The sequence below is a fragment of the Patella vulgata genome, chromosome 1, assembly GCF_932274485.2.
Source record: "Patella vulgata chromosome 1, xgPatVulg1.2, whole genome shotgun sequence".
NCBI classification, from domain to species: Eukaryota; Metazoa; Mollusca; class Gastropoda; family Patellidae; genus Patella; species Patella vulgata.
Genome location: NC_065879.2, coordinates 35,670,384 through 35,932,198, shown reverse-complemented (window position 1 = coordinate 35,932,198; position 261,815 = coordinate 35,670,384). Strand labels below are relative to the sequence as shown.

At 37.8% G+C, this 261,815-nt stretch overlaps 4 long non-coding RNA genes across 6 annotated transcripts; 3 read left to right on the top strand and 1 right to left on the bottom strand.

The window, feature by feature from the left end:
- Positions 1–42,523: 42,523 nt before the first annotated feature.
- Positions 42,524–49,913, top strand: LOC126828556 (uncharacterized). The gene is made up of 3 exons (XR_007683147.2): positions 42,524–42,736; positions 49,147–49,548; positions 49,829–49,913. It is a non-coding gene; the product is annotated as an uncharacterized LOC126828556 (long non-coding RNA).
- Positions 49,914–52,709: 2,796 nt separating this feature from the next.
- Positions 52,710–83,271, top strand: LOC130012149 (uncharacterized). The gene is made up of 3 exons (XR_008787489.1): positions 52,710–52,800; positions 57,260–57,350; positions 83,127–83,271. It is a non-coding gene; the product is annotated as an uncharacterized LOC130012149 (long non-coding RNA).
- Positions 83,272–86,340: 3,069 nt separating this feature from the next.
- LOC126828518 (uncharacterized) lies at positions 86,341–199,188 on the top strand. Of its 2 annotated transcripts, none has more exons than XR_008787472.1 (5): positions 86,341–86,421; positions 131,528–131,706; positions 136,651–136,809; positions 140,709–140,832; positions 199,100–199,188. It is a non-coding gene; the product is annotated as an uncharacterized LOC126828518 (long non-coding RNA). The 2 variants fall into 2 exon arrangements; XR_008787466.1 differs by lacking the exon at positions 86,341–86,421 and adding an exon at positions 109,692–109,902.
- On the bottom strand, positions 106,011–257,168 carry LOC126828524 (uncharacterized). 2 transcript variants are annotated; one of them, XR_007683107.2, is made up of 4 exons: positions 256,967–257,168; positions 255,537–255,656; positions 246,026–246,151; positions 245,519–245,567 (listed from the first exon to the last, which is right to left on the bottom strand). It is a non-coding gene; the product is annotated as an uncharacterized LOC126828524 (long non-coding RNA). The 2 variants fall into 2 exon arrangements; XR_007683127.2 differs by lacking the exons at positions 245,519–245,567; positions 246,026–246,151 and adding an exon at positions 106,011–106,020.
- Positions 257,169–261,815: the final 4,647 nt, after the last annotated feature.

Genomic DNA, 261,815 nt, shown 5'->3' with positions numbered 1-261,815 from the left:
GGAATGTCGCGGAACGCTAAATATTGATAGGCTTAGTCCTGTTATGAAGATAAACGAAACGCTGAAAATAAATATGTTTCCTTCTCTCATAACCCGAATGCTTCAAACCAAATTGGGAAAACAATCCCTTAAAGTCAAGGAGTGACTTGAGAGATACTCGAATCCCCTGTAAACTATACTATTGTAAACGCTGAATCTCAGTCCAAAATTGGTTCAATTCCGTTCAGTATTTATAATTATATAGATATGAAGTGAAATTCCACAAATCAATGCTACTAATATGTAAATGTATATACTGGACTAAATAAAATCTGCCAACAAAACATTTGTACATTGAATTGTCCAACATTTTCCAATCTACGGTAGTCTAATCTCCTGTAATAGCTGCATGTAAGTCAAATTTTGGTGAAATCGAGTTTGAACTTACTAGGTTTTTGTCCGAATTACCCAAGGCATCAAATTATCGTCATCCAAACCCAGACAGCACAGCATATTTGGCCCAGATCTGGCAACATGTGGCAAAATGATTGGGCCGGATATGGCATGCCACATGTGGGCCAGATCTGGCAGACATGGGCCAGACGTGGCCCAATCAGAGCCAGATCTGGCCCAGATTCGCTAATGCACACGCTCGCCTTGCATGGCCCAGATCTGGCACACTGGCAGGCTTTGGCAAAGATATGGCATGCCACGTGTGGGCCAGAAATGGCACAATTGGCCCTTGTCTGGGCCATCACTGGCCCAAATGTGGCCCACAGATGAAATTCATACCATGCTAGATGTGGGCCAAATAGGGCAACCCGTTATTCCCTGTCCTATTCCTCCTTCGTAAACCGAGGGGCATGGCCATGGTCTAGTGGTTTAACACTTGCTTGTGAAATTAAAAGGTCGTTCCTCCAGTCAAGTGGCGTGGTTGCGAATCCCTGCTTGCATGTGACAAGGACTGAAGGAGTAGGGTAGCCTGTCCAACTTCGTCAGTTATCTCTGGGAACTATATTGAAATAGGGTTGAACCATATGTTAGTCCCAAAATGATAGTAGAAATTAAGGATATCTTGCATGCAGCACAAACAACATACATTAACAACAAAAGCAAAATCTTAAATAATAAATTTATTCATCCATATAACACAGCACAGTTCTGTGGATAACAGTCACTATATTATATACACACAACGTTTCGACAAGATTTCACTGTTCGTTATAAGGCATACAAATTATCCATGTCAATATCATTCTCCCCTTCTTCATTCTGCAGCTATCTCCTCCTCCTCTTCCCCGTGTTTTTGTTCTTCCCCCATTCAACCATTTTGTTTACAACATTTTTGAAATTATTTTCCATTGCATCTATAGTGGTGAAGTTATTTATCACACCTGCAATAAATGCAAAAAATGTACATAAAAAACATGTTTTTCCTTCTTTATATCAAGCATGACCAAGGGGTCTGTCAATGCAAGTACATGTAACAAAGTATTAAGTCAAATAATTCTTATTTGCCAAGGCAAAAGAATAGTTAATTAAATGAAGTTATTTATAATGAGGGGGGGGGGTTGGATGGCTGAATGGTTAGCGTGCGCGCTCTGTATCATAAAGTCTGTCATTGAGTCGACTGGCGTGGTTTCGAATCCCCGGCATACGTGGCAAGGAGTAGGGTCGCCTGTCCAACCTCGTGGGTTTTCTCCGGGTCCTCCGGTTTCCTCCCACTGCTAAAGACCCATACGCGCAAGCGAATTATTGAAATAAAATTAAAACCATATGTTAGTCCCGAAATGACCTAGTTTGTGTCGAGTGGACGTTAAACCCCATTTCTCTCTCTCTCTATTTATAATGAAATCACATAAATCTATCTAATTTAATATTATTGTAGAGAAAGTAATAAAATGTACTTATATTTTTATCTTTAACTAAATTCTGTGAAAATAATGCACAGTTTTGTACCACTGCAATGTCTTCAGTTTCTTGTTAGTACTAAATTCTATTAAGTTGTTTTACACTGAATTTTACAATTTTAAATTCAGCAAATGACCAAACAGATTTCAAGATAGTAAATGGGCTGTTCATTATGCTTTGTTGAAAGATTTACATGGTTGACCTGCTAGCTTCAACAAATTGTATAATCTGAGTACAGAATCTACTATAGTAATTAAAATCTAACTACTTTGTAGCATGATACCCAACACTCAGGCTGTGTTCAAATAAACTTTGTCTTTATTTCATTGACTTCTTTCAAGAATAATTTATTATTTTTGCTTTAAAGATTTACATTTACTGGCTTTTGGGGGAGGGTGGGGTGAGAGGATTCCATTTATATTATATACAGTACCCGGTACATTAAAAAAATATTATTTTAAGACTTTAATATTTATTTGTAATAAAACTAATATAGAACAAGGGAAAATTCTACTGGAAACTAGATGTCATATTCTGAGCCGAAATTTATTGTGTTGATATTTTGAGGCATTTGGCCAGTTGGATGTCGGCCATCTCTGGCCCAGATATGGCAAACTTTTCGCATAATATTATTTTTTCAAATGCTTTGAATATAAAACAAAAAATTTAAAACTGTTAAACAAACTGACAAGATATTCTTAGATACCAGTTACAAAAATAAGTTTAATTCAGTAGTGAGCCAATAGTTGCCAAGTGTTAGCCAGATATGGCCCACATCTGCCAACATCTGGCTGGATATGGGCCACATCCAGGCAGATGCTGCCAGATGTGGGCCACACTTGGGCCAAAGCTGAATGGCTGTCTGGGAAGCGCCAAAATAAAACTTTTTTTATATTTAATAGCTTAATCCTGAAACATAACAGTTTTCCTCTGCTTTTCTCAAATCTGCATTCAACAGATTTCCTAGGTTTTTATACGCCCACATGTAAATGTGGTCGTATTTTGTCGTCGCCCCCGTCCGTCCGTCCACAATTTCTTGTGAACACTCTACAGACTACATTTATCATCTGATTGTTTTGAAATTGATATAAATTATGTTGTTTGCATAAGTGAGATGAAGAAGCCTATTTAATTTCAATAACTTCCGTTAATTTCTTCTGGAGTTATGCCCTTGTTTCACCTTGTTGCACCTTGTGAACGCTCTAACGACAAAAGTTATCAACCGATCTGTATGAAATTTATATGCATCATTTCAATTAGTAAAACAAAGAATCCTATTGAATTTCAGCAATTTCTGTTAATTACATCTAGAGTTATGGCCCTTGTTTCACTTTGTTGAATCTTGTGAACGCTCTAATGACACCAGTTATCATCCGATCTGTATGAAATTTATATGCATCATTTAAATTAGTGAAACGAAAAAGTCTATTGAATTTCAGCAATGTCCGTTAATTACGTCTAGAGTTATGGCCTTTGTTTCACTTTGTTGTACCTAGTGAATGCTCTAACGACAAAAGTTTTCAACTGATCTGTATGAAATTTATATGCATCATTTAAATTAGTAAAACAAAGAATCATATTGAATTTCAGCAATTTCCGATAATTACATCTAGAGTTATGGCCCTTGTTTCACTTTGTTGAATCTTGTCAACGCTCTATTATGACAAATTAGTAAAACAAAGAATCATATTGAATTTCAGCAATTTCCGATAATTACATCTAGAGTTATGGCCCTTGTTTCACTTTGTTGAATCTTGTCAACGCTCTATTATGACAACAGTTATCATCCGATCTGTATGAAATTTATATGCATCATGTAGATTAGTGAAACGAAAAAGACTTGAATTTCAGCAAATTTATGGCCCTTGTTTCACTTTGTTGTACCTTGTGAATGCTCTAACGACCAAAGGTATCAACCGATCTGTATGAAATTTATATATATCTTTTTTAATTAGTAAAATGAACAAGCCTATTCAGTTTCAGCAAATTTCCGTTAATTACATGTAGAGTTATGACCCTTGTTTTACTTTGTTGAATCTTGTGAACGCTCGAACGACAAAAGTTATCACCCAATGTAGAGTTATGGCCCTTGTTTTACTTTGGTGAATCTTGTGAACGCTCGAACGACAAAAGTTATCACCCAATCTGTATGAAATTCATATGCATCATTTAAATTAGTGAAATGAAGTCTATTGAATTTCAACAAATTCCGTCAATTACTTCTAGAGTTATGGCCCTGTAGATTACTTTCTGAGTTACGACCCATGTTTTAGTTTTTAGAACCTTGTGGACCCTCAAACGACGAAAATTATTATGTTATCTGTATGAAATTGTCTATTAAATGCCCCTAATTACTTACAAAAGAATAAATATGCGACAACCCCTGTTGACCGCCGGACGATTTAGCTGCTGTGGACGTATGTTTTGTTGCCTGGCAACCTATCTTTCTAGATCAGATGCAAGGGTTTATATTGTCGGATGGTATTATAACACACCAACCACGAACTTTGTTTCCCAGAAATCTAATTGATTGGTCAGTTGTAATCCGATTAAATTCAAATTATATGACACTGATATTTTGATTTTGTTAAGTTAATTAACTGTTAAATAACCAACCTGAGAACATATTAGCGTGGAATAAGCCTTGAGGAATTTGATATTTTTCGAAAAATGCAGAACGCTCACCGTTATTTTAAAAACTATACCCGCTATTGCGTTAACAGGATTTTCGGAAGAAGTTCGAGTAAGTTCATGGAACGCTGAATATCGACCGGGCCCACCCTACTGTGATCTCGATGCTTTACACCAAATTTGAAAAATACAAATCTCTTAAAAATTGTATTCTCTATGGCATGAACGGGGAACGGAAGATTACGGACGGCTGGATATTGATAGGCTCCGTCATTTCAAGAAGCAAATGTTTCAGACAAAATTTGAAAAACATCGGTGAAAAACTGCAGACTTTATAGCGTTAGCAAGGCTTTCTGAAAGGGGTGTGCGTGGGTAGGGTGGGGGTGTAGTTACTCCGAGTCGACGAAAGAAATGGGGTTTAACGTACACTCGACATAAACTAGGTCATTTCGGGACTAACACATGGTTCAAGTATGTTACTCTAAATAGACGCATTGCATAAGTGCCAAATGTTTTTATTGTATATCTGTGACCACATCTCCAACTTTACCTGAGCAATAAGGCGCCTTCCCAAACACAGAATTGAGCTCAGGAAATGTTGTCAAAAACGCAACCTGATTTCTGAGATGGTGATGTGTTCTCATTCACACTACAACGTCAGCAGCATGCCACGACTCACGACAGCTCAGAGGAACCAGGCGCTTGGAAGACCCGACGCTGGCCACACTGCCCAAGCCGTTGCCAATCACTTCCAGGTCAATGTTCGGATCATCTACAGGCTTCAGCAACGCTTTTGGGCCACCAACACCACGGATGATCGCCCCCGAACTGGTAGACCAAGGATTTCCACAAGGCGACGAGACCGACATGTTGTGCGACAGCACGTGCAGAATCCCATCACACAGGCATCACGTCAAAAGTCAGACAGCACGTCAGACAGTGGTAACACAGGAAATACTCTCAAGGTACCGATACAGTGCGCCGACGTCTCACCAGAGAGAACAACGATTGCCGTAGACCTTACCGTGGACCGATCCTCACCCCTCGCCATCAACGTGAACGTCTACAGTTTGCCCAACAACACCAGAACTGGCGACACAGGCAATGGAGAACTCTTCTGTTCACAGATGAGATTCGGTATTGCGTATCAACTGCAGATGGCTGGACCAGAATATGGCGTCGACGTGGCCAGCGTTATTCTGACCAATGTGTCACGGAACGAGATTCATGGGGAGGTCCAAGCATAATGGTTTCGGGTGGGTCCCGTGGTGTCCAAAATCTTGGTCCAGGGAGAGGAGGTGGCATCACAGCAGTGCGCGACATCGATCAAGCTCTCAGACCCCACGTCATACCACATTTCACACGTTATCGAAACAACGTTTTCCAGCATGACAACGCCCGTGCCCACACCGCCAGAGTTACTCGAGATTACTGGCCAGCCCTTAGTAACGAGACCAAACACAGCCGATGTATTGCGCCAGGCTTTTATGAGAGTGTGGTTCCATGTGCCAATGGCGTTCAACAATCTTCTGGTTCACTCCAAGTACAGACGCTGCGCTGCTGTTATTGACACTCGCGGTGGACACACCAGATACTGATGTATAGACTGAACCTTCTCGTAATGTCTTGGAATTGTGATGAATTAATCACTAATGTGTCAACATACTGTTCACAAGAAATAGCTTTGATCCAATTAGTAAGTCGCTTTCTAGAATGATTTGATTAAAGTGCCTCTCTGATTTTGAAATCGTACTGACGGTTTTTTTTTTGCTCTTTAGTATATAAACTTCATGATGCTATACATCTCACCCACTGAGGAATTGAGGACTAGCCGACTAATACTTATATTTGGTTTGGACCGATTTCTTTGATATTAAATTTGATGGTCAACTTGAAGAAAATGACTATATTTCTGGCATTGTTTTTCCAATAAAATCATTCATTGCCTACTGATCATCAGACAGGCCGAAGGTTTGGACTCCAACCCGTCCTCAGCATCCAAGATGGGGGCTGCAATCAGCTGTTTGTTTTCCTGACTTTTTCCACAAATAAAATTAAGTTTGGTAGCCATCTATCTGAAAGAATCTACAATTGTGAACTTACGTGCATGCACTAAAGACATTACTACCCATTTACATTGTATAAATACACTCACTCATGTGATAATTGTTCTACCTATTCAAGCTATTGATCAACGAAGATAATTTTGGGTATATAGTTTTACATGGTTGTTTACAGTTAGATATGGCAAGTTAAACCATCCTTTATTTTTGACAGCCGATGCATTGCGTCAGGCTTTTAGTAGAGTTTGGTTCCAGATGCCAATGGCGCTCATCAATCGTCTGGACTACTCCAAGTACAGACGCTGCGCTGCTGTTATTGACACTGCTGTTATAGCCATCTATCTGAAAGAATCTACAATTGTGAACTTACGTGCATGCACTAAAGACATTACTACCCATTTACATTGTATAAATACACTCACTCATGTGATAATTGTTCTACCTATTCAAGCTATTGATCAACGAAGATAATTTTGGGTATATAGTTTTACATGGTTGTTTACAGTTAGATATGGCAAGTTAAACCATCCTTTATTTTTGACAGCCGATGCATTGCGTCAGGCTTTTAGTAGAGTTTGGTTCCAGATGCCAATGGCGCTCATCAATCGTCTGGACTACTCCAAGTACAGACGCTGCGCTGCTGTTATTGACACTCGCGGTGGACATACCAGATACTGATGTATAGACTGAGTACGTTTTTTTCCTGTTTAGTATATAAACGAATAGAGTAAATCAAAAACACCATGGTTGATTGAAATAAAATGAATATCATGAAAGCAACTCATTTAGTTGGCATCAACTATAGTCAGATGATCCTTGCAGCTGGCTTCCATTTAAAATTTAAGAACATTGCGCAATGCTGCTCAAGCCCTTAAGAGAGGGGGGTGCAGCCAGTGCGCCCTCCAGGGCCCATAAGAGTCTACGTGTCCCTTGTTTGGAATATCATCTGCACGGGCAATACTGAAGCGGAGGAAAAGTTACATTGAATTAAACTAAAAAAACTGTTGTTGATGTTCTTAATGTTTAACACCGGCTTCCACTGAAGGGGATATCGCAGACGAGGGATCTTTCCTGTGGGAGGACACCGGAGTACCCGGAGTAAACCCACGAGGTTGAGAAGGCGCCCTTATGTTCAAGCCCCACACGCTCGACACTCTAGACCACTAGGCCACCCCAACCGCCCACTAAAAACTGTACTTTCTAATACTATGTCACTAAGCCCCATGACAGTATGCCAAAATGGTCCACATACCTTTTAAAAAGATTTTTGATTCCTCAGAACATATATAGTGCAACTGAATCATCTAGATATGACTAGTGTTGGAAAGGAGGAGGAGGGGGTCGCAAAAAGGTCTCGCCCAGCACATTATTTTCCCCTCAAGGGCCCTGTGCTGGTCACCGACCAATATTGCAGATTATCAAGAGAAAGGTGTGTTTTTGGAGTACTAAAGTCAAAGAGAGATATTCCCCTAGTTATGGGAACCTGAATGTCAAAGGTTTTCAATACATTAGGGGAATAAAATTACGGGTAAGCATGATGCAAAATGAAAACGGGGAGATATTTGTTAATTTCAGTGGGATCCGGCCATGCATTAGTGGTAGCTAAGCTGAGGGTCAGAATTGCAAGCAACAGGGCGTAAATTTGCAAAGACATCAAAGATTTGATGCAACAAAATTAAGAATTGAAGATCCCAATCCCTTTAAGATGAAGTCTCTACCGCAGAGAAACTGTAGGCCAGGGTTAGAAAGAAACACACTTAGGGGACAGAAACAGAATACCCAGACAGCTTGAAATACATAGCTGTCAAGGATTAATATTCGTGACATGCATTTGGGTTTAAACACAGACACAAGCAGGCGATCTAGGCCGATTTAATGCGGTCGTTAGGATGAACTGCCTTCCACAGAACAGTATATGACCAAACAACCCGACAGACGTCTAGATCACTTCAGCGTCATTGAATAAAAAACAGACAGTCAGAAAATCCGCCTATGATAGACCTTTATATCAGTCTTGGAGCAATTATTATAGAAGAGTATAGAGGATAATTCTGGAAATTAAGATGGGGAAATTCGTGGTCCAGACAAAATAACATCCGATGCCAGATGGTTACGTAGGCCCATTACTTTATAAGTAGGAGGCATGGCTGACAGCTGGTTGACAAACCTGGAAATATAGCCCACTAATGTTTTTTGATGGATTATATATCTTCAATATGCGTAGATCAGAATACCTTTTGGTCGGAAATATATCTAAATAAAGTGATTCCGAAAACCCATATTTCAATATATTGCACTCCTGCATAAGGGACTTTATGATTTTACCAAACCACCTCCCACCCTCTCCCCCATGACTTTTGGGAAGAATACCCAAGCTCATTTCATTCAGCGGGCCCAATTCTTATACCATCAACCTTCAAACCGAAGTCGGAGGCATGGCCGGCAGCAGGTCGACAAACCTGGAAATATAGCCCACTAATGTTTTTTGATGGATTATATACACAAAGAAAAAGTTACGCACCCCCTAATATTTGTGATGATTTCTCCCTGGGATTATTTGAAATAGTTAAACAAGATACAATTATGGGAAGTGTGGTGTTTGAGCGATACGTTTTAACAAGTGACGCGTGACAGTCGCACCTGCATCGTTTGTGGCATGCACGTGCAACATGCTACCCTCGAGGATCACAAAAAGCAGTATGATCCAACTGTATTTGTGAGTATTTAACGTTGCCTGAAACCAGCATAATTATTGAACATGGCACGGAGACGATTGTCAATGGAGATCAGGAATCAGATTATTGGTATGCATTCTATAGGAATGTCCTTTAAGGCGATAGGACGAAATCTGGGCTGCCATTACACTGTTGTTAGCCGTTTAGTCTGGAAGCATGTGCAGACCGGAAGTGCAATGGACCGTCCAGCGTCTGGAAGACCTCCTGTCACTACACCCCGAGAAGACAGGCAACTGATACGACATACACGCCGAGATCCTTTCCTTACAAGTCCTCAGCTGAAAAGACTGTGGTTACCCAATCGGCCCATCAGCGCCAGAACAGTCAGAAATCGCCTCAAAGCGGCAGGACTGAAGGCAAGAAGAGTAATTAAACGTCCCTTGTTGAGAGACCATCATAAACGTGCACGTTTGTCATGGTGTTTGGCCAGACGACACTGGAATCTGAGGACCTGGAGGACGAAAGTCGCTTCTTGCTTCATGTTACTGATGGAACATTCTGCCAACTGCTGATTATGGCGGTGGCTCTGTTATGGTGTGGGGATGCCTGTCTCATGACTGCAAGCTGGTTTGGTCACCATCAGGGTCAACTCAAGGGAGCTCAATACATCAGGGACGTCCTACAGCCAGTCGTTGTCCCTCATTTCGATAACCATCCACTTGCTACAACGCCAGGCCTCACCGATCACGTGCCGTTGTGAATTACGTGAGGGCCAACGCAGTGACAACTCTGTTCTGGCCAGCATTAAGCCCAGTTCTGAATCCTCTGGAGCATGTGTGGGACATTATAGGGCGCCGAATCCAGGCACGGAACCTCCAGTACCGAACTTACATCAGTTGGAGGCAGCTCTACACGCTGAGTGGATGTTGTTGACCCGAGAACAGATCCGAAATCTGACTGGAGGCATGAGACATAGGGTGGAGTGTGTCATCCGCGTACGTGGCGGGTCCACCAGGTACTGATTGTTCTTACTGAACATGTACACTATATAGTGTCTACAAAGAACATTTTTATGTGACAATATCAATGACAATGCTCTTTCTTCTATATTTCCATGTCAAAATATAAACTGAGACCTGGCTGCAGGACTATGATGGGGGCAAACGGATGCCACTGGGCGCATCATACAGCTACGATGATAATATCTGTTGGAAAGGTGAATCTATCAAATACATACATTACGCCACTCCCATTAAAGAATTACAAGTCTGGACTTGTTTAGACACCGAGATTGTGATCCTAAGTGGCTTAGAAGCTGGGATATTGGTATATATACAGGTTTTTGCACACTATAAATCAAAAGATCCAAGATGGCACCAAGTGGTGCATATCAAAAACAGAAAGCTAAGGCAATATTTAGTATCTGGCATTTGTGACGAAATTATTGAAAGCGTGGAAATACGCCCACACAGCAGCTTATGCTTAAAAACAATTAATTCTAAAGAAAAACTTAGATCTAAATATAGTATCTAATTTGTTCACTAGCTCTTTTTCAGTAAAGTTAAGATAAATCCGGAACGAAAGGTCGAAGAGCACTGAATATCAACAGAGTTCGTCCTCTCATGACCCCAATGCTTCACATCTAATTTGACAAGACAAATATCCGTTGGAAACTGTAGCCTCTATCGCGATAACAGAAATTTCGGCAAAGGGAAATGGGGGTTTAACGTCATACTTTTGTGCACCGAGTGAGCTAATGAAGACGGGGATATGAGGGAAATTTTTCCCGGACAGCGGCACTACGGCCTACCCTTATTTCGCATTCGAACTGCCACGGGTATTTTACGTGCACACCAATGTGTACACGGGACGTCGTTTTTTGTCCAGTCCGACCGACTAGACACTCCTTTGTCATGCCCTCCATCTACACCAATGAAAAGAGGAAACCACGCCGGAAAATCCAGAGTAACATTTTTGACCAAAACCGGGAGCGTGTCCGAGACATCCTGGTTAGCGAACCAACATCTTACACACTGGGCCACTGCGGTTCCCAATCCGTTAAAAACCATAGCTTCTATCGCATTAACTAGGCTTTAACAAAGTAGAACATTTAATTTCATTTCAGGTTTTAACAAAGGTGAGGTAATTCTTAGCCATGAATATCAATAGAGGTAACCATTTGACCCAAGACACTGCCTTGTAAAACACCGCCCCCAAAAAACATACTTTTGCGGATAACACATTGTTTATAAGAGCTGATGGAATGTGTCGTATTGGGCACGTCGAAACGAAATTCATATTGTAATCCGGTAAAAATAATAAATGACCTAGAACAAATTGCAACAGAATTTTTCTCGACGGAATCTGGTAGAGGGGTCTGGTTGAGTTTGGAGGGTGTAAATGTATTACGGGTAGATAGGAAAGTGGTACAGATGACTCAGAAAAAAACATAGTTAAAAGACGTTCCTGTGACGTCATACCTTCATACGGCCAATAATTAGCATAAATCCAATATGGCCGCCATTGAAACTTAAAACTCCAATATCTCGGGAATGGTTGAGTTTGGAGGATGTAAATGTATTACGAGTAGATAGGAAAGTGCTACCAAAGAACTAGAAAAACAATGCCAGGTGACGTCCTTGTGACGTCATAAGTCATACGGCCAACAATTAGCATGATTCCAAAATAAAAAGATAGGTTTTCGAGTAATTATCATAAATCTAATATGGCCGCCATTGGCACCTTAAAACTCCAATATCTCGGGAGTGATTGATTTTATAGTGTGTAAATGTATTAGAGGTAGATATAAAAGTGGTACCAAAGAATAAAAAGTGATTGATTTTATAGGGTGTAAATGTATTAGAGGTAGATATAAAAGTGGTACCAAAGAATAAAAAAAAGCATAATCCATGACGTCACACGTCCAACAATTGGCATAAATCCAATATGGCTGCCGTTGGAACCTTAAAACTGCAATATATCGGGAATGGTTGAGTTCAGAGGGTGTAAATGTGTTGCGGGTAGATAGGAAAGTGCTACCAAAGAATCAGATAAAAAACCTTGCTAAATTACGTCCATGTGACGTCATAACGCCATAGTCCAATCATTAGTATAACTCAATATGGCCGCCTTTGGAAATCTTAAAACTCTTATATCTTATGTATTATGGGCAGACAATGTGAAAAGACGTAATGATTAAACGAAGAAGTGGAACAATTCTTCGACAGTGTTATGTTAATTCACGAAAAGGGGATTTGGAATTCGACCAGAAGAGATTTATCAAAACAGCAACCACACTAATCTGCTGCAAGATTATTAAACAAAATCCATCACACATCCAGAAAAGTATTACCTGGACCAGAAACAATAAAGTTTTTGAGTGGATTGACAAATTTTGCATCAATTTTGCTGAAGAATACACAACCCGTCACCTCAGAATTAAAGTGTTCTATCTCCACTTTTAGGAGAAATGGAGTTATTATAACCAGTAATTAAAATAACTTCAATATTTTACAGAAAACAAATTACCAGCACATATTTTAAAGAATTATAGGAGTAAATCACATAATTTTATTGTCCTATCTCATTAATGAAAGCAAAATTTAGAGTTATAATGTTCTATGTCCGATATCCAATGACACTGCCCAATAACAGTCACGTGATCATTTTCCAAAATGGCGTCTGCTAGGCTTAACCTGTCTAAGGTCATTTTAAAGGATGATGAAGGATGATGAAGAAGATGATGTTATGAACAAGAAAGAGTGAGTACATTTGAAAACTACAAACTATATCACTAAAATTGTAAAGGTAGAAACAATTAAAACATTAAAATATACCAAAAACACTCTGGTTAGTGTGGCCTTGGAGATAGAACAATCTAAATCTAATTTCATCTTATTTTCAATTTGGCGCGTAGACATAGGTTTTTAATTCTTCTCTCATTTGTCATTCATTGTTGTATGTCAAATTTTATACTTTGTTTCATTTTAGGTCTGATATTGTTAGATTTATTCCTAGTGGAATTCAGCTTACACCCAATTAGGGGTATTGTCTGATAGTTCATCTGATACAAATTCGGACATTGATGATGAGGTAGCTGACCCAACCTTTGAAGTTAATGCTGTTGCAGAAACAGACCTGTAAATGAAGACAAAATATGCCTTTCCTTCATTTTGTTATCTAAGTTCATATAGGCACGGATATATTTAGTTCCGAAACTAAAATCAATGTAAAGGAAATGAAATGAAATGAAATGGGAGTTTAAAGTCCTACTTTTCTGCACATGAATGGGTTAATATTACTGATAACTGTAACACTATCTTAGTATAACAGAGATCAGTTTCGTAAATATATGGTTTATTAACATAGGAACAGAATACAACATTAATACATCAATACTACAGAAACTAGACTATACTGGAACTAAACTATACCGTAGCACATATAACTATATTAAATCCACCATTCTGCCCCTCTGCCAAGGCAGCGACTGAACGCGGGTGAGTCCATGCACTCGTCCAAGCCTCTCTTCTCCGCCCGTCTGTGGTCCTCTTTAGTTGACTGCCTAATTGTCAGTAAACTCCTCAATATATACCCTCGGACGATAGATAAGACACATGGTCAAACATACAATTGTCTCTTTCATTTAGTCACGGCATGCTTACTGACCAGTGCATATTCCTTTGAAGTAAAGCGGAACGTGTGCACAGATCATATGTAGCTTGTAAAGGACATATTGAATTAATTACATGTTTAATTACAACACAGACAATCGTGACTTAAGAACAGTGCATACAGAGTTAAAAGGTCAATGTTATATATAATCTTCAAGAAAGGTAGGGGATATTGAAATGCAAATACCTATGCAGGTTGTGATATGATAAATAGTCATGGACATTTGACATTCTTTAAGAGTATGTTCAGAGATGAAGAACTTATCGCCCAAACAGAACCACTGAGTTGCATTGTCAAATGTGACACTTAAGGAAGGGTTGATGAAAACTGCCGCGTGCTGGTTTATCTATCCATGTTTACTTTCCTATCGGTTCTTGCATAAGATTTACTGTTTAGCGTATCTTTGCTTTAGTGTGTTACGTTTAATTTGATCGGGAGACTTGTTCGTCGACATAAACGTCAACCGACAACACTGCAACATCCTTACCATGTTTTATATAAAACAAGTCACACGGAAAACTTTCTTGAAGTAAGAATAGTTGATCGTAGATCCGAGAGAAATATTAATCCAAATCTATTGAGCCCTTTGCCAAAAATCAAAAGTATTCCGATATCAAGTGGATCTTTACTTAATCAGGATAAAATTAAAAACCTCTCTGCAATGTAAAAAATTATGCCTGCTGTAGATCGACAGTATGTTAAGGCTATTTGTAGATTATGAATAAGTAGGGTCGCCTGTGCAACATCGTGGGGTTTCTCCGGGTCCTCCGGTTTCCATGTGTTAGTCCCGAAATGACCTAGTTTGTGTCGAGTGGACATTAAACCCCATTTCTCTCTCTCTACATTATGAATATTCGAGATGTAAATATGTTATCAATAATAAAGACTTTGTTGTTGGTGTTACTTCATCTTGTATAACCTGTTCATGGTATTTCAATATTATTATCACAAATTAACTTTATTACCTTGGAAACAAAAAGACAGGGGCGAGTTGTTTTGACAACTTTAGTAATAAAGGGTAATTAAGTGCTTGTATTTATATGACACAGATAGTCATTGACATCAGGGTTTTGACAAATTCTCTTTCAAAATTGAGGGGGTGTGGCGGTCGAGTGGTCTAACACATGTGCTTTACATCATAAGGTCTGGCATTGAGTCAAGTGACTCAAGCTTTTATGAGACAAGGAGTAGTGTCCCCTGCCCAACCTCTTGGGTTTTCTCCGGGTCTTCATGTTCCGACACACTGATAAAGACCCCTACGTGCAAGTGAATTATTAAAATAAAAGTGTATCATATGTTAGTCCCAAAATGGCATAGTTTGTTTTGTGTGGACGCTAAGTTCTCTCTCTATAAATTGAAAAGGTTAGAACTATAAGTTGTGCTTATTTTTATTTCCTTGCATCTGTAGCCATTCCAAGAGCTATTTGGCTGATATTTTTGGCTGATATTTTCGTCTAAGTAAACGTTCGGAAATCATTGAAAAAGCCTTAAAATCGAGCAAAAAAGCCAGTTGAACATGCGGCTCGAAAATTGTCAAGGGCGAGCGAGGCATTATGATGGGAAAAAAGACGAATCTATTCCCTAGCCACTTCACTATTTAAGCCTTGTAACTTGTACTTTGTACTGTCCACACATGAAAAAATGCTACGTCAAGTTGCACTCATGCGCGTCGGTGATGGACATGAGTGTATACGCCGCCGATTCCACAAGATGTCTGTCTATAGTCACTCTATAGGATTAGGGCACCGTCAGCTAAACAACAAGAATTCGTTTGAAAGTGGAAGCATTAATTAGACCAGACTGGTGTTTGAATGGATGGTTTGAGTAATTTGGGATCCCTTCAACGGGTTGGGAACGGACATATTTGGGTCTGAGAAAAGGCACTTTCAGCAGTAAAAAATGGCACTGTCGAAAATTTGGGTGTGGGGGGGGGGGCCTTGAATCCGCCTCTGTTGTTTATTTGTATATACATGTTTGTTTTTTTATAATCATATCTACGCTGTAAAGCGTCACAGAAAACGATTATTATTATTATTATTATGTTTGGTAAAAGCGGCGAGACCCCAAGCAATTTTAGACCTATTTCATTCAGCGTTCCCGATACAGCTACATCATATTTATGGGCCAGGATTTCTGATCGGTACTTTGAATACATACGACTTCTGTACCTCTTATTTGAAATTAAAGCAGCAACGATGTAGTAATACCGGACTTCCTTGTTGTGTTTCCTTTGTGATCGTAAAATAAAACTACAGGTTAGTTCGTTTCTACAGCTTTACTATTAAACTGCTTGCAAAGCTTCTATGTTCCACGTTCTCAATAAAGCATCTGGTAGCTGCTAGGAATATCAGGGTGAGTTCTGTTCAATTTCTCTCAACACCCTCTTGTATAACCCCCTAATTTCTGCATGTCATAGACGGACCTAGGAGTTCATTTCCTTCCTAAATATGGAATAAGCATCCCCATTCTCCCCAAACCAGGGGGAGAACATTACCTTTTTTGGTCTATCAACCATATCATAAACAGATAGAGACACATGGACAGAAGCTCCAGAACTAGACCCGCCAAGTTTGTTAACTAATTCATCCGATGCCAACTTAAAGATTGAAATTTACAGTCAACGATTCGGATGAACCTGAACCAATTGCATACTTGACACTACAGTCCCTGAAATCGTCAATAAAGAAGAATTGTTAGCAGAAGAATTGTAAAGTTCATAATTGAAATCCAGGTCTATCAGAAACCAAGTAAAATATTCCTGTTAAAACCTTTACAAACTGATGAAATATATGAATTGTTTGACAAGATGATACAAGTAATACATTTTCACCCTCTAAACTTAACCATCCGCGAGAAACTGGATGTTTATGGTTCCAATGGCGGCCATATTGGATTTATACTAATTATTGGACGTATGACGTTACGACGTCACGGTGACGTAATTTGGCAATGTTTTTCTGATTCTTTGGTAGCACTTTCCTATCTACCAATAATACATTTATACCACCCAAACTCATCCATTCCCGAGATATTGGAGTTTTAAGGTGCCAATGGCGGCCATATTGGATTTATGCTAATTGTTGACCATATAACGTTATGACATCACAAGGAAGTCACCTGGCATCGTTTTTCTAGTTCTTTGGTAGCACTTTCCTATCGACTCGTAATACATTTACATCCTCCAAACTCAACCATTCCCGAGATATCGGAGTTTTAAGTTTCAATGGCGGCCATATTGGATTTATGCAAAGTGTTGGTCGTATGACGGTATGACGTAACAGGGACGTCATTTGGCTTTGTTTTTCTGAGCCATCTGTACCACTTTCCTATCTACCCGTAATACATTTACACCCTCCAAACTCAACCATTCCCAAGCTATTGGAGTTTTAAGGTGCCAATGGCGGCCATATTGGATTTATGCTAATTTCTCGAAAACCTATCTTTTTATTTTGGGCGATTTTTGTCTGGGAGATCTTCAGGGACCCCTTGACCAGATTCCATCGAGAAAAATTCTGTTGCAATTTGTTCTAGGTATCCACTCTATACGGCTTATCTTTACCTGACTATTGCGGGGGATTTACCTCATCACAGTCGTTATGCACATTCACCATAATAGAATTGCACGCTTATCGTAGCAATAAAAGTTACCATTTTTTCTCTCAAAATGATCGATGTTTTGAGCTCAAATTATTCATTCAAATCCAACCATAATATCCTTATGCCAACGTCATAAAGTTCTCACCATCACATGCAATAATTTCTAGATTCCATAGATGGCTTGAACATTGACCATATTCTTATGCAAGATTTATTCACTAAAATAAAATGAAGTAAAACTTTTCTCTATATCTTTTCACATACGATGTTTGGGTCCACTACTAACACATACAGTTAGATAGAAGAATAAAGGAAGAAAAAAGAAAATTATTAGCTGATGATAAGAACTTATTAGAATGGAGATGCCATTTCCCATCTATTTGGTTTTTTGATATTTTTGTTGATTTTTGTAATATTTTGTATTCTGCTCTAAGCATTTAAGTTACGGACATTTCGCAACGAAACACAGTGAAGAAAAATATGATGATGGTATTAGAAGGCCTTCTATTTCATATTGAAATACGTCTTGCTTTCACTTATTTATTTTATTTCATCTTTCTTGCTTTGTATTAAAACAATAAGCCAAATCGTCAATGATTATTTTTTTATGTGGCGTTTTGTTAAATTCAGACATAATTCACAGCAACGTTATTTTTTTTCATTTAACAATGAAACAATAAAACAATGAAATCCAATTTCCTTGCATTTTACTACTTAGATACCTTAATAACAAATCTCAATTTTCTCTGTTCGTTTCTTTTTCTTATTTATTTAATGGTTTAGGTCTATAAAAAACATTTATATTTGTATACTATTCTATTCAAGCTTATAAATTCATACATATGACTGAGATAGCCACGCAAAGCGTGGAAATACGCCGACACTGCAGCCATGTCTTGATAACAGCTTATCCAAAAGGAAAACGTGGATGTTGATCAAGTACTATAAGGAATCTGACCTCTATCGTATTCACAGAGTTTTCGGAAAAGGGGGTAACTCCCGGACGGAAGGTCGCGGAACGATGAACATTATAAATACGATTCGTACTCTCATTACACTAATAAACAGGCTTTAAGCCTAATTTTTCAACTTTGAAAATAAAGATATTATTATTATTATTATTATGCTTCACACCAGATTTTAAACAAGTTTTATGGAACAGGGTCGTAACGCTTGGACGGACGGTTGTGGAATGTGGAATGCTTAATTCATAACCTTAATTCATAACACCAAATTCCCCAAAAGTCAGTTTAAACTGTAGCCTATATCGTGTTCACATGGTTTCCGACAAAGGGGGGATAACTACAAAAGGCAAGGTCATGCAACGCTATATATGGATAGAGTTTCTCCTCTCATTCCCCTAATGCGTCACACCACATTTGAAAAACTATAGCCTCACAAGTTCGCGGAATGCTGATTATCGATAAGGTTCATTCTCATCAAGATCGGAACATGGGATTGCCAAAGTAGATTTTAATAAATCAACGCCGAGGAAGTAACAATAAATATAATATTTCTTATTGTATTAGTCCGGTTTATATTTGAGGCAGGTGCCACCTGGAGAGGTAGAAATTCTCATGTGGTTTTTCTAGACCTGTTTTATTCTAAACAAGAATATATGAGGTGAAAGGGAAATATTCTGAACTTTTTTCCGTGAGAACATTTCTTTTTCAAAATGGCCACCAAAATCTCCCATATAGTGACTATGTGGGTTAAATAAGTAACAATGATGCATGTTTGACCACTTTTTGAATTAGGTTTTATTAGAGTTATTCACAAACAAGCTACGATTGTATTCCAGACTCTGGAAAGTCATAAAAAGTGAGGGCGCTCTTCAAAATGGCCGCCAAAATCATAGATAAACTGTGTATATATTTTCAATAAGCATTTATTAGGCCACGCAATGGTTATATTTTGCATTAATTGTGATTAGAATTATTCACAAAGCATCTGCATATGTACCACACATTTTGAAAAGCGGTAAAATGATGAGGGCGCTCGTCAAAATGGCCGCTAACAACTTAGAGAAAAGGATACGAGTCTGTGTAGGTTTAGAAAAGATATGACCTCTTTTTACATTAGTTTTACATAAAGTTATTTGAAAAGAATCAATCTACATGTCTGACAAATAGTCTATGTGGAGGTGGAAAATGAGGGCGGTTGAAAGATCATGAGCGCCCCCCCCCCCCAGCGCTGTTGTCAGCATGATATTAAACAATATTTATTGATAATCCATATTAACTCATTACCTGATGGTACTAGTATGTGTATTATTTATTATTTAGTTAATTATGTTCGCGTCAATGGATATAATAGACTCTAGAAGCCCGAAAGATATTTTCAGAAATGTCGATACGACCCCGCATCTTCTTTTAAAGGGGTCCCGTATGTTTAAAAGGGATGTAGGTAGATATTTCAGGTAGACTCCAAGAGCCCAAGGAGTATTTTCAGAAATGTCCATAATGTCCCCCATCTTCATTTAAATGTATATTTCTAGATATTTCAGCTGTGTTTGATGAATGCAATTTATCATTAAACAAAAGTCGACGTTGTTAACTATCTATGCCACCATACCTGTCTTCGGCGTTCAGATAAACATGAACTAACCTCGCAGCACAGAAATGGCAATACATCACGAACGTCAAAACTGTACATTAATTCGTAAATTATTCATTGTTATAGCACTATATTCTTTGCACAGCAAACCTAGTTGATCCCATCTCATTACATTAACCACTAAAAAATATTCCTTCATGCTGTATTTTCTAAGATATATCCATTCAAAATAGACTTCTTTTGTTCATGATGCCCATCATATTTTCAGTGTGATTGGAGTTGCGTGCTCTTCGTTTGAAGTTAATAGCGTTAAACCAACCTGTGTTATCAAAACTATTGTACACGAAACATTACAGATTAACAGATTGCGTTATCAAGCCTGTTGTAATTACATAATTTTACCTGGTAGCGCCCGATGAACATTCTCTAAGAACTAAAATGTTTACACTGACTGACCTCATAGTGTATTATTCATCACCAAACCTAAGTAATATCACATATATATATACACACCATTCTAGTGAAATTAAACATGTAATACCATAACAATCTGAATTAAAATCGGTCTGAGTACAAAATAGTAATCTGACTGTGACGAGGGATGTTTGTTGAGGGGTCTTATATCATAGGACCAGCTAAGGAACTTGTTTTTCTAGGCCAAATACATACGAGGTCTGACTGAAGAGTTCTAAGCCTGAAAAGGATAACTCAATTGGATTGAAGAAACAAACTTTTACCAGCAACAATTGAAATCACCCGAAATGAATAAAACTGGCTATAGGGCATTCATCAAGTACCTGCAACTTAATGGACTAACCCCAGCACTGATACATGCCAGAAATGGATAAAACTGGCAATAGGGCATTTATCAAGTACCTGCAATTAACCTGAACACAGATACAGGCCGACGTGGTCTCCAGTTTATGGGATGACGCCCCTTCCCTTTCTACAGTAAAGAATAGGCTGCGGAATTTATACGTGGCAGCCTGGGAGGCCACCAACAGCAACCATTCAAGAAAACATTACCCGGATGCAGGACATGGCAGGAGCGGATCCAGGAATATTTGCTGGAGGCGGTTTGCCGGGTTCTTGTTGAGGAAATTTGACAGTTGACAATGCTTGATGCCAGCATCGTCTCCAAATTATGTAGGTATACATACACACTGAGCTTTTTAAAGAGAAAAATCCAACACCCCGTTTGGCGTCAATTTTTATTATTAAGTAAAAAAGGATCATCATTATCTCGCGATTTGAATGTCCATTCCATCCCACCATCTGATGATAAAGCATAAAGCACACGACCGTGACACTTTTGTTCCCCCACCCCTGGATCTGACCGTGCATGGGGGCGGCTGATCGACGATTGACCACTCTTACATATTGCTACGAGAGTGTTGAGCACATTATCGCCAACGAGTTAGAAATGACAAACGTTTCTGATAATTTATTGACCAGATTTGTAACCATGTATGGACCTGTTTCCAAAAATGAAAAAGGAACTAGCTGGTCGTCATTTTCCTAAGATTGATGACGTCATGTCAGCTGTAAACGACTTTATTCAAGGGTGTCTGAAGAAAATTATTCCTTCCTGATCGGCACCCAGGTCTTGCAACATCGTTGGCAAAAGTGTGTACACCTAAAAGCGGACTATATGGATAAATTAATGGAAACCATTGACTTTCTTGAGGTCTTTCGCTGACAGGCTTAGAAGTTTTCAGCCAGCCCTCGTAGGATTATAGTAATATACAGTAAAACAACCTAGTTCATTCAGGCATGATAATGGGAGACAGATTCAAAAGAAACAGCATTTAGCAAAAGTATCGATAATTCTATTAATTTCATTTTCAATCACGGCATTTATAGCATATAATCCTTCGTCCCTTCCCAGTTGTTGTCTGCAATCGGATCAGGCTAATATTGCAGACTATGTATAGCAAAAATCAGTCATTTCCGGATGAAATTATATCTGAAATTACGAAAATCCACTTGACAAGAGAACAAAGCACAAAATGCGAATTGCATGCAGTTCTTAATCGAATTCCGCTCCAGTCAAAACAAGAATCAGCTAGTGGTAAAAGCCCCAGTGCAGCGCCGGATTAACCACGGGACACGGTGGGCCCGGACCCCACATCAAGACTCCTTCTGCTAGTGGCAACGATAGGGCGCTCAGAGGCCCGAGACCATCATTGGCCCCTCCAATTCATGATTGGCCCGTGTTGCGGTTGACATCCGAGAATTCGGTATAATCCGGCGAAACTGCGTCGTACTTTCGACTGGTATCCTCATACGTGTTTTTTTTGGTTTATTTAGCGGGAAAAGTGTATCAGGAAAACGCATTAAAATCCTCTTTAGCGGCAATATTTTGGTTACAGCTTTTTGTGCTACTATGTGGTGGAATCAAGGTAAATTTTTTCCTGGTCCGATGACTTTGTCAGTCGTAAGCGTCAGTGGAATAATGTGGCAATACAGTCACTCGATTACGGACACGCCACGGAGGCTGAGCTCGAACCAAAACAGGCTTTTCCTGTCGATGGTTTTTTGGTGGTGCTGGATAATCTGTATTCGCAGTTACATAAACGAGTGGCTGCCTACACTGAAATTGCGGGATTATTTTGTTTCACCCGCAAAATCGACGACATGAAACCGAGCGAAATTCGCATCTCATGGGACAAATTTGAACAGATATATGTCGATAATATTACTTCCGACATTGGCGACAAGATGACCCAGTTTCGTCATATATTGATGTACCCTGATATTGATGAGCAGAAATCGGAGCATGCATTCTACAAACTGTTGAAAATGGGCATTCAATATACATTCACCAACGTTGAAGTCATCTTAAAATATATCTATCCACAATGATATCGATCTGTCCTAGGGAGAGATCGTTCTCCAAAATGAAACTAATAAAGAATTATCTTCTTTCTATACTATTCAAAAAAAGTAGGGGATATTTGATTTTGGGGGCATAATACTAAAATATGCAAATGACTACGAAAAAAGTCACTATAGAACCTAACAGAAGAAACATTTCCAGTTACATGTGACGCCCAAACGCACCAATAGCTACCGCATGGAATGCAGGTGATGCTTGGGATCATCATGGGGGACCAACCCAAGATTTGCACGACTCTGACTTTGAATGTTACAGTCATTGTGGCATTGAATTCCAGGGTGGAAACATCAGTTTAATTGTTTTAGTGACCAGGAAACAAATTTTGATATGCGTCGGCTTACCCAAAATGAAAGGTTACGTGCCCTTGGCATGCTACAGATCGGCACAACACAGGCGGTTGTGGCGCGGACGATGAATGTTTCTCAGTCTGTCATAAGCAGGCTATGGTCCAGATACCGTGATACACAATCTGTACAGGACAGACCACGCTCAGGTCGACCAAGGGCGACAACTCAAGCCCAGGATCGATTTATCCGTACCTTGGCCTTGAGAAATCGTGTCATCACAGCAAATCAGATCAGCGCTCGTCTTCAAACAGACACTGGTGTGAGAGTGAGTGGCCAGACGATTCGGAATCGACTGCATAGGGGTCACCTTCGCGCCCGACGTCCTCGCGTGATCCCTTGTTTGAGAGATCATCACATTCAGGCAAGACGTCGTTGGTGTAGGGATCGTCAACACTGGGATAATCGACGCTGGAGCAATGTGATGTTTTCAGATGAGTCAAGGTTCACTGTTGATTTTTTGGACAGACGTAGGAGGGTGTGGCGTTGTCGAAACGAGCGCTTCCAAGACGTTAACGTCATCAGACATGATCGATTTGGGGGTGGTTCTGTTATGGTGTGGGGAGGCATCACTGTTGCTGGAAGAACGGCTTTACATGTTGTTGCAGGGCGTGTTACAGGCCAGTACTACCGGGACAACATCTTGGCAGTCCATGTTGTGCCGTTCGCACGACGTCATGGCCGCCGTTTCATCTTCCAGGATGACAACGCAAGATGTCACAGGGCCAGGATCGTTACAGGTTACCTCCAACAACAGAACATCACCACATTACCTTGGCCAGCACTGAGTCCCGACCTCTCCCCCATCGAGCATGTCTCGGACATGCTTGGACAGAGGTTACGTCAACATCAACAACGTCCTGCCAATGTCCAAGAACTTGCTGCTGCGTTGCAACAGGAATGGGACAATCTGGACCAAAATGACCTTAGACGTCTCATTAGGAGTATGCCACGTCGGATCAATGCTTGTTTGGCAAACAGAGGAGGATTTAGCCGTTACTGACTTGGTTGTGATGCTGTGGTAACTTTGCTGTTTGACCCCGGGTATCATTTTACCCTTATAATGGTCAGTCTGTGCCTTACTTAGTCTAACGATCATTTGGAATAAATCGATGAATGTGAACTTCATTTCATTTTGTCATTTGTTTCTTCGTCAGTTTCATTAGGTGACTTTAATAACACTTAAAAATCAAATATCCCCTACTTTTTTTGAATAGTATACGATGGGCCAGGATACACTCATGTATTTGGCGCGACTGACTTCTGAGAGTGATATTCTGGGCACCATCAATGTCTAAGAAACCACTACAAAATTTACCATAGATAATAAAAGAAGAGTGTTCCACCATTGATCATTGAACTCTTATAGGGACAGGCCGATGCCATAATATTCATATGGGCGGTTGAAAGATGGGGTGCTATGGCGAATTTTGGCTTAGATTGACGTAATTGTAGTTACCGTGACCCACTCATAAGTGGACTATAGTATAGACGAAAAGTAATGAAGCCTTAAAAGTTTCTTAGTGTTAAAGTTCTAACAAGATTTGCAATTACACGTTTCCTGTAAATTGTACACAAATCCCGTATTTAAACATGTTTGAATAGTAGAATTACCCATAAAACTGTTACAGTACAACATACATGTACTTTTAACCAACATAGTTGTATCAATACAGATTACATGTAATAAAAATACAGTTCTAACTTGTAAAACTACACTTTTATTGTTAATTTATCATTTTTTTTTACGGTTATCCCATGTTACCTCACTATATAGTATAAAAAAATGCAGTGGTATTTTTGCAGCTCAAAACTTTTTGCGCGGATGAAATCAAAGTGAACGGATGCTCGATGGATAGAGCGTATGAAACACGTATGCAATGAGTACACAACTGATGCATGGCGTTTTCAAACGGAGGGCACGTTTTTTTCCCCGTTTTACATCCTCTTTGCATCCGTAAGTGCAGTGGGACCGGGCCTTTACGTATTCTGCATCACGTCCGTACGTGTAGCAATAAAAATATATTCTGACATTTTATATTGGTATATTTTTGTGATATTTCGATAATATCTAAATAAGTTTTATATTATCGCCAGTATTACTGCATGTAAAATGTAAATTTCAAAAGGTTTCGATTATTTTTTTCAACATTTAGTTTGATGTCTTGTGGTAAAAAAGCTTTCTGATGCAAATAATGTTTTGTATTACTAATGACATATTGCCAGTCGATGAAAAGATAAATTGTATGATATAAAGACAAAGCATTAAAAAAAAGCATTGTCATGATTAAATCCTTCCCAAAAGAAATAATGTATTCAAATTTGTGAAGCGGAAACGCGATGAGTTAGCTGGTTCTATACAATTTAAAATATGCGCTCGATACATTAACACGCACGAAATTTAAAGATTCAGGGCCCTGTTTCACGAAATTTTAACTAAAGATAAAATCTAAATTTTAGTAGATACTTCAATTTTGATTGGCTAAGCACTAAAATCAATCTAATATTATCCAATCAAATTACTAAAATTTGGATTTTATCTTAGTTAAAATTTCGTGAAACAGGACCCAGATCTCAAATTTCAAGGCAAATCCTGGAGTTACTTCGCATTCAGGTTTTAAATTTTAGAGCGCGTGGCCTTGATACAGTAGGTTGGGAAGCTTTCACCATGGACCTTATGCCTTCATATATGCGTTATTACAACCCCAATTGTAGTACTAAAATGTAATAAAACGTATCTGAACAACTTACTAATGTACCATTAACCCCTATAATAGATGCATTAAAACTTCTCTTTATTCACATCGTACTAATTATTGTAATTAATGGATTTTGTTGCCATACAATAGAATCGACTTCTAAAAATACAATGCGAACACCGAATGAGCGGAAACTTTAACGGTTGCAAACGCGATTTCCTGCTATTCCAGCCAGTTAATACATCAACTTCCATGTGGTCCACTATAGCCTAACGTAGGTAGGTGACCGGAATTCCAATCAAGCAATCAGTCGTTGACTATCGGGAGAAAATTTAACGGCCGCAACTTCAATATGGTCTAATATAGCCAAATCAATCGCTTAGTTCACAGAGCCTCCGTCGCCAGGTATGGGTGCCTCGCCCTCCACGAGAAAAGTTTGAAAATTTAACCACCTCAACTTCAAAATTATTGTCCAATGGTTTTGCAACCGATATCCCACTGTATGCCGACTTGGTTTCCAATCATCCAATCAGACTGTTGCAGCTACATTCACAATAATCGATGCCCGAAAATTGTCGCATAAAGCAGAGTGCCTCCAGACAAAATGCCCCCCCGCCCCTGCGCCCCTGACTTGCACGCCTATTTGGAAACGCATTTGAAAGCAGCTTCTACAATAGGTTGTATAAATCCTAACGTAAGTTAACACCTATGTAATAGCTGTGCTAACGGCAAATGTAGAAATACGTTCCATTTTCTTCTTCGCGTCTTATTTCTGGGAGATATAGATTCATAGGCGTACGAGCTAGGGGAGCAGCTGTCCCCCTCCTAACTTTCGGACAATCTGACTTTTCGGGCAGACGGGTAAAGTGAAATTAACATATCATCTAGTTGGCAAAATAAAGTACATGTACTCGAAATCTAATAAAACACCAATTTTAGTTTTCTTTTAATTGAAGACCGCGAATTTGTACTGAATTGACTATGGAACAAAACATTTTGTCTGGAGCCATTCTGCTTTATGCGAATCGGTCTGATTGGAAATCAGGTCGGCATACAGTGGGATTTTGGTTGCAAAACCATTGGGCTAGAATAGCAGAAAAACGCATTTGCGGCGGTTAATTTTCAGGAATATATGAACTCTTTTAACGAAACCTTGTTGGAGTTACGATTACAACCAATCTCTTTGACATTATACATGCGTTGACCTACAGGAGGAAGAATCATATTATCATCTAATTAATGCATGCAAGCGATACTATTTTAATATTAGACATATCTATTAAATCAGGAACAATTTTACTACTGATGCCACAGTACACAATAATTTATTTTGTTCTTCGCTTCTATCAGATCATCTCCTGATCACTTTTTATACGATACATTTCAGCGTGGGCATATTATGTCGTCACCCTGTCTGCCAGTTGGTCCAATACCAATTGGCTTGTAAACGCTATTTTTTAACGGATCGTTATTCAGATTTCCGAGACCGCCCGTTCCGGACTTATGTCCCATTTTCTGAAAACCTTGTCAAAGCGATAGACACCACAGTTGTTTATGAATTTGATAGGAAGCTTTGGGGTCATGGGAGGAGGAATACCGTCGATTGTCAGCGTTTCGCGACCTTCCGTTCAAGATTTATGCACCCATTTGATCCTTATGAACGGTACTGTACGTAGGCTACCGTTTTTGACGGAGAACGAAACCTAAAGATATCCAGCTTTCCGCGACCTTCCGTTCCAGAGTTACTTTGACTTAGTTCAATAATGAGCATTTTCTGTCCATGTTAAATAAATCCTAAGCAATTTGATTGGTCGAGACATTGAAGCACGATAACTTTTATCTGAGTTAGAGTGATGGAACTTGGTGTATAGCTTCATTACACCAATACCGTGACTTAGTCCAAGTAAAGATTTCGAGTTGAATGGTCATACTTGATGTAATTACCTCACCTTGACTGAGTTTGATGATTAGCAATTCTACTAAGGCTAAACAGAGATAAACAATTTGATTCGTTGAGACTTTTCAGCGCACCTTTTTCAAATTTTACTTGGGCGAGCATATTCTGCTTATAGTTTCACAACATTAACTAATTTGGATGATGGATATTTTCTGTTTAGGCTAAGTAGGAACGATCAATTTAATTGACCAAGCCTTTTAACCCAATAATAACTTTGCTTCTAATTGGGGTAAAATGTTCAGACTTAGTGTAGATGTTCATTCGATAAATATTGTGACCTAGTTCGATTCTACTAAGCCAAGGAGAGGTAACTGTGATTCTAATTGACTGAGAGTGGTGAAACTTGGTGTATAGCTCCACGACACCAAAACTTTGGCTATGGTCAATCATGAGTATTTTCTAGGTTTGATTGCTCGATACTTTACAGAAAGACAAATGTCCAATTAATTAATATTTGTCATTTATTTAATTTGGGATTTTGGCGGAAATGAATTGCCTAACGGAGAAAAAGACGAGTATAATAATTTGATTGTTCAATGCTTTACAAAAAGATTAATGCCCAATTAATTAATATTTGTCATTTATTTATTTTGGGGTTGGGGCGGAAATGACTTGCCCAACGGAGAAAAAGACGTACATAGTAATTTGAATTTCGTCGTCCTACCCCCACCCCAACCAAAAAACAGTACAGAATCTAAACAAATTGTTAAAACAACATGTATTAAAGGACGGTTGGCACTTTAAACAAGTTGATCAATTTAGCATGATATACATGTTAATGGTACTATTCGTTACAAGGGTGATAATACCTGTTTGAAAATAATTATAACAAAAGAAAAGCATTAAAATAAAATGAGAGAGAGAGAGAGAGAGATGGGGTTAACGTCGACTCGACACAAACTAGGTTATTTCGGGACTTACACATGGTTCAGTTATATTTCAATAGATACCATTTTCATAATAATTTCATATTACTCATTCTGGTTAGGTTCCATTTAGGTAAAGACTGTACCTGACATATTTGGCTGTACGTTTTAGCTGAAAATGGCCCATGTTGCTTTACTCTAATAACTTATTACTCGGTCTGTCAATGGTTGTAGAAAACAAGTGATTTTCGGCAAAGCAACCACTTCATTTCAGATTTTAAGCGAGGGAAATCATTTGAAATTCGCAAGGCTTGAAATTTGTTGGAATAAACATGACTCACTGTCCGAAGGCAAGATAAGTACTGGCGTCTGGTTTTCACGAGACAGGATATGCTTTTAAGCACAGGTGGATGGAAAAAAATGCTATTGGTATTACCCGAGGTTCTGTGTTAGGCCCTTGATTATATTTAATTTTTGTACTCATATACTGCACATTAATTAAAGAGGTTAATGTTGAAACTTTTGGAGTTTGTCATATCCTTTCAACTATTTCACCCCCACCCCCCATCCAGTAATTCTAAAAATCGTGATATGTAATTAGGACTGGACGATTGCAATCAATTAATGTTATGGAACACAATGTGATCATAAAACCGCCTATAAATTATTATTTCTTTCAAATTCATCCTAATAATCTTTCTTTCTTCCCACATCAAACACAGCGTACATATTATCATACCGTTTCAAATAATTAATAGCCAATTAACAATACATTATTTTTATAAAATGAATTGATCAAAAACAAGCTGTCATATTTTAATTGAGATAAATATTAGTTTTTGTTAATTTCCTATTAATCTAATATTAATGTACGTCAAGTCTCTACTTAAGCAACCAAGCCCACTCCCATAGTGTTGATTGAATTACGAAAAAATGTAAATGTATTGAAGGTGTTTCTGATGGTGTTTCTGATTTGTTAATTTGTTTACATAGCTCACAGGATGCAACGTTACTCAAGTCATTGAAAATACCTATCAGTGTAATTATTGATGGTAATAATAATGTACATGTCAAGTATTTTCATTTGTCAGTAAAAGGGAACTTACTTTAGATTATTGTGGGTAGAGACTTGTAAATGGCCAGAAACTCGAAATAAGTTCAAAATGCTTAACGGAAACAATGGTACAACAAAACGTACTTAATGTAAATCTTAAACCTTACAAAACAAATATATTTTTAGTGCCTACCTAGGAACAGAGGACTTCCAGTTTTGTACAAAAAGGATGTGAAATGGTTTTTTTTATTATGGACATTTAATTTATCCACTTGACCAAAAGAGGTAAAATTAGCAGTTTACTAATCCTGGGTACGTCAAGTAAAGTAAACTTTACAAGTAGAAAATAACCATGTACCCCGACTACATGATTTAGATTCTGTTCTGAACTTAAATCCATATAATTAACTCACAATTTTAATCGATGCCAGCGTTTCCATCAGTATCTTAGAGATTGCAGACTGCGTAAGTAAATCGTGCACGACAATGATAGGTTATGACTATTAATAGTGAACACCATGAACTACATGTTATACAAGACTTCCTATTTATTTAGGAGACAAAATTAAGAACAATAACCAAATAAACCCCTCCCTCTGTAAAAGTTATTAATGAATGACAGATCGTTCGATAAATCCCTACAAGATCACAGTGTGAAGCAATAACATTCAAATTTACCGCGATGTAAAGTATTGCTCATTAATTATTTATCTTCCAGTATACAGGTGCACATATCTATAGTCACTGCCACTGTAAGTAACTTTTGCGTGTGTAACTTATGCATATTATGTCGCATTACAGTCAGTGCAACTTCTGCATATTATATCGCATTGTAGTCAGAGTAAATTACGCACATTATTTTCCGTTACAATACAAATATAATACTTTCATAGAAAATGTCGAAATGTCGCGTAAAAATGTATTGTTGGATTAAAATGTGATGTCGGGTTGTTGCCTTATGAACTTCGCCATCGCGACATGATACGGAATCAGCGTGACGTAGGGTTGTCGCCTTTACAAAACAATGGTAGAAGCGATGATGCACATCTAATTATTAGGATGTACACAAATCCTGGTGTTGGTCAGAGAGTTCCCCGGGATTTCGCAGCGTGGTTTCTTCCTGTGGGTAATGTGGGACCCCCGGGGGAGGGGGGGGCAAAGAACAGTATCTAAAAGAAAAACCCAAGCTCATGTGTACACATTGGTGTGTACATAAAATAAACCTTCACAGTTATGAAGTTGTAATTCGATGAAGACATCCCACTGTCCAGGGAAATTTCCCTCGTAGCACACTGCATAGCGTATGCCTGTATTCAATAATCGGATTAGTGCAGAAAAGTAGGACGTTAAAGCAAATTTCAATGACTCAATCGGTAGAATCGACCAAAGCAAAGTGCACGGATAACGATGGAAGCGTATAGGGGTCAATAGCGCAAAAGACATCGCGATATCCATAAAGGTAATATGTCAACATAGCGCATGGTCATAAATGGAATATGTTGACAAAACTTCAGAGTAACATATCTTAACGCAAACGTGCGCATTTAAAACGAAATAACCTTTTTAAAATAGCCCTGATCCATTGTGTGTTGGCAAGATGACACCGAACTGTCATCAATAGTTAAATATGAGCTAGCCTTTTGGGGACATTGTTCAACGTGTTTATTCCATAATTATAACTGTTATGAGGTATAGTACTTCCTCTAGAAGACACGAACTTGTGATAATCCTAATGAAAGCATTGTTCTGTTAAATGTTTCTGATCGTTTATTCTTTGTTCTAAAAATGTCGACCGACCATTGTTATTAATCAACGTCCATAATATCCATTGAAACAAAAATCGAATGAAGGATATATAACTGGCTCAGATCAATATCATCATTAATGAAAGTCTTTATGTTTATCCCCCAAAAGAAGTTTAGTAACGATTACGATGAACACAAAGCCCAGAAACAACAATAGAGTAGTAAATTCAATAGTGAGGTAAATTTCGTACACAATTTTAAAGCAACAAATTGTTTTTAATGGATATTTTCAAAATATTAGACCCATATAAAATAATAATGGGTATGGATTTAATGTTTGCAATTTTTCGTTCATCACAAAATTTACATTGATAACCGGGTAAATCAGGCATGTTATTACCTTCACCTTATCGCTGTTGATTTCAAGCTACAATGCAGGTAAAAAAGGCTCGTATACATTTCTGTCCGTTTTCATTTGGGTGGAAACGTGTTTGAACTTTTATATGGGACGGATATACTTTGAAATAAAATATCGCAAATCGATCCGATAGAGCATTCGAATCCATAATAAAAAGTTACAATTCAGTGTAATAGTGCACATCGCCAGGGGGCAGGTATAAAGCACTCTACCTTCCCATGAAGTAGTAGGAAGTGTTTCTAAAAAGAGGAGGGGTAGTTACATTGCGAGACTCCCGCAATCAGTCGACATCCTATCAGGGGCGTGCTGCGAACCGAACGCGCAGCGCTGGTAGGGAAGTCTGGGGGGGGGGGTCTCCCCCCCCCCCCCAGAAATTTTTTGAAATTTGACAACGGGAAACGCGTTTTGCAAGCACTTCTGGGAGAAATCTAGGTATCATATTATCCAAATTTATACTGCTATTTTGACTATAAGACATACTACTGTACTACACAAGACACTCATGACAGGTCTGCTTAATATAATGCTAATACAATGTATACTATTCAAAAAAAGTAGGGGATATTTGATTTTTAAGTGTTATTAAAGTCACCTAATGAAACTGACGAAGAAACAAATGACAAAATGAAATGAAGTTCACATTCATCGATTTATTCCAAATGATCGTTAGACTAAGTAAGGCACAGACTGACCATTATAAGGGTAAAATGATACCCGGGGTCAAACAGCAAAGTTACCACAGCATCACAACCAAGTCAGTAACGGGTAAATCCTCCTCTGTTTGCCAAACAAGCATTGATCCGACGTGGCATACTCCTAATGAGACGTCTAAGGTCATTTTGGTCCAGATTGTCCCATTCCTGTTGCAACGCAGCAGCAAGTTCTTGGACATTGGCAGGACGTTGTTGACGTTGACGTAACCTCTGTCCAAGCATGTCCCAGACATGCTCGATGGGGGAGAGGTCGGGACTCAGTGCTGGCCAAGGTAATGCGGTGATGTTCTGTTGTTGGAGGTAACCTGTAACGATCCTGGCCCTGTGGCATCTTACGTTGTCATCCTGGAAGATGAAACGGCGGCCATGACGTCGTGCGAACGGCACAACATGGACTGCCAAGATGTTGTCCCGGTAGTACTGGCCTGTAACACACCCTGCAACAACATGTAAAGCCGTTCTTCCAGCAACAGTGATGCCTCCCCACACCATAACAGAACCACCCCCAAATCGATCATGTCTGATGACGTTAACGTCTTGGAAGCGCTCGTTTCGACGACGCCACACCCTCCTACGTCTGTCCAAAAAATCAACAGTGAACCTTGACTCATCTGAAAACATTACATTGCTCCAGCGTCGATTATCCCAGTGTTGACGATCCCTACACCAACGACGTCTTGCCTGAATGTGATGATCTCTCAAACAAGGGATCACGCGAGGACGTCGGGCGCGAAGGTGACCCCTATGCAGTCGATTCCGAATCGTCTGGCCACTCACTCTCACACCAGTGTCTGTTTGAAGACGAGCGCTGATCTGATTTGCTGTGATGACACGATTTCTCAAGGCCAAGGTACGGATAAATCGATCCTGGGCTTGAGTTGTCGCCCTTGGTCGACCTGAGCGTGGTCTGTCCTGTACAGATTGTGTATCACGGTATCTGGACCATAGCCTGCTTATGACAGACTGAGAAACATTCATCGTCCGCGCCACAACCGCCTGTGTTGTGCCGATCTGTAGCATGCCAAGGGCACGTAACCTTTCATTTTGGGTAAGCCGACGCATATCAAAATTTGTTTTCTGGTCACTAAAACAATTAAACTGATGTTTCCACCCTGGAATTCAATGCCACAATGACTGTAACATTCAAAGTCAGAGTCGTGCAAATCTTGGGTTGGACCCCCATGATGATCCCAAGCATCACCTGCATTCCATGCGGTAGCTATTGGTGCGTTTGGGCGTCACATGTAACTGGAAATGTTTCTTCTGTTAGGTTCTATAGTGACTTTTTTCGTAGTCATTTGCATATTTTAGTATTATGCCCCCAAAATCAAATATCCCCTACTTTTTTTGAATTGTATATTTCTATCCAAATAATAAATTGCATCTTATACATATCGAGGCATGAATACATGTATCAAAGACTATTTCACCTTTAGGTGACAGACATTTGCACGTCAGCATAATATATTTTACTAATGATTTTTCGCGTGCGCACTCTCAATTTTTTGAGGGGATTCCGCGTGAAAATTAGAGCTCTCAGGGGGGCCCGCTTATACGGGTGGACTTATTGTTTAATGGAGGCTTGGGAGGACACCGTCCTCCTAAACTCCCTGCCAGCACGCCCCTGCATCCTATACATGTGTGCACCTGAATGAGCAGAAATATTTTCTGATTTCGTAAAATTCCCGGGTAATTCCCTAGACCTCACGCCAAACTTGATTTTGTCTCCATCCCGGACCTTTCTGCTCAAATCCCTGGAGACGCCCCCGAACTCGGTCTCAAACGCGACCTCTATACTAAAACGGACCATGGGTAAAACAGAAATATCAGCGATTGCAGAAGACAAAGACACTGTATAGGTGCTAATCATCCCGTACTAAACATAGCTAAATATCTGCATAAAATATGCACACACTAGCACATCAGTACAATCATGGTATGTATAGCACGTAAGCCGCATATAAATAAGAAATGCAAATCTCCTCATTTATCATATATACTCTTCAAAAAAAAAAGTAGGGGATATTGAAATGCAAATACCTATGCAGTTTGCGATATGATAAATAGTCATGGACATTTAACATGCTTTGAGAGTATGTTCACAGATGAAGAACTTATCGCCCCAACAGTAGTCCTACCACTGAGCTGCACCTGTGACACGCAATAGTGCCATACACGTACGAAGGGATTCAATGTCAAATTTGACTCTTCAAGGAAGGGTTAATGAAAACTGCCGCTTGCTGGTTTATCCTATCCATGTTTGCTTTCCTATCGGTTCTTGCATACGATTTACTGTTTAGCGTATGTTTGCTTTAGTCTGTTACGTTTAATTTGATAGGGAGACGTGTTTGTCGACGTCAACGTCAACCGACAACACTGCAAGAATTGGCCGTGGCACTGCAAGAGGAGTGGGTCAGCTCCCAAATCGTGATTGGACGATTAATTAGGAGCATGTCACGACGCGACGAATTGCTGAATATCTGAGGATTGGTGGAGCAATTACTCATTATTAAGACAAAAATCAAAAACGCCCATTTTCACTTTTGACGGTGTATCTCTTTGCGAGTGAAATTGCGCCGTCAGATAAGCCGCCCATATGAACTGTTTATGTTCATGTGTAGGCAATTGGCCTGTTATTAACATACACTGGTTACCTCTAACAAAACATCAGTGCATTTCCGCAGTTTTGTATTGTTTCTGAATATCTCCTACTTTTTTTGAAGAGTTTTTAATAGTTTCACACTAAGTTTCTGGTTTGTGTCAATACTAAAAAGCAAATTCAAATAGTTTTTATTTTCGGTGGCATACCTTATCCCTGACACATGTAGGATCTAGAATGAGTTAAACAAATACTCTGAATTTACAACTATAATGTTCTATTTAAATATACAAACACATTATTTCAAATAAGAATCTAGCCATGGATGACTCGTGATTGAAACTTCCACACAATTGAATATATGGAAGATATCATAGACACTACGACTAAAACACAACATGGTGCACATTGATCAGCAGTGAATATTCGCTATGGCCTCTACAATCACTGATAAGGATGACATGAGCCACAAATATTAACTCCCCCCCCCACCCGACAAATTAAATTCTAAAACATTTTTTGATGTATTTGTAGGTAAAGGTTATTTCCTATTTAGTGTAAATGGGTATTAAAATGAGTAAAAGGCACCATTCTGCCCGAACCAGTAACGTCTTATGTAAACTATGCACGCGCCACTGAGCCAATGATTGACGCCGCGTGATATGATGTCACATGTTGAAGGCAGTCATCTTTTACAGAGATATTAGAAGACTTTCGCAATACTCTGTGAACAGATTGAGCAGGGTGTGCTACTATCTGACTGACGTGAAAGCATTTTCAAAATATCCCATGATGCCATTGCGACGATGTTAGAATTCCTCGGAGTCTATATTTCTTTGGATTTTGGAGAGGTAAAAGGTATTCCTCTACCAATGGATACCGATATCTTCACAGTTACATATATTATGTTTCAGCACAACATAAATGTAAAACTGTACGATAATTTTATTTCATTTAACCAGTTTCCATTCACTGTAGTCATCACCTCTTGGGATATACATTTCTCAGTGAAACCATACGCAAGAGTATATGAGAACCTAATAGCAAAGGGCCTAACATTGACAAGCAATTAATTACCCCACTTTGTCGACAAACTAAATTTTTTTACAGTATCCACCAGTGTAATTAAAACAAAGTGGATCACACTTTCATTTCCTTCTTTTTATGTTATCTACACTGTATTTTTTTTTTAGAAATGCTAGCCAATAACAAACGTCTCTGAAAGATTGATTTTGACCGTGTCGAAAATAAGACCTCAAAGACCTCAAAGAGAATTGATGAAGAAGTGGTTAAATCTTCCAGTAGTGTAGGAAAGTCAAAATTAGAACCAAAATGAAATAAAAATCAAATTTTTTGTTCATCATTTGTTTTTCAATCAATTCATTTTCTTTGAAGTTCGGTAATGATGATAAATTTCACTTAGAAAGATAGATAGAAAGAAAGGGAGTGACTAAACACTATCATCCAACATAATTTGCTACATTTGTTCATTGACATGTTTGTTAATCTCAAATAATCTGGATCAATTATATGTGGTCATAGCCATATGTCAAGAAGGTCTGACCAACTACATGTAGTGTCTCAATTGTGATTTAGTAATAAAATGTTTTTTGTCTGATCTTAGGGCTATGCAATTACATATTTTTACTGTTTCCACCACTGAGCCGTGCCCGGACTATCATTATGTTATAGTTGTTTTGTTTGAATAATCATCTATTAAACTTACTGATGAGCTATAAAGATAAGCTGATATGTATCTGTGGTGAGATGTCAAATAAACCTTTAAACTCTCATTTAACCATGTTTGGCAAACGAGAACATTATGATATTATCCTGGCGATAAACGATAATAATAATAATAAAATAACGTCAACATTTTTTTTATCAAAACAACTGTAAACTCTGACGCAGTGGAAGTAACCGATAGAACGTTCAGCTGTACTAATTTTCCAGTCTTCATTAGCTAGCCCAGTAGGGCCTTAAACCCCCATTTCATTTCCTTATCGCACTTTGTCCGTCATAATGTGCATTTACATAAGCCAGTCACTAACCTATGGTTTTTATATTTGGCAGCTTAAGAAGTATAGTGGAACGGTTACGTTCTGTATCATAGTGACTCTATTGACTTCAAATTGCTGAGATGGATTTAAATCCGCAATTAAAATGTTTTACAATCCGCACCAAGACACCGTTAATGAGCATGGTATGTCCGTGTGAGCCATAATCGAAGATATATTCAATCAAATCGAAGTTTCATTGTCCACATATATAATAGTACCAGGTTCTCTCTTTACAGACGATGACAATATATTTTAATCACCCCAATTCTGAAAATATTTTATTTATTACCGGTTATGTCCTGTATTTGCTTTTTCCATCAATAATATTTCTACAGTATTTTATTGTCTTGCCAACAATGTCTGTATTAGTAGTATTTATATAGAATATTTTTCTCTTTATTTGATTGGATAATAGTCTATATATCATGGTATCGACCATGTCCCTTTGGGATGATTTAGATAAAGAAAAGGGGAGATAATAATCTAATAAATTAATATCAAATGTGATGTATTGGTGCAAGTTATTAGGTACGATCTAATCGATTAGCTCCGATTTTTTTTAATAATCAGCCTCACATATCAATTGAAGCAGGGAGAAACTAATAGTAAATCGAGCCACGGCAGCCCCTTGGTTAAAGACGAAATTTCTCTTGTTTCGAAACTGCAAAGTGATTCTACTTCGTTTTTCGGCCTATGCTTAAACACCGTTTTCGGCTTATGCTTAAACACCAGAGGTGCACATGACAGATAAAGGCGAAGTGAAACCCCTTCTTGGCATTTTGTCTTTGCGGCTTCGAACCTCAGACTGTTCGCCTTCCAGTTATAGACTCGATCAATTATGATCCTGACCCGAGACACTAGACATATGATTCCTGGTTCCAAACTGATCGACTACCGCATTTTTATTTTATACAATGCAAAGATGTAATCCTTTCTCTAGGGATAGTCGACCCAGACATATAGATATTTTAATTGGGGATAAAATGCGCCAGAACTTAAACATCGCTATGGGAATAACGCGTGCTTTAGTCTATTGTCACAATTGCTAATGGTGGGCACTGAAAGGTAATGTTGTGCATGGTAAGTATTGAATTTGATAAGCTACTATATGAATAATGTAGTTTTGTTGTTTTATGGTCTCCGTAGTTTCAGAAATACTCGTATGGTATTCTACATGTAATGAATATTAACACAAAACTTCCAATTACACACGGTAACGTGTTCTTAAAGGCAATTAGCCCAGTCTGGGCAGAACAGTAGGAAGCTAAACCCCTCATTTGTTAAAGACCAATCCCTAATAGGCAAGTAAGACTAAGCATACGACACCTGTTACTAATTATAGTTAAATGGAGCCATAGTTTTGACCTAGATTCACAAGCTGTAGCTACTGAATCTAAGATAACTTCGAAGCAGTAGGCCACCAGAAGAGTCAGCCAACCAGTGGCTTGAATACAACAGTACAACCAAAATGACCAACCAGCAATGTTTTATTTCTGACTCCTTGCTATAAACATGACAAAAAAACAAAATTTTCGGAAAATTATTGATATATTAAGAATTGTATAATCCTTTCATCCGAATATAAAACAAGGCATTGGCTGTGTTGTCTTGAATATTAATATATCACGTCCGTGCATTTCCACTTAAATACCAATATTACGCAGTTGTTTCCGATAAAATGAATATAATTACAAATAATAAAATGAGCAGGTATACATGTTAGTCCCCAAATTAATTGGTTACAGATAAATATAAAATGTATAGCTTTCTTGATTTCACTATCCGCCTCATCCAGACGCCTCCATCTTTACACTTGTTAATATATTCAACAATATTTATTGACCCCATTAGTTTAAGACATAGGGAACACAAAATGAGGTATTATTGAAATTCAAATTATTGAAGATCTGAGGCATTATCTAAAGTCATTGACCATGTCTAATTGTTCTACATTTGTGACCTGTTCTATATCCTAATGAACTAAAATGCTCTGTTCTTTTATATTGAGGTAATGGGTAAAAGAGTAACAATAATAATGTTACTAATTAACTAATACACTAGCACTTAATATGACATTTCTGTGTATCCGATGTTAATGTTTATTCGTTTTCCGGTGTCGTTAAAGATTAATATTTTCTAGGGTTTTTCTTTTAAGTTAAACAAAAGATACTTGTAATATAATAACAAATGTTTTTCAAGTAGTTTTCGTGTTTTAATATCTCGGCTTTTTACTGAATTCTGACGTAAAGTTTCTTAATACTTATGTTCGCCTTTAATTGATGTTTATGTGAGTACATGTTTACTCGTATAGATCAAAACGTGCCAGTTTTTAAAGACCCCGGTTCTACTATGATTTCGTAAGGTATATTATCATTAACAATACGTATTTATATAATATGCTAAAAAGTCATTATTTGATAATACTGGATCTTGTTGTTTCTAGGAATCTGTTTGTAAAAAATCATTAGCATTAGTCTCTCATGTTGTTTTTATATAATATGCTCAAAATTCACCTGGTTTTGATCTGTGTGGTAATGACGTGCCGAATTGTTGACGAAACTATCGGCGAAGGCGCATAGATTTTAGCACACGTTTTTTTGTGCGTCAATTTAAACGTAGCTACAACCCCATTAGACATTTAGCTACATTAAATTAGTATTCTATTAAGGTCTAAATTTCGCAAACTGTTTCATTAATAGTTTCCTCGTTGATTGTATTTAGTAACTTCTGAACACGCTATTCCCCGGGGTTTAATAGAAACAATGCGTAGGCCTATATATTGGAATTTCATAGCCAGTGATTTCATAACAAACGTTAAACATGCATTATGGAAGAGCTAAATCTGCCCATTGCAGGTCTTTCTTTAGGCCTGAAATGTTTTCTAAAGTATTAATTAGACATTAATTAACTGATCCAGGCCTTAATCAACTCTCGATGGCATCAGATTTCTCCGATATTAAATAGATTAGAATGGTTCAGCGATACTTTGATTTAATCAAATATGGAGGACCGAGACAGCTTCGATCAACCAGTTCGGTGGTTTAAATTATTGCACACGTCTGTCAAACCTTCAAAGGCTAATATCTTCGCTTGCAATAGAGTAATTTGAATGAAATTTTCAAATTATTCAGTTTACATCATCTACTTTCGAACTACCTGATCAGTGGGGGTCCAGTTAATTAACTACTACTCACGGGATTAGCGGGAGTGTTACAAAGAAAGAACGACAAGATGGTATCATCCAACAATGGCCGTTGAATGGGCGATATTTTGTTGAATTTATTAGTAAAATAGTGACCGCTGGCCGCGTTAGAGGAGTGACCGTTGAAACAGTAGAATTTTTACGGGGGGAATTAATCGTGATGCCCGTTGCACGCGTTGAACAGGTGCGTGTTTAGTAGGGGTTAAATTACTTAAAAATCGCTCGGGGGGATTTTTTGGTGCTCGTTGAAGCAAGTGTCCGCTGATTAGGAGTGCACGCCCGAGCAAGTTCTACTGTATCATAGCAAGAATGGCCAGTTCTTTATCTAAATCTTACATAATGAATCTTTAAATAGTTTCTTACATTAAGGATATACGGTTGACTGTGGGAGAGCATTTTTGTCTATATGTAAATTAACATTTAATTATCAATCCATAAAATATAACATAAAAAGTTCAAGGTGTTAATAAACATGTTGTTTCTTGCAAGACGACAGCTCTATGAAGAATTGTGATTACATGTTTAAAAACACCACGGTACTCTAGAATATTGCAATGGTTTCAACTTTCACCTCTTTGTTTTTTGTCCATGGTTAAAATGTTATTTTAGTTCTATCTATATGACACGTTCCTGAATTAGGTTTCTTAATATTTTGAACTTTCCTTGCATCCGGAAAAGTTGTTTTGGAAGCTTGTCAAATTATTGGCCTAGGATAGCATTTGACCATTCGGTTGTTGGATCCAAACTTTTGTAAACCGTGGATTGTAATACCATGGGTCGTCTGTCAGACGCGGAGAGCGGACGACGGTAAAAACAGGTCGCCACATCCGGCGTATAACCCATGCATTCTTTACTTACTACATATTTTGAAACAGCCCTTGATCGTCTAGTATTGTCTCTGACTATATTCGTAATTCTTTAACTGGTTAGGGCGCATCTTTAAATGCCACATTAATGACAGCTTCGCGTTGTGATTGAATATACTGCATCTTAAATAGTATGGTTAACAGGAACAACAAATACAAGAGGATCTTGATTAAAGTTTTATATTAAACTCCGATAGATAGGATACATTCAAGTATAGATTATAATAAAGTCATTTTCTAGCTAACCCTCAACCCAGATGTTGCCACTTGGACCTCAACAGTCTCCCCTAACGAAATTCTACACGGTGTTGCCTCCCTCAAATCTTCATGATGTCTACACTAGAACGCACATTCTATTAATTATACACTCTCAGATTCATAGCCATAATTTTTCTATTGGCTAATTATGATGTAATTAATTATGTGATTGGTCATTTATGCCAAATATGAAATGGTAACACATGTCCTCTGGTGCACTTATATTCTTCTAATACAATTTCGCATAAATTACCAAATAGTATTACGGGATTACTGGCCAAGTCTACACTACGATGATTGCCTCTCACGGTTTTAGTAACATATTTATTGATATCGATGAAAATTTTAAAAGGATGCTTGAAAATCTCGGGGTGTTTTATCAAAAGAAATGTTCATTTCGTCATCCCCGGCTACACGCTGGACGGATTATGTCAATTTGTTTTCTGAAGGCTTTGTGTTATGTGTTTGCAAACACTTGCCCATACCTCTATACAGTTCGAAACTACGAATCTGCATGCTCAAGTAAGCGCAACTCGTAATGACAAACTATATTGTTGGAACCAAGTGTGTGATCTGTGTGCATGATGAATTATTAAGTCATAAGGGATGCAACTCTTAAATTTTACACTGTGCATATTTCCTAAACGCATTACTAATTGCTTGTGCTACGATTGGCTTGGAAACAAAGTAAAAAATTCCCTGTATATCATTATTAAAAGATTGTGTATTATTACGTATTACTCTACATTAAGTCGCAGTTGACAAGTGTTGGTCTGTGGTGTGTGAATAAAAGCTGTTTGGTTGGAGATAAATATTTTCGATCAATAAAGTCTACTACCTGATAAAACTTTATTGTTTTAAAGATACAATCTTATTTCATATTTGTAACCGTTACTAACCTTGCCAGTGATTTCATCTTAATAAGGTATTTTTGGAATTTATTGCTGATCAGATTCTAGTGGATATTAAGGTATGAAACTTAATTATTGTTTTGTAATTTTGATATCAAAGACGAATTGTTATTGGCCTTTCTCTTTTTCTTAAAAGTAAATTATTACAGGCATCTTTTATGTTAGTATAATTGTTCTGTGAAAATCAGAAATCCGGTAGACTTTAGTTATATATTAGGAAAATGCTCTTAAGCAGAGATAATTTGACAGTGTATGTACGGAAAGTTTAACAGGTTTTATCTATCGCGCTGTTCTTTTTTTAGTTCTTATATTTTTCGACGTTGAGTATAATAATATACCAACGTGGGAAACTAACGGCTTCGATATCGCTATTGTATAGCACATAACCGCTATTTTATCTTATAATTACTACATTTCCTTCGACATTTTAACTGTTAATAAGTTTAAACAGGAAGATAATAAAACCCAGTCAGGTTTGTAAGCATTTGAAAAGTTTTGATTTATGTGATAAACACAGTACGCATGAACAAGCCGAAACCATATAAGTGATAAATAATGGATTGTCGTAGCTACTGGATCGAAATTAATATTCCAAATTATCAAGAAACGGGAATAGAATGTGGTTTGACGTCTTGTAGAGACTTTGCTTGGGTCATTTTGATATTGACACAAGAAAAGAAAGTATAATCGCGTGTTTTAATAATACCTAGTTAGCTGACGTTGCATGCGTGACTGTCTTGACAGACAACTACAGTGTTTCCATAAAAAGAGAGAAACATCGTAGGAAAAGTATGGAAGCCTATTACGGCCATTTTATAATCCCGGCTTCTGGCCTTTGAAAATCCTCGACTTTTCACTCCCTCGCGTTCTCGCCTTTGAGTATTTCGCGTCTTCTCGCGTTCTAGTACTCTCGCTTCGTCACAATCTCAACTCGGAAGTGCAATGTATACGCTTGTCCACTGGCTACCGTATCGACATTTATGTCGGGAATGTTTGGGGTTCTAAAAAGTTTAATAATCCTAATCGTAATTAATATGATCTTTGCGAATAGTATTCTGTTCAGTCGAATATAAAAATCTTTCCAACCTAATGAAGCCGAAGGGAATCAACAAAGTTCTGGCCACGCGCAATCTCGAATCCGTATTCCAGCATCCGGATTAGAAATGAAGTGGGAGCTACTGTGGCTCAGTGAGTAGGACGTTTGCTCGCTAACTTCTTCAAAGTTCATCGGGATTTTTCTGGTGGGGTGTAGGACGGAGGGTCTGGCAAGGGACAACGTATAGTTGTTCAAATGGGACAAAAACCCGAGATCCATTTACACATTGGAGCACACGTAAAATAACCCTTGACATTTGGAATTCGAAATAAGAGTATGCCTTCATAGCACACTGCATGGCGCACACCCGTCTTCAATAGGAGAAGTAGCGGATTGGGTGTCAGAATGGTTTACGCGTGCGCATTGAGTAAAGGGGAGCGGTATCGAATCCCCGCTGGTATGTGACAAGGGGTTGGGCCGCCTGTCCAACCTCGTGGGTTTTCTCCGGGTCCTCAGGTCCCCCCCCCCACTGCTAAAGGCCCCTTTAGGGGCTTTTGATGCAGCGTAACGTACCTTTGTTTACTGAACCCACGAAGTTCGCCTCTAATCTGGATGCTGTAAACTTTGAGGTTCGATAACTCGATAATGCAACATAGAAAGTTCATAAACTTTGGCATGTTTATATTTATAGGCGGGTCAAACGACGGCTAAATGATGTCGTACGTAGAACAAATTGCAACAAAAGGTTTTTTGTTTTCTATTGATTCATTATGATGTCCTAAGTAAGGAAAAGAAAGTTTACCAAAATCGGAGTCCAAATAAGGACAGGGGGCGTGGCCAAATCCAAGATGGCGGCTGTCGATCAAAAATTGCAAATATCTCTAAAACTATTGGATTTAGACACCATAAATGTATTGCGGACAGATAGGAAGTCGGTACCAGCGAGTCCAAAAATGGCGACGTTATGTCTCTACGACGTCATGACGTTACTGTGACGTCACAACGGCATATCAGACGTCGCATTTCTTCCAAAATTAGTCCATTTATGCATGTTAACAGTAAAAACGAATGCTGATTCAGAGAAGAGGGTATGCCCATTATGGGTTGATAAACAAAAACAATGTGTTACAATAACGTAGAAGGAAGCTAAAAGTATATGAATATTTCTGCATTGTCGAAAGGTGATACTATTACAGTAGCCGTAGGAACACGGATTCATTTCAATTGTCGACAAAAATAGACTACAACAATAAAAAGAAATGAAATGAAATGGGGTGATACATATACGTCCTACTGTTCTGCTCCAACAGTGTGCTATGAGGGGAGTTTTGCCGTGCAGTGGCGCAAAGGCATTCATATATCGAATTCCAACTGCAAAGGGGTCTTTTACTGGAGAAGTGCATTAAAGGTTGAATGGGCGGGGCTGACCAGTTTTGACATTTGGGCCACTCAGAAGTAGGTTAATCCCCAAAATCACCATAAGGATTTATATTTTGACACAGGCGTATTCGAGATGTGTTACAAAAAAATTTTTTTTGGCTGCAATGCGACCAGCGCCCTCTGGCAGTGTTCCTAAAAGCATCGCTTAAAGAATTACGTTTTGGGGCCCTGTATATGTGGACAGACAGGAAGTCAATACCACAGAGTTCAAAAAGATGAAAACTGGTCTACCCGACATTTTACGTTTTGCCACGGGCTCTAGCTGAAAGTCTGTTGGGATGTATTTTTCCTGATGAGCCAGGCTAATACCCCCGTCAGACTGGGGTGGAGTCCTTACTGCGACGCTACGGCGTTGGAAAATGGTCGCAGAGCGCGTCAAGATCGCCATAAGCGCGGTAAAAGCTTGGTGGAAACGCCGGATATCTTGTTGTGGTCTCCATGGTCGTGAATGATCGCCGAGTCACGGCGTTTGTTTTAAGCACATTAAAATCGAACGCCAAGGCTCTAAGATCTAACCCGGAAAATTGTAATGCCCCCGTCCGACCGGGGTGGCTTTCTTACTGCGCTGCGGCGACCGTACGGCGACCAGAAAACTATAAATCACCTGCCCCAGCCTTAGTGCCCTGGAGCCCCGACCCGTTCTCGTTTGCTTTACCAAAGTGACCTCCAGTTACCCCAGATATACGCCAAGTGAAGCTGACTATGTGTCTTTCAAAGCCTTTCGCCGAGTTGCTTGTCCCAGGGCCTGGATCTCGCTGTAGCAGGCCATGAAGGAGCAACATTAAGGAGCTCAGCGATTCAATGTTTGACACCCACTTTGTGCTTGTACTGTGGAAGTGCATTGAATGTTGCATGGACAGGCAGGCCGATTTTCACCTTTTTGGACTCTCTGGTATCGAGTTCCTATCTGTCCACATATAAAGTAATGCTTTTGGGGACACCGCCAGGGGGTGCTGTTCACATTACCGCGAAAGTTGGTTTTGTAACACATCTCGGGTACATCTACGAAACCGGTGTCAAAATATAAATCTTTCTGATGATTTTTGGGCCAAATGTCAAAATTGATCAGCCCCACCCATTCACCCTTTGATGCACTACTTCTTCAGTAAAAGACCTCTTGGCGGATGAAATTCGATATACGTGAAGGCTGGCAAATTTTCCCTCATAGCACACTAAGGAAGCCAAATCGGAGCAGAACAATAGGATGTATTAACTCATTTTATTTCATTTCTGCAACAATTGAAATGAACCCGTGTTCCTGCAGCTACTCTAATAGTTTCATATATCGGCAATCCAGCAGTAGTTCTTTTAGCCCCCCTTCTCCGTACTTGTAACATATTGTTCTTCTTTATCAATCAAACATAATGGGGACACACTCTATCTGCATCAGCATTCTTTTCTGCTGTTAAGATGCATAAATGAACTAATTTTGGAAGAAATGCGACGTCTGGTATGCCGTTGTGACGTCACAGCAACGTCATGACGTCATAGAGACATAACGTCGCAATTTTTGGACTCGCTGATACCGACTTCCTATCTGTCCGCAATACATTTATGGTGTCTAAATCCAATAGCTTTAGAGATATTTGCAATTTTTGATCGACAACCGCCATCTTGGATTTTGCCCCCCCCCCCCTGGCCTTATTTGGACTCCGATTTTGGTAAACTTTCTTTTCCTTACTTAGGACATCATAATGAGTCAATAGAAATCAAAAAACCTTTTGTTGCAATTTGTTCTACGTCAAATGTTAGTTTGACCCGCCTATTAGTCATCTGTCAGTGTGGAGATATAAACATCTTCGAGCCACCAAAGATACCTTTGAAGTGATTCTATGTTTAGTGAGCCTGCCCTAACCCTATTTTCTGATATTATTGATATGTTTACTGTAATGTATCTCAACTGTGAAGTCTAGTAGTTTATCCATCCCTTGATTCTGTGAAATAAAAAACATTTTGCTATCAAAGGCTAATTGTCTATATAAATAAAATCAAACTGCGTGTGTGTGTGCGTGTGTATGTATGTATGTATGTAATGTCGCCCATCACTCGCCACTCCTTCATTATTATATGGTATCAAATTAACCAGCATGATCACGTGAATGTTTAAGGCCATTCAATTCAGGGCCAGAGCGAATCACCCTTCGTCGCCCCCCCCCCCCACACACACATATATGATATCAGATTAACCAGCATGACCCCATGAATGTTTTAGGCCATCTAATTTGTGTGTAATACTATTGTATCTTTAACTAATTATTTGGTGCACACTTTCAATAGAGTCAAATCACATGTACTTAAATGAATTTAAGTGATATATTTATATATATATATAAAAAACGGTGATATTTTGGTAAATATCCATTTGTCAAAATATCCATTAAATACTATCTTGATTATGACATGTGTTTGGTAGGATCAAATAAGGTAATGCCCCCCCCCCCCCCCCCGATCTATAGGGAATGGGGATGTTTATTCCGTATTTGGCAAGGAAATTAACGCCAAGGTCAGTCTATGACGTAAAGTAATTAGGGGGTTATAAAGGAGGGCGTTGAGTGAAATTCATAAGAGCTCACCCAGATTTTCCGAGGAGCTATCATCTATACTTTATTGAGAATGAAGAATATCAAAGCCAAGCAGTTTTAATAATAAAGTTGTAGAAACTAACTAACCTGTAGTTTTATTTACGATCACGAAGGAAACACAACAAGGAAGTCCGGTATTACTACATTTGAGCCCTGGGCGAATTTGGGCCCCGTGGTTCAATTTTATTTCGCATGCGCGTAGGGGTCTTTAGCAGTGAGAGGAAACCGGAAGACCCGGAGAAAGCCAATGAGATATTTAAGATATTGCCACTAATCTGACCTAAAACGTCAAAACATATTTAAAATATTTTTTCCAGTTTCTTTTATAAGGCACCTCATAAATATTTGAAAAATTAGAATTTTAAAAAAAATATTCTAGGAATATAGTGGGTTTTTTTTAAAAAAAATAAATAAAGATTCGAATGATACAGTGAGTGCGAAAGTAGCCGTGGCAACCCACATGTATCATTTACATTGCGCGATACACAGCATTGTTATTATACGAATATAATGTGCGTAAGATAACTGTTTTGATCGATATTGGTATTCTTTTTTATATATCTTTTCCCATCATAGACTTCCTTGTTTTCTGATTATTCCCCAGACGAAATGCAATGAAAGCAAATAATTACTTTGACACCCTGGTTATTTTTAAAGTCAGTATTTCTTAACAAGAACAATTATTAGATGTCGATCAATTAAACAAAACCGTTATCAAGAAAGTACGATTTATCTCAACCATAACTGTCGCTTTAAGACACCCTTTTTCACATATTGTTTTTCTAATAATATACATACAGATTTTTTTTCTAATATATTTATTATTAGATGAGGTTTGCCGCCTCCCCAACTCTTTATCAACTAAAGAAATTTGATTTATAAGCTAAGTCGGTATGGGATAATGCGTGTATACGTGAGATGTGCTTTCGTCAGCAATACCTTTAAATGATATCTTTGGTTTAAGGCTAGAATTCCACCCAGTTCTGTATCCACTCAGCAGGTCTCTTACCACCCCATTTTCCAATGATAGAAACTTTCTTAAAATTTAACATGAACTGGAGAATGAAAGTTCTGTATGTAGTGTTGCCTATGGAATAGAGTCACCCTTTCTAAATACTGGCTTTTTTATGACAATAAAATTGGAATAGTTTTATATCCTTCTATCCTGCCCTATCTCTGCCATTGCGTGTATTTTGCTTTGGTTTTTAGATGGCATGTCATGTAAATTGCTCACATCGACTTCAAAAACTACACTATCTGAACACCTTACAGCGTCTTTTTTCTTATTTAATACGTATAACCAATCCAAATATTAATTAGAAGATTAATAACCCCGAAGTTAAAGCCACCCATCACTCTTTCTCGAATTAGCTTGCAAGAAGGACCATAACAATTATTTTGTTCATTCTAGGTATTAAAAAACAACGGCGCCTAAAGGTACATTCTGTGATGATTGACCTTTAATATGGATGATGTGATAATGAATGTTTTTCAAAACCAGCACGCGTCAATTGGGCAGATCTTATTGGGCTCCTTGTTCCTGTTATGTGTATCTTGTACCGTCGGCTCTCGGTGTTCAGCTAACACATTTGGATCGGTAATTCCTGATACTTCGCTGTCTACCAGTATTTTTGATAAGGTATATCCTGGAGGTTTGGCACTATGTGCTAGAGAATGTAAATATAGACGGCGTTGTAAATCGTTTAATTATGTTGATGCTACTGGTGAATGTCAGTTAAACGAAGATGTTATAACAGGATCTGGCGAAAATACAACTGGTGTATCTTACAGTAATATAGACACATGGCCGGAAGTATGTTTTTTTTATCTATAGTTGTTATGGACTGAATATAACGCTAAAATTGAATTGATTTTTTTTTTAGCAATATCGTGTTTTGCAACCTGAAGGAAACGATGGACTTGCAAAACCAGTCGTGTTATGCTTTAGAACAGAATTTGAATACCAATCAATTAAACCATTTAACCATTTTCTTTACCACCGTTGCATAATATCTTAATTCGAAGCCACTATATCTTTGTAATGCCTTTCGTGTTCGTATTTGATTTTTCTTTATGTTTTGTTGTCTTTTTAGACGATAGGAAGCACGTGCGCCAATGATATATGTACAGATTTAGATAAGTGTGTACCTAGTGCAACAGGATACACATGTCAAGCAATTTATTGTAAGTACAGTTTCTATCAATTATGTTAGTCAGTATATCCCGTTTTGTACCCGTATGTATTTTAAACCCCTCAAAATATCATAATGCCCCTTTATAGTCCAAGTAAGATAGCTTAAGTGCGGTCGTATATTATCACCAAAAAAAAAGAGTCCCAGTCCAAAATTCGTGCCCAAATGTGTCAAACTGGCCAATATCCAAAATGGCCGACGGGTTTGGCTTGTAAATTCCGATTTCCACCCATTTATCAGAATATGATCGAGTTTGGTATCAAAATATACTTTTTCGGGGTAACTGAGGCCATTTACATATACACTTATGTGCTAAGTGTTACCGCGGAGAAATTCCAATTAGGGATTTAGATTTCCGATTGGGGATTGGAGATTAATGTTACTCCTACCTTAGACCTAATACAATGACATTCATCCAGTAAATTTCATTTGGAGTATCCCCCAGCTCACTGCGGTAGCGGTGTAGGGGTTTGACTACCGGGACCACTCCCAGGTCACTGCGGAGTAGTAGTATCTTGGTGCTTTAACGTCTGCTTCCACAGAAGTCACTGTGGAAGCTGGTCGTGCATTAGACCCAATACAATGACATTCATCCAGTATCGACTAAATTTCATTTGGAGCGTCCCCCAGGTCACTGCGGTAGCGGTATAAGGGTTTGACGACTGGGACCACTCCCAGGTCACTGCTGAGTAACTGCGGAAGCTGGTCGTGCCTTTTGAAAGCACGCGGCGAATTTGTTTCACAAAATGATTCAAATGTTGAGACACAGATGGATACAGTATCGACAGTTTGTCAGAAATTTGATAATAAATAGCCCATCGTTATTGCTCATTGTTGTAACGTTATTGAAGTGGGGGACCTGTATCAAGGTCTAGACAGTGCTGTTTTCTTTTACATGATCTGTAGGAAAAGACTAGCAGACGGCCCATTACAACAGATATAATCGGTGACCACTGTTACAACAGTAAACAGTAGAACTCGCAACACCTATTTTGTGGACATGCTAAGACAGGACAAATGACGATTTGACATTAATCTAGTTGTATTTAACAAATCAACACTGTGGCTATCTAATTGTATTTAACACATCAACACTGAGACTGGTGTCCGTAAACGGATGACACTCATTAATTACTTGCACATCTAACATATTTATAAAACATTTGGCATTGAAATTGTTCATCACTCTGTGTAACCCAAGAAACTCGAATTCGATGAAATTTCCCACCAGGGTATATGGGATGGAGCGAGGGTGGCTATGTAACCTCTCTTCCGAAAATGTGCCCTCGAATTTCGACAGAGTTACCTTAAATACGCAAGAAAATGCCTACCCTAATGAAAACATTTTCTGCTGTCCTTCCCTTGTTCCAACCAAATCCAGAGATACCACAAACCAATCGCACTCAATGTACGCACATTAATGATGTAATGGCCCCATATGAGCTCAATCAGACCTGAATTCCACGGCTGACTTCCAGAATAGATTTCCATTATATTCAGAATCAACAAATTTGTCTAAGTTTTATTTATTGATCTAAATGAATTTGGGAAAATTGCAAGACGGGCGACGGGAACGTTTTTGCCGGTTGGCATACTCAAGGCCAATACGCTAACAGTCACCACGAACTTTATTGACATTTAATGTCACCAGTAACTTTCTTGGTCTGGATTAAATCGTATCTTGATCGTCTTCTCGTTCTTGGGTTGTCAGTCTACTTTCAGTTCTACCCCTCTACCTCTCCCCTCATTAGTGAGCAGAATCGAATGAAACTTGACAGGTACCCTTTGTAAGTTATACCAGTTCTTTTTGATGCTTGTTTTTCTTTACTCACAGGACGTTTAGTTTTTGGTTGCAGCTAACTATGTTCATGTTCATGGTACGTAATGGCTCACATAGACATCAAATCACTTCTACCATGTGCCACAAACCTCAAATTTTCTCGATCCTGTCCCCTCCTAAACTGCCCTAACTTTGGTGTGCCTATTCTCATTCGGAGGTCCTAGCATGCCCTTAGCCCATAGTCGAACTTAGTCATGACTTTACACCAAGATTTACTCTGTCCTAAATTCTCTGCCATTGAAATTGGTATCTCCGCTCATTATTGAACTTAGGCCATGGATCTTAATCGGCTCATTATTGTCAGCCTCCAATACCCGTTATCTTTCCGTCATTTTCGGAATGACGGTGAGCAGTTCATTATCAAATGGTTCACTGCATATCTGACAAACAGGCGATACGGTATCCATCTGTGTCTCAACATTTGAATCATTTTGTGAAATAAATTCGCCACGTGCTTCAATGGGTTTGGCCATATTGGCTCAATTTTCAAGGTTAGTGATCGAAATCGGACTCGCACAAGACGCTGCGTCATGGCTGGTACGCTGCTTCCGTAGTCAGCAGTGGTCGGCCAGAGAGTCTATATGAAATCTTTTTGGTGATAATATACGTCTAGACCGACCATAAACCGTGGTTGGCATTTCTATTGCAGCAACTGCCCGGAATGGTGCGAACTGAAGCTAAAATGCCTGGACTATTAAGGCATAACTCCATTGTCCGAATCTATAAATACGCATTATTCAATAGGAATACATGTTTTGGCGGTTTAAACCTGATTTTATCGCTTTTCATTTCAGTTAATGTGGTGCAACAGGCGAATACTGCTTTAATCGGCATGATCTTTGATACAGTTACTGTTGGTACTGAAACGGATTGTGCTGATGCTTGTCATTCCCGCATCGCATGTGTATCATTTAATTTTAAGAGTTCTAGTAATATGTGTGAATTAAATACAGCAACAATGCTAACAGATTATATATCATTTATAGGCAATCAACCTGGAAGTTTCTACAGTAATGTAGATCAATATATGCCGGTAAGTATCAGAATGTAAACGGAAGCAAGCAATTTTAATAATTACAGTACGACAGGTCGGTCTTTGCAAAATCAATTCGATGACGACCAGACGTAGCAATAAAGGCGATAAACGAGTTGATAATATACACAGATAACTAAGTATCGTAACTCTCCTATTTATATGGATTTGTTACCTATTTTACGTTCTAGGAGGATTCAATCTTCCTGAACTACCACAAGAAAACACTGATCGAGCAAAGAAATACAAAAAACTGAAGTTTATGTAGAGAATTTAATGGATTCTGTTGAGTTCAAAAATAGAGGAGGAAATAGGTGAAACCAGGCCCAACAACTATTGCTGGTACTGGTCTATATGAAATCCTACAGCTTATTTTATTTCATGTTCAATATTTGGTGTAGCCTCCGCCAGTCTGGATCACCTGTTGAACTCCTCACCCCATTGATCGGATGGGACTGGCTCTGAGTCAGTGTTAGACCCAATGCCAGGTCTACGGGAACGTGGAATGTCTTTTACGTCATTATTCTGTTGATATTTTCGTAATATTCGACTAATGGTCGAAGGGTGGTGACCCAACTGTCGCGCAATCGGTCTCATTGATATACCAGCATTTCTCATGGTAATAACTTGCCATCTTTCCAGGGTAGTGAGTTGGTGATGTCCAATTGTGAAATACATAGAGTGAAAACGGAGACTTTAAAACATTCAGCAATGCAATGGCTGATTTCCCAAACATGATTTGGAGTTCATGCTGTCCTTGTTCTGTAGGTCTGTTATGTGCTGCACTTTTACTGGTGTCTATGGAGGACAGAATACGTCAAAATAATATTTCACATTCGCATATATTTCTCTTGGGTGCAAAAACATTCGGGCAATGCCATATTATTTTCTCTGTGCAATGTGCAATACTCAGGCAGGTTAGCAAGTTACGGACAAAGGCGTCGTTTTCTCCCGAGATGGTACTCTTAAATTTTGATAGACACCATTTCCTTCAAATACATTGTGGCTGCCATCTTGGATCTTCAAGATTTTCGTTATGTAAAAACTTATCTCTACCAATGTAACAGCTACTAAACCGACATTCTCAGAGCTGCTGGATAATTCTGTATCATCTAGAAAAAGCACCACCTCTTCCAAATATATTATGATGTCTATCTTGAATCTTCAAGGTTTGTGCTATGTAAAAACATATATCTACCAATATCGCAGCTTCTAAACCCAAGTTAGAGTGGTTCATGCTCAAAATCTTTTACAACAAACAGACACTATTTCTGGGTTGTTTTAACATTATATGACAAGACATGCCATAAAAACTTTATTCATCAGCAATGGACCACATTTGATTTTTGAGGATATAACTATTTGGAAATTGCTTCAAAATCTTCCCGGCTTCCATTATCAAGGCAGTTAACTCTTAGTAACAATACGAGTTATGTTCCTTGGTCGCGTAAAATATCACAATCACGCCCCTGAAACGAATAAGTCTGTATCGCAGTCGGAAAACTTCGCTTATTTCCTTGTTGCAAAGTAACGGAATACACTCCATGAGACGATTGCATTTGACATATGTACGCATGCGCAAACGCTTAGTTGTTTTAACAATACCCCCACGCCTTCAAATGTCTTAGGGGGGTTGGATGGCTGAGTGGTTAGCGTGCGCGCGCTGTATCATAAAGTCTGTCATTGAGTCAACTGGCGTGGTTTCGAATCTCCGGTTGTACGTGACAAGGAGTAGGGTCGCCTGTCCAACCTCGTGGGTGTGCTCCGGGTCCTCCGTTTCCTCCCACTGCTAAAGACCCCTACGCGCAAGCGAATTATGTAAATAAAATTAAAAACCGTATGTTAGTCCCGAAATGACCTAGTTTGTGTCGAGTGGACGTTAAACCCCATTTCTCTCTCTCTCTTTCAAATGTCTTAATATTAACTGTTTATATTGCTACAACGCTCTCTCGTGTAATATGGTAGCATTTACTCACATGCATCCCAAACTTAGGCTGCCTATCTACAGCTAGCTCCGGCTGAGAATAGACCCTAACCTAATTAACCGACATTTTAATTCCTAAATCGACGATTTTAGTCGAAAACACCGAGTATGCTTTTAGAAATTTTTAGAAGTATTTATTACTCTTCTATTGTCATATTGAATGCAATTAAATATGTTTATTTAGCCGTTGTGTGTATGAAAGATCTTAAACTAATCAGGGCCGAATCACAAAAAGTTCCGTAATTATTCAATATGGCGGCGCCTATGACAGATAATTTCACAGAGGCGGTTTTGTTTGCGAAAACAAATTTAGGAGTATCTAACCTTGTTTTGAAAGATAAACAGATTGAAACTCTAAAGACAGTTTACAATGGTAAAGAATTTATTGCAATATTACCCATAGCCCATATTATATATCGCTTTTACGCGAGTGTCAGCGACATGGCGTGTTTACATAAAACACACGTGATTGGGTTATTTTTACTCTGTTGTCTAAACAAAACGGTGTCTAGTCGACAAGTCCCACCCCAAAACGATCACGTGAGCGTTTTAAATGGAAGGTAATCAGGGCAGTGTCACATTCTGGGAAGTATGACGTAGATGGGTCGCTGCGTGCAGTATGACTCACATGGAGTGTAATTAGATTTTAGTCACGTGACAGCCAAACATGCGGATATAACCGCTGCTACATTATCATCTGTATCATCAAATCACATACGCTCACACCAGGGACCGAACCCATCCCAGATTACTCACACCTTAACTTGGAAGGGAATACACCCCACACTCCATCCCATTCTCATCAGCACCACTAAATAGTTCCTATTATATCTACCCCCTTCCAAGTTAATGACATGCCTTCCAATCGTGTGGTTTTACTCCGTGTCCTTGTTTTTCCTCCCACAGCAAGGACCCTGAATTTAATAAGATAAAGGTTTCCCGGAGGGTGGATGAGGGCGTTTAATCCCCAGCTAGAACAAGGTGTAAGGACCGGCAGGACGCGGGGGTGGGGGATTGTCCGGCACGATCACGCCACTTGCGCCAGTGTAAATTAGGCAATGATTAGTTCCTACATATGAAATAAATAAACTCTGTAACCTCGATATACAATTATTGATTCGTATAATAATATGCGATATACTCCCTACTTGGAAAGGGGTAAATATAACGGGAAATATTTAGTGTTGGTGATGAGCATGGGATGGAGTGTGTGTGTGTGGGTGTGTGGGTGTGTGAGGGGGGGGGGGGCGACGTCGCTGCAGCTTTGGATGGACTGTAAAAACGAACAAATGAATATCTTTATTCTGCAAGTTTATCATCAAATTGCCAAAATCAAAAATTAAATCAAAGAGTGCAATCGAAATTTTTGCTCACGTTCGCTATTAAATAAACACGAAAGTCGAAGTGCGTAATGAATGTATTTTTTACTCGGCTTTATATACCAATACATGTTTGTAGAATACCTCGTGTGACGTATATTTGCTGCGACATCCGAAATCACGTGCGCGGGACTAAACTTTGTACGTTATTCGGGATTCGTCAGTAAAACAGACCGGTCTATCTTCCACCCGACCATTTCCTCGCTACCTCCGACCGTAGGGATAAGTGAACGTTGGGTGGTCGACTAGCAAGGATGTTTGTAGGGTGTTGACTCGTTCAGCACGTTATTCGCGATTCGGGATTCGGCAGAAAAACTCCGACAAAACTGTTCTGATAGATTAACTAAGTAACTCGTTTATCGCCACATGAACAACAGTCCCCTTGGAACATATGTTACTACAGAAACTTTTTAACGTCCTCAGCTCGATCAACAACTTGGCTGGTGGAAATGGAATGTTAATTGAAAAACATAATTGTTTCAAAAGGGCCAACATGTACAGTATACTATAGGTATAAGGATTACATGTTGATTTGTAAACACAGTTTCATTTTGTACGCACTTTGACTGCTAATTAAACTCTCTATAAATAGTGTTGTATAGGTGTCCTTTTTATTTTACAGTCTGATAAAACATCATGATTTTCTATCATTTGTTGCCGCCAATAAACAGAGCTCGCCAATAAACAGAGCTAACAACTGAACCAATTATATTTATTTATTATTATTATTATTGTTATCCTCCCAGTATAGGTGCAGAACAGTAAGACGTTAAACCCATTTCATTTCATTTTATTGTTATTCATCTTCTATAGCGCTTTCCAACCTCGTGGGTTTTCTCCGGGTCCTTCGGTTTCTTCCCCCTGCTAATTATTGAACCATATGTTAATCCCGAAATGACCTAGTTTGTGTTGAGTGGACGTTAAACGTTAAACTAAAGTCAAACATTCTCTGAATTGTTCTTGGTAGCTTATTCCATATATTTTCTGATGATCCTATTTTTGCAATATAATGCCCGTTCTGCCAGTATTTGGCTAACAGTCAAACATAGATCTGCTTTGCATAATATTTATTCCAATGAAAACTTTTTTGTTTTAGCCTGGAGCTTGTAGCAGTAAACCTTGTGACCAGTATTCGGTATGTGTGGAATCACCACCTGGTCCACCTGGATATGTTTGCAACGTAGCATGTAAGATTTACTTTATTATTGTTTGATGTCCTCCATTCGAACACTGTAAGGTGTCATAACAAACAATTACTTCTATTTTACTACATAGTGAATGCATACAACAGCGTAAACGTTGACAATATAACAGTCATAGGTTGCTAGTCAACGAAATTTTAAACCTTCAGCAACTTTGTTGAGGTACCAATTCCAGAAGTAATGAGATCTAGAATCACCGCAAATCACACAATTGGAAAGTTGTCCAGTGCCGTGGTGATGCTATAACCTGGTGAACTCATGTTAACGATGATTATCAGTTCATCAGCCATTGTCTCATTTTGACAGATCTCGTGGATGGCTGTTGTCATTGCTCTGTTTGGTTCACGTGCAGACGAATCAAAATAGTCGAATATGCACAATTCAAACTGTGACTGTGTTTTGTATATTTACAATGACCAACAGTAAAGTGGTACACTGTGACGTTAAATCGTGGTTCGTTATTCGACCCATCTGAAGGGCTATACGTTGTCCTGTAAAAGGGAAACCAGGTCGGAAAATATCGACGAATTTCTGTCTCGTTATTCAAGCTCGAAAAGCCACGAAAAGCAAAATGGATAGTTTTATGACATATACACTTCAAAAAAAAGTAGAGGATATTGAAATGCAAATACCTATGCAAGTAGTGATATGCTAAATAGTCATGGTCACTTGACATGCTTTGAGAGTATATTCACAGATGAAGAACTTATCGCCCCAACAGAACCACTGATCTGCACCTGCGACACGCAATAGCGCCATACACGTGGGAGGGGTTCAATGTCAAATTTGACACTTCAAGGAAGGGTTGATGAAAACTGCCGCTTGCTGGTTTATTCTATCCATGTTTGCTTCCCTATCAGTTCTTGCATAGGATTTACTGTTTAGCATATCTTTGCTTTAGTGTGTTACGTTTAATTTGATAGGGAGACGTGTTTGTCGACGTCAACCGACAACACTGCAGGAATTGGCCGTGGCACTGCAAGAGGAGTGGGTCAGCTTGCCCCAAATCGTGATTGGACGGTTGGTTATGAGCATGTCACGGCGAATTGCTGAATGCCTAAGGATTGGTGGAGCAATTACTCATTATTAAGACAAAAATCAAAAACGTCCATTTTCACTTTTGACAGTGTATCTCTTTGCGAGTGAAATGGGGCCGTCAGATAAGCCGCCCATATGAACTGTTTATGTTCATGTTTAGGCAATTGGCCTGTTATTAACATGCACTGGTTACCTCTAATAAAAACAGCAGTGCATTTCCGCAGTTTTGTATTGTTTCTGAATATCCCGTACTTTTTTTTGAAGCGTATATAAGTGAAAACATATTTTTTTTACTGCTGAGTGACCCTTCTTACAAGTTAATTAAAAAATTAAAAGCCCAGTTTACTTGACAAATAATAATTTTAATTGAATCCCAAATAACCAAACACGTTCTGTCTCATTATTTGTTATTCAAAATTTGAATCCCGAATAGCGAAACTCGTCCTTTATCGTTAGTTGTTTTTCAAGCTTGAATAGATAAATTAAAACAACCTTAGTGTATGTCCCATGTTAGATTGCGGAACAAGGCTGAACTGTTTCACTCTAAATTAAATTAAAACAACCTTAGTCTCTGTCGCATGTTAGATTGCGGAACAACAAGGCTGAACAGGTTCACCTAAAATTATTAAAGAAAACATTAGCTTTACTACTTGCCTGCACACAGGTAAGCCCCTTAAAGCGAGAATTTCATATTTTCTAAGAAAGTCAAAGCATAATTATTTCTATGTCTTTTGCTCAATAGGTTGTCAACTCACTATTATACGACCATAGGTATCATTCTCACACTTAAAAAACATTCACCTCGGAAATAATAACACAATTACCTCCCTTGTTTTTCTACCCCCCCCCCCCATGGAATAGCTATCTTCAAACGTTTGAATTTGAAGTTGAAAATGATATTTTTACCAATTTCTCAACTGGCAATAGTGAATTATAGGATTAATAGGATTTTTCTTTAACAAGGTAGGGCTGTTTAACAAGGTACCATCTATTTTAAGGCTTTATTTTAATACATTTTAAAAATATAACTTAAAAATATGAAATTATCGCTTTAACTTTGCATGCACACAGGTAAATCCCTTTTATATACTCAAAAAGAGGTCAACCTTAGCGTATGTTCCATGTTAGATTGAGGAACAGCAAGGCTGAACAGTCTCTCCTAAAATTATTAAAGAAAAACATTCAGTTTACTACTTGCCGACACAGTAGAAATAAATTAAAACAACCTTATTGTATGTCCCATGTTAGACTGCGGAAATACAAGGCTGGACAGTTTCACCTTAAGTTATTAAAGAAAACATTTGCTTTACTACTTGCCGACACAGTTGAAATAAAGACAACCTTATTTTGTGATCCATGTTAGATCGCGGAACAACAATGTTGAGCACGACTCACCCAAATTATTGGAGAAAACATTCACTACTTTGTTTACACAGCAGAAATAAATAAGACAACCTTTGGTGGATACTCTATGTTATAATTATATTGCGGAACAACAAAGCAAAACAGGCTCACCCAAAATTATAAATAAAGACAAACAGATATTTATTACCGTGTTGGGAGTTAGCAACACATCCTAATCAATCGACCACAGCTAAACACAAGTCACACGTGAGGCATGAACGTGCGTGACTAATATCAACATCTTTCTTCAAAATACTGATATACATATAATATGCTATTTAAATACAGCAAAAGGTTTAACAATGAACGGCAATGCACCATTTTATTTCTATCATCATAAAATAATAAGGTTGTTACAACTATGGTGATGGTGGTGATTGGCTGAAAATACAGAGACAGCCTTTATAAACACAGTACAAATAACAACCTAACTGTCTTATGTGACCTTTAAATTTCCATGATGAAATGTACAACCATACATACATATTTATCTAGTCAATATACCAAGTACATAAGAATAGAGATATAGCCACAAAAATAAGTTTTGGCTTACACAGGGTCAACATTATAAGCAAACATCATAGTTTATGAGAGGGCCTTTACCCAGCAACCATGCCGAAAAGACTCTATAATGTGACAATTCCAAACTCTAAAGTACATCATAATAAGATAAAACACAGAATTAATCTACATTTCAAAAACGGTTTCTAACAGACCTAGAAATATATGTAGACTAACAACCTAAAAACTGAATTAAATGGAATTCAGATTTTCAAACACAATAACATGTAATATACTTTCTTATATTAAACATAGTTCAGGCAATCTAACATATGGTTGTCTATATTAGATGTTATAATGAAGCTGTCACAAATAATGTTACAAGTAGATTTTACAGTATTCCAATGAGACTTTCATAACAGTCATTCTGATAAGGCTTTCATAAAATAACAGTCACCCCATCAAAACTTTCACAGATTGTCATCTCAAGGAATTCATTAACAGTTGTCCCAATAGTGCCACATGTTTCTTATTCCAATACAGTCGATGCAACATAAAGGTTAACCTACACAGTTTCTTCCATCCAACAGTCCCACAATGTCACATACATGTATAATACAATGAAATCAGATATTACAAATCGGATTCCAACAGCATACACAACTTATTTACTGGACGTTCCAGAGTGCTTGTTTTGGTTTTGACAGTCACAACGCGCACTAGACCATTTCTATCAGGGTGCACATTTACAACACGTCCTAGAGTATAGGAAGACCGAATATTTCCATCGAGTATCAAAACTATATCCCCAGCACAAACATTTCTTCTGGGTTTTACCCATTTTTGTCGCTCTTGGAGAAGTTGTAGATATTCCTTCGACCAACGTTTCCAGAATAAATTAGACAAATACTGAATCTGTCTCCATCGCCGCTTCGCGTAAGCATCTGTCTGATCAAAACTTCCAATAGGCAGAGATTCACCTGCACGTAATAGCAGCAAAAGATTTGGTGTTAAGCTATCAAGATCATTTACATTGTTTGACACCTTAGTAATGGGGCGTGAGTTCATTATGGATTCAACCTCACACAGAAAGGTTTGAAGGCTTTCATCATCAAGAGTCACTAAACGTTCACTTAGTAATCCATACAGAATTCTGCGAACAATACGGATTAATCTTTCCCAGACTCCTCCAAAGTTTGACACGGATGGTGGATTGAAGTCCCATTTTATGTTGTGTTGCAAAAGCTCGTTACCAATTTTTTAGACATTCCATTTGTTGATTTCCTCACGGAGTTCACGCTCTGAACCAACTAAATTGGTACCATTGTCAGAAATTAAATATTTAATAGGACCACGACGTGAAATGAAACATCTTATAGAGTTAATACACGAGTCTGTGTCTAGGCTGTAAGCCACTTCGAGATGTACCGCTCGTGTAGTAAGACAAGTAAAAACCACATCGTATCTCTTTAACATGGAGCGACCACGTTTCACTTCTATAGGTCCAAAATAATCCATACCAACTTTGGAGAAAGGTGGCTCGTCTGGTTTCAAACGTTCTGAAGGCAGGTCTGCCATATTCTGTTCCATAGCTTTAGCTGTATACTTCTTACAAGTGACACATTTAGAAACAATATTTTTTATCAAAGCTGGGGCATGGATAATCCAGATTTTCTGACGTAGCTGAGACAATATGGTACATTTACCCAAGTGACCTACTGAACGGTGCACACTGTCAATGATCATTCTTGAAAGTCATGAATACTTGGGAAGAATTATTGGGTGCTTAGCATCATATGACAAATCGGAACGAGTCAACCGGCCACCGACTCGTAATTGACCATCATGTAGCATAGGATCAAGTTTTCTCAGAGAACTTGTTTTCTTCACAGGCAGACCACTGCTCAGCTGTTCTATTTCTGCACTAAAATGACGATTCTGAACGTAACGATAGATAGCAGTTTCAGCCCTTTTAAAGATTTCTGGATTTATCTGTTGATTAATAGACTTCTTAGCTTCCTATTTCATCTTCCTCATCTCTTCTGTAACTTTAGATTTTAACTGATCATCATCAGACTACCGTCTTTCAAATTAGAATTGACTTATTTTCTACTGTTGACCCAATACTTCAGATTGTCAAATCCTCTTAACAGCAGAGCGATAATTCTTCTTAATTTTAACCAGGAGGAATAATGTGGCAGCAACCTATCTACAATGTTCGCAGAGTTGTCAACAACAGTTGCAGCCGCTGTCTTCTTTATTTCAGGATCACCATCCGGTATGTGTTGTTAAAAGCCTTCATCAGTTGGCCATTCATTTATGGGTCCATTAAACCAGCGTTTTATCCGTGAACTATCATTAAAACTCAGTCCTCTGGAACAGTCATCACCAGGATTAAGCCGAGTGCTGATGTAGTGCCAAGATGATAAAGAACTACCATCGCGAATAACGGCGATGCGATTCGCGACAAATGTAAGGAAGCGTGCACCTTCATTTCTGATGTAGCGCAACACAGACATGCTATCCGTCCAAAAGAATAGCTCATTAACAGTGATTTCCAACTCTTTCACTATCATATTTGTTAACATAACAGCAATAGTAGCAGCAGTCAATTCTAACCTAGGTACAGCCAGTTTCTTCAGTGGGGCCACGCGAGATTTACTAAATAAAAGAGCACAGTGTATTTTATTGTCAACATTCACAATTCTCAGGTAAATGGCGACACCATAAGCAATGTCACTTGCATCTGCAAACGCGTGTATTTGGCAGGACGTAATCTCACCAAAATCATCAGGTTTATAAGTTTGTGGAATGTCAAATCTCTCTAGGTAGCCTAAATTATTCAAAAATAACTGCTATCTCTGAAGCTCAGATATAACGTCATCCCAACCAAGTTCAAGTTGACATAGTAGCTGTAATAGTAACTTAGCTGGTAGTATAAAAGGAGAAACTAATCCCAACGGATCATATACAGAACTTACAGCTGATAAAATTCCGCGTCTAGTTGCAGGTAGGGTACTAATGTTCACATTGAATTTCAACACATCAGTTTCAACAACCCGGTTGATATCTAAGGTACGCTCTAAAGGTAGTTCCTCGCAATCTAAGTTCAATTCCTTGATATCTGTGGCTCTTTCATTAATGGATATCGAGTTCAGGACATTCCGTTTATTGCTGATCGATTTAGTGAGGTGAAAACCACCATTTTTACAAATATTACACAGGTCCTTAACAAAACTGATAGCATCATCAGTCTCTTTAAGAGATTTCAAAACATCGTCCACATAAAAGTTCTTGAGAATTGATGTGACCACAGCTTTATCAAATAGATGTGCATTATCGATTGCAGTCTGGCGTAAGGCTAGATTAGCGCATGAAGGTGGCGAAACTGCGTCGAAAAGATGGACGACCATTCTATAAATTACAGGCTTACAATTCAAATTACCATTTGGCCACCAAAGGAAGTGCAAAAAGTCCCGATCACATTCAGGAACGCGGACCTGATAAAACATTTTTTCAATGTCACCCATTACAGCGATGTTTTCCTGACGAAAGCGAATTAATACACCTATCAAACTGTTCGTCATATCGGGTCCCTGTAGTAACTGTTGATTTAGGGATATACCAGAGTACAAAGCAGCACTGTCGAATACTACACGAATTTCATTAGGTTTTTTCGCATGATAGACCCCAGGATGTGGGATGTACCACACTTTACCATCATTACGATATAACTGATGTTCTGGTACTTGTTCTGCATATCCGTTGGTTATGACCTTATCCATAAACTCAGTATAATTCTGACGATAACGGGGACTTCTTTTTGTCTTATTAACTAAACTGTTAAGACGACATTCTGCATGTGATTTGTTGTTCGGTAATGAAACTTGATCTTTTCTAAAGGGCAGACCAATCGTGTAGTGTCCATCTTCAAACTTCAAAGTTTTATTTACTTTCTTAATAAAGGAGTTGTCATCTTGGGAGTTCTCTTTGACATCATCAATTGCTCTTTCGGGGAAATCTAAAGAAGCAGTCTGTTGTACCATTTGACGTAGATTCCCCAAGTCTTGAACTGCTTGAATTTCTGCCCTATTTACAGTAGGCCTCAAACTAGACGAATCTCTGACCAAGTTCCATATGATCCAACCTAGTGCGGATCTGACACCGTGGGGGCTTCCTGGGGGTCCAGTTTTAATCTCCAGTGGTGAGTATGCATCTGGAACGTTATTGCCTATCAGAAGACCAATTTCTGCATCAAGAACGGGCAAGTCAATTCCTTTAAGATGAGCCCATTTACGAATATCATTCGAAGTGGGTATGTGTCCATGAGACACTGGTATATTATCCTTTGTATAAATGTCTGGTAAATCAATCACAGTTTCTAAGGTTAAGTCACCAAGCTGCACACCTTTAATAAGATATGATACCATATTGTGTGACGACCCCATGGTATCTATAGTCAATTTCGTTCTTCTACCTGAACAACCAAGCAACTTCATAACATTGAGCGTGCAGAAAGGCATACGTTTTAAATGACTGGAAACATCCACGCATTTTAACTTGAACAGGAATGATCGCCATAGTGCAATCTGTGGTGCCGGCCTCCATATCTTTACCTAGTTACTATACTTGTAACGTTAAACTGTGTGTTTAACGTTACAATTGATACAGTCTAAGACTCCTTACGCAAGTTCAAATAGGTTCAAACGCACAATTGTCAACACATATCATTACAGTTTGTATTGGAATAAGTAATTCTATGACAAACAGTGAAGACTAGACCACTAAAATAGTTACCGAACAGTTTTTCTTTGTGGTTATGCGTTCTACATATTGCATAGCGATGTTTCTTGTAATGACGTATTACGCATGGCCGCCATGACACCAGCCAGTTGAAATTTCGCGTAGCAGTTGGGTTTCATCAAATCATATCATTATGCGGTAAGGCTTCACCTTTATTTCAATGGGAATTGATTTATTATATGTTAAGCTATGTGCAGTACTGTTTTGGGACAGTTTATGTGTAAATTATGGGAGCTATAGACCAGTAACCTTTTTGTAGTGATTTCACTAAAAAACTTACGCAAAGGAACCCTGTAGGACAAGCCACTACTGTGGCTGGAGTAAGGCGGAAGACATCAGTAGTGGAACCATTTCTAATCTTTACCCATCAGAGCGCTGATAAAAACAGGTTTTAACTTATTTGAGTTCATTTCACCACCATGATTTACACTACTGTTTGTATGCATAATAGAATGATGTGAACCGTCACATTTACTACAATTAGTCTTGACACTGCAAAATTTATACATATGACCAGATTTCAGACATCTGAAACATAGTCTTACAGATTTCATAAAGTCAGATTTCTCTTCAAAGCTCAATATTGAGAACTGTTTACAAGTACAGAAAGGGTGTGAAGGATGTTTACAAAATTTACATCCCACTTCTACTCGTTGCCACTGGTAACCTATGATAAAACTGTCCTGTTTAATCGCAATACATGCTTAAAAGTATCCGTAATGTACAGAAAGAGTACTGTTCATTTCTGATACACGGATACTTTCAAACCGTTTTAAATACCTATCAAGCAAACAGTAGCGGACGTTTAGTCCGATCCAGATCGCAAATGAAAACGATGGCCTTAACCAATGTACATGAAACAACTAGTCAAAATCATAGTAACAAAACAAAATGGGGGGAACTACATGGCAGTTCAAAAACATATACAATGACATTAAATTAACATAACAACCTATTACAAAAATCAATTATTATACATATCAATTGGCATCTATTTCATAATTTGGTTTGATTTATATTAATATGCAAAATATATATATTAGAATATTGAATAATTATTTTAATTAATTGTGATGATAGAAGGCGCAGTTCTCTTGCTGGACACTTCACAGGCATTGATAATAAGCAGGATGAAAAAAACGCCTAGAAAGTCATAAACTTTATTACAAATAAATTTCAACGGAAGAACCATCCGCCGATGCATACTTTCACAAGGAATGACCCACGTTTCGCATTTCCTTTACACTACATTTAATAATATCACAGTCCTCTACGCCATAGATAAGATGTTTTGACGATGTGGTCTAAACAAACACGTGATTGTTTTACGCTCAGAGTATCATAGCAAGACGCACGTGTAAATACTACTCAGGTCGTCTCTCCACTGCGAAATCATTCTACCATGAAATGTAACGTGAGGCTCAGAAAGGGATAAATAATGAAAGAGCAGAAAGTATTTGTCACTTTTCGGTTGAAACGACTCGATAATAAATACTATTTTTCACATGTTGGTTCACAATACTCGATAGAAATGTGATGTAAGTAACTTATTAGCACCTTTCCTCGGTGTATCGGTGAATATCAGGACAGTTTTGGTCGGGGGCCGCCTCGGCTGGGCCCCTCGACCAAAACTGTCCTGATATTCACCGATACACCTCGGAAAGGGTGCTAATAACTACTACATACATGGCTTGCTGAAGGCAGTCTCAAATTCCTTTGGAGGATTAATGGGTTTACGGTCTGACGAAGGACTAGGTTTAACCCCATTATCCGTTAGTTGAGTCGCGAAAGAGCTTCTAGGTTTGAAAGGCTTACGTGGTACTGGTGGGTTACCGGATACAGAACGGTCAATGGATAAGGCTTGTTTACCGAAGGTGGGATCATTGACTTATCAATGAATATGGTATGGTAGCTTCTGAAGAATCTTCTTTAAATTTTCTGAATATTCTAGAATGTTAAGCGCCTCAATACTCTGAACCGCATGTGGACACTCCGTCAAAAACATGGAAAATTCATCAACGGCCTTTTGGTTGTCGGATTTGATGATAGGCCAATTAAGTGCTTTTTCTATAAAGGCATTAGCTATTAACTCTGCATTACCATAACGAGTTTTTAATTGTTCTAACACTAAGGGATAAGCTTGATCTGGGTTCAAATAACAATAACTTTGGACAATTTTATTCGCATCTCCAGTCGTAAACTGATCAAGAAAGTTTAACTTTTCTTCCATGGACACACAGTTCGCCACAACAGCTGAATTGAATTGTCGAATAAAACGTTGATATTCAATTACGTTTCCACTAAATGGCTTTATATTGGAGCTAGGATTTCTAATCTGACGAAGCATAGTGTTCAAGGCCCCTTCGGGTTGATTTTGATGAGGTATGCAAGCATCTGGAGGGTTAAGTGTAGCATTAGGCATATACCTAGAAGCTTGCTCAGGAATGGTTACATCATTGTAACCTATAGACGGAGTACTAGAATTCCTAAATCTGAGAAAATCTTGTCTGGTACTCATATTCTGATTGTGCGGCAATGTCGAAGTTCTGAGGTTTGGCTTTTCCATAGTATTTTCATCAACATTAACAGACTTTAAGGGTTCATCACATACCGGTACATGTTTATCACTAACACTGACATTTGAAGACTTACGACCATCAATGCTATTTTCACAGGATTTATTACAAGTCTTATTATATTCATCGAACAACTTGGCCTTACCATTCGAAATATTTATTTTAGTCACTAAAGCCAGTTCCTTTTCACGGAATTCCAAATCCAGTTTTGCAGCCTCAATTTCTTTCTGTTGTTTCAAGGCCTCAAATAATATTGTGCTGCTAACTAAACTTTATTTTGGTCCTCTTTAAACTTTAAATACGATGTGGCACTGTATCGAGATGAATGACAAATTGATTTTGACTTATTGGATCTCGATCCCTTGCTTGACGTAACATCTTCAAATTGAAGATTTAAAGTTAGCGAAGTATATCTTGCGCTCATCATAATATTCATCATAATAGGTAGCTCTTTCGTCTACAGACAAAAAAGAACAATAGTATTCATGAGTGTTCATATAATCTTCGTACAAACATATCCAGTCGCAATATTGTTTCCTTACTGCAAGAATGTCCTCATTATTAGCCACCATCAGCCTGGCATTTTCAGTTATGTCCTTCAAACATTTAAACACTGAGTTCAGTTTGGTTTTAGCATTACCAATATCTTCTTTTAATAATACAGACGTACTTCCACTGCGCTGGTTTCCAGTTTCAACTTCCATGTTGAATAACGAATACGCCAATGATAAATACAGCAAAAGGTTTAACAATGAACGGCAATGCACCATTTTATTTCTATCATCATAAAATAATAAGGTTGTTACAACCATGGTGATGGTGGTGATGGTGGTGATTGGCTGAAAATACAGAGACAGCCTTTATAAGCACAGTACAATATCAACCTAACTGTCTTATGTGATGTTACCTTTAAATTTCCATAAAATGTACAACCATACATACATATTTATCTAGTCAATATACCAAGTACATAAGAATAGAGGAATAACCACAAAAATAAGTTTTGGCTTACACAGGGTCAACATTATAAGCAAACATCATAGTTTATGAGAGGGCCTTTACCCAGCAACCATGCCGAAAAGACGCTATAATGTGACAACTAATAACAGTAATATTAATACTTTCCCTAATTACTATACTCGACAGTTATATAATAATTTGTGTGCTCACCGTATTTTATGTCATCCCACAATGAAAATAAACTTAATAATAGCACAGCTTCATGACAGCTATCATGACTCTCTATGGGACACAGATAATCAATCGGCTAACGATAAAACAAATTCTTCTGTACTTTATTGCAGAACCAATTTTACCGTGAAAACTACAATAAAACATAAAACAACCTCTAAGTACATGTAAACAATGTAAACAAACATGGAGACAAAGCATAACTTAACTATGATAAACAAACCAAGTTGCCATTATGTAACAGTTGACTTAATAATTTAACAGTATTTCTTGTAGCAAGACCAGACGACATGACCAAATTGGGACGACCAACTTCGAACTTGTGAAGTACAACTTGATTTACGATTACTTTCTTTAAAAAGCTTTCTATCTGATTTAAATTGTTAAATATATAATTATATTGAACACTTACACCATGCAGCTCTTATCATATCTTATCATAGTTTAAAACTAATGTGTTGTAATAACAACACATACTGAGACAGTAAAACAGTCAAATCTGAAAACATGGTTAAACATGTGAATATTAAAACCCATCGCTTGGCATTTGCAACACCACCTCTTGTCTTGCGAGCAGTTACAGCCCATGGACCAAACGTGTCTACACCCACTGAGCTGAATGGTGGACCTGGGATCAATCGATCGGCTGGCAAATCGGCCATTCTTTGTACCTTTAACTTGCCACGTAACTTTTTGCGTGTCTACACCCACTGAGCTGAATGGTGGACCTGGGATCAATCGATCGGCTGGCAAATCGGCCATTCTTTGTACCTTTAACTTGCCACGTAACGTTTGCAAATGACACACTTGTACAATAAAGAGCGAATAATTTTCTTGCCTCCAATTATCCAAAAACCTGCGTCTCTTACGGCTCCTTCTGTGAAGTGTCTACCTTGATGTTTTGTATTTTCATGATATTGCAAAACCAATAATTTGGCCACATGACTCTTTCCTGGAAGAATTATCGGATTTTTCTGACTAATGTTCATGTCCTAATTATTTAGACGACCACCTACGCGTAAAAGTCCGTTGCCATCTAAATATGGATTTAATTCCCGAATACTGCTGTTCTTGTTAACATGTTTCTTGTTCTGTCGACACTGTATCTCACTTGCAAAATGTTCATCCTGTACAGTTTTGAATACAAAAATCTCGGTGTTCTTGTATTCATCAAGTTTGTGATTAATATACTATTCAAAAAAAGTAGGGGATATTTGATTTTTAAGTGTTATTAAAGTCACCTAATGAAACTGACGAAGAAACAAATGACAAAATGAAATGAAGTTCACATTCATCGATTTATTCCAAATGATCGTTAGACTAAGTAAGGCACAGACTGACCATTATAAGGGTAAAATGATACCCGGGGTCAAACAGCAAAGTTACCACAGCATCACAACCAAGTCAGTAACGGGTAAATCCTCCTCTGTTTGCCAAACAAGCATTGATCCGACGTGGCATACTCCTAATGAGACGTCTAAGATCATTTTGGTCCAGATTGTCCCATTCCTGTTGCAACGCAGCAGCAAGTTCTTGGACATTGGCAGGACGTTGTTGACGTTGACGTAACCTCTGTCCAAGCATGTTCCAGACATGCTCGATAGGGGAGAACGCGGGACCCTGTGTTGTGCCGATCTGTAGAATGCCAAGGGCACGTAACCTTTCATTTTGGGTAAGCCGACGCATATCAAAATTTGTTTTCTGGTCACTAAAACAATTAAACTGATGTTTCCACCCTGGAATTCAATGCCACAATGACTGTAACATTCAAAGTCAGAGTCGTGCAAATCTTGGGTTGGACCCCCATGATGATCCCAAGCATCACCTGCATTCCATGCGGTAGCTATTGGTGCGTTTGGGCGTCACATGTAACTGGAAATGTTTCTTCTGTTAGGTTCTATAGTGACTTTTTTCGTAGTCATTTGCATATTTTAGTATTATGCCCCCAAAATCAAATATCCCCTACTTTTTTTGAATAGTATAGTAGAAGTTATTTTAGATCTACTATTCTTAAAGTGTTTCACAAATGTTCGCAATATCATAATAGCACAAACTGGTCTCTTCAATGAAGAGAACGTTGAGAATCGATCTGAACCTAAACAGTCTTGTTCTTGAACTTGAGATTTATTGGTTGTAACTTCCGTTCTGACTTCTTTATCCCCATCCGGTTGAATCAGAGGAAATATTTCATTGTCGCGAGAACCACTTATCTTTCGCGATTCTTGAGCTTTAGGGATTGGTCCATGTAACCATAGACTTTCCTGTAGATCAGTGAGATTTACGAAACGTGTGCCTTGATCTGCAGGATTTAAGTTAGTGGGTATATAGTTCCACTGTTGTGGTAAGGAAACTTGTCTAATACGTTCCACCCTGTTAGACACATAGACATAGAATCTACGTTTTTCATTGTTAATGTAGCCTAAAACCACTCTACTGTCACTGAAATATGTGAATTCACTTAACGGTATCGCTAACTCTTCTGAAATGATCTTAGCTATATGGGTTGCTAACAAGGCAGCACATAACTCGAGACGAGGAACAGTGTTACAATGTAGAGGGGCGACCTTACTTTTTCCAAGAATGAACCTATGATGTCCCTTTTTACTCTTATCAATGCCCTTGATATATGCCACTGCCGCAATAGCTGACTCGGATGCATCACAATACACCAACACCTGTTTTTCTTGAAGAGAATTCAGACCATCAGCAACATAGCATCTTGGAATACTGACATCATTCAGAGCATACAACGAATCCCTCCAGTTATTCCATTCACCGAGAACGTCTGGTGACAACTGTTCATCCCAGTCGGGGTTGTTCCTTAACAAGTTTCTGAGAATAACCTTTCCCTTGACAGCAACTGGGGCGATAAATCCGAGTGGATCATATAATCCATTTATGATGGATAGAATACCACGTCTTGTAGACGGTTTATCTTGTAATGAAACCTTGTACACAAATTTGTCACAGTTCAAATCCCAGACCAGTCCTAAACTATTCTGCATAGGCAAATCTTCACTTAGATTCATGTCAATTAAATCTTTCGCCAAGTCCCTGGAATCAAATTTAGTTAAGAATTCCTTGCTGTTCAAAGCGAACTTGTGAAGTCGAATGTTTCCGTTACACCATAAAGTTACCTTACTTTTATTCAGAACCGCAGAAGCTTCGGCTTCGCTTGAGAAGGACGCAAGCCCGTCATCTACGTAAAAGTTCTTTGAAACAAAGTTTTTTATTTCAGGATCTGCGTTTTCAACAGCCTTCCGTAACCCGTAGTTTGCAACTGAGGGTGAAGGTCGATTTCCGAATACATGAACACACATTTGATATTCTATAAGTTCATTACCAAAGATATTGTCCTTGTACCATAAAAATCGTAAATATCTTCGCTGCTCTGGTATCACATAGAAGCAATAGAACGTATGCTCGATATCAGCTGAAACAGCATTTTTTTCCTGTCTAAATCGTAGTAAAACGCCGATTAGGTTATTTGTAAGATCAGGGCCTGACACCATAACTTCGTTCAAAGAAATGTTATGAAAACTTGCTGATGAGTCGAATACTCCTCTTATCTTATCTGGCTTTTTGGGATGATATACGCCGAAGAGTGGTAGAAACCAACACTCCTCATTTTCTTGTATAGGTGGCGCTACTTCTGCATGACCTTTATTTAAAATACTTGTCATGAAGGTCATCATATGGTCGCGTTTGATAATATCCCTGTGGAGATTCTTATCTAATATTTTAGCTCTCTTCTCAGCTTGTACCTTGTTGTTCGGAAGTCGCGATCTTACAGTCTTAAAGGGTAACGGTGCTGACCATTGGCCTCGAGAGTTCATTTCAAATTGTTTGTCCATTAATTTTAGGAACGTCCTGTCTTCGTGTGAAAGTCCTACCTTGTCATCATCTGGAGTTTTATCAAAAATTGAAGAATCTTCAATCGTACACGTCACTGACTGTTTGCATGGGTCTAGTAAGGTGGGTCTACCATTACTAAGGATATTTATCTTGTTCACTTTAATGTCTGTTGACGCATGTACCTCTCCAACACATACTTCACCAATGATCACCCACCCCATTGGAAGGCGCTGAGCAAATGGAGCATTTTCACTGCCTATACGTTGATCTGACACCTGATGTACGGCGGGCAAGTCTCTACCGATAAGCAAAGATATGTCACAGCCATCTTGTATTGGTGGAATGAAACATTCCAGTTCACTTAAATGTGCATAATGTTTAGCTAAATCTGGGCTCGCTATCTCTTCTTTGGAATTTGGAATATTACTGCATTCGATCACAGAAGGTAAATCAAATGTATACGAGCCATTAACAGACTGAATAATCAGCCCATCAACTTGTCTACCAGTTGTCAAAACATTACCCACACATGAAGACAATTTATAGTTAATTATTTTTGAATCACATTCATGGAATTCATTCAAGAGTTCTGGTGTTGCCAGGGTTCTATTACTCTGGTCATCTAGTATGGCATATACAAGTTTGTGGTGATTTGGGTCTTTACCGCTGAACACTTTCGCTAAAACAATCTTTGCGCAAGATCGTCCGACCGAGTTATCTTTGCATACTTGAGTACATTTAGTAGATACCGTTTCGGTATGCTCCCCGCCATGCTTGACTGTAGGTTTTATTAAAATGTTTACTGTCAGTTGGTACATTATATTTAGGTAAGTAGTCATAATGCATGCCTGTGGAATGTCTGTCTGTCATTACACTGGATAGCAACAGGACACGTGTAACCCCTGTGCTCCTTTGAATCAATACACCTGAAACATATATCATTATCTTTGACAATCTTCCTTCTATCTTCAATTGATTTGTCCTTAAAGGCTACACATGTATTTAAAGAGTGGTGGGCATTATGCAATGGACACCTGAACTGAGACCGTGGAATATGCCTATCAGTCTTTGGTTCTAAAACAGCTGTTTTATGTACAGCTACCTTGAAAGATGGTTTATGATACTCTTTACGGGGAAGACAAGTCAAGTTTTCTTCAAATATAAAGGCTGGATCATTCATAGTCGTTGCAAGCTCATACAAGAACTCAACGAAAAAGCTGAACGGAGGGTAAGTCACTTGGTGCACTTTTTTGTAATTAATTGCCTTACTTCGCCACTTGACCTGTACAAAGGACGGAAGCTTCAGCAGGATAGGATTCACGCCTGCTGAGGCATCATAGTAACTTAAAAGATTGCTATAATTAGTGTCACTTTTCAGCGATAGAATCTCATCACATGTGTCAGCGAGTTCATAAATTTTGACCCTATCTCTGGTTGTAACCTTGGGAAAGTTAGCAAGTTTATTTTTGATAGATGATTCTATCATTTCTGGGCTTCCATACCTTTCATTGAGTCTTGCCCACATTAATTTTAGACCAGCAGCTGGATTCCTTGAGTTGGACGTTCGGAGACTTACGGCATGTTGTTTGGATTCGGGTCCGAGCCACTTTATTGCAAGATCAAGCTCTTAGGCAGAATTTGAATCAATTTCATTCATGACGTCACGAAAAGTGTTTTTCCAAACAACATAATTTTCAGGTTTGTCATCAAATTTAGATAATCTTGAAACAAGGATATCTTTCTTTAAGAGATAACGAGAAACATCTTCAACAGTGTTAAGTTTTCTTGCGTGATATGTCTCTTCTTGTTTCATACTTGGGACTTGTTCTCTAACAGTTTGGTTTTCGGTACCTACACAACTATTAGTAGATACATCATGAAAATTTAATTTACGATTTGTTTGAGTACATGCCATATCTTGCGGAATTTGTTCTTTAATCTGAAAATTGCCATTTTGATCTTGAACATATCTTTCAGTTCGTTCTTTCGAGTCTGTGTGAACCCCCTTGGTCTAGGGCACACAACTGATCGAAAATAACTTGAAGTTCAGCTTCCGCTGCGTCTACTTCCCTTTTTGATTGAAGTATTTTTCTTGCAGTTTCTAGTTCAACCTGCTCTTTCTTATGAAGCATTGCTTGCTCTACTGAACGTTTTTGTAAGTCAGTTTCTTGTTTCACATAATTAAACCTTACTTTGGCTGTCTCTGCCTTCATCCGTTGCTTTGCTAATATACTAGAGGAAACTGAACTAACGGAACATTTTTTTGATGTGCCATGTGAACTTTTATCTTCACTTTTATTTTCCCATAAAAAGTTTGTTACTTCATCGAAAACTTGTTCCAATTGTGTACGAAGTGAGTTAAAGACATAATTGTGACCTGACAGTTCTTGCTCACTTTCAGTTGTCTTAATTCTTATTAGATATTCTTTAAATTGCTCAGATAATTCACCATAAATTCTGAACGCAGACTTGAGTTCCTATGTCACAGACGGCTGCAGGGACTTGTCTTGAATTCCGGATTTAACATGTTTAAATAGTTCATTAATCTTGTACTTTTGTTTCAGTAATTTAGATTTGTGTGTTTGTTCTATTTCGTGATATATACTTTGAGACTTGTCAGTGAGTTTGTGTACGTCTCTAAGTTCATATCCACCAATCGCCTGCTCTGCTTTGTCTTGTTCGTCCATGTTTACTTGTTATGGGTCGTGTTATGGGTACTTGTCTTGTTACTTGTCTGGTAAGAAAGGCGATGGTTTTTCACTATCATGACTCTCAATGGGACACAGATAATCAATCGGCTAACGATAAAACAAATTCTTCTGTACTTTATTGCAGAATAAATTTTACCGTGAAAACTACAATAAAACATAAAACAACCTCTAAGTACATGTAAACAAACATGGAGACAAAGCATAACTTAACTATACTATTAAAAAAAAGTAAGGGATATTTGATTTTTAAGTGTTATTAAAGTCACCTAATGAAACTGACGAAGAAACAAATGACAAAATGAAATGAAGTTCACATTCATCGATTTATTCCAAATGATCGTTAGACTAAGTAAGGAACAGACTGACCATTATAAGGGTAAAATGATACCCGGGGTCAAACAGCAAAGTTACCACAGCATCACAACCAAGTCAGTAACGAGTAAATCCTCCTCTGTTTGCCAAACAAGCATTGATCCGACGTGGCATACTCCTAATGAGACGTCTAAGGTCATTTTGGTCCAGATTGTCCCATTCCTGTTGCAACGCAGCAGCAAGTTCTTGGACATTGGCAGGACGTTGTTGACGTTGACGTAACCTCTGTCCAAGCATGTCCCAGACATGCTCGATGGGGGAGAACGCGGGACTCAGTGCTGGCCAAGGTAATGTGGTGATGTTCTGTTGTTGGAGGTAACCTGTAACGATCCTGGCCCTGTGACATCTTGCGTTGTCATCCTGGAAGATGAAACGGCGGCCATGACGTCGTGCTAACGGCACAACATGGACTGCCAAGATGCTGTCCCGGTAGTACTGGCCTGTAACACGCCCTGCAACAACATGTAAAGCCGTTCTTCCAGCAACAGTGATGCCTCCCCACACCGTAACAGAACCACCCCCAAATCGATCATGTCTGATGACGTTAACGTCTTGGAAGCGCTCGTTTCGACGACGCCACACCCTCCTACGTCTGTCCAAAAAATCAACAGTGAACCTTGACTCATCTGAAAACATCACATTGCTCCAGCGTCGATTATCCCAGTGTTGACGATCCCTACACCAACGACGTCTTGCCTGAATGTGATGATCTCTCAAACAAGGGATCACGCGAGGACGTCGGGCGCGAAGGTGACCCCTATGCAGTCGATTCCGAATCGTCTGGCCACTCACTCTCACACCAGTGTCTGTTTGAAGACGAGCGCTGATCTGATTTGCTGTGATGACACGATTTCTCAAGGCCAAGGTACGGATAAATCGATCCTGGGCTTGAGTTGTCGCCCTTGGTCGACCTGAGCGTGGTCTGTCCTGGACAGATTGTGTATCACGGTATCTGGACCATAGCCTGCTTATGACAGACTGAGAAACATTCATCGTCCGCGCCACAACCGCCTGTGTTGTGCCGATCTGTAGCATGCCAAGGGCACGTAACCTTTCATTTTGGGTAAGCCGACGCATATCAAAATTTGTTTTCTGGTCACTAAAACAATTAAACTGATGTTTCCACCCTGGAATTCAATGCCACAATGACTGTAACATTCAAAGTCAGAGTCGTGCAAATCTTGGGTTGGACCCCCATGATGATCCCAAGCATCACCTGCATTCCATGCGGTAGCTATTGGTGCGTTTGGGCGTCACATGTAACTGGAAATGTTTCTTCTGTTAGGTTCTATAGTGACTTTTTTCGTAGTCATTTGCATATTTTAGTAGTATGCCCCCAAAATCAAATATCCCCTACTTTTTTTGAATAGTATATGATAAACAAACCAAGTTGCCATTATGTAACAGTTGACTTAATAATTTAACAGTATTTCTTGTAGCAAGACCAGACGACATGACCAAATTGAGGCGACCAACTTCGAACTTGTGAAGTACAACTTGATTTACGATTACTTTCTTTAAAAAGCTTTCTATCTGATTTAAATTGTTAAATATATAATTATATTGAACACTTACACCATGCAGCTCTTATCATATCTTATCATATTTTAAAACTAATGTGTTGTAATAACAACACATACTGAGACAGTAAAACAGTCAAAACTGAAAACATGTGTTTTTCAAAAAATGGAATCTACAAAAATATTCTCTCCAAGGGAGATTACACCAACCTACAATTTCATCATACTAGGATTAAGACCAGTAATTTTCTTCATATGCACTACAACAGCAGCCATGCTTCGTCAATGGTAGTCTCTATCATCCAGAAAAATATTCTACGAATATTAGTCTGGACAGGTTGTCAACATTTGAGAAAAATTGGCTAGATAATCCGGTCTTTCACATTATCATAAACAATGTCTAAGGGAGGTAACTCCTCTTAAAACAAGATGTTTACGCCTATGAAATTAATTTAAGAATGTCATTTCAAAAAATCCATTTGATTGCATGCGAGTTCAATATCTGACACTCTCAATTTTTTATTGTAAAATTTCTCTCTTCATGGACCATATCTATGCTTTTAAAATTAATCCTAATTCGTCGTCACGATCCATGTTTGTTTATATTAATGCAAGAATTATGGGATTTATTGTGGGAAGGGGCGCAACTCTTACTTGACTTGGCTAAAGAGACTGGATAATCAACCACATTAAAAACCAAACTCCCGGTTACGCATGGGCAATGGACTTTACGTCAAATATTGACAACCTTCCCAGACCCTCCGTATGTTGAAGACTAGGAGGTTCTGGGTGACCGAGACTACGTCAATGGCGACCTCTCAAGACACGGTCAACCAGACTCAAATTAGCATAGCAATTTACTTAAAGAGTAGAACTCTGGATAACAATTCTTTTCTACTAAAAATTACATCTAAATTTACGACTGGACTTTTTAAAACGAAATATTGATAATTTGCATCTTACACTATTACTATACCTTACTAGATTCAGATTCAGACACTTTCATGTCTAACACTTTAATAGCCGAGAACTAATGCCAGATAATCCTCCATTCTAGCATCCAAGATTTTCTCTGGCCCGTTCATTAGCAAAGTTTATGTCAATCGCAAACCTTTTTCGTTCTACATGTATTTCATTGAAAGTTTCGCTATTTACACCAGGTACAATATTGGTTAATTTCTTCGGGGTGAACCATTTCCTCTAAAAGCCCTCAGAAATGTATTTGCATAGGGTTTACATTCCAGTTCAAGCGCTGTTTGCGACATTTTAACAGACCGTGAACTTGACTTGACGACTCTAAGTGTTTCAGACAAAGTAACACATGGGACACTTGCCTCTTACGGCAAGGGTCGGTAACTCAGTGAATAGCAAAATGGATTGTTTTATGGCATAGACCTGAAAAGCTAGTTGTTTGCTGTCGAGGCAGCCTTCTTATAAATCAATTAGGAGCTATGGTGGCTCAGTTAGTAAGACGTTGGCTCGGTAACCAGGAGATTCCTTGTTGACCAGGAGATCTCTTTGCAAGGGTGCAGGATGGGTGGGTGGGGGGTCTGGCAAGGGACGACATATAGTCCTTCGGATGGGTCTAAAAACCGAGGTCCCGTGTACCGTGGGATTTACGAAATAGAAAGTACACCATGTATGCCCATTTATTAGCCCAGTCGGTTCAGAAAAGTAGGATGTTAAACCCCATTTCATTTCATATACTGCTCATGCACCCTTCTTATAAGTCAATTAAATGAAAAAAACACAGTTTACTTGACAAATAGACAACGATGATATGAATAACGAAACACGTAAGTAAAAGAACCCTGTGACAGTGGTAATTCGAAATGAGAGTAGGCCGTAGTGCCGCTGTCCGAGCAAAATGCCCCTTATAGCACATTGCTTAGGATATATTGCTGAAGCATCATTCCTTTAAGTGAATGAAATTTCTAAGACATTCTAATAACTTGTTTTGAATCCAGAATAACGAAACACTATTGGCTATTCAAAATTAGAACCCAGAATAACGAAACACTTCGTTATTGAAGCTCGAAAAGCAAAATGGATTGTTTTATGACAAAGAAGTGAACGGATATTATTTTACTGTCTCGTTATTCATTGTTCACAATAACGAAACACGATTTAATTTTACACTGCCCGGTAAAGTTCCTCTCATTACCTTACATTTCGTGTTAATAAAAGGCGAAAGTATGTGCATTTCCTGGGTTGTGCAATAATCCTGAGCGAAAAGTTTGTCACGGAGTGGGTCTATTTTTATCGTCCAATCAATCTGTCCTGGGTACCATAGTTAGAAGTCGGTCGTAGTTCTAACCAATTTGTTGACACAAAATACGTAAAATGACAGCCCGTATATTGTGGTCTTCCCTAAAATTTGGAACAGTTGATAAAATGTATCAAAAGATGGTAAAAATGTTGTTCGTCTGCAGTGTGGCCCCATAGATGATGAAATGGTTCTATTCTACGTGTGGCGATTATCAAATGTATACGTTTGCAGTTTATCACACAATTAAATTTTCTGCAATAATCGCCCATAATGAATTTTGCGGATTGTCATGTAATGTAGCGGTGATTATCGTTATATACTTTTACAATTGATTTGTTACGCTGTAATGAATTTGTTGTTTAACCCAATTGTTAAAGGACAATATTGGTGTCAGCCATTATCACATATGCATATGTCGTAGAACTGGTTAAATACATTCCAAATATAATTTTAACACGGAAATCATTGCTAACATAGATGCGTAACAAAGATTTAAATAAACGGAAGTAACGGGCGAATTTCTACTCACCGATAATTCCTTCGAGGACCAAAAGTTGTTATGTGAAACTGTGACCTTCAAGAAATTGCAGCCCCCGAGGCCCTTAAAATCGTGTACATAAACGGGCGGTTTCACCCCTATGTCCAGAGGATGCGACAGTGTGCGAACTGCAAGAAGCTGGGGCAAACAGTCAAGTACTGTAAAGGAACGACTGTGTGTGCCCAGTGCCCGGGGAACCACGCGGGGGTCGATTGCGCGGCGGGTAGAGAAATTAACAGCCCGAACTCTGTAAAGGCGAACATGCAGCGAACTCACCCAAAGTAAAGAGAAGATTACCTTCAGCGAGGCGAAACAGCAGATCAAAACGAAGGGGATGGAAGCAAAAGTTGTTAGGGAGCCGGTTTTGGAGTCAAAACCAGTTCCACCACCGATTCCCTTGACGTCCGATGACATCCCCACCCCCACAGGTAAATGCAAAGGAAAGGACAAGGAAGCTCAAGGGACGAACTGTAAAGGCGATCATGCAGCGACCTCCCCGAAAGTAAAGAGAAGATTACCTGCAGGGAGGCGACACAGCAGATCAAAACGAAGGGGAGGGAAGCAAAAGTTGTGAGGGAGCCGTTTGTGGAGCCAAAACCAGTTCCACCACCGATTCCCTTGACGTCCGATGATATCCCCACCCCCACAGGTAAATGCAAAGGAAAGGACGAGGAAACTCAAAGTCAAAGGACGACAACTACAACCAGCACCAAGGCAGACAACAAAAAGTAGAAGATTCGTGAATCGAGTTTCACCCCCATATTTAAATAGGAAAACAGTTTCACTGACTTCATGCAAGACCTGATAAAGATTGCAATTTCCAAAGAGGACTCGAAAATCAAATTAACGAATAGCTTCAACCGCTTGGGGAACTATTTCGTCATTGCGGACGAACTAGGGAATGTGGAAGAACAGCAACATGCCTCTCAACACTAGGAACCTACTCTTTCCGAGAACAGAACTAAAACTTCGAATCTAGGAACTAATCCACGATCTAATGACCACGGTTGAATTAAGTAGAATAGTGAAGTAAGAGGGGTCACGGTTAGACGGGCCCTGTATCTAAACACTAAACTATACAGGAAGAAGCTTCGGCTATCCTAATTCTTGTCAGAATTAGGTCAGAGCTCAATTCATAGGTAAAACATAGTGCAGTTATAGCTGCCATATTCGACCGGTTATGCTACAAGAAGTTGTTGGTCCGGGAGTTACCTTGTGTACAGGTGTTGTGCAATACGCATAGTATGCTCACCTTTTTGAGAGTTCACATAATGAACACCGGCAAGTTTTACATGACTCTTGTTTAGTATCACAACTTTATCGGAATACGCACCCGCTTCGCCACTTCCACATTTAATACTCACAAACTATTTTAATGAAAACATCAAAATGCTAAACGTTTTTTAATAACACGCATTGCTACATACCTTCATGTTTTTAAAATAAAGTCCACAATTATTCAGAACTGACGTACATGAAAGCCAATTTTCGGTTTCCTTAGCACCATTTTAAAAGTAAAACAACCGCAAAATAAAAATTACACGAACGCAACATGACGAACGTACCACCGTTAATGAACATATTTCAAAAAAAAAAGAAGACGCCATTTAATTTTTTAAAAATCCCAACCTGTCCAAGAGCACAATTATAAATCTCTGCGAAGTTATAACGTTATCATTAATGGCAGCTAACATATCAATGTTTCTGATGGTGTTATTACAGTATTTTCAATGGTCGATTGCTTTGCGATTATATACGCTTAAAAAAATAGGGGATATTCAGAAACAATAAATGAAATGAAATGAAATGGGGTTAACGCCCTACTGTTCTGCTCCGAACTGGGTTAATGAAGACGGGTCAGAAACAATACAAAACTGCGGAAATGCACTGCTGTTTTTATTAGAGCTAACCAGTGTATGTTAATAACAGGCCAATTGCCTACACATGAACATAAACAGTTCATTTGGGTGGCTTATCTGACGGCCCCATTTCACTCGCAAAGAGATACACCCGTCAAAAGTGAAAATGGACGTTTTTGATTTTGTCTTTATGAGTAATTGCTCCACCAATCTTCAGACATTCAGCAATTCGTCGTGGAATGCTCCTAATCAACCGTCCAATCACGATTTGCGGCAATCTGACCCACTCCTCTTGCAGTGCCACGGCCAATTCTTGCGGTGTTGTCCGTTGACGTTGACGAAAACGTCTCCCGATCAAATTAAACGTAACACACTAAAGCAAAGATATGCTAAACAGTAAAACTTATGCAAGAACCGATAGGAAAGCAAACATGGGTAGATAAATCAGCATGCGGCAGTTTTCATCAAACCTTCCTTGAAGTGTCAAATTTGACAATGAATCCCTCCCACGTGTATGGCGCTATTGGGCGTCGCATGTACAGTTCAGTGGTTCTGTTGGGGCGATAAATTCTTCACCTGTGAACATACCCTCAAAGCATGTCAAATTCCATGGCTATCTATCATATCGCAACCTGCATAGGTATTTGCATTTCAATATCCACACATTTTTTGAAGAGTATAATAACATAATTATTACAATGGGATGAAAAATGTTGACCTCAATTCGCCACAACTGACGTGCGATTTTCCAATATGGTTTTTCCTGGTCAGTCTGGCAAGGAACAGTATCTGGTCTTTCGGGTGGTACGAAAAAACGTGATTCTGTATACACGTTGGAAAGACGGAATTCTATGATGAGTAGGAGGGAACGCCATAAGCCCGGTTGGTAAAAACCAAAAATAGGATGTTAAACCCCTTCTCATTACGTTTTATTTCGGGGGAGGGTGGGCGATGCTATTTCTTTAAACCTGAAAGGACTCTATTTTACAGTCCCCCCCCCCTACAAAAACGAGACACTGTTTATGGACTTATTGTGATCAAAATTAAATGGTCAGTTCCCGTTGAATATTATATAAACTACATGTTTTATAAACCCTAAAGCCGACAAATGTAATGCATTTCAGATTGCCCAACACCTACTACCAACGTCTATGTTCATGTTACGCCGGAATATGACCAATCGGTCACTTTATGGCCTGTTGGAACCAATCTAAACTTTCAATGCTGGACTTCTTACTATCGTTCAAGTAACTGGACATGTTTAAACAATAGTACCTGGAAAGATCCTAAATGTACAGGTAGGTTCAATTGTCTTATATTCAGTTATGTGGTATATCAATACCTATAATGTACGTTAGTTTTATTTTTTATGATCAACATAAAGTCAAGGTGAGTGCACCCTAAACCACTTGATGGATATCAACCAAATTTAGTACATATTTTGCTTATTCAAATCTCTTTAAATGAAGTAGATCTTTTCGCAAATTGGATGTTAGTCAAATTTGGTAGGTGTATCGATTGGCGTTGGGGTGTGTTAAAATAGCATTGATTTGCGTCATATGGGCGGGGGCATTGTCGGCATCGATGCCTTATAGTATGGAAGGGGATCGACGCCACATTAAAAGACATGTAAACACGAGTAGAAGTTACTATGTCAGCATATGAAAGTGTTGTTTTGATGATTTTTCCATGTTCGATTTTACAAAATAGAAAAGTATTGTCCACTAACGAAAAAACACATGTACAAATGCGCCTTGTAACGTTTGTATTTTCTACATCTGATCTTTCAACTGTTGTAATTTCTACTAGTGCATAATCGACATATGTAACTTCGACATCGGTATTTTCTTCCAATGTAATTTCTCCACATGTCACATCCATCAAGGCGTGGTTCCGATTTTAGCCGAAGCTTGCGTCATAAAAACAAAACCTCCCTTCAAGTAGTCTCGGTCATCCAGACAATATGGCTCCTCCGCGATAGCTCCCTCGACTAACGGGCTTGGATGACCGAGGCTACCCTTTTGCGTAAGTTAGTTTTTCGAAAAGATAATTTATATTAGAAAAGTCTATAACCATATATGGATACCTGGCCTACATTATAACAATACTAATTCTAATACCATTTCCTGTGGAGAAACTGAGTTGTCTCAAGCCGCGCGAGTGCCTGTTTCGAAGTTTGCGAGAGTTACGGCGCTTCCGATCTCTCCCACCCGGTCTCTTCTCTCTTCGTCGGTTCTTTCAAAGAACAACGATGTGTTCGGAAAGTGGTAATCGGGGAGCGAGCAGAAACGACTCATTAGTCAGATATGGTTCCTTGGCGAAATCGGATCGGTTTGATGGAATGGTAAATCAGAAGCTAATGCATGCAACGCAACATGGCCCCTCCTGTCGTTCGGGGCGGGGGGGGGGGTGCAAATGATTTACGCGTGTGCGCGTTGCATCATAAGGTCTGTCATTGAGTCAAGTGGCGTGGTTTCGATTCCCCGCTTGTACGCCACAAGGAGTAGGGTCGCCTTTCCAATCTCTCCGGGTTTTCCAGTTTCCTCCCACTGCCAAAGACTCCTACGCACAGGTGAATTATTGAATTATTGATATAAAAGCCCCTCTCTCTTTCGTTCCTCCTTTCGCTTCTCGCCAAGATGTGAAATCTCATGTATTCGCCATACCAGATGACCCTAGCCTGCTATGCTACCGTCAAATGTAGCAACGGGGCAGAGGGGCAGAAAGGTGAAATCCGAATAACTGTGCTGCTGATTGCCGAGCCTTTCCGGACACCCACCCGACGGCTTTAGCATAAAATGTGTGTCCCATTAATTGGCTAGGATCTGTGACCTACCTACCAAGGTGTTGACGGGTAATGGGGAATCAGAGTTAGATTCCGGAGAGGGAGCAGGATTTTGGTTTATGCCTATCCCCCAGGGTCGGTGTCATATGGTGGCTGATTGGTGTCATGTCGTAGTGTTACCCTTCATAAGGCAACAACCCGAGAACCCGTCAACCCGTACACGGAACCATCCAAAAAGACTATACGTTATTGTACCACTGTAAAGAGGAATCATACCAACAATTCCCGAAGAGTTTTCTCGGTCAACGCAGGGAGCCAACCTCTTACTCACTGAGTTACCGTGGCTTCCAGAAAAGTAGGACATTAAACCCCATTTCCGGAGCGATTCCTCTTTGACAGTGGTGCAGAACGGGAGGGGGGGGGGCATTTACATACTGGCGTGCATGTAAAAGACCTCCATCATAGTACCCTGTGTGTCCGTCTTCATTAGCCCAGTCGAAGCAGAACGAAATGAAATGAAATGGAGTTTAACGTCCTACTGTTTTGCTCCGATTGGGCTAAAGGAGACGTGATTACGCCATACAATGTGCTATGAGGGACATTTTGCCCGGACACCGGCGCTACAGCCTACTCTTATATCGAATTCCAACTGCCAAGGAATCTTTTATGTATACACGGGACATCGGCTTAACATCCCATCCGAACGACTAGACAGCTGTCCTTGTCAGGCCCTCCTTCCTGAACCCCTGATAAGGGGAAACCATGACGGAAAATCTCGAACTTACTCGATCAACCATGGAAACGTAACCCACGACCTCCAGGCTAGTGAGCCAGCGTCTTACTCCCTTAGCCGCCGTGGCTCCCCGAGCAGAACAGTAGGACGTTAAACCCCATTTCATTTCATTTTACTTTTCTGCACCAATCGGACTATTAAAGATATGACGACAATTTTCAACCGACCGTGGCATTTTTTCATCGAATTTCAACTGTGAAGGATTCTTTTATGTGCACGCCAAAGTGTACACAGGAGCTTGTTTTGTTTTGTTCCATGTACACAACTAGACACTGTTCTTTGGCAGGCCCTTTGTTCTGCACTACCGATATAGAGAAACCGCGCTGCAAAATCCCGGGGAACTTTCTTGCCCATCACCAGGATCAGTGTACATAATCATACTATTGAGAGAAGTAGGGCCGATAACCCGAAATCACGACATCACAACATTTTAATCCGACAATACGACATTTCTAGGCGACATTACGACATTTTTAATGTCGTGGTGTCGGGCGAAAATGTCGTATTGTCGGGTTAAAATGTCGTGATGTCGGGTTGTCATAGTCGAGTTAAAATGTGATGTCGAGTTGTCGCCTTAACACGACATACCAGTAAGCCACCATAGTGCCCGGTCCGCATTTTTAAGAATCTATGATCAATTGTACATGTATTTCAATAACATGATTGCTCATTTCCTAAGCTCCACACCCACTTTTTTGTTAGTATTTTGTGGCCGCAATTCTTATCTGATTGTCGTTAATATATATTGTAATTTAACTTCCAGCTTTGTCATCGTGTACTCAGCTGTATAACGACTGTAACACAGCATATGATGATGGATATTACATATTTAAATTTCCAGGTTGGTAGTAATTTTATGTCCCAAATATTCATGAATGCATTTATTTCTAGTATGTTTTGTTGTCTGCAATCAAACATTATAACTTCGCTTTCAGCCATACGTTCACAGGTCGACGAGTGGTCTAAATGTGATCACGAAATTGTTATTAGAAATTTGTTTTCTCACAGGGTTTACAAGACTATTTTGTACTAGCGATATGGAGACAAACACTGGAAACTCTCGGTTTTGAGTTATTCCGAGCTGATGTATAAATCTGAAATTTCATTCATTCTGATCGGCTAATATTTATCATTTGTTAGACAATAACATCCCTTTAATTTTGGAGGGAGCCGTGGTGACTCGGTGAACCGGTTCGATCCAGGTTTTGGTCGAGAAAGTTCCCTGGAATTGTCAAGTGTGGTTTCACATTGCTAGTGGGTGCAGACTGGCGGGCCTGGCAAAGGCATTGTCTAGTTGATCGGATGGAGCGAAAAACCGTGGCCCCTTAAAAGTTGGTATGCACCTAGAATAATCCTTGACAAATAGTCTCGGTCACCCCAAAAACCTCCTAGTCTTCAACGTACGGAGGGTCTGGGAACGTTGTCAATATTTGACGTAAAGTCCATTGCCCATGCATAACCGGGATTTTGGTTTTTAATTTGGTTGACCATTACTTTGACCAAGTCAAGTAAGAGTTGCGCCCCTTCCCGCAATAAATCCCATAATTCTTGCATTAATATAAACAAACATGAATCGTTACATACATGTAGGGTGGTTCGTGCAAATAACAAAAATCCAATAAACGAGCTATATTTGGGGCTTATTTTAACAAATATGATAAGACTTACCGTTAAAATCATCATTCATTAGCAATTAAACTATTGCTAAGTTGGATATTTGTGTGATTTGGCCATTTGAATGGGACTTTCTAATTATATGGAAAAGTTAATCGCCCAAGTAGCGTTACAGCGGTAGATTTTTTTCATTAAAAAGAGTTATGTTTCTTGGTCACATCAAAGTTTCAAATTTTGCTCTGGAAAACGAATTCTTAATTTCCGCAGTCGGCTTTCTTCGTTTTTTTACGTACGTACAATTAACGATTGAATTTAACATTTGTTCCGTACTCATATTGTAGATGTTAAATATCCTTTATGATAATCCTATTTTGTTTGAAATAATTATCACAAATATAAAAATCACACATCAAAAACAGAGGAGCACACGACATGCGCAAAAAAAAAAGCCTTAAGCATTTTCAAATCGGTTCGGCGGCACACATTGTGCTCTAAACTGTGTTCTAAATTATAGAATAAACCGTAAATCAATTGAACCCATTTCAAGGTGGAACTGCATGCTTTTTGATATGATTGGGCTATTTGTGGCGCCAGATAATCCAAAAATAGAAGTCGATGCGTGACAATGCGTCTCGAAAAATTCTTTGATCTGTTATATGACTGGAAAATTCTGTTATTAAAAACAACCGGCATGGCAATGACTACATAATAAGTTGGAAGTTCTACAATACGGATCTTATAGTGAAATGTTAGAGAAATGTAAGTTTAAATATATCCTTTGTGTTTGAATTACCACTTATGGTTGGTTGTGTCGTATTATGTATCAATCTGAAAATTTCTGTTTTATAGCTATTGTTCTCGAAAGTAAGACGCACAATTTACGCATCGTGTCGCGTTTTCATATTTTTAATAATTTTGAAACAGTCAATGCGCGTCTTTTTGGTTATATTTCAGTTTTAGAAAAATGAGTTGTTGCTGGATGTATAATAACTGAAACGTTTTGTAAACACCATGTTAGAAATGGCGAATGCATAAGGATACTACTGTGTGAACCATCGTAAATTTTAAACGGATTTCTTCGATTATGAACAAACTACTTAACTTTGGTTATTATAAACTTACCTGTGTTTTTGTAATCAACTCCCGTTCGATAAAATCCATTGCACAACTAATTATCACAACGATGAAAACAAGTTCTCTCTTGAAAAATTTGAAAATTTACTTGTAATTTCGACAGAGTCGATGTCAACAATGTCTTCGTGACGTATTGGTCGAATCCAATATACCTGTTGCGGGGGTTGGTTAACATTGAAAGATAGTTTGACAGCGCGATCCTTTTGATCGTATATGGGTTTGGGCGACGAAAAATATCAATTGAAGGCAATTACATAGGAGATTTATATGGAAACCATTGATCGCCAGTCTATCAAATTTTCTTCACAATTAAAATATCACTGATTGCACGGATACTCGTAAAAATAAAGTCATATATAAACTATAAATATCCTATCTTCTTTATGTTATAAATAATTTAACAAGGATTAGGATCATGAAGCTTACCTCCGAATTCTCTGAGTGTATTTTTAATTTTATACGCATTCTTTCGATCGAATAATAACCGCTTCAGTAACATCTTTAAGTGTGTTGCGGCAGACCTCAGCGTGTCTATTGGGTGCCCGGGTGGGTATATAATGCTACTAAGCCCGTATGACCCCGTAAGAAGCGGAACATTAATTCTCGATTCGACAGTTTTGACCGAAGTGTGATAAAGCCCGTAAAACGAATGTATAGTTGTGTTTGTGCGGCATGCGTGTTCAAAAGTAAATTATTCCATCCGAGTCGCTAATCAAATAATTAGAACAAAATATTTCAAAAAGTAAAGCTATGAAATTTGCAGAGATTTTACTAGAATGTAAAAGACGGTAACTAAATACAGGAATGCGGGTAGTTATGTGTGCGAACGCTCAAACTCAAAGCCAATTGTCGTAGGTATCCAGACCACTCGGACAAAAGACTACTCGGACTAAGACCAGTCGGACCAAAACAAGACCAGTCGGACCAATTAAATTATATTATAAGGCTAGACAATATGCTATTTATTTATTATTAAATCACAATACAAAGAAGCAAATAATTCTTATACGGAATTCTTATATTTAGAGTTGTTTATCAATTTTGTGTACGGAAAATAAATCAACGATTAGTTTTAAAATTGATTAATAATGGTGCCAAAAAAAATATCAATCTAATTTTTCTTATTTACTCTTGCAATGAGACTTGGTATGTCCAGACTTTTGACAGTTTCTACATATACGGGTATACTGTTCTTATCTGATAGCCTAATTTTACTTTTTCCACATTCGCGGTATCCCCAGTGGTTTCATTCCGTTCTACTCGACTAACCCCTGGATTTATATATATGGGGGGAGACACGTTTTCAAGTTATCCGCCCTTGATGCGTTAATATATACAGCACATAATAATACGAAGACCGGACGTTTATATGCCCCTTTTTAAACGTGACTAGAAGTGTGGTTCTCGATATTTTGCGATTTGGGATACAATTATCAATTTATTCAAACAACACGTTATTATTAGTTCGAGTAGTCATATTAAAACACACACAATTAGTAATTTATTCAAATAACACTTTATTATTGGTTCGAGTTGTCATATTAAAATAAACACAATTATCAATTTATTAAAATAACACTTTATTATTGGTTCGAGTAATCATATTAAAACAAACGCAATTATCAATTTATTAAAACAACACTTTATTATTGGTCCGAGTCGTCTTTCTGTTGGGTCCGAATAGTCTTTTTGTATGGTCCGAGGAGTCTATTTGTTTGGGCTGAGTGGTCTATCAGTTGGTCCGACTGGTCTTGAACCGAATGGTCTTTGGTCCGAGTGGTCATGGATTCTTGTCGTAATTATACTTGAATTTCGAGTCGACCCTAGGTCCAAATCAAATAGTCATTCGAATAAACCGGTCGATGGCTTATTAAAATTTTGGAATCGTTTGTAATCAGTATAAGTTAAAGAAAAAACGCACTAATTCCAATATCTTTTATCATTGTTTTTGTTTATTTTTTACGTCCCCTCATGTTCAAATTTGATTGTTCAAATTAAAACTTTAAGGTGTTATTGCCACGGCGGCTTAATAAAGTCATGCTTTACTTTTTCCCTCATCCCCATATGCCCCCATCTTTTAAGTGCACGCCAATGTGTACACGGGACCTCGGTTTTTCGTCCCTTCCGAACGACTAGACATCTGTCCTTGTCCACCTCCAAAAGAATATAGAGTCCCTATATATGATATGTTGGGTTAGGGGGGCATATGGGGATGAGGTATTTGACATTATCATGTGGCCTCGTCCAGTCGATAAAATCAGTCAGTTAGTTCAGTCGATAACATCAGTCAGTTAGTTCATGCTCGTCCCATCCGAAAGACTAGACAGCTGTCCTTGTCCGCCTCGAAAAGAATAGAGTCCATATATATGATATGAACGAAGAAAGGGGATGGGGTGGGGCGGGGGGGGTGAGGTATTTGACATTTTCATGTGGTCTCGTCCAGTCGATAAAATCAGTCAGTTAGTTCAGTCGAATAATCCAGTCGAATAAACCAGTCGAATAATTCAGTCGAAAAGTTCAGTCGAATACTTCAGTCGAATAATTCAGTCGAATAAACAAGTCGCTCAATATTAAGCAGCGGTGGCAGCGGGCTAAGATAATTAGTAGCAAATCATGCTCGTAGCCATAGCTGAAGGAGCCGGGGGCATGGGGTAGGGACCGGGGGGCTTCCCAACTAGTTTCAAGAAATGAAAAGAAATGAAATGGGGTTTTAACGTCCTACTGTTCTGCTTGGAACTGGGCTAATGAAGACCGGCATACGCCATACACTGTGCGATGAGGGAAATTTTGCCCGGACAGCGGCACTACGGCATACTCTTATATCGAATTCCATCTGTCAAGGGATCTTTTACGTCCACGCCAATGTATACACGGGACCTCGGTTTTTCGTCCCATCCGAAAGACTAGACAGCTGTCCTTGTCCGCCTCGAAAAGAATAGAGTCCCTATATATGATATGAACGAAGAAAGGGGATGGCGTGGGGCGGCGGGGGGATGGGGGTGGGGCGTGTCGGGATGTGGTATTTGACATTTTCATGTGGCCTCGTCCAGTCGATAAAATCAGTCAGTTAGTTCAGTCGAATAATTCAGTCGAATAAACCAGTCGAATACTTCAGTCGAAAAGTTCAGTCGAATACTTCAGTCGAATAGTTCAGTCGAATAAACAAGTCGCTCAATATTAAGCAGCGGTGGCAGCGGGCTAAGATAATTAGTAGCAAATCATGCTCGTAGCTATAGCTGAAGGAGCCGGGGGCATGGGGTAGGGACCGGGGGGCTTCCCAACTAGTTTCAAGAAATGAAAAGAAATGAAATGGGGTTTTAACGTCCTACTGTTCTGCTTGGAACTGGGCTAATGAAGACGGGCATTCGCCATACACTGTGGGATGAGGGAAATTTTGCCCGGACAGCGGCACTACGGCATACTCTTATATCGAATTCCATCTGTCAAGGGATCTTTTACGTCCACGCCATGGAAAGGGGATGCGATGGGGGAGGGGGCGTGTCGGGATGAGGTATTTGACATTTTCATGTGGCCTCGTCCAGTCGATAAAATCAGTCAGTTGGTTCAGTCGAATAAACCAGTCGAATAATTCAGTCGAATACTTCAGTCGAATAAACAAGTCGCTCAATATTAAGCAGCGGAGGCAGTGGGCTAAGATAATATAGTAGCAAATCATGCTCGTAGCCATAGCTAGGGTGACCCACCATAAGTAAATATCTCCATATATCTCGACAATTACGCCACAATACTTATATATATGCCAAGCCTCAAATCAGTTCCACACAATTATAGTCACTAAATAAACGATCATGTTGTACTTAATAAGCTATGGCCATTAATCACGTATAAATAATAGACTGAAAACTGGTTCCAAGAGTCGTCCATAACATCCAGACACTTTTGAGTAAAAAATAGGTTACGTGCCCTTGTTTTGAAATTAGTCTCGCTTAACCAGTCTATCGACCATTCTACGTCTGATTGACAGGTCGGGATAATCAATACTACTTTTTTACGAAACATAACAGAAAGATAGAACAAGAAATTGAATTTAGAAATAAGCACGTTAGGTAGCTCAACAATCGTTTTAAGAAGCTTGTAAAAGTAAAATGAAACTACTGCTAGTATCATGTTCTTGCCTAACCTGAGTGTTTCAGAGATATTATTTGTACTAAACCAAAAGATGCCGCTCTTAACGGTACAGTTAATGATAAAGCGATTTAAAAAATGAAACGAACGTAATTTCTAAATCTGCTGTAATAACCAAGAAGCTTAATTTTACTGCTATTCAAAATCGTCAACAATAAATTTTTTACGGCTGTAATAGTTGATAGATTTGTAGAGAATTGCACGTGCCATGGCTATTTATAGTATCATACTGTCAGAAAGTTGGTCTCGGCACGGCGAATGTGCACGCTTCAGTGGTAGTCTCGAACTATCAGCGGTGGACTGTATTTCTGTGAGTACATGGGCCACCCTACCATAGCTGAAGGAGCCGGGGCATGGGGTAGGGACCGGGGGGCTTCCCAACTAATTTCAAGAAATGAAAAGAAATGAAATGGGGTTTTAACGTCCTATACTGTTCTGCTTGGAACTGGGCTAATGAAGACGGGCATACGCCATACACTGTGCGATGAGGGAAATTTTGCCCGGACAGCGGCACTACGGCATACTCTTATATCGAATTCCATCTGTCAAGGGATCTTTTACGTCCACGCCATGGAAAGGGGATGCGATGGGGGTGGGGGCGTGTCGGGATGAGGTATTTGACATTTTCATGTGGCCTCGTCCAGTCGATAAAATCAGTCAGTTGGTTCAGTCGAATAAACCAGTCGAATAATTCAGTCGAAAAGTTCAGTCGAATACTTCAGTCGAATACTTCAGTCGAATAAACAAGTCGCTCAATATTAAGCAGCGGTGGCAGTGGGCTAAGATAATATAGTAGCAAATCATGCTCGTAGCTGAAGGAGCCGGGGCATGGGGTAGGGACCGGGGGGCTTCCCAACTAATTTCAAGAAATGAAAAGAAATGAAATGGGGTTTTAACGTCCTATACTGTTCTGCTTGGAACTGGGCTAATGAAGACGGGCATACGCCATACACTGTGCGATGAGGGAAATTTTGCCCGGACAGCGGCACTACGGCATACTCTTATATCGAATTCCATCTGTCAAGGGATCTTTTACGTCCACGCCAATGTATACACGGGACCTCGGTTTTTCGTCCCATCCGAAAGACTAGACAGCTGTCCTTGTCCGCCTCGAAAAGAATAGAGTCCATATATATGATATGAACGAAGAAAGGGGATGGGGTGGGGCGGGGTTGAGGTATTTGACATTTTCATGTGGCCTCGTCCAGTCGATAAAATCAGTCAGTTAGTTCAGTCGAATAATCCAGTCGAATAAACCAGTCGAATAATTCAGTCGAAAAGTTCAGTTGAATACTTCAGTCGAACAGTTCAGTCGAATAATTCAGTCGAATAAACAAGTCGCTCAATATTAAGCAGCGGTGGCAGCGGGCTAAGATAATTAGTAGCAAATCATGCTCGTAGCCATAGCTGAAGGAGCCGGGGGCATGGGGTAGGGACCTGGGGGCTTCCCAACTAGTTTCAAGAAATGAAAAGAAATGAAATGGGGTTTTAATGTCCTACTGTTCTGCTTGGAACTGGGCTAATGAAGACGGGCATACGCCATACACGTCCACGCGAATGTGTACACGGGACCTCGGTTTTTCATCCCATCCGAACGACTAGACAGCTGTCCTTGTCCGCCTCGAAAAGAATAGAGTCCCTATATATGATATGAACGTAGAAAGGGGATGCGATGGGGCCGGGGGGGGGGGGGGGTGAGGTATTTGACATTTGCATGTGGTATCGTCCAGTCGATAAAATCAGTCAGTTAGTTCAGTCGAATAATCCAGTCGAATAAACCAGTCGAATAATTCAGTCGAATACTTCAGTCGAATAATTCAGTCGAATAATCCAGTCGAATAATTCAGTCGAATAAACAAGTCGCTCAATAATCAGCAGCGGTGGCAGCGGGCTAAGATAATATAGTAGCAAATCATGCTCGTAGCCATATTTGAAGGAGCCGGGGGCATAGGGTAGGGACCGGGGGGCTTCCCAACTAGTTTCAAGAAATGAAATGGGGTTTTAACGTCCTACTGTTCTGCTTGGAACTGGGCTAATGAAGACGGGCATACGCCATACACTGTGCGATGAGGGAAATTTTGCCCGGACAGCGGCACTACGGCATACTCTTATATCGAATTCCATCTGTCAAGGGATCTTTTACGTCCACGCCAATGTATACACGGGACCTCGGTTTTTCGTCCCATCCGAAAGACTAGACAGCTGTCCTTGTCCACCTCGAAAAGAATAGAGTCCCTATATATGATATGAACGAAGAAAGGGGATGGGGTGGAGGGGTGGGGGGGTGAGGTATTTGACATTTTCATGTGGCCTCATCCAGTCGATAAAATCAGCCAGTTAGTTCAGTCGAATAATCCAGTCGAATAAACCAGTCGAATACTTCAGTCGAATACTTCAGTCGAAAAGTTCAGTATTAAGCAGCGGTGGCAGCGGGCTAAGATAATATAGTAGCAAATCATGCTCGTAGACATAGCTGAAGGAGTCGGGGCATGGGGTAGGGGCCGGGGGGCTTCCCAACTAGTTTCAGGAAATGAAAAGAAATGAAATGGGGTTTTAACGTCATACTGTTCTGCTTGGAACTGGGCTAATGAAGACGGGCATACGCCATACACTGTGCGATGAGGGAAATTTTGCCCGGACAGCGGTACTACGGCATACTCTTATATCGAATTCCATCTGTCAAGGGATCTTTTACGTCCACGCCAATGTAAACACGTGACCTCGGTTTTTCGTCCCATCCGAAAGACTAGACAGCTGTCCTTGTCCTCCTCGGAAAGAATAGAGTCCCTATATATGATATGAAAGAAGAAAGGGGATGTGGTGGGGCGGGGGGGGGGGGCGTGTCGGGATGTGGTATTTGACATTTTCATGTGGCCTCGTCCAGTCGATAAAATCAGTCAGTTAGTTCAGTCGAATAAACCAGTCGAATAATTCAGTCGAAAAGTTCAGTCGAATAATTCAGTCGAAAAGTTCAGTCGAATACTTCAGTCGAATAATTCAGTCGAATAAACAAGTCGCTCAATATTAAGCATCGGTGGCAGCGGGCTAAGATAATATAGTAGCAAATCATGCTCGTGCCATAGCTGAAGGCGCCGGGGGCATGGGGTAGGGACCGGGGGACTTCCCAACTAGTTTCAAGAAATGAATAGAAATGAAATGGGGTTTTAACGTCCTACTGTTCTACTTGGAACTGGGCTAATGAAGACGGGCATACGCCATACACTGTGCGATGAGGGAAATTTTGCCCGGACAGCGGCACTAAGGCATACTCTTATATCGAATTCCATCTGTCAAGGGATCTTTTACGTCCACGCCAATGTATACACGGGACCTCGGTTTTTCGTCCCACCCGTCCCACCCGAAAGACTAGACCGCTGTCCTTGTCCGCCTCGAAAAGAATAGAGTCCCTATATATGATATGAACGAAGAAAGGGGATGGGGTGGGGCGGGGATGAGGTATTTGACATTTTCATGTGGCCTCGTCCAGTCGATAAAATCAGTCAGTTAGTTCAGTCGAATAATCCAGTCGAATAAACCAGTCGAATAATTCAGTCGAAAAGTTCAGTCGAATAGTTCAGTCGAATAATCCAGTCGAATAATTCAGTCGAATAAACAAGTCGCTCAATATTAAGCAGCGGTGGCAGCGGGCTAAGATAATATAGTAGCAAATCATGCTCGTAGACATAGCTGAAGGAGTCGGGGCATGGGGTAGGGGCCGGGGGGCTTCACAACTAGTTTCAAGAAATGAAAAGAAATGAAATGGGGTTTTAACGTCCTACTGTTCTGCTTGGAACTGGGCTAATGAAGACGGACATACGCCATACACTGTGCTATGATGGAAATTTTGCCCGGACAGCGGCAATACGGCATACTCTTATATCGAATTCCATCTGTCAAAGGATCTTTTACGTCCACGCCAATGTATACACGTGACTGAAGTATTCGACTGAACTTTTCGACTGAATTATTCGACTGGATTATTCGACTGAACTAACTAACTGATTTTATCGACTGGACGAGGCCACATGAAAATGTCAAATACCTCCCCCCCCCCCCCGCCCCACCCCATCCCCTTTTTTCGTTCATATCATATATAGTGATTCTATTCTTTTCGAGGCGGACAAGGACAGCTGTCTAGTCGTTCGGATGGGACGAAAAACCGAGGCCCCGTGTACACATTCGCGTGGACGTAAAAGATCCCTTGACAGATGGAATTCGATATAAGAGTAGGCCGTAGTGCCGCTGTCAGGGCAAAATTTCCCTCATAGCACAGTGTATGGCGTATGCCCGTCTTCATTAGCCCAGTTCCAAGCAGAACAGTAGGACGGTAAAACCCCATTTCATTTCTTTTCATTTCTTGAAACTAGTTGGGAAGCCCCCCGGTTCCTACCCCATGCCCTCGGCTCCTTCAGCTATGGCTACGAGCATGATTTGCTACTAATTATCTTAGCCCGCTGCCACCGCTGCTTAATATTGAGCGACTTGTTTATTCGACTGAACTTTTCGACTGAATTATTCGACTGGTTTATTCGACTGGATTATTTGACTGAACTAACTGACTGATTTTATCGACTGGACGAGGCCACATGAAAATGTCAAATCCCCCCCCCCCCCCGCCCCACCCCATCCCCTTTCTTCGTTCATATCATATATAGGGACTCTATTCTTTTCGAGGCGGACAAGGACAGCTGTCTAGTCTTTCGGAGGGGACGAAAAACCGAGGTCCCGTGTATACATTGGCGTGGACGTAAAAGATCACTTGACAGATGGAATTCGATATAAGAGTATTCCGTAGTGCCGCTGTCCGGGCAAAATTTCCCTCATCGCACAGTGTATGGCGTATGCCCGTCTTCATTAGCCCAGTTCCAAGCAGAACAGTAGGACGTTAAAACCCCATTTCATTTCTTTTCATTTCTTGAAACTAGTTGGGAAGCCCCCCGGTCCCTACCCCATGCCCCGGCTCCTTCAGCTATGTCTACGAGCATGATTTGCTACTATATTATGTTAGCCCGCTGCCACCGCTGCTTAATATTGAGCGACTTGTTTATTCGACTGGATTATTCGACTGAATTATTCGACTGAACTATTCGACTGAAGTATTCGACTGAACTTTTCGACTGAATTATTCGACTGGTTTATTCGACTGGATTATTCGACTGAACTAACTGACTGATTTTATCGACTAGACGAGGCCACATGAAAATGTCAAATACTTCACCCCCCCCCCCCCCGCCCCACCCCATCCCCTTTCTTCGTTCATATCATATGTAGGGACTCTATTCTTTTCGAGGCGGACAAGGACAGCCGTCTAGTCTTTCGGATGGGACGAAAAACCGAGGTCCCGTGTATACATTGGCGTGGACGTAAAAGATTTCTTGACAGATGGAATTCGATATAAGAGTTTGCGGTAGTGCCGCTGTCCGGGCAAAATTTCCCTCATCGCACAGTGTATGGCGTATGCCCGTCTTCATTAGCCCAGTTCCAAGCAGAACAGTAGGACGTTAAAACCCCATTTCATTTCTTTTAATTTCTTGAAACTAGTTGGGAAGCCCCCCGGCCCCTACCCCATGCCCCCGGCTCCTTCAGCTATGGCTACGAGCATGATTTGCTACTAATTATCTTAGCCCGCTGCCACCGCTGCTTAATATTGAGCGACTTGTTTATTCGACTGAATTATTCGACTGGATTATTCGACTGAACTATTCGACTGAAGTATTCGACTGGTTTATTCGACTGGATTATTCGACTGAACTAACTGGCTGATTTTATCGACTGGATGAGGCCACATGAAAATGTCAAATACCTCACCCCCCCCCCCGCTCCACCCCATCCCCTTTCTTCGTTCATATCATATATAGGGACTCTTTTCGAGGCGGACAAGGACAGCTGTCTAGTCTTTCGGATGGGACGAAAAACCGAGGTCCCGTGTATACATTGGTGTGGACGTAAAAGATCCCTTGACAGATGGAATTCGATATAAGAGTATGCCGTAGTGCCGCTGTCCGGGCAAAATTTCCCTCATCGCACAGTGTATGGCGTATGCCCGTCTTCATTAGCCCAGTTCCAAGCAGAACAGTAGGACGTTAAAACCCCATTTCATTTCTTGAAACTAGTTGGGAAGCCCCCCGGTCCCTACCCTATGCCCCCGGCTCCTTCAAATATGGCTACGAGCATGATTTGCTACTATATTATCTTAGCCCGCTGCCACCGCTGCTTAATATTGAGCGACTTGTTTATTCGACTGAATTATTCGACTGGACTATTCGACTGAATTATTCGACTGAACTTTTCGACTGAATTATGCGACTTGTTTATTCGACTGGATTATTCGACTGAACTAACTGACTGATTTTATCGACTGGACGAGGCCACATGAAAATGTCAAATACCTCACCCCCCCCCCCCCCGCCCCATCGCATCCCCTTTCTACGTTCATATCATATATAGGGACTCTATTCTTTTCGAGGCAGACAAGGACAGCTGTCTAGTCTTTCGGATGGGACGAAAAACCGAGGTCCCGTGTATACATTGGCGTGGACGTAAAAGATCCCTTGACAGATGGAATTCGATATAAGAGTAAGCCGTAGTGCCGCTGTCCGGGCAAAATTTCCCTCGTAGCACAGTGTATGGCGTAGGCCCGTCTTCATTAGCAAATCATGCTCGTAGCTATAACTGAAGGATCCGGGGGCATTGGGTAGGGGCCGGGAGGCTTCCCAACTAGTTTCAAGTCTTAAGTGATACATGTACTTTAGATACTAGTATTTTTGCTCCCACGCACAGGGCCCCTCCCATTCCACCAACACCCCGTTTCTATGGTCATATATAGGGACTATTCTTTTCGAGGTGGGGGCCGACAATATTAGTATCTACTTAAGTACAATTATCTCGGCTCCTACAGCTATGGCAACGAACATTGAGCTACTCAATATTATCTTGGTTCGCTGTTTGGCTGTTTTTCCGACTGGTTTCATCGACTGAAGTATTTGACTGATTTTATCGACTGAGATATGTGTGGGATTTTATCGTCTGGACGAGGCCACGTTAAAATGTCAGATTTATGTAAGATGAATCATTACTTGGAAAGACCTAGGAAAACTATATACTACATGTAATTGGGGATCCGATTTATAGGAAGTTATAAGTTGTTTAATTGTTGCTGTTATGTAGGCACTATTTGCTCCTGAAATAAAGTGTTGAAGATCCAGTCCAAGAATCTGTATTCATTTCTGATCCTAAGAGAACACACGTCGAAGAGCTACATTCCCTGCTAGTCAAATTGTACATAATATATTGAAGAAGAAGGCATGGATATGAACTTTATTCTTCCTTCAGCAGCAGTAGCAGCAATAAGAAATCTTGATCAACTATCAGTGTCTTGGAGTCTCAAACAGGGGTTTAAATGGGCTTTAAAAGGGACTTCTCAGAAAATTAATTACCCAGTCCGGAAAAGAAATATCGTTCTTTTGTACAAATACAAAGGGATAGACAGCGACAGCTGGAATTTTTTGCAAAGAAGGGTGCCCAAAAAGTACAGGTTTCTGTGACCTCCAGTAAAAAGGATGCGGGTGTTCAAAATGTTCTGGATACTAACGATGTATCTTTTTTTTAATAACCTTGTGTTAATGGTGTCATCCTGCCAATTGCCATGATAAAGGTTGCAGCCATGCGAGATGTTTCAAGTTTTAGTGCCAAATGCACCAGCCGTCAAGACTCAAGATCACAGATTTAGACATGTTAGGCCTTACAGCAGGAATCCTTTGTACAGGAATAGAAATTGTTATCGTGAAAATAGTTATAGGTTATGTTATTTTGAATAATGGAAAAATAAGGATTTTGATTGTATTAATGATTAAAACATGGGGTCATGTTTTTGTTTGAAATAATTTTAAGGTGGATACACATGACTAATGTATAGGTCATATGTTATTTTATTATTGTTTAATTCTATTTTTAATTTCAAATCTATATTTTAACATTCATTAATGCTTGGTTAGTCATTAGAAGCAGACAACAATTAATTTGTCACTCCATATAAATTATGACAGGCTGGCAACTAGAGTGTTTGATCTGTTCAGTTTCTTTAACTATTGTTTTAAATGGCTTAAGACTTAATCCTTCAATAATTATATGCTTATTTCAACACTTTCATAGTAACTAATTTATATAAAAAGACAAGTGTATGTAGGATGCATTATACAGTAGTTGGAGAGACCAACTTAGTTGCAGGACTGATTTATAGGAAGTTATAAGTTATAAGTTGTTTACTTGTTGCTGTTATTTATTTGCTCCTGAAATAAAGTGTTGAAGATCTATTCAAAGAATCTGTAGTCATTTCCAATACTTAGAGAACACACTCCACGCGATACATTCCCTGAAAGTCGAACCATGTTATGAGCATGAAAGGGCTACTTAATAATATGAAATGAAATGGAGTTTAACGTCCTACTGTTGGGCTAATGAAGACGGGCATACGCCATACAGTGTGCACTACAGCCTACTCTTATATCGAATTCCACCTGTCAAGGAATCTTTTACGTTTATTCCAATGTGTACACAGGACCTCGTTTTGTCATCCCATCCGAATGACTACACAGCTAACCTTGTCAGGCCCTCTGTCCTGCATCACTGACAAAGGGGAATCACACCGGACAATCTGGATGAACTCTTTCGGGCAATGCAGGGATAGAACACCTACATGTAACCTCCAGACTAGCGAGCCAGCGTCTTACCCACTTAATCACTCCCGCTACATAATGAAGTGAAATGGGGTTTAACATCCTTCTGTTGTGCACCGACAAGGCTAATGAAGATGGGCATATGCCATACAGTGTGCTACAAGGGAAATTTTGCCCCGACAGTAGCGCTACAGCCTACTCTTATGTATTGAATTCCAACTGCCAAGGGATCTTTTACATGCACGCCAATGTGTACATGGGACCTTGGTTTTTCATGCCACCCGAAAGACTAGACAGCTGTAGTTTTTGTCACACCCTCCGTCCTGCCCTACGGACAAGGGGAAACCACCTGGATAAAATCCTGAGGAACTGTCTCCGCCAATACCGAGAACGAACCCGCGACCTCCAGGCTAGCAAACCAGCGCCTTACTCACTTAGCCACTGTTGTTCCAGGCTACTTATTGATCTTGGTTCACTTGGTTAGTCATTAGAAGCAGACAGCAATTAATTTGTCAGTCGATTTAAATAACTAAAGTGGGTGGTCTGTTAAGTTTCTTTTACTATTGTTTAAATGACTTAATCCTTCAATAATTATATGTTTATGTCAATACTTACATAGTAACTAATTTATATAAAAAGAAAAATGTATGTAAGATGAATTATAGTTGGAGAGACCAGCTGAGGGAACCTATATACCAGTTGGAGGACCAATTTATAGGAAGTTATAAGTTGTTTACTTGTTGCTGTTATTTATTTGCTCTTGAAATAAAGTGTTGAAGATCTATTCGAAAAATCTGTATTCATTTCCGATACTTAGAGAACACTCTCGACCAGATACATTCCCTGAAAGTGGAACCGTGTTATGAGCATGAAAGGGCTACTCAATGAAATAAAATGGGCTTTAACGTCCTACTGTTGTGCACCAACTGAGCTAATAAAGTCAGGCATATGCCATACAGGGGATCTTTTACATGCATGCCAATGTGTACATGGGACCTTGGTTTTTCATCCCATCCAAACGACTGCCCCACTGACAGGGGGAAACCACCCGGAAAATCCTGAGGAACTTTTTCGGCCAATACCAGGAACAAACCTCCAGGCTAGCGAGCCAGTGTCTTACTCACTTAGCCACCGTGGCTCCAGGCTACTTATTGTTATCTTAGTTCACTCCAATTAGTGATTCATAAAGTATGGTCCTCCACCATCAAGTCAAGCGACTGCTTTTTTTCGCCAGGATTATTCAACTGGTTTTATTGACTAGATTATTTGACTGTTTTTTTTCAACTGGATTATTTGACTGGTTTTGTTGACTGAATTATTCGACTGGTTCTGTCAACTGAATTATTTGACTGATTTTATTGTCGAAAAAAGTCAAATATCCCAGTCAATAAAACTATTTTCTTGTGGCCTCATCCAGACGATAAAGCCAGTCAAATATCTCAGTCAATAAAACGAGTCAAATAATTCAGTCGATAAAACCAGTCCGATAAAATAAGTCGAATATCTCAGTCGATAAAACAAGTCAAATACCTCAGTCGATAAAACCATGGACCTTATAATACCATGATAAAACCAGTCGAATATCACAGTCAATAAAACAAGTCGAATATCTCTGTCAATAAAACTAGACGAATATCACTGTCGATAAATCCACGTCCCAGATCAAGTTGGGTCTTGATACCAGATCAAGTTGACAAAATGTGCTTTTGACAGTTATATGATGAGAAGTTAAAAACAGCCGTTCAATAATAAGCAGGAATTGCAGTGAACTAAGATAATACCGAGTAGTTCAGTCATACCCATAGCCATAGCAGTAAAAGAGCCGGGGGCTTGCACCTCCCTCCCCTGCCAAATAGTTTCAAGTTCAATTTATGGGGCAAAAGTAGTCTGATAATAAGGTATTTAGGGCCGGGGATAGCCGAAAAAACAGTCAAATAATCCGGTCGAAAAAAAAATCAAGCAGATAATTCAGTCGAATAATACAGTCGAATAATCCAGTCGCTCAATATGACGAGGAAAAACGTAAAGCTTGACTTTATTAAGCAGTGGTGGCAGTAACTAAGATAACAACATGTAGCCTACTCCTCTATAAATCCCTCCACACGGTTGTTTTTATTCCGAAGCGACTAGATACTATGCTGTCATCAGTTTTATGCATCGGACACAGACTTAATTCAAGTTGTTTACATTAGTACGGCCATTGTTTTCAGTTGATGACGTCAGTCGTTGACCCTTAACCCTAGATGACGACCTTACTCGCAAAGAGAGGTCAACACGTTGTTTAGGGGATTGCTATTGGAAGGAAAATCTCAATAAAGTTGTGACTTCAACTGTCAGATTTGAACTTGGGGGAAAATAATCAAAATAGACAAAAAACGATGTAATCATATTTGAGTTAGTGCGTTTTTTATTTCAGTCAAACAAACTATTCCCAAATTTTAGCCCAACCATCGACCGAGTTTGTTGACTGGAAATTCTAGTGGTACTTAGGGGTAATTGTGAATTTCCTATGCTGTCACCCCTAATACGAAATGATATCTTCCGCAGAGTGACGTAACCATCTTCCATATTGGTATTTTTCTCTGGGAAAAGTTTGTGATATTTCAATTTTCCAAGAGAGAGCTTGTTTTCATCGTTGTGATAATTAGTTGTGCAATGGATTTTATCGAACGGCAGTTGATTACAAACACACAGGTAAGTTTATAATAACCAAAGTTAAGTAGTTTGTTCATAATCGAAGAAATCCGTTTAAAATTTACCAAGACTCAGACAGTAAACACGAATGGCATAGGGAAAATAATTTCGTTCAATTAATTTCCAGTCTCAATTTTTTTCTGCGTATTTAGAGCTAGCAACAATGTAACAACAGAGTTTTACGGTTAAATAAAAGTAACTTTCACAGTCTTGCAGTGTCGGTTTGTTCACAGGAATCTGACCTTCTATCCGTATATATATGCATACACCATGTCGTACCAGACAATATATAATAAAAAACGGCTATTTGCCACATGTGGTAAGCAAGAATTTCAATATAGCCTTACGACTACAGACCGCAATTGTAACCCGATTTTAATGAAACTTACAGATTATGATAACATTGATAACATCTCTGAGTTACAAAACTTTCGGCCACTTGCGGTTTCCGAGATATGGAGGTTACCACACATTTCATGTGGCACGGCTACAGACCACAATTACAACCGATTTCAATGAAACTTACAAAATATGACAATATTAATAATATCTCAGAGTAGCCAAAATTTCGGCCACTTCCGGTTAGCGGTTTCCGAGATATCAGGTTACCACACATTTCATGTGGCACGGCTACAGACCACAATTATCAACCAATTTCGATGAAACTAGCAGATTATAATTACATTAATAATATCTCAGAGTAGCCATAATTTCGACCACTTCCGGTTAGCGGTTTCGGAGATATCAGGTTACCACGCATTTCATGTGGCACGGCTACAGACCACAATTATCAACCGATTTCCATGAAACTTGCAGATTATAATTACATTAATAATATCTCAGAGTAGCTAAAATTTCGACCACTTTCGGTTAGCGGTTTCCGAGATATCAGGTTACCACACATTTCATGTGGCACGGCTACAGACCACAATTATCAACTAATTTCAATGAAACTTGCAGATTATAATTACTTTAATAATATCTCAGAGTAGGCAAAATTTCGGCCACTTCCGGTTAGCGGTTTCCGAGATATTAGGTTACCACACATTTCATGTGGCACGGCTACAGACTACAATTATCAACCGATTTCCATGAAACTTACAGAATATGACAACATTCATAATATCTAAGAGTAGGCAAAATTTCGGCCACTTCAGGTCAGCGGTTTCCGAGATATCAGGTTACCACACATTTCATGTGGCACGGCTACAGACCACAATTATAAACAGATTTCAATGAAACGTGCTGATTATAATTACTTTAAAAATATCTCATAGTAGCCAAAATTTCGGCCACTTCCGGTAAGCGGTTTCCGAGATATTAGGTTACCACACATTTCATGTGGCACGGCTACAGACCACAATTATCAACCAATTTCGACCACTTCCAGTTAGCGGTTTCAGAGATATAAGGTTGCCACACATTTCATGTTGCACGGCTACAGACCACAATTATCAACTAATTTACATGAAACTTGCAGATTATAATTACATTAATAATATCTCAGAGTAGGCAAATTTTCGACCACTTCCGGTTAGCAGTTTCGGAGATATGAGGCTACTACACATTTCATGTGGCAAGGCTACAGACCACAATTATAAACCGATTTCCACGAAACTTACAGAATATGACAACATTAATAATATCTTAGAGTAGCCAAAATTTCGGCCACTTCCGGTTAGCGGTTTCCGAGAATCAGGTTACCACACATTTCATGTGGCACGGCTACAGACCACAATTATCAACCCATTTCAATGAAACTTGCAGATTATAATTACTTTAATAATATCTCAAAGTGGCCAAAATTTCGGCCACTTCCGGTTAGCGGTTTCCGAGATATCAGGTTACCACACATTTCATGTGGCACGGCTACAGACCACAATTATCAACCGATTTCCATGAAACTTACAGAATATGACAATATTAATAATATCTCAGAGTAGCCAAAAGTTTGACCACTTCCGGTTAGCGGTTTCGGGAATATCAGCTTACCACACATTTCATGTGGCACGGCTACAGACCACAATTATCAACCGATTTGCATGAAACTTACAAAATATGATAACATTAATAATATCTCAGAGTAGGCAAAATTTCGACCACTTCCGGTTAGCGGTTTCGGAGATATCAGGTTACCACACATTTCATGTGGCACGGCTACCGACCACAATTATCAACTGATTTCAATGAAACTTGCAGATTATAACTGGAAGTGGTAGAAATTTTGGCTACTCTGAGATATTATTAATGTTGTCATATTATGTAAGTTTCATTTAAATCGGTTGATAATTGTGGTCTGTAGCCGTGCCAGATGAAATGTGTGGTAACCTGATATCTCGGAAACCGCTAACCGGAAGTGGCCGAAATTTTGGCTACTCTGAGGTATTATTAAAGTAATTATAATCTGCTAGTTTCATTGAAATCGGTTGATAATTGTAGTCTGTAGCCGTGCCACATGAAATGTGTGGTAACCTGATATCTCGAAAACCGCTAACCGGAAGTGGACGAAATTTTGGCTACTCTGAGATATTATTATTCTTGTCAAATTCTGTAAGTTTCATGGAAATCGGTTGATATGAAATGTGTGGTAACCTCATATCTCGGAAACCGCTAACCGGAAGTGGACGAAATTTTGGCTACTCTGAGATATTATTATTCTAGTCAAATTCTGTAAGTTTCATGGAAATCGGTTGACATGAAATGTGTGGTAACCTGATATCTCGAAAACCGCTAACCGGAAGTGGACGAAATTTTGGCTACTCTGAGATATTATTATTCTTGTCAAATTCTGTACGTTTCATGGAAATCGGTTGATATGAAATGTGTGGTAACCTGATATCTCGGAAACCGCTAACCGGAAGTGGACGAAATTTTGCCTACTCTGAGATATTATTAAAGTAATTATAATCTGCAAGTTTCATGGAAATCGGGTGATAATTGTGGTCTGTAGCCGTGCCACATGAAATGTGTGGTAACCTGATATCTCCGAAACCGCTAACCGGAAGTTGTCGAAATTTTGCCTACTCTGATATATTATTAATGTTATCATATTCTGTTAGTTTCATGGACATCAGTTGATAATTGTGGTCTGTAGCCGTGCCACATGAAATGTGTGGTAACCTGATATCTCGGAAACCGCTAACCGGAAGTGGCCCAAATTTTGGCTACTCTGCGATATTATTAATATTGTCATATTCTGTAGCCGTGCCACATGAAATGTGTGGTAACCTGATATCTCGGAAACCGCTAACCGGAAGTAGTCGAAATTATGGCTACTCTGAGATATTATTAAAGTAATTATAATCTGCAAGTTTCATTGAAATCGGTTGAAAATTGTGGTCTGTAGTCGTGCCACATGAAATGTGTGGTAACCTGATATCTCTGAAACCGCTAACCGGAAGTGGTCGAAATTTTGGCTACTCTGAGATATTATTAAAGTAATTATAATCTGCAAGTTTATTTGAAATCGGTTTGTAATTGCGGTCTGTAGCCGTGCCACATGAAATGTGTGGTAACCTGATATCTCCGAAACCGCTAACCGGAAGTGGTCGAAATTATGGCTACTCTGAGATATTATTAATGTAATTATAATCTGCTAGTTTCATCGAAATTGGTTGATAATTGTGGTCTGTAGCCGTGCCACATGAAATGTGTGGTAACCTGATATCTCGGAAACCGCTAACCGGAAGTGGCCGAAAGTTTGGCTACTCTGAGATATTATTAAAGTAATTATAATCTACAAGTTTCATTGAAATCGGTTGATAATTGTGGTCTGTAACCGTGCCACATGAAATGTGTGGTAACCTGATATCTCGGAAACCGCTAACCGGAAGTGGGCGAAATTTTTGCTACTCTGAGATATTATGAAAGTAATTATAATCTGTAAGTTTCATTGAAATCGGTCGATAATTGTGGTCTGTAGCCGTGCCACATGAAATGTGTGGTAACCTGATATCTCGGAAACCGCTAACCGAAAGTGGTCAAAATTTTGGCTACTCTGAGATATTATTAAAGTAATTATAATCTGCAAGTTTCATTGAAATCGGTTGATAATTGTGGTCTGTAGCCGTGCCACATGAAATGTGTGGTAACCTGATATTTCCGAAACCGCTAACCGGAAGTGGTCGAAATGTTACCCACGCTGAGATATTATTAATGTTATCGTTATCTGTAAGTTTCATTGAAATCGGTTGATAATTGCGGTACGGAGACTTGCCACATGTGGCAAATAGTCTCCGGATTGTCGTACCACATGTGGCAAATAGCCCCAGCCATAAAAAACAACAGGAATGCAATGCCTGTTGAAAACTCGATTTTACCTGCTCTCGCTTCGGTTCGTTTTTTTTTCAATAATTCGTAATGTCAGGCAACCAAACTTCTGTCAATTCACTCAGATATGTTTTTTCTTCAATCTAGTCGTTTTGATTTGCATAAATACTCCCACAAAACGATATCATCGCCACTTGTTTCCAATATTTACATCGTTTTCGTCCATTTTCATTTTGTCACGGCCGCTGACGTCACACAAATAGACGCATTCGACAGACCTCGTTTTTCTTGTTGCTGGGGTTGAGGGATTCTACCGATATTCGCCGAATATGTATAGACGTTTCACTGACGCATGAGACGACCCTACTCCTTATTATGTGTTAACCATTCGGCCATTTTAGTAGCTTTTCATGTAAGCAATTTTAAAATGGGAGCTAAAGAATAAAATTTGCCTATTTTTTTTAGTTTTTAGTACCGTAGCTTTTCATGTAAGCAATTTTAAAATGGGAGCTATTGGATAAAATTTGCCTAATTTTTGTGATTTAAACAATGTTTTTTTTTTTTAAATCGACTTCATAGGGCTTACGGCAGAGTTACACAAGCTGTGACAGGTCTTGTAATTGAAAAAAATATTTATAAATACAATATTATGTGATATCAATATAATTTTTAGTTCATCTGATTTAACATTTCGTATTTTAGAAACAATTATGGAAAAAATATTTGATACCGTTCTTTGGTAAATACCTTAAAATTAATATTCCTGGAATTCATAACTGCTCTTCGGCATTTTGACAAGCCTAAACCGACTATTAAATTTATCATATTTTCTAAAACATCATGTGGAAAATCAGATGAATTTATTTTTGGAATTTTTTTTTAAAATTTTAATTTATGAAGCGTCAATACTCGAATATGTGCAGGATTTTTTTTTATATAGGCCTATATATAAAGTTTTTTTGTCTTTTAAAATGCTGTTTGGTAAATCCAACAAACTACAAATGGTTCTGTTGAGGCCCTTCAAAATTGAATGGATGATTTATTTATTATAATTGTTTTGTTTTTTTCTTAAATAGTAGGCCTACTTAGCCTATGCAGAAATGAAATTTTTACATTAGTTTTAATTGTTTCTAAAATACGAAATGTTAAATCAGATGAACTAAAAATTATATTGATATCACATAATATTGTATTTATAAATATTTTTTTCAATTACAAGACCTGTCACAGCTTGTGTTACTCTGCCAAAGCCCTATGAAGTTGATTTTAAAAAAAAAAAAAACATTGTTTAAATCACAAAAATTAGGCAAATTTTATCCTATAGCTCCCATTTTAAAATTGCTTACATGAAAAGCTACGGTACTAAAAACTAAAAAAATTAGGCAAATGTTATTCTTTAGCTCCCATTTTAAAATTGCTTACATGAAAAGCTACTAAAATGGCCGAATGGTTAACACATAATAAGGAGTAGGGTCGTCTCATGCGTCAGTGAAACGTCTATACATATTCGGCGAATATCGGTAGAATCCCTCAACCCCAGCAACAAGAAAAACGAGGTCTGTCGAATGCGTCTATTTGTGTGACGTCAGCGCATGGCGGCCGTGACAAAATGAAAATGGACGAAAACGATGTAAATATTGGAAACAAGTGGCGATGATACCGTTTTGTGGGAGTATTTATGCAAATCAAAACGACTAGATTGAAGAAAAAACATATCTGAGTGAATTGACAGAAGTTTGGTTGCCTGACATTACGAATTATTGAAAAAAAACGAGCCGAAGCGAGAGCAGGTAAGATCGAGTTTTCAACAGGCATTGCATTCTTGTTGTTTTGTATTATATATTGTCTGGTACGACATGGTGTATGCATATATATACGGATAGAAGGTCAGATTCATGTGGTTTGTTGCCACGAGAGTGGATTTAAAAGATAGAAAAAGGGCGAAACTACATGAGTTGACTCTGAACCGAGAACCGTTACAATATATACGTCATTAGTTACAATCAACTAACTTAGTCTAAATTAAATCGCCGAGTTTTAGCCAAAATTTTAATCTAGTTCTTAACTACTTATTTTTAAAAGTCTAACGGGTAAAGAATAATTTTTTACATGGCTTCATTGATAAATAAGTGAATGAATATTGTCACGTGAATGTCTATTTTGGGCGACTGTTTGCTGCTTGCAGTGCACGAGCGAGCCCGTGAGAGCACTTTTCTCATAAACGAAGTTTTGATCCGCGTGACAACATGCTGTTAAAACAGGTCAGTTTATATAGTACAGCTAATTGAGTGTGTTGGCCACTCTACATATGGCCCATGAAGAGAGAAATTTTACATCATCTTGTTTTAGAACGAGTTATCTCCCTTAGATGTTGTTTATGATAATTTAAAAGACCGGATAATTTAGCCAATGACCTATTATTCTCAAATGTTGACAACGCATGCAGACTAATATTTGTAGAATATTTTTCTGGATGATAGAGACCTTTGACAATTAAAGTTTGAAACTAGAACTGCGATGCAGTAATGACGGGTTTCAACGGTGCCACGTTACCCTTGAACTTATGTCACTTCCGGTGCCACGTTACCCAGCAATATCAATTTCATTTATACATTTGTTACCATGTCACATGTGTTACATATGTCAAAAAAGTGATCTTGGCAAAAATTGTTACTAACTTACCGCTAAGTTAGCTCACTTTCTAATGGGAAATTACTCGACAAGGGAAGATGCTAGAAGCAATTTTTGGACATCTATATGATCGTATTGATCCAATCTATATGTCCACGGGAATCAAATATTATCATAATGTTAAACGAATAATAAATATAACTCACTAAAATATTTGTTTGGAAGGCTAAAAATAGAGTTTTTGCTCAAATAACATCATTTCCGGTGACAGTGTAAACGTTAAAATGGTTTGACCTATTCAAAATTGGCATTAGGCATCACATGGTAAAAAAAATTGAAAATCGAATGATAATTGACTCTTACAGGCAAAATAACGCCAAATTGATTATTTCTCGGCAACTGTTCATATTACAAACTAATTTCGACATAGATTGTCTTCGTATAGATAGATGCTACAAGTTTATGAACATTACATAGAAATATTTAAAAATATGAAAAGCCTGAATGGGTTGTAAATTGTTTAAATTTACGCCCTTTTTCACCGTTAAATCGAAATGGCGCAAACACAAAATCCAAATTAACAAAATTGAGTTTAACATTTTTTGCGCTTGTCATAGGGTCATTCTACTTGATCTATCAGATTTGTAAAAATTAATATTTGCTTCCGAAAAGACAGGTCAAAATTGTAAATTCTAGCAAAATTACGTCAATTCCGGTATCGACAGAAAACGTTATCGGTAACAAAGATTTTGCATCATGAAACATATGAAATTTGTTTTATACATATCAGGCAATAAATAATTAACCTAGAATCCATAAACTGTAATTAAAAAGGATGAAAAAATCTTATAAAGTGATCCGGAGAAAATTGGTTATTTCTCGACAAGGGAAGATGCTAGTAGTAGTCCATGTGTCAGGCAGATATTCATTACCAATTTGATGAATTGGTTTAACTATGATTTTCAGTTAGCCTTAGGTCTAAAGTGTCCAAAATTGGTTGATGGACTTCCGGGTCACTTTGCCAAATGTCAGTTTGGCGGCCATCTTTAAAAAAAATGGCCGCCGTTTTTTTTCTTATTTGAAATAGTGCGAGTCGTGGAAGCCTTCATAACTCCTCAACAGTTTCACCTATATGGATATGTAATATATCTCAAAATGTTCATAATATAATTCTGCATCTGCTGGTATATGATATATGTTGTTTAATCAATACTATCAGTTTTAAAATAAAAGATTAATCTGAAAAAAGCAACATTTTCGATTTTTTTTTTCATGTCTGTTCGTATGTTTACTAACAAATCGTGTTCAGACCCATATAAGCCAAATATTTGTTTGGTCAACTTAAGTGATTGAATAGATATCAGAAACATTGATCATAAAAAATAATCTCAAATATGAGTGTCCCAGATCCAAGATGGCGGAAATTCAAAATGGCGACAAAATTTCCTAAAATGGCCAATATGTCAGATAATAGTCATTTCATTGTTTGATATGACATGTACTATCCAATGAGCTTACAATTAAAGATTCATTACGTAAGATTTAGATAAAGAGCTAGCCATTCTTGCTACAATAGTTCGAAAATAGATAATGTAAAATGAATAATTTGACAATTTCATTCAAATTACTCTATTGCAAGCGAAGATATTAGCCTTTGAAGGTTTGACAAGACACGTGCAATAATTTCAACAACTGTACTGGTTGCTCGAAGCTAAGTCTCGCTCCTCCATTTTTAGATTAAATCAAAATATGACTGATACATTCTAATTTATTTAATATCGGAGAAATCCGATGCCATCGAGAGTTGATTATGGCCTGGGTCAGTTAATTAATGTCTAAATAATAATTTAGAAAACATTTCAGGCCTAAAGAAAGACCTGCAATAGGCAGATTTAGCTCTTGCACAATGTTTGTTTAATCTAAACAAAGAGTTTTAAAAATCCAAGATGGGGAAAATTCAAAATGGCGGTCAGAATTTCCATAACACGAATGACTGTTTTATATAGCTTATAATGTCTCTTTTATAAGGTTTACAGAGTCACTGAACATCAATAAAAACTCAAAAATAATGCTGAAAATGATGTTAATGATACTGCTAAAAATGACACATCCTATGCGACCCCCCTCCCCCACACACACACCCCCATAAACAATAAAATGGGGCATAATATGATGGAATTGATTATTTTGGATCTCACAGATCACAAGACATTTCACCAAAATAGTGAGTCATTTTAATTTCATCTACTATGCCTTTGCACCATTTTAAGCCGTATTGAGAATTATTTATGATATATCCAGTTGTTAAGAATTTAAGATCTCTTATTCGTTCAGAAATGGTAATGTGGTCCGTTTTTACATTAACGCCTCTATGCCCGGCAACTTTTGTCGTATAGTCTAGTAGGCCTGCAACCAAAATTTTTAGCTTGCTTAGAAACACAGTTCCGCTACAAGGTCCTCCCTATTAAACAAACTATACATATTTGGAAAGCTTATAACACCAGGAACACAAATCCAATTAAAATGTTTTAAGGCCAGATGAAAATTGTGATAATTGTCAAGTAAATGTTATATTTATACTAACAATTGTGAAGTTGACATAAAATTACACATATGATACCTAGGATAGGACAGGCTTATCTTTGCTCCGTGAGGTGAACGACGGGGTTCTCTACAACCAGACTCGAAATTTCTTTTGAAAAAACTGACTGTAATTTAAATGGTACTTTCTAGAGTATATCCTGGTGTTTTTAGCTTATGCATATATCTTAATAATTCATCAAAAACGACATAAATTCATAACTACGCGAGAACATTGACTAGTTCAGGGACCCCCGAAACTACCATACTCCTTTTGAGTGTCCATCCCTGAAAAGGGAGGCAAAAGATATGATGTTAAAACGATAATTCATATATTATTTTACAGTTATATATATAAAAAAAATGTCTCCTTTTTATCCAATGGACAATTTATTGTTAGTTCATGCAGAAAGATATGGTGCTTATAAACGTGTTGCAAATTTCCGTATTACACGGTAGACTTCAACGTATCATATACACAATAGGTATTTATTTTACAAGTATAAAAAATGTTTCCGTTTTATCGAATGAACAATTTATTGTTAATTCGCGTGGAAAGATATGATGTTAAACATGTTACAACTGGCATATTAGTCGAGTATTTTACATTTTACAGAAAGTTTACGTTTAATCGAAAATTCCAATAAACAATTTATTTTTAAGTTGAAGGGAGTGTCCTACAGGTGGTAGACCATATTAAATGCTGCTTGAATGTGTATTTTCATAAACTTTGTATGCATATAGATTATTATACCGAAGGTTCGTCTGGATAGAAAATAAGATTTTGTATGAAACAGGTGTCCTAGAAAAAATGGGTTCACTAACATCAAATATCTGGTTCTACAAATTGTATTTGTCCCTTCTAAGCTAATACCTGTGCGGAACAAACCTTTCCGTTTCATCGAAAATTCCAATAAATAATTCAATTTTAAATTCAGTGGCTACGAAAACCCTATACATGATATATCACAAGCCCTACCTTGCATGATACTATAATAATAATAATAATAATAATAATAATAAAAACTTTATTTAATTAGGCAACATATTTAGTTTGCAAAAAAACTAATCTTCCATAGGTCCCTCCTAAGCTACAAAGACATATATACATGTAATATCAGGATAAATTTAAAATCATTAGAAATGCAATAGCATTTTAAAGTGGGAAGTTTGATAAGTCACTCCCAAACTTCAAAACATATACATTATACAAGTAGAAAATAGGAAGAACACTATAATTACACACAAAATAAAATAGAATGCAGTTGCAAGTTAAAAATAATAAGTATGTCATCAGTTGAATATTATGGTTCCTTCAGTGTGCAAAATAAATGACTTTTCAGTTTAATCTTAAAATTTTCAACATTTTTACACATCTTTATATCAAAAGGCAGATTGTTCCATAAAAGACATGCAGAATAATGAAAAGTACGTTTCATGGATTCCGTTTTGCAATTTTGAAGAAAAAGAGATTTACTTGTCTGTGATATCCGTTTTGGAAACAAGAGATTTTTCAATAAAATAGAAATTTAGATAAAGTGAAATATTAAATGTAATAATTTTGAATGCTAAGACAATTTTATTGTAAAGAATCCTCTGTGTAAGGGTAAGCCAACCGAGTTTAGTAAATAAAGAGGTGGACGAAGTTTCAATCGGTGCATCAAGAATAGTTCTTGCTGTCCTCTTTTGTAATTTTAAAAGAATGTCTAATCTACTTTTGGTAGCATTTCCCCAAATAATAGAGCAATAATCAAATATTGGTAGTATGTAACTGTTATAAAACAAAATTCCTGTCTCGTAAGGTAAATGATCTTTTATCTTATTTAGGAGGAATATTTTTGATGCAAGTTTTTTAGACATATCTGCTATCTGTGCTTCCCAATTAAGGTCTTGGTCAATTTGAATTCCAAGTAATTTTGCGGTAGTAACCGTCTCAATTTTCTCACCATGGAGTGATAAAGTTAGGTTTTTCTGATTTCTTTTGTGTTTTGATGAAATCAGCATTGATTTTGTTTTCGAAGGATTGATTACCATCCCATTGTTTTCACACCATTTTAGCAACCAAATAGAGATAATTTTGGAGATTACTGGCGATGGATTAAATATCTTTGTGTGAACAATGCAGGGTACTGTCATCAGCAAACAAATCTATATTGAGTGGGAAATCATTTATAAAAATAAGGAATAGGAGAGGACCCACGATCGACCCTTGTGGAACCCCGCATTTGACTGTAGTAATTGAGGAGGTAATTGATCCTAAACATACTTTTTGCTTCCGTGAGTCAAGATATGATTCAATCAAAATTTGTGAATTATTATCAAATCGATAAAGATGTAGTTTTTCAATAATAAGCTTATGTTCAATGAGATCAAATGCTTTGCTAAAATCAAGATACACTATACCACCATTATCGATAGCATCAAGCCAATTATCTGTCATTCGGATCGGTGCAGTAGCACATGAATGATTTGATCTAAATCCAGATTGGTAAGCATAAAGAACATTGAAGGTTTCCAAATAAGTTTGAATTTGAGTGCTCAAGTGCCTTTCGAATATCTTTGAAATTGTGGGGAGAATTGAGATTGGCCTATAATTGTTCGGATCATCTTTAGCTCCCTTGCGGTCATTTTGGACATCGGACAGAACCCCAACCGAAAATGACGTCACAGAAGTGACATAATCTCAAAATTGTCTTTAGGGACAAATTTTGACACAGAAACAACCCGTCCCCAAATATCGTTTCGAATGTGACACACTAGCTAAAAGTTCACTAAGTTTGTGCTCTGCCTCGCCGACGTTCAACATTTTAAATTTGACAGTCTACTTACGACTTTTGTTGAGTTTGCGGCCACCGCAGCTGTATAGGGAGGACCACTGGGCGTATTTATTTATGCTAATTGAATAACTTAAGAAGACCACACACATAATTTGGCTAAAATTACTCTGAACAGGATTTGGTAGTAAACTTATAAAATAAATCATGAAAACCTGGGAAAATAAAAATGCCAAAAGGTTGCTTTTTCCAGAATAATCTGTTGATTTGGAAAATATATGATTCATTCAACAACAAGTATCATATAGCACCAGAAGAAGCATTTTCTTGTGAACATTGTGAGCCACATTCCATATCCATAGGTCGATCTTTTCAGGAGTTATGAAGGTTTCCCCGATGCGCTCAATTTCAATGAAATAACGGCGGCCATCTTGCCAAAATGCAATTTAGCAAAGTAACCCGGAAGTCCATCAACCAAATTTCAACACTTCAGCCACCAGGCTAACTGAAAATCATGGTTGAATTTATTCATCAAATTGGTAATGATGTTCCAAAATCCCAGGTCTGTCACATGGACTATAGCAATTTTTTGACATCTCCATGATCGTATTGATCCAATCTATATATCCACTGGAATCAAATATAATATTAAACGAATACTAATTATAACTCAGTTCAAAATAATAGTTGTTTTGAAGGCTAAAAATACAGTTTTTGTAAAAACGACATTACTTCCTGTGAGAATGAAAATGTTAAAATAGTTCTATGAAATCAGACATGACATAAGGCATCACATGGTGAACATTTTATGAAAATCGTAGATTAATTGACACTTTTATGGGCCAAAAACCATGAAAAGTGACTTGTACCACTTAGAAACCGTTTTGTGGTATCTGTATGATTGTATGGGTTTATTCTATTTGTTGATTTGAATCAAATATCATAATTTTAAAAACATTACAAATAAGAATCATTTGAATAAAATATCTCTTTTTAAGACTAAAGATACAGTTTTCGCCCAAATGATGTCATTTCCGTTGACAGTGAAAATGTTAAATTGGTTTGACCTAGTCAAAATTGGCATAAGGCATCAAGTGGTAAAAAGAATTTGAAAATCGATTAATAATTGACTCCTTTACAGGCAAAATAACGTGAAAAGTGACGCACGCAAAATTGCCTATTTCTCGGCAGTTGCTCATATCACAAACTAATTTTCACATACATTCTCTTCGTATAGATTATTGCTACGAGTTTATGAAAGTTACGAAGAAATTTTAAAATATGAAGACGCTAAATGGGTTGTAAATATCTTAATTTTACACCTTTTTCACCATTTAATCGAAATAGCTCGAAAGAGAAATTGAAATTATGTTTTGTGCGCCTTTGCATGGCGCATCCTTTTGGTAATATCAAATTTGAAAAAAAAAAATATTTGCTTTCAAAAAGTTGTACCGAACTGTCAGAATTGTACTTTTTGCTAAATTTACGTCACTTCAGGTGGCGAAAGGAAACTTCACCGGTAACAAAAAAAATGACATTTTGGACCACGGAGCATATGGACTTTGTTTCATACAAATCGAACAATACATAATTAATCTAGATCCCATAAACTGAATTAGCCAATAGCGACCAAGGAAAATTATCGAGATAAAAATTGTTCATATTTTTGCTCAAATCACATGTCCCTTTAATTCTGGGTAAAACGCCATAAAAAGATATTCATAAATAAAAGAGTTTTTTGTTAAAATTTAAATTTTCAAATTTTTGCGCCTAATATCTCCAAAGATTCGTCGAAAATAAAACATCTAAAGAACCGTAGCTATTTGCCTTGTTTCGGGCTATGTCAAATTGTATCAAATGTTAAAATCCGATGATTATTGTTGATATTACGGCAATATTTAAAAAAACGACAACTTTGTGATTTCAAACATTTCGCATTGTCGCAGGGGGGGGGGGGGTAATGGTTAGCGTGTGCGCGCAATATCATAAAGTCTGTCATTGAGTCAACTGGCGTGGTTTCGATTCCCCGGTTGTACGTGACAAGGAATAGGGTCGCCAATCCAACCTCGTGGGTTTTCTCCGAGTCCTCCGGTTTCCTCCCACTGCTAAAGACCCCTACGCGCGAATTATTGAAATAAAATTAAACCATACGTTAGTCCCGATATGACCTAGTTTGTGTCGAGTGGACGTTAAACCCAATTTCTCTCTCTCTCTCTCTCTCTCTCTCTCTCTCTCTCGCATTGTCGCAGATTAAAAAAATATTAGTTCCGTTCAAAGTTATCTCATTTAATTTTTCGATATTTTCCTGCCTTTTTTTGTTCTTTCCCGCCATTGTCATTTCATTCTCTCATCCGTCAGGTTTTTAAGCGGCTTGATGCATTTTTCTGAAACTTCTGGAACGATTCCGTCATTCCGATTACATAAATAGAAGTTTCAGGTATTTCCCTTTAGTTTCAGATTATTTTTATGCCTGGGTGCAATGTTTCTCGCTATATTTAGACTTGTAACTTCGCGAGTTTTTAACCGATTTTGATAATTATTTTTTCTAATTCTTTTTTCTTTTATTACATATGAAAACTTATTGTTTCTGTTAAGATTTGTTTGTGTTCTTTTCCTGGAAATCTTATATCTCAGAATCTAACCAAAGGATCTTTCTGAAACTTTAACCCCCCCCCCCCAAGAATGGGTGGTGGCTTTGTAGTGAATATATCTTCAAAACGTTTTACGAATCCGAATTCACCGAATTTTACAAACGAAAAAACTTACAATGCATAGTCGTAACTTTGTGGCTTTTTGACCTATTTTACTAATTCTTTTTTCTTTGAGTACCTAGAAAGAAATCATTTTCACCTGCAATTTTCGAATTTCGTCCCGGAAGTTGAGACCAACTTGACAACTTCTTTAATATTTGCACAATTTTCATGAAATTTGTAATGTAAGTAGATCATACCGATGCGACTTAAAAGATGTCATTAGAAACTTTCTAACTTACCTCCCCTTGAAGAAATTAAGGATCAAAGTTTTAAAAAAAATCGACAAAATATAGGTCAGAATGACTTGAATTTTTTTTGCTTTACTAGCTAAAAAATTACTGATTACTACACAAAATATGGAGTTTGTCGATCGAACCGGAAGGGCAGCCATCTTGAAACGTGAAAATCCCCAAGGCTTTTGAGATATTTTACTTACAGACAGGGGAGTTATATTTTCTGAATCCTTGAAGGAATGCCTTAAAAACGTTCAGAGCAGAATTTTGATTTAGGTCAACTGATGGTCACCATTGAAATTGGATATGAAAAATAGTGAAAAATCTACATTAACGGGCTTGTAAATAAACACAATGGACCGTAGTTTGTATATTGAATTCTTCTCCTATTTCTGAAATTAATACATTTCTGGATAGCCTGGCTTATGGTAAATTTTTGGTTTTTGAATATTTTAAGATGGCTATCGTGTAATACCCAATGGATATGGATACTATGACCAGGCAGCAAAATATGGCACGCTAAAAATGAAGTATTTTCTGATTTGGAGCGTTTTTGGACGCCTTTATCTAAAAAAACTTAATCTACAATTTCTCTTTAACTTTCTCTATCGAGAGCCCATTCTATAGTCTTGTGCATTAAGCCATCCAATAAGACTTTGAAATGTCTGGAATAGGATAAAAAAGGAACTGAAAATCGAAAAAAGTAAAAAAATCGTGAAATTTTGGAAAATGCTCTATTACTTTATTATTTAAACAGATTTTTTTACAAAAAGGCTTCACATTCAGATAGCTGACCTAATTACGATTCTAACTATGTATAATATGTATTGAAATATTGAAATTTAATTTTCGACATATTGACATTTTTGCATTTTTGGCACTTTTGAACATAGGATTTCTCAGGGGAATATTATCTAATCAGATAATGTAAAATATCATTACAGAGCCCTGAGGCTATTTAATTGCCCAAACCGGTTATTAAAACTATCCCGACAATAATCTTCATACCGGAAGTATTCAAAAAATGAAAAAAAAAGTTTAAAAAATGGCGCTCTTGCGAAAAACTTGATTTCTCCGTCAGATATTAGCGGACCCAAAGAACTAAAGTGTCGTTGGATAGCCCCATGATTGGACTATCATATGACATCTGAATAATACGATTTCGATAAATGTAGTATTTTCCGTTTTGGAGCCTTTTGAGACCTACGACCTATCGGTAGTCTATAGCGTGAATCGAAAAATAAATCCATTGAAATAATATAAATGGTCTATAAAGAGCCTCAATCTTTGAAAAACGTAGAAAAATCCTTAAATGACTAAAATGCGCTTCTATTTTTCTTTGTTTTGAAAACAGTTCAATGGATGTTTCTGAAACTTTTGGTACAGAAAGGTAAGTATCCAAACAACTTGTTAAAACTATCCCGACAATGATATCCCGGAAGTAGTCGAAAAAATATCCGATATTTTGAAAAAAAAACGTAAAAAGTAAAAAAAATGTTGATCTTACGAAAAAAGTGATTACTTCGCCAAATTTCACCGAATCTAAACAAATAAAGTCTCATTGGATAGTCCGAATAATGGACGTTCTTATGACATCCAAATGATACAAATTCGATGCTTAAGGCAATAGATTATGGGACGCTGAAAATCTAGAATTTTCCTTTTTAGAGCCTATTCAGACGCTTTTATCACGAAAACTACTCTAAATTTGTTTTTTAAACTTACGTTACGTATGGTCCTAACGGCGGTTTTGGGTGTGAATGGAAATCTAAAAGGGTCAATATAGCATAAACGGTCCAAAAAGGGCCCCAATCTTTGAAAAATAGTCGAAAAATCGCTATATGATTGAGAACGTTTGTAACGGTATAAGGGAGGTAACTACTCCTAACAAGATGGTGTCAGACTAGCAATTATTTGCTAAATATCGTTAAATATACTATATTTTGAGGAAAAAAACAGTAAAAAATTTCTCCGTCGGGTGTCATTGAATCAAAACAACTAAATTATCGTTTAGTAGCTTATGTGGCTAGATGGATGTAGAACACTATTAATATTCCATATCTCGGTAGTGCCGCTTATTTTTAGATATATTTTTCCCCTCCTTTTATGGCATATTGTTTGCCTATCTGTATTGACATTTTCGTGTAGAATTGATGAAGAGGTATTGATTATCTATGTTCTGCCTGATTTGGTGTCCGTCTCGTTTCTTTTTGCCATTTTGATTGCCTATCTGTATTGACATTTTCGTGTAGAATTGATGAAGAGGTACTGATTATCTGTGTTCTGCCTGATTTGGTGTCCGTCTCGTTTCTTTTTGCCATTTTGATTGCCTATCTGTATTGACATTTAGGTGTAGAATTGATGAAGAGGTATTGAATTTCTATTTTCTGCATGGTTTGAGACTTTTATGGCGTAAGAATACAACAAGTCAAGAAGCGTTGTTTTGTTCTTGCACTAACACGGTCATGATATTCTGTCCCCCGTCTGCTATGAATATCAGTGAATTGAAATTTTGGTGGTCAACCCTTGTACAAATTCAGTACTCTGATGATTCCATAATGTCATACTAGCTGTGCTGTAAAGGGAAGTTTTCGACGAAATTTAGGGAATGGGCTACTGCATGTAGAATACCAGTGATTCAACATTGGAGAAATTAAGAATGCGTTTGCGAGAGAACCATGCAGGGACCGGCACATAATGAGTGACCGATTTTCACCATTTTTTTTATGTATGATGGGTAACCCCTCCAAACCCCACTGCCACAATTTTAGATCAATCGAACTATTTTTAGAGTGTAGAAAAATGTTTGAAATTTTAAGACCGAAAAAAGCCAAAGAAATCATCATTTTAAGGCCACTTTTCAATTATGGCGTACAACTAAACTACGGCAAGTAGATTAATGAAACGTTATAGGGTAGCAGATATGGTTAGTGAGTATACATTCTGAAAGTTTGATGGACTTTCATTGGGTGGTTTTCGGTATAGGGACTGCTAGGTACCAAAATAGCTAAATTTAGGTATGTCATTTTATTCTATCTATATCTCACCCACTGTGGGTTTAAGTATGTTTTTGGAATGCTGACTGAAAAGGCAATGATCTATAGTATTAAGATCAAGAAAAAATTGGGTGGCACTCGACCCGTTTAGTAGTAAATAATTTCCATTTTTGTCCAAAAATAACGATTTTCAACAAAAATGACGAAACATAAACCGCTTTTTTTACACACTGAAAAGTGTAACATGGCACTGGCACTATCTATCTATCTATCCAGTATCTATAGATGTTCCTGGACAGAAGATAAAAGTTTCGACAAATTTCACGAATGTGACTGTCCATGCTCAAATTGGACACTAAGAGGACTTCACAGTGTCTCATGGTACAAATATTGCATCTCGTACAACCACATCATTTGAACTTGTATTTTTCAGATGTGTATTTTGACCACATAAAATACATTCTGATTTACTTAATTCAATTAAATTTAATTTCAACATATTTCTTGTCATCCTGTCTTTAATCTTAGAGAACTAGTATTCTAGTTCTATGCTCTAATGTCACGTGTACAATTAGGGGATGGAACAGGTTTTGAAAGGGAGTAATTTGCGATCAGCTGTGTATCATCTGCATAGTTGTTCTAAATTCTTAGTATACATTACAGAAAAGACAGGTCCAAGGACTGATCCTTGTGGAACTCCGAATCATCTGTACCGGCCCTACACAGGGTTGCTGGAAGTCGGTTGCTTAAGGGCATTATCTGGCCTAATAATCCCGGCAATGAATGATTTTATTGGAAAAGTGATGTCAAAAATGAAGTCATTTTCTTCAAGTTCGGCCATCAAATTTAATATGAAAGAAATCCGTGCCAGTCATTTTGTCAAAACCAAATATTAGTATTAGTAGTCCCCAACTTCTATTATTAATAGAATTGTCCTCAGCCACGCAGTGGGTGAGATATAGCAAAAACTACATCTCAAAATAAATTCCTTATAGCCTCAATTGGTTTCGGATGAATTTAATAGTCATATATATTGAAGCAGTAGACAAGATCATTCATAAAAAACAATTTAAAATAAAAAATCAATAGGCAATTTATGGGAAATATTTGAATTTAGGGATTTTTTTTTAAAAAATGACGTTTTATTTTACTCTAAAATAGCCATAGCTGGTTCTCCGTAACTACAAGGTTGGTGAACCTCATATTTCATATGGGGTATACGGGGTACCCAATGACCAAATCTGCAAAGTTTGGTCAAAATCGCCCGACACCGCTTGTGCCGTTTTTAAATTTTGCATGATTCTCTCGCGGTTAGGTATGGGCAAGGGAACTTTTCGTGAAATATAGACAACAGTCTAAAACCCCTCCTGTACGGTGGAGATTAGGAAGTTGTGGGTATCGGAGACTACGCGACTTGATGCAATTACAGACCCTTGTTATTTCACGTGTGTAAATTTATTTCTTATACCGACTTGGCTGATGAAGTAATGTGGTTTAACATCCATCGACACAAAATAGGTCATGTTGGGCATACAGTGGGAGGAAACCAGATGACCCTATGCCCTGGTCAAGTACAGCAGGGTTCTGGAATCCACAGCACTTTGACTTCGTGACAGACACTTTCGCAGTGGGAGGAAACCCAGAAGATTGGACAGGCCCTAGTCCTTGTCATGTATAATCTATGACACATCCACACCAATCGATTCCTTAAAATATGTGACTGGCACTCCCACAGCTGCTTAGGTAGGAAATGGATAATCAATTTAGAAAATTGTGGTATGAAGGATTTTTGCCCGGACAGCAGCGCTATAGGGAACCTATTTAGTATTCCAATAGTTTTGGGTTGTGTTACGTGCAAGCAAATGCGTACATAGGACCTAGGTTTCTCATCCCCTCTGACTATATTTTGTCCTTTGTCAGGTCATCCATCATCCTTACATTTTTCACAAGGGAAGAACCAAGCTGGAAAATCTGATAATTTCTCGACTAATATGGGGATTGACTTTTGGACCTAGAGGTTAGCGAGTTGTGGTCTAGGGTGTGCATCCAAATGTAAAAGACTTGAAATGATATAAATGGTCCAAAAAGACCCTCAAACTTTGAAAAAAATTAAAAAATCGTTAAATTACTGAAAATGCTCTTTTATTTTTCTTTTTATTCAAAATTGCTCAATGGATGTTTCTGAATCTTCTGGTACAGGATGTTCAATGCCAACGCCACGTTTTAAAAATATACCGAAATTGATACGTAAACCGGAAGTAGTCGATAAGATATCCGATATTTTGAAAAAATGCATAAAAATAAAAATTTATGCCAAAAACACGATTTCTCCGTTGGATGTTTCCAGATAGCCCAGTGAATGGACTTTCGTATGCTTTTTGGGGGTCTGTTGCCTGAAAGCCGATTCAGTACTGCCATGCAGGTCTATTTATTATTATTTAACGCGGGAGCTTATTTCTCCATGATCGAAAACAGATATCGATCTGGGAGCACATTTTCTATGGAGAAACGATGTGGTGGTTACTTGAAAAACTGTATTTGAAACTTCTGCGCAGACCGGAAGTGGTCGAATTTTGAACGGTGGCCGGAAATTAAAAAAACCAGCTGTGGTTTCGTCAATTCTTTACCTATTTTCAAACAAATGACATTTTTGGAAACCCTGAATCTTTTCCGAGACAATGGCTATCTCACATTTGTCGTTGGAAATTTGTTTACGAGACAATTTTGTTATTCTGCAAAATTTTAAAATTTGACCTAAATTTTTGGATACCTGAAGTCTATCGGATTCCAATAATATAAGTTTCATTCAGAGTTATCGCCCTTTATTTTTCGAATAATTTTCTGCCCATTTTCCAACCCTTATTTTTTTTGAAAGCACCAATCGATGTTTCTGAAAGTCCTGGAACATAAAGCTATATTGTCAGACCATTGGATAAAGCAATTTCAACAACGATCCGTAAACCGGAAGTAATCGAAATAATGTCCGATATTTTGAAAAAACGCAAAAATGGGTGCTTTTGGGAAAAACTCGATTTCTCCGTCCAGTATCAATGGATTAAACAAATTAAGGTATCATTGGACAGCAAGAGGGTTGAACTGTCGTATGATACGATGATCAGATTAGAAAATAGGGCACGTCAAAAATCAAGTATTTTTTTATTTGGAGCCCTTTTGGACGCCTTTATCTCGAAAACTACTCCAACGAGTTTTTTTACACTTCCACTATCGAGAGTCCCATCGGAGGTCTAGTGCATGAAACATCCAATAAGACTTTGAAATAATTGGAATAGCATAAAAAAAACCCCTGAAAATCGAAAAAAATCGAAAAATCGTGAAATTTTAGAAAATGCTGTATTATTTTTTTATTTTAATAGATTTTCAAGAAAAATGTTACACATTCAGATAGCTGACCTAATTCCGATTCTAACGATGTTTAATATGTATTGAGTTATTGAAATTTTATTTTTGATATTTCGACATTTTCGCATTTATGGCACATTTGAACATGGGATTTCTCATGTTGATTTCATCTGATCAGATAATTTAATAAATCACAATAGAGCCCTGCGATTATTTAATTCCCTAACCCGGTTATTAAAACTATCACGACGATGATCTCCATACCGGAAGTATTAAAACAAATGAAAAAGAAAGTTAAAAAATTGGCGTTCTTGCGAAAAACCTTATTTCTCCGTCCGATAGTAGCTGACCAAAAGAATTAAAAAGCCGTCGGGTAGCCCCGTTACTGTGCTATCATATGACATCTAAATGATACGATTTCGATGGTTAGGGAATAAATTATGGTACGCCGAAAATCTAGTATTTTCCGTTTTGGAGCATTTTGAGACGCCTTTTTCTCGAAAACGACACCTACGATTTTTCTTAAACTTTTTTTCAAGAAATAATATAAGTGGTCCAGAAAGAGCCTCAATCTTTGAAAAAAGTTCAAAAATCCTTAAATTACTGAAAATGCTCTTCTGTTTGTCTTTGCTTTGAAAACAGATCAATGGATGTTTCTGAAACTTCTGGTACAGAAAGTCAAGTATCCAAACAACGTGTTAAAACTATCCCGACAATGATCCAAAAACCGGAAGTAGTCGAAAAAATATCCGATATTTTGAAAAAAAAACCCCAAAAAACCCCGTAAAAAGTAAAATAAAAATGGTGATCTTGCGAAAAGAGTGATTACTACGTTAGATTTCACCAAAACAACTAAAGGCTCATTGGATAGCCCGAACAATGGACGATCTTATGACATCTGGTAAGAATTCGCTGGTTAGACATTATATTATGAGACGCTGAAAATCTAGTATTTTCCTTTTTGGAGCCTATTCAGACGCTTTTAACTCGAAAACTACTTTTATTTCAATTCTTAAACTTCTGTTACTAACGGTGTGAATCCAAATTTAAAAGCCTCAATATAGTATATATGGTTCAAAAAGGGCACCAATCTTTGAAAAAAATCGAAAAATCGTTAAATATCTGAAAATGGTCTTCTAATTTTCCTTTTGTTTAAAAACTGTCCAATGGATGTTTCTGAAACTTCTGGTTATGTTCTCATACCACTTGTTAAATCTATCCCGACAATGATCTGTAAACCGGAAGTAGTCGAAAAAATATTCGATATTGTGAGAAAACCCCCCAGTAAAGAATAGGTACACTTGCAAAAATCGCGATTTCTCCTTCGGATGTCACTGAATCAAAACAGCTAAAGTATCGTTTGGTAGCATGATGAATGGGCTATTGTATGACACTCTTCCTGTATGATTTCCATTTTGATTAGATCTCAGCAACTGGTTGTCGCATCGTTACGATTTCTTCGGTTTTACTGGAAAAGTGGGTGTGACTTAGAGGATAATGATATTTTGAACGTTCTGCGACAATGCGAAATGTCCGAAATCACCGAAGCTATCGTTTTTAAAAATATTGCGGTAATTTTAACAATAATTTAATCGTTGGATTTTAACTTTCGATACATTTTGGCTATAGCTGGAGACAGGGCACATAGCTACGCTACTTTTGATTTTTGATTTTCGGCAAATATTAGCGGATATTAGGCGCCAAATTTAGAAAATTTAAATTTTTACAAAAAACTTTTTTATTTACGAATATTATTTTGGTCCTGTATTACACAGAATTAAAGAGTCATCTGACTTGAGCAAAAATGTGATTTTATTTTGTCTCAGTAATTTTCCTTGGCCGCCATTTGCTAATTCCGTTTTTCAGTCCTAGATTAATTATATTTTTATTTTTCGATTTGTATAAAACAAAGTTCATATGCTACGTTGTCTCAATTGTCATTTTTGTTGTTACCAATAGAGTTATCTGTCGGTACCGGAAGTGGCGTAATTTTACCAAAAACTACAATTTTGACAGTTCGGTACCACTTTTCGAAAGGAAATATTATTATTTTTTTTTTAAAAAATGATATAACTAAAAGAGTGTGCCCTTTAAAGGCGCAAAAAAGTGTGAGCTCAGTTTTATTTTAAAATTTCGATTTCATTTTCGAGCAAATTCGATTAAGAGGTGACAAAGGGTGTAAAATTGACCTATTTACAACCGATTCAGGCTATTCAGAATTTAAAATATTTCAACGTAACTTTTATAAACATGTAGCTATAATCCATACGAAGAAAATGTATGTTAAAATTAGTTTGTAATATGAACAGTTACCGAGAAATGGGCAATTTTGAATGATTCCCTTTTTACGCTATTTTGCCTGTAAAAGAGTCAATTATTATTGGATTTTCATAAAAGTGACACCATTTGATGCGTAATGTCAGTTTTGACTAGGTCAAACCAATTTAACATTTTAAATGTCACCGGAAATGATGTAATTTGGGCAAAAACTGTATTTATAGCCTTCGCAAGAAATAAGTTATTCATATCAGTCGTATTTGTTATTTGTTTAAAATTTTGATATTTGATTCCAGTCAACTAATAGAATGAACCCATACGATCATACAGATATCACAAAATGGTTTCTAACTTCTTCAGTTGTGGAGAAATAGGCGATTTTCAACCGGTCACTTTTCAAGATTTGTGGTCCACAAAAGTGTCAATTATTATTCGATTTTCATAAAATGCTCACTGTGTGATACATAATGCCATTTACGATTTCATACAAGTAATTTAAGATTTTCATTATCACCAGAAGTAACGTCATTTTGGCAAAAACTGTATTTTTAGCCTCTAAAACAAATACTTGTTTGAAGTAAGCGATATTCATTATTCGTTTAAAATTATGATATTTGATTCCTATGGACAAAGAGTATTAATCAATACGATCGTATTGATATCACAAAATTGTTTCTAACATCTTCCCTTACCGAGAAATAACCAATTTGGCCAGGATCACTTTTTTAAGATTTTTCGCATTTTAATTTCATTTTATAGGTTCTGGATTAATTATTTATTGCCTGATTTGTGTAAAAGAAAGGCCCATATGCTGCGTGGTGCATATTCTCGAAGTTTCTGACGTAATTTTGCCCAAAACTTCACTTTTGACGTTTCTAAAGTTCTTTTCAAAAGCAAGTATTAAGGTTTACAAATCTAATGAATCAAGCTGAATGCTCCTACTAAAGACGCAAACTATGTCTTGCTTAGTATTTGTTCGGTTTTGCATTTGTGCCATTTTGATTTAAATGTGAAAAGGGGTGTAAAAAAAATTATTTACAACACATTCAGGCTTTACATATTTTAAAACATGTCTTGAAAAACGTTCATGAACCTGTAGCATTAATCGATACGATGACAGTGTAAGTCGAAATTAGTTTGCCTGTTGCCGAGAAATAGGCAATTTTGCATCAGTCACTTTTCACTTTATTTTGCCTTTAAACGAGTTAATTGTACAGTGCACTCTGTCACATCCGATCTCTGATCACTCCGGCACTCTGTTACATCCGACACCATTTTCGTGTCCCGATTTATTTCCTTATTACTTCAGTCAAAAATCTGTGGGTAATTCGACCTCTGTACGTTCCGGATTACGACATCAATCAGCCGTCCCGTCATACGATTTCCATTGAATCGACACCGTATAATCCGTCCTTCAATCGGTTGGTGTGAAGCAAACACTTACCGATTAATTATCCGTGAGATTAAAACTGGATGGTATACAGGTCACAATTCTATGGAATACAATTACTGGTTTTTACTGAGCGACGTTTCGACTAGGCTTCTCTAGTCATTATCAAATGATAAAAAATGAAAATATGACAGGACAATATATACATGTACACAAAAATGCTTAGTTAATGCTGACAAACCAGAGATCTCCCTTAATTACGTGTACCTAAAGGTAATCTAATTTAATTAAGGATTATAAAGTTAAACGCTAATAAGAACATTCAATAATACCAATTAACCTAAAAATTGACTAATTGATTAATGGATAAGTTGTTGTGGAGTATACACAACGATTAGTGGGTTTTAATAACGAAAAACGTTGAAAGAAAATGAAATTTGATGAAATGTTATCAACGACACCTTTCACTGAAATAAACACAAATGATTAATGAATAGATTGTTGTGGAGTATTTACAACGATTTGATGAGGTTTTAATAATGACATCCCAAGAAGATGAGATTTGATTGGTATTATGACAAAAAATAATTGATATGTTCATGTTGATGCGAGTGATTTTACTGATATACGAAAAGCCCTTAGAACAATGACTGCACAAATGACCAATAGTCCCCTGAAGGCTGATAATTTAAAATATTGAGTAGTACTTCCACTGGATGTTATAAAGATGAAGAAAGGCAATATTAGAACTATTGAGTGCATTAAATTACAATAACAGCAGGCCTGAAAAGCAAAAATAGTTCGGAATTATTAATTATCATTTTTGCAAATTATAATGGTTATTACAAACTTAAAATTGTTACTGGAATATTGATAAGTATTAAATATGATTAAAATTCTAATAACGAGATAGCCATCTTGTAATAAGGAGATAGCCATCTTGTAATAAGGAGATAGCCATCTTGTAATAAGGAGATAGCCATCTTGTAATAAGGAGATAGCCATCTTGTAATAAGGAGATAGCCATCTTGTAATAACGATATAGCCATCTTGTAATAAGGAGATAGCCATCTTGTAATAGCGAGATAGCCATCTTGTAATAACGAGATAGCCATCTTGTAATAAAGAGATAATGAGAATAACTATTTTTCCTTTGACCCTAATGGTCTTCCATACAATATCACTTGAATGTGATGGGGCCATATAATTGTACCAATACTTTTTAGGCTAAGGAGATTATATAATCATTAACAAAATCAAAATCAAGAAAACAATTAATTAGGAACAGATAAAATCCAAATATTACGGGCTGTCGCGACCGCAGGGTTTAGCAATATGAAGTCAACCCGCATCACATCCCAAACTTAGGCTGCCCGTCTACAGCTAGCTCCGCCTGTGAACAGGCCCTAACTTAATTAACCGACATTTTAATTCCTACATCGACGATTTTAGTCGAAAACACTGAGTACGCTTTTTAGAAATTTTTAGAAGTATTTATTTCTCTTCTATTGTCATATTGAATGCAATTAAATATGTTTATTTAGCCATTGTGTGTATGAAAGATGTCAAAGTAATCAGAGCCGAATAACAATATAGTCCTCTAATTATTCAATATGGCGGCGCACATGAAAGATAATTTCATAGAGGCGGTTTTGTTTGCGAAGACAAATTTAGGAGTATCTAACCTTGTTTTGAAAGATAAACAGATTGAAACGCTAAAGACAGTTTACAATGGTAAAGGCTGTATTGCATTATTACCCACTAGCACATATATATCACTTTTACCGGAGTGGCAGAAGTTGACATTTTGCCAAGCTGACATGTGTTTGCATAGAACACGTGCTTCGAGGGTTATTTTTACACTGTTGCGTATACAAAGCCGTAGTCCAGTCGATAAGCCCCGCCTCAAAATGATCACGTGAGCGTTTTAAATGGACGGTATTTAGAGCAGTGATCATATTCTCGAAGTATGACGTAGATCGCTGCGTGCAGTATGCCCGCATGAATGCAGGTCAAATTAAAAAATAACGAAACCCAAACTATTCCAAATTAAACTGTAATTAAACATGTCGATCGTCCCTATTCCGGTAAATGTGATGCAATTATTGTTCGATTACATATCCTTTCCATTTTTTGAATATATACTTTTGCTGATATCTTTTTATACTTCTTTACGCTACGTATCTTACTGGTATAAAAGGAATAGTCGCGCTTGTATGCTTTGACGTGTTCCCATATATATCAATAATTGTACGTAATGCTACTAATTTAGTTTATTTTTTAGTGCCTGTTTATAAGAAAATAGTTGTACGTAATGCTACTAATTTAGTTTAATTTTTTTGTGTCTGTTCATGAAAATAGTTGGTTATTAACCGCCCTTGTTTTACCTGTTTCCATGTCACTAATTTCTTTTTTTCCCAGAAACAGAACATGATGTAGTTGTTCAATGCTACACCTCATCAACAAAAACATATTTACGAATACCAGATAATGGAACTTATAGTTATTTTGCAACTAAATATGACCCAAGTTGTCACCCAGACGGTCTAACCTGTGGCACAAGAATATTTTCGACATTCGAAATAGTTATATATGGGAGCGTAAGTATTTTATGTTTTCATCTGGGGACTAGGCCTTTAGTGATGATGCCATGGCTTTAGCGCCGTTTAGCGCCAGTGTTAAATGACCTATTAACTCCAGATTTCCCAGCGTGGTCCCCCCTTTCCAGTGATGCAGGACGGAGGGCCTGACAAGAAGAGCTGTTTAGTCGTTCGGATGGGACCCCCCCCCCGAGGTCCCGTGTACACAATGTCGTTCACGTAAAAGATCACTTGACAATTCGATATAAGAGTAGGCCGTAGTGCCGCTGTCCGGGCAAAATTTTCCTCATGGCATACTGTATGGCGTATACCCATCTTCATTAGCCCAGTTCGGAGCAAAACAGTAGGACGTTAAACCCTATTTCATATCATTTTGCATCTGTTTGTTAAAGTGATAGTACAACAAGATAATTATAGTTTAATCATATAGAAGAACAGGAAAAATGGACGGGGAATGGCAGCACCCCCTTAAAAGAATAGCAGATGCTGTACAGTCCGTTAGATCCGTGTAGCTGCTGAACCAAACGATGCTGCAGGCGAAGAGACTAGATATAAGAGTAGATATAAATAAAAATATAAAAATCCCTCTCAACAGTAGTACAAACAGATTTTAAGTAGAATAATCATTATTTGTACATCGTATATATTTGAGAATTCTGTGACGCCACTACAATTGTGTATATAAAGGTGGCACAGGATTAATTAATTGTACATGTATCATTTGAACAATACGAAGGCCCATTAGTGCGAAACAAAAAAAAATGTTAATACCTTTGAACGAATTAGTTATGTCGTTTGAAAGAATTAGTTATGTCGTTTGAACTAATTAGTTATGTCGTTTGAACGAATTAGTTATGTCGTTTGAACGAATTAGTTATGTCGTTTGAACGAATTAGTCACGTCGTTTGAACGAATAAGTCATGTCGTTTGAACGAATTAGTCATGTCGTTTGAACGAAATAGTCATGTCGTTTGAAGGAACTAGTCATGTCGTTTCAACGAATAGTCATGTCGTTTCAACGAATAAGTCATGTCGTTTCAACGAATAAGTCATGTCGTTTCAACGAATTAGTCATTTCGTTTCAACGAATAATTCATGTCGTTTCAACGAATTAGTCATGTCGTTTCAACGAATAAGTCATCTCGTTTCAACGAATAAATCATCTCCTTTCAACGAAACCTTTGTCCCTCCCTCTTTAAACTTTGTTAATTTTTCTTTTTCTTGAATTACCCTTTGAATGCGATCTTGATCGAGTAGAACTGAAATCAAGGATGATAGCTTTAGGCGGAGCCGCAGGAGACGATGATCCCTTGCCATTCTGGTTGGAAGTGCTGGGAATAATCCCAACATCTTCAGTTCGAGGCAAGGTTGATGAACCCCCGCCACGCAAAGAATCGATAATTTGATTCGAGCTCTGACTCGTTTGAGATGAGCTCGATACCCTTTTATTATGATCTGACGATATTAATATTTTAGGCATTTCTACTTTATTAGGCCAGGTTATGTCTTGTCTGCACGGAAATGGTATTGGTAGAAACTTTGGCTACACTTGAATAAGATTTCCCTTGTGGTGCAATGGGAAAAAGTGCAGCCGGTTCTACCTGCTTACGAGCATCAAAGTAAGATATTTTCCGTTCAGCCATGATCTGTTGGATTCGTTTCTCTTTCTGCCAAATGGGACATTCGCGAGAGTAAGCAAAGTGCTTACCCTTGCAGTTTAAACAACAAAAATCCGCCTGGCAGGTAGCACTCTCGTGGCCATCATGGCCATAGCGAGCACATGTGTCTTTGCCTCTGCAGACAGTTTTGCTGTGTCCAAACCTTTGGCATTTGTAACAGAGTCTTCGGTATTTCGGGACGATTGAAAGTGAGGATGCAGGTGCTTGTTGCAATCACCTTATCTCCTCTGCGTACGCTAATTCTTTTTACATGCGAAACACCTTGAGATGAAAAGTATTCTACCATTTCATCCTCACTGCTACCTTAAAGACCTCTATTTGAATTTATCGACCTGTGTGGAGATACTTTGATATATATGTTTGCCAAGGATGCTGATTGAAGTAGCATGCCAGCATGCTGCACCTTGGTACATTCTATCAAGATTGTTCCATTTTTTTAGTTTTTTAATAGCCTTAGGTTCACAGGCTAAGCCGGCTATACCTTTGGCTATTAAGAAGGGTGAAACTTTAGACATGTCAGTAGAGGGACTCTCAATCAAGAGGAACCTCGGCCATGCCTTTGAATTTTTTTTTGAAGTAATAAATAAATTAGAATCTTACTCTGTATTAGGACGTTTCTGTTTCTTGCTTTGTTCTTTCAGTGGGGTTGGGGGATTGGGGAATCCATGAATATTTTTTTTAATTTTCACCCCTCCTCATCCCCCAGATTACTACCCTATCTACCAGGGGGAGGACTAGCACGGATAACCAGTGCATGGCCTCAGGGTTCGACGATTGGTATACTCAAGCCAGAAAGTCCCAACCTGATTGACGCAAGTCGTCGCTCTGTAGAATGTACTAGGACACAAAGGTAGGTAGTATGCAGGGTGAATAAACAACAGAGCATTAAACTGGGAAAGGGTACATTCTACAGAGCTAAAAACGACCAAAGCCGATTGATCAGAGTGGGTCACTCTGACCACACGTCTAGGTGAACCATGGGCCAAAGTAATGTGTTGCAGAGAAAAGGCTCAGTTACCAGGATTCCACTCTCCACCGACACGGGTCGCAACGCACGGCAAACACGTTGCCCCATGACAGGGATCCTTTTAGTCGCCTTTTACGACACGCAGGAAATGCGAAGTGTATATTCTTATCAAACCCTACACCCCAGGGGGGGGGGGGGGCGGGGCAGCCATATTGGAAATATTCTTAATATGTGATCATTTTACACAGTCGTATACGGCAGAAATGGAATCTGCACCCCGAAAACATATATCTGGCAGAAATGGAATCTATGCCCCTGAAAACATATATATTGACACCAAACACAACTACTTAATCAAAATCAGCACATCGTCCGATTTTCCCGCCAAAAATGGTCGCCATCTTTGGAAATATCTTCATGGAGTGATGGAAAAATATCTGAAATATAGTCACGACCACTGCCAATATTAATACATTGCTAAATCACAGTTGATATGTCGATAACATTATAAATAAGGTGAAAATAAAAAAATAAGTTGCAATATTGTCGCAAAATAGCTGCCCTTAGATAATGACTTCCATATTAGAAGACCTACTCAGAAAAAATGTCAACATTGTTTATTTTTAAACATTAAACATCAAAACCTACAAAATAAAGCTTATTCCACGATTTCTACCTGAAAAGCCGATGGATGGAAATTATGTAACAAATCTTATCGGACTAGAGATACTAATTCGTTAAAACGAGATAATTAATTCGTTCAAACGAGATAATTAGTTCGTTTAAACGAGATAATTAATTCGTTCAAACGAGATAAGTAATTCGTTCAAACGAGATACTAACTAATTCAAGCGAGATACTATTTCATTCAAATGAGGTACTAATTCGTTCAAACGAGATAGTAACTCGTTCAAACGAGATAGTAACTCGTTCTAACGAGATAGTAACTCGTTCTAACGAGATAGTAACTCGTTCTAACGAGATAATTAATTCGTTCAAACGAGATAATTAATTCGTTCAAACGAGATACTAACTCGTTCAAACGAGATACTAATTCGTTCAAACGAGATACTAATTCGTTCAAACAGATTTTAAGTAGAGATAAGAAGTTGTTTATTCTTCATAACGTTGCGGGTGATATGACCCTTTTTCCACGAAGGCCCATTAGTGCCAAACAAAATATAAATATTAATCCGTTCAAACGAGATACTAATTCGTTCAAACGAGATACTAATTCGTTCAAACGAGATACTGACTCGTTCAAACGGATTAATATTTATTTTTTGTTTGGCACTAATGGGCCTCGTAGAAAAAGGGTCATATCACCCGAAAGGTTATGAAGAATAAACCACTTCTTCTCTCCACTTAAAATCTGTTTGTGCTACTGTTGAGCGGGGATTTTTATACTTTTATATAATAAACTATTTACCCAATATCGAAGAATTTGGTTGTACAGAGGGTCCGTCGCCCGTCCGATTTCTCTTATGAATTTCTGTTTCAGAATTCAATGGTTGTTCATATGACGATTTGGAACAACTCCATTGAAATTTTAGGTTTTGAATCGACACTTGCATATTTAGCTCCCCATTTTTTTGTACACATGTATTCTTTTGAACGTAATACCAAATACCGAATGATGAATACAGAATTCAATACAAGTGATATAAAATTGAAATATAAGTTGCTGAGGAGTTTATGCATGGGGATGTAGTCATTATCATAATTATTATGATAATGACTACATCCCCATGCATAAACTCCACTACCATATATCCGCGTCTGCGAAAACTATATTAGGGTCATTCCATGTCAAGTGGGCCCACCCTCTCAAAAAAATCCGGGAAAAATATACGTTATTGTACATGTAAAAACTAGAAACTGTGCAAAATTTGTGGTGTGTAGCTTGAAAATTGACTGATCACAGTGATTTGAGTTTCATGAGTTACCGATGAGTTTTTGAAATAAAATATGTATCAATAATTTACTTTAGTTTCAGATATCTTATTTGTACCTTTCTACAAAAGGAAAAGGGATGTTTAAAAGTTAGTGGCAGTGTTGATTAGGGCAAAGGAGAAACCCTATCTGAATTTAAATTTTCGGATCATATACTAACTTTGAACAGTTCTTTCCATTTTCCTGTATCAAGTGACAACGTAACTAAGGATACGCCAAAAACTGAAAAATTTGTCACATTATTGTTTCGATTTCAGACTCTGCTCCACGTTAATGAGCCAGTTTTACACTGAGTTGAACGAATTGACGATTCTATTTACTAATCCCCCACAAATTTAATTGCAGATTATTTACATGTTTCCCGATTTAACTCGTTCAGATACAGACTGTGATGGCCCAGAAATTTTTAGAGCGGGTAACAATTGTGACCCTAACTGCGCTGTGACAGATGATGGTTCATTTCAAATAGATGTACGTGGTAGCGGTACGAAACTAGGAATATATGTAAGTTTTATGCCATGTATTATTAGCTGACCCATTCAGATCTGGACACGGGCGTATTACCATACATCAGATCCGAAACGACCCTGCTGTCCAGTATTGACATTAAACGTTGTTTATCTTTAGGGTTATTAAATCATAAGGAATCATTTACACAGACCGGCATGACATAATTTTATACTGTAAAGCCTATTTACTTATACGCATTAATTTGACCATATCTCAATACAGCATCCATTAATATTTTTAAAGAAAAATTCCATTTTTATTTAATGTGAAATGGTCGACTTACTGTCCATCTGATGTTTCTTGTGACCACTCTACACACTAGAATTTTTGATTAATTATATTGTTCAAACTTGAAAGGGTCGCCCAGTCTTGTATTTAAAACTTAATGTGAAATGGTCGGCTCATTGTCCATCTAATGTTTCTTGTGACCACTCCACATACCAGAATTCTTGATTAATTATATTGTTCAAACTTGAAAGGACCATTAAGTCAGAGATCACGGAGTTATCCCTCTTTTATGTTATGCATTTAAAACTTGAAGCAGTACTAAAACGTCGATGGTAAATTGCCGAGTGATATCTCCATATAAGTTTTAGTATTACAGCTTGTGAACACAAAACCTTTATAACAACATGTTTAATGAATTTTCTGGGTGAGAAAATTTTGCATTGCTTTGACAGATATCGTTTGTTTGCATATACCAGGCTCCGATAAGCTCGCCTCTTCGTTCCCAAATCCTTACTCTTGTTCCAGTTTTAGTTCACCGTGGATACCATATTCAATAAACAAGTTTCAAATTATTTTTATTGTTGTATTTTGGTGCTATATGTTATTCTGGAAGTCTTTATAAATACACTACATAGTGTCTCTAAGACAGTCATTTATATTTTCATGTTTATTGAATGTGCAGCAATTTCTTTGCTTTAGAATAACTTGGTGGTTGGAGGGGCAAAGCTGGGGCAAAGTCCAAGGTTAAGGGGGCAAAGGCATGAGCTTCAATTACGGATAGGAGGACTCCCCCAGAAATGTTTGAAAAACAGTCTGCCGGAAGTGCAGCCTGGCAGTATTTCAAGCACTGATCGTTAAGATAAAGTGTCAAACGAACCTTGGCGAAGCCCACTCACGAGCGCCAAAGTAGGGAGTCCTTACGGAGGGTACGGGGGACGTCACCAAGAAAATTTAGAAATATAGATTGCCGGAAATGCTGTCTGACAGTATTCAGACAGGCACCGATCGTCGAGATAAATTCGAGCTGACCAGATACCGCCCGTCGCCTGATCACTAGTTTATCCGACCAGAGAACAAAGTGTCAAACGAACGAACTTGCAAACCTCAACGAAGTCACCTCATGAGTCCTTACGAGGGTATTGGGGTCCTCCCCACGAAAATTTTGAAAAATAGACTGCCGGAAATTCTGTCTGACAGTAGTCAGACACCGATTGTCGAGAAAAATAGAGCTGATCTGATACCGTCTGTCGCCTGATCACTAGTTTATCCGACCCCAGAGAGGAAAGTGTCAAATGAACGGAATTGCGAACCTCAACGAAGCCCCCGAAAATTTGAAAAGTAGACTGTGGGAAATGCAGTTTGACAGTATTTCAGGCACTGATCGTCGAGATAAATAGAGCTTACCAGATACCGTCTGTCGCCAAATCACTAGTTTATCCGACCAGAGAGGAACGTGTCAAACGAACGAAGTGAGTGAATCAAAGTGAATGAATATTTTCGCCACGATATTTTGAGAAATAGATTGCCGGAAATGCAGCCTGGCAGTATTTCAGACACTGGTCGTCGTCGAGATAAATAGAGCTGACCAGATACTGTTCGTCGCCAAATCACCAGCTTAATCGAACAGAGAGGAAGGTGTCAAACGAACGAAGTGAGTGTATCAAGTGGATGTATATTCTCGCCGCGTTGAACCTATACCCAAAAACTTTGAGGATCGTAAAAAGCACTTCTCAAGTGGTTCACGTGTTATTGTTTATAGTAGGTTTACAGCAGGATGGACTTGGTAAGAAATCACTCAACTCTACAACATTTATGTCTATGACTGAGTGGGAATGTGGGATTTAATCACCGTAGACGGTATTGACTACGGAAACGTATCACAAATACTTTTTTTTTTATTTTCTAAAATTACTGGGGGGGGGGGGGGGAGGGGGCGGGCAAACAGAGAGCAGACTAGATTTATGGGAGGGCAAATGCCCCCCCCCCTTTCCTCCCCTTAGCGCCGCCACTGCTACTTTTCGTCACACATCATGTAGGTAACGAATTTCTATATTAACACCTTTCTTACAACTAAAATAATTCTTAATATACTATTCAAAAAAAGTAGGGGATATTTGATTTTTAAGTGTTATTAAAGTCACCTATTGAAACTGACGAAGAAACAAATGACAAAATGAAATTAAGTTCACATTCATCGATTTATTCCAAATGATCGTTAGACTAAGTAAGGCACAGACTGACCATTATAAGGGTAAAATGATACCCGGGGTCAAACAGCAAAGTTACCACAGCATCACAACCAAGTCAGTAACGGGTAAATCCTCCTCTGTTTGCCAAACAAGCATTGATCCGACGTGGCATACTCCTAATGAGACGTCTAAGGTCATTTTGGTCCAGATTGTCCCATTCCTGTTGCAACGCAGCAGCAAGTTCTTGGACATTGGCAGGACGTTGTTGACGTTGACGTAACCTCTGTCCAAGCATTTCCCAGACATGCTCGATGGGGGAGAGGTCGGGACTCAGTGCTGGCCAAGGTAATGTGGTGATGTTCTGTTGTTGGAGGTAACCTGTAACGATCCTGGCCCTGTGACATCTTGCGTTGTCATCCTGGAAGATAAACGGCGGCCATGACGTCGTGCGAACGGCACAACATGGACTGCCAAGATGTTGTCCCGGTAGTACTGGCCTGTAACACGCCCTGCAACAACATGTAAAGCCGTTCTTCCAGCAACAGTGATGCCTCCCCACACCATAACAGAACCACCCCCAAATCGATCATGTCTGATGACGTTAACGTCTTGGAAGCGCTCGTTTCGACGACGCCACACCCTCCTACGTCTGTCCAAAAAATCAACAGTGAACCTTGACTCATCTGAAAACATCACATTGCTCCAGCGTCGATTATCCCAGTGTTGACGATCCCTACACCAACGACGTCTTGCCTGAATGTGATGATCTCTCAAACAAGGGATCACGCGAGGACGTCGGGCGCGAAGGTGACCCCTATGCAGTCGATTCCGAATCGTCTGGCCACTCACTCTCACACCAGTGTCTGTTTGAAGACGAGCGCTGATCTGATTTGCTGTGATGACACGATTTCTCAAGGCCAAGATACGGATAAAGCGATCCTGGGCTTGAGTTGTCGCCCTTGGTCGACCTGAGCGTGGTCTGTCCTGTACAGATTGTGTATCACGGTATCTGGACCATAGCCTGCTTATGACAGACTGAGAAACATTCATCGTCCGCGCCACAACCGCCTGTGTTGTGCCGATCTGTAGCATGCCAAGGGCACGTAACCTTTCATTTTGGGTAAGCCGACGCATATCAAAATTTGTTTTCTGGTCACTAAAACAATTAAACTGATGTTTCCACCCTGGAATTCAATGCCACAATGACTGTAACATTCAAAGTCAGAGTCGTGCAAATCTTGGGTTGGACCCCCATGATGATCCCAAGCATCACCTGCATTCCATGCGGTAGCTATTGGTGCGTTTGGGCGTCACATGTAACTGGAAATGTTTCTTCTGTTAGGTTCTATAGTGACTTTTTTCGTAGTCATTTGCATATTTTAGTATTATGCCCCCAAAATCAAATATCCCCTACTTTTTTTGAATAGTATAGTATTACACTGTGCTCCATTTAAAATTGGATTTCATTTTTTTCAGCCTATATCAGATGGAAATATTGTCTACTCGAATAACGACCAGTTATTAACCGGGGCTTGTCCTGGATGTATAGCAAATTGTGCTAGTGTGGGTCTCAAAAAATTATATCTTGCTGAAAACACAAGTATGTTTATCTTTTTATCATCAAATTTCAGGCGAGTTGTCTTACAGTCGACAAACTGAACGTGGTTAAATGTTTCTGTTCGTTTAAGATTTAGTAAAACTTTTTAAACTTTGAAAAACAATTTTTTTAACTTGCGATTGATCTAAATTTCAATTGGTTCTATCATTTAAATACACTGTACACAATTTACAAGGGCATACGTTCAATGTCGTTGCCAAACTTTTGTCTGCGAAAACTAAAGTTTGACAGCAAAAGTCTGCAATTACATTTACAGCGCGGTCCTTGAATTTCGACTTTTATAGTCCATGCTCTTAGTTTCTTCTTCCTTGAGGCTGAACGGGTCGGTGTGCGGTTATGCGATGTGGACGTATTATGTCGTTGACCCTGTCCACCCGGACGTCTGGAAATGAAATGAAATGTTGTTTTATGGCACGTCAGCTACATTGCTCCAAACATATGGTGAAATATACGAGACAGGCTATAAGATATCACAATACTATTTATTTATATGCTTAAATATCACAGTTCTTAAGTTTAAAAATAAATATCATGAACTTTTAAGCATACAAATATTAAAATAGATACCTGAAAATATATATACAATTAAAATTTAAAATAAAAAACCTGTCTCTGTTAAAAAGTCTAACAATTTATGATATAAACCCGGTTGGTCAAACATGTGATGTAATGACTGACAACGGTAAAAATGCGATCTAACACCCTTGAGATGCTTGCACTCAATCAAAATGTGCTTCACTGTCAAAGGAACATGGCAGTGTTCACATTCTGGTTGAGGCTCTCGCTTTAATAAGAAAATGTGAGTTAAAAAAGCATGACCAATACGAGAGCGACACAAAACAGTCTCATCTCTCCTGCTAGACCTGTAGGAACTAGGCCAAACTCCAAGGATAGGCTTGGGTGATGACGTTTATCTGTGTCTGCAAGACCCCAAGGCCGTTGCCAGCGGTCATATATAAAATGGTTGATACAAGATTTAAAATCTGTAAAGGGTAAAAGAAGTTGTAATATGTGAAGATCTAAAGCAGACTTGGCAGCTAAGTCTGCTTGATCATTCCCTTTAATATCAACATGACTGGGGAGTCAGCAAAAGACTGTGTCCTTGCCAACAATCTCGTGTGATAGTAGCAGATGATAAATGTCTGCTACTAATGGGTGTACAAGCTGTTTATTGTTTATGCTTGCAAAGAGGACAGAGAATCAGTAAATATGACGTGTTTTAAATTAGAAGATGATTGAATAAACTCCATTGCCTGAAAGATGGCCTGGAGCTCAGCAGTAAATATGGAAGCAACAGGTGGAAGTCTGGCAGACATGATTCCAGATGGCGTGATGGTAGCCGAAGCTACGCGATCACCATCTTTGGGACCATCTGTGTAAATGGGAGTATAATCACCATATTTAGACCTCAGCTCTCGAAAGATAGCCTGAAACACCGTAGAACTAGTATCGCTCTTTTTGTTTTTCGTTAGATCTAAATCGGTCTTTGGAGGCGATATAGTCCAGGGTGGAGTACTAATCAAAGGGGTATTCGCAATACTGTCATGACTGATGCCAGCCTCTGACAAAAGGGATTGGATGCGAATACCGAATGATGGAGTAACATTAGTTTTCATTAAATACAGATGTTCCTGATATGGTCTAAATATGGTGTTATATGAAATATGATGAGGCAGAGATGTAATTTTTGTAGCATACTGCAGTGCTAGTTTATCACGTCTGTCGTGCAAAAGAGGGCTCGTAAGCCTCGACTTGTAAACTGTGCTCCTAAACTGATTCTAAGTTCTTGGTTGTGTATGGTGTCGATCACTTTGAGATAGGACTCGCGGACAGACCCATACACAATACACCAATAATCGAGTTTAGATCTTAATAAAGCTCGATATAATCTGAGCAAGACCTTACGGTCTGTTCCCCAGTCAGTGTTTGATAAAACTCTCAATATGTTGAGGGCTTTCAGACATTTCTTCTTCAAGGTTTTAATATGAGGGATAAATGATAATATCGTATCAAATATCAAACACACGAATTTCGTTTCATCTACAACTGGAATGGGACAACCATCCAGTGTAAGTTCCGGATCAGGATGTAAACCTCTTGTTTGACATAAGTGCATGCACACAGTCTCGGATTTCGAAAATCGAAATCCATTGTCAGTTGCCCATCGTTGACTAGAATTCAAGCAAGGTGCAACTGACGTTCGATTGTCTGCATACTTGTCGATCCGTAACACATCTGAAAGTCCTCAACATAAAGAGAGCCGTCGACCCCACGTTTAAGGCACGTTGCTATGGTATTTATTTTGATGGAAAAGGAGTGGGAGATAATATACTTCCCTGAGGAACTCCAATTTCCTGGGGAAATGGGTCAGAGAAAATTGATCCCAAATGTACCTTAAACGACCTATCTTCTAAGAAGTTTTTAATGAAGATAGGTAAGCGACCCCGCAGACCGAGATTATACAGGTCGCGCATGATACCACATTTCCATGTGGTATCATAAGCTTTCTCCAGATCGAAAAATATAGAAACTAAATGTTGTTTCTGGATGAAAGTATCCCTGACAAATGTTTCAAATCTAACGAGATGATCAAGAGTGCTCCTTGGAGATCTGTAATGAGGTTGTTTGAGTCAAGGTACCAAAGAAGCCTTCGATTGATCAATCTCTCCATGGTTTTGCAAATGCAGCTAGTTAAAACGATTGGACTATAAGTGGTAGGATTCGTAGGATCTTTACCCGGTTTAGGGGTGAGAATTATTGTGGCTTCATGCCACGAAGGAGGGAAATTCCCATCAACCCAAATTCCGTTATAAAGATCTAATAATGTTAAAAGTATAGAAAAAGGTAAATGTTTTAAAATCTGGTAGTGAATTTCATCTGGACCAGTTGCAGTATCTCGAGCTTGTTTAAGAGAATCACGGTGTATAGCAATAGAAAACTTTTCATTATAACATTCATCATTACTGCTGATGTTTACTGCCCTGAAAGGCATCAGGGGAGAATTTTGATGATGAATTGAATGAGAAAGTACTGGCCAGAGATTTAGCGATATCAGGGATTTGGAAGGGATACGGGAATTTATCCTTGAGACATAACCTTGCCATGAATACTTCTTTGCTTGGCGTGTGGTTCTACGGGTCTTCGCCCGGACCATTTTGTATGCTGCAACATTCTCCATCTCTTAAAATACGACCACGCTCGTTAAGAGCGGATTTGCAATCATTATTATACCATGTTTTATTGAAACGTTTGGGCTCAGCTACATCTTGAAGAATTGAAGTGAATAAGGCCATGGGCTCATCTGCATCTTCTAACTCTTTTGCATCAAGAGAGAAGAGACACAAATATTCAAAAAGAGCCCAATCAGCCTTATGCAACTTCTACCTCTGCGGCCTTTCAACCCGAGAGGGTCCATTATTATCTATCAAGATAGGAAAGTGGTCACTGCCACACAGATCTTCATTCACTCTCCATGTAAAATCCTGAAACAGGACCAAATAGCAAATGGTTAGATCAAGGGAAGAAAAAGAAGCTGTGACAGGATGTAGATAAGTAGGCGAGTCATCATTTAACAAACACAAATTATTAATGTTAATGAAGTCCGTATTTGTTTACCTCTGTTATTATCATCTGGAATACCCCAGAGTGAATGATGCCCATTGAAATTTCCCGTAATTATAAACGGGAGGGGAAGTTGTACAACAAGGTCATCAATATCTCTGGGGTTCAGATGTAAGCTAGGGGATAAATATACAGAGCAGAGTGCGGAAGGAATATGTAGAGTCACCCTCACTGCAACTGCCTGCAAAGGCGAATTGATGGTGACTTTACTCTGCGGAACATTTCCATTCAGGAAAATGGAATCACCACCGTGTGCTCTACCATCATTATTAGCAAAATGATGATATTCAACAAGATGTGTTAAGACAACTGAATTCTTTAAACATGTTTCTTGCAAACAAATAGCTAAGGGGTTAAATTTTTTAATTAATATTTGAACTTCATTAAAATTGGGTTTAAGACCACGACAATTCCATTGAATTATGGAATTGGCCATTTTCAGGGAGGTTTACATAGGCGTACGGGCTCGATGACAGTTAGGGGGGCAGAACCAGAAATGCCCGAAAAAAATTTGGGTTTACAGAGAGCGACGGTCTTCCTTGAGAGGCGAAGAGAGCGGAGCTTACCTTTGCCCCTCCCCCCCTCCCCTCCCCCCCCCCCTCAAAAGAAAATTTTGGAATATTTGACGGCTGCAAACCCGTTTTCCTGCTATTTCAGCCCGTGAATAAAGTAACTCCAAAGTGGTCTAATATAGCCTTATTAAGGTGGCTGACTCGAATTTCAATCAATCGTTCACATTCCACGAAGACGGGACCGTTGGGAGAACATTTAACTGCCGCAAACGCGTTTTCCTGCTATTCCAGCCTGTGAATACAGCAACTTCAATTTGGTCCAATATAGCCTACCTGGCTGACCGGAATTCCAAAACAGCAAATCAATCATCGCTGGGTTCGGGGGTATACCCTCCCGGAGAAAATTTTTTGAAAATTTAACCACCGCAAATGCGTTTTCTGCTATTCTATCCCGTGTAAACTCCAAAAGTATCTAATGGATTTGTAACCGAAATCCCACTCTGAATTCCAACCATCCAATCAAACTGTTGCAGCTGCATTCACAAACAATAATCGATGCCCGAAAAATGTCGCACAAAGTAGAGTCGCTCCAGGCAACATTTTTTAATCCATAGTCAACTCTTCGAGAGGCGAAGAAGCGGAACTGACCTTGTATGGACCCCCCAAGAAAATTTTGGAATATTTGACAGCCACAAACGCGCTTCCTGCTATTCCAGCCCGTAAAATTAGTGTTTTATTAGATTTCGGGCACTTTGTTTTTCACTTTACCCATCTGCCCTAAAAATCAGCTTGCCCGAAAGTTAGGGGGCAGCTGCCCCCCCCTGCCCCTCTGGCTCGTACGCCTATGGAGGTTTAACATGACTTCTGTGATGTTGTTTGGGGTCATGTATTTCTACAACATCCACGAGATTGTCCTGTATCCCGAACCTGTTAAAGGTTCCGTCAGGATCCTCGTCACCAGTCCTACTACGCAAGGTATTTAATTTTTAACTTTTGGGAACTCCCTTACTATAACGTTCCTTGTTAGCGTTTTTGGGTGGATCTCCACCAATTAGTTGAGGAGTGTGGGGGGCACAATCTCATCAATCTCAGACTTCCCAGACTTATTATGGGTGAGAGAAACATTTACAGGTTTTGAAGGTATGGGAGGTTTCTTCTGTGACGAGGATTCTGTCGCAGCTAGAAATTCAGCAGGTGTTTGACAAGCAATGGAAGTGGTCTTCGGCTTGACTGCATTTGCAAAAACACATTGCAAATGTAGGGTGACCCATGTACTCACAGAAATATAGTCCATCGCTGATAGTTCGAGACTACCCCTGAAGCGTGCACATTCGCCGTGCCGAGACCAACTTTCTGACAGTATGATACTATAAATAGCCATGGCACGTGCAATTCTCTACAAATCTATCAACTATTACAGCCGTAAAAAATTTATTTGTTGACGATTTTGAATATCAGTAAAATTAAGCTTCTTGGTTATTACAGCAGATTTAGAAATTACGTTCGTTTCATTTTTTAAATCGCTTTATCATTAACTGTACCGTTAAGAGCGGCATCTTTTGGTTTAGTACAAATACTATCTCTGAATCACTCGGGTTAGACAGGAACATGATACTAGTAGTAGTTTCATTTTACTTTTACAGGCTTCTTAAAACGATTGTTGAGCTACCTAACGTGCTTATTTCTAAATTCAATTTCTTGTTCTAGCTTTCTGTTATGTTTCGTAAAAAAGTAGTCTTGATTATCCCGACCTGTCAATCAGACGTAGAATGGTCGATAGACTGGTTAAGCGAGACTAATTTCAAAACAAGGGCACGTAACCTATCTTTTACTCAAAAGTGTCTGGATGTTACGGACGACTCTTGGAACCAGTTTTCAGTCTATTATTTATACGTGATTAATGGCCATAGCTTATTAAGTACAACATGATCTTTTATTTAGTGACTATAATTGTGTGAAACTGATATAGGGCACTCTCTGGAATAATCAAAATGAGGCCCTTAGCAGTTAATACAACGGTGGCCGAGTTGACAAGATGTACTTTCGTGACCATCTTGTCCACACCGAACACACTTTGCTTTCACCTTACATACGTTTTACTGTGTCCAAAGCGCTGACAATGAAAGCAACGCGATGGATTTGTGATGTATGGGGTAACTGGAATGGCAAGAAAACCAGCTTTGATCATCCTAGGTAGATCTGGTTTATCAAAGGTCAGGATGTAAGTGTTGGTTTGGATAATATTACAATTACGTCTGATAGAAATACGTTTGACGTAGATAACACCGTGTGAGGCGAGATTTTTTTCAAGCATCTCTTCCTCACAGCAGCCTTCTAAATCCTGAGACCGTATAACACTTCCTTTTTGGTGGTAGACAGTGTGGCTTGCAGACTTTTATAATCTTGACGTACCCGTTCTACTAAGAGAGTTATGCAACTTTGATTGAAATGTTGGCTAAAGTCGTTGGTTTTAATAAAGATGATGCATGTGACTCTTTACCACATTCCACTAACAGAGTACCATTTCTCATTTTCTTGACGCTTTTGGGCTCACCGTCCAAGCCAGCAAGACCTTTAGCAATCAAAAAAGGAGAAGTTTTAGCTAAACTAGTATCATTCGTACTCTGTATAACATGAAATCTAGGCCCGGTTCGGGATGTTTTATTTGGTATATTATTAGGTTCCGTATCCTCAGTAGCCATGAGTGTAATTTTAAAAGATTCATCCCTACCTGCTCTCCAACCACCAAAGGGTTACAATGTTCATGAAGGTTACTGCGCGGATATCCAGCGCATACGCCCGAAGAGGACAGACAGGGATATACCTAGACAAAGTAAAGATTATATATTTTTACTTTATCCAGTTGACCCAAGCCGCTGCTTTAGAGTAGACACGCAGGCCACAAAGGTAGAACTGCAACAAATACATTACAGAATTATGGGATGTGCCTACTCGTCAGCTAAACACGACCAAAGTCGATTGATCAGAGTGGGCCACTCTGACCCCCGTCTAGGTGTAGGGTGCCCCGCGCAGTCCAATTTAGCCTCTAAGAAATTTTGTCTTACCTGGAGAGGTGTTGACTGTGCAAAGACGAATTTATCAATGATGACGAAACAGACTCGGGCACACTGAGAGCACGTGCTCGGAGCAAATATTCACTTACATGGCCATGCACGTGGTATTGTCACAACATCAAATGGTATATAAAGACATGTTAACATTTTTTTCATCACGCGTTTGTCTTTCAATATTATTGGATCGCTAACTACGTTAAAAATTCTAAAAATTATTGTCGTTTTTATTTTTCAATTCGCTATATATTTACAGAGTGCTGTCATTTAGTTTCGGCGATTTCACATCTCCCAATAACGTGTGTTGGCCAGGGCAAGATAAGAGTACAACCGGTATCAGTGAAATGAAATTCGATCGTTTGTCTCTTATCGCTCGTTACTTCAGTCAGTTATATAGAAGGACAACTCATGTTTGTCATATTTGACGTCACTTCCCGTTTCTTCACGTGCTTGTTACACAACTCCCGTAGCAATGATCTCTGTGTTAAAATTATATTTGGGATGTATTTAACGAGCTCATCACATATTTTATAATGACTGACACCAATATTGTCCTTTAAGGGGAAACAAATCTTTTTATTTTGTTTAGGAATTGACCGACGGACTCTTTTTAATTTGTTGTCAATCGATTCAGTTAGCAGGCATGACGTCCAACGATGAATTACTATCCAGCATTGGTTTGGGCGACCACTATGATCTTGGTACAATAACTAAACTCCCCTTTGCAAGAATTACAAATAGGCTAGTACTAGGCATCATTAATAAATTTCCGACCAATACAGAGTACCAGTCTATAATTACTGCTTTAGATGACGACAGCGTGACGTTTGATGACAACGGTATTCGAAGTAGGCTGGTCAGACTGAAGACAAAGATTAGAAACCTGGGTAAACATATAAAGAATTGTAATCTTTAAAATTATATGACGATTATCTCTACGGCCCCTTTTTCCCCGGGATAGTGGACAAGACACCATCGACAGATACCAGCACGATACATTTAATAAATAGAGGGACACAGACATCTGCCGATTCGACTATAACCAAGTTAAATAGGAAAAATAAGAATTTATTAAAGAGGATCAATAGGTATGCAAAAACAATTTTCCGTTTAAAAAATCGACTACGGAAGACCTCAAAAGAATTGATTCGCGCGAAGGCTAATAATAATAAAGTTTTAGCAAATAAAAAAACTGGTTGTAAGTCGCAACCTCGTGGGGAAGAAGTAATTTTGTATGATGTCGAAAATCAAAGATACACTCCAAAATGCCATAATTTGGTCATGCAACTAAAAAACCTCAACGTTTCCAATAGGAACGTCGACGCGGTTATAACCGCATGTTTGGCTGTCGCGGGACGCAAATCTAATTATACTCCAACAAAATCTACAGTTCAGAGAATATCATGTGAGCGCGTCGGTGTATCTTTAAAACATGTTTCGGCATAGGCGTACGGGCTCGATGGCAGTTAGGGGGGCAGAACCAGAAATGCCCGAAAAAAATGTGGGTTTACAGAGAGCGCCGGTCTTCCTTGAGAGGCATAGAGAGCGAAGCTTACCTTGCCCCTCCCCCCTCCCCTCAAAAGAAAATTTTGGAATATTTGAGGGCTGCAAACCCGTTTTCCTGCTATTTCAGCCCGTGAATAAAGTAACTCCAAAGTGGTCTAATATAGCCTTATTAAGGTGGCTGACTCGAATTTCAATCAATCGTTTACAGTCCACGAAGACGGGACCGTTGGGAGAAAATTTTGAAAATTTAACTGTCGCAAACGCGTTTCCTGCTATTCCAGCCTGTGAATACAGCAACTTCCAAAACAGCAAATCAATCATCGCTGGGTTCGGGGGTATACCCTCCCGGAGAAAATTTTGAAAATTTAACCACCGCAAATGCGTTTTCTGCTATTCTATCCCGTGTAAACTCCAAAAGTATCCAATGGATTTGTAACCGAAATCCCACTCTGAATTCCAACCATCCAATCAAACTGTTGCAGCTGCATTCACAAACAATAATCGATGCCCGAAAAATGTCGCACAAAGTAGAGTGGCTCCAGGCAACATTTTTTAATCCATAGTCAACTCAGTACAAATTCGTGGTATTCAATTAAAAGAAAAGTAAAATTAGTGTTATATTAGGGCTCGATAACAGTAAGGGAAGCAGAACTAGAAATGCCTGAAAACATTTCGGGTAGCGGCAGTTTTCTTCGAGAGGCGAAGAAGCGGAACTGACCTTGTATGGACCCCCCAAGAAAATTTTGGAATATTTGACAGCCACAAACGCGTTTCCTGCTATTCCAGCCCGTAAAATTAGTGTTTTATTAGATTTCGGGCACTTTTTTTTCACTTTACCCATCTGCGCGAAAAATCAGCTTGCCCGAAAGTTAGGGGGACAGCTGCCCCCCCCCCCCCTGCCCCCCTGGCTCGTACGCCTATGTGTTTCGGAAAACCTAAAGTCAGCGAAAAACACCACTTTATATACGGACGAAACTACAAAATTTGGCTCCATATGCAATAACTGCTGACTCGACTCATACGCCAAATATTATTGGTCTTCGAAATATGGCTGATAAATCTGCGCAAAGTACTCTTACACCTTTAAATGAAATTTTGGCAGATCTTGATGATATAGCAAATCTGTAATTTTCCAAATTAGAAATACAATGTCAGACAGAGCCAGCACCGGAAAGCTTTTTAACACTTTATTTACACAGTACAGAGGCATTATTTGCTCTAAATTAGTAGAAAACTGGTCAGATTTATCAGATTCAGAGCGAAATATTCACCTAAATATAAATCATTTCTTTTGCGGTCTTCATCTACTAACTGGTTTGGCCGATAAAAGTGCGTCTGAATTGAAGAAATTTGAGGAAATGTATTTTAAAACGTATTCGGCCCAAACGTTTAAAACCGCTTCTTCATTTTTGCCAAACGAACCTCGGTGTGTTCGATTGATTCGGACCATCTGTAAAGCCTTTACACAGGGTGGGGACAAAAAGTCGGGTTGTTATTTGCCTTTTAAGTTGTATCTCAAGTCCCTTGGGATTTCAAAATTACCGCTAACGCCATTTCATGGTAACCGGTTTAATATTATTTTCCACAATGCCGCAATTGTAAATTATATGGCCAAGCATATAACAAATTTTCTTGGTGATTTGGGAACAGAAAATAGATTGACCCAAAGCATATTTTTAGATATTAAAATTCCATTATTTCATATTGAGTGCCAGGCTTTGGGCTTGATAAATAAATTAATTACAGCTCTACTGTGGCGCATACTAGAAAGCGGCATTAATGCACTTGACATGAAAACTATCAGAAATTACATGATTTTTTGGAAAACCCGAATATTGCAAACTTTGTTGAAGGTAAATCACAACCATTTGAATCTCTAATCAAAATTGAAAATGATTCGGTCCTTGCTAACCTGACGAAATTTGATTCTGATTTAACTTTTAATTCAACCCTGATCCATGTTTTGAAAGTCCTCTTTGCCGAGTTTAGAAAGTACATTGCAAAAGTTTTACTTGAGTATCGAGATGACTTTAATCCTTCGTGTTCGAGTTCTACCATGCCTCACAACAAATTACCGGAAACCGAGTTCAGTCATCTCGATAGATTAATGAGGATCGCGCCCTCGTCTGATATTTTTGGCAACGAAGCGTCCATTTTATATAAAATGAATAAATCTGATGAATGGCTAAAAAATCTTTCACCTGATAAACGTAATTTGGTCTTAACGATAACGATAACTAAAAATCAACTTTCTAAATTTAGGCAAAGACGGGAAGAAATCGAAAAAAAAACTAGCGGTTCTTTTGGCGAAAAAGAATGAATTAATACAAAAGGGGAAACGTGAGATTAGGAAAAATGAGCGCCTAACAACAGAAATTGTCGGGGTGGGTCTTTGGAAAAGTAAAGAGGGTATGGAAAATGGGCTTTAACAACTTACAGATAGGAAAATGAAAGAGGCACAAGGCACAGCCCCGGTTTCGTAGGTATGTTTTAAATCAGCAAGTTTCCAATAAGTCTATATTTTATTTTTCTGTCGCCGGTAAGGAACCCTCGATTCCTGTTTTAAAAGAAAATTTACAAAAATTAATTGACCTGGCTGATCCTACCTAACCGGAAGAAACTTTCAATGCCCCTTTTTAGCGGTTATTAAAAAATACAATTTCTTCATTCTTCGTTTCTAAAACCATTTTATTTGTCAATCCAGACGTCGCAGCAGACATACATTCCGACACTTCTCACAGTATTTTAACAATTCATTATTTAATAACTGTTTTCTTTAAACCAATCGGTTAATTTTCGGGTAGCAATTTATTTTATAAAACACGCCTACTACTGTAGATCTGCTTTGTAGATTGTGATTTAACCCCGAAAATCGTTTACATTTGTCAGAGAGAATTCCTCTGCAAATATGCAGGGATTACTGGATAATACCACCTGTTAAATGTTGCATTGACACGGTAAAGACGACTTACCCCTGATCTGTGGCATAAATATGGCCAATAATTGGGAAATAGCACCAATGATTGAATGAATCTTTTATTTTCTGGAAACAAGTATTTCTTCAAAACTATTTCAGTGAAACAATATCCAAGAGAAATATATACTTAGATGAAAACGATTTTGGCATGCTTGAAATACTGGTTTGGTCTATTAATTATATATATACTATTCAAAAAAAGTAGGGGATATTTGATTTTTAAGTGTTATTAAAGTCACGTAATGAAACTGACGAAGAAACAAATGACAAAATGAAATGAAGTTCACATTCATCGATTTATTCCAAATGATCGTTAGACTAAGTAAGGCACAGACTGACCATTATAAGGGTAAAATGATACCCGGGGTCAAACAGCAAAGTTACCACAGCATCACAACCAAGTCAGTAACGAGTAAATCCTCCTCTGTTTGCCAAACAAGCATTGATCCGACGTGGCATACTCCTAATGAGACGTCTAAGGTCATTTTGGTCCAGATTGTCCCATTCCTGTTGCAACGCAACAGCAAGTTCTTGGACATTGGCAGGACGTTGTTGACGTTGACGTAACCTCTGTCCAAGCATGTCCCAGACATGCTCGGTGGGGGAGAGGTCGGGATTCAGTGCTGGCCAAGGTAATGTGGTGATGTTCTGTTGTTGGAGGTAACCTGTAACGATCCTGGCCCTGTGACATCTTGCGTTGTCATCTTGGAAGATGAAACGGCGGCCATGACGTCGTGCGAACGGCACAACATGGACTGCCAAGATGTTGTCCCGGTAGTACTGGCCTGTAACACGCCCTGCAACAACATGTAAAGCCGTTCTTCCAGCAACAGTGATGCCTCCCCACACCATAACAGAACCACCCCCAAATCGATCATGTCTGATGACGTTAACGTCTTGGAAGCGCTCGTTTCGACGACGCCACACCCTCCTACGTCTGTCCAAAAAATCAACAGTGAACCTTGACTCATCTGAAAACATCACATTGCTCCAGCGTCGATTATCCCAGTGTTGACGATCCCTACACCAACGACGTCTTGCCTGAATGTGATGATCTCTCAAACAAGGGATCACGCGAGGACGTCGGGCGCGAAGGTGACCCCTATGCAGTCGATTCCGAATCGTCTGGCCACTCACTCTCCCACCAGTGTCTGTTTGAAGACGAGCGCTGATCTGATTTGCTGTGATGACACGATTTCTCAAGGCCAAGGTACGGATAAATCGATCCTGGGCTTGAGTTGTCGCCCTTGGTCGACCTGAGCGTGGTCTGTCCTGTACAGATTGTGTAACACGGTATCTGGACCATAGCCTGCTTATGACAGACTGAGAAACATTCATCGTCCGCGCCACAACTGCCTGTGTTGTGCCGATCTGTAGCATGCCAAGGGCACGTAACCTTTCATTTTGGGTAAGCCGACGCATATCAAAATTTGTTTTCTGGTCACTAAAACAATTAAACTGATGTTTCCACCCTGGAATTCAATGCCACAATGACTGTAACATTCAAAGTCAGAGTCGTGCAAATCTTGGGTTGGACCCCCATGATGATCCCAAGCATCACCTGCATTCCATGCGGTAGCTATTGGTGCGTTTGGGCGTCACATGTTTCTTCTGTTAGGTTCTATAGTGACTTTTTTCGTAGTCATTTGCATATTTTAGTATTATGCCCCCAAAATCAAATATCCCCCACTTTTTTTGAATAGTATATAATGTTAAGAAAAAACAAAAATAACTAGACTTGCTTGCAAGACTGAAGGCTTTCACCGTGCCAAGGCGTCACACGATCGCCAGATGAATGACAAAAGACTAGCATAACTCAGATATTGACACTTTCTTTGCATGCGCATTGCGATAGAGAAGGGAATTGAAAAATAGAGTTGAACAATTCACATCATGATAATCCTAGATCGGTAGAATCGAACAGACGCCGCCAATCCAAATATGTAATCGAAAACTCAAAATTCCAAGAAATAACAATTTTAGTAAATTTTCAAATTTTGAAGAAAAAATGAGAACGACATGGTATTTCAATTCGGTCGTTATCGCATCCGCAATATCCCCAGCTGTACAAAAATATAACGTTTTCGAAAATCCGTTGGGAATTCTATGGTGGCTGATAGTGGCCATGTTAAATCTCGCTCTTTTCATAGCGCGACAACACGACATCACGACAGTATTGACGCAATCATACGACACTTAACTCTGTCGTATCATCGTGTTATTTTTATCGTAACGTCGAGATGTCGACTTATTGTCCTAGTCTCTTTCTACAAGTCACAAAAATACAGCTGTACTCATTACATCAGATACATATAAATAGATACATATAAATAAGACTCGTCAAAAGAGATAATAGGAAAACGTTGATTCGTTTTCTAAAAAAAAATGAAACATTTTGCGCCCAAAATTGAATTGTATTTGGTATTATATTCAAAAAATCTAGAATTATAATAGCAGGACAAAAGTGAGTCAGCTATGTTAATTCCTTGAATAAGAAGTGGTGTCGGTAGGTATCGAACAAGTATGCATTGCCTCGTGTACGACACCCACCAATAATTATAGATTACTGAAGCGATAGTTTAGAAGCGATTTCAGAAGATTTCCAATTTATTTTATTAGAGTGGGAAGGGGATTATATAAAACCTCAAATCAGACTACATAAAATCACCGCATTGGTGTAGCACGCCATCCCAATAAGTGCAGGGGAGGGTTTTTATGAGGTGAAGAAAGCGATTTGCAGCTGTTATTGACCTTATCGCATATTCATCCGTTTGGCATCACTAATGGGATCGGGGCCTAGATGATTAAAAATAGGCCCAGTATTGCCTTCAGCTATGAACACACTCCGAAAGTCCCCTACGCACCCCCCCCCCTCTTATTTTGTTTAACAAATAATTTCGGAATCAATAAAATGGTAGGTCCCTATCAATGATGTTTGACACGACTGGAAATTAATGTGTCTAAAATTGATTAAACAACATAGGGTAGTAAATATAACATTTTGAATCCGTATCAATGATACATTTAGGGTAGTAAATATTACATTTTGAATCCGTATCAATGATACATTTACTCAAAATGTTCCTTCCAATGGATCACCATTTAACTTGAAAACAAGGGAAGCAGCCGATCGAAGAAAAAAAGATTTTAAAAAACAAGTTTCAATATGATAGTAGTGGTTCGGTCATGCATTTACATCTGTGGGTGTCATCCTTTCTTTGAAAGTAATGATTGTGCCAGATTTGAACAAAGTCCATCTAGATTCGCGGCCTGTAGGTAAAGTGTTGACAGATAAAACGTAAAAAAAAAACCAGACCTATAAAAATATATTTTCTAAAACTATTTTAATTTTGAAATTATATTATTTTCACATGTGCTAAGTGTTTTAGTGAATAGTTATAGAAAGGGTCTTGTAGATTAAGACTATAGCGCATGTGCAGTTTTAAACTTCCGAGACGACAAGTCGACAAGTCGATGATACGACAGTTTCGCTTTTTGTCGTGCCGTCGTATCATCGACTTGTCGTGGCGATAAGTCGATGATACGACGGCACGACAAAATCGGGTCGATGATACGACGGTACGACAAAATCGGGTCGATGACACGACAAAATCACGCGATCTTACGACAGTTTGTTCTGTCGTAAGATCGCGTGATTTTGTCGTAAGATCGTGTGATTTTGTTGTGTCGTCGTATCATCGACTTACAGTGGCGATAAGTCGATGATACGACGGCACGACAAAATCACACGATCTTACGATAAAATCGGGCGATCTTACGACAGAACAAACTGTCGTAAGATCGTCTGATTTTGTCGTATCATCGACCTTATTTTGTCGTGCTGTCGTATCATCGACTTATCGCCACGACAAGTCGATGATACGACGGTACGACAAAACACTAAACTGTCGTATCATCGACTTGTCGACTTGTCGTCTCGGAAGTTTAAAACTGCACATGCGCTATAGTCTTTATCTACAAGACCCTTCTATGAAAATTCGCTAAAACACTTAGCACATGTGAAAACAATATAATTTCAAAGTTAAAAGAGTTTAAGAAAATATATTTTTATAGGTCTGGGGTTTTTGTTTTTGTTTTTACATTTGATCTGTCAACACTATACCTACAGGCCGCGAATCTAGATGGAATTTGTTCAAATTTGGCACAATCATTACTTTCAAAGAAAGGATGGCACTCTCGGAGGTAAATGCATGACCGAAGCACTACTGTCACATTGAAACCTGTTTTTTTTTTTTAAAATCTGTTTTCTTCGATCGACTGTTTCTCTTGTTTCAAGTTAAATGATGATCTATTGGAAAGAACGTATTGAGTAAATGTACGTTATCACTAATATGGATTCAATATGTAATATTTCTCATGTTGTTTAATCAATTTTTGACATATTATTTTCCAGTTGTATCAAACATCATTGATACCATTTTATTGATTCTGGAATTATTTGTAAAACTAAATAAGAGACGTGGGGGTGGGGGGTATGAGGATTTTAGAATGTATTCATAGTTGAAGATATTACTGGGCCTATTTTTACTCATCTAGGCCTCAATCCCATTAGTGATGTCAAACGGATGCAAGCCTATATGCGATAAGGTCAATAACGGCTGCGAATCGTTTTCTCCACCTCATAAAAAAAACTCCTGCATCTATTGGGGTGACGTGGGGGGGGGGGGGGTATGAGGCTTTTAGAGTGTGTTCATAGTTGAAGATATTACTGGGCCTATTTTTACTCATCTAGGCCTCAATCCCATTAGTGATTTCAAACGGGAGAGAGAGAGAGAGAGGGAGAGAGAGAAATGGGGTTTAACGTCCACTCGACACAAATTAGGTCATTTCGGGACTAACATGGTTTAATTTTATTTCAATAAATCGTTTGCGCGTAGGGGTCTTTAGCAGTGGGAGGAAACCGGAGGACCAGGAGAAAACCCACGAGGTTGGACAGGCGACCCTACTCCTTGTCACGTACAACCGCGGATTCGAAACCACGCCAGTTGACTCAATGACAGGCTGCGAATCGTTTTATCCATCTCATTCAAAAAAACTCCTGCAACTATTGGGGTGACGTGCTGCACTATGATAAAAATAATGCTGTGATTTTAAAGAATGTGGCCCGATTTGGTTTTTCTTCAATCACCTTCCCACCCTGTCTTCTGATATCACTTTTAAACTATCGCTCCAGTCATCTATAAATATTGGTGGGTGTCGTACACATGGCAATGAATGCTTACTTGTTCGATACCTCCTGACACCACTTTTTCTTCAAGGAATTAACTTAGCTAACTCACTTTGGTCCTGCTATTGTAATTCTAGATTTTTTAATATAATACCAAATATAATTCACTTGTGGGCACAAAATGTTTCATTATTTTGAGAAAACAAATAATTAATCAACGTTTTCCTACTATCTCTTTTATATTTATCAAATCTGCTACTTAGGCCTATATATGATGTAATGAGTACAGCTGTATTTTTGTGACTTGTAGAAAGAGACTAGGACAATAAGTCGACATCTCGACGTTACGATAAAAATAACACGATGATACGACAGAATGAAGTGTCGTATGATTGCGTCAATACTGTCGTGATTTCGTGTTGGCGCGTTATGAAAAGGGCGAGATTTAACATTGCCACTATCAGCCACCATAGAATTCACATAATTAGGGCCGGTTTTCAATTTTCGTGCACGTTAAAGATTTACACCCATGAGGTTGGACAGACGACACTTCTCCTTGTCAAGTACAACCGTGGAATCTAAACCACGCCAGTGGACTCAATGACAGACCTCATGATACAGCGCGCATATGCTACCCATTCGGCTACTCAACCCCCTATAAGAGAGTATAAGATTACATTTATTTAAAGAAAGAAATAAACAAATACAATTGTATAAATTTCCTCGTACACAACAATACCATACACCACTAGTATTAATGAAAAATGTATATAATAATAATAATAATAATAACATCATTTATAAAGTGTATTAATACTGGAGAACGGTTTCTAATGTGCTGTTCAGGTTCTTATATTCACAGAATACATGTATTTACACAGAGATCAGCTCTTGTGCCCATATACACTGTACAAAATTGAAAGATATATACCAACCAGTAAATACAAAGTACATACCGGTATAAGAGAAAAACAAACAGTTACCTAAGTAAAATGGTTCTAGTAAAATGAATTAGAAATGAAATGGTCTAATGAAGATTGGCATATACGCCATACAGTGTGCTATAAGGCAAATTTTGCCTGGGCACAGCACTATATGGCCTACGTTTATATCGAATTACAACTGCCAAGGGATCTTTTTACGTGCACACCAATGTATACACGCGACCTCGTCTAGACTGCTGTCCTTACGCCTTGTCAGCCCCTCCGCCTGCACCACTGACAAGGAGAAACCGTCGGAAATGAATTAGAATAAAAAAGTAAAATAAAAACATATAGTAAGCATAAGGTGACAAAATATAATATGAAAATTTATTGACATGTACAGTACATTTAAGTAAAACATATTTAAAATATGTAATATTTAAAAACCACTTACAAAAATACATGTATACAGGTGTAGGCCTACTCACATAATTTCAACAATATCATCATCACTATTAAAATCAATGTCACTGTCAGCATATGTTTGGCTGTCACTTTTATATTCGAACAATATACACAAATCCATACAAGAAAGTTTTCACTTGTAACAAGTACATCTATTACTGATCTATCTGTAAAAGTGTAATGCAGCTTGATTTACATTCACATTGAAAATTTTGTTTGGTGCTTGATCTCTAGTCACCCTAACCCTGTCATTTGTTCAATAGAGTTTAACAAGTATGTGTATAGTTTAGAGTTTAACAAGAGGGGTTTAAATTTCCACAGCTACAGTCAGGCAACCAGGGAGGAATGCGCCAGAATATGCCCCCTTTTTGACGGGTGATGCAAGGGCAGAAATAATTCTTCATACATATTTTTTCAAGAAAATTAAGTGCACTTGTACCAACTCATCTATTTCGGTTCTAATTTTCTCCATAACATGGGGGATGGATGGCCGAATTGTTAGCATGTGCGCACTGTATCATAAAGCCTGTCATTGAGTCAACAGGCGTGGTTTCGAATCCCCGGTTGTATGTGACAAGGAGTAGGGTCGGCTGTCCAACCTCGTGGGTTTTCTCGGGTCCTCCTGTTTCCCCCCAATGCTAAAAACCCCTACGCGGAAGCGAATTATTGAAATAAAAAAATTAAACCATATGTTAGTCCCGAAACGACATAGTTTGTGTCGAGTGGACGTTAAACCCCATTTCTCTCTATCCATAACAACTTGGGTATGAGTACTGCACATTGTATTCCACCTCAATAATGGTGACACCTCTGGATCATATTAACTATAACACATTTTTAGATTTTTAAAGTTTTGTTAATTTAGGTGGAAAGGCTATGTCATGCATTTAGGAGAATATTTTCATCAGCTTGCATTTGCAAGAAAATGGGGAAAATGTTAAGATATGATCCGATCCACTTAACAAATTAGCCAGACCTATTATTTTATTCTCTTTCTCTATTTTTTTGGCTGCTTGTTTCTAAACATCACTTTCTTCAACAAATATTGGAATCGTGATAATGTTTCATAGTCATACACAGTTTTGTTAACGTTGGTAACGTAGTAGCCTCTACCATACCCCAGTGAGAGAGTTTTGTCTGCACATTCCTGCCTGGAGTTCTTGTCAAGCAAATAGGCATTTGTCTCCGGCACAACCCTGCCATTTCCATTTAATTTGATCCACTGGTTAGCACATACCTTAAATTGTTCCCAGCTTGTCGCAGTGAACGGTTTTAGCTCAGCGTTTTTAACAAAATGTTCACGAAGTATGCAGTTTTACTTTAGCTATCCTTCCGCCATGTACCGTTAATAACAAAACGTAAACAAAGAGCAGGTGACCTTTCACCACACGACCTATTGAACTTTTCGTCGTGTATATTTGATTGGCCAATTATGTCACGTGATCTGTTTAAACTGAGTCACCGCAAAATTCAAATACCATTGCACATTGACAAGTAAGCCCATATTTAACTTACGTTTTCTCTCGAACGTCAAAGAATTGATAAAAGAAAAGTTGTGTGACAATACAAAGTAATACTAGAAGAATTAGTTGATGTAGTTTTTTTTCACCCGAAAATGGTCGGGACGGAGAAACAGAAGCGAGCTAGCTAGAAATTTGACACCACGGCCTATTGATATCGTGTTTGAAAAGCTGTCTTTGAGATACTCTAAGTAAAACTTAACTTTTTATTTTTTCCCAAGGGGAACAATTTGGAATATATGTTTATTACAGATTAGTTCTAAATTACATATCTGTGTTTGGTAAATAATGACTATGTATTATTTATTAGCAATCGATTTGTGAATTGTCGTAACAGATCGTGTTTTGGGGTAAGATTTGAGTTACGCTTTGTTTGATAAAGTGAGTACACCTGCGCTGATTACCTTAATTTTAAACCTATTTATCTTTGGGAAAACCTGTTCCAAATATTATTTTATCACAGAGGTCATTGCTACGATAGATGAGCTATCAATGTTTCAACAATAGGAAGTGACGAACGCAAAAGGAAAACACGAGTTATCCCTCTAATATAACTGGATGAAGTGACGGGTGATAACAGATACATGGGCGAATTTCTGCTCACTAATAATTCCTTCGAAGACCAAAAGTTGTTGTATGGGACTGAAAGGATATCTGACAATTTATAAACAAAATTGACTGTCACTAGACAAAAGAACATGAAAGAAAAATAGAAAACGTCCGTGCATTACCATGATTTTATAAGTATAGAATGAATAAACACCCGTGAATGTACGGACTGTTTCTATTTTTCTCGTGTTCTCTTATCTAATGACATTCAATTACTTTTTTGAATTTTCAGATATACTCTTACAGTCTCATATAACAACTTTTGGTCTTCGAAGGAATTTTTAGTGAGCAGAAATTCGCCCATGTATCTGTTATCACTCGTCACATCAGTCAGTTATATAGACTTCCTATTGTTGACACATTGATTATTCATCTATCGCAGCAATGATCTCTGTGATAAAATAATATTTGGAACGTGTTTAACCAGTTATTTCATATATGTGATAATGACTGGCACCAATATTGTCCTTTAAATAAATTTAAATTGTACTGCACACATCAAAATTAAGCACACGGGAATGACCGATCCAAAAATGAGCTGCGTTGCGCATGCTCGAAAATCTTAAATTCAATCGAAGCATGGAGCACATTAATCAGATAGCAAATTCCGATTTAAACGAATAGTCCCGAATGGTAGTAGTGGTTCATTCTTATCGGAAAATAAATCAATAATTTGAAATAACCAAGAGAACATAACCCCGTCAACATTGAAAACCAAAAACAAATATGTCCGCGGATGGTGCACAAAAGCAGGGTATTTTACAATACAGTCGAATGGATATATCTTGTGAAATATAACACGCAGGTACAGTTTCTTGGCAGTTTATAATAAAGGATCATCACAGAGTAAAAATACACAGAGTGGCGACTCGCATTACGGCCCATAGTAACACAGCGACGCGCAATGCATCTTGGGAATTGTCTGTAATATACACACACTGACAGTTCGCTCAACGACGTTACGATATCTATATCGATGAACTAAATCTCTTTAATTTCGTAGTTTTATAGTATTTTCGGTAATAAAACTAACGAGAATTATCACATACAATCATACGTTAGTTGTGTGTTTTTCGGGAATTTATAAAACATGATTCATATTTTTAAAACATGCAGAGATAAAGCGTGGTACAGCCCGGAATGAAGTGAGAGACGGCATTTGTACGGTTTATGAATTGGTCTATAAGGCCGTAAATTATTGTCTATTTTAAACAGTTTTTATTAACTTTAAAACTAATCAACCAAATACTTGTTGTTTCGATTACCAGATTTGAAATGTAATTTCCATACACCTTAAAATGGACCATTTGAAAATGTCAAAGTGACACGCCCTTTTTTTGGATAAGGCCTATTTTACTCAACATCAACATGATTTACCTTTTTTCTTCTAGAGCCTATTACTGTGTGATTTTCTTATTTATTTTATGTTAATAAATTGAGCTTTCATTAAATTATAAAAAAATAATTTAAGAATATTAAAATCGAATTTCAAATAGGCATACGTTTTCCAATAAACAGATTTGAGCCGTTAGTTGTTTTCCAAGATAAAATACCGTTGGCCCCAACGTTGACTCACTGTGTGCTTTTATGATTTTTGCTCTATTAATTAATGCAGGCTTTCATTTTTTAAAAAAAATAAAATAATTAACGATATTAAAATTCTATTTGAAATAGGCCTACAAAATTTTTCAATAAACATTACTTGAGTTGATTGGTTTCTCTTTTTACAAACAAGTATAAACCAGAAACAACTTTAGAATGAATACTTTGCATATTGCTCTGGGTGTCATCATAGATAATGCCGTATGATTGCCGACTCGTCTTTAGCTCTTCACGTGATGTTGCGTTCTGGTTCGTGCGCATATTTTTTTGCGCAGGGGGGGTTGTTTACTTCCAGTCTAGCTTTCGACAGTACGTACGCACAGTGACACGCGAAATTGACATTTTTGAAACTTACGTTTATGAAATTAATAAAATGAACACGTATATAAAAATTATATGAAAAAAAAGAACAAGATATCTCCTTCCAAAATATTTTTAGATTATTGCAAAAGATGAAATAGCTACTGTGTGACGTTAAGTTGAAAAAAAGTTACAAATGGGCAAAAAATGCCTTTCTTCATTCATGAATCATGTACCGTACCAATTTACACTAAAATTAGGAAATATTTTTGATATAGAGATAATACTTCAAACACCTTTATTTTTATTTTTCTAATACTTCAAAAAAAATGTTCTACAATTTAATTTGCAGAAGGAAAAAGGTTATATTGCGAGCTAACTAACCCGCACCTCTGTGCCACACACAGGCCTACGGTATAGGACTATCTATAGTATGATTAATAAAATTAGATGTTGCATTTTATTATCAATTGCATGGTATATTAGAACAGTTTTAAAAATCTTGTTTATATTCAAATGTGTATTTTTTTTAATAAATTCAGCTTTGTTTGTATACTTTAGTTGATAAAGATGTAAATATCCCTACAAAATTCTTTTCCAATCTAGGCCTAATTAATAATTTTAGAAAATGGCCATTTATTTATTTTAAGTCCCTCTGACGCGCTGTCATTTAATTTAGTTAATTTTAAAAATGCAGACCCCCCCCCCCCCCCCAAAAAAAAAAAAAATACACACATACTTTTTTTTCAGCTTGCACAACTGGAAAAAAGTTTACTTATATAAATCCACCCCAATGTAAGCAATTATTTCATAGTCTTTTTGATCTAGGCTTTGTTGAGAAATTAAATTAGCTTCAGTAGATATAACAATTATATATAAGGAAAATAAAACACTATTAGTATTAAATAAAAAAGGAATTATTGCTTTAGTTATCAATGAAAAGGAATTTTTGTTCTAAAATAGATTCTTCCAGGAATCCTGTACATTAAAAGATTTACAAGAGTTGATAAAGGCAACTTCATCCTTGATATCTGATATTTCAATGTTGGCCACACCAATTTGATTTCCTGTTCTTCGGGCTTCGATATAAAATTAAATAGCTAATTACATCATGTGAAAGATGTTTTGTTTAAAAATTTGGAACTATAAGCTTTTGAACAGTACAGCCAAGTACTTTTGGTGTTTAAATAGATGTATGTATTTTTCCAGAAGAACCAAATAAATAAATATAATGAACGCCAAAACTCTGCAAAAAAATCGTGTTCATAGTGCTTGACAAAACATACCTAGACGAAGTCTTTAGCTGTTTGAAACAGATGAGTTTTTAAAAATTGTAAGGCACTACATTTATCTCATCATGTTGTTTATATGAATATATGATTACGGTATCCAATATCATTCATGTCATTAACATTTAACTTGTTTGCATACTTGACAAATTAGCCTATAGATCTAGTCAAATTTTTTTACCGAGTTACTTCGTGTAACCGGGGTAATTAACAAGACTGTTTTGTTAGGGGTTTTTAAAAAAAAAAAAAAAATTAAAACACGTCATCCAAGCGAGAACCAAAATATATTTCTTTATGTCCTAAATTAAAATAAAACAATAACAATAGACATAAATTTGAAGGGGAATTATGTAAGATTTAGATAAAGAGCTGGTCGTTCTCGTTATTAACTATAACATTTCAAAAATAGATAATGCAAATTGAATATATTGAAAATTTACTACCATACCGTTCTAATCTATTTAAAATCTGAGCAATCAGATGGCATCGAGAGTTGATTATGGTCTTTTCATGTTAATAAATGTCTAATTGATAATTTACATAACATTAAGGCCCAAAGAAAGACCTGCAATAAGCAGATTTAGCTCTTACATCATGCCTGTTTAACATTTAAAAACGCATCTTTAATTAACAATACTTTTATGATAAATTAATAAATGTATTATTAAATAAAGCGATCAGACAATGTTAATGTTACATAATTGGATGAATAATTATATAATTTATAGGCACCTTATTAGATTGAAATACCAACTCTTTCTTCCTCAACTGATAAGATTAAATTATTTAAATCAAAAAATGCAATAGCCTAATATTATTGTTAAGATTAACTTATTTAATTGAAACAAAAATTGTAGGTTATATTTTTAATGATTAATTTAATTACATGGAACAGTAAACCCATATCCTTAAATATCGACCGGCAGCTATTTTTAAATATTAATTTTTCTCCAGAACCGTGTTATTTCCTGAAAAGCCATACATCTCAGGATTGTAACAAAACCAACCTTATCAATATTGGAGCAAAATTGACTGAATTCTGTAACACCAACTGGCAGATCCCTTTTTCGCGAAAATTGGTCATTTGGCTTCAATTCTCAACGTATTTAACCATCAACATAACCATACAAACACATTACACATAGCTTGAATGGTTTATTTTCTGATGTTTGAAATACATAAAATTAAATAATTATGCTTAATTCAACTATACAAAATTAAAATCAATAATGATATAATACAATCAAACAATTTAAACCAAATCCCTTGTTGAGTATTAAAATAAAACAAATAAAATAATGAAAATAAAAATATCCCCCCTCCCCCCCCAAAAAAATGAAATAAAAAAAAAAAATATAAATAAATAGATACATAAAATAAAATACTTTATCAATATATTAATGTCTAGTGTCTCAATATTTATACCCCCCCCCCACCCACACACACAATATGAAAAGAAGTAAATAACATAAATAAAACATACAATTATTTATCAGTATCACAATAAATCAACATGAAATATATTTGCTTCACGGGTACCACTACCAGCACGTTCTGCTGAAAATACAAAAGATTTTTAAAAAATTGTGTAATTAAAAGCTTATATATAGCCAACACAGCAATGTTATTATTCATACCAAACTGTATTTTATATATTTACGATTTATTAATGATCTGCAAGTATTATTTTACAAATTAATGAATTGAAAACTCTATTTTGCCGATTTTTAAAAGTAGGTCAAAGCTGTCAAACTTTGCCTTAACTGGACAACACACGTGTCGAGATTTTCATGAAATGTAATACTTATTTATATAGAGCGAAGCTCTAAAGCATCGCGCGAAGCGCGGTGCTTGAGCAAAGTTCTTTTCCGGTAACACAGGCGCGTAATTGAAATTGTCACCCACAGACTGTTGATTAAAAAAAAATTCAGACAGGAACCGGATACACTGGGGAAAACAGGCAATGCGCATGTCTGTCAATGCGCATGTCAGCGCATGTCAACTTACCAAATCTCGCCCAAGCGAGATTTTGGGTCTCTAAGAAATATTTCTATGACGCGTCGAATAAATGACGTCAGATAATTTTGACGTCAATGAAAATCCTCACACCTTTTTGTTCTTTTTTCAATTGGGGAAACTTTATTATGAAGGTTTTATTTGACAACAATCACATCAGCTTCGCTCTACTCAGGCAAGGCCTGTTACATATTAATATAGAGCGAAGCTCTAAAGCATCGCGCGAAGCGCGGTGCTTGAGCAAAGCTCTTTTCCGGTAACACAGGAGCGTAATTGAAAATGTCACCCACAGACTGTTGATTAAAAAAAAATTCAGACAGGAACCGGATACACTGGGGAAAACAGGCAATGCGCATGTCAACTTACCAAATCTCGCCCAAGCGAGATTTTGGGTCTCTAAGAAATATTTCTATGACGCGTCGAATAAATGACGTCAGATAATTTTGACGTCAATGAAAATCCTCACACCTTTTTGTTCTTTTTTCAATTGGGGAAACTTTATTATGAAGGTTTTATTTGACAACAATCACATCAGCTTCGCTCTACTCAGGCAAGGCCTGTTACATATTATAGAGCGAAGCTCTAAAGCATCGCGCGAAGCGCGGTGCTTGAGCAAAGCTCTTTTCCGGTAACACAGGAGCGTAATTGAAAATGTCACCCACAGACTGTTGATTAAAAAAAAATTCAGACAGGAACCGGATACACTGGGGAAAACAGGCAATGCGCATGTCTGTCAATGCGCATGTCAGCGCATGTCAACTTACCGAATCTCGCCCAAGCGAGATTTTGGGTCTCTAAGAAATATTTCTATGACGCGTCGAATAAATGACGTCAGATAATTTTGACGTCAATGAAAATCCTCACACCTTTTTGTTCTTTTTTTAGTTGGGGAAACTTTATTATGAAGGTTTTATTTGACAACAATCACATCAATTTATGTGCCAGAAACGTTTTAAACAAATAATCTAAACGACAGCATTTTTTGTCCTCGCAATAATAAAAGTAGTGAGACGGCAATCTTTCAGCCAATGAAAATCTAGTAAATAGCGAATAACAGTAAATACACGTGACCTTAAGGAGAATTGAATAGATCAATGTCGTTGTTTTGCTATAATATAATTAGGTCGATTTTTTTTTAGCCAAACTCGTAGTAAATCATATTTCTAATGAAAAGAAAGTGCGCACTATTAATACTGGTATTTACCGGTGTCGGCTAAAATGTAATAAGTGCATAAATGTGAAAGATTTAGGTCAGCGATGACTCATAGTCATTGGGTAGAGTGTCCAACTGACAGCTGCTTACCACTTGGCGATTATGTCACATGTGTCGTGTTTTCGGACCCTCCACCCCATCAGACGGAAATTTTTCCCCGATGCCAGACAAGCTTTACCCCTCTTACCCCCGTGAAGCCGCCGTCGGTAATACCTGAAGGGCTTGTCCTCTCTCAACAAATTTTAAGCTGTTTGTAGCCCGTGTAAATGTGATGAATCAATTTATTATTCTTAAGAAAGTAGGCCTACACGACACTGTGGAATTAATTTTTGCATGCATCGTGTTTAACGTCCGAGTATTAAGATAATTTGAGAAGGGTTGGAAATGTTGTTTGATAGCAATGATATAGGCCTATATATAATCGAATATAAATATAGATAATTGCCAAATATCAAAATCAATTAGCGATGACTCATAGTCATTGGGTAGAGTGTCCAACTGACAGCTGCTTACCACTTCGCGATTATGTCACGTGCCGTGTTTTCGGACCCTCCACCCCATCAGACGGAAATTTTTCCCCGATGCCAGACAAGCTTTACCCCTCTTACCCCCGTGAAGCCGCTGTCGGTAATACCTGACGGGCTTGTCCTCTCTCAACAAATTTTAAGCTGTTTGTAGCCCGTGTAAATGTGATGAATCAATTTATTATTCTTAAGAAAGGAGGCATACACGACATTGTGGAATTAATTTTTGCATGCATCGTTTTTAACGTCCCACCACAGCTCCGAGTATTAAGATAATTTGAGAAGGGTTGGAAATGTTGTTTGATAGCAATGATATAGGCCTATATATAATCGAATATAAATATAGATAATTGCCAAATATCAAAATCAATCAAGGTGTGTGAAGCTATATTTTATTAGAGGCTCTCTTCCTACTGTAGTCTTTTCGTGTGTAGACATACATACTTTGCATTGTCGAGTTCACCCTAATATTAACTGGTTAGAATAGATCCCCTCAGCCCACCCTTCCTCATCTCTAATAAAGTCGACACTGTAGCATCCAAATAATATAACTATGCATAAATCAAAGGCAAGGCCCAGCACTCCCCCCCCCCCTCATACACTGCTTAATCCCCGAACCCTCCATATAAGATTGGAAATACCTTTTAATATCAATATACCCACAAAAGCACCCCTAATAAGGTTTGACAATGTAATAACAATTAACTGATGTTTTGTGGACAGTTATTTGTGTTTGCTAAATTATGACTTTTTGAAATTAATGCATAGGTATAATACAGGTTGTGTTCTAACAACTGGCTAAAATGTCCCTTGTTTGTCCATTCCCCTATTTTAAAAAATATATATAGACTACTTGGTCTTGCTTAAAGGAGCGGTCTATGGGAGTTTTAAAAATAAATTATTTTTTTTAACAGTATTTATTAAAGATAATTGGATTATAGAGCAGACACCCCCACTCTCCAAAAAAAAAAAAAAAAAAAAAAAAAAATACAAACAGATATAAATATTACAATCAAAACATAATGAAATTACAATAATAAATCAAATACATAAATAAACACATATATATATTACATACACTCACACACACATGTACAATATGTATAAACAAGTCATAGAAGTCACATATTGTAAGAGTATATAACGCCCAGATCAATAGACAGTCATTATATACTATTCAAAAAAAGTAGGGGATATTTGATTTTTAAGTGTTATTAAAGTCACCTAATGAAACTGACGAAGAAACAAATGACAAAATGAAATGAAGTTCACATTCATCGATTTATTCCAAATGATCGTTAGACTAAGTAAGGCACAGACTGACCATTATAAGGGTAAAATGATACCCGGGGTCAAACAGCAAAGTTACCACAGCATCACAACCAAGTCAGTAACGGGTAAATCCTCCTCTGTTTGCCAAACAAGCATTGATCCGACGTGGCATGCTCCTAATGAGACGTCTAAGGTCATTTTGGTCCAGATTGTCCCATTCCTGTTGCAACGCAGCAGCAAGTTCTTGGACATTGGCAGGACGTTGTTTACGTTGACGTAACCTCTGTCCAAGCATGTCCCAGACATGCTCGATGGGGGAGAGGTCGGGACTCAGTGCTGGCCAAGGTAATGTGGTGATGTTCTGTTGTTGGAGGTAACCTGTAACGATCCTGGCCCTGTGACATTTTGCGTTGTCATCCTGGAAGATGAAACGGCGGCCATGACGTCGTGCGAACGGCACAACATGGACTGCCAAGATGTTGTCCCGGTAGTACTGGCCTGTAACACGCCCTGCAACAACATGTAAAGCCGTTCTTCCAGCAACAGTGATGCCTCCCCACACCATAACAGAACCACCCCCAAATCGATCATGTCTGATGACGTTAACGTCTTGGAAGCGCTCGTTTCGACGACGCCACACCCTCCTACGTCTGTCCAAAAAATCAACAGTGAACCTTGACTCATCTGAAAACATCACATTGCTCCAGCGTCGATTATCCCAGTGTTGATCCCAAGCATCACCTGCATTCCATGCGGTAGCTATTGGTGCGTTTGGGCGTCACATGTAACTGGAAATGTTTCTTCTGTTAGGTTCTATAGTGACTTTTTTCGTAGTCATTTGCATATTTTAGTATTATGCCCCCAAAATCAAATATCCCCTACTTTTTTTGAATAGTATAATTCGTCTGCTATATCACTTCGGTGGAAGCGAGCGTTAAATAAAGCTATTTCACACACACATATATCCGAAAAATATTAGACATTTCTAGCACGCTTTTACAGCACTCGGGGAAACCTCGGCAGATTCCGTAACTCTACATCTAGCTTCGGTTGCATGACGGTAAGTGATATGTACCTACGAACTTGCCGGTTTTAGAAAGAAGTTATCAAAATTGCGTCGTTCGAAGCGTGTTTAGAATTTTCAGAGCAACGTTGTCCTTGTTTGAAGAAAATCTGATCAGGTACATATCACTTACCGTCATACAGCGGGGCTGTTTGTAGAGTAACGGAATCTGCCGAGCTTTGCCGAGTGCTATACCGGTATTAGAAATCTCGCGAGACGCGTGAAATTATGAAATGAATACATGACTAAATTCACGCTTCTAATGTCGAAGAATAGATTCTATTTTGATGGCATATTCTCGGATTTACGATCATATTTTGAATGGGGTTTATGTTTTTTACTAAAGAAATAAGTAACCTAGGCAATGTTGACGAAAATGTCGATTGAAATAGTGTAAGTACTTAATTGTTTTAGACGATAGCGCGTGCTAGCGATTATTTAGCGGATGGTGTCATTCCTCGGGATATCATATTCTTACTCTCTGTACAAAAGTCGTAACGGAGTTGATAATTAACATCAAACAACTGAGAAAAAATGTACCATAATAGACTAAAATAAATATGTATGCTGCACATGTCTGACATATAAAGAAATAGTTAAGATTTTTAATACATGTAGTTCAAAATTTAAACATTAAAGTAGCTAAGTCTCTAACTCAATATCATCCAAAATCTTCAACATTGAAAACACGATTTATTTGTCAAATTAAATCAATATTCATGTTGTGATCTTACCGGAAAAAGATGGGCTTTTGATATCCAATATTTAAGACAAAATAAACATTTTACCATTTGTACACGAATCGTGTACCATAATGCGCTTCAGCCCCAGTTTTATCAAGAGACTCGAGGGACAAGGCTAGACACATTGCACCAAATCAAACGGCGTATATAGACTGGAATAACCAGACGCTAGAAATTTGCACTCGCTTGAGACTGCTGGCTTATTTCGCCGAACATAGATGATTTGAAATTGGAGTAAAAACGGAAACCATTGAATGTAAATCAGTTTATATACATTCATACTACAGTATTATATGCGTTGCGACCCACTTTTGTCAATTTCTAGGTCTCAAGTGTTAGCGATTTAGCTCCTTTAAATATTACTGTAATGACTTTAATTGACAAAAGTTCTGATTTTAATGAAAATGAATATGGAAAAAAACAGTATGTACAAGCTCTGTTGATAAGATATGAATTTATAGGCTTGAATCAGCATACAATAAGTATGTAAAAACATATATACAAAGTCATTTTAAAATTTAATAAAACATGTTGATTTTGATTTTATAATTATACTAAATCATTCATGGACTAAAGTGTACAAAATATGCATAGTGAATTTTTTATGGTTAATATATGTTATAGCGAGTTCAATGATAGGTTCAATATTAACAAAGATTACTTGAATTGTAAAACTGTACAAAATTTAAACTCGACTAATGATACAGATTTAAAACATTAGTTTTACTATAAGATAAAACAAAATTATAATCCGATGGAATAACTTGATTTTAAAAATATCAGAAATTAAGAGAAAAAAAAAATCACTAAACTTCAGCCGATCATAAGGGACAGACACAAAAAAAACCCCTGATGTAAGAGTTATAAACTATGTGAGAATGTAGTATTCAACTGAGGATAAAATCCATGCTCCCATATATTGCTTTAATTTTAGTAATGCCAGGTTAAAGGTGTACAAAGAATTGGGGATAGAAAATCATTTTAAAGAAAAGGAAAAAATAATAATACTTTTAAAACAAATATTTGTTCATGTAATAATGAAAATATATATAATTATTTTTTTTATCGAGAATGTATTAATTATTATCTTTGTAACAATATATAGTTTTTACATTCTTCTTCATCATCATGATGATGATCATCATCTATAGCCATCTCTGTGGGTGTAGGTGTGGAATTTTGACAGTCTTTACATCCACATAGATCTGTACAGGAAAGAGCAGAAATTTACACCTTTGAAGCTTCTTCCCTTGTTCCTAAAGAAAATAGGAAATATGATAGAAAAAACGTAATTGTATGTCACATGTGTGAATTTTTTTTTGAGCAATGCAATCTCTAAATGAAATCAAAATCTAAAATTGCTTAGTTAAAAAGCATTTCCGCCTGTAGGATCAATAATCTTTGCAGATCTTTTTACGGCTTAGACTAATTGCCTTTGATTTTTCTGTAAAGGCTATTCCAAACTATGCTCCCACAAGACGACAGGTTTTGTTTTAGACCAATCACCGACGGAATATAAATTTGACAAAGTTCCATGGAACCTGACTAAAATGATTCTAATAAGAATGTAATTTTAAATATTATGTGCTGTACTCCATATTTCTAATATTACTTTATTGAAAATGATATTTCATAACCCTTGACATTGTAATTAATGACTAATGTAATTTGTTAGTTATGTTTCATAAAAATGTTTTCCCCTCAGCCAGTTTAGGCTTCAGTTTTGTTTTAAAACTTGAATGTTTGCCCACCACTGGTTTGCGCAATACCATGTATTGTGAACAAGTACTTTATATATTTCTTAACAACAACCAACGTGCACACTCACAGCCTAGAAAAAATTTAAATACTAAGACTAAGAAAATAATAATAATAAAATAACTAATAATAACATCCAAACATACCTTCGAACACATCTCGATACGTGATTGCAATGTTTTTTTCTTCTTCATCCAAAGTCTGCCACTGTTTTGAATATTCCACACAATGCCTCCTGGTGTTGCCGTTAAAAACCTGTAACTTGCAGGGCTGTGTTGCATTCTGATGAATAAGGCACTTCATTTTTCTGGTCAGAATGCCAGAAAAATGTGTCCTTGTTGACTATAATACGCCAGATTGAAGGATCGGGGCTAAACGTTTTCTTTATTTTGATTGGCCAAAATGGCACTCGGCAACAAACTTCGCGTGTATTCCTACGCGTGTAATGTTTATTTTTTAGGTGATTAGGTTAAAAAGAATTCCATTTTTAAAAAAGAATTATTTAATACTGGCACATGCCGAATGTGTGGAGATCATGTTTTTTAAATTAGTACAAAGAGACGTGTAATTTAAAAAATTAAAATCTCCCACAGAGGTTGTTGCAACGAACTTGAACGATAAATGTCTTCGGTCTTTCGCCTATAGGCCCCCTAATACTATGAAATTATCCATTTTACACTACTACACAAGAATATATTAAATTATTATAAATCTGAAGTTTGCTCTAAATATCCATGACATTAGGTCTGATCTATGTTCAGAGTTACTTTTATTTTTGTGGTTTTTTTTGTCAACTAATTATTTAGAAATAGAAAATTTAGTTTATACTGTTTACTTATGGAATTATCTGCCATGAAAACTGAAGTTAACCATACGGCATACTATTACTAGATAATGACTTAGTAAATTAAAATTATTTTGAATTACTGAATGGTTTAAAATTAGTGACAGTGCTTCAGTAAATATTTTATTGGTCGGATTAAGGCCTACCAGTAGAAGGGTAAATGTGATTTTGAATAGCATAACAGTATTAGGCTTACTGTATTAAAAGCTTACTGCAACTGAAAATTGAGCAAAATAATATTTTTGTTATGAAATTTGGAAAGGTATATAACATACCATATACTTAACACTTAAATTGTTTACCACAAGTAATTGTAGACCTACATAGAATCACATTTTTCGATACACAAAATATAGAATGTAAAAAGAACATGTGCAACTAAAGACTTAATGGGTAAAGCTTACGATTTAAAATTTGATCCATTAAAATAGATCTACAATTTAAATTACCGGATATTAATACGTTTATTAGACCTATGACTATGACATGTCATGGATTCAAGAGGCGTGGTTTCGATTCCCCGCTTGTACGCGACAGGTGTAGGGTCACCTGTCCAACCTCGTGGGTTTTCTCCGGGTCCTCCAGTCTCCTCTCACTCAGTCACTGCTAAAAAAAGACCCATCAATTGAATTATTGAAATAAAACTGAACCATCTTAGTCCCGAAATTACCTTTATTTGATTTAGCTTAGACAAGTTAGAGCGAGAGGTCATATTATCATAAGTTAGATAGCCTAAAGACGTATACCTATAGGTCTACTTCTAGGCCTACAGTACTCAGTACTCTACATTGGAATATATCATAATATGCAATATAATGCCAATTAATCAATCAAATATGAAAAAACCTTTCACCAAATATGTACTCTTACAAAATAAAATTTTTGATGATATATACTGCTGTTATTATTATCTATAGTATTATAGTATTTTCTTCTGTTCAACTGCGAAGCGTCTTCTTTAGCCGACATGTTTAGTGACATTACATCCCACTTCTACTCGTTGCCACTGGTAACCTTTAATAAAACTGTCCTGTTTAATCGCTATACATGCTTAAAAGTATCCGTGTATCAGTAATGTACAGAAAGAGTACTATACAGAAAGTGCTGGACACTTCACAGGCATTGATAATAAGCAGGATGAAAAAAACGCCTAGAAAGTCATAAACTTTATTACAAATAAATTTCAACGGAAGAACCATCCGCCGATGCATACTTTCACCAGGAATGACCCACGTTTCGCATTTCCATTACACTACATTTAATAATATCGCAGTCCTCTAGGCCATAGATAAGATGTTTTGACGGTGTGGTCTAAACAAACACGTGATTGTTTTACGCTCAGAGTATCATAGCAAGACGCACGTGTAAATACTACTCAGGTCGTCTCTCCGCAGCGAAATCATTCTACCATGAAATGTAACGTGAGGCTCAGAAAGGGATAAATAATGAAAGAGCAGAAAGTATTTGTCACTTTTCGGTTGAAACGACTCGATGATAAATACTTTTTTTTCACATGTTGGTTCACAATACTCGATAGAAATGTGATGTAAGTAACTTATTAGCACCTTTCCTGGTGCTGGGCCCCTCGACCAAAACTGTTCTGATATTCACCGATACACCTCGGAAAGGGTGCTAATAACTACTACTTACAGACAAAACCCAAGATGCAGTGCGCGACCTACTTTGTATGCAAATGAAGCAGTCGCCACTCTGTGTGATTTTACTCTGTGGGATCATCTAGGGTTGTTGTTTATATATATATATATAGTGCCATAACTGTAAATAGTTTTCGATATTTTTTTCAGCTCGGTCACCCTACACTGTCTGAACCATCGTAAATTTTAAACGGATTTCTTCGATTATGATCAAACTACTTAACTTTGGTTATTATAAACTTACCTGTGTGTTTGAAATCAACTCCCGTTAATTAAAATCCATTGCACAAGTTAATACATGTATAACGAATAAAAAAGTTCTCTCTTGAAAAAAAGTAATTCCCACAAACTTTTGACATGGAGAAATACCAAAATGGAAGCCGATTACGTCACTTTTCGGGAGAGATTATTTCGTATAAAGGGGTTACAAGATGTCACGGTTTGCGGTACTTTTACGACAATTCAAGTTTTGTGTAATCCCGGCTCGGTATTGAGTTTGGGCGTTCACACACATAACTGCCCGTAGCCTATTCCTTTATTTTGTTACTATCTTTAACATTCTAGTAAAATCTCTGCAAAGTTTAGAGCTTTTACCTTTTGAAATATTTTGTTTTAATCATATTTTTGATTAGAGTCGGGTGAATGCATTTTCTTTTGAACACAAATACGACACAAAAACAATGACATTCGTTTCACGGGTCTTAAATTTTACCCATGAATATCTTTAATCTAACATGATTAACGTACATGTACAGGGTATTTAAAATTGTGGGGCTATATGCATGTTCCTGAAGCAACGACTATGAGTTTTACAACATCTGATCAGATGTACGTAGTTAAAGCGAGATTAAGCCTTCTATTGAAGGTGGGGGCTATGGTGTGATTTAAGTATTATTTACAATAAATTAAAAAAAAAAAAATTCATAAAGAATATATTTTCATCATGAACCATAAATATTGCACCATATCACAATACGGTCAAAACTGTCTTCAGTTGATATTTTTCGTTGCCCAAACTCAACGATCGAAATGAGAACGCTTTGTTTTGATTGCAACACGTGGTTGTCAAAATCTCTGTCATACCCCGCAACAGATTCAATGGTTTCGTCCAACACGGGAGGAAAGCCATGTTGTTTTGAACTCAGTCAAAAATACAAGTAAATACGTCAATTTTTTCAAGAGAGAACTTTTTTATTCGTTGGGATATTAAATTGTGCAATGTATTTTATTTAACGGGAGTTGATTTCAAACACACAAGTAAGTTTACAATAATCAAAGATAAGTAGTTTGATCATAATCGAAGAAATCCGTTTAAAATTTACGATGGTTCAGACAGTAGGTGAATTGTGGGTCGAAGCAATGTGTTGCAGAGAAAGGGCTCGCAAGCCAAATCCCCACTCAATTACCAGGATTCCACTCTCCACCGACACGGGTCGCAACGCACGGCAAACACGTTTTCCCATTACAGGGATCCTTTTAGTCGCCTTACACCCCAGGGGGGTGGACGTCTGGAAGTCCGTTCACATTTGTTTGTGGACACTCTACAGGCCTTGCGCCACAGCTGCATCCAAACCACCAGGCGAAATGTCGGCAAAATAGCGTGATTGGCCAATGAACTATCGGTATGCAAAATGCACGCGATGAACCGTGTTAACGATGTAGTAGACATTATCAGGGAGATAGTAATAGTATACGCGTCAATTAAATATATCTAGAACAATAGCCGAGAGAGACACACTACATTTACCAATCAAATCAACATGACGGCCATAAAACTTCCCAAAGGTTTCAATAAGTTTAGTGCGCAAGTATCCCTGCGGTTGAAGCAAGAGTAAGAGTATAGCACAGCACCTTCAAATATTAACCAAAATATGGGTTTAATGCTTCTAGAATGAAAATAGGTCATTTTAGTAAGCAAAACTTTACCCCTGAGTTAATATCACATGTCTTTTGTCTACATGGCGTCATAATAAAAAAATTCCTATTATCGCCCTTTTGAAAAAAAATTTTTTTCCGCTTCTTTGATTTTGCCATATTTAAAAATATTTGCCAATAGGAGTCGTTTATCAACTTTTTAGAGTGATCTCAACTATTGTAAATAAACTGGAAGTGCCACCATTTTAAAATCTATATCGTCCTGCAATTCTTATCCAATTTTCAATATCTTCATATTTTTGGAAACCAATCACTATTGACAATCGATTAGAATTTTAATATTTAACATAGATTTTTAAAGTGACGTCATACAAGGACTATTTTCATGTTTGTGTTTTTACCAATTTTAAGGTACCTTTTGATATACACGGACATTTTTATCTTGTGTTTTTACCAATTTTCAACCCATTAAGTGTAAGTAATTTAATGAAATTAACCTGTCCATAATATCATATTTAATGTATTGGAAGTTAAATTGTTCTAATGGATAATTCAAGCACGGTTAAATGGACACTAAACCCCCGATAAATACGAAACAAGAATGTATTTATCGATATTGTAGCTCAAATATTTAGGAATGTTCTTCGGAACTATTTAGGAAACATTTTTACACCCATTTTGAAAAGTCATTATTTGGTCATGTGCTTTCGTTCATTTTTCAAAATATTCTCAAAAGATTTAGACCGTCCTTGCTTTCCTGCAAATTTAAAATGCTTGAGTCTCGAGTTGCTGGTAAATGAATTATGAAAGAAAATATTTAACGTTTGAAGACTTTTAAAAGAACAGAAAATTTGTCTTATTGTGGTATTTTAAGACAGGCACTGTCAGCTGTGATTGAAATAATTCCGACCTGCTACCCGAGAATAAAAGAGGAGTAAATCTTGGCGACAAAGATGACTTCGCTTCGGGAGTTTCGTGTACGTTTTCAGCCTGTATTATTTTATTTGCAATTTGCAAACTGTTATCACAATTTTGTAGCTAGTTCTTGTTCAAACAATTACAATTCCTACTTACATCCTCAAATCAAAAATACTCTATAAAACTATGACCGTGGTGTCTAGCCTAAGATTCCAGCGGTTGCTATGTATACTGTTCTGGCGTGTTGTAAACAAAATGTCAATTTGTAATACTATAGGGTCTATATATTGTAGAGATTACCTAAGTTCTGTAAAAGATGCCCCGGTTAATGTATTAACGTCGTTAGCTAGTATCAGTGACATGTCTGGTAGATTAAAATCGGGCAATGACATCACAGTCTGCTAATCCAAATATGACAGCCCCATGCGTTAGAAACGCGGGTAGCCGCTGTGTTGAAATCCAGGGTAGCGTTTGTGCAGCCGACCAATCCGATAAAGGAAGTACCTGTTCAATTTACCGGGGCTCAATACATGACTCATGCACGTATCCTCTTTATATGAGAAGAGCGGGTTTAACTTTCCCTTCAGAGTTCAGGGTAACATCATACCCATAGCCTCTTGTTCGAGGCCGGGATAGAGATAATATGTAATGTTTCAGCCGTAGGTCTGAATGCTAGACTTGTTAAACTCGACTGTATATATACTATTCAAAAAAAGTAGGGGATATTTGATTTTTAAGTGTTATTAAAGTCACCTAATGAAACTGACGAAGAAACAAATGACAAAATGAAATGAAGTTCACATTCATCGATTTATTCCAAATGATCGTTAGACTAAGTAAGGCACAGACTGACCATTATAAGGGTAAAATGATACCCGGGGTCAAACAGCAAAGTTACCACAGCATCACAACCAAGTCAGTAACGGGTAAATCCTCCTCTGTTTGCCAAACAAGCATTGATCCGACGTGGCATACTCCTAATGAGACGTCTAAGGTCATTTTGGTCCAGATTGTCCCATTCCTGTTGCAACGCAGCAGCAAGTTCTTGGACATTGGCAGGACATACAAACATACCTTCGAACACATCTCGATACGTGATTGCAATGTTTTTTTCTTCTCCATCCAAAGTCTGCCACTGTTTTGAATATTCCACACAATGCCTCCTGGTGTTGCCGTTAAAAACCAGTAACTTGCAGGGCTGTGTTGCATTCTGATGAATAAGGCACTTCATTTTTCTGGTCAGAATGCCAGAAAAATGTGTCCTTGTTGACTATAATACGCCAGATTGAAGGATCGGGGCTAAACGTTTTCTTTATTTTGATTGGCCAAAATGGCACTCGGCAACAAACTTCGCGTGTATTCCTACGCGTGTAATGTTTATTTTTTAGGTGATTAGGTTAAAAAGAATTCCATTTTTAAAAAAGAATTATTAAATACTGGCACATGCCGAATGTGTGGAGATCATGGTTTTTAAATTAGTACAAAGAGACGTGTAATTTAAAAAATTAAAATCTCCCACAGAGGTTGTTGCAACGAACTTGAACGATAAATGTCTTCGGTCTTTCGCCTATATAGGCCCCCTAACACTATGAAATTATCCATTTTACACTACTACACAAGAATATATTAAATTATTATAAATCTGAAGTTTGCTCTAAATATCCATGACATTAGATCTGATCTATGTTCAGAGTTACTTTTATTTTTGTGGTTTTTTTTGTCAACTAATTATTTAGAAATAGAAAATTTAGTTTATACTGTTTACTTATGGAATTATCTGCCATGAAAACTGAAGTTAACCATACGGCATACTATTACTAGATAATGACTTAGTAAATTAAAATTATTTTGAATTACTGAATGGTTTAAAATTAGTGACAGTGCTTCAGTAAATATTTTATTGGTCGGATTAAGGCCTACCAGTAGAAGGGTAAATGTGATTTTGAATAGCATAACAGTATTAGGCTTACTGTATTAAAAGCTTACTGCAACTGAAAATTGAGCAAAATAATATTTTTGTTATGAAATTTGGAAAGGTATATAACATACCATATACTTAACACTTAAATTGTTTACCACAAGTAATTGTAGACCTACATAAAATCACATTTTTCGATACACAAAATATAGAATGTAAAAAGAACATGTGCAACTAAAGACTTAATGGGTAAAGCTTACGATTTAAAATTTGATCCATTAAAAATCACAACTACTTGTAATTCTAAAATTACGAAATACTAGATAGCATGCGATAAAGAATGCAAGGAATGAGTTGGTTTACATCGAAGCGCAACTACTTATTGTCCCGCAAATGCGCAACTACTGAAAAAAAGATCTACAATTTAAATTACCGGATATTAATACGTTTATTAGACCTATGACTATGACATGTCATGGATTCAAGTGGCGTGGTTTCGATTCCCCGCTTGTACGCGACAGGTGTATGGTCACCTGTCCAACCTCGTGGGTTTTCTCCGGGTCCTCCAGTCTCCTCTCACTCAGTCACTGCTAAAAAAAGACCCATCAATTGAATTATTGAAATAAAACTGAACCATCTTAGTCCCGAAATTACCTTTATTTGATTTAGCTTAGACAAGTTAGAGCGAGAGGTCATATTATCATAAGTTAGATAGCCTAAAGACGTATACCTATAGATCTACTTCTAGGCCTACAGTACTCAGTACTCTACATTGGAATATATCATAATATGCAATATAATGCCAATTAATCAATCAAATATGAAAAAAACCTTTCACCAAATATGTACTCTTACAAAATAAAATTTTTGATGATATATACTGCTGTTATTATTATCTATAGTATTATAGTATTTTCTTCTGTTCAACTGCGAAGCGTCTTCTTTAGCCGACATGTTTAGTGATATTACATCCCACTTCTACTCGTTGCCACTGGTAACCTTTGATAAAACTGTCCTGTTTAATCGCTATACATGCTTAAAAGTATCCGTGTATCAGTAATGTAGAGAAAGAGTACTATACAGAAAGTGCTGGACACTTCACAGGCATTGATAATAAGCAAGATGAAAAAAACGCCTAGAAAGTCATAAACTTTATTACAAATAAATTTCAACGAAAGAACCATCCGCCGATGCATACTTTCACCAGGAATGACCCACGTTTCGCATTTCCATTACACTACATTTAATAATATCGCAGTCCTCTAGGCCATAGATAAGATGTTTTGACGGTGTGGTCTAAACAAACACGTGATTGTTTTACGCTCTGAGTATCATAGCAAGACGCACGTGTAAATACTACTCAGGTCGTCTCTCTACAGCGAAATCATTCTACCATGAAATGTAACGTGAGGCTCAGAAAGGGATAAATAATGAAAGAGCAGAAAGTATTTGTCACTTTTCGGTTGAAACGACTCGATGATAAATACTTTTTTTCACATGTTGGTTCACAATACTCGATAGAAATGTGATGTAAGTAACTTATTAGCACCTTTCCTGGTGCTGGGCCCCTCGACCAAAACTGTCCTGATATTCACCGATACACCTCGGAAAGGGTGCTAATAACTACTACTTACAGACAAAACCCAAGATGCAGTGCGCGACCTACTTTGTATGCAAATGAAGCAGTCGCCACTCTGTGTGATTTTACTCTGTGGGATCATCTAGGGTTGTTGTTTATATATATATATATAGTGCCATAACTGTAAATAGTTTTCGATATTTTTTTCAGCTCGGTCACCCTACACTGTCTGAACCATCGTAAATTTTAAACGGATTTCTTCAATTATGATCAAACTACTTAACTTTGGTTATTATAAACTTACCTGTGTGTTTGAAATCAACTCCCGTTAATTAAAATCCATTGCACAAGTTAATACATGTATAACGAATAAAAAAGTTCTGTCTTGAAAAAAGGTAATTCCCACGAACTTTTGACATGGAGAAATACCAAAATGGAAGCCGATTACGTCACTTTTCGGGAGAGATTATTTCGTATAAAGGGGTTACAAGATGTCACGGTTTGCGGTACTTTTACGACAATTCAAGTTTTGTGTAATCCCGGCTCGGTATTGAGTTTGGGCGTTCACACACATAACTGCCCGTAGCATATTCCTTTATTTTGTTACTATCTTTAACATTCTAGTAAAATCTCTGCAAAGTTTATAGCTTTTACCTTTTGAAATATTTTGTTTTAATCATATTTTTGATTAGAGTCGTGTAAATGCATTTTCTTTTGAACACAAATACGACACAAAAACAATGACATTCGTTTTACGGGTCTTACATTTTACCCATGAATATCTTTAATCTAACATGATTAACGTACATGTACAGGGTATTTAAAATTGTGGGGCTATATGCATGTTCCTGAAGCAACGACTATGAGTTTTACAACATCTGATCAGATGTACGTAGTTAAAGCGAGATTAAGCCTTCTATTGAAGGTGGGGGCTATGGTGTGATTTAAGTATTATTTACAATAAATTAAAAAAAAAAAGTTCATAAAGAATATATTTTCATCATGAACCATAAATATTGCACCATATCACAATACGGTCAAAACTGTCTTCAGTTGATATTTTTCGTTGCCCAAACTCAACGATCGAAATGAGAACGCTTTGTTTTGATTGCAACACGCGGTTGTCAAAATCTCTGTCATACCCCGCAACAGATTCAATGGTTTCATCCAACACGGGAGGAAAGCCATGTTGTTTTGAACTCAGTCAAAAATACAAGTAAATACGTCAATTTTTTCAAGAGAGAACTTTTTTATTCGTTGGGATATTAAATTGTGCAATGTATTTTATTTAACGGGAGTTGATTTCAAACACACAGGTAAGTTTACAATAATCAAAGATAAGTAGTTTGATCATAATCGAAGAAATCCGTTTAAAATTTACGATGGTTCAGACAGTAGGTGAATTGTGGGTCGAAGCAATGTGTTGCAGAGAAAGGGCTCGCAAGCCAAATCCCCACTCAATTACCAGGATTCCACTCTCCACCGACACGGGTCGCAACGCACGGCAAACACGTTTTCCCATTACAGGGATCCTTTTAGTCGCCTTACACCCCAGGGGGGTGGACGTCTGGAAGTCCGTTCACATTTGTTTGTGGACACTCTACAGGCCTTGCGCCACAGCTGCATCCAAACCACCAGGCGAAATGTCGGCAAAATAGCGTGATTGGCCAATGAACTATCGGTATGCAAAATGCACGCCAATAGGAGTCGTTTATCAACTTTTTAGAGTGATCTCAACTATTGTAAATAAACTGGAAGTGCCACCATTTTAAAATCTATATCGTCCTGCAATTCTTATCCGATTTTCAATATCTTCATATTTTTGGAAACCAATCCTTATTGACAATCGACCAGAATTAGAATTTTATGATTTAACATAGATTTTTAAAGTGACGTCATACAAGGACTATTTTCATGTTTGTGTTTTTACCAATTTTAAGTTACCTTTTGATATACACGGACATTTTTATCTTGTGTTTTTACCAATTTTCAACCCATTAAGTGTAAGTAATTTAATGAAATTAACCTGTCCATAATATCATATTTAATGTATTGGAAGTTAAATTGTTCTAATGGATAATTCAAGCACGGTTAAATGGACACTAAACCCCCGATAAATACGAAACAAGAATGTATTAATCGATATTGTAGCTCAAATATTTAGGAATGTTCTTCGGAACTATTTAGGAAACATTTTTACACCCATTTTGAAAAGTCATTATTTGGTCATGTGCTTTCGTTCATTTTTCAAAATATTCTCAATAGATTTAGACCGTCCTTGCTTTCCTGCAAATTTAAAATGCTTGAGTCTCGAGTTGCTGGTAAATGAATTATGAAAGAAAATATTTAACGTTTGAAGACTTTTAAAAGAACAGAAAATTTGTCTTATTGTGGTATTTTAAGACAGGCACTGTCAGCTGTGATTGAAATAATTCCGACCTGCTACCCGAGAATAAAAGAGGAGTAAATCGTGGCGACAAAGATGACTTCGCTTCGCGAGTTTCGGGTACGTTTTCAGCCTGTATTATTTTATTTGCAATTTGCAAACTGTTATCACAATTTTGTAGCTAGTTCTTGTTCAAACAATTACAATTCCTACTTACATCCTCAAATCAAAAATACTCTATAAAACTATGACCGTGGTGTCTAGCCTAAGATTCCAGCGGTTGCTATGTATACTGTTCTGGCGTGTTGTAAACAAAATGTCAATTTGTAATACTATAGGGTCTATATATTGTAGAGATTACCTAAGTTCTGTAAAAGATGCCCCGGTTAATGTATTAACGTCGTTAGCTAGTATCAGTGACATGTCTGGTAGATTAAAATCGGGCAATGACATCACAGTCTGCTAATTCAAATATGACAGCCCCATGCGTTAGAAACGCGGGTAGCCGCTGTGTTGAAATCCAGGGTAGCGTTTGTGCAGCCGACCAATCCGATAAAGGAAGTACCTGTTCAATTTACCGGGGCTCAATACATGACTCATGCACGTATCCTCTTTATATGAGAAGAGCGGGTTTAACTTTCCCTTCAGAGTTCAGGGTAACATCATACCCATAGCCTCTTGTTCGAGGCCGGGATAGAGATAATATGTAATGTTTCAGCCGTAAGGTCTGAATGCTAGACTTGTTAAACTCGACTGTATATATACTATTCAAAAAAAGTAGGGGATATTTGATTTTTAAGTGTTATTAAAGTCACCTAATGAAACTGACGAAGAAACAAATGACAAAATGAAATGAAGTTCACATTCATCGATTTATTCCAAATGATCGTTAGACTAAGTAAGGCACAGACTGACCATTATAAGGGTAAAATGATACCCGGGGTCAAACAGCAAAGTTACCACAGCATCACAACCAAGTCAGTAACGGGTAAATCCTCCTCTGTTTGCCAAACAAGCATTGATCCTACGTGGCATACTCCTAATGAGACGTCTAAGGTCATTTTGGTCCAGATTGTCCCATTCCTGTTGCAACGCAGCAGCAAGTTATTGGACATTGGCAGGACGTTGTTGACGTTGACGTAACCTCTGTCCAAGCATGTCCCAGACATGCTCGATGGGGGAGAGGTCGGGACTCAGTGCTGGCCAAGGTAATGTGGTGATGTTCTGTTGTTGGAGGTAACCTGTAACGATCCTGGCCCTGTGAGATCTTGCGTTGTCATCCTGGAAGATGAAACGGCGGCCAAGACGTCGTGCGAACGGCACAACATGAACTGCCAAGATGTTGTCCCGGTAGTACTGGCCTGTAACACGCCCTGCAACAACATGTAAAGCCGTTCTTCCAGCAACAGTGATGCCTCCCCACACCATAACAGAACCACCCCCAAATCGATCATGTCTGATGACGTTAACGTCTTGGAAGCGCTCGTTTCGACGACGCCACACCCTCCTACGTCTGTCCAAAAAATCAACAGTGAACCTTGACTCATCTGAAAACATCACATTGCTCCAGCGTCGATTATCCCAGTGTTGACGATCCCTACACCAACGACGTCTTGCCTGAATGTGATGATCTCTCAAACAAGGGATCACGCGAGGACGTCGAGCGCGAAGGTGACCCCTATGCAGTCGATTCCGAATCGTCTGGCCACTCACTCTCACACCAGTGTCTGTTTGAAGACGAGCGCTGATCTGATTTGCTGTGATGACACGATTTCTCAAGGCCAAGGTACGGATAAATCGATCCTGGGCTTGAGTTGTCGCCCTTGGTCGACCTGAGCGTGGTCTGTCCTGTACAGATTGTGTATCACGGTATCTGGACCATAGCCTGCTTATGACAGACTGAGAAACATTCATCGTCCGCGCCACAACCGCCTGTGTTGTGCCGATCTGTAGCATGCCAAGGGCACGTAACCTTTTGGGTAAGCCGACGCATATCAAAATTTGTTTTCTGGTCACTAAAACAATTAAACTGATGTTTCCACCCTGGAATTCAATGCCACAATGACTGTAACATTCAAAGTCAGAGTCGTGCAAATCTTGGGTTGGACCCCCATGATGATCCCAAGCATCACCTGCATTCCATGCGGTAGCTATTGGTGCGTTTGGGCGTCACATGTAACTGGAAATGTTTCTTCTGTTAGGTTCTATAGTGACTTTTTTCGTAGTCACTTGCATATTTTAGTATTATGCCCCCAAAATCAAATATCCCCTACTTTTTTTGAATAGTATATTATAATAACTCCTAATGTACTATCATAGATGTTGTGGTTTCCTGTATTATAAACATGGTTATAAACCAACAAAGTGTTCCAGAGTTAATTGATCATATGCACAACATGAAGTCAAAGTTAGTTCCGACCGTAGTGTCACAAATTTTGGCATAATAATTACTAAATTAGGCATATATTTCTACTCCCTCATTATATTTTCAAGCGATTTCTTGTGACTAATGACTTATTATTAGGCAGGTCATGCTAGTCAGACTTTGATCAAAGCGTGATTTAAAAAAACAACCCACCTGATTTAGTAAAAATTGGTGAGTGAAGCTAGCCTACCCATGTTCTCACACAAATCAGATGTGTGCTTTTTCCTATTTGCTAAATGCAATTAACTCCCTTCATTGTACTGGATAATAGAGAATAAAACATGTCTATTGAAATGAAGTTTAGGTTTGTTTACAGCAAGTGTAAGTTGCTGTTTTCTCAAGTCAAAGTATTGTCATTGGGGGCAATTAAGTTTCAAGCCCTAATTTTAAACTACAGTCCTCACTTCAAGTACATTTTGCTCCGACGAGACGGATTTTAAAGCTAGAATTTCAAGTCAAAGGGAAAGTTTAGTTTGCATTTTTAACACGTCAAAAATTGCTGCCTCTGCAAATAAAGTTGAATTAGATGGTTTAAAGAAAAAGAGACGATCGATTTTTAAGAAAGTCATTGATAGATACATTCAAAATGGCAGACTGATATTTCACAGAATGTATATTTTGTGAGACTGAGATTTCTTAAAGAGACAATGAAAATAAATTATCAGAATTGAATGATATTCAAGGCTCTATATGCAGCTTAATATATGACGAAGAACACTTAATTGAAGACTGTGCACAACACAACGAATATGAGATAAAGGCCTTACAGTATATATCCATGCTGAGTGAATACATTAAAAAAAACAACCCCTAACTAAAGATGATGCAAGGTCAAATTTAGAAGTTCAAGGTGTTGGCCCTACCGTACCTCAAGTCCGATTACCTAAGATTAATTTACCAACATTTGATGGCGATGTGTTGTCATGGCAACCATACTACCAGTCAATTAAAGTATTTGTCATTGATAACCAATCTTTAGCAGATGTTCAGAAATGAGCGTACATAATGAAACAGTTAAAGGATTCATGAAAATTATGAAGCTGTTCTAGATACATTAATAGCAAGATTCGGTAATCAACGTCTCATTTTAGAAGCCCATATCAAGTCTTTATTACACCAATCACCACTAACATCAGAAGATGCAACTCATCAATGAAAACCTTATTATCATTTCTTGAGCACGCCATAAGAGCTAAAGAAATATCAAGTATTAAATCATTTTATTCTTCAAGTTCACAAGAATCAAAAGTTTCTTCAAAATGAAATGGGGTTTAACGTCCTACTGTTCTGCTCTTATACTGGGCTAATGAAGACGGAAGTTTCTTCAAAGGTTGAGCCTTTGAAGAATGAACCTTATAAGTCTAACTACCCTTTCAAATCAACTATATCATCTATGACTGTTTCTGTTAAAGATCAAGAGTGTCCTTGCAACAATCCAAGACACAAGATTCCGTCATGCATTCAGTTCTTATCCATGACTGTACGTGACAGACATCAGAAATTTTTTATCTAAAGGACTTTGTTTTCTTTGTTTAGAAGGTGGTTACATCTCGGAAAACTGTCAAGCCATGTCATGTAAATACCGCAAGCGAAGACATCATCATTTATTACACCTTGATTATGGTAATTCAACACTTGAATTTACTGAAGTAAAGTCTGCCAGTTTTACATCAGCATTAACCAAAGTCGGCAACAAGCAAGTTCAAAGTATACTGCAAACAGCGCCATGTATTTTGACTGGCTCGAACCTCCTATCCAAGAACGTTAGATGTTTCTTTGATCCAGGATCACAGTCATCATTTGTAACGACACCTATCACAGAAGAACTTGGCCTCAACTGAAAAACAGTTAGAACGACGGTTTCCGGATTCGACGGAAGACAGGGTAAGCCTGTACTTAGAAGAAGGATTCCATTAATATTGGCCTCTTTAAGTAATCCGAAGATTAAAATTTCAATGACGCACTTACAACCGACAAGATTTGTCAACCTGCTGAAGCTGTAGAATTCCACCCTTCAAATTGGTCACATCTTCAAGATATCAAATCTGCCGAAGAATTTCCCAGAGGTGAATGCGAAATTGATGTACTCATTGGTATGGACTATTAATACCTCTTCGTTACCTCAGATATGGTGAAGGGAGAACTCACATAGACCCATCTGAAGATAAAATTATGAAGGATTTTAAAAAGAATTTAATATTTGAAGCAAATCACTACACAGTATCTATCACATGGAAGGAAGATATATATATATATATATATATATATATGAGAGAGAGAGAGAGAGAGAGAGAGAGAGAGAGAGAGAAATGGGGTTTAACGTCCACTCGACACAAACTAGGTCATTTCGGGACTAACATGGTTTAATTTTATTTCAATAATTCGCATAGGGGTGTTTAGCAGTGGGAGGAAACCGGAGGACCCGGAGAAAACCCACGAGGTTGGACAGGCGACCCTACTCGATGTCACGTACAACCGAGGAATCGAAACCACGCCAGTTGACTCAATGACAGGCTTTATGATAACGCGCACACGCTAACCATTCAGCCCCCCCCCCCCGAAGGAAGATATACAGCTGGCATCAAATTACAAACAAGCTGAAAGAAGATTAATCAATTTAGAAAAGAAGTTGAAGTTTGATACGAAGAAAGCTGATATTTATAATGAAGCAATCAATAAGTGTATAGAAGAAGTTAAACCCGAAGAAATTCTTCCGCCTGATGATGGTCGTCACATTTTTTTATCTGCCTCATCATGCTATATTCCGTGAAGATAAAGCCACATCAAAAGTACGAATTGTTTTTGATGGGTCCGCGAAAGACACAAATGGTGTATCTTTAAACAGTTGCATCCACCCTGGAACTGCGCTTCAAAAAGATCTTGTTGGAATTCTAATAAGGTTTAGAAAGCACCAAGTCGCTATCGTGGGAGACATACAGAAGATGTTTCTGCAAGTTTGTTTAGCTGATAAAGATAAGGATGCTCACGGGTATCTATGGAGAGACCTTGATGTTGTTAATCCTAGAAAGTCTTACAGAATGACCAAAATCACTTTTGGTATTACAGCCAGTCTTTTTAAGCCATAGGCACAATTCAAGAACATGCCAAGTTACATCAAGGGCATCATCCGAAATTATTAGAAATACGTACGTAGATGACATCGCAACTGGAGCTGATGACGACACGCTTGCTCTGACATTACAGCAAGACCTTAAGGATCTTATGGCTCAAGAAGGTTTTAATCTTACCAAGTGGCCTAGCAACTCTAGAGAGGTCTTAAAAGCTATACCTGAAAGGGATAGAGCACCCGATGGTCCTATAAATCTCGAAACTGAAACTCAAGAAAGCCCAAGTTTTACTCTACAAAGACACTTGGATCGAGATGGGATCCACAGAATGATACACTGAGTTTTAAAGTAGACATTCCCAGTATTGATTTAGGGCTCATTACTCCGTTTACTGTCCGCTCAAAGATATTATTTCAAGAATTATGGTCTAAAGGTCTGTCCTGGGATGATATAATTCCAGTTGATATTTCCAGAAAGTAGATAGATTGGTTTAAAGAATTAAAGAGTTGGAGCATTTGAAGATACCCAGATGTTATACACGACTTCCCAAATCTCAAGTTAAAGAAATTGAAGTTCACCGGTTTGTTGATGCATCCGAGAATGCATATGCCGCAGTCCTATACCTTATGATTATATCCAAAAGCAATACTATAAGTACCAGTCTTGTAATGTCTAAAAGTCGTGTATCTCCTGTTAAGAAAAAAAACGTAGCTAGACTAGAATTGATGGCTGCTGTTATCATTGTTCGTCTCTGTAAATATGTATGTTCCATGTTGGATTGTGATGTCACTGGAGTCGGTTGCTGGACTGACAATTCATCAACATTTCACTGGGTTAAAAGAATAGCTTCACAGTTGGAACCATTTTGTAGCTAACTGAGTAATGGAGATTCAAGGAATCTTTGAACCAAGAGTATTTTGCTACTGCCCTGAAAAAGATAACCCTGCTGATTTACCGAGTAGGGGAATAAAAGTTCAAGAACTTATGGATAGTCAACTTTAGTGGAATGGTCCATCATGGTTAACAGTCCTTCACGTTTAAGGGGAGCTTTCGCTCCTGCTCCTCTCGACGCACGTCGGCTTTCCTTCGAAGTAGTCATTAAAGACTCCTGCAAATTAGCTAAATCGCTCTCCTAAATATTGAGATTAATAAACTACTTTCAGTTTTTGTTTACTTTTAAACTGCATATATTCAAGGTATCAGGAGCGTTTTATGGCTCCCGCACAATTTTATAAACATGAAGGACTGTGGTTAATGAAATCAGAAGTATAGCCTACTGTTTCGAAGTCCTCAAGTTAAGTCCTGATAATGAAGCTATAATCCCCGAGAAAAGAAAGAAATCGCTTATAGTTTGTATTGGTCAAGTAGAAGAATCATTCATCAACTTTTATAGATTTAGCATATACCTCAAACTCATTAGAACAGTCGCCTGGATCAAGAGATTCATCAGAAACCTAAAAGTCAAGAAAGAAGACAGAAATTTGTATATACTGTCAGTACCAGAAATAGAAGCTGCTGAGATTTATTTACTGCATCAGGTTCAGGAAACATCATATAAAGAAGAGATCGAATCACTTAAAGTTAACGAATCACCAACCTCTAATCATTTATCTAGCCAGGATCCATTTGGTGGTCGAATTCACAAGTCAGTGTTACCAGAAGAAGAAAAACATCAAGTTATTCTTCCATCATCGCACCCAGTAGTAAAGTTATTAATAGCCCAAGTACACAGTCATGAACTTTATGCTGGAACAGAACATACTCTGTCTATCCTACGTCAGAAATAATGGATATGTAAAGGTCGATCCACGGTTAAGCAAGTTCTCAATAAATGTTTACTTTGTCGTCATTACTATACAAAGCCATTCTCCCAGCCAATGGCCCCTTTGCCAGCAGACCGCATTCAACCATCTGCACCATTTACTAATGTTGGATTGGACTTTGCTGGATCTATTTATCTTAAAGATTATGACAAAGTGTATATTTGTTTATTTACGTGTGCTGTTACGCGTGCAGTACATTTAGAATTAGTAACTGATATGTCTGTAGATAAGTTTTTTTTTAGCGCTTCGTCGTATGGTATCAAGACGCGACATGTGTCATACGATTTAGTCTGATAATGCAAAAACATTCAAGTGCGCAAACAAAGAATTACAAAAGTGTTGGAGAATCATAGACGATCCCCAGACTCAAACTGATTTAACCAATAAGAACATCATTGGAAGTTTATAGTTGAAAAAGCCCCGTGATGGGGTGGCTTTTACGAGCGTTTGTTTAGAAGCATTAAGACGTCACTAAAGATGATTTTAGGGAAATCGTTATTGGACATTGAAAGTTTTGGAACTATTCTCACCGAGGTAGAATGTCAAATTAATAGCCGTCCTCTCACTTACGTAAGTTCTGACCCTAAAGATCCTGAAGTGATGACTCCTGCACATATTCTTATTGGAAGACCTTTTCAACCGTTTCCTTTCAAACACACGCCCAAGACAGAGCAAACATCCAAAGCTATCCCCAATCGTTGGCGTTACCATCAAAGATTGGTGAACAACTTCTGGAAACGTGGGAGTTCAGAGTATCTAAAGCCGCTTAATACAGTTAAACGATGGACTTCACTTGGAAATGAAGTGCATGTAGGAGATCTTGTGTTAATTAGTGATGATCGCGTAGCTCGTGGTCAGTTATTACGTGGAAGAGTACAAGAAATCTACTTAGGACGTGATAATCTTATTCGTTCAGTTTTATTGAAGATTTCCGCTGGTGCTGGTGTTTTACGAAGACACGCTCAACGGCTCCATTTATTAGAGGCAGTGGGTACAGATATCTGAACTGTAAAGCTAAATTTGTTAAAATGTTATTCCTGAAAATGGTGTGATAGTCATGTGTGCAGAATTTCTTGAAGATATTTGTCAATAAAGATTTGATTCGTCTTGAGAATTTAGAGGGGGTTTATTGTTCAGCACAAATTAGAAATTTCTTTGATTCCGATAGGTCGAAAAGTGTGATCGAATGGACAATAAACTCCCTCTAAATCAAGGCGAATTACTGCGTACAAATATACTCTTCAAAAAAAGTAGGGGATATTAAGAAAAAATACAAAACTGCGGAAATGCACTGCTGTTTTTATTAGAGGAACCAGTGTATGTTAATGACAGGTCAATTGCCTACATATGAACATGAACAGTTCATATGGACGGCTTATCTGACGGCGCCATTTCACTCGCAAAGAGATACACTGTCAAAAGTGAAAATGGACGTTTTTGATTTTTGTCTTAATAATGATATAAATCAAATAAAACCAAGTACGAACAATCCAAACCATTAGACAAAATTCGAAGTCCTAAAGAAACGGTATAGGGAAAATAGTGTAATATGGCAAAATAGTGTAATCAGCATATGGACTGTTCATCGTGTACAAAATACACGACAAACAGTGGTAACAGGTGTCCGGAAGAGTAAGCTTACCCTGCCTGGCGCCACACCCGCCATAGCTGCATCCAAACTATTAGGCGAAATCTCGGTAAAAATCAAACCGTCCAATCAAGATTTGGGGCAGTCTGACCCACTCCTCTTGCAGTGCCACGGCCAATTCTTACAGTGTTGTCGGTTCACGCTGACGTCGAGGAACACAGCATGCACTATAGGAGAAAAGGCAAAGGACTTATGGCTGACCAAGGCATATGGAGAATATGTTGACGCTGGAAGTAGTCATTCACGACACGAGCGCGGTGGGCACGGGCATTATCATCTTGAAAAATGAAACGTCGACCTGCACGTTGAGCAAAGGGCAGAACTATCGGTGCCAGGATGTGGTCAGGGTAATAGACACCAGTGACCCTTCCTTGAACAATATGCAAGTCCGTTCTGCCAGTCATGGTGATTCCCCCCCCCCCCACACCATAACAGACCCACGCCCGAATCCGTCACGCCTCCAAACGCGAGCACGCTTATCGGTGAAATCCAGAGTAAATCTGGGCTCATACGCGCCCATCGATGATTACCCCAATTTCTACGCTGCCTACAACATTGATGCCTGTTTGCCATGTGCTGGCGAGTTAATGAAGGCACAATATGCGGTCGTCGCGCATGTAAATGGGCTGCATGTAGCCGATTTCTAATCGTTTCGGGTGAAACTTGAATTCCTGTAACTTGGTACAATTTTACAGAAAGCTGATTGGCCGTTTGTCCTGTGTACGAATGTATCGTTCCTGGGCTTGTGTAGTGGCTCTAGGACAACCTGAACGAGGTCTATCGTCAACATTGTGTGTTTGTTGGTACCGGTTCCACAGTCTGCTGATCACAGACCGTGACACATTAAGCATGCTGGCTACTGCCCTCTGTGTAGAACCCATTTGAAACATGCCAATAGCACGTAGACGACATCATGTTGAAGATTTCTCATTGCAAACTAAAAGTACCACACTAAAAAGTAAATCTTATGCAAGAACCGATAGGAAAGGATAAACCAGGACGCGGCAGTTTTCACCAACCCTTCCTTAAAGTGTCAAATTTGACAATGAACCCCTCCCACGCGTATGGCGCTATTGAGTGTCGCACGTGCAGCTCAGTGGTTCTGTTGGGGCGATAAGTTCTTTATCTGTGAACATACTCTCAAAGCATTTCAAGTGTTTATGACTATTTATCATATCACAACCTGCATAGGTATTTGCATTTCAATATCCCCTACTTTGTTTGAAGAGTATATTACAGTGTACTTATTTTCATTTTGTGGAGTCGAAAATAGCAGCTGAAATATAGACCCTAATCATTATGCCAAAATTGACATTTGTTGACAAGAGAGAGAGAAATGGGGTTTAACGTCCACTCGACACAAACTAGGTCATTTCGGGACTAACATGGTTCAGTTTTATTTCAATAATTCGCTTGCACGTAGGGATCCTTAGCAGTGGGAGAAAACGGGGGACGCGGAGAAAACCCACAAGGACATGTGACCCTACTCCTTGTCACGTACAACCGAGGAATCGAAACCACGCCAGTTGACTTAACGACAGACCTAATTATACAGCGCGCACGTGCTAACCATTCGGCCATCTCCCCCACCATAGGCTAGGGCATCACTGTCATAGAATTACGGGGTATTTTGAGGATGTAAGTACGAACTGCAATTGTGTGATTAAGAACAAGCTACAAAAAGTCGTCTTTGTCGCCAAGAGTTACTCCTCTTTTAGTCGCGGGTTGCAGGCCAGAATTATTTCAATACACGACTAATTTCCTGTTCTATTAAAAATCTTCAAACGTTAAAAATATTTTTTTGTCGATATCCGAATAACATTTTCTTTCAACTCGAGACTCAAGCATTTTAAGTTTGCAGGAAAGCAAGGACGGTCTAAATCTATTGAGAGTATTTTGAGCTCAAAATATTTTTTTGTCGATATCCGAATAACATTTTCTTTCAACTCGAGACTCAAGCATTTTAAGTTTGCAGGAAAGCAAGGACGGTCTAAATCTATTGAGAGTATTTTGAGCTCAAATAATGACTTTTTAAAATGGGTGTAAAACTTTTTCCTAAATTGTTCCGAAGAAAATCCCTAAATATGTCAGCTACAATATCGATAAACACGTTCCTGTTTCGTATTTAGAGGTGGTTTATTGTCCATTTAACCATGCTTGAATTATCCGTTAGAACAACTCGACGCTGTCGCGTCTCGTGTAATAATGTTGTTTATTAAAGATTTAACTTCCAATACATTAAATTTATTACGGACAGGTTGATTTAATTAAATTATTTACACTTAATGGGTTAAAATTTGGTAAAAACAGAAAAAAAAGTCCGTGTATATCAAAAGTTCCCTTAAAATTGGTAAAAAAAAAAAAAAAAAGGGCCTTGTTTGACGTCACTTTAAAACAAAATCTATGTTAAATATCAAAATTCTAATTCCGTCGATCGATTGCCAATAATGTGGGGTTTCCAAAAGTATGAAAATCGGATAAAAATTGTAGGACGATATAGATTTTAAAATGGTGGCTCTTCCGGGGAATTTACACTTTCCGGTGTAAAAATGTTTACTAAATAGTTCCGAAGAAAATACCCAAATATTTCAGCTAAAATATCGATAAAAACGTCCCTGTTTCGTATTTAGAGGTGGTGTATTGTCCATTTAACCATGCTTAAATTATCCATTAGAACAACTCGACGCTGTTGCGTCTCGTGTTCTAATATTGTTGTTTATTAAAAATTTAACTTCCAATACATTAAATATATTATGGACAGGTTGATTTAAATAAATTATTTACACTTAATGGACTGCAAATTGGTAAAAACAAAAAATAAAAATGTCCGTGTGGACGTATATTGTTCTCGCCCCTGTCCGTCCGTCCGTTCACAATTTGTTTGTGGACACTCCACAGGTCATAATTTTTATTAGATTTTGACGAAACTTAAAATATAGGTCGATCATCCAAAGATCTCGGTTCCGTTCGATATTGGCATATATCGGACCATAACTTCATGGATTATGGACCCTGATTGTACGAAAAATCACGTTTTTAGCTTGTGGACACTCAAGAGAACACATTTTTCATCTGATTTTGATGAAACTTGAAATGCATGTTTATAACCCAAAGATCTTGGTTCCTTTGGATATTCGCGCATATCGGACCATAACTTCCTGAATTATGGCCTCTGATTGTACGAAAAAGCGCGTTTTTAGCTTGTGGGCCCCATAGAGGTCACAATTCTTATCCGATTTACAAAACCGTAAATGGTTGAGTTCGAATTTCGTAAAAATCGGACCGAAACTGACGGACAAAATGGCGGCCCCTCGTTCGCAAACAGTGTCAAAATATTGTATATCAGTGTTGTGGATCCTCTAGAGGCAACAATTTTGATCTGATTTTGATGAAACATGAAATGCAAGTTTATAAACCAAAGATCTTGGTTCCTTTCGATATTCGTGCGTATCGGATTATATCTTCCTGAATTATGGCCATTGAATGTAAAAAAAATTGTGTTTTTAGCTTGTGGTCCCTCCAGAGGTCACAATTATTATTCGATTTAAAAAAACGTTCGAATATATCACCGTTACACTGTAATGAAGGTTGAATTCGAATTTCGTGAAAATCGAAATGAAACTGCCCGACAAAATGGCCGCACTTTGTACGCAAATTGTGTAAAAGTATGCTACGATGGTTGTGGACCCTCTAGATGTCACAATTTGTATCCGAGTTTGATGAAACTTAAAACATATCTTTATATCCCAAAGATCTCAGTCCCTTTTGATATTTGGGCATTTCAGACCATCACTTTGTGGATTATTGCCCCAGATTGTACAAAAAATCCTTTTTGTTTTTAGCTTGTTCTCTATCCATCTCTTGCAAAATGTGGGCGTATCCTGCCTGGCAGCCGCTGGTTTACTGAAGTGTCCGGATGTTATGGTCGACACTCAACCATTTTTCAGTCTAGTATCTATCGATTTTTAAATAGTGATAGCTTATATAGTACAACATGGCCGTTTATTTCGTGACTATAAATGTGCGAAACTGATTTAAGGCTTGGTGTATATATATATATATATATATATATATATATATATATTGTGTAATTATCGAGATATTTGGAGGTATTTATTTATGGTGAGGCACCATACAATAGTATCTCCCTCACAATCCGAAATATCTGAGTACATTAAATCCTTGTTAAATATTTTCTGTCAAAATTCTGCACTTTGACTAGCTTTAAATAATTCTTTGTGAGAATTTACGTTTTATTTTTCAACCATAAATGTTCTACAAACTGACTTGCTCGGATCAGTTCGTCGTCAAAATCGTTTGACGATATTGCACAAAATGCCAATTTGTGAACACGCGGTTACTAAAATGTAATGCACGTGGAACTTACGACTTGTTTTCTTAAAGCCCGGCCCATACCGCCACGACTTGCCCAGACTCTACCCAACGCAACGTCTTGTCTCAGATAATCAGTGCAGTATGGACAGTCCCACGACCACGATTCAATCGATTTCCGTCGCGTCGTGGCCCGTCGGCCCGATTGAACATGTTCAATCGTAGTCGGATGCAGTTGGTTGCTGTCGTAACTTATCGTGTTTGTGTGGACACTCACACGACACGATCAATTGTCTTACTGGTGTTTAGCCAATCAGAGAGTAGCATTTAGTGGCGTAACTCACGACGCATAATCTGTGAGAGTCGGGCCTGTGTGGACTGGTACCGTCGTAGGCAAGTGAAGTAAAGGCGCGACCCGATTTTTTTTTTACAACTACCCAAGACGCTGCGTCCTGTCGGCTTGTGTGTAGTCGTAGCGGTATGGGCCGGGCTTTATTTTGTCATATCAGTCGTAGGGCCGAGATAGGCTAAACCATTGACTTATAGGTGAAATCAATTAGGATAGATTTAAAGTCCGGCCCACATCGCCACGACTTGCCCAGACTCTACCCAACGCAACGTCTTGTCTCAGATAATAAGTGCAGTGTGGACAGTCCCACGACCACGATTCAATCGATTTCCGTCGCGTCGTGTCCCGTCGGCCCGACTAAGCATGTTCAGTCGTAGTCGGATGCAGTTGGATGCAGTCGTAACCCATCGTGTTTGTGTGGACACTCAAACGACACGATCAATTGTCTTACTGTTGTTTAGCCAATCAGAGTCAACTTCAGCGGCATCTTGGCAAAATATAATGTCACTTTTATGCTTCCGGTTTACTTTTGGAATCACTCGCTAGAGGGAAGTGGCGTAACTCACGACGCATAATCTGTGAGAGTCGGACCTGTGTGGACTGGTGCCGTCGTAGGCAAGTGAAGTAAAGACGCGACCCGATTTTTTTTTACAACTACCCAAGACGCTGAGTCCTGTCGGCTTGTGTTTAGTCGTAGCGGTATGGGCCGGGCTTAACATTGATGTCTGTATGCAAGTCAAATATTACCCTTATACCCTCGGACAATATGTGAAATAACCCACGGCCCTCGACCTTACGTTATTTCACATATCAGCCCTCGAGTAGGGTAATATTTATCTCGTATTTCGATCGATTTTATTGCACATTAACCAGCAATAGGCCGCTAATAATTAAAGATGCATGTCTGCCCATGTCTTTTTGTGGCTCCAAATGTTATATGAATTATTATATGAATTATTATTTAGATATTTCTTCACATGACAAGCCCATAATCACCTTTTTTCCATCGGATGGATAAGAACCCTCTCGCCATTTAAAATATAAAGAAACTTATCTAATCGAGACTTTGTTCATTATTATAGCAATGGAACTCGAGAATCGAGGCTATCTTGTAAAAATGTCAAACATCAATAACTTCGCTCAGAATACAATACTTTGACTAAAATTTGCATTATATACTCATTTTTCATTGTCTATGTTTGAACTATTATAACTGGGACGACCAGCTCTTTATCTAAATATATTTTATCCAACCAGGTATCAACTATTCTGGTACAACGGAACCAGTATGCCTTTGAAGATCCTGTCAAAGAATTATATTGGTTGATGTATATAGACCATGGCAAGACATCTATTATTATTAAATATTAACTTTTACGTTTGTATCCAAATAAATAATAAAACATAAAAATATAAAGTCGTAATGCCATGAGATCGTTGCCACAATGGCGAGGTCAGACAAAAAGCATCGACAGTGTTTATTAGTACTAATTTCAATAAAAAAATTTATCCCGGCCTTGGATGCATCAGTAAATTTGGCAGACACTGAAACTCGCTATTGGAACGAAAATTCCAAATTTTGAACACGATGTCAAAAAGGAACCAAGTAATTTAGATTGGGTGGATTCATATACTTCTAATTTGGAATTTGTCAATAGTATAGGCATTATCTGGCCTAGTACGTTGACCCGGCTACTTTTGACTTCCACACGATTTCACAAGATTCTAACACTAACCCCTACCCTTACCCTAACAAGATTCTAACCCAAACCCTTAAACCCTAACCCTAACCACGGCGAATTCCAGAGTAGCCGGATCAACGTACTGCGCCCATTATCTTTAGCCTAGCAGGGCAGTACAATTTACCCAATACTACCACAAACATGCCTACCAAAATACCATGGGCATGGACCTTCCTTACCTTCCTTTATAACTTAGGTCCATATACTACCTCATTCTTGTGGAAAACAATCATAATAATACTTCAAATATATATTTTTCAAGCCAGAATTTCATATTTTTAAGTTATATTTTTAAAATGTATAAAAATAAAGCCTTAAAATAGATGGTATCTATAAACAGTCCTACTTTGTTAAAGAATAATCCTGTTGATCCTATAATTCACTATTGCCAGTTCAGAAATTGGCAAAAATATCATTTTCAACTTCAAATTCAAACGTTTGAAGATAGCTATTATTATTTCCGGTGTGAATGGTTTTTGAAGTTTGAGAATGATACCTATGATCGTATAATAGTGAGTTGACAACCTATTGAGTAAAAGATATAGAAATAATTATGTTTTGTCTTTATTAAAAAATATGAAATTCTCGCTTGAAAAACTGAGTTAATTTGTGGAAAACTTGCAAAATATGTAAAAAAAACAATAAACCCGGGATTATCTGTTAAGTAATCTTTTGTTTTATTAAACGACCAACCCGCTCGTTGTTTTCAAGCGTAATGAAACATTATTAGATACTGATTGAATAAACTAAAAGTACCGATGAGTTTTATCACGATCATCTAGTATCTCTTTTCCATTGCTACTTTGTTTCTAAACAGACGTTTTAGCGCCCCCTATAATATAACATGCAGAGTTACACCCCCTGACAATAGGTGACAAATTCAGCGATGGTTTTTTGTTCATGTGCTTTTTTGATAAAATAAAATTAATTCATGGATTTTCTTCACAAAAAATGGATAAATATTCACAATGGTAGACTATAAGTATCGTTGTTGATTCAAAATGACACGTTTACAGAAGTTATGTCAGAGATTTGAATCAAAGAATTTTCGTTCCAAGCAAGTTTTAGCGACGGCCAAATTTACCGATGCAGAGAGAGAGAAATGGGGTTTAAAGTCCAATCGACACAAACTAGGTCATTTCGGGACTAATTACCGATGCAAGTATTGATGTTCGCCTAATGCATCAAAGCGTAATATTTAATTGATGTCAGCACAAAAAAAAAAACCACTGAGATTTTATTAAGAGGCTACTCTCGTTAAGCGGTCAGTCGTGACAATTTCCTTTGGTGGCTGCTTAATACAGATTCTACTGTATATTATAATTGATTAATGTGTTGGCACATGCATGTAAATGTACTGAGATGTATGCATGATTTTTCTATGTAGTAGAAAGACACCATCCTATTGATTACTATTATCAATATAAGGGAAGATGCCATATAAGGAAATTATTTAAAAAGGGATTTTTAAGTACTTCTCTAAATAGCCAATATCAATATCGGGGGTCAAAATAACGCTTGTCTACTGTATTTATCGAATCCAAGTACGGTAACATTTTCAAATATCAAGTAGAAATAAAATCTACTTGTCACCGGCGACAACTAGAATAATGTCTATAAAAATTCTAATCGTTATATATCCTTGATTGACTATTACCTTGATATTTAGAACATGGGCTGCAGCTTTTATTTCGGAAAATGTGGCCCATCTATGGTGGCTGATTGGTATCATGTCGTAATGTCGTGATGTCACCTTTCATAACGCGACAACCCGACATCAGGACATTTCTACCCGACAACACGACAACCCGACATCACGACATTTTTACCCGACATTACGACACTAAAAATATCGTGATGTCGGGTAAAAATGTCGTGATGTCGGGTAAAAATGTCGTGGTGTCGGGTTGTCGTGTTGTCGGGTTGTCGCGTTATGAAAGGCGACTGAAATGATTGATCTTGCCGAATTGGAACCAAATCTGTTAATAATTGTGACCTGTAGAGAATTTACAGACACAAATATTAACAAAGATATAAGCGTGACACCGCCTCCGGTGGTCGGGCTCGGGCATGCACCAAAATCAATAGGTGCCGTAATTAGGTATAAGGAATAAGTATGCCAAGTTCCAAGATGATCCATTTAGAATTGCGGTCTGCAGGCGATACACACAACAATAGGGATCATCCTTAGGGTAAAAGGAATAAGTGCGCAAACTTTCAAGACGATCCGTTAGAATTGTGACCTGTAGGCGATGCACAGACTCACACAAACACACACACGCACAGAGAGAGAGAGAGAGAGAGAGAGAGAGAGTTGAGGTTTAACGTCCACTCGACACAAACTAGGTCATTTCGGGACTAACATATGGTTCAATTTTATTTCAATAATTCGCTTGCGCGTAGGGGTCTTCAGCAGTGGGAGGAAACCGGAGGACCCGGAGAAAACCCACGAGGTTAGACAGACTACCCTACTCTTTGTCATGTACAAGCTTGGGCTGGAAACCACACCACTTGACTCAATGACAGACACATAGACAAGGGCGGCTTCATAATATGTTCACATTATGAAATGAAATGGGGTTTAACGTCCTATTGTTCTGCTCCGACTGAGCTAATGAAGACGGTTCACATTATGAATGTGGACGTATACAAATGGATACGAATGCAACTCAAACTGCACTGTGAGTGTGAATCTACTTCCACTTGATCAACCATTTTCTTAATTGCCAGTTTTTTGTTATGAATATCATCGTGGCCGCTTATAACATTGATCATGAAAGTCGACAACCCGACATCACGACAACCCGACACCACGACATTTTTACCCGACATCACGACATTTTTAGTGTCGTAATGTCGGGTAAAAATGTCGTGATGTCGGGTAGAAATGTCGTGATGTCGTGTTGTCGGGTAGAAATGTTGTGATGTCGGGTTGTCGCGTTATGAAAGACGACATTACGACATGATACGACATAACGACATTTTTACCCGACATCACGACATTTTTAGTGTCGTAATGTCGGGTAAAAATGTCGTGATGTCGGGTAGAAATGTCGTGATGTCGTGTTGTCGGGTAGAAATGTCGTGATGTCGGGTTGTCGCGTTATGAAAGGCGACATCACGACATTACATGATACCAACCAGCCACCATACCCATCCCTTACCAGAAACCATTACATTCCAATATTGTTTATATGACATTTCATACACATGGCCTATGGCATGGTTACTGGATTTTTCCAGTTGTCCCAGTTTCTACTGACAAATTGACAAATTTTGGCTCTCAGGGCATCAGAATTATAAGTTCCAAAATCCTGAGACATACTGAGACAGTGGAAAAAACAGCTTCCATCACCAGGAACATCCTGAATGGTGAATGTTTTACCATTTATAATTATTTCACACATTTTTAAACAAAATCAAATTAAACTTACGGCACCTTTAATTTATTTTCTTTTGGGAAATCTTTAATAATAAGTGCAGGAGGACCGCACTACACGCAAATGAAAAATCTACAAGATAAACCTGCGGACAAGACAGAAAATAGACATTGCACCAAATAAACAAATATCAAATCAGAATTAAATTAATTAGGTCAGCGTTTGATTACCTGTCACCTTTTGTTTACCTTTGATTACTTCAAGTACTTGTCACCTTTTGTTTACATAATCGTAGCAGACGACAGACCGCGAAAATATTAACCAATGCCCACATAACAATATGATGTTAATTTTACGTTACATTTACGTAAAAATGGTCAGTCAGTTTACCATCATTTTGCTCATCTTTTTAACGATAATTTTACGTCAGGAAATGACGTTAATCTAATGTAAACTTTACGTCATTTTTACGTTATATTTACGTCATTTTCTGACGTAAATCTAACGTAAACTTTACGTCATTTTCTGACGTAAATCTAACGTAAAATTTGCGTAAAGTTTACGTCATTTTCGTTAGATTTACGTCAGAAAATGACGTAAACTTTACGTTAGATTTACGTCAGAAAATGATGTAAATATAACGTAAAAATGACGTAAACTTTACGCTAGATTAACGTCATTTCCTGACGTTAAATTGTCGTTAAAAGGATGAGCAAAATGATGGATATCTAACCGACCATTATAACGTAAATCTAACATTAAATTAACATCATTTACGGATGCAATTCTAATGTCAAATTTGATGAGCATTAAAACCTTCAAAATTATTCATTATCTGCGGCAGTAAATGGGAAGTACATTCAACCAATAATCAAATTTCCCTGACCCGTGGATGAGGCTAAAAGTTGAGTGGTCCAACGTGTGCGCTTTAGATCATAAGGTCTGTCATTGAGTCAAGTGGTTTGTTTCCACACCCAACTTGAACATGGGTTTTCTCTGGGTCCTCCTACTACTAAATATTCCTGGTGCGGATGAATTATTCAACTTGAATTGAATCACTTAGTCCCAAAGGACAGTTTATGTCTATTGGATGTTTTACCCCATTGCTCTCTATCTACCCATAACCAGTCAGAATTCTAAATGTATTGCACAGAAAAGTTAAAAATCTAGCAGAATTATATGACAAAATATACTACAAGTATGTATACATATACTTTATTTAAAAGACAAAAATATAATGTTATAAAATACAAAATACACATTTAAATATTAACAGTTTTTATCCACAGCTGTATTAGAAATGAAGACGGGCATATGCCACACAGTGTGCAGAGCTATTGCGTACTCTTATATAAAATTCCAACTGCCAAGGGATCTTTCACACACACACACTTGAGTTTACACTGTACCTTGGTTTTTTGTCCCTTCCGTATGACTAGTCAGCCATCCATGTCAGGTCCTCTGTCCGGCATCACTGACAAGGGAAAATGTTCAAGAAAAAGGTCTACATTAGCGCTCTGGAAGTGTTGATATGCATATAAGAAAGAAAAAACTGGGATATTGACCAAATTGGGCCAAAACCTATAGCCTCTATCTTTTTTTGCTCAAGGTATTGATGGAATAGGAGTTAACTTTGGAATGAGTGAAATGAAATGGGGTTTAATGTCCTATTCCGACAGGGCTAATGACATGGAAATATGCTATACAGTGTCCTATTATGGAATTTTATCCAGACAGCGGCGCTAAAGCCTACTCTTATATCGAATTCAAACTTTCAAGGGATCTTTCACGTGCACACCAATGTGTGCACAGGACCTCGGTCATTCATACCATCCAAACGACTAGACAGCTGTCCCTCCTTGTCAGGCCCTCTGTCCTGCACCTCTGACAAGGGGAGGAAACCAAGTCTGGAAATCACGAAGAACTTTCTCGGCCGACACTGAAATGGAATGTTGTGGAATGCTGAATATTGATAGGTTTCGTCCTCTCATGATTCCAGTGTGTAACACAAATTTGAAAAAGATCAATTAAGAATAAACACAGCATCTATTGCATTTGAAAAAGGGAGAATTAACCAAGGAAGGCAAAATCCTGAAAAGCTGTATATTGATAATGCTTGTCCTCTCACAATCGGAATGATTCACATTTCACACCCAGTGTACGGACAAACAGGGCCAAAATTGATATATGGATGTATAAACAAAGATATATACTACACCAATATTACATGTGTTGCAGAATTGGTTTAACACATTTCAAATATAATTGTAACACGGATATTTGCAATGGTTGATCCATGACAAAAGATTTGAAATATTTTGAAGAGACGCAAAAGATTACGCCATACAGTGTGCTATGAGGGAAATTTTGCCCGGGCAGCAGCGCTATGGCCTACTCTTGTATCGAATTCCAACTGCCAGGGGATCTTTTATGTGCACGCCAATGTGTACACTGGACCTTGTTTTTTTTGTCCCATCCAAACGACTAGACAGCTGTCCTCGTCAGGCCCTCCGTCCTGCATCACTGACAATGGGAAACCACACCGGAAAATCAGGATGAACTTTCTCGGCCAATGCAGGGATCGAACACCTGATCTCAAGGCTAGCGAGTCAGCGTCTTACCCACTTAGCCACATGATCCCCCCCTGGCCTATGTACATGTAGAGATGAATTTTGAGCTACCTTTATATATATATTTCTATTTTTAAAACCCGCGACAAGTATATTTATATCAAGGATGTAACCCTCTATCAGTTAACCCGTCACAGATTGGTTGCATTGGTGAACCGGTTCAAAATATTCGTTTCATATCATACCTGACCTTCAAATCTAGGAATTGTAGCCACAACGGGAATCACGTTGGTTAAGTCGGTAAGACACTGGCTATCTAGTCTGGAGGTCGGGTGTTCGATCCGAGAAAGTTACTCCAGATTTTCCGGCGTGGTTCTCCCTTGTCAGTGATGCAGGACAGAGGGCTAGACAAGACAGCTGTCTAGTCATTAAAATGGGACAAAAAAATGAGGTCCCATGTACACATTGGCGTGCACGTACAAGAGCCCTTGAAGTTAGAATTCGATATAAGAAAAGGCCGTAGTGCCACTGTCCGGGCAAAATTTCCCACATAGCACACTGTATGGCGTATGCCCATCTTCATTAGCCCAGTTCAGAGCAAAACAGTAGGACGTTAAACTTTCATTTTACTAGCCACAGCTCTGTTTTCTTTCACCAAAGGGTGGGGGGGATGGTGGATGGCTGAATGGTTAGCGTGCGCGTGCTGTATCATAAAGTCTGTCATTGAGTCGACTGGCGTGGTTTCGAATCCCCGGTTGTACGTGGCAAGGAGTAGGGTCGCCTGTCCAACCTCGTGGGTTTTCTCCGGGTCCTCCGGTTTCCTCCCACTGCTAAAGACCCCTACACGCAAGCGAATTATGTAAATAAAAAATTAAACCATATGTTAGTCCCGAAATGACCTAGTTTGTGTCGAGTGGACGGTAAACCCCATTTCTCTCTCTCTCTCTCTCTCTTTCACCAAAGGGGGGGATCAAGTGGCTAAGTGGGTAAGACGCTGGCTCGCTAGCCTGGAGATCGGGTGTTCGATCCCTGTATTGGCCGAGAAAGTTCATCCTGATTTTCCGGCGTGGTTTCCCTTGTCATTGATGCAGGACGGAGGGACTGACAAGGACAGCTGTCTAGTCGTTATGGGACGAAAAACCGAGGTCCCGTGTAGATATTGGCGTGCACGTAAAAGATCCCTTGGCAGTTGGAATTCAATATAAGAGTAGGCCGTAGCCCCGCTGCCCAGGCAAAATTCCCCTCATAACACACTGTATGGCATATGCTCGTCTTCATTAGCCCAGGTTAGGAGCAGAACAGTAGGACGTTAAACCCCATTTCATTTTATTTCTTTCACCAAAGACCACATAAATACTTCATTTAGCACTTGTCATTTGAAACAGTTATAGCCTATGTCTTGTCTGGAAGAGGGGGCATCATCACATTACCATACAGGGTATAAGTCGATGTTGAGTATAAGTCAAATTGCCAAATTTTACATTTTTCCGACCTACATCCATAATTAAGTAGAGGCAGTATATAAGACTAATGTTTTTCAACTCCACGAGTTTCGGGACTGTTATCCTAGTCTAATACCGTGCCGGTGTACGCCAAAGAAAAGTTGGGCCATATAAATAATGAGGGTCTCGGACAGTTGTCAATAACACTTGCATTTATAAACAAACATGAATCGTGATGACAAATTAGAATTCAATAAAAAAACAACATAGATATGGCCCATGAAGAGAGAAATTTTACAATAAAAAAAATTAAGAGTGTTGGATATTGAACTGACAATGCAATCAAATGGATTTTCGGAAATGACATTCTTATATAAATTTCATGGGCGTCAACATCTTGTTTTAGGACTAATTACCTCCCTTAGACTTTGTTTATGATAATGTAAAAGACCGGATAATCTAGCCTATGACCGATTATTCTCAAATGTTGACAACGCAACCACACTAATATTCGTAGAATATAGAATATTTTTTTCTAGATGATAGAGACTAATAATATGCCAACATTGAAATGTGTGCATAAATATGGTATATACTTAACTACACCAATATTATACCTATGTCAAAGAATTTGTTACACACATTACAAATATAATCTTAATAGAGATCTTTGCTATGGTTGATCTATCAGTAAAAATTGGAAGATTTGTAAGGAACGCAAAAGGTTATTGTTTACTGGCTGCAGCAGGGAGCAATAACAGGAACACAGATGATTTTCAACTCACTGATATAACTCAGTTTAAACTTTAAGCCAAAGAGCTGTTATATAATACTGTGACAGGATATCTGCTCTAAACTAACTAGTCATCAAAGAATTGACTGTCAAAAGTTCAGACAGAAAGTATTTTAGGCCTACAATGCTTGTAAAGCTTTGGCCTACATTCTGATGATATTTGTGCTACCATAGATACATATATATTTATATCATTACATTATGTGACAAGTAGTAGTGTTTGGCAAGTAGTAGTGTTGTCTAACTTTCATTATAAAGCCCATATAAATCTTTTTAGAACTTCTTTGTCATTACTGCCACCAAGGGTGCTCAAATATACATGTAGGATCTGTAAAAAAACCCAAAATAAATAAAAAGCAACTTTATACTCCCAAAAAAAACGTAATTGGGTTAAACGGCCTACTGTTCAGCTCCAACTGGGCTGACAGCCAACCTACTGTGGATCTGTAATGAAATGGGGTTCAACATCATACTGTGCTGCTCAAACTGGGCTAAAGAAGTTGGACAAATGCTTGAAAGTGTGCTGTGATGGAAATTTTGACTGGACCGTGTGTACAAAAGAGCTTGGTTTTTTGTCCTATCCGAACAACTGTACATTAGCCCTTACCAGCCCCTCTGTCTTGCACCAGTTAAAAGAGGAACCATGCCAGAAAATCCTGATGAACTTTCTTGGCCACCACAAGAAAAAATAAGCAGGGGAGTAGGACTGAAACCTTTATGTACAAGTATGTACGGGCAAACTTGTTATTTAATGTTATATCATATAAATAGGCCTATGTATATAAGCTTAAAGTCTTGATTATCCATTTTTCAATTAAATTAAATCATTAACATTAACCGCCAGTGTTTGAATCTGTGAACATCTCGAGCACCCGATGGCATTGAGACTTGATTATAGACTTAGCAAGTTAATACATTAAAATATCTTATAAAAAAATTTAACATTTACAGTCTCAAGAAATACCTACTTAACCTACGTACAAGATATAGATTTAGCTCTTGCATTATGCATTATTATATTTGCAAAAATATCAGTACAATAACAACAAAAAAAAACCAACCTGAAACACCCATAAAAATGTTTAGAAAATACTACATGTACTTATATTATAATTAGCACAGCCTGAAGTTTAACAATCTACATCATTAATAAATAAGTTATGTGTTTGATAATTTTTAGATCCAGATTTTTTAAAAACAATTTCGGAACCAGTATTACTTTCGATAACTTAAAGCAATGTTGATTTTGTTTATGAATAGTATGGTTTACGGACAATGTAACTGCATCGTGTTAAAAACAAATACTGACTGTCTGATATACAAAGTTGCGTGCAAACTTTTTCCACGGCCAGATTATTTTTTTTTATCAACATTAGATCTATCGATATACTGTCAACGGAAGTTCGCATAAAAAGTGCACTTACCTTCAACTTTACTTTGCTGAATCCAAAATCGTGTGTGTATGTGTGGAATAGCTCTATTTAACTTTAAATCACGGCATCATTTCTTCTTTGGAAAAAATAATAACCTATGCCGCCATTTTAAATCCCAGAATTCCGTACGTTCCGGTCAAACGAACAAACAAAAAATATTTAATAAATAATTGAAGCAATTTAGATAAATAACAACAATAACCGTAACCTATAAAAAAATATTGTAATGTGAATAGAAATAATATGATATAAACCGATTTAAACACAATCATCAACCGTGAACAGATCGTGACCTTGACCTTGCCCGAGACGATAAAAATATATTTGTACATCTATGTAGGTATAAAAATGGCGACTGTTCGTTTCAAAGGCCTGTAATATTTCTGATAATGAATCTATTCATATAATTTGTTTGTATACGCTCTACCATATATTATATGAGGTTACATAATTACGTTATATTAAAAGAATAATCAAATCGGGGAATTTTAATTTTCAGAGATAGGTCTTTTATCGAGAGACGATAAATATATGGACTCATATAGCTAGAGTAGATCTCTATGTTAATTGACTGGGTCATTATTATCTATTTTTCAGATTCTTAACTTAAAAAAATGGAACTAGTCTTGGTCCATACTTTATTTTTATATGGTTTTACAACTTATATAATTAAGTGTTGAACTTTTAAATTCGAAATAAAAAAACGGCAACAATCGACTCATGACCTATTTTATATATTGTATATGTAGACAGCCGCCATTTTGAATGACATTAACAACACACATTGATTTAAGCAATCTTTTATTTAGATAGTTTCATATTAAGAACTAAATTTTCAAAACTTTAAGGATTCATGAACAAGGCCAAAGGTTATTATAATTGATCTCCATATTGTTAATGGTAATACAATTCCAAGAATGTACACTTGTACAAACATACATGAAGGCCTTATATAAATAATGATCATGAATTTTATATTTACTGGTGCAAGGTTGATGAAGGCCTTATATAAATAATGATCATGAATATTATATTTACTGGTCCAAGGATCATTAAGTTTATATTTACTGGTGCAAGGTACTACATTTAATAACTTTAATTATAAAAACACTTAATGCATTGTCGGCCTATGAATTTTATATTTACTGGTGAAAGGATCATTAATTTTATATTTACTGGTGCAAGGTACTATATTTAATAAATTTAATTATAAAAACACTTCATGCATAGTCGGCCTAGGTGTGGACTACTCCGAACATTTGGACAGTGATAACCTTTTAGTAGAGAACAACTTTGCTTTATGAAACAGTTCCGACAATCAATCATTATTTGTTTTGTCAAATTTTTGGGTATCAAAATTGAGAGAGAGAGAAATGGGGTTTAACGTTCACTTGACTCGATGATACAACAAAAAACACAATTACTATTTTAATTAAAGCGACATTTCGTTGAGGGTTCTCTCAACGTTTTCAAGTAAATGATGCTCAATAGTCAACGGGTGCACTCGTCCGCTTGACAGCCTATCTTTTATAGTCCCATTGGTGCAGAAAAGTAGGAAATTTAAATAAAATTAAATGAGATTAAACATCCTACTGTTTTGCTCTGAGTGAGCTAATGAAGACAGGCATACACTATATACAGTGTACTATGACGGAAACTTTGCACGGATAGCGGCACTATTGAATTACAACTGTCAGAGTGTCTTTTACGTGCATGCCAATATGTACATGAGGACTTGATTTTTCGTATGACCCGAACAACTATACCTTATCCCTTGCCAGATCCTCCGCCCTGCCACAGTCCATAGAAAATTTCCGTCATAGCACTCTCCATTGCGTATGACTATCTTCAATAGTCCAATCGGTGCAGAAAAGTATGAAAATGAATTTTAAATGGGGTTTGAACATCCTACTATTTTGTTCCAAGTGGGCTAATGAAGAAGGGCATATGCTATAATGGTTAAAATGTTGTGATTTCGGGTTAAAATGCCGTGATGTTGGGTTATCGCCTTACGAAGGGTGATATCAGTCACCATATCTACTGGGTTTCTTTAATACTCATATTTATAGTATTTTATAGAGTCAGACTAGTGGACTAGTGAATGCACGGATTAGTGCACCCACGTACTAGTGAACCCGCAGACTAGTAATTGGTAATGATGGAAAAGTGTGTAAAGATCTGTTTTACAGGTTGGCGTGCACTTAGAACTATTGGTAATGACTATATGCGGAAATGCTGCTCTCCAGGCAAAATGTCTTTCCTAGCACATCTTCATTAGTAAGTGCAGTAATGCTGCTGTCCAGGCAAAATTTCTGTCATAGCACATCTTCATTACTAATTTTGATAAAGCCACGGTGGCTAAGTGCGTAAAATGCTGGCTCGGTAATCCGGAGGGCACGTGTTCGATCCCTGCATTGGTGGAGCAAGTTCATCAGGATTTTCCGACATGGTTTCCCCTTGTCATAGGTGCAGGAACAAGAACAGTAGTCTAGTCACTCAGATGGGACAAAAAACCGAGGTACCATGTATACATTGGCTTGCACGAAAAGATCCCTTGGCAGTTGGATTCGATATTAGTAGGCCACAGTGCCGTTGCTGGGGCAAAATTTCCCTCATAGCACATTGTATGGTATGTACCTGTCTTCATTAACCCAGTCGGAGCAGAACAGTAGGACAATAAACCGATTTCATCAGGACAAACCTACATGAGGAAAAACCTACATTTCACAAACTTAGTAATTAGTAATGGGGGGGGGGGGGGGGTTGGATGGCTGAATGATTAGCGTGCGGGCGCTGTATCATAAAGTTTGTCATTGAGTTGACTGGCGTGGTTTCGAATCCCCGGTTGTACGTGACAAGGAGTAGGGTCGCCTGTCCAACCTCCGGTTTTCTCCCACTGCTAAAGACCCCTACGCGCAAGCGAATTATGTAAATAAAAATTAAACCATATGTTAGTCCCGAAATGACCTAGTTTGTGTCGAGTAGACGTTAAACCCCATTTCTCTCTCTCCCTCTCTAGTAATTAGTAACACACTGGCTAGCAAATGAGGGGTTCAATTTCCGTGTTGGTCGAGAAAAATGAAATGAAATCGGGTTTAACGTCCTACTGTTCTGCTCCTAAACTGAGCTAATGAAGACGAGCATACGCCATACAGTATGCTATGAAGGAAATTTTGCCCAGGCAGCGGTGCTATGGCCTACTCTTATATCAAGTTCCAACTACCAAGGGATCTTTCATGTGCACTCCTGTGTGTACACGTGACCTCAGTTTTTCATCCCTGACTAGACAGCTGTTCTTGTCAGGCCCTCCGTCCTGTATCACTGACAAGGGGAAAACACGCAGGAAAATCTGGATGAACTTTCTCAGCCAATGCAGGGATCGACGAACACCCGACCTCCAGGCTAGCGAGTCAGCGTCTTACCCACTTAGCCAACGTGATCCCCATGTTGGTCAAGAAAGTTCCCTTTGTTAGTAGTGGTGTAGGACAGAGGACCTAAAAAAAACTGTGTCTAGTCCATCACGTGGGTGTGCACGTAAAAGAACCCTTGACATTTGGATTTTGAAATGAGAGTAGATCATTCATTCATTCGTTTTCTCTTTGTGTGTCACCTACAGACCGCAACTATTAAAGGAGCTAGATCTCTATTCTTGGGCACTTAGAAATGGATACAAAATGTAATGAAATGAAATGGGGTTTAACGTCCAACTGTTCTGCTCCGAACTGGGCTAATGAAGATGGCCATACACCATACAGTGTGTTATCAGGGAAATTTTGCCCCGACAGTGGCACTACGGCCTACTCTTATATCGAATTCCAACTGTCAAGGGATCTTTTACATGCATGCCAATGTGTACACGGGACCTCGGTTTTTTAGCCCATCTGAACAACTAGACAGCTGTCCTTGTCAGGCTCTCCGTCCTGCATCACTGACAAGGGGAAACCACGCCGGAAATCTGGATGAACTTTTTCGGCCAATGCAGGGATCGAACACCCGACCTCCAGGCTAGCAAGCCAGGGTCTTACCCATTTTAATGACTAGACAGCTGTCTTGTCAGGGACTTAATTGTTAGTATCATGACATTAAACTGACATTTGTTTTACGTTTTACAACTAATATCAGGTTTATGTTAGAAAACTAACGTTAGATTTATGTTAGAAAACTAAAGTTAGATTTATGTTATAAAATTAACATTAGATTTACGTTAGAAAACTAACGTTAAATTAACGGTTAAAATTATGACATAAAACTAACATAACATTGAACGTTAGAAAACTAACATTATATTAACGTTAGAAAACTAACGTTAGATTTACGTCAGAAAACTAACGTTAGATTTACGTCAGAAAACTAACGTTAGATTTACGTCAGAAAACTAACGTTAGATTTACGTCAGAAAACTAACCATAAACTAACGGTTAGAAACCTGATGTAAAATTTACGTTAGATTAACGTTAGAATTATAACCAATAATACATATATAATTATTATGTCTGAATTCCGACTATATATCAATTGTTAGAATGTGCACACACTTGTAATGTTATTTAATCAAGAAGTATTCAAAGGGAAAAAAATTGGTTAGTAATCCGTCATAAAGTTTACGTTACATTTACGTCATTTTCTGACGTAAAAGTAACCATAACCATTATGACGTAAAAGTAACGTAAATTTAACCAAAGAATTTTACCATTATTGGACGCTAACCAAAATCTAACCATAATGACGTAAACTTTACGTAAATCTAACCATCAATGTTAACTGGGTGAGAAGTCCGTAACGTCTGTAAATATAGACCAATGAAATTACTCCGATGGTTGTCATTAATTTGGCTAATTTCTATTTAGAGATTCCCCCCTCGGGTGTAGGGGGTGATAACAATATGTCAATTACCCTTCGTATTTCCTGCGTGTCGTAAGAGGCGACTAAAAGGATCCCTGTAATGGGTCAACGTGTTTGCCGTGCGTTGCGACCCGTGTCGGTGGAGAGTGGAATCCTGGTAATTAAGTGGGGATTTGGCTTGCGAGCCCTTTCTCTGCAACACATTACTTTGGCCCATGGTTCACCTAGACGGGAGGTCAGAGTGGCCCTCTCTGATCAATTGGCTATGGTCATTTCAGCATCAAAGAGGGTATTTGTTTTCCTTTTTCTGGCTTTGTTTTCAAGTAAGCTATTTAACCTTAGTGTCCTAGATACCCTCTTTGAAGCGTGGCCTGGGTCAATCAAGTTTGATATATACTTGTATACATCTTGCTTGAGTATACCCTTCGCCTAGCCCTGAGGCAATGCGCTGGTCATCCGCGCTAGTCCTCTCCTTGTAGGCAGGGAAGTAACCGGGGGGGGGGGGGGTGGCGAAGGGTGAATATCCAAGAATTATTTCATGGATCCCCAATTCGACCTTGTAGAGAAGAGAGACAGACGAAGATCCAGATATTCCTTCAAAGATATCTAGATCTTGGCCGAGGTTTCTCCTGATCGAGAGCACCTCTAATGTAGACTTTTCAAAAGTATCTCCTTTCTTGATATCGAAAGGCATCGCCTGCTTGTCGAGGGAGCCTAAAAATATCCAGTGATTACGTTTCTAGTGTAAGGAAAGATTTGTAATATAAGAATCTTCAATGAAAAAAATGGAATTAAACAGTTAGAAGGTTTAATGGATCCATGTGATTTAAAGCGTCGACACATGGATCCAAAATTTTCACAGTCTACAACAGAATACAATAATGATAAATAATAATAATAATAGCTTTATTTCCAATCAAGGGTCCACAGGGGACATGGTACAGAGCAAACAAAGAGAGAAAACCCAAATGACAGTCAAGTAAGAAAATATAATAGTATACATAGCTCCCAACAGGGGAGATACACATATAAGTACCTTTTGCACTAAGGCTTCATGCCGAAGAAAAAACGGCTCATGAGAACATTATTATTAATCATGAAAGGGAGATAAATCCACTTAACTCTTAATGTTACAGATCAATATTAAGCATTACAGAACAGCTGTATTCATTGGCAAAAAAAATAGTACCTAAAATTCATGTACATTATATAGGTTTAAACGTCAAATGAGGTCAAATGAATAGAGACGTCTTTAATATATACTAAATATTCGTATTATCCCAAATCGACAATAAAACAGTGAGAAAAAGGAAAATCTAAGTAATGGCAATCTGATTAACATAAAATTTACGACATAATGGATTCTTCAATGTTTTGATGGTGATCATTAAGAAAATAGGCCTACATCTGTTCTCAGGAATCCGATAAGATTTTCAAAAAAAAAGATCAGTATAATTATAGATTGTTATTCCACAAAGTCGAAAGGTATGTTAGATTTTTCATTCAGTGAAGTTAGAGCGAGTTTATTGCCGTACTTTGAGCTCCAAACCCGATAGAAATGAAGGCGGAAGTGGCCATAATAGTTTTAGAGATCACTACGTGATGGCACTCCTGCGTCGCGACAAACCGGGCCGATTTGTCAAGAAACTTTAAAGTGGAGCACTGTTGATAGAATGTGCAAAAGAGCAGCACGCCGCGGTGCTACTTAAATCGGAAATGCTTGGTACCTATTCTATCAAAGTAACTCCACATAAATCTCTCAACTCATCTAAAGGTGTTATTCGCTGCCGGGACCTTGAAGGCAGCAGTGAGGAAGAAATGGTAGACCATTTATCATCACAAAATGTGACACATGTTAAAAGAATCAGTGTCCGACGTGGCGATAAAATTGTTCCCACGAGTACATACATCCTCACTTTTAATCGTCCCGACATCCCGAAATCGATCAAGGCAGGTTATCTTAATATTCCTGTTGATGCCTACATTTCTAATCCTTTGAGATGTTTTAAATGCCAAAAGTACGGTCTCAGCAAAACTGTATGCACAGGTAAAGAGACGTGTGCCCGGTGTGGCCTTGATGGTCACGAGAGCTCTACCTGTGCTGCTGATTTTTGCTGTGTTAACTGCAAGGGAAAGCATTCTGCATATTCCAGAGAATGCCCTATATGGCAAAAGGAAAAGAAAATTCAACAGGTGATGTCTGAAAGGAAGATTCCTTATTATGACGCCAAAAACAAGTGGAAATAACAACATTTATTCCACCTACTGGATCTTTCGCCAGTAAAGCGAAAGTCCAAACAAGATCTATTAGCGTTCAGACATCTGAATCCTGCCTAAAAGGAGAAACACTGGTTTTACAGGATAATAAAAACAAAAACGCTTCAACGAGTGCTTTGAGCTCATCACAAACGTCTGTCAGCTCGGATAAAAATAATAATAAAAGTAATAAACATACTGGCATCAAGGGAGGAGGTAATAATCAAAAGCCTTCTATACCCGAGAAGCCAATTTAAAAAACAGCCTCTTCTCAAGATAAATGTAAAAAAGGGAACCGGAAAGGTCCCGGTCCAATAGACTTATATAATCGATTTGGAGTTGAGTCGATGGAGGAGGAGGACATTACTGTTGTTGATATACACAACGCCCCTCCCCATAACAAACCTCATAGAAGTCCTGTAAAACCTCCCTGAATATGGTTAATTCCATTCTACAATGGAATTGTCGTGGTCTTAAGCCAAATTTTAATGAAGTTCAACTTTTAATTCAAAATAAAAAATCCATTAGCTATTTGTCTACAAGAAACTTTTTTGAAAAAGTAATGATAGCTTGTCATTCGGGCACTTTGTTTCTTACCATCATTTTTCAAACACTGATGGTAGAGCACATGATGGTGTTTCCATTATTGTCAATGGAAACATTCCACACAGTCAAGTTACCCTGGATACTCCCTTGCAGGCAGTAGCTGCCCGGGTGACATTACACATTCCTTTTACGCTCTGTTCGATCTATTTACCACCAAGACTAAATTTAAACCCCAGAGATCTTGATGACCTTATTTCCCAGCTTCCTCTCCCATATATTCTTATGGGGGATTTCAATGGTCATCATCCACTCTGGGGTAGTCCTGATGATAGCTTAAGAGGTAGACAAATAGTAGACTTCATTAACAATAATAATTTGTGCTGGGTGACTATCTAATGATGAAACATATGATTTTGAGCAAATGGTCATGTACTCTGTTTTGTCAGAGTTCAGTTTGAGAAAGTTTGGAGTCATCCATACTTTGATGTTGTTTGTCTGGAATATCACATGGTGGTCCTATTAGATAGAGTTGAGTGTCTTCTGCAAAAAGATGGTAGTCTACACAGTGTTTGCGGATGATTTCACCAAGGGGAGAGGTATAGATAGTAAACAGAATTGGCCCCAAGACCGATCCTTGTGGAACACCAAATTTTACTTGGGCTGGATTTGATTTAGCATTGTCTACACATACAATCTGAGTACGATTAGATAAGTATGATTGAATAAGCTTTACAGCAGAGTCAGATAATGTTAACCTATATTTGAGTCTGTGAAGTAAAATATGATGATCAATAGTGTCGAATGCTGCAGATAGATCAAACAAAACAAACAATATGACACACTTGTTGTCCATACCACGCAATAAGTCATTACTCACTCTGACTAGTGCAGTTTCACAACTATGATTGTCACGATATGCGGACTGAAATGGGTCTGAGAGATTCTCATGAGTAAAATGTTCTTTGAGTTGTTCAGCAATAACTTTCTCGATGACTTTCGAAACAAACGATAAATTTGATACTGGTCGGTTGTTTTTAAGACAGTCTGGATCAAGGTTTAACTTCTTTAGTAATGGTCTGACATGGGCCGTTTTGAATGCAGTCGGAAACTGGCAGCTAGAGATGCAATCATTTATTAAAGTGAATAATATCTGAAGCAGGTGTGGTAAACATATCTTTAAGAGCCATGTTGGTATATCGTCTAGATGGCATGATTTTGTGGGAGCATTTCGAATAATGTTTATCTTACTTATGAAAAAGTCAGAGAAAACCTCCATCACATTAAGCCCCTCTTAGGAGATTGGGCCAACTCCTAAAGAACCAACAGGAGGGATGAAATTGTTTTGTGTCGCTCTCGCATTGGTCATCCATTTTTAACTCACATTTTCATCTTGAAGCGAGAGCCTCAACCAGAATGTGAACGCTGTCATGTTCCTTTGACGATGAAGCACATTTTGATTGAGTGCAAGTATCTTGGAAATATTAGATCAAAATATTACCGTCGTCAGACATTACAACATTTATTTGCTCAACCGGAGCTATATTGTAAGATTCTAAACTTTTCGAAAGAGACAAAATTTTATTATAAGTTTTAATTGTATATATACTATACTGTCCATCTTTATACAATATGTATAAATATACTATACTGTCCATCTTTATACAATATGTATAAATATACTATACTGTCCATCTTTATACAATATGTATAAATATACTATACTGTCCATCTTTATACAATGACATTATTTATGAATAGTCCCAAGACGGACGAAAAGTACTTTAAAATGTTAAAATGTTATTAAACCAGTGCTGAAATCAGTTTGTGTCGGCATACCTTTTTTTTTATCTTTTCATCATTTACCGTGAAACAAAGTAGTGCAGCTTTGCGGTTGTGCTAATATATATATATATATATAACCCATCTTTCATTTTAATTGTTTATTCATAAAGTATTTGATATTTATTTTTAATTTTATATATTATCTGTGATATTTGTTTTTATTTATGGATATAAATATATTTCCGTGATTTCATTTATTTTGTCTCAAATAATTTCACCATATGTTTGGCGCAATATAGCCCGGTTGGAGCTGACGTGCCATAAAACCACATTTCATTCATTTTTATTTAGAGATTTATTTCGTGAAAGACAGCGTATGTTTTTAATTTAAATTGTATTTGTGAGTGTTCAATTTAAAAAAAATAACTGTAGAATTATTTCTGTTAGTTACGTGATTTCATATGGTTCCGGTCTGAAATTTTGTAAAAAATCCTTTTGGATTTATCAGCAGCTTTCGATACTATTGATCACGGCAACCTACTGGATTGACTGTCATCAGATTATGGACTAACTGGATCCATTCTAAAATGGTTTTCATCCTATCTCACAGGACGATTTCAGTATCTTGAAGTTAACAACTCCTCATCAAGTCATCAGCAACTCTTATGTGGTGTTCACCAAGGATCCGTTTTGGGCCCGATAATCTTCACAATGTATACAAAAACGTTAGGTAAACTTATCCATGATCACAATCTGCTCTATCATTTTTATGCTGATGATTCTCAGCTCATTGATAGCTTCAAGCCACTTCCGGTCGATCAAAATGTCATCAAGAATCTGGAAGGGTGTCTCGATAATGTCCAAAAATGGATGGCATCCAATATGCTTAAACTCAACGATGAAAAAACTGAGTTTCTTCTCGTGGGTCTGCTAACAGACTTAAGAAATGTAACATTCGATCGATCAACATTGGAAACACCGAAATTCCTGTGTCTAGAACTGTAAGAAATCTTGGAATTCTTGTCGATTCTCGTCTCAGTTTTGAAAACCAGGTGAACAACATCTGCAAAATATGTCATTTCCATCTCCGAAGGATAGGGTCCATCTATTAACAGAAGACGCTGCTGCAACCTTAGCTCGATCCTTCGTCCTGTCCAGAATAGACTATTGTACTTCGGTACTAACTGGTATTACGTACGAACAGATTTCAAAACTCCAAAGATTACAAAACCGCGCTGTTTACATTGTCACAAAAACTAAATCAAGATCACACATCACCTCAGTCTTGAACAAATTACATTGGCTCCGTGTTCGAGAAAGGATCAACTTTAAAATCTTATCGTTAACCTATCAATCGATAAACAAATCCGCGCCAGATTACCTTCAAAATCTAGTATCACTGTATCAACCTAAACGATCATTGAGATCAGAAGGGAAACTGTTATTGAATGTACATGTCTATAATTTGAAATCTTTTGGGTCCAGAACTTTTCGATATAGCGCATCAATACACTTCCAGAAAATATCTGACAATGTGCATCTGTGTCGGTTTTTAAATCCAAAGTGAAAACCTGGTTGTTTAATCACTATCATTAACACTCCAAAGTGAGAACATTTTCTAGCGCCTAGTGCATTCCCTAGTGGATTGAATAGTTGCGCGATATACATATCATTATTATTAATCAACAGTCTGTGGGTGACATTTTCAATTACGCTCCTGTGTTACCGGAAAAGAGCTTGAAGCGCGGTGCTTTAGAGCTTCGCTCTATATTATTTATAACTTTGTTATTCCGTAGAAGAATAACCCAATTCCTTAGTTAGGTAACAACATGAGCTAACAACCCGTCAGTCTGATCCATTCGTCCGCTAATAAAGTGAAAGTAACATTTTGTTCCCGAAACGAAGCCTTTATTTTTATTTGAAGTACTTCGCGATTCCATTAATCGTTAGATATGGTGATTCTATCCCCCCCCCACCATTACATAGTTATTTATCCATGACATTTTGTCATACCCGTTATTTGTAGCTTCTGGCGGGAAATTGTTTACACGTTTGCGTACCATCCTGTGTTGACATATGCTTGTCAGCCGGTACCTATTGATAAGTAATCGCCGGCCAAGACAGTTGGGTCATGTTCGAATGAACACATCAAGTTGCGAGACCCCAGGCTGCCCCCACCCTTTCCTTTAGCATTGTAGCACTACCACATATCTCTCTTTTGGTATGATCGTCAAAGTGTTTGTTTGACTCTGGGCTGCTACTGTTGTATCTTTCTTCTTAACGACTTGACGATTATGTTTTCTTACGATACCGACTCAAATATGTAACAGCAACAACAATAGTGTTTTTGCTAAACGTTTTTATGTCACAACAGTTACACAGTCACTAGTCTACATTACAATATTTAAAATTAACATCTTTTTCTCTCAACCCTACTCATGTAAAAGTCTAACCAGCGTGGCTAGACTCAGGAAACCACTACATCAGGAAATGGCCATCTAAAAAACCCAATGCGCGTCTGTCTATTTTAGCCCCCCCATCCCTTCTTTTATTGGTGCCTATTCTTTTGTCTGTGGTGTTTACGTAAAAGACTGATAACAGCTAAATTCCAAATATGGAATGGACATGCACCGTAACCTGGATATCGACAGTGATTATTACCTAATTTGGTCAACAAATATGTTTTATAACAAAAAAACATGTACATGACCAACATGTGTATTAATCTATAGCTCAGTTAACGTGTCAAAATAACTAACATATACTTTCTATATTTTTGGTTATGAAGTTAGAATCAATACTATGAAAGATAATAATATTTTTTCAGCCAGTATATGTCTAGATTCCTTGTCATTAGACTCCATGTCCTGTTATTGTCACAATATTTCATAAACAATTTAATTTGCGTTTCAGAATTAAAGATACATTAGTTTTATAAAGAAGTGACCATTCTTTCTATAATAATTCAAAAATAGATGATAAAAAAATAGAATGTTGAAAAGTTCAGTCAAATTACTTTGTTCTGAACGGAATTGTCACTGTTAGAAGTTCGGACTAGAAATAGGCATCAATTGTGTCTGCACCGTCTATGAGAATTGGCGATCGTTTGATTGACTATCAGCGACTAACGGTAAACGTTAGCTTGATATGCCATTTATTGATTTAATTTTAAATGGACTACTGTTTAAATCCAAACTATATCCAAGCCATCCGTGGGTTTAGAGAGTTGATTTTGAGGTTGTCGTGTAAACAAAGGTCTAATAAATAATTTCTATAACATCTGAAGCCTAAATAAAGACTTGCAATAGGCAAATTTAGCTCTTGCATAATGTATGTTTAACTTATACCATAGCTAATATTTTGGCAATGGGGAATAATTAATCTAATTAATCAAAATGTTTCTTGATTCTTTTAAAGTATCCTAAATCCAAAACATTATAACTCTAAACTTAATTTAACTTTAACTTCTGTCTCAGGAAATCTTAATTTGGTAAGTTGGTAAAACCATTTCCTCTTCTTGGATTTCTATTGGTATATTTCAGCTATCTCAATTCTTAACAGTGAATCTTTTCTTTTCTTGACCCAGAGGTTATTCCGTTAGTCACAAGTCTTCTGACTTCCAAGAACTTTCTTCACTCTTCTGTGATGATTGGTTGGGTGGACATTTCATCCGCCAAATCAAAAAATGTCATTGCCATCAGACTAAGATCTAACTCTATTTTAATATTAATCTAACATTTTTATTCTTAAATCTGATTATCAACTCTTACTCTCTATTGAATTTTTAATAAACTCGGATAATGTGTCTCTTTAATCATCAGAATTCTAAAACCGTTTTAAATTATTCATCTTCATACTATCTTTGACCTCTTGACCTTAACTCAGTAATCTACAATTCTATTATTTCGTTTTTGTTTTATAATTCCGACAAAACAATTACAATATTATTTTATCATTTCACCATTAGGCTTACGTTATCCTAATTTGTAAAAAAAAATATCCATGTTATACAACCATCTACTACCAGTAGATTGACCTAATCTCATTAATTTTAACTTCTGTTTTACAAGTCAGCCAAAGCAACTATACTGCTGTATTGCACCTATTCCAACATTAATGGTACATAAACATTATCAAGAATGCCAAACAATTGCCCGTATATTCGCATGACATTTTATTTTTACTTAGAATAGAACTATGTTTTTATTAACATGATTTTGGACTAGGGTCTCAAAATCATGTTAGCTATATTATAATGAACAAGACAAACACATATTTTAACGAATCAAAGCATAAACATGGCCAAGTCTACCCTTAGCTCTGCCGTCTTTCCACTCTGATCCGGAAACACCATTAATTCTTTATTTATTTATTTATTTTTATTATTCCTTATTTTCTTAAAGTTATTAACCTACTCCCTATTGCCCTACTTTAAATATAACTCCAATTTACAACCCCTACTCATATTTGATAATTCGTAGCGTTCCTGTTAATCTTAATATACTTTATTTCCTACACTTAAACTCTTTAATACCTATCGTCTTATTTAATTTTAATTTTAAATTAACTACAAAGCATTTTTTAGTCTGTTAAAGCAAGTTCATAAAAAATGTATCTCCCCATTAATGGTTTCCACAGATTTTCTTCCAATCCTCCATGGTACACTATCCTTGGTCACTTGCACCAAATAAGATATGTAGCACTACCACATATCTCTCTTTTGGCATGATCGTCAAAGTGTTTGTTTGACTCTGGGCTGCTACTGTTGTATCTTTCTTCTGAATAACTTCACCATTGTGTTTTCTTACGATACCGACTCAGATATGTAACAAGAACAACAATAGTGTTTTTGCTAAACGTTTTTATGTCACAACAGTTACATAATAGTCTACATTACAATATTTAAAATTAACATCTCTTTCTCTCAACCCTAACCAGCGTGGCTAGACCTAGTAAAATGGTCATCTAAAGAATCCAATGCGCGTCTGTTTATTTTAGCCCTCACTCCTTCTTTTATGGGTGCCAATTCTTTTGTCTGTGGTGTTTACGTAAAAGACTGATAACAGCTAAATTCCAAATATGGAATAGGCATGCACCCCAACCTGGATATCGACAGGGATTATTACCTAATTTGGTCAACAAATATGGTATATGTTTTATAACAAAGAAACATGTAAATGACCAACATGTTCATTAATCTATAGCATAGCTCAGTTAACGTATCAAACTAACCAGCATATACTTTCTATATTTTGGTTATGAAGTTAGAATCAATACTATGAAAGATAACAATATGGTTTCAGCCATCATTTTTCTCCATTCCTTGTCTTTAGGCCCCATGTCCTGTTATTGTCACAATATTTCATTAACTTATACCATAGCTAATAGTTTGGCAATGGAGAATAATTAATCAAAACCATAATATTATTTATTTATATATTATGTGTTCTTTAGCACAAATCCCTGCCATCCATATTACTACAGCAGTCGCCCCGAATGCATTGTAGATGGCCGCATGGACCCAAAATTATTTGCTGGGACTCTAGATTGTTGCAGGTAAAGTAAACATAACATCGATCGGGTACGCTTACTGGGTAAAATAATTCATAATCAAAATCTTCTTTTCAGGCGTTCTTCAATTAGCTTTTCCAGCCCGCCTAAGAGATAAAACCGCGTCTCACATAAGATGACCTGTAGCTCGAAGCTGTTTGTTGGCTAGTAGATGTGACACTCGAGTTATTTTGATGTTTCTCAAGTAATCCAGGACTATCTCAAAGTAGCGTGGGTTCCTGTCGATGAAGTAGCATAGGCTGTCCTCATCGTAATAGGGCTTGAACATGGTGGTAACGGACATCTCGAACTTCTTGCCACCGATATTGAGGTAGATCCTCTTATTCTTTGATCCCACACAGTTTCGAAGTCGAAGAGTCTTGATACTTGTGGGCTGGTAGGCGATAGAGACAGGATCTTCTGGAAGGGCCACTGCCAAACTCAAGGCCACCAATGACTCCGGTCCACAGGACGAGATCTCTCACAAGAACAACCGGCTTGGAGAAACTGGGGGATCCGGGTGCTTAGCCCTGGTCCACTCCCAAAGGCACCCAGAGATCTTCGGTAGAGCTCGGGAGGTCGTTCATGAAAGGTTCGGGAGTGTGGACTGGACAGCTGCAGTGGTCCGAACCTCAGGTCAGCTGTTAGCGGTGAATAAGGGTGTGGTGTCTGGGTTGGGACCGGAACAGGCCAAATATCGGGCAGTATAATAGTTTGCGAACAGAGAACGATCTAACTTTACGACACATAGACCCCACGGCTCAGTGTTAACTATAGACACATAGTTGTTTAGACTTGGTTTGTGAAAAACAGCTAGACCACCACAAATTGAATTACGTTTACCGAGTTTATACAAGTTACCGCGATGCACAAACACCCCAGGTGAAAAGTTTTCGATAGTAAAACTCTCATTACTGTTTTTCAACCAGGTTTCACACAACAGTACAATATCAAAATCAGATATGTAATTTATAAATGAATTATCGTCAATGACAGAATTCAATCCATGAATATTACATACAGTTATAGCAATATAATCTGTTAACTAATCCCTGGGAATGTCCTAGCGTCTGTTATACCGATCAGGTGTTGATAGCCTAAACCGATTATCGTCAGCAAAAGGAATAACATTTGTTCTTCTAGAACGCGCGGCTGCGGTTTGGAAACCATCATATGAGGAAGTGTCGTAATTTCTATTAGCAGGGGTAGATGATAACGGACCCCAAGAACCCAATTCTTGGTTAGTATTGTAAGCCGGATCAATGTGGCTTGAGTCTATTGATTTTAACCCGGTCTGTTCATTGGCTGGCAAAACATGATTGGTAGCAGGTGCTGCCATCTCAAGAGAGTCCCGTGGCTTTATGAACTGGCTTACTGTCTGAGTCTTGGTAAATTTTAAACGGATTTCTTCGATTATGAACAAACTACTTAACTTTGGTTATTATAAACTTACCTGTGTGTTTGTAATCAACTCCCGTTCGATAAAATCCATTGCACAACTAATTATCACAACGATGAAAACAAGTTCTCTCTTGAAAAATTGAAATATCACAAACTTTTCCCAGAGAAAAATACCAATATGGAAGATGGTTACGTCACTCTGCGGAAGATATCATTTCGTATTAGGGGTGACAGCATAGGAAATTCAAGTACAATTACGACAAGAATCCATGACCACTCGGACCAAAGACCACTCGGTTCAAGACCAGTCGGACCAACTGATAGACCACTCAGCCCAAACAAATAGACTACTCGGACCATACAAAAAGACTATTCGGACCCAACAGAAAGACGACTCGGACCAATAATATAGTGTTGTTTTAATAAATTGATAATTGCGTTTGTTTTAATATGATTACTCGAACCAATAATAAAGTGTTATTTTAATAAATTGATAATTGTGTTTATTTTAATATGACTACTCGAACCAATAATAAAGTGTTATTTGAATAAATTACTAATTGTGTGTGTTTTAATATGACTACTCGAACTAATAATAACGTGTTGTTTGAATAAATTGATAATTGTATCCCAAATCGCAAAATATCGAGAACCACACTTCTAGTCACGTTTAAAAAGGGGCATATAAACGTCCGGTCTTCGTATTATTATGTGCTGTATATATTAACGCATCAAGGGCGGATAACTTGAAAACGTGTCTCACCCCATATATATAAACCCAGGGGTTAGTGGAGTACAACGGAATGAAACCACTGGGGATACTGCGAATGTGGAAAAAGTAAAATTAGGCTATCAGATAAGAACAGTATACCCGTATATGTAGAAACTGTCAAAAGTCTGGACATACCGAGTCTCATTGCAAGAATAAATAAGAAAAATTAGATTGATATTTTTTTTTGGCACCATTATTAATTAATTTTAAAACTAATCGTTGATTTATTTTCCGTACACAAAATTGATAAACAACACTAAATATAAGAATTCCGTATAAGAATTATTTGCTTCTTTGTATTGTGATTTAATAATAAATAAATAGCATATTGTCTAGCCTTATAATATAATTTAATTGGTCCGACTGGTTTTGTTTTGGTCCGACTGGTCTTAGTCCGAGTAGTCTTTGGTCCGAGTGGTCTGGATACCTACGACAATTGGCATTGAGTTTGAGCGTTCGCACACATAACTACCCGCATTCCTGTATTTAGTTACCGTCTTTTACATTCTAGTAAAATCTCTGCAAATTTTATAGCTTTACTTTTTGAAATATTTTGTTCTAATTATTTGATTAGCGACTCGGATGGGATAATTTACTTTTGAACACGCATGCCGCACAAACACAACTATACATTCGTTTTACGGGCTTTATCACACTTCGGTCAAAATTGTAGAATCGAGAATTAATGTTCCGCTTCTTACGGGGTCATACGGGCTTCGTAGCATTATATACCCACCCGGGCACCTAATAGACACGCTGAGGTCTGCCGCAACACGCTTAAAGATGTTACTGAAGTGGTTATTATTCGATCGAAAGAATGCGTATAAAATCAAAAATACACTCAGAGAATTCGGGGGTAAGCTTCATGATCCTAATCCTTGTTAAATTATTTATAACATAAAGAAGATAGGATATTTATAGTTTATATATGACTTTATTTTTACGAGTATCCGTGCAAATTAGTGCAATCAGTGATATTTTAATTGTGAAGAAAATTTGATAGACTGGCGATCAATGGTTTCCATATAAATCTCCTATGTAATTGCCTTCAATTGATATTTTTCGTCGCCCAAACCCATATACGATCAAAAGGATCGCGCTGTCAAACTATCTTTCAATGTTAACCAACCCCCGCAACAGGTATATTGGATTCGACCAAAACGTCACGAAGACATTGTTGACATCGACTCTGTCGAAATTACAAGTAAATTTTCAAATTTTTCAAGAGAGAACTTGTTTTCATCTTTGTGATAATTAGTTGTGCAATGGATTTTATTGAACGGGAGTTGATTACAAACACACAGGTAAGTTTATAATAACCAAAGTTAAGTAGTTTGTTCATAATCGAAGAAATCCGTTTAAAATTTACGATGGTTCACACAGTAGGTCGGTATCGTCATTAATTGTAGATAGCTTGCTGTCAAGCGATTTAACCATAATTCTGCCGTCATAAGTCCAGCAACTGTCTATAAGTTTGTTTTTATACAGGTCTCTTGTTTTGCGAAATGAATTTGATCGCTTCTTAGTCTGGGCTTCATTTATATACTATTCAAAAAAAGTAGGGGATATTTGATTTTTAAGTGTTATTAAAGTCACCTAATGAAACTGACGAAGAAACAAATGACAAAATGAAATGAAGTTCACATTCATCGATTTATTCCAAATGATCGTTAGACTAAGTAAGGCACAGACTGACCATTATAAGGGTAAAATGATACCCGGGGTCAAACAGCAAAGTTACCACAGCATCACAACCAAGTCAGTAACGGGTAAATCCTCCTCTGTTTGCCAAACAAGCATTGATCCGACGTGGCATACTCCTAATGAGACGTCTAAGGTCATTTTGGTCCAGATTGTCCCATTCCTGTTGCAACGCAGCAGCAAGTTCTTGGACATTGGCAGGACGTTGTTGACGTTGACGTAACCTCTGTCCAAGCATGTCTCAGACATGCTCGATGGGGGAGAGGTCGGGACTCAGTGCTGGCCAAGGTAATGTGGTGATGTTCTGTTGTTGGAGGTAACCTGTAACGATCCTGGCCCTGTGACATCTTGCGTTGTCATCCTGGAAAATGAAACGGCGGCCATGACGTCGTGCGAACGGCACAACATGGACTGCCAAGATGTTGTCCCGGTAGTACTGGCCTGTCACACGCCCTGCAACAACATGTTAAGCCGTTCTTCCAGCAACAGTGATGCCTCCCCACACCATAACAGAACCACCCCCAAATCGATCATGTCTGATAACGTTAACGTCTTGGAAGCGCTCGTTTCGACGACGCCACACCCTCCTACGTCTGTCCAAAAAATCAACAGTGAACCTTGACTCATCTGAAAACATCACATTGCTCCAGCGTCGATTATCCCAGTGTTGACGATCCCTACACCAACGACGTCTTGCCTGAATGTGATGATCTCTCAAACAAGGGATCACGCGAGGACGTCGGGCGCGAAGGTGACCCCTATGCAGTCGATTCCGAATCGTCTGGCCACTCACTCTCACACCAGTGTCTGTTTGAAGACGAGCGCTGATCTGATTTGCTGTGATGACACGATTTCTCAAGGCCAAGGTACGGATAAATCGATCCTGGGCTTGAGTTGTCGCCCTTGGTCGACCTGAGCGTGGTCTGTCCTGTACAGATTGTGTATCACGGTATCTGGACCATAGCCTGCTTATGACAGACTGAGAAACATTCATCGTCCGCGCCACAACCGCCTGTGTTGTGCCGATCTGTAGCATGTCAAGGGCACGTAACCTTTCATTTTGGGTAAGCCAACGCATATCAAAATTTGTTTTCTGGTCACTAAAACAATTAAACTGATGTTTCACCCTGGAATTCAATGCCACAATGACTGTAACATTCAAATTCAGAGTCGTGCAAATCTTGGGTTGGACCCCCATGATGATCCCAAGCATCACCTGCATTCCATGCGGTAGCTATTGGTGCGTTTGGGCGTCACATGTAACTGGAAATGTTTCTTCTGTTAGGTTCTATAGTGACTTTTTTCGTAGTCATTTGCATATTTTAGTATTATGCCCCCAAAATCAAATATCCCCTACTTTTTTTGAATAGTATATAAATCTTGAAGTTTCTTGAATTATTATTCAACTTGAGGCGCTTTTTATTTCCAAAAACCATGGCTCTGCACTGATAGCTGATGAACCGAACTATAATGTCACGACAAAAACCTGGACGTACCGGACCAACTCGATGCGTTCTACCAAGGTCATGTAAAGACAGTTGGACATTTAGATGATCAGTGATTTCACAATTTATGATATCAAGAATTGTATAATCTGTGTTTTACCTTTCACCTGGTCCGACTTCGGGTATGCCACTAAACTTGAGACATGTACGCCTAGAGTATTGTTCGAGATCTTCGATCTTTTTTTCTAGATGAGTTATACGTTCGTCCAGGGTATTCGTAATAGCTGGCTGAAGTTGAGATAGTAAATGTGCTTTCGCAGTTTCGTTTTTCAAGAGATCGACAATAAAAGTTTTAAGCGATTGTTCATCCTTTAACAGTGAGTCTAGAAAACTAGGAGTGTCAGACGAGATTGTTGTGTTATCAGAATCCGAAGCGTCCGCTCTTTTTCGTTTATTGGAATTGTCAGATTTTACCTTTTTACTAGTTTTCTTTTTATTATTAACGTCGTTTTTATTGTTGATCATGATGACAAGCCCAGATTCGTTGGCCGTGAGTGAATTGTGAAGAAAGAAAATCAACACTGGTCGGGCTGAAATTTTTTCACTATATAAACATTGTATTCTAAATATCAATCTTTTAATTTTGTTACTTAACTTTTAAGGAGTTTATTCTGCTACGTCCATGATAATGATAAATCCAATTTAATCCAGAAGAAAATGCACATATTTTGATCACAGAAAGCACTTGTTAAAATACATTGTTAAACTCAGTTGGTCACGGTTGACCACCTCACGCAGCGTCAAATGTATGTCCACTCACTAGGCGTCCACTTTAATGTTCATTTATAGCACTAGGCCTAGCACTCGACGATCACGATGACTCGTATCGTACTCGTAGCAGACGACGCGACGTAGACTGAGCTCTTTTTCTTCAGGAATACTGAATTCTTTTAATCCCTCAATTGTCCCTAAAATTAAAACACCCGGCATAGGACCTACTCTGGGTACCCTATCCACCACTCGGGTGTTTACATTTTCTTCTGTTCAACTGCGAAACGTCTTCTTTAGCCGCCATGTTTAGTGACATCACAGAGTAATAATACAAATAGTATGCTGTATGGTTAACTTCAGTTTGTATGGCAGATAATTCCATAATAGTACACAGTATAAATTAAATTTTCTATTTCTAAATAATCAGTTGACAAAAAAATCACAAAAATAAAAGTAACTCTAAACACAGATCAGACCTAATGGCCACAGACGTACGGGCTCGATGATAGTTAGGGGGGGGGGGGGGCAGAACCCACAATGCCCGAAATATTTCAGGGTACAGGCGGTGGCGCCTGTCTTCTGCGAGAGCGGAGGAGCGGAGCGTACCGGATAGGGACCCCTCCCCCCCGGACCCCCCCTCCCATGTAAATTTTGGAAACATTGACGGCAGCAAACGCGTTTTCCTGCTATTCCAGCAACTGAATACAGCAACTTAAGTGATCTAATATAGCCCAATGAAGATGGTTGACTCGAATTTCAATCAATCAATCAATCGTTTATAGTCCACGGAGACCGGACCGTCGGAAGAAAACTTTGAAAATTTAACTGCCACAAACGCGTTTTCCTGATACTTCAACTTGTGAATACAGTAATTTCATTGTGGTGCAATATAGCGTACCCTTGGTGACAGACCCGAATCCCCCAAAAAACAATCAATTGTCTCGCCCCGCCCCCCCGGGACAAAATTATGAAAAATAAAATACCACAAATGTGTTTTTCTGCTAATCCAGCCCGTGAGTTAAGTAAGTCCAAAATTGTCCAATTGTTTTTTAACCGAAATCCCGCTCTATGCTGACCTGAATTCCAACCATCCAATTGGACTGTTGCAGCTGCATTCACAAATAATAACCGATGCCCGATGTCGCACAAAGTAAAGTGGCTCAAGACAAAACTTGTTAATCCATAGTCAATTCAGTACAAATTCGTGGTATTGAATTAAAAGAAAAGTACAATTAACGTTTTATTAGATTTCGGGCACTTTCTTTTGTCTTTTGCCCGAAAAGTCAGATTGACCGAAAAATAGTGGGGCAGCTGCCCCCCCCCCCCGCCACCCTGGCTCGTACGCCTATGCTAATAACATGGATATCTAGAGCAAACTTCAGATTTATAATAATTTAATATATTCTTGTGCAGTAGTGTAAAATGGACAATTTCATTAGGGGGCCTATAAAGGCCGTCAAAACATTACATGACACCCAGAGCAATATGCAAAATATTCATTCTCAAGTTGTTTTTGGTTTATACTTGTTTGTAAAAAGAGAAACCAATCAACTCAAATAATGTTTATTGAAAAATGTTATAGGCCTATTTAAATAGAATTTGAATAGCTTTAATTATTTTATTTTTTAAAAATGAAAGCCTACATTAATTAATAGAACAAAAATCATAAAAGCACACGGTGAGTCAACGTTGGAGCCAAAGGTATTTTATCTTGGAAAACAACCAACGGCTCAAATCTGTTTATTGGAAAAAGTTATATGCCTATTTAAAATTCAATTTTAATATTCTTAAATTATTATGTTATATTTTAATGAGAGAGAGAGGGGGGAATGGGGTTTAACGTCCACTCGACACAAACTAGGTCATTTCGGGACTAACATATGGTTTAATTTTATTTCAATAATTAGCTTGCGCGTAGGGGTCTTTAGCAGTGCTTTAAAGAGTTGTCTCTCCCATGTAAATTCGTTTTTATGGGTAGTTTCTGAGAGCCTTTGTTTATCTTACATTTCAGAACGCTTTGTATATCATAGAAAATTAAATAAAGCGTTAAAAGCATTTATACCGGTTATTTGTTGACGTTTCAAACCGATTTTCTGAAGGAAAGAGATTATAGCTTAATTGGTCCCTGAATTAAACAGTTCAACAAAGAGATATGTCGACAACTACAGAGAAAGCTGGAATCCAGCAAATGTTTGATGTTATAGTCCATAATGAACAAGATACAGAAGCCACAAATGGACAAGGGGTTTGGATGGCCGAATGGTTAGCACGTGCGCGCTGTATCATAAGGCCTGTCATTGAGTCAACTGGCGTGGTTTCGAATCCCCGGTTGTACGTGACAAGGAGTAGGGTCGCCTGTCCAACCGGGTACTCCGGTTTCCTCCCACTGCTAGACCCCTACGCACAAGCGAATTATTGAAATAAAATTAAACCATATGTTGGTCCCGAAATGACCTAGTTTGTGTCGAGTGGACGTTAAACCCCATTTGTCCCTCTCTCTCTCACACACAAATAGACAAGAAAGGACAGAGGCGACACTTAAACAGAGGAGGAAATTAGTTCGCGGAAGAATATCACGCTCATCGAATAGAATTCGCAAAGCCATTCGGAGAAACGATACGAATCACAGGAGACTAAAGAAAGAATTGGCAGAGATTAAAAGAGACTTTGAAGTTGCCGGAGAAGTGAACTCTAATCCCTATGAATTCGTATCAGATGCTACACGACTTGATAAGTGGGATGATGATCTCGTTATTGATATTTTTGAAATTGAAGAGTTGTTAGAAGACTATTTGTCTAACGTTCACCCACTTCGACAGATGTCTGGTTCAGCTATCGAGTTAGTAGAGAGAAGTGGAAATGTCCCAAGAAATGACGAGGCGCATCAAAGAGAGAAAAAAGAAAAGTCAATCGCTGGTCAGACTTTGGAAACCATAAATCCATCGTAACCGGAGAATAATAATCATATAGCGCAGATCAAGTATCCACCCAGAATCTGCCTCAAGCGTCTCCCTTCGTGATTCATAGTCGATCCAGTCCAACATGTCATGATTCTCCATATGATCAATCTACTTCCTCCATACGTGAGCAGTCTATACGCACAACAACATCTGTTGACACATGGATTGATGAATTAATTGAGTTTAGAGAGACTACGCTTTTAGGAGAAATACGACACATGGATCGATGAATTAATTGAGTTTAGAGAGACTACGCTTTTAGGAGAAATACAAGATCTGTCAATACCCTAGGCATATCCCATCAGTCCAGTTGATCAAGTTTGATGGAATTCCACTGCACTATGTAGAATTTATCGACAGATTTCGAATTCAGATTCATAATAAACCATAGCGCAGAGACAATCTCAGAATGATTCAATTGAAAATGCATACTCACTGGAATCGGTTCACAGGGTACCATGTACGCTACGACACTCAGGACTTTGAAACAAGAGTTTGGACAGAGAAGTGTTATTGCACGTGCATTTATAAATATACTTACTAGAGGAAATAAAGTGATGATCAATGACAGAATAGGGTTAAGTGAACTTTCCTTAGAAACAATTAGATTATATGGCTGACCTGAATATGATTGAAACATTAAGAATTATTGTGAAAAGATTGTCTGATCCTTTAATAGATAGTTAGAAGATGACAGCAGGAGAAATAATAGACAAGGGATATACGCCAGATATCGAAATCATCAGTAACTTCATTAGAGAGTGAGTTAGAGTCATGTTTGATCCCGACTTTGGTGACATTAATAAACAAATGAAGACTGAGAGTAAAAGAAGTAATTTTCCAAGAGCTGTTGGATGAACACAACGCGATCTACAAAGTCTGAGGTGTTCAATTTGTTATGACAATCACAGAGTTTCTGACTGCCCCAAATTTAAAATTGAACATTGAAGGTAGAGTAGATGCTGCGAAGACTAATAACTTGTGTTTCTTGTGTCTGTACGCTGGCCATAAAACATATGCAGACATAAAAAACGGTGTGATGTAAATGGTTGTATCAGAACTCATCACAAACTCTTTCACATAGATCCACCGGTGGCAAGTGGAGTGTCGATGCTTGACCGAGTTATACCCTACCAGTCACTACAGTTAGATTTCGGTCTGGCAATGGAAAACATTTGCAAGGAAATGTTCTTATTGATAGTGGAGCTGGGACAAATGTCATCAGAAAGGAATTTGCCCATAAGCTAGGTATTCAAGGAAGAGTAGAACAGGTCGACATAGCAGTTGTAGGCGGTGACCACATTTCTCAGCGAAACAACAGGAGAGTCAAGTTTTGGCTATCACCAATTAATGGAGGCGAAGAATTCGCTGTCGAGGCCCATGATCGACAAAACTATCATCAACGTCTTGCCACTGGACGAAATTTGGCTGAAATCATTTAGACACCTCGGTGACATCCACATAAATTATGACGGCGGTACAGTCGATTTGATTCTTGGCGTCCAGTACAGCCACTTGCATTTAGGATATGCGACAAGACAAGGCGCACTTTTCGAACCCGTAGCAAGACGGACACGCTTAGGTTGGCATGTCATTGGCACTGACAATAGCAGACATACCCCATCAATTTATTCCATTTCCTTTATGGAGAAGGTCGAAGTTTTACCAATTCGAAACCTTGGGAATTCAAGTGCCAGACTGTGTTTGCTCAAAAGGAGTTGGGGGGGGGGGTTGGATGGCTGAATGGTTAGCGTGCGCGCGCTGTATCATAAAGTCGACTGGCGTGGTTTCGAATCCCCGGTTGTACGTGACAAGGAGTAGGGTCGCCTGTCCAACCTCGTGGGTTTTCTCCGGGTCCTCGGTTTCCTCCCACTGCTAAAGACCCCTACGCACAAGCGAGTTGTTGAAATAAAATTAAACCATATGTTAGTCCCGAAATGACCTAGTTTGTGTCGAGTGGACGTTAAACCCCATCTCTCTCTCTCTCTCTCTCTCTCTCTCTCTCTCAAAAGGAGTTATCTCTCCTGAAAGCGATGGAGATGTTTGAAGGGAGGGTAATCAGTACGTCATTGCTCTGCCATGGAAAACAGATCCAGTTTTATTACCAGATAACTATTCTCTTGCCGAGAAGAGATTTGTGTAAGACGCCAGTCAAAGCGGATCTATACAGCAAGATTATGATGGAGTAAGGAGAAAAAAATAGCCTCGTCGACTAACGGCTGAATAATATTGTCAGTAAACTGATAGTGAAAACACGTCAATCAGTCAGGAGGTAATTTGTAGTTGAAATTTTGCCATCCGGATGTTTACAGTGTGGTTGAAAAGGTATATTCTGGATGTGGGCGTGGCCTGCCTCTGTTTTTTTGTACGCGGTACAATCGCCATGCTTGTTCTACAAATGTAGGGCGGTATTTTTTTTATTTAATTATTTGTGTAGTTTTCTAATCGGAGTTCAGCATTAAGTCACGAACTCTCTGTGTTGAAATTAAGCATGTAATTAATTCAGTATGTCCTTTACAAGTTGGGGGGGGGGGATGGATGGCTGAATGGCTGAATGGTTACCGTGTACGCGCTGTATCATAAAGTCTGTCATTGAGTCGACTGGCGTGGTTTCGAATCCCCGGTTGTACGTGACAAGGAGTAGGGTCGCCTGTCCAACCTCGTGGGTTTTCTCCGGGTCCTCGGTTTCCTCCCACTGCTAAAGACCCCTACGCACAAGCGAGTTGTTGAAATAAAATTAAACCATATGTTAGTCCCGAAATGACCTAGTTTGTGTCGAGTGGACGTTAAACCCCATCTTTCTCTCTCTCCTTAACAAGTTACACATGATCTGTGTACAACACTCGGCATGACTTCAAAGAAATACGCACTGGTCGGTAATCACACCATGACGTGATAAGAAGACAATTCCATATATGATTATGAGTCTAATCCATTGCCGGACGCTATATAACAAGGAGTTTGCTGACAGACAGACGAGCGGAGATGAGCAGAGACGAGCTGGGGGGGGGGGGGAGATTGTACGTGTGCATGGACTCACCCGAGTTCAGCCGCTGTCTTGGCAGAGGGGCGGAATGGTGGATTAATATAGTTATGTACCGTCCTGGTGCGTTCCTGTCGTAAGTCTAGTTTCTGTTTAATATATGTTCCTGTTCTATTTATGTAGTTGTTTGATATTCTGTTCTGATGTAAAAAAAACCTATATGTACGAAACTGATATTCTGTTATCGCTAAAATAGTGCTACATTTTATGCTCCAGATATAAGACTGTGTATACTCTCTGTTTTGAAGGAATACTTAGCTAGAACAGAGAGTCTACGTTCAAATTCAGCTAACAGTTTGTTTATAAGTTATGTTAAGCCGGACAATCTGGTTTCTGAGAACACTCTTTATCTCGGTGGATAATAAAGATTCTTGTTCGATCGTGTATTGATTTTTCACTACTTGTACCCCATAGTGTGCATTCTTCACCAACCAGCGCCGCTGCCCGGGCTAAGGTACCTATTTCTTCCATACTGGAATTTGCAGGAAGGGCTAAGAAATCAACATTTAGGAAATATTAAATAACAAAACTTTAACTTCATTAATTTTGGAAGTTCAATGTTTAGAGCTTGATTTTGGAACTTTAATATTTAGAGATTGGTGTAAGTTGTATTATTTACATGTTTTTTAAAATAATTCTTGCTTGGTTCATGATTACAATGTTGATTCTATCATGGGGCCTCTTATTCGATAGTCAAACAGCAAGGTATAATATGGAAGTTAAACGAGACTTAACCCTGTAAGGTGAGGTTTGACTGGAATTATACCTTTCGGCTTTCTGTTGATGTAGATAAAGAGGTCACATGCCCTCCCAGTTTGGTTTGGTTGACTTGTAATCATTCAATGGGACGTTAAACCCCATTTCATTTCATTTCATTTCACTTCAGGGGGTTTGGATGGTCAAATGGTTAGTGCGTGCGCGTTGTACCATAAGGTCTGTCACTGAGTCAACTGGCGTGGTTTCGATTCCCCGCTTGCACGTGACAAGGAGTAGGGTCGCCTGTCTAACCTCGTGGAGAGGATAACCAGTGACAATTTTCCCATAACACAAGATCTGAGTTAAAATAAACCACTATTTTAGCTATAACCAGCGGCTGCAAGGCAGGATACGCCCACATTTTCGAGAGATGGATAGAGAACAAGCTAAAAAATCGGGGGCCATAATTCAGGAAGTTACAATTCGATATGCGCTGATATCGAAAGGAACAAAGATCTTTGGGTTATAAACGTGCATGTCAAGTTCCATCAAAATCGGATTAATATTGTGATCTACATGTATACAGGGTCCACAACCTTGATATACCATTCTTTTACACTATTCGCGTACAAGCGGCGGCCATTTCGTCCAACAGTTTTGGTCCGATTTTCACGAAATTCGAACTCAACCTTCATTATGGTGTAACGGTGATATAATCAAACGTTGTTTTTTTAAATCGGATAATAATTGTGACATCCAGAAGGACCACAAGCTAAAATAGGCGATTTTGCGTACAATCAGTGACTTAATTCAGGAAGTTAAGATCTGATATGCGCAAATATCGAAAGGAACCAAGATCTTTGGGTTATAAACATGCATTTCAAGTTTCATCAAAATCAGATTAAAATTGTGACCTCTACAACCTTGATATACCATATTCTTTTTTATACTATTCGCGTACAAGCGGCGGCGATTTTGTCCGGCAGTTTTGGGTCCAATTTTCATGAAATTCGAACTCAACCTTTATTATGGTGTTACGGTGATATATTCAAACGATTTTTAAAATCAGATAATAACTGACCTTCAGAGGGACCACAAGCTAAAAAAGGCGATTTTTCTTATAATCAGAGGCCATAATTCAGGAAGTTACGATCCGATATGCGACAATATCGAAAGGAACCAAGATCTTTATGTTATAAACATGCATTTCAAGTTTCATGTCCACAACCTGGATATACCATATTTTTTACACTATTCGCGTTCAAGCGGCGGCCATTTTTCTGGCAATTTTGGTTCGATTTTCACGAAATTCGAACTCAACCTTCCCTACGGTGTAACGGTGATATAATCAAACTTTTTTTTTTCAAATCGGATAATAATTGTGAACTCCAGAGGAACCACAAGCTAAAAAGGGCGATTTTTCGCACAATCAGGGGCCATAATTCAGGAAGTTACGTTCCGATGGGCGCAAATATCGAAAGGAACCAAGATCGTTGGGTTATAAACATGCATGTCTAGTTTCATCAAAATTGGTTCAAAACTGTGACCTCTATAGGGTCCACAAGCTAAAGACGTGATTATTCGTACAATCAGGGGCCATAATCCATGAAGTTTCGATCCCACACACGCCAATATCGCAAGCAGCTGAGATCTTTCGGGGATAAACCTACATTTCAAGTTTCGTCAAAATCGGATAAGAATTGTGACCCGTAGAGAGTCCACAAACAACTTTTGTGTAACGTAAAAGGTAGGTAACATGCACTACGCTACATGTTTGTGTTACAATGGCGATTTTCTTGAAATAGTAGGCCTAAACCCCGCCGTTAGTCAAAGTCTATCGCCTATCCTACTAAAAAAACAATCTAGCTAAGTAGATCTAGATAAGAAAGACGTCGCCCGATTGAACCAATTCCTTGCTTAGTCAACAATAAATTAATAACCATCGAAACAAACAAATATAATATAGACCTAAAATCATTGTATTTCTACCAAATAATTTTCATATTATAGTAAGGTAAAAAAAAAGAAACATAGGCTACCTTCCAAATATATTTAAGAAAGCTTGCGTCGTGTTTTATAGACATAATCAATAATCACACTTATCTATCAGAACAAAAAAGCACAAAAACCTTACCAAGTCTTAAGTGTTAAGAATAAAATAAATTTACAATGTTAAAGATGGGTTCCCGCGTACAAACTGGGTGATTTAATGGTATATATGGACCAAAAACATATTCAAACTAATTAATTTGTCTTAATTATGCTTCAAATCCTTCTAAAACATTGTAATTGCGAAGGAATGCCCTGCTAAAAAAATTCGATCAAACCAGGTCACGTTTACGTCACGTCTTGGGAGTCAGAGGAGAATTCATTGCATACATAAGACGACGTTGTCTTTAATCGCTTACTATTTATTACAAATATCGAATCCTAATTAAATTCTCGGATTATCCACTACCCGCGTCTTTTTCCGTCATTTTTATCTCAGAAAGAATTGTACGTCTAACTCTTCATAAAGTTTATCAACTTGTACATGTTTACATTGGAAAAGACCCTCTCAGTTCAGCACAACAGCGACCTCCAACAACTAACTCATTCAAATGGCAATGAATAGATACGTCTGATGGATCAATTTCACTTAAGTCATTGGATGTGTCATTATATGTTTCTCGGTCTTCATATGACGTTGAAGACCGCCTTTGTTAGCATCTTTAAAGCGAAAATCACAAATTTTACAAGCTGGTTTCCCATCAGAAGTCTGCACAAGCCAGTCTGAAAATTCTTTGTCTTGCAACCAAGATTTGCAAAAAGCTTGCCGATACCATTTTGGTTTTGAAGGTTCAGATTCCTCCATACCTTCAGTCCTCCTCAACGAAGGCTTAGAAAATCTAGTTATCTAGATTTATTAATCTAAATAAAACACAAATTTTAAAATACGTAAGAATATCTATGCCTACAAACGATTTAATCTACACTATCGCTAAAACTTTAGAAAAAAGATTATATTATTCTCTAGGATAGGCCTACTTGGTACTCTGGATTTATTTATTAAAAATAGCCGAACATAAATGATTTATTAGCCTTGATTTTTTTCTAAAAATCGAAATAAATGATTAAAAAAACTTTCTAATATAAAAACACTAGATTTGTAGGTTTTTTTTTCAAAATCATTCACTAGGACACTAAATTTGGACTAAAACACTAGATCTAGTGTTAAAACACTTAGCGCTGGCCACAATCCGTGGGTTTTCTTCGGGTCCTCCGGTTTCCTCACACTGCTAAAAAAAAAACAACGCGCAAGCGAATTATTGAAATAATTTATTTTTGAATAATTTATTTTTTAATATCATCAAATCACGTAAATGACACCTCATTTGTATTTTAAAATGAATTAATCTTAATCCGTAGTTATTGGAATTAAATATTTAAAAAATTGTATTTTGAATTAACGCTTTGCTCCTTAAGGTCGAGGACGTTTTGAAATTCGGAGACGACGATAGTTACCGACACAATGTTTACGTTTGTAAAAAGGTGAAGTGTTCTATTACTAAACGGAATTCGGCATAACTGTATGGTAATGTATATGAAACCTTTACATATCGATATCCTTTTCCGGTAACCGTTGTCAGTTTAACGATTATTAGCATCGCTCGTCTGAAGATATGAGGGGTCATTTTCAAGATTGAAAAAAAGTTGGACACCAATCGCGTGGAAGCAAGGACGCGGACATCCCACACTACATAGATACAGGAAAGAAAATTGAAATACTAAGACTTGACTACTGTACTACAGAGTATCAATAGAGAGATAATAGATGTCCTCAACTTTTATCGTTTTGCCTGTAGGTGTAACCCTGATTGGATGAGAAAGTGATGAAATTGAAATTTTCCTTTACCTAATAACGTGTATGATTTAATGGGGTATGGACAGTTGAATGGTGTATAGTGGGTAATATAGTTTATTTTGAACTTTGTATCGAAGGGCCACTATTTTGTGTTGGAAAATAATATGTCTAGCCTTGTTGGTGTCGAGACTAATTTGCAACAAGATGATGTCACTTTACCTTGCCCTTAACTGCCCCCTTTTGATGTCAGAGTGGACTAAAGAGCTTCTTTCTCCACATAGGTAGGGTGCCCCACCATAAATAAATATCTCCAAATATCTCGACAATTACACCACAATATTTATATACACAAGGACTTAAATCAGTTTCAAACATTTATAGTCACTAAATAAACGGTCATGCTGTACTTAATAAGCTATGACCACTTAATCATCCATAAATAATACACTGAAAGATGGTTACGAGTGTCGGCCATAACATCCGAGCACATATGAGTACAAAATAGGTTACGTGCCCTTGTTTTGAAACACGCACGTTGGGCAATTCAACAATTGTTTTAAGAACCTTGTAAAAGTAAAATGAAACTACTGCTAGTATCGTGTTCTTGCCCAACGCAAGTATTTCAGAGATATTGTTTATACTAAACCAAAAGATGTCACTCCTAACGGTACAGTTAATGATAAAGCAATTTTAAAAAATAAAACGAACGTAATATCTAAAGCTGCTGTAATAACCAATAAGCTAAATATTACTGCTATTCAGAATCGTCAGCAATAGATTTTTTTACGGCTGTTATAGTTGATAGATGTGTAGATCGGAATTGGACGTGCGATGGCTATTTATAGTATCACGGCTGAGTATTATTTTACTGCGTAGTAAGCGAGAAATCACTTCGGATCAAGCCACTGAAGCGTTTACATTCGCCGTGTCGAGACCAACTTTCTGTACGGAAAATTTTGGGTGCACGGGTCACCCTAACATAGGATCGACACCGTCTCTGGACTTAATTTATGAGAGTAAGCAAATACTTTCAATGTCAGATTACAAGTTGAACACCACCTACGATTCCCACGCACGTGCGGCAAGTTGAGCGAGTTGGCTGAGGGGAACGCACGCCAAATATATTGTATACACTTATCGACGGGAAAAACATAGAAAGAAAGTAAAATGGCAAATGAACATACATTTAAAAGACAACAGTAATTAACAATGATTAAAAGATTTTACACATTTTACTAACTCCTTTTTATACGTCAACATTTTAATGTGGACGTATAATAATACGGTCAAGAGACGAAGAAAACTATTGATTTTCAGCGACATCCTATAATTGCTTGTCGAGTTATGGTCCTTGGTCACTTTGATAAATCTTGTGGACGCTCTAAAGGCCAAATAATTTCTGTCAGAGATATGCCCCTTGATTACATTGTTAAATCTTGTAGACGCTCTGCAGGCTAAAATTATTATCCGGTTGACTTTAATTTGGTACACAGCAGTGATGGGATTTAAAAATTTTCTTGTCGGACATTTTTACCGAAAATAAAGGGACATAACTCTTATCGTTATTTAAACGCCTCTGACACTACGGTGTCGTTAAATAGATCAATAATGAATTACTTCCCCTTTGTGATACGGCCCGTGATACTATCGTCTAGGAGTTTTCTTTGACTTCACATCATGATAACTATTTTCAATGTTAAATTAAGACTGGAACACTTTTTACGCTAACTATGTTTTTATATCTTTATAACATCCATAATACAGGAAACTACCTACACCGCTATGACACCAAATATAAGCTACATATAAGTTCTCTTTCCCCAGCTTGTGTTTACTAGATTACGATTAACATCATTCTCTATACCCCAACCTTTCGTAGGACAAGTTTACTGATGTACCCCCTAACATCATATGGCTCTCCTACAACTTAACCGGGTTCTCTAATCCGAATGATGTTTTTTTATTTCCTAGCCTCTCAGCCCAGGAGGCTGTGGTGTTCCCAGCTTCCCAAGGATATCTAAAGAAACTTCAACCGCGCACGTTCGTTATAAAGAGGTTACGTCCGCGCACGTTCTTTATAAAGAGGTTACGTGCATGAGTCATGTATCGAGCCCCGGGAAAATGACCAGGTGCTTCCTTTACCGGATTGGTCAAATGCAAAGATGCTACCCTAGATTTCAACACAGTGTACTTATATGGGCACCACGATTCTAACACATGGCGTTACTATATTTGGATTATCAGACTATGATGTCATTGCCCACTTTAAACCAGACATAGTCTTGTTAGCCTATTTCTTGTTAGTGGTACTAGCTAACGACGACGAAACATTAACCAGAACTTCGCTACAGAATTTAGGTAACCTCCACAGTATATAGACCCCATAGTGTTATACCTCTTGATATTTTAGGATTTCCGATAATTACTACCAAATAGTTGGCCCTTGATCACTTTGAAAAATCTTGTGGATGCCTCGAGGCTAAAGTTATTATCTAATTGACTTTAAATTTATACACAGTATTTTACGGTCATGAGACATAAGAAAATGACTGCCGGACGACCTAGCTGCTTTCGCCGTATGTTTCGTTGCCTGGAAACCTAGCTTAAGCCTGTACGCCCACTAGAGGTCAATTGTTTCCGATTAAAACATAGATTTATACCCCAAAGACCTCAGTTCCTTTCGATATTGAAGCTCGTCGGACCGTAAGATCCAGGATTATGGACCCTGATTGTACGAAAGTCGTTGTTTTAGCTTGTTCTCTGACCATCTGTGGCAAAATGTGTGCGTATCTTGCATGACAACCGCTTGTTGAAAATAAAACATGAGGACGCTTGTTTCACACAGGTTCAGGTAGTGAATTCCAGAATAAAGAGGCTGTATATTGAAATGTTCTTGCCGTTGTCCTTTTTCTTAATATTTGGAATTGCTAATTTAAGTTCACCCCCAATGTCATGTTAGTTTCGGTCAATTTAGAATTTCCAGATATTATGTTATAAAAATGTGATGATAATTTGTCTCTTAGAATTTCGAAGTGGTACATTAAAATCTTGTCATTGTCTTGTTCTAATGTTTTGGAATTACTAATTAAGTTGACTTTCTGACCTTAATGTCATGGCAGTGTCGGTCAATTTAAAATTTCCACAGAATATGTTATGAAAATATGATGATAATTTGTCTATTAGAATTTTGAAAGTGAGTATTATCTGATTGTATTGAATGCGTTTGTGGATTTCGAGCCAATTAAGAGATTCAAATAAATGTGAAGGTTGTGAATCGAATTTTCATCCAAACTGCTCCTCGCTGCAGGTAATAAATCATAACAAAAGTATTGTAGTAAGATTGGTAGAATTTTTGCTCTTTAAATTAATGATAGCATTATATTATATCTTTAATTAATTATTTGATTAATTTTTTGGTTCACACATTCTATAGAAGTCAGATCTCATGCACTCAAATAATGAGTGACAGATTTACACATAAAAAGTGTTATAAAACCAAAACATACCTGGTTCTATGTGTCAACAAAATATCACCAGGTATTTGGCTTAAGTAACTAATTAATTACGTGATATTTGACCAATTAGATCATTGAAAGTCCAAACCCTACGCTAAAAAAAAATCTGTCAAATCTCAGGGCATTCGACAGACAGTCCAATCCACAGGGACAGAGCCACGCTCATTTTCTCTTTGTGTGTCTGTCTGTCGCCTACTGGCAACAATTCTTAATGGATCCTCTGGAAAACTTTTCATACTTATTCATTATACACTAAGGATGACCCCTTTTTTATATTTGGTGCATGCCCAACCCCCTGGGACAGAGCCACGCCCAATTTGTGTGTGTCTCTGTGTCGCCTATTGGACGCATTTCTTAACAGATTCTTTTGAAACTTTGCATACCTATTCCTTATAGGTTGATTCCCATTGTATTTGGTGAATGCCCGACCCCCATCGACAGAGCCACACCCATTTTTCTTTTTGCGTCTGTGTGCTGCCTACAGACGTCAACTCTTCGTGGATCGTCTATTCCTTATAGCCTAAAGACTCCAGCTATTGATTTTGGTGCATGCCCAATTTTGGTGATGATCGTATACAGGTCGCAATTCTGAATGGATCAGCTTGGAACTTGGCATATGTATTCCTTATAGCCTAATGACGGCGACTATTGATTATTGTGCATGTCCCCACTCCCAGGCTACAATTCTGAATGGATTATCTTAGAACTTGGTATAAATATTCCTTATACCTAAGGACGGTAATTATTGATTTTGGTGTGTGACCCCACCCCCCTTGGACGGTGCCACACCCACGTTTTGTTATTATTTTTTCTGAAAATCATATGGATAGTGTCAGGTTGAGAAACCAAACATAGCATGTGACAGTACCACCAACAAAATCAAATTACTATTTCCGTGGTACAAGCTCATTGATGCGTTATCAGATTCATTTGAGTTGTGGCGTTGCACAATTCCCCATATGAGTTCAAATGACTGCATTTCTAACCGTCATTTTAGGCATATGTCAAGTCATTTACGTAATTGAACCAAATTGACACAACCAGGACCCAGTTTTGGGCGTGGCGCTATGTGCCACCGGGGCAATGAATCGAATAAAATTGGGCCGTAAGTCATGTGATTAGTAAGGTACCGACATGTAAATTCATTAAGGAAGACCAAAGGTCTGTTGAGTATTGAAAAAAAGAGAAAAGAAACAGGCGTTATTTGTTTTTAATTTAGCTTCACAGTGTAGGTAAACAACCTGAAATTAAAGAAAAATAATACAATTTTGTATCAATTACCCAAGAGACATGATCCCTTTGGCCAGATTACCTTTAGGTATGTGGCGATCTAAGGTGGTGAGATTATTGGTTTCTTTATAGCAAACACCGTGTATCTAGACTGTTATGACTTCCGTAAGCTTTAAAAGCACAGAACTTGTAGAAATCTTTAAATTTCAAGGAATGTATATTGCATATCCGAATTCGTTTATAGCGTCAGAGAAATAACGTCATCTTAGTGGTACTGGATTTGCACTAGGTTTACATTCAGTTTCACGAGTTGGGCTACTGCTACAATATAAAAAGTTAGTAAGAAGTATATTCAAGACAATATTCTACAATGCTGTTATTGTTCAATTATTCAATTAATATAACACAAGCGGTATTGTCCATTCCACAAACTTCCTTTTCGACATCGACATATTTGACTTTTACTAACCTTATGCTACTGAACAACACTGGGACCCAGTTTCACAGATACCGTTGTTTATAACCCCGGCGGGACATTCCCCAAACACCATAGGTCGACACAGGCCCATTACAACTTCACAATTCTTTGGTGTTTCTAGAATTACAAATTATCGGCAATATACACAATTATAGGATACTTATCTCCTAGTATATTTCTAAAAACGAAAGCATATCCATACGTAAACTAAAAAAAATATATATATATGTATGTTACAACCCACAATTCGCCAAATTTATTTATTCAGTAGCTGCTATAATTATTCACGCTTCTACACTAGTAGTAACATTTTTTACAGCTAGTTGCGCACCTGCTAATTAGTGACTACTGCATGATTCTTACCACTTTCTATATATATTAAACATTAGTTTGAAATAATGAATGACTTAGAATGTTAGGACTAAAAGCTAAGGCCCATTGCAGATTTCGTCATTGGTCACGAGATGAAAATAGGGTTATGGCACGGGTTAGGGCTAACCTTAACCAATAATCTCGTCAACAATCGCGTGACTTAACCCTATTTACATCTCGTTACCTATGACGAATTTGATCGGCAATAGTCCTTAGCTTTTAGTCTGCCTATTGTAGATCTTCCTTTAGCTCTGACATGTTATATAAATTATTAATTAGACATTAATTAACGCATCCAGGCCATAACCAACTCTCGATGCCATCGCTAGCCTGCGATATTTAGCGGAATGGAATACACATTGTGAAGAATGATTAAACGTAAAACTGGATAATCGAGATTTTGTTTTTTATAGTACCGATCGAGGCTAGCCCAAAATTCTAATGCTAATATTTCGGTTCAGAGTGGAGCAATTTGACTGAACTTTTCAGCATATTCTATTTACGTCGTCTACTTTTAAAATATTCAGGACGGAGGGCCTGACAAGGACAGCTGTCTAGTCCTTCGGATGATACGAAAAACCGAGGTCCCGTGTATATATTGGAATGCACGTAAAAGATCCCTTGGCAGTTGGAATTCGATACAAGAGTAGGCGATAGTGCCGCTGCCCGGGCAAAAATTTCCCTCATAGCACAATGTATGGCGTATGCCCGTCTTCATTAGCCCAGCATAGGACGTTAAACCCCATTTCATTTCATTTCATTTTAAAATATTATAGCGAGAACTGTCAATTCTTTATCTAATCTCCCATAATTCCCCTTTAAATGAGTGCTTTGAAATGTTTTTTTTACAACTTAAATTTCAACGGTTTGTAAATATAACTGTCTTAGTTTTTTAACGTGTTTTGATGAAAGTTTCCATCAATGTTACCAACATTTTAAAGATGTCCAAATTCCGAGTTATTTATTTTAATTGTTTGTAAATTTGAGGGGGATGAATTAATAATAATTATTATTATTATTATTATTTTAGACCTCTACGCTTACCTAAAGGTTGAATATGTACATCATTTATTTAGCGACTGATTACTTTATTTTTCAGTGAAATGGAATAGGGTTTAATGTCATACTGTTCTGCTCCGACTGGGCTAATGAAGACGGTCATACGCCATACAGTATGTTATGAAGGCAATGACAGCGGCGCTAAGACCTACTCTTATATCGAATTCCAACTCCCAAGGGTTCTTTAACATGCACATCTATTTGTACCTATGTATTTCGTCCAACCTGAACGCTGTTCTTGTCAGGCCATCCGTCCTGAAACAAGGGGAAATCACGATGAACTTTCTCGGCCACCACTCGGAGCAACCCGCGATCTCCTGGCTAGCGAGTCAGCGTCTTACCGTCTTACGCACTGAGCTGTCGGGGCTACCCTACTAGGGTACTAAAACAATGTATATAATATCCTTTTTAAAAATATGTCTAAATTTGAATAGCCTGAACGTCAATATTTGCAGTTTTAGTATGAAAAATAAATCAATATCAATTTTGGAGCAATATCTTTTTTGGTAAATCTAAATTTTAATGGATTGAAAGTCTATATTTGCAATTATATTTTGGAAAATCAATCAATATCAATTGTGGGTATACATGAAAAGGTATTTTAATTATATGAATGAATATCGGACATTTCCTGACAATTTAAATAATAATTTAATATTTTAATCTTGATTTACTTAACTTTTTGACAATTATAAAATTTAAGAAACACAAAAACATAATATGAAAGACAATTTTGATTAAAGCGACGTTTCGTTGAGGTTTCTCTCAACGTTATCAAGACAGTGGAATCAAAATTTAATTATTTATGCCACCTGGCGAACTCTCGCTCTATAACGTTGAGAGAACCCTCAACGAAATGTCGCCTTTATTAAAATAGTAATTAGAATGTATTGAATATTTAATTTCAGGCAGGATTATTGTGTTTTGTTGTCAATGATCATCAGGATTATAATAGAAATTATTATTTAGATCTTTATTTACACGACAAGCTCCAACTCTGTAGACCCACGGATGGCTTGGATACAGTTTGGATTTAAACAGTCGTCCATTTAAAATTAAATCAAGAAATGGCGGACCAAGCTAACGTTTACCGTTAGTCGCTGATGTCACTACTGTAAAACAAAGAAGGATTTTGTAAATTGTAAATATAGTTGTTTAAGAATGTACAAGAAATAAATTGTTTTATGCTATTACAATATGTGTTTTTTTTTATTATATATTTTGGCAGATAAATATTCAAGTTGGCGGAAAAAAAATATCATCATTGTTTTACATAAAAATATTAATCCATTTTGGCGGAAAAAAATTGAAAGCCAGTGTGAGCCCTGTCTACAGGAAACTGGTGATGAAAGGCCTGCCAAGCGAGGCTACCATAGCCATTGAGCATGTTACTTGCTAATCGAGAATATGTGGGTGGAGTTATCGTCTGTCAATCAAAACGATCGCAAATTCTCATAGACGGTGCAGACACAATTGATGCCTATTTCTAGTCCAAACTTCCAACCGTGACAATTCCGTTCAGAACAAAGTAATTTTTTATCATCTATTTTTGAATTATTATAGCAAGAATGGCCAACTCTTTATAAAACTCTTAACTAATGTATCTTTAATAACAAATTTTAACCAATTGAAGTCGTTTTGTAAAAGCTAATGTTTAAATCATACGGTATTTTGCTGTAATGTTTGATAAGCATCGTTTCAATCATAACGCGTGGAGCCACGCTGGCTCAGTGAATAAGACGCTAACCTGGTGTAGAATGGAGGGCCTGACAAGGGATAACGTATAATCGTTCCGATGGTATAAAAAAACCGAGGTCGCGTGTACACATTGTCGTGCACTTAATAGAATAAAAGTAGACCATAGTGGCGACGCCCGGACACACGATCTTCATTAACCCAGTCGGAGCAGAACAGTAGGGCGTTAAACCCTATTTAATTTCATTTAATTATAACGCAACTCTTAAGATTATTAAAATCAAATATACAAAGCACTGTTACAAATATAAATAATAACATCCACTAGTATTTTATATAATAAGGGTAAATATTGTTGGGGACTCATCAGGGCGTGACCTGTCCTCGGCAAGTGGTCCGTACTAATAATAAAATGGTGCCCCATTCCGGTGTGAGGTGGTATTTTTGATTAAAAGAAGAATTGTTTTATTTTATTTTATGTGTCACACAGTGTAGATTTACAATAAAAATACATTTAAAATAATGAAATTATACAATGTCCGACTGTTTCGATCTGTAAGACATACCATGCAAGGCAACTCGTTTAAAATCGAAAAAATTCTACAAAGTTTAAAGGTGTAAAAAAGACAACATTGTACTATTATAGGCATAAAAAAGAACATTGTACTTATGACCTATAATATATTAGTAACTGGACGGTAAACTAACTGGTCAGTACGATTTGATAGTTACTGTATTCCATAAATCGGATTGGTATCCACCTGTTACGCTTTTAGGTTCTTTGAATCGGTTCTGGATGACAACACTGGTTTAAACTTCATATAATACTTTTATTGTTCAAACATATCATGCACAAAACTTAAGACTCCGTAATTAGCTAGTGTTGCGGGAGCCGTGGTCCCAGCTTGGCTTTACACCCTTGAGTGCCAACTCCCAACTAACTTACATGGCCCTTGTTCTAGCCTTAACCCAAGGCGCTCATGGCCTTCTCTGTTCACTAACTACTTTTGATTCCTGCTTTAAAACCCTTTCTAGACAAAGAATAATCGAAGAGATTATGCAGCTAGCTATATATTGCATCATATACTAGATTAAACGTTCAGTACAGATTGCTTTACAAGACATTACATAATTGGGCTAGCTATAAGTTTATATTATGGTAAGACTAATGAGTTCAATCTGGACAACCATGGATGTCGATAGCCGACATAAAGATATTTTAATCAATTCTACTTTCATGTGTCAAGATGGCATGACAACTATCAATAATATCTGCCATTATGTAACACACCTTTGTATTGAACTTGTTACAATAAAGTAAAGGGACCTAATCGCCACAACGGACTGCACATCCGTCCGTTTACATTAATAACATATCTGATTTGTATAACCTCGGATAAAACGAATGTTAGTTAGAAAAGTGACAAGAATAAAAATAAACTAATTTTTAGTTAACATTTTAGTTGTTACCTGTGCTGTATTGAAAGATTCAGTATTAAACCCTTCTGTACACACACCCCTTGAAACATGGTGTTATTACAAACAATTTGCGTGCCCAGGCTAAGCCAACGATGAGTAATATGGAGTCAAATTAAACCAGTCATAATATTTGACGTGTTATAAAGATAATTCAAAGTAAAACTTAACGCATCGATGGCCACCACACCACAATACTGAGCACAAGAAGGAACCTCGTGATTGCGACTGAAGATGCTCAGCTTTTGGGGGGTTTGGTCCCTTATATAATTGAGATTATCCATTATAGACCTTTTTATATCCCCAAATTTCACTTAATTCTATGTTATTATCATTTATATTTATTCTGTGTATTGCAAAGGTATAATAAAATTTTGTGTTAAAATTAATTTCATAAACTCGGTTCTAAAGAATCTGACGTGATACTTAAATAATGATTACTTTAAAATATGTTCTATTTTTACAGTTTTATATTTTACAGCCAATCGTTGTTTTTATTTATTTACAATCTGGATTAGATGTAAATGGTTTCAGACAATTTATTTAAATTTATTTCTTATCTTATGAAATAAGACGGCATATTTTACTATTTCTTATAAAAGTTATTACTTTTTTATGAAATCTTTTGATTGTTCACATTCTGAAGTGTTTATAATCGATATTTGTACTATGTAACCCACAGGATTCGTTACTCGTGGCTGACTTACCAAACTATTTCGTAAACATTTTAGACACACGACGTGTGGACGTGTATAGGGGTCAATAGCGCGATATATACCGCAATATTGAGTTCGTAATACGTCAACATATAGTGATTGTTCTGATGATTTTATCTCTGAAAAGATAATTGAATCAACGCGCTATGTTATGTCCCTATTTCGTTTTAAATGTGCACGATTGCGTTAAGATATTGCTATTCTGAAGCTTTGTCAACATATTCCATTTCATCGTAGTATATATCGATATGTTTGCAAATTATCGCCATGCGATATGTCGACGTGTGCATTTAAAAGGAAATGACGATATACATCATAGCAAGTCATTCAATTAACTCAGAAAAAATTGTTTGATTTTCAGAGATAAAATCATCAGAACAATTACAATGTTGACATTACCTACTTAGTATTGCGGTATCTATCACGCTACTGACCCCAATACGCTTCCATAGTTTCAAGTAATAACTGACCACATGACATATTAGATTTACTAAGTTAAAGTCGTTCTTAAGAGCTGATGTTCAAATATTACGTTATTTTGTTGTAATGTTTTAATCATAACACAACCCTTACATTATTCGATTGTCTGCGATATGACTTCCTAATGAAAGCGGGTGTTAAATAATGGTATTAAAGAATGTGTCAACGCTTTTAATATTTGCTTTTCTCTACTCACACCATTTTGAAACAAAATAATGAAACCAGGCAAGTGTCGAGATAATCGTCATATGATTTTAAAGATTTATTAGAATAAATTATATTTTCACGCAGCTTTCTAATCTTTGTCTTCAGTCTGATCAGCTTACTTCGAATGGATATCCGTGTTATCAAACGTCACGCAGTCGTCATGTAAAGCAGTAATTATAGACTGGTTCTCCGTGGTAATCGGAAATTTATTAATAATGCCTTTTACTACACTATTTGTAATTCTTGCAAATGAAAGTTTAGTTATTGTACTGAGATCATAGTGATCACCCAAACCTATCCTGCTAATCGAATCGATTGACAACAAATTAAAAATTAAAAACAAAAACAAATTAGAAAGATTTGTCCCCCACCCCCTTAACCCTAAAAGTCAATAATAGTCTCGAACAGTAAATCTGGTTAACCGAGACTACCCTTCGTTTCGTTTAATTCATTTAAAATACGAAACAAGTTGTTAATTTTATAACTTGGCAACACTTGTATTTTGGGAATATTTTAGGAACCTTGCAAAACTAAAAGAAAAATATAGGTTGCATTCTGATCTTGCCTAACACGAGTGTTTGGGAGATCTGAAATCGCCGAAACTAAACGACAGCACTCTAGATAAATAGCGAATTGAAAAATAAAAAGGACAATAATTTTAAAATTGTTAACGTAGTTAGCGATCCCATAATATCTTAAGACAAATGCGTGATGAGAATATTTTTAACATGTCTTTATATACCATTTAATAAAAAAACAGAAAAAAATTAGGGCGAGGGACACAGCAAGAATGGACTGCAAATTCAACTTTTAGATATCGGCTTAGTCGAAGAAATAAAACGTTAATTATGTGAAGTCATCGTTCAAAAATAGCTGAGAATGGCAGTTTCTGAAGCGACACGAATACAAAAAATCTGACTTTTAGTTAACATTTCGAGTAGTTACTTGTTGTAAATCGAAAAATATGTGTGTGTTATTAAAAAGAAATTGATTACCGACCGAGTGACCCTATTTTGTTTACTAGTAATCATGGTTACAGAAATGATAGTAAATAAATATTCCCTGAACAAGATTTTTTGTGCATATTGATCCGTATATAAATTTATAATTTATTTAAAAATAAACGAACTAACTATGTCTCAATTAGATTTAATTGTGACATTATAAGTACATAATTTGTTTTCGCCAGTACGACTACACGTTTTGTTTTCACCAGTACGACTACACACATTATTATATACTATTCAAAAAAAGTAGGGGATATTTGATTTTGGGGGCATAATACTAAAATATGCAAATGACTACGAAAAAAGTCACTATAGAACCTAACAGAAGAAACATTTCCAGTTACATGTGACGCCCAAACGCACCAATAGCTACCGCATGGAATGCAGGTGATGCTTGGGATCATCATGGGGGTCCAACCCAAGATTTGCACGACTCTGACTTTGAATGTTACAGTCATTGTGGCATTGAATTCCAGGGTGGAAACATCAGTTTAATTGTTTTAGTGACCAGAAAACAAATTTTGATATGCGTCGGCTTACCCAAAATGAAAGGTTACGTGCCCTTGGCATGCTACAGATCGGCACAACACAGGCGGTTGTGGCGCGGACGATGAATGTTTCTCAGTCTGTCATAAGCAGGCTATGGTCCAGATACCGTGATACACAATCTGTACAGGACAGACCACGCTCATGTCGACCAAGGGCGACAACTCAAGCCCAGGATCGATTTATCCGTACCTTGGCCTTGAGAAATCATGTCATTACAGCAAATCAGATCAGCGCTCGTCTTCAAACAGACACTGGTGTGAAAGTGAGTGGCCAGACGATTCGGAATCGACTGCATAGGGGTCACCTTCGCGCCCGACGTCCTCGCGTGATCCCTTGTTTGAGAGATCATCACATTCAGGCAAGACGTCGTTGGTGTAGGGATCGTCAACACTGGGATAATCGACGCTAGAGCAATGTGATGTTTTCAGATGAGTCAAGGTTCACTGTTGATTTTTTGGACAGACGTAGGAGGGTGTGGCGTCGTCGAAACGAGCGCTTCCAAGACGTTAACGTCATCAGACATGATCGATTTGGGGGTGGTTCTGTTATGGTGTGGGGAGGCATCACTGTTGCTGGAAGAACGGCTTTACATGTTGTTGCAGGGCGTGTTACAGGCCAGTACTACCGGGACAACATCTTGGCAGTCCATGTTGTGCCGTTCGCACGACGTCATGGCCGCCGTTTCATCTTCCAGGATGACAACGCAAGATGTCACAGGGCCAGGATCGTTACAGGTTACCTCCAACAACAGAACATCACCACATTACCTTGGCCAGCACTGAGTCCCGACCTCTCCCCCATCGAGCATGTCTGGGACATGCTTGGACAGAGGTTACGTCAACGTCAACAACGTCCTGCCAATGTCCTAGAACTTGCTGCTGCGTTGCAACAGGAATGGGACAATCTGGACCAAAATGACCTTAGACGTCTCATTAGGAGTATGCCACGTCGGATCAATGCTTGTTTGGCAAACAGAGGAGGATTTACCCGTTACTGACTTGGTTGTGATGCTGTGGTAACTTTTACCCTTATAATGGTCAGTCTGTGCCTTACTTAGTCTAACGATCATTTGGAATAAATAGATGAATGTGAACTTCATTTCATTTTGTCATTTGTTTCTTCGTCAGTTTCATTAGGTGACTTTAATAACACTTAAAAATCAAATATCCCCTACTTTTTTGGAATAGTATATATAGAATAGGCTTCAAAATAATAAAACGTTGAAATTAATCATAAAGTGTAATATTATCTTTTCAATACACAATATGGTATCAAACTACAAATACATTTTCAAAATCCCTACTGTGAGTTATCAGTTAGGGGTCCGATTGGACCTCCATGTTCCTGTCAAGCGTTGGGCCTGATTTTCATGTAACATAACTCTGCATGTGAGAAGCAGATGAATACCGATATCTTCACTACGTGTAAAAATGTATAGAAGACAAAGTCGCTAAATCTCAGAAAGCAGTGCCCAGTAGTTATTACAAAACACCATAAAACATGACAGACAAGGGTTAAAAAACACTTGCTAAACTTTTATTAGTTGGTTTACACATGCAGTAGTCAATACTAAGTAAACTAAACAGGGCAAGACGTTTTCCATTTGGTGACAATTTCTTTGGTCTTACCCGTAGATAAAACCAACAAATATACAAGCGAAGTGTGTTCAACTGTCGACCTAAATCAATGAGATTAACGTGTTTGTTTAGGAAAAGTCATTAAATCATTGTAAATTAAACTTCGTTAGATACAGTGCGTACAAGCTCGATTGTGTTCGAACTTTTCAAAAAGATTTCATCCTTTCAAATTTTATTTGAATTAACTAATATTTTGGGAAACATTATTGTATAAAAACATTGGGGAATTTTGACACGTAATCGTGGAAGAATTGTTTGAGTTTATATAATGAATACTATATAGTAAAATACACTACCAGCTTACCTGTGGCTGTAGCACAATCATCTCCTGTAAAATCGGGATTACAGTCACAAGAAAAGTCGGTACCACTGAGAGACGTACACTCTCCATTGCCGTTGCATGGGTCAGGGTTGCAATTATCAACTGAAATTTATAATACCATTTCACAATGATTGTGCTTATATATTGTGTTGTGACTCTCGTAACACTACATTGCACTCCACGGTGCATCTGCAAAAGTTGAACTAATGTTAATTCTACGTCTTCCAAACAAGCCAATATACCCTTTCTCGAGTATTATCTATCCTCGGGGGTGCGTAATTGGATTAAAATATATGTTGACTAGAATAGCATATATTTTTAACGTTTGAAATAAATGTGAACTGTCTGATCTGTTATTATTTTATGACATGAAGATATGCACTCGTGTGAAGGAAAACTCATTTGTAACTAACAAACGAAATGCATATTTTGACATTATCTTATTTCAAAACAAATTCGACCTTTGCTTTACGTCAGTCGAAATTGACATCGCCATAGGATGTCCGAGGTGAGACGTGGGTATAGAACAAGTTCATATCATGATGAAATTGATTTCTTCGGAGATGGACAATGATAGTGTTAAGCGGCGTTTAAAAGATACAACCTATGTATACAATCATCAGATGCAACATTTTGGTCGACTGGTTACACAATACAATGGTTCTATTCGTTGTGTGGCAATATTCTGGCAGTTTAGATATATTTTGCTGATGTCTCTAAAACAAAGTATATCACATTATATTAACTGTATCTTATCATTAGTGGAAGGGGAAGTTAATTTTATGGATATCCATTGATCATTTAATTACAAGGTGGGGGGGGGGGGGTATTGAATTTTGTGGTTAGTGATATATATAATCACCATCATAATACATTTTGGTTTAAAGATAAATCAGACTAAACTTTTATAGTTGTAATCTGGCTTGAAAAAAGACAAATCTTTGTATTTTACATTTGAATTTTTCTTTTATAGAATACGAAATGTAGATGCATGATTATTATCTTCCCGGCATGTACACCACAGTAACTGTCTAATAAGCGGTATAACTAGCTTTCGGGGTCCCCTTCTGTTATAAGAGCTTCCACTAGCCTGTCTCTCCATCGCACATATTACATTACAATACCCGTATCTTGTCATTAGTGGAAAGTCAATTTTATGGATATCTATTGATTATTTAATTACAGGAGGAATATTGAATTTTGTTGTTAATGATCATCACCATTACAATAATTTATATCTTAGTTTGAAGATAAACTAGACTAAACGGTTTATGTTTGTAACCTGGCTAGAAAAAATACAAAGCATATATTTTACATTTGAACAATATGTGTAGTTTATGACGTGTGTAGACTCAAAAATATTTTTATAAAGCGAAAACCTAGAATACGAAACGTAGATACATTATTATTACCTTGTGGGCATGTACAGTACTGTCTAATAAGCCGTTTAACTATCCTTCGGATGAACCTTCTGTTATAAGAACTTCTACTAGCATCTGTCTCCATCGCAACAACTAACACCACAATACTGAGCACAAGAAGGAACCTCATGATTGCGACTGAAGATGATCAACTTACTACAAGAGATGTGAAGGTCTGGTGGTTTTGGTCTCTTTATATAATCGAGATGGTCCCTTTTTATAACCCCTAATTTCACTTACTTCTATGTTATTATCATTTATTTTTATTCTATGTATTGCAAAGAAATAATAAAATTGTCAGTTAAAATTTAAATCATAAACTCGGTTCTAAAGAATCAGACGTGATACTTAAATAAGGATTTCTTTGAAATGTTCTATTTTTACATTTTTATTTTTACAGTTTTATATTTTACAGCAAATGGTTTATTTATTTATTTACAATCTGGATTGGATGTGAATAGTTTCAGACAATTTATTCAAATTCATTTTTTATTTTATGAAAGAAGACGGCATATTTTACTATTTCTCATAAAAGTTATTACCCTTTTTTATGAAATCTTTTGTTTGTTCACATTTTGAAGTGTTTATAATCGATGTGTGTACTGTATAACCCACAGGATTCGCACCTGTGGCTGATTTACCAAACTATTTCGTAACCATTATAGACACACGACGCGTGGAAGCGTATAGGGGTCAATTGTCCGATATATACCGCAATATTAAGTTGGTAATACGTCAACATATTGTGATTGTTCTGGTGATTTTATCTCTGAAAAGATAAATTTTGTCGAATCAATTGAATCAACGCGCTATGTTATATTTTTCAATTTCTTTTTATATGTATACGTTTGCGTTAAGATATTGCTATTCTGAAGCTTTGTCAACATATTCCATTTTATCGTAGTATATATCGATATGTTAGCAAATTATCGTCATGCGCTATGTGGACATGTGCATATTAAATACGATATACATCGTAGTGAGTCGGTCAATTAACTCGGCAAAAATTGTCTTTTCATAGATAAAATCCGCAGAACAATAATGATGACAATATGATGACATTACCAACTTAATATTACGATATCTATCGCGCTACTGACCCCAATACGCTTCCATAGTTACAATCAATAACTGACCACATGAAATAAACATTTACTAATGTAAAGTCGTTCTTAAAAGCTGATGTTCAAATCTTGCCTTATTTTGTTGTAATGTTTTAATCATAACACAACCCTTACATTATTCGATTGTCTGTGATATGACTTCCTAATGAAAGCGGGTGTTAAATAAAGGTATTAAAGAATGCGTCAACACTTTTAATATTTGCTTTTCTCTACTCACACCATTTTGAAACAAAATAATGAAACCAGGCAAGTGTCGAGATAATCGTCATATAATTTTAAAGATTTATTAGAATAAATTATATTTTCACGCAGCTTTCTAATCTTTGTTTTCAGTCTGATCAACTTACTTCGAATATCCGTGTTATCAAACGTCACGCAGTCGTCATGTAAAGCAGTAATTATAGACTGGTGCTCCGTGGTGATCGGAAATTTATTAATAATGCCTATTACTACACTATTTGTAATTCTTGCAAAGAAAATTTAGTTATTGTACTGAGATCATAGTGATCAACCAAACCAATGCTTGTTAGTGATTCATGGTTGGACGCCATTCCTGCTTATCGAATCGATTGGCAACAAATTAAAAATTAAAAAGAGTCAGTCGGTCAATTCCTATAAACAAATTAGAAAGATTTCTCCCCCACCCCCCTAAAAGTCAATCTGGTTAACTGAGACTCCCCTTCCTTTCGATTAATTCCATATACAAATTTAAAATACGAAACATTTTTTTAATTTTCTACCTTGACAACACTTGTCTTTTAGGAATATTTTAGGAAACTTGCAAAACTAAAAGAAAAATACGGGTTGCTTGGGAGATATGAAATCGCCGAAATTAAACGACAACACTCTAGATAAATAGCGAATTGAAAAATAAAAAGGACAATAATTTTAAAATTGTTAACGTAGTTAGCGATCCCATAATATCAAATGCGTGCTGAGAATATTTTTAACATGTCTTTATTTGCCATTTAATAAAAAAAAAAACAGAAAAAATTAGGGCGAGGGACACAGCAAGAATGGACTGCAAATTCAACTTTTAGATATCAGCTTAGTCGAAGAAATAAAAAGTTAATTATGTGAAGTGATTTTTCTTCAATAGCTGAGAATGGCAGTTTCTGAAGCGACACGAATACCAAAAATCTGACTTTTAGTTAATATTTCGAGTAGTTACTTGTTGTAAATCGAAAAATACGTGTGTGTTATTAAAAGAAATTGATTACCGACCGAGTGACCCTATTTTGTTGACTAGTAATCATGGTTACAGAAATGATAGTAAATAAGTATTCCCTGAACAAGATTTTTTGTGCATATTGATCCGTATATAAATTTATAATTTTATTTAAAAATAAACTAACAAACTCTGTCTCAATTAGATTTAATTGTGACATTATAAGTACATATTTTGTTTTCGCCATTACGACTACACGTTTTGTTTTCACCAGTACCACTACACACATTATTATATATAGAATAGGCTTCAAAATAATAAAACGTTGAAATTAATCATAAAGTGTAATATTATCTTTTCAAATGACGGTACGTAGATCGAATTGTGTATATTTTATAACTCAGAGCATTGCATTTAATTAGCTTACAGCTAAGCTTTTTATTAGTCGATTAGATATTTATTTTCGAATCTAAGATTTAGTTGCCCATTGGATTGATAAACCATAACAAAATTGTAGTTAGCTGAGCCATAAGCGAACGATTTTAACCCGGCGAGTGAATTAAATTTGTTCGAAAAGTGATATTGACTTTTCTTGTTAAAAGACAAGTTGACTCAAGCTTGTTATTTCGCTTTATCACAATAAATAAACTATTAAAAATACTTATGTTTTGAAAACTTTTAAACAATATCTAAAGAGCACAAGGCTTATTATATTGAATAAATGTCACTACAATGGACGTCCCATTTTTCGGGCCGTCCATATTTATCAACCAATCAACCAAACTGCTGACGTCAGATCGCACTAGTTTTGTTGACAATCTGCCAGAATGTGCAGCTTTCGGGGGTTTAATTAAGATCGATAATATCGGAAAGTGGCCTATTTTAAAATTTCCCCACCGAGAACACCAGCAGAAAGGCACAGAGCAATTCTCTGGTTTCAGAGCATTGGTACCCGTGATAGAATATACAAATTTAATTTCAGCGACAAGGCAGTGTTTTCCGACCATTTCTACAATGTCGACACCAACTACTAAATATGTATCTTCATATTAAATGATAATTAAGTATATTAATCTGTTAGGGTTTTTGAATGGACAAAAACATTTTAAATGTCATAGTTATATACATTAATGTATTTTCTGGAGAATGTCTTGTTTACATCTCTGACATAAAAATACATTTTGAATTAGAATTAATAAACTGGTCGTAATCAGACGTTGAAAACGTCATAGTAATATTAAACTATGTGTAGTATATAAAGTGTGTAGCCCCAAACCATTTTTAAAAAAGTACACGGAATAAGAATACAAAATGCAGATAAATGTGTATTACCTTGTGGACAAATCCCATGCAAATTTGGGAAAAAAGAATATATTCCGACCGACCGACATTAATTTTTTTTAGAAAAATAGGTGTAGTCTATAAAGTGCGTAGAAGCAGACCACTTAAAAAAGTAAATTAAAAAAGGACAAAAAATGCAGAAAAATGAATATTACCTGAACAATACCTGTCTAACCTGGCTTGGATCCTGTCTAAGGTATTTATTAGGTACCGACAATAGAAGTTAGTAGCCTGAGTCTCCATCGCAATGGCTAATACCACAATACTGAGTACAAGAAGGAACCTCATGATTGCGACTGAAGATGATCAACTTACTACAAGAGATGTGAAGATTTGATGGTTTTGGTCCCTTTATATAATGGAGATGCTGCATTATAGACTTTTTAATTAAAATAAAAAAAAAATAATAAAAAAAATAAAATATTCTCTAAGGTTCAATTACTTCTTTCTTTGTTGTTTTATTCTCATAAAATATGTTCAAAGTTCTTCAAGTGATACTTACAGCACAGTGAAATGTTCTTTTTTTACGTCTTTCGCCAGTTTTATCTTCGACAATAAATGTTTTATTTTTTTTATTATTATTTACAAACTGGATTGGTTTGAGACAATATTTATATCCCCCAAATATTAATTACTTATACGAAATGATCACTAATTTTTGTTCTGTGATATAAAAAAGGACATGTAATTTTGGGTTAAAATTAATCTCATAAATTCTGTTCTAAAGGTTCTCTCAAGTGATGCTGAACTAGATAACCTTTTTTATCTCACAAGTGATGCTTTTAAGCCTTTTACGTCTTGCGCATGTAATATATTTCACAAGAATTGTCATAACATTTTTTTTTATGTAATCTGTGACATAATATTTGGAAGTGTTGATAAATGAAATGAAATGAATGAGGTTTAACGTCCTACTGTCCTGCTCCTAACTGGGCTAATGAAGACAGTCATACGTCATACAGTGTGCTATGAGGGAAGTTTTGCCCGTTCAGCGGTACTACGGTCTACTTTTATATTGAATTCCAACTGTCAAGGGATCTTTTACGTGCACGCCAATGTGCACACGGGGCCTCTGTTTTTCGTGCCATCCGAACGACTAGACAGCTGTCCTCCGTCCTGCATCACTGACAACGGGGAAAGAGTTGATAAAAGTGCTGATGTATTCAACTGGTTTTTTTTTCATAAACAATATTTTTATTCAGGTTGT